The sequence below is a fragment of the Stegodyphus dumicola genome, chromosome 3 (assembly GCF_044657685.1).
Source record: "Stegodyphus dumicola isolate Sdum_Otavi_A_Nest chromosome 3, ASM4465768v1".
NCBI lineage: Eukaryota > Metazoa > Arthropoda > Arachnida > Araneae > Eresidae > Stegodyphus > Stegodyphus dumicola.
In genome coordinates, this window is record NC_140770.1 from 84,444,896 (window position 1) to 84,713,486 (window position 268,591).

The following is a 268,591-nucleotide window of genomic DNA, read 5'->3' on the forward strand; positions in this document are numbered from 1 at the left end:
AAAATTTTCCGCTTCCTTCAGCACGATGAGATTAGCTACGGGAGCTTTGAATGCGAAAAATGCTTGGGTATACAATTTTGAGTTTCATTTCCGAGCTTTTAAAATCAGACTATTGAGAACTTCTTATGGGGTTTCTGCTACGCATGTTTCTTTTTAGAAGGCTAATTTCCTGAGAGGGACTGACAAGAATCGATTTCGCCGTATTCGTTTTTTTTTTTTTTTTTTAAATTTATTATCTGGAGGGGGGGAAAATCACCTATTTCAAAATTAATTATTATCATTATTATTACATCTAAAAAGAAATGCGCTGTTTTCTCTTTACGTACCAAATCCTGTCCTGGCAAAATAAAACTTCTAATTGTAGTCGTGCCTTGAAACTCACGATCAGGAGGAACGGAAAGAGTTTAGAAGCAGGATTTGGCTTGTGTTGTCACTGAATGAAACAGAAGACCTTTGAGTTATCTTCCATGCACCCTCAAGCGTATCGGATTCTCAGAGTGCTGATATTTGACAAAATGAACAAGATTTTTATTAAATGTATTTTTCATTATTTCTGAGCGTATTTTTCGAATACAATTGGTCTGTTTTTTAACTACTAAACTGAGAGATTTAAAAGCAATAAACGATATTCTTAATAATTTTAATCCTTATTTTATCTTTTTAAATGTGTATCTGGTTGATTTAAATTAAAATACACTTAATTTATAATATAACCAACTGATAATTTTTATAAACATTTATAGATTTGTTATTATTAATAAAAGATGTGTCTAACGTCATATGGTACGTAAGCGGTAACGCATTTTTTAATTATTATATCTTCATTTTTTAATTTTAAATTAATTTAATTTTTTAAAATTCTTAATGGTATAATTGAGCTTTTAAATTTTGCTTCGAAATGTAGATACTAGCTCAGATTATACTTTTACGTATTTAGCTCACTGGGTATACAAACAAATCCATTGATTCCATCGTGTGTGGTAAGAAATTGTTATTCTGAGTCAACACTTCCTACTTGGAAATTTTCCAAAACAGACGCGTACGAACAAGTTGGTGACATTCTTCTTTTTTCGTTGAGTACAAAGAATTTCAAAGTAACAATCACATGAATGGAAGCAATGGGAACAGAAAATGGAGATCAAGTGATTAACTTGTGGATGAATGGCAACGAAAGACGCTTGTGTAACGTGACTGCGCTAAAAGGACGGATATTGTTAAACAGCTGAGAGGCCGTCAATGGGATTTAGTTGCCTTGCTGGGATGAAGAATTATTTTCTTACCCCGAGCTACTTTGACGACAGAAACGGTTCCCGTCGGTTGCGAGATAATTCTGATTTTCTCTTTCGTTTTATAAACTACTTACTTTCACCGCTTTCTTATTTTGGTATTAGAAATGTCCATTACTACCACTTGACAGAATTCGCTGGTCAGTAGTCTGTACAACTTGACCTAATAGCCAAGAATGTCCAGGTCTAAACGTCTCTTGAAGATCCTCTCTCATTTTTTTCAATGTACTGTGTATCAGTGACACAAATTAAATAAATTATTTAATGAAATAATTTAATAATGTGAATTCACTCGCCGGGCAGAAAGGGCATGGCTTTTTGACACTTGGCTCAAAAATCGGTTTTGTTCTAGATAAATTTACGTTATGATCGGAAAGGTCTTTAGTTCGGGCTTCATCTTTAGCAGAGCAACAAAAGATATCGTGCATTCTTTCGGCTAACATTTCTAGCAACAAATCCAAAGGAACATTGCTTAATAGCAAATGGTTACTTTTACCAAATACAGATGGCATTACAAGAATAAGCCAGATCTAAATATATATTAACGAAAATAGCTTGTGAATGAAATGTAGTGGATCAAATAAGCATAATCTAGAAACAAAAGGCTGCTTTACTTGCAAATAATTTAATTGCTTTTAAAATACGCTTCTAAAACCACTGCTTGTTCGATATTTGAGTAGACACATATAATTTTTTCTAATAAACCAAGGGCTAATTCTATTTATCCCCTAATCTAGGCTCGCTTCTCGAGCCTTTTTAATCACGACCCATTTTTATGAACAAGACATTTTCGTTACTTCAGATAGCATATATAAAATGGTAGTATAACAATGAATCTTTTACATATTTGGAGGGAGGCATGAAGAAGAAAAATCACATTTTAAAGAGATGGATGTGCTTGTTTTTTGCTGCATGACAAATTAAATCTTAGTGAAATATTTGGAAATTTTAAACATAAAGAATCTTCAGAAGTTGAAGATTCAGTTTGATATTTGGATTTAAAAAGTGTTAAGGCTGATAAAGTCATCTCATTTGAGTATGTGGTGCTGAACGGCAGAAGAAAAATACCATTTTAGAAATTGTGGAAAGTTTATTTCTAGCTCCGACACAGAATTCAATCAAGGATTTTTGTAGAAACTCAAGTTTTAAGTTTCACTTGTTCGATAGTTCAACAAATTCCTCTTGGGCTTTATATGCCACGTGATTAATCTTATTAATGTCAATCAAAAATGGTTTTTGAATCCAAACTAACTTTTTTAAATCAAAATTCGATATAAAGTACACTCGCAAAACCTGTGTTTCTAGAGTTCTTAAGTGATCTATAATAATTTTGCAAATAAAATTTTGCGACTAGAAATTTATCGATGGTCGAAAACACTTGGAATGAACAAGTTTCCACTCTATTCTCCCAGATACTGATCTCTTTCATAAAAACCTTCAGTTTTATCATTCGAAGATTACACTGCTAATTCTTCCTTGAAGAGACAAGTTCAGATCGTTTAGTTTCTCAAAAATATAGCTGCTCTTTTGAAAAATGTCTAATGGCTTTAATAGCCATTAGACATTTTGCAAAAGAGCAGCTAGATAAGGTTTTTGTTTGGTTAAAGCTATTACAATTTTGTTTTTAACGATAACGATCTTTTTAAACTTAGCTCTCTTGACATTCGTTTTACTTCTGAGCGTAAAAATAATGTTTGGATTCAGATCCTATGTCATTGCATAGATTTAAAAACAAATGGCTATTAAGGACAAGAGCCTTTCGATGGATCAGGCAGTGTGTAAAAGTCACATATTCATTACTAGATTTAAAACCAATATTTTCCTTGAATAATGGCTTCTGCATCGTCTGAGCAAACTTCAAAGTAATTTTTCCATTCTAAACCTTCAACTTTAAAAATCGTCAACTTTACTATATATATCTTCCTCTCTTATATGTTCTTCCAAAAGACGACACAATAACAATTCTTCATCAATATTTTCTTCGTGAATGTATCAGACATATACTAAAAACTGAGTTATTTTTGAAATACCAGGTATTTCTTCCAAATGAATTCCAAATTTTGGGCTTTCTTTAAGGTGACTATTAAGCTGCTTGCTCATTGCTAACTTCAGAAGTTCCATTCGGGAAAGTGTCGTTTGGCAAAGAGATTTTCATCGCCAGATTTACTTCCGTAAATTCGCCAATTCAATAGCAGCAATAAATAATATGCAATTATAAATAATAATAATAATAAAATGCGGGATAATAAAATAATAAAATCAAGATCTTTTCCAATAAATTATGGCATTTTATTTTTAGCAAATCAGATACGAAACTTCGTTTTTCGCTAGATCAGGTTTTTCACAAATTTCTCAAAATATTGTTTTTCTTTATTTGAAGATTTTTAACAGTCGTTCAAAATATTCTTTTGGAGTCGTATGGAGCATGGTTGGATTCAAGAAACTTTTTGAATTTTTATGGTTTCATACTCTCCATAGCAAAAACAATGTTACACATTAAACAAAGAGTTTTTCATTAAGTACCATTGCATTACTGGAGAAATGGCTCATCATTTTTTTTTTTTTTTTCTTTTTCTTTTTCGTATCTTGTGCCTACTTCTGATAACTAGGTTCGACTTCAAGAGACTTTGCAACATTGTCATCTGCACTTTTGCAGAGCCGGCGCAAAAGCCAGTGTAAGCGGTGCAATCGCACCAAAAGAAGAATTTAGTTACAGGAGAATTTTTAGAATTTAGAAAAGCACTGAGCTGCAAATTTATGGATCGCAAAATATATAGAATTTAAGAAAAGCTATAGACAGCAGAATTTAAGAGCCCCAAAATTTTTAGAATTTAAGGGCAGCAGAATTTGAAACCCACAGAAATTGCACTGGTCAGCAAAAGGCCTATATCCATCCCTGCATCTCTGTTACTCAAGATCAACCATTTACTCATGGGTGAAAAATATTTTTATCCTAAAATATAAATAAAATCAGATCTCTGATAATAATTATTCAAATAAATATCACACTTAATCGAGTAAAACAGTAAAATACAACACCGTGTTCTTCTTGTAATGTACACGCTCATTGTGATGAAACAGAAACGACTGTCCTGGAAAAGCCCTATAGCAAAAGTGACCACACGTCCCGATTTTGGCGGGAGAGTCCCGCTGTTTGGAGGACTGTCGCGCCGATTTTTAAAAATGTCCCGCATTTTAGAAAACATCTGCATTTCTTATTTTAAATGTACTGTAAAAATATATTACCTATTATTTATTAATTATTATAGTGAATATAAAGAAATAAAAAAAACACATAAAACGCATGCAGAGTAAACTAAATTAGGCAATGTAACCAGTTAGATTTACTCGGTGGTTGTCGTTACGTCTCGTCAAGGAATATGTATTGTTAACGGAGGAACAGCTAGCATTAACTGAAGGGCTATTTGCTTTCCACACCACAAACCATAATCAAATTTCAGATCATTTGATTGTACGTCGCAAATGATCAAAACATTGTACGACAAAAAATTTGCATGTGTAAGGACAAATATCGAAGCAATTATTTGTAATGTTTTTCCACCATATTCGTTTTCATAATTGCAGAAAGAATTAGATTTAAATGCACATTTATATCCATATATTATGATGCTTCCAACCACAAAGCTTTAAAATTATTTCCCACAATTGTTAGAATTTGTGATCCAGAAACAGGAATTAAAATTAGAATATTAGATTTTGTTTCATTGCCGTGTGAACCCCCCCCTTTTTTTTTTCTTTCCAATGGCAGATTTTGAACAGTTACAGTTTTGTAATAGAGTCCATTAATCTATAACTAGGGCCAGATGTGGTGGTCTCTTTATTATGAAGACACTTATTTAGGTGGGCCACTATTGCCTCCTATAAAGGGATGGACAGTTACAACCATGCCTTCTCCGGGATTCGAACCCAGGTCCTTCGGTGTCGCAGTGAGGCTTCCCTAACCACTATACTGTCTGGGTGGCTGCCAGGCGAAACTTCACAAATAATTTTTAATTCGAGAAGTACTATTTTAAAAAAGAATAATTTGAACAATAAAATTATTGGCTATTGTGAGTAATAATTTTATTATTGACACTAACGCAAATTTTGGTGAAAAAGCTAGAGAGAACATCAATAACGTTTTTTCGAAATTTAACGAACGTTTGAACCAAAAAATTATTCGAGTAGGTTGTGCAGCGCACATTCTACACAATACTATTCAAACAGTATCTGACTTTTCTCTCTTCATTTCCAGTGGATGTTGAAAATATTATTGCAAACATTTATTCGTATTTTTATATATATACTGTGCGTGACGAAAGTTTGAAGGATTTTTGTGAAAGCGCAGAAATCGAATATAACAGAATTATTGGTTACAGCAAAACACGATGGCTAGCTCTTTTACCAGCTGTAGAAAATATTTTTAAAATATACAAAACATTAAAATCATATTTTTTATCACAAGATAAATGTCCAAGAATATTGCAGCTGTTTTTTGAAAATGACACATCACAAATTTGTCTTCAGTTCATCCACAGCCAAGTTACATTATTTCACAATGCTGTGAAAATTATTGAAGGAGATAAAATTTCAATTACGGAAGTGTCAAATGAAATCAATAATTTAAGAACAAAATTGCGAGAAAGAATTGATAACGATTACGTTCCTTTAGTTATTCGAAAGGACATCGCTAGGTTGGAAGAACAAGGTGTCATATTAAACGACCTGATTTTCTGAAAGAAGTCAGAAATTTTTATAACTGCTTGAAATATCTTCAAGACCGGACAGTTCAATTTGAGGATATTGAAAACTTTCATTGGGTGACATTAAAAAAAGAGATTTTATGGGAATATGTGAAAAAATATTTTTAATATATAAATAACCATTTTCCGAAAAGTTAATATTTGCGAAAATGGTCTTTTTGATGAGGTGTCATTGGTAAAAAGATACGTTACTGATGAAAAAATTAAATGTTGGTTGTCTGCAAATGTGGAAACAGACAAAAAATGATCGGAGTTATTCCTTCATTTTAAACCGATTAATATTCCTTATGAAAATATTTTGAAAATTGTACAACACACGCTCTCTCTTCCAGGAACAAATGCAGAAACAAAACGTGTTTTTTCTAGTATCAATAAAATATGGACAATTCAAAAAAATGCAGTTGAACATTCTATACTATTAATAAAACTTTAAAATCTGTATTAACCTAAAATATAATTTGACCAATTCATGTGAGAAATTTCACAACATTTTAATAAATGATCCGAATCTATAGCAAAATATTCACTCGGATAAAAAATATAACCGTGAAAGAAAATCATAATTTTTTTTAAATAAAATATTAAATTCATTAAAAATCATAATATTCAAATTATTATTTTTTACAAATATTGTTATAGTTACCAAAAGTTAATAATAAATATATTTTTGTATAATTATAGACAGGTATATCAATGTATATAATAAAATATATTTTTATGAAATATTGGTCTGCTTTCATAACTAAATTATAATTCTCATTTCATTCCATTTGTCCCGCTTGTCTCAATGGAAATGTGGTCACTTTACTTATAGCGGTGAAGACCTTATTCATGGCATGACAGTTTAACGCGGAACCTTACATACGGTGCGTTTGCAGCATATTTTTATTCTAAAATAACTTATATGCTGAAATTGAAATGCGATACCGCTTTTATGATGCGCATAGTGGTATTTTTCAATATGTAAATATACGTAATTTACAACTTAACATGACCAGTATTACAAATTTTATATTTGCGCTGTACAGAAAATATAATACATTGGATTAAAGGTAATGCAGGAATTGCAACTAATGTTTCTTAAAATTCGTGAACTTAAAGTTTATGTGACCACAACACACTTTGTCATCTCATTTGAAGTAGCGACCTTCACTTTAAGAGACGCTGCTCTACAGTAAAACAGTTTTAAAAATAAAGCACGCTCGGGTAAGCAAGGACGTATATTAGCACAAATCAACAGTCAGTCAAAGAACTTCTAACGCAGTCTATCTAGCTATTGAAGTATCTCCGCAATCATCGCGCAAAGCGCGACGTGTCCGGTTCTGCTACTAGAGAATGAGTGCTACTACAGCACTTCACATAAATAATTCTGCAAATGGGAAATCGGAAACTGAAAAAAGAAAGTAGAGTGCCATATACTTGATATTGTTGAAAAGAAAAATAAAACTTCAATTAATTAAAATTTGTCAACACTAATTTAGTTTCAGACACACGCATACGCACACATGTAATCATTCACACATGGGTTTTTGTCGAAAGCCCAAGCTTTCTGACACCTGAGGGTCTCTCTTTCGCAATTTAACAGTTGTGGTTTTTTTTTTTTTTTTTTTTTAAATTTCCAGGTGTCATCCTAACTCCACTGTAAAGTCATTGATCAACAAATCACATTTAAAACATAATTTATTAATTTTCTCTCTGTTTTTAGAGCTTTATTTTATGACGACCATATGCAAGTTTAGGACACCATTCTCCAAAATATATCTCTTATAGTTGAAGGGGGAGAGACTCAATTTATTCTCAAACAGGGAAGAAATGATGTTCCTCAGTTGCAGTTCTTTGCTGAATTACTTGTCTAAGCTCTGGATTTTGATGACATTGCTTATAAGTTTCATATCTGATTTTATTTCTCCCAACGTGGCATAAAACTCACTTCAAGACTTCTTCTCTCTCGTCTCCAATAAGTACATTTTAGGGTTCAAACCAACATTCGTATACTAATATGGACGAAAATTCATCTTTCAGGCATCTAATTTTCTTATTATTTTTAATGCTATAAGGAGGATATCGGATGTGTCATATATGTCAGTATGACGGAGCATATATATATATGTCAAATATATGCTTCATATGAATTTCATAGGTAAGAGAATTTGAGTCTTTAATTAATGACGATGCATTTTCCCCGTACTCCTTGATTGTGATTTTGCAATGGAAGTCACATAAGAATTTTACTCAATTCAAGACATTCAACATAGATTCCAAAACCGCAAAACCAACATAGAGAGAGCTGTTTTTTAATTTTTCCACCGCGACGAAATTTTCACTGAAATTTTTAAATCTTTTAAAACTGAGATAAGGTACCAGTTTTTCCATCTTTTCATGTATGCTCATAAGTTGCACGTCAAGTCTATTTCCTATATTTTCCATGGTTTTAACACAGATAGAATTATTCAGCAATTAAAAAAAAAATACCTTAAAGGTGGATTTTGCAATTTTGCCTTCCTTAATATTGTAAAATCAATATAGGGTTTCAACCACATCTTCTGCTTAAATGTCATGATTCTATGCCCTTTAGTTAATATAATTTATGCTTTAAATAAAAATGTAAGTTCTTATAATATACTACGAAATTTTTCTTATCTTTAAAATTGGGAGTTAATTTAATTTGATTACTAAATTTTTGATATGGTAAGATGTTGAATAAACAAGGAGAAAGATATTTTAACTTAATTTTTATCTTTTCAGGTGCGAGGACTTAATCACTATGCGCATCGTACAGCTCGGGAGGGTATTTCATATTTGCTTCTAAAATGTATCCTTCGATGGCATCCTCACAAAGAAGAGACAGGAGAAATTCCATTTTGTCATCACTCCTTTAGTTTCTCCATATAGTAATGGATGGGATATCGCTCAATCGTATAAGTTGTTGCCATCTAAATATATAATATAACTGGATTTCGTATAGTCATAATTCTGCATATGCCTTATTATTTGTCTGCTCTCACCGCTTCGTAGCCGATGAAATTCCACCTCGTATGCCCTATTCTATGAACAGATGCATATTCACATCTGTCAAGAGTTCTTTAAACATTAATTTTGTTAATGACCGAAATATAATGTCATCACATAATTTTCAAAAACAAAATATTGTTTTCATCTTTCTTTGCACAAAAGCTTGTTTACCTTCAAGCATAAACACATTTGCTACCTTTATGTGCAATTTTATGCCTTATTCAAAACCTCAATTTTACATTTCTTCCGATTTTACCTTCGCAAGCTTAACTTTTGTAAGATTGTAGAGACATAAAGTTTTTTTTTTTTTTTTTTTTTTTTTTTTTTTTTAAAAAGCAGGAGTCATGAAAAATAGCAACTGCCTTCGCCGGGAACTGAACCACGGACCTCTGGAATATAGGCCAAGCGTGCAGAACCACTACACCACGAAGGCATGTTAGAAAAGCGGGAGAAATACCTTATATACTCCCCTTTTTAAAGGGCAACTGGGGTTTTTAAGGGATCCAAGGGCCAAATCTGCTAGTGGAGAATCCTCATCCAACACCTTTTAGTTCGGGCGCCACTGTAGAGACATTAGTATTTTTTTGGAAGCAGGCAAGATGAAAAATTAGCAATTGCCTTCGGGGGGATCGAAACACGGACCTCTGATATACCGGCCCAGCGTGCAGAACCACTACACCACGAAGGCACGCTAGAAAAGTGGGAGAAATACCTTATATACTCCCCTTTTTAAAGGGCGACTGGGGTTTCCAGGGAACCCAATCGCCAAATCCTGGGTGTGGAGGATCCTCATCCAACACCCTTTTAGTTCGGGCGCCACTGTAGAGATTTCAGGAAGCAGGAGTCATGAAAAATGAGCAAACGCCTTCGTCAGGAATCGAACCACGGACCTCTGGAATACCGGCCCATCATGTAGAACCACTACACCACGAAATAATGCTAGAAAAGCGGGAGAAATACCTTATAAGACAATATACTTAAAATACCCAGAATTTTAAACAATTTTTTTTTCAAATCTACATTTTAAAAATGCACAGTTTGAAGCAGGAACAAAATATTAAATTCCATATTTCATTTTTATGTCATTAGACAGTGGATCGTTGCACTTCCCTAACTCGCTACTGATTTTGTTTAGCGAAGCCTGGATTTGTAAACAAACTTGAACTTGCATAGCTGATTCCAGCTATTGAGTGACCACCATATTTAAACGTCAGGAGATCAAATGATTACGAGGACCTTTCGATAGTATAGGTGTGCTCTTATACTTGATCATTTAATTGAAATGCGATTACATTATTTTAGATTTATCATTTTAATTTAATTAAGATTTGTAATAAAGTTAGTAAGAATGTTTCTGATCCTTCTCTTTATCCAAGTTTGATTTTTTACCCTAGGGACGTCGCAGACCAAGATTTTGGTTTAAAGCGTGTTAACTTTGCAGTTTGCATAACACAAAATAAATTGAAAGCATGAAATAAAACATACAGAAAGGCGCTTTAATCAAATGTAAAAATCGTAAATTATTAGGTTATTTTACGAAATACTTTATATAATTCTCACCAGTTGCCACATCGACGCGAATTAAAGATGAAGGAGGCCTCGTGCCTCTCCGGTTTCGTAAATCAGACCTTGCGGAAGATCAGCCTTTCGCGCTATGTCTCAATTTACTGAAATAAATAACGAATTATTCAGATCAAGCCAGTCACAATCACACAAGGCATCACAACGCATTTCAAGTTGATGCTCACAACATCTGGCAGGAAAGCACCTGGAAAGAAACGGCTGCGAAATTTAATTTCAGTAAAACATATGTACTATTTTTTGCTGTATTTTTATGTTTATTTACATTTCACTTATTGCCAATGGTGTTGTGCCAAATATGCATATTAAGAGGACAGACTTTATATAAAATATTTTAACAAAAATTAAACTTTTTTAGGCTTTTATTATTACAATTCGATTTTTTGCAAGCATTTTCAAAAAACCCCGTATGAAAAATCACTCTAGAACCAAAGTTACGATAAAAAGAGTTTTACTCTTTTGCCATTTAAAGAGCCAGATAATTCTTTATATTTCAGCAGTTCCTTATATTAAATCCCATGAACCATATACATAACATCCTTCGTCATAATATGTAGTTACAATAATTGAAAAGTTAACTTATTAGCATATGTAACCATATATTTATCAATTTTAAGAAAACTATCAGCTTACAAGATTTCAAGGTAATTTAATTTGCCAATTAAGTTTTCATAAAAATGGGATTTTTCTGCATGCATGCATGATTTCTCTGGCTCATTAGAATTTCAAGCAAGTTTGATAAATTTTGTAATCAATGAATCTGTATAAAATAGCCAATTATTATGCTTTTCTGACATGAGAAGCTTCAAAACTACTCAATTTCAAATAATATGAAAATTTCGACTCTTCGTTCATTGCCTTGATTAAAATTCCTGATAATCATGTATACAATGCTGTTTAAATATACTCTTAAAATTGTTAAATATACAATATATAAATGCATATTTAAAAATTTTAAATATATTTTATAGTTCGTTATTAAGAAAATAATATACACTTATTGGATTAATAGCAGTTACATCTCTAGGATTTCTCAAAACGATAAGTTTCCAGCTTATTCGCACGATTTCTTTGAAACTGTTAGTTAGAATTTGAAGACATTTTGAACAATTGTATAAACCTTATGTGAGTTCAAAATGACCAACTATTTTGCTTCTCGCATAAAAAGTTTAGAAATACCCTATAATTTTATGTTTAATAATCTATTTTTTTGTTTCAAAATTAAAAATAAAAATGTTTATTTTTTAAGATGATATAATTCAATTACTTTTAAAAGTTGAAGAAAAAATTATCTAAAAACAGTAGTTTGCTTACCCATAATGACACCGATGAAGAAAGCATTTTATTTTTATTTTTATTTTTATTTTTATTTTATTTTATTTTATTTTATTTTTTTGTATTTTAATGTCTGCAGCATAAAGAAAAAGAGCAAATACTGGAGTATCAAGGCTATTAAAATAAGTTTACAAAATTTCATGATAAGTTTACAAAATACACGCTAAAAAAAAGAAAAAAATAATAAAAAAAATCTGAAGCTTTCAGATTTTATAATACGCACAACGGGGCGTTTTTTTAACGTTTTGTTAATTACCTTTATTTATTAAATATCATGTTTTTCGCACTTAAACCATAAAATTCAATTCAACAGCAATATCGCAAAATATTTAAAAGAGTATATCTTTAGAATTTCCGATACACAGTCTCGTGCGCTGGAGATGAAATTTTTCCCCCCTCCGTATAGTGTTGCCATTGATCGCTTTGAAATCGTTGAATTTCTTAATCAAAAACTTATAAATGCGTTACAACATATGAAATAATAATAAAACAAATTCCAGATTTGGGCTTTTAGATGCCCATATTCGGGTGAAGACTTACATTATTCAAAATTTGATGGGTTTAGGTACCGATGTTTTATCATAATGCGAGAAACATTCATACATTTATGCAGATTCTTCATTATTTAATTTGTTTAAAAATAATACAGGGCTCTAATATTAGGTGGCAACAATTTAAAAAGTGATTTGCCGTTTATAGTGAATCAACGGAAAAAGCCAAAATGAAATTAATAACCCTTCTGGACAAATAGACCTTTCTGAGCAAATAGCCCCTTTGGACTAATGAGTAAAGGTACTGGAGCTTTAAATTGTGTTATACTTTTGGCACGTTTTGACACTTAAAAAGTACTTTTGCTTCTTTAAAATGGAAGGAACATTTGATATATTGTGACAGATTTGTGTTTTTTTATGGTAAAAAATGATAAAGTAGTCTAGTATCTGTCTAGCTAATATATAGCATAATACATTCAAAACATACCTAACTTTGCTATATGTAAAGTTAGGAATACATATGTATACACGATTATATTCCTGAGAAAGCGTCTGTAATCAAAGAGCAGTACGTTTGTACCTGCTTGTACCAGTTTTTATCTAAACAATTGTTTACTTTAGTAGCGTTAAATCATAAATAAAGAATTGTATCAACAGGTCATAACTGCAGCTCCCTTATGCATCAGCTCCAGTATGATCCTCTTTTAAAATTGCTCACATTCACTTTTTCAGATTTGTATTTTTCAGGTTTATTTGTAAGTATCAGTTATTAAATATTAGCGAAATGGCTTTATTTTTCTTCCACATATACCGTATATACTCGCGTAATAGTCGCACTTTTTTTGCCAGTTTTTCACAGTGAAAGTCTAAGTACGCTGTATATGTATATGCTGGGAAATCTACTGCACAATATTGTACACTTTTGACCATTTTTTCTGCTTCAAAACGGGGGTGAGACTATTACGCGAGGGCGACTATTTTGCGAGTAAATACGGTACTATTGTTCATCTTTTTTAAAACCTGCTCATCTCGAAATAAGTTATTCAATACGTATTTGGGAAAAAATGTAATTTATTTTAAAGGTTTTGAAAATGAACTCGCACTAATATTCGAACACTTTGAATACACGGTTTATTTTTAATGAAATCACGAAAATAACAGGACATTCAATACTTCGTTAAATATCTTTTGTCAAAAAAAGACACTTTTCATGCGCTTTGGTGTTAATTCAATTAATTTTTTCATGTATAAATGTTCTATTCCTTTATAACAATAACTTTTAACAGGGCTTTCGGAGAAATACCATTTTTTTTACTCTTTTTTTTTTAAATCATTCCATACATGTTCATTAGGATTTAAGTCCGTAGAACTTGCGGGAATTTTGATAACTTCAGTACGGTCGTATAACAAGCGCAAGAGAATATTTAAGGTTGTATGTTTATAATTATCCTCCTGATAGAACTTGAATGTATTTTGCATTCAAAATTTTTCTTACAGATACTTTCAAGTTTTCATTAAGGATACTTATACATTTATAGATATACGCAGTATTCTCTATAAAAACGCAATATCTCATTCCGGAGGCAGAGAAACATTCCCAAATTATTATGCCTCCACCCCTATGCTTTACAATAGGCAATAAGTTTTTGTATTCACTTTCGGGATTCTTTTCTCACTCAGCTTTCGGCACACAATAATTCGTCCATCGGACCCAAATATATTAAATTTTGACTCATTTGTAAATATGATATTGTTCCAGAAATTTGGCTTACAATGGATTTTGTGAATGCTAGTCGTATTTTCCTTGTTTTTTTTTTTTTTTTTTTTTTTTTTATCAACGAAGAATTTTCTTCTTGCTGATCGCCCATAGCATTGGTGTGATAACTCTTCTAACAGTTTCATGGTTATGTTTTTCATTCTTCCTTATTTTTCCTTAGTCCAAAGGGACTTTGTCCCTGACGGATTATTGTTTTCGTTTTGCAATTTTGAGTCGGAACCCTATAAACGGCGTATCACTTTTCAAATCGTTGGCACCAAATACTATCGCCGTGTATTATATTTGAAGAAATTAAATAATGAAGAATATGCATAAATAAATGTATGTTTCTCGCATTGTCTTAAAACAACGGTACCTAGAGCCATCCAATTTTGAATGACGTAATCCTACTGCGAATATGAGCATCTGAAAGCTCACATTTGAAATTTGTTTTATGACCGATTTCATATTTTGTAAAACATTAACGAATTTTTGATTAACAAACTCAACGATTTAAAAGCGAGCAATGGCAACACGCTACAGCCAAAAAAAAAAAAAAAAAAAAAAAAAAAAAAAAAAAATTTATCTCCAATGCACGGAACTGTGTATCGGAAATTCTAAAGATATGCTCACTTTAAAATTATTTTGTGACATTGCTATTGAACTGCTGAATTTTATAGTTTAAGTGCAAAAAACATGATATTTAATAAATAAAGGTAACAAACAAGACGTTAAAAAAACGCCCCTTTGTGCGTAATTTAAAATCTGAAACCTTTCGGATTTTATTATTATTATTGTTATTTTTAATTTCAAATTCGCTGTGAGATTTACAGCACTGATTTTTGTGTCTTGTTTGAATTTTCATAGGATAAATCCCCGATTCCTTGGTTCTGCCTTGGAATGTGGTTCAGACTTCATTGAGGTTTCAGCAGTTCCATGCAATTTCCATATTAACAACATCATATCTGAACTCTTTACATCAAGGATGTTTTAGATATTTCAAAAATCTTGCCGCCTTTGAAAGATGAATAATTATATTTTTAACAGAATTTGTTGTTAATTTGTAGCATTTTACTGTGTTCCCTTCAGATACGAAATTATTAATATATATTTTGATACATAAATAGCGATTTTCAAATGCAGAAGGTAATTCTTGTGATGTATTTTCTAATAACAAAAGATTATGACAAGAAACATTATTGATCAAAGCATCTCAATTAAACTTTCGAGTGTCCGAATTATTATGTAAGTTACTAATTAACATTTTAAAATAAATTACTTCATTGCAAAGAACATGTTGACGATAATTATTTTGAAACAAGCAAGGCTTAAAATGGAGGTAAAATAATGCATTAGGGAAAAAATTGAAGCTTATGATTCTATATTTAGCACAAGATCTATGAAAATAAATTGCTTAAAATGCAAATGCCCCAAAATAAATGTGAGCCACTATGTAAGATTCAAAAATTTCATGATGTTGAAATATTAGGATTTTTTTAATGCAAGAGACTTGAAAATGGGCAATGCCCTCGCCGGGACTCGAACTTGAACCTCTCCAATACGCACCGAGTGGGCTTCCAATTGCACCACGAAGACATGTTGGAAGGAGGGAGCACCAAATTCTGGTGGTGAAAAATCATCATCCACCACCTATTAGTTTGGGCGCCACTGTAGATGCATTAGATTTTTCTGAAGCAGAAGATGTGAACAATGAGCACTGCCCTCACCAGGACTCGAACCTGGACCTCTCGAATATGTGCCGAGTGTGCTACCGTTATGCCATGAAGGCATACAGAAAGAAGGGAGAAAATATCTTATATATATAAATTTATAGCCTAAATACTTTACCTGTTAGTTTTTTTAAATTGCCTTAACCCCCCCCCCCCCGAAAAAAAAAACAAACTCTTTTCCCGAGATTTTTATACAATACAATATAACCGAAGTTTTAACTCAAAGTTTTATTTTATTTCCGCGGTTCTATTATACAGAATGTAATACGGTCTGAGACTTGTGTAATAAATGCTTGGGCCATGCGCCATTATTCCACTCTGATAACTGTTTCTCATGACCAGATTTTATTCAATGAAGTCATCCCTTTTCTCCACCCTAGAACAAAGTATATAATTGGTTCTAGTAAGTAAGAGGCAGGTGAAGTTCTCATATGGGTGGAGCAGAGGGTGAAACATCCGACCTTTGTTCTCACATTCTCGATATGCTAGGTTGGTTTCACGACTCCCCCACCCATGTTAATAGAACGATCCATTTTGAGCCTTTTTTTGCGCAGCCAAAATATGGCACCTTCACGAAATCGTGACATTTTTCGGAGAGGCGAATAAAGGTATTACGGTTCTCTAATGTGATCCTTTAAACGGAAATACAGTACAATAAAAAAGTTACTTGCATCGTTTTGAAAGAAATCGACCTATCCTTGAGGTTAGTGTTTCTCAAACAGTGGAATATTTTTCATTAAAAAATAGAATAAGTAGAGTTTTCCGAAGACAACACTAACAACCCTTTTTTAAAGAAAAATAAAACTTTATTAGAAATATAATATTATTTAAAAAAATTAATATAGCACATTTAGTAGGGTTCTTTCATTTGGCCACATTACTTGAGTGAAACCTTCCAGAGATGACCAGCCACAATCACAAAGAATGTTATGTTGGTGTTCTGAACTGATGGTTATCTTCGAGAATATGTTTATTGATAGTGTTCATTACCGATGCTAAGTATATTCTCAGAAATTCTAATATATTTTAAATGTTTTTAGTTGGTCTTCAATCATGAATGGAAAACAAATATTTGAGAGACATCACTAACGCGCCCTGGTTTGTACGAAATAGTATCATTCATGCAGACTTGAAAATAAAGCCCATTCCTGAACAAATCCTCATGGAGGCGCACAACTTCTTCGAAAAAAATGGGTAATTCTCCAGTGCACACGCTAAGAGAACTCGGTAATTATGACCCTACGGTGGACAACGTGGTGAAGAGACCTCGGTCAATTCACCATAATGCGCGGTGGTGATGTAAATATGTAAATAGTGTACATATGAAGTTGTGTTTTGTGCTCTATCTAACCTTATTTAACCAAGTATTGTGTTACTGCCAAAATTGGCTATTTGCCTGGAAACAGGCTAGAGACTCTGAATTAATTAATAAGTGTTAAGGACTGTGTATTGTGTGATCTCACCACGCCCACTGCTGTGGTTCTACTCTTGATTACCTGCTAGACTGCCCCCCTTATCTTTTTTAAAAAGTCTTAATTTTATTTTCCAACTAGCAGCTACGCGGCCAGCCTTCGTCTGGCTTTTAAATGTACCGCATAACGCCTAAAGGAAACACCAAATGTTAAATTTAAAAACTGCGCAGAATTTTTCTCTGCAGCACAGCTTTATGAAAAAAAAAAAAAAAGTATTACATATAACAAAATTACAATGAAATAAGCAACATCCCTTAATACAAATATTAATTATCCTAATAAATAAATTAATCAACTTCCCGTTACAAAATCTTAAGAATTCAAATGGTACAAAGGAAGTTAACTTTGTTTTCTAAAAAAATCATGCAAAACTTCTTATGTGATTAAAATTATATATAATTAAAACATAATATAAAAAATTACAATGAAATAAGCAATAAATCTCTTATTTTCAAGAGAAAACAGTCAGCAGTCCAGTATCCAAAGCAATGAATAAAAAACTGGTGCCAAAACCACATTTCTAAAAGAATGACACTATCATCAGAAGACAATAACCAATCAAAATTGTGCTTTGTGGAAACCTCTTTGCCATTAGCTAATAAAGAGAGGGGGGGAAAGAGAGAATTTCTGTTGTGCCTCGCGAGACACATGCGCGTCAGAATAAGATTGCCATATGCTTGTTGCGTGTCCAAAAATCAAAAGAAAAAAAAAGCAGCATTTTATCTCATATTTTCAACAGTGAGCAGTCCAGTATACAAAGCATTGAATGAAAAACGGTTGCCAAAACCACATTTCTAAAAGAATAAAACTATTCAAAATGATGCGATTTCATCAAAAAAGATAAAATAAAAAAGAATCTGATTCGAATTTTGAAAAAAAAAAAAAAAAAAAAAAAAAAAAAAACGCTTCGAGGTGCACTGGCTCTTGTTTAGGTGCACCTATATACCAAATTTCGTAGCCCTGGGTCTGTTAGCTTAAGCACAGCACGGACGAAAGACACACAGATGGACTCTTTCTTTTATTATATGTATAGAGAGATAAATGCAGATTAAAAATTTTTGCTTTAAAAAAATCTCAATAATAAAGTGAAAGTCCATTTTCCTTATTGTTATTCCTATGGAGAGAATTTCAGAAGCTTTCAGGATTGGGATTTCACGAAATTTAAGATTGGCCCTGTCTCTGCTAAAAAATCGTTCAACGTTTTAATTCACAACTTTTCAGTGGTTAGTTTTATTGAAGTCTGGCAAAAGCATTTATTGAAGAAAAGAACAAGATTATTGTAATTTAAGTGGTGCCTCAATAGTCAAAGCTTGCCTCGAGGGCCACAATGCAAATACGTTCTTCAAAGCTTATAAAATAAACAGTTTTCAGATTTTTCTGAGAATTTAGCGCTTTGCATTTTAATTTTTGTCTATGCTAACTGTAGGCATAATGGTTAGTGACATTCACTGCAGTACCGATGAATCCGGGCTCCAATTCCGGAGAAGGTACGGATGTTTGTCAGTATCTAGTGTCTATGCGCCAAGAGGGCTCTCAAAGATATACAGCCAGCCGAAAGCCGTATCGGGAGGAAACCATCGAAACTGTCCACAGGGTGTTTTTGTCTTGCATATTGTGTAAACTAGCTCTGAATTGCATGAACGGTATTATTGTGTTTAGTTTATAATGTTTTAATGTAATGTGAATGCGTGCAGAATAATAATATGAATATTTGGATTAATGTGATAATTCAGTTTTGATTTAAGTAGCATTTTGTGACTAGGACTAGATCTTATTGTATTATAATATTACTTGTTTATATTAGGGGCATAGTTACTGTCTTGTATAAAATGAAAATTTTCTCTGAATTACATGGAAGTATTTTTGTGTATAGCTACGATGTCTTAATGTACAATATTATTACGATTACAATATGATTAGCTACAATGCAGACAGAATAATGATGTGTTCAGTGTTCCTTAATCTAAAGCGTGCAGCTTTATTATTGGTCGCCAGTTAATGTATTGCTATATTAAGGAAACTGCCTCAATCCTAAGATTCCTGCGATTGCATTTATCTAATTTTTCAGTTTTCATTATAAGCAGCACACCATATTTAAGTCTTAATTTTATTGTATTGTCTTAATATGTGTTTATGTTAGGGGCGCAGTTATTAATCTGCATACTATGTAACTTTGCTCTAAATTGCATGAAAGGTGCCTAGATGCTCTTACGTATTGTTCTACCAATGTGAGTAGCTAAAATGTAGTTAGAATAATAATGTGCTTAATGTTTCTGCACATCTTGATTCTCTTAGTCTAAAAAAGGTGCAGCTTTATTATTGGTTTGTATAGATAATGCATTGTTATGTTTCGGCTACTGCCTGAATGCCAGGTTTTTTTAAGATGGGACTAATGCAATCTTTCAATACCTTTACCATGACTTTCTTCGGTTTAAAATTACTCATTAATTTTGTACGAATTGATCTAACGTCTTATCATTATAACTATTATGAGATAATGAATTGTAACTAGGATATGTATTAACAGTCTAAGTATGGGGCATAGTTTTGTCCTGCATTCACTGTAGAATTGGTTTCGTAGGTTCTATTTAAATTGTATCGTACTTGGAATATTGCAATGTAGTATATAAAGTGGTTAGATCAACAATGGCTTTGAGTCCACAGTTGGACTAGTCCGTTGATGATTGATAACAGAAAGGAGTAAAGTGTGGTGAGAGTTATGGTGGATAGTTTACAATAATGTGATTAAGACTCAAGTCACTGATAATTTTTCAAGACTAAGATTCAGGGCTTAATTTCTAAAGTTAGAAGTGCCGGAGCCTTATGAAAGACCGTCAGCAAAAAGGAACAAGAATAAATAAATAAATAAAATGACTTTTAAAATCATTAATTATTAAAAAATAAATAGTTAATTATTATCAAATTATTTAATCAATATTTATTAATTATTATTTAATATCAATTAAGTATTATTTATTAATTGTTAATCACTTATATTATTTAAATAATTAATTATTAGTTATTTAAATAATTAAAGATTAAAGTGGTTAAATAAAATGTAGAGAGATAAATTAAAACTTAATAAGCGATTTTTTATTAGAATTTTATGGCTAAAAATATAATTTTCGAGATAAAATTTCTACTTTAAATTGTTGTTCCGTTACATAAAAGAAGTGCCGGAGCTTTCTCATTTAAGGCTCCGGCGTAATTTAAGCCCTGCTAAGTTTATTAAGGTATTTTATCTGGGTACGGTTAGTATTTATTTGTTAAATGGTATAACTACACTCAACATGGTTGATTACACTAAACTTAAGAATTTTTAAGAGAATTAGGCTGTAACCTGTCAATACTGGTTCTTTGCTCTGTAGTAAGTTAAGGGTACCATACCTTTGGTCCATTAAACTCGAGCAACACTTCAGAAGTACGTACTTTCTACTAAGATTAAATATGGTTTTACATCTGTGATTCAGTACATGTAATGACTTCTTTGTGCACGTTACTAAGCGATATACAAAATTGGTTAAATAGCTTTCTTAACTTAAAGATGACACGCATCCAGATAGCATCTTAATTAGACTTTCACTCAACTTTTTGCTTGGTAAACAATACTTTGCCGCATCATTTGGCAGAACTTCCTTTAAATTAGTCGAATAAGTACCAGACAAAGCATGATGACCGAGACTACTGAAACCAAGCACTAAGTGAATACGTACACGTCAAAATTAAAAAAAATACCTCACTCAATAACTGAACAGTTTTGAATATTTCTTTTAACTTTTAAAAAGGGAAAATGCAGATAGATTTTACGTACGTGAATCTCTTCCGGAACAAATTCTAGAAGGTTACTATATACGATCATTTTTCCCCAATTATGCTGCGTTTTGGATATGTTGGCGACGAAATACCCTCTGAAATGGCTTGGAACGAAATACCCTCTGAAATGATTATAAATTCATTTAAAAAATGTTGTATTATCAACGAACTAGACGGCAAGGAAGATGATGCTGTTTTCGAAAAATAGCTTGCTGTTAAATAAAATAGCTTGAGGTTCAGAAGTCCTCTTCTGCGGTGTAATAGTAACGGTGTTTTCCATCAAGACTGGGGCACAGCTGCATAGTTAGTGCAATGGGACAATACCTGTATGACCAATGGCGAAATTTTGGTGTCCCTCGCACTTATACCTGTACCTGTTCTGTGTCTTATAATAATACTTCTCAGTCTACATAGGCTTTGATTAAAAAAGAATTCGGAAAACTGTAAAAATATATATAACCCGTTCTATGAATACATATATTTTTTTCTTCAAATTACGTATATTGAGGGTTCCAAATGATGGATGGACACCGAATTCAAGAATTTTAAATTCATGTCCATAAAAGTACGTACGCAGCTTCTATTTTCGCAGTCGTTGGTAGTAGTCATAAAAATGCTTTAAATAAGCGAAATCTTCATATTTGGGCGTCTTATTAAATAAATAAAATATAAATTACGAAATCTAATTTTTTGTATGATCCCTATAGCTATATTCAGAAGTTTTACACACATTATACAATATAAAACACGCAAGTCTGCTCCCGTTGACCCAGATATTTAATTTCATAATTTGGGATTTCTGCCATCTTTTTCGGCTTCCCTTAGGGTTTAGTTACAAAATAAATAAAAATTATTCACGGATGATTTTCTTCTATAATGTCCTTCAGCGATATTCTTTTGCCATTCACTACTTGTATCATTCTGTAATTTATGATTTTGTTACAAAGGAATTTTTCACAAGCAACTTGTAAGTTCCTAAGCGCTAAAAATATGTTATTAGTATTACCATGCAGTTTCCTTACATTAGGATCATAATATAATAGTCATATCAGAAATTCATTAAACTAGAAATACATACACTAATGTCCAAAATGATCTTTACATGCATGAAAACACAGATTTCTCAGAAACTGTGAATTATAATTTTAAGAATTTTTGTGGAATGATATATAGCATCATAATGTATGATCTGAAAATAAAGGCCACATAACGATTTTTCTGGATACAGTACATATTACATTTGTATACTATATTTTCCAAATTTCATTTGCATCGTCTTAAAATTTTGCTTTAAAAGATTAATATTAAATACAGTTTTTTTTTTTTTTTTTTTTTTTTTTTTAAATTTCATTTTCTTATATGAAAGATTCGAGATGCGAAAGCTTCTGGAGTTTGTACGGTTTGGATTTGAAAAAATTTACAATTCCCCTTATCTCTAACGTTTTGGAAAACTGCTTTCATTATTTTACTCACTATAACACCATGATCTATCTATATTTATAATAACAAATACTATTTCAATTACTGTTCATCATTTCTTATGCATTGAAGTAATTTCATCAATAAAGATATTATAACGTCTACATTGCTTTGCTAATAATGCTACCTAGTGGTACAGATATTTAAAAAGAATTCTAAGTTTTTAAAGCATAATTTATCGACAGTACCGTTCGAATAATTTTTTTCTTCACTGGGCATTTCACTTTCAATTTATCGAAATTCAAATGTAATTTAAATCACAGTGAAAGCATTCGATTGTTGCTACGTATCGATAACATCGGGGGAATGCAGAGGAAAAACATTCAGTTTATGCGAGTGCAGTCCAGCTTGAATCAATGCGAATGCATCTAACATCTCGAAACAAGTTCTTGGAGGTCGAAGTTCACAGCAACTGACCCCAATAAGCGGCAGCTTGGGCACGTTACATGACCATATTTGACGTGATTGTCTGATTGAGGACGAGAGCGAAAACTAAAATATTTCGCCCCAAATGTATTTTCAAGAACATCTTGTACACCAAATGATTCTCGGTATCAGCTACTAACTATATTTCTCATAAAAGACAATGAACAAATCCCTGTAATGTGAGACCATACTGTACAAGATAATCGAAAAAAGATGTCTGTGTCTACCCTAAACATGAAATAACAGTTTCTCAGATAAGACGAAGAATTTTATGGAAACTGTTTTAACACTACAGGTGTTATGATATCAGCAAAAATACAAGTACTGTAAATAAATCACAAACCAAGGAATTATGATATAATGCCATACTGGACTCAGGAATCAAAGTGTGAAAACAAATAATAAAAAAATAAATATATACAAAATGCCTTTAACGAAGTATCTAAACCCTGAACTATACTTAAAAGAGGAAAAAAAAAAAAAAAAAAAAAAAAAAAAAAAAAAGATAGATTAACATCTAAATAAAACAAAACATCTAAATAAACTTAAAGAACAACGTGTTTGCATGAGCAGGAGGGGTGGGGGAATCTAGCTATTTTTAAATAAAACCGACATGACTTAAATCTAATTTATTTTTGTTTTATAAAAGCGAATTTTTGATTTACTGTTATTAATTATGATTATATACAATATCAATTTCACAAGATATTCTCATATTAAATACATATGCTGAAATATTTAAATAAAATATGAATTTATGAAATTTATTGATTATTTAAAATCTGTTTTATGAATATTTATCCTTATTCTTTGCAGTAATATTCATAACATATTTATATGAAATGATTTTCTTAGCAATGCAAAATAACAGAATTAAAAATTTATAAGATAAAAATTTGAAAGTAATTTTTTTTATTATAATTATTATTTAATAATCTCGACTCTACCAAGTAAAGAACATCTCTATGCAGTGGATAAAATTCAAAGTTCCATAAGTGTCCACTATTGCAAGATTTTATGATATTTTTGTAAACAGAAAGGTTATTTATATGTCCAAACATACAACTTTTAAAGCTTCGTTGGGAAAGTGGCATATTGATTTACATTTTCTGACAAACACTCACAAACTATAGAGAATACTCGCTATATGATATCTCTCAAGTGCTAAATTCAAACATGAAAGATAACGCTGAAAATATTTAATAATTCTTCTTCCTCTCCCCACCCTAGTAAGAATGGGTATAAATTAATTCTTTTCACAGATGGCTGATCACGTTTATTTCCGTGAAGTGTCCCTTTTCTTTTATTCTTAAAAAAAAAAAAAAAAAAAAAAAAAAAAAAGACAAGAAAGGGGGTGTGGAAGAAAAAGAAAGAAACGAAATTCTCAAGGTAAATTTTTATGCTATTTTTCCCTGATGTTAGAAACGCCTGCAGTTTAATATACTGATTCTCAAACTTTGCGTCACAATATAAGTTTCTGTAGACTGCAAAAGGTTTTTAATCTATTACATAACTGTAACTATCAAGTTTATAAATTGTTAACAATTCTTTAATTACTACAATGTTTTCTTCTAAAACTTCCATTTCAGGAATGTTTTAAACTGAACAAAAAGAACCTACAGTGAATGGACAAAAATATGGAAACACCTTGTGAAATGCATGTTTGAAAAGAAAGATTGATTTTAATGAAATATGTAGGTGGCGCTGGCGTTTTTGACTACTGACGCCACCTATACAACTTCGTAAATGTGCTAAACAGTTCAGTTGTTGTCGGAGTACTGTTATGTGAGGTTGTCATTGCATTTTGTCAGAGTTAACAGACTTCGAACGTGGGCAAATTGTTGGAGCACGTATGGTAGGTGCTTCCGTAAGCAAGGTAGTCGAGGTGTTTAGTGTTTCAAGAGGTACTGTGTCGAAGATTTATTCCGCATATTTGAAAAGCGGAAAAACATCATCTGCTAAATCACAGCGCGGACGAAAGTGTATCCTAAGTGATCGTGACAGACGATCATTAAGGGCAATTGTGACGAAAAATAAGAAGACCACAGCTGCAAAAGTTACTGCTGAAATGAATGTTGTGTTACCGAACCCTGTGAGTACCAAAACAATTAGAAAGGAGCTTCATAAACAGGGAATTGCTGGCCGTGCTGCAATTGAGAAGCCACTCATCAGTGATGCTAATGCCCGTAACAGGAAAAGGTGGTGTTTAAGTCATAAAGCCTGGACTATAGAGCAGTGGAAGCGAGTAATATGGTCTGACGAGTCTTCTTTCACATTGTTTCCCACTTCTGGCCGAGTTTACGTCTGGAGAACGCCATCTCAAGCCTATAATACAGACTGCTTGTTGCCAAGAGTGAACCATGGCGGGGTTCTGTTATGGTTTGGGCAGCCATATCGTGGTTCTCTGCTAGCCCCATAATAACTGTGTCAGGGCACATGACTGCCAAGACTTATGTGAACATTTTGGCCGATCAAGTTCATCCCATGGTACAAACTTTGCTCCCCGATGGTGATGGTGTCTTCCAAAACGACAAAGCCCCTGTTCACACAGCTCACATTGTCCAGGACTGGTTTTCTGAGCACGAGGATGAGTTGTCCCATCTCCCCTGGCCACCACAGTCACCAGACCTGAATATTATCGAACCTTTGTGGTCTACATTAGAATGGAAAGTGAATTCTCGTTATCCACCGCCAACATCGTTATCTGAACTTGCCACCGTTTTGCAGGAAGAATGGTATAATATTCCCTTGGCAAACATACAGGAACTGTATTTATCCATTTCGAGAAGACTGCAAGCTGTTTTGGATGCCAACGGATTTCCTACACCATATTAAGCAAAGAAACATGTTTTTTAAAAGTGTTTCCATATTTTTGTCCAACCCCTGTATGTCTGATCACCTTCGAAATCGATAAGAATCTTATTTCAAATCTGCTAGATTAAGGTTACTTTCTTCCCGAAATTTTAAATACATGAAAATGGGTTGTTATATTTCGCAGTTATATATGTAAGATATAACAAAATACGATGGTTACGTTAAGAAATAATTGGCAACCTCAAAATTTACTATTCTAAATTTGATGTTCTCTACCCCTAAGATCATCTTTTCTCCCAGATTCGAGGTCTTCCCCAAATCATATGACCGTTACATAACACTTGCTCGATACTCTTCTCAGCCTAGCTGGATTGCTGTCTGTTGCAAAGTTATCAAAAATGTAAACCTCTTGAATAGGCACAAATAATGTGCCAAGTTAATTGTGGCCGCAATATGTTTACTGAAAATAAAATGAAGATTTAATGTATCTCGGCTGCCAGTCTCCTATTCATTATGGATCAACATTTCTACGCCATCAAAATTCCTGCTGTTTATTACTTCTAAGTTTGTTTCTATTACATGTCTGTCTTCGAGTATCATCTTTCTAACTATGCAGTAAAGCCTCTTCAAGTTATAATGCAGAGAACCATCGTCAATCCATTGCAACTTTTTTCCCCACCAAAAAGTCATCGTATTACACACACACACATATATATGTATACAAAGTTTCGTATTACACACACACACATATATGTATACAAAGTTTCGTATTACACACACACATATATATGTATACAAAGTTTGGTTTAATATATCAATTTTTCACATTACGTTAAGCTACAAATGCGTTTATCTCTTATGCGGTTCGGCATATTGTCAATCTTCAACTATTCATGTCAACACAATCTGCAGTTCTAGGCAGAGTATTCTTTCAAGGAGCCACCAATGACAATTTTTTATGTTTCGTTAAGAAGATATGAGGCCAGGGCCGTTCCTAAGCCATTGGCCCCCCCCCCCAAATTAAAAAAAAGTGCTCATAATTAATAAAATTTTTATTTCATAGTCGATTACTTATATATGACAAACTGTATAAAAATACTTATAGTACATGACAAGTACTTACAATGAATTAAAAATATTAGACGAGATAACGCGAGAGTCCGGCCGCCCCTGACTTTCGCCGCCCGTGTACTTGTGCTGCACCCCGCTAGGGACGACCCTGTCTGAGGCTCCTTAAAATAAAGGGCAATAAGCCTGGGCTTTGTAACCTGTAGCGGTTTTTAATTGATATTTCAAACTAAAACCCCAGATTAGTTAACGACCTTGTAGAGACATTAGATATTTTGGAAGCAGGAAAGATGAATAATATGCAACGCCTTCGCCGGGAATCGAGCCGCGGACCTCTGGAAATACGCGTCTAGTGTGCAGACCACCACACCACGAAGGCATGCGAAAAAGGCGGAAGAAATACCTTATAACCTAAGCGATTTAAAAGCACTAGATGTTACTTCTTAATTATCAGAATTTTTCATTTCATTCTTTAATAAATATTAATAAAAGTTACTATAAAATATTATTCAGAAGTGCAGAATGCTTTTAAGGAATTACTTTTTTTTTAAGGTAACTGACCTCGTTTAAAAGGCCGATTTTGGTTTAAAAATATCTTTTTTTTTTTTTTTTTTTTTAAATTTTACATTTTTAAATATCAAATTCTCAGCTATCAAAAACAACTTTTCTTTTCTTGATATATTTATTAGAAGTGAAGTACACCAGCGTTTCTGAGAGACGAAAATTCGGAAATTATTTACCAAAGCGGAAGTGAAAATTTATAGGGCAAGTTAAAAATGCAGTTTTCGCCCATTTTTATGTTATTTGTTAACTAAATAATTTTAAGCATATCAATTAGTCTGGAAAATCTAGCAATATATTTTTATTACTAATTTTCTTATTTTCGTTAGGCAACGTGAATGGTTACGCATATATGCCATGTAATGTTAATCTGAGAACTTTAAATGCGATTTTTGATAACTTTTTCTTATGATTTATGTTCACAACCACCATGATAACTCTAAAAGTTTCTTACAGAATCACTTGAAATTTTGTCCACAGAGTTTGCATGTTATTATGCATGATGTAGACTAAGAGTAAAAAAAATTGGCCTCACAGAATTTAAATTATGCAATTTTTTCTTCAATAGTGATTGCATTTTTTAAAACAAATTTTGTGTGTTGATTAACATATAGCCATACATTGCTAGTGAATCAACATTTTCTAATTATTCTACTTCACTTTATGCTCATGGTTAAGTCTTTCATATGCTTTTATTTTCATTATTTTCTTATCAGTGATAGTTGAAGTTTTTGTTACTTTCGATGTAAAATTTTCGGTCTTTGCATAAATTTACAAAATAATGAATTTTTTACCACTTTTCTAGTGATTATATTTAAGTGTCAGTGCAATCCAACAAAAAATCTCAAAAATTTAGAAATATAACAGACATTTCGAAAAAAGCCCTTCGAACGAGGTCGGTTACTTTAACTGACATGCAATGTCACAACTTAGAAGGTAAATAAAAAACCTCCTGACACATGCCTTGGCAACAGTTTGTTTTCGGCCTTATACTTGATTTCGTTCTCGAAATTGAAATGATCGAAATAAAAACAGTCAGTAACATCTCAAAAATCATTAAAACAAAATCGATTCATATGCCAACACACATATTACACATTTCCTTCCGGCCAGATAAAGAAAAATAATTTGAGTGCACAAGATTAATGCCAACACAGCGCAAGCAATTTTTAGTTCTTCATGAAACTAAGATCTTGTCCGAACGTGCAGGGTTGCAAAAATAAAACCTGGCAACAACATGAATGACTCAGAGATAACAGCTGTTCGCTGACGACCATTACGCGAATGAAACAAAATAACAGCAAGAAGAGCACTCTCATCCCCGCTTCCGCCATTTAATTAATCAGCCGTACTCTCTGGAACCCGCCATTTCCATCTATTCATCATCGCAGAGCACCCAGGAGGGTCAGAGTTCGATAAAAGAAGAGGAAATACAGACTGAAGAAACCATTTCATGCATCAGACCGCACTTAGAAATGAAATTTGCGGGATGTAGTCCGTATTAGCTACACATTTTCATAATTCCTCGAAACATTTAAAAATATTCATAACAAATAAATTATGTAAACGAAATCAATAAATGTAGTGAAATAAAATTCATTATAATATAAAAATAATTAATTTTATACATATTTTTACAAAAGTTCAAGCCAGCTTAGTGATAAATTTTTTACATTAGCATAAATTTCACAGTTAACTAGAGAGGTACAGGATTGAGATCCAACAAATTAAAACAAGAAGCTTGAATCGGCAAGAAGAAAGTCACAATCTTGACCAATTGGCTGTGCAAAGATGGCCTTCATTCCTGAATTTCACACACCACTTACTGATATTGTCCAAAACAGACGCTATTACCCTTTTCAGTCGTCTGTCTAATCAAAACAGATGAAGCTTTTGGATTTTACCAAACATAAAATGACTGTTAACATTTATTGAGCTGTCATATTGCGAACAGCAAGTATGCACAAAACCAGTTTGTCAATGTATGACACATGCATTTCTTTAGGGAGATAAAACTAACCTAAACTATTAATGAACAGTTAATTAGAAAGAGGTGGCAAAATATGACTTTGCACAGAGCTATGTAATTTCTACAGGTGGCCCTGACTATGCAATTAAGGCTTTTATTTAAAAAAAAAAGTTACATTTAAGGTTAGGGTAAAATCGGTTTTTAAACAATTTTTTCCTTTGGCTAAATATATGTGTGTGTGTTCATGTATACATACATACATGCATATATATATATATAATTTATTATTAGAAAAGTTTTTTTATATATATCATCTCCAAGGAACATAAATTTAATTAATGCGACGAATTATTGGAATAAATCTGAGTTAGTATTTTAAGGATAAGTTATTTAGATTTCTATTGTAGTACAAATATTTTAATAAGCTGCATAGAAATATTATTTCAAACCAGAAAAATTCTAAATAGTAAAATTAAAAAGTAAAATTTACTAAAAGGGTACTGAAAAGGTATGCTTTGTTATTGACCATAGATTGACTAGTCAAGGGAAACAAACCAATCAAAACTAGAGGTACAAACAAGGTAGGGTGATTCAAAACTAGAGGTACAAACTTCTAGGAGCAGTAAGGTATACTTAGATGACTCGGAATATCATAGCAACACAGGGTTGGAAATGCAACCTAACGAGATGGGGGGGGGGTTATGGGCTGTAGCAAATTTCGTTGGTTTTCCTAGAGTTCGCCTTGTAATATAAATGTGGGCTAATTTCGGTTAGAAAATCCTCCATAAACGTTTTTCTTCCTATTTATCAAATAGTATCTTGAGTAAATGAGAAAAAAATATGCATCAAATAAAGTGGCATGCAGGTAAGACAACATCATTTGGCATCAATTTATTTAGCAGCTAAAATAAATCTAATAACAACATTATTTTACTATTATATGAGAACTTGAATACATTTATTTACTAATCTGAACTAGTTCTCAAGTTAAACAATGAGCGGCAAAATAAAAGAGGATGATTATTCAGGTTTGTAGGCATTTTGTGCTTCTTAATCAGTGGGATTCATCATTTTTTGCTCATTACCATGTGAAGCTTATAATTATAAATTATATGAGGTTATACAGTGGTACATTGTAAAGAATATGGAAAATTGAAAATATTTTGTTTTAGTATATTATAAAAGCCAAACATTATTTTATGGTATATTATAATTATTGAATATATAGGGTATCCTGCTGTTATCAACAAATGACAGGACAGCATTCTATGGTTGGTACAAAATGTTCCATTGAGTGTATAACAGGAAACATGCTGTTTACAGTTAAACGAGCATTAAAGATCAGTAACAACAGGATGATGCCAAGACACAAAAATTGAATAAGGAACAGTATCCAAAGTATTAAAAAGAGTGCAAAATGAATGAAACAAAGACCCGTTTATATGAGAAGCTGGAAAATAATTTACCTTTTATTAAAAGAATTTAAATCAATTAAAAAAAAAGATAGTTTTCATTTCTTCAGAATGAAAAATTACATAATACATTTATCTTCTGAGTACTTGGGGGGGGGGACATGAAAGACAAATTAATCAATGAAATTCCGATAATTTTTTATACAAACATTTATTTTGTTCTAACTACAAAATGACATCGTATTACTTTGAAATAAATTATATTTTTAAACCTACAACTAAAAAATACACAAGATTAACTATTTTCGTCAGTATCTCCTTCGTCATAATATTCCTGTCCATCATTTTGAATGTAATCATCTTCTTCACGAGCATAACTAACCTGTTAAAGGAAGAATTTGCATAAGAAACAATTTAAGAAAATTAATTCAACACTGAAATCATAGCAATAAATATCATACTTCTGAAAAAATGGCTTAAAATAATGATAATTTCAACGCATTTATTGTTAGATATGTAAAAACTATGTTAAAAAGATACTAATAAAAAGTTGTTTTCATCATTTGTTTTATTATTCCTTTTTCATTACTGTATTCCTCCTTTACAACTTGGATGTTTTGAATAAAATCAAAGAAAACTTTTCATTGAACATTCCTAAAATTTTATCTGAGGTAATTCCGGTCAATAACACGTGACAGAACCAAGAAGAAAATTGATTAAATGCTATCTTTTTTTCTTAACTTTTACAAACTCTACACCATAGATTTCAAACAAATAATATTTTATACCATAAGCACAAAAATTCACAACTCATTTCGATGCTGATTATTTGTTACCATTATCTATCACCAGATGGCAGCACCACAGATATTATTTGGTTACAGTATCTGCTTATAGATGGCAGCACTAAATACTGCCATTTGGTGACGGCAATCTAGCGACAAATGCTGGTACTATTAATGGACATTTAGTATTATTAAGTGCTATTAAAATAATAACAATTTCAACACATTCAATGCTATTAAAGAACATTCTCAGCTGCCTGTCATTTTATATCCACTATTATTAACTTTTTAATTCACTTTAAATGTGATAATTTCACTCAGTCTAAAATGTGACAAATTACCATAAATGCAAATGTTAACATTTTCCAAATGCAAAATTTTTTATTTAACAATTATTACCTTCAAATTATTTAATTGTTAATTACTATAAATTTATAGAAATATCATTAAAATAAATCATGTTCTGAACTATTCAAATGCATTTCCAAGAAATATTTTAAAAAATTTATACAATTAAACTACACAAACTATACTAGAAATTGAAGGAATTTCAAAGTGTTACACATATAAACACCACTTTAAACTTCCAAAATTTCTATTCAGGAATATAAATATTTTTGTCATTCTTCTTTCAAATCATAAGAAAGATAACTACTTTTAATTAAAAATTTAAATATAAACAATCCATACTTTTTTAACCAGAAAACTACAAAACCCTATAATTTATTGCACTGAGAGCCATACAGCACCGTAAATAATAAGTAACATATAATCTTTCACTTATACACCAGTAGAAGGGACTAACCAAAAATGACACGTACATCAGGTATGGATAAGTTTAAACTTCAAATTATTCAGACCAAAATTATATTTGTAATGATGAGAGAATACATGCAGAGTAAGAAACATATCAATAAACGGATTTATTAAATTAAATCTAACAATTAGAAAACTTAAACAACTAATTATTTTAATTACATATTTTATTTATGTTTACAGATTTTTATAACAGCGTAAAACTGAAGATTGCACCTACCTCTGTTTTTCTTTGAGAATAACCTTTTCATATTTAGTGAAATAAATTCAACCATCTTGTGAACAGAACCATCTGTTCAGAATCCATCAAAGCACAGTCTTTTTTTCCTCAGTATTTAACAGCTATCAGGCTCATTAAAGGCAATATATATATATATATCTATATTTGAAACCATTGCATTAAAGCTCCTACTAGTTCAATAGATTTTGATTAATTGATTACAGCAAAGCATGTGAGAGCATTTACCTAAAGAAAGATACCTTTATGGAAGACATTCTAAGAGAAACTAACTCATGTTACACCTGGAGAAATTTACCACACAAATCTCTGTTGCCCGCCTGCTCATAATAGTGGCACTGCTTTGTATTCTGCTTCATATTTTACAATGAATTCAGCAATCACAATGTGACATCATAATAATGCCTTCCTTCATCAAAATTCCTTTTACTTTCATTTATTGCACAAATTTCATATGTTTCTGCTAAAACGTTCTTAAATGTGCTTGGCAATTCTTCAGATATTTTAATTGCTTCTATTTTGAATGAAATCAATAATTTGGTTTACTTATTCATTACCAAACTGAACAAGAAACAATGAAAATGAAACCATTCTCTATTTCATTAAATAATAAATGATTTCATTTCTTTGATTTTAAGAAAAATTCTCAGTCAAAACTATAAAGAAACATGCAGAAGTAATCATGCACAACAGAAGACGAACAAAAGAATGATATAAGAACAGTTAACAGCCTTTCCCTAGCTTATACGTATGCATTTCTATGTAAGAAAATGTTTTTCTTACACAGAAATGCATATGTATAAGCTAGGGAAAGGCTGGGGAAAATTAAGAAAGAATGCTTCTGGTTTTGAATTTTTCAATAACTGTATTCTGCAGGAAGGAAGGTTTGGAAATGTTCAAAAAAATTTCAGCAGATGCATAAGTAAGAGGTAATTTTAAACCGAAGATACATAACAGCAAATTATGTTATTTTGCCATACTTTGGCTGGTATGACCAAAAATTGACAAATTTGTTTTTCAAATGGACTGAAATTATAAATCTTAAATTAATGCCAAAGAAAAATCAACCATCACAAGTTAATGAAGCTGGTGTACCATCACAAGTTAATAAAGCTGGTCACTTTGATTCTGAAAGAGATTTTGATCAATTATATGACAAAATAATTTATATAAAGAGAGCAAACAGAATATTTAATACAAATAAAATATAATTTATGTTAATTTTTGCTATTTATATATCACCTTATCACAATATAAATGGCCTATCAATGAAATGCCTAAAAGGCTAAGATTGCAATGGCCTGGTTTCTACCCTACTCCCAAAGTGTGATGTAGGGTACAGTGAAATTTTGCCAAATGCTTTGTATGCCAAACATATTGCTTTCTATAGACACATGTCAAACACATTGTTATACTTCTTTTGTGCTTTCTTATGCTTAGATTAAAGATGACTTTTCAAACAACTTTATATTTTTTTGACAACAGTTCAGGATTGTTAAGCAGAAATTGTGCTTCCTTGGCACAATATGTTCTTGTTAAATTTGTTTCAAATGCACAGTTATCTTAAATTTTCAAATCAATCAAAGAGTTTAAACTTTTATAAAATATACATGAAATACCTATGTGTATATGTTTTCACCATCTGTCCATATATCATACCTATAAGTTTACATATGTTATAATATAAGCATGTGCATATTTAGTTGTAATACATGTAAGAATGCAGGAATAATAATAATAATAATAAGTATGCATTGCCAAATAAATGGAAGCATGAAAAGAAGGTAAAATTTACTGCAAATATATGTAAAGCTGTAAATCAGTAAATAAAACATTAACAAAGAAAGATAAATTAACACCTGTTTGCATTGAGATCAGATCAAACTAATTATCGACAAAAACAAGCAGTGCCACTATTTTGTATGAGTGTGTGTATGTGTGACATAACAAATAGGATTTATAATGTTGGGTTTTAATGAAAGTTTCCCGCTACCGCAAATATCATCTGCGAAAACAGTTCATGTTGGCATATTTAATCATATTTTGCCAAACGACTTTTGCCATTTGAAAGAGACTTGTTGTAGAACACTTTGCTGCGAAATTTGTAAGAAAAATATCGTTTTCATTAAGTACAAGTTGTCTGAAACAGAAGTATCATGCTAACAGATTAGAACCATCATTTATGTCGAGTTCTGTTGCAAAATGCCAGCCACATAATGTCACCAAATCATGTGTATAGCTTTAAGTACTAATGCTGTATCATATGAAACTGTGAAGGTTTAGTACTGAAAGTTCAAAAACAAGAACTGTGATATTCAAGAAGCAGAGTGCTCTGGCCAGCCTACTGATCTTGATGAGGCCCGCCTACTGATCTTGATGAGGCCCGCCTGCGAGAACTTGTGGAAGATCAGTATGCAACCACTCAAGAGCTTGCTAAGGAGTTAGACATTAGTGCCACATTCATCAGTCAAGCTATGCACCATATAAACTTTATGTACAAGTTCAATCGCTGGATGCCACATGAGCTGACTCAAGCATATAAGGACAGACTTGTTCGGGCCTGCACTAATCTGCTTGAATATCAATGCAAAGGCAAAATTTTGGACTGGAAAATCACTTGTGATGAAAAGTTACTTCAACAACACAGGAATAATATTTCCACCTATGCAGTTAAGATGACAGAATAATAATAATAAAAATTTAAAAGTTTTATATTATGTCCAAGGGGGCTTTTTTTAAAGTTTTTTGTAGGTTACCTTTATTTATATTAAATATCATGTTCTTCACATTTAAACCACACAAAATTCAATTTAGCAGCAACATCACAAAATACTTAGAAATAGCATATCTTCAGAATTTCCGATAGACAGTTTTGCGCACTGGAGTGAAAGATTCCCCCCTCCCATACAGTGTGTTTCAATTGCTTTCTTTGAAGTCATTGAGTTTCTAAATCAAAAACTCATAAATGCTTTACAAAATATAAAATAGATGATAAAACAAATTCCAAATTTGGGCTTCTAGATGCTTGTATTCGGGTGGAGGGCTACGCTATTCAAAATTTGATGGCTCTAGGCACCGTTTTTTTCACAATGTAAGAAACATAGATACATTTATGCAGATTCTTTATTATGTAATTTATTTAAATATAATACAGTGTGAAATAATTTGGTACCAACAATTTTAAAAGTTACACACTGTTTATAGTGAACCGATGGAAAATGCTCTTTCGAGACTGATAACCCTTCTGGGCTAATGCTTTTTTTTTTTTTTTCCAAAATACATACGATAGGTAATAAAAAATATTCAACACATTAAGTAGTTGTAATGCAAAAGTTTTTATTACTGCAGGAATAAATTTCCGATTATTTTGATACCACTTTCTTTTATGTTCAGAAAAAAAGAAATTCTCTGACTTTCAAATCTGTTCATAAAAGAACATTACTCCTCTAACCATGCTTACTGTGATATTCTAACACTGAGTTTGTGAAGAGCTTCTCTTTTAAAGAGTTAAAGTAATGAAATCGTACATATAATTTTAAGAAATATACAAATGAGAAATACTCAGATGTACAGGACTTAGTTTTCCTAAAATATAACAGAGTATCAGCTGTAAAAATGTTTGAAGTAAAAAGTAAAATAATAGTTGCTTTTATTTATATTTTTTAGGGAAGGGATTATTTTTATTCGTGGAATGAAATGTTATCTAGCTTCCTATTTGGTGAGATAGACTAAACAGGTTAGACACAGTGATTTATAATATTCCAGCAATTTATTTAAATTGTCCAGTGTAACAAATAATTATAAAATTTTACCATTTTTTCACAAATAACTATGAAATATTAAAAATTTTTAAAGGAGAATTTGAAATTTTAGTAAATAACATTTGTTCAAAAACTGTGTTTCAAACTTTAAAATCATGAATGTAATGTACATACATATACCCATTCTAATTTAGCATTTCTCAACCTTTTTAACCTTGCAGAAAAAGTTATAGACTAGTTTCTATGAAAATGCTATAGAAATAAACATAGAATCCACAAATAATATTCTTATCTCAGGAAATCTTTGGCGAACTTTCCTATGAATTATCGATAATAAATAAATATACTTCTACAAATTCTATAAGAGAATAATATTGATATTTATTTAGTGTTACTAAATGGTGGAGGTGAAAGTTACTATATGCTAGAATATGCAGATGGTTAGAATTCCAGCACAAGCAGCATAAAACAAGTAATGTCATCTACACACTTAGTATAAATAGGAACAGGACTTCAGTTTATCGTTTCATGACATTGCTGCTAATGTTGTTCAGGATCCCATGATTGTCATATAAACATGGGTTTAGGAGGGCAATACAAATGCTATGCAGGATCTCAGCAACTTTGGGTCACTAATGCCTGAGAGGACACAAATACTGTCCTCTTGAGGGATTGCACAGCCATGTCATGTATATTGAGTCAGGACAGAGACAGGTGAGCCTACAATGGTGGAAGAACGACAACACTGAACACTAGAATGTTCATTTAATTATGTCTCCTTCCATTGTACTGCGTATGTACAATAAATAAGCTATTTACTTCCCATCCTACTGTAGCAATTTTAATGACCAGCACTGTACACACACACAAAATAAATAATTAGTACTGTATACACCAGGTATGTCAAACTCATAGGTACACTTGGGCCAAACAAACAAGGTTTAACTTTAGGCGGGCAGAAAAAAAAAAAAAAAAAAAAAAAAAATCAATATTCATAGAAACGTAGATTTATTTCGAATAAAACATATATATATATTTATATAGAAAAGAACAAGAAAAATTTCGTGCATAGAACTTCTTGATGTATAATACAATGCATATGATGAATGTTTGAACCGTGAATTTCACTAAATTTTTTTCTTAGTAATGCTACGAAGCCTTTGTTTTTCCCGGTCATTGATAGAGCGCCATCTGTAGCTACAGAATTTAATTTTGCCAAAGGTAGATTGTATTTCTGCAGAAGTCCAAAAACACAAGTAAATATATCTTCTCCTGTGGTAGTACCAGGCATCGGTATTAGTTCCAGTAATTCCTCAAAAATGTTAAAATTCTTGTCACAAGAACGAAGAAACACTGCTAATTGAACTTTGCCACTAATGTCCGTGCTCTCGTCACAGGCAATGGAGAAACTTTAGAAACTAGATGATTTTGCTTTGATCTGATCACTTAAATTCATGGCTAAATCAGTAACTTTTTCCGCAACTGTATTTCGAGACAATGAAATTGATTGAAAAGCCTTCACATTTCCAGGACAAACAATTTCTCCAGCTTTCATTAGGCATTCTTTGATGAAATCACCGTCAATAAAAGACTTCGAATGTTTAGCTATCAACTCGGACAAGACATAGCTTGCATGTACTGCCGCTTCACTTTCTTGCAATACTTTACTAAACATGGACTGTTGCTTTTTCACTCCTAACTTGAGCTCTTTCAACTTTTCTTCTCTAATTAATCCTTCGTAATTGTTATATTTCGATTTGTGTTGTTCGTAATGACGTTTAATATTATATAACTTTGGTACATTAATAGTATTATTACATATCAAGCAGATTATTTTATCTTTTATTTCACAGCAAAAATAATTCCCATTTTACTTGGAATATTCTATGTTCGTCAGCGATTTTTCGTTTAATTTTACTATAACTTGGTTTTGATATAGACATACTGAATACAAAGGGCTGGAATAAACAAGGTTAACGTTAAAAAGTTAACAAAAATTTATTCTTTCCACAAGAGATAAATCAAAATGCTGAAATATTTCTTCAAAAATATTCTAACAATATCACAAAATGTCAAACGTTTAGCAAAAATCAATTCAAAACAGAGAAACTAATTCTATCTCACAGCGAAATCGCTACAAATCAATCACAGCATTAAGTAAACAAACAGTTCGCTAGAACTATAGCTACTACTGAGATGAGTTGTTTGCTCTCGGCGTTTATAAGCTTTATAATTAATTTCTCGAATATACTGGAAACATCTATAAATATCTGGATTTTTGTGGATGGCAACAGCAATTATGAGATATTTATTTATTAGGTATTAAATGCACACGCTGTTCTATTTTTAACCTTCCAACGCAGCTGTCTTTTCAAAAATCGTCTGCGTTGCTAAGGCAACATGAAGCAAATCTAATTACAATTCTAAATAAAAAAAACTAACTAAATAAATAACTATGAAATCCATAACAATATGAATTAAGTAATAATTAATAATAAAGCAAAGTGCATGCACATGCATGCACCAATATATCGTACAAAACTATGATTGGAAAACTGAGACCATGAGTTCGGCCACATTTGGCTATCAGGGGATGCGTACAAGTTCTGAGTGCACGTGTTCCCCAAAAGCCGAAGGTAGCTGAACGCAAGCAATTCACATGCATTCGTAATTTAAGTAGTGTGTGTGTCAGCTCGCTGTGAGTAATCTAACAACACTGAATAAATTATTGTTAATTACTTAGCAGTAAACATTCCATTTATTTCTTCGTCGATATGTTATTTTATTATTATATATTATTATTTGCCGATATATTGGCAGGGCAGCAAATATACTTGTTGTGGGCCCGCGGGCCGTGAGTTTGACATCCTTGGTATACACTATAAGCTCCAACAGTAACTTACTGCCAAAAATGCAAATTAAATAAACATAAATACCACATGAAGAAATATATCCCATCAAGGAAATATTCTGAAGCCAGATAATAAAAAATTACTTTTCTAGTGCAAGCTTGTGTTTCTATTAATCAAAGATAACTGGAAAAGTTATTTTACCAATTAAAAAATATTTTATACAACAAATGCTACGGTTTGTATTTCAGAGGGTCTGAGTATTTAGTAGTCATATGTCACAGGAAAATGAATAAGCTTTTTGAGTTATTACTCCATTACTTGTATCAAATGCTCAATAATGGGTAAAGAACTCATTTTTAAAAATTCTTTGGATTATATTTATACCAACCAGGGTTCCCCAAAACAACTTTGTCGATAATATTTTAAAGGGGCTCAATGAAGATCAAGAGGTCAATAGCTGAATATTTATTAGAAGTGGAATGGTATAATTAAGACCCATTGATTATATAAAAATTATTATTAAAATTGAAAATAAGTTGTTTATTGATGTAAAGCTATATCATGTAATAAGGAAGAAATCTTAAAATAAATATAAAGGGAAAAATAACTAAAATTACTTAATGAATTTAAAAATATTTTTTTTTAAATACACAATTTTTATGCAATAAAAGGAATAGAAAGGGTACAATGCAATATAAGAAAACACAAGCAAAGACTATAAAGAACACAAAAGTAATTAACTACAGCAAAATTTATACCCAGGCTGGCTGATGAAACTTCTTAATGAAAGTTCTGATCAAATGGCAGTTATATCATAAGCGTATTCTTTACATTTTACAAAAAGCTATAAATTAAAGCAATAAATACTATCAAAGTTAAAGCTTTAAATGACTGTTTTTTTTTGGGGGGGGCAGAACTGTGTGACTATACTGATCAAAGCTAAGGCAATTTGTTTCTTCATGTGCAGCTACACTGCCTCTCCAGGGGTAACTGTCTGCAGCATTTTAAATACTATGATAAAATTCTTCATTGAAGTTGACAACCCTGTGGTGACAAAATTAATGAAATGAAAAAAAGTATACAGATACATATGTAGTGTTTATATATATATATATATATATATATACACTACTTGTCCAACATATATTCACTGTTCAGCAACACACAGAACAAACTGCAAGAAGGACACATCAATTTCATTGAAGCTGGAAGAATTATTTTCAGTTTTTGTTTTAAAATTGACTTGTTTAACTTTCATAACTTATTGTGACATTGTGTGTTCTATTACTATATTGCCTCGAAGGATACATTGTTATATATAGACCTCTTGCAAAATTTAAAAGAAGGTTTAATGTTCACTTCTAAGACATTTAAAATTCGAATGTCTCAGAAGAACCAGTGATATGCAATATAACTGATCTTAATATTATGATGGAAGAAGCATTGATTACTTTGAAGGAGTGTGCTCAAGTATTTAAAACACATGGATATCTAAATTTTAGACAAGTAAAATAATAGTTGTCTAAAATTACCTAAAAGTCCTGCAAGAGAAATATTCCCCCAAAAAATTTGTTACCAAACCAACATTCTTACCTTTTCCCTCTTCTTATCTAGTGGAAGCAAGCTTTAGTAAAACTAGTAAGTTACTGCAAAAGGCAAGAAACAGGTTGAATACTTTTTGAATGAGGTGATTTGAAAATTAATTTATTAAATTTTATGTCAAATATTAAAAAATTACATCAATATAGAGCATGCATCACATTATTTAAAACTGAGCTTTTCGGTAGTTCCAAACTATCATATTTTGTTCCTGAAAACTTTTTTAAGTTTGTAAAGTTAAAATTTATAATATCAAAAACAAACACATATACACAAATTTAATAAACTATTTCGTTTCAAAACATTTGTTCACATGTTGTTGCTTATGCCCACTTGTCTGATGTAGTCATCCCAAGACGACGAAATTCCTCATGGCAAGAAGCGCAAGATTACACCTGTCGTTGGCAACAGCTTTGAACACCTCACAGGAGACAGTGCGATTTGGCTGAGTTCTGCACACAATTTTGAGGGACAGCACCCTGGAGGAACGGGTCCAAGAGTCTCCCACCCCTCTCCCCTTCCACCAAACCAAATGAGAGGGCTTTTGGCTCACCCCATATTTAGAGTGCCGCTATGCCACACTGACACTATACATTTACAAACATCCATGCCTTCTGTGGGATTCGAAGCCGGGCCCTTCGGCATAGCAGTTTTTAATGCTTTTTTTTTTTTTTTACTTTACTTTTTTGTTAAGTATTAATGTCTAAACATTTGGACTACTTACTTTAATAACAACATACTTATATTATACATCACTAATAACTGAAAAGTGCATAAAATGATAGTTTAACTTCAAAATTTAGAAAATGTTCGATAAACTCTTTTTGTTTTTTAAGGATAAATAAACTAAAAAAAATTCTTATCTATCATGATTATAACTCCAACTACAAACACATGCATTATTCATTTTCTTGCATCTTTTACAGCCCGCTAGCTGCATGCAGCTCCAACACCTTATCTACAACCTGACAAGATAATCATATAGCTCCATTCACTTACCTACAACTCAAACTCTACAATCAGCTTCTATATTAGTCAGAAATACCTAGTTCCTTTTTTTTCTAAGGATAAAGGAACACATTTGTAAATACACAAGTATATTCTTTCATGAGCACTGAAAAATGTTAGGTGCAGCAAAATCTATTTCTACTTTTATAAGGAGAACAGAAATTTACTTCTGCAGATTAAATATAGGAACATTAATCCTGATAGACATATGCAGTTATTTTTAAAAACATGTTCCATGCATTATCATATCAGTGTATAAGATTTAAATGCAAATGGTAAAAATGTTCATTTGAAAGTAAAATTGTATATTTCTGATATGCAAGAAATTAAAATTTTCCAACATTTCCAGAATAACAAAGGGATGTCAAGAGTTTAAGATTAGTTAAAAAATTAGTTACAAGACAGTATCACTGTAGTAAAAACATTTATCGCAAAATTAAACTAGTTAATAGCAGACAAATGTTTGCAGTTCATACATTTTGTAAATGTAATAATCATAACTTTCATATTACCTGTTAAAAACTTTTAAAAATTGTAGCGTTACTAAAATTGAAATGCCCCAGTAGTGCAAAAAATGATTCCGAAAACATGAACTATAAATTGTATAATTATATTAAAAAGTATAATTGTTATGAAGAGATAGATACAAAACAACTCTCTACAGTTTCAGTCAAAATATATCACAAAATAACCTTGGTAAATGATATTTTGCACTAAAACATATTATCAACATAAATACTGTAGCATGCAGTATACTTCAAAGGCAATAAAAATATTAGGTGAAACGTATTATTTACAAACAATACCAGAAGAATTTCCCTAGTATTGCAAGACTCTATCTGAATTTCATTCATTCAGTTGGTTCTCCAATTAAAAAAAAAAAAAAAAAAAAAAAATGTACAAAAGGAATCAGTAATCAAAATAAAACATGAAATCCACCTCAGTACGAAAACAGGATGCATTTCCAGTTTTCTTTTTTAATATTCAAATATAAATTAAAAATAAAGTGTTGCCAAAGCATGAAAAATAACTTTAAGGAAAAAGTGCATTTATATAACTGCCAAGCTGCTTGCGCACCTTGTTACTTTTTGTAAAAACCTTATTTGCATTAATAATTAAATCATAGCAATGCACAAAGGTTTAAGTTTTTTTCCCCATGAAATAAAGAAAAGAAAAGCAGCCATCAATTTTGCCAATATCTGACAGTGAGTAGCATTTATGCACGTAATTAGGTTGATTAAATGATTTATCATAGCAAATACTCAAGTGTTAACTATTATAAGAAAGATACTACATGCAGGGAGGGTTTCTTACATGGAAATAGATATTTAAGTTACATTTTCAGAAAATCATTAAAAAAGTTATTAGCAGCCAGCCCATTTAATTTTGGAATGAATTACCACTGTTTACGGATCTTAACCATTAAACCACCAATAGACTTCAATATATGGATGGATTAGTTAGACAAATTACTCTTCCAGTTATGAGTGACCGATGGCTGCAATTATAGGGTTCATTCTGACATAACTTGACCATAAATTGAAATCAGCAACCTTAAAAACATAAGAAACAAATCCTAGTAATGGGAAAATGATGAATTATCAAAAGTCATATGATGCTGTGACCTTTGGCATGTTATCGTTACATTCTCCAGTGAAGCTTTTGTAGGTCTAGATGGCTTTATTACACATATGTGCATTGCATCACTTAACAATAGAATTTTAATGCATCATAGATCATCAGGTCTAATTTTGCAAGATCGCATATAGAAATAATAAAATTAAAAATCTGAAACAGTCATTTACGAAATAATGAGGCATTTAAAACCTTACAGGAATCAAAATTTATGAGCTCAATATTTATTTGTTTGCTTTATTAAACATTTCTTTCAATGCAAGTTATTTATACTGTTTCCCATTTTTGTGCTAATACATTATGTTTGATTTTATAGACACACATAATTTTTTGTTCAGTTACAAAGTTAAAACCCTGTAATTAACCTGTCGAAAATTCCACTATATGGCCTATCGAAATTTTTTCATTCTTAACAACCTCTTTGCTTTTCTTTACTATTGGTAGCAATATTTTCTGGATTTGGAACCGTACTACAAATCCACTGGAAAGTTCGCCATCTATTAGTTAATTGATTACTAGTGCATCCTCATCATAAGGGAATACTTCTGTTGTATCATCTTCATTTTTTACAACTTCTCCACATTTCTTTCCAAATTCCATTAATTAGAAAACTTTGATTTTTGTTTGCTATATCCAAAAACCTCCAAATTCACAGCTATCATGATAAAGCTCAGCATCCACTATACACTATTGGCAGTGTATTATGAGATTTGCAACTAAAGATATATTGTTTCGATAAAATTAATTTGCTCCCATCTTTGCTGAGGAATTTAAGCCTTAATTACATTAGTTTTGCTATTTATTACATTCATGTGCATTTCCTGCATATGCTTAAGGCTTATCTGAGTCCCAACAAAATATTGGTTTGAAAATTCCCACATATATTTGAAGTGGTAATTTTCCACCATGCATTTTGGCCAGTTTTCAACTGTTAACAATGTCTTATTATTAGAATAGATTATAGATGGCAAACACATACACTTCATGGCAATAAATCAATTATTCTTAATTCAGACAGCACTACTAGTTTACAAATATCATTTATAAAATCAATTTTTAGAAATTTCTCGTTGTCAACAAACTTTACAACTCACCATGCAATTGGCTGATGTCTGTACTCAAGGCCAGCCTTAATTGTCAGCATAGAAGTTTACCATGCTGTTTAGTATACCATTACTGATATTTAGAACAAAAACTGTTTTAAACATCGCTGCATGAATCGTTTCTCAAGCTGTTCTGAGTTGACAGTCATGAAGATAAAAGCAAGAAAATTATAACAAAATTATCTATCAGGTTGGCATATGGGTTATATGATATTCTAAAATGTGAAATCAGTCATGATCGAATGTTTTGGTTTCATATGTCTGCCAAGCAAAAAGGCAACTACAAAGCTAAATTATTAATCATACAAATTTATGCTTATAAATGAATGTGTTTGTTCAACATGGAGATGTTTTATTTAGTGCCCAAAGTGAAACTAAGAATCAAGACATTTTGCCTGCTTTATCATGAAAAAATGTCTATTGCACATGCATAAAGAACTAAGTGTATGCCACACTCAAAATCTTTCTTTCTGAGGGAGAAAAAAAAAAAAAAAAAAAAAAAAAAAAAAATGCTGGTGGTAGGGTAATCTGGATATTGGACATCTATATTTTTGACTTTGTACTGTATTCTCAAATTAAAAATGCAGTAATTCTATGCTGCAGCTATCTTGATGAGAAATGGCAATTAGCACATTTCAGTTTCAGTCAGGAACAAGCAGTTATTCATACAAATAATTCATTAACGAACTATTTATGGTCAATGGTAATTGTCTACAATTACCATGCAATTTGTCTACTATTACCCATAAGCACATATGCATATAGTTTATATTTCACATGTACACATAGTTTTTTTCTTCTGCTAATGAAAATTTTCTTGCTAAATATTTCATCAATTTATTATTTTTTATCATCATTGTTAAATATTTAATATGCTTACTAGAGTACAAAGACATAAATCTGGATGTCTAATAACTAGAATTATGTTATATTCGAACCTCTGGACCACCAGCAATTTTTCTTGTCTGAATTTTTTTGCAAAAGGGAGAAAGAATTAGATTCAGAAAACTTGTACTGTATTAAACTGCTTCTGTACGTGTATATTAAATAAATTATCTATACTAAGACACTGAATGAATTGCTTGTGTGCATTGACAAAGGTACTGTAACAAAGAAGTGCCAAAATTGCTATATAAACAGCCAAGCATACCAGATAAGAAAATTGTTAAATGTACATATAAGCTGAAGAATAAAAATTAACATTTCTCATTGAATACAAGTGCACAAGCTTTTTTCAAAGCAGTAAGGAAATAAAATAAAATAAGTAATACTACAAAATCAAGCCATTTTTAATTTGTGAAATAAACAAATGCTAGAATAATTAGTTTTATTATGTCAGAAAATGAGAAAATAATATTTTTTTCCCCCGTTAATCAGTTGTTCCTTCATTTATATTTCAGCTAAAATTGTCCAGAAAATTTCCTCATTTAAGGAAGTACATTTCCTATTCCACTGATGAATTAGATTAGAACAAACATCAATGATTTCAGATGAATTTGGTCTCCCGTATTGGCACCTATCTTGGAGGAAGTTACATTCGATTCCAATATTTATTTATTCCCAGAAATACTTATTAGTTTTAGAGGTGTTTAGCTTAAAAAGATAGCAGAAACAGCAGAGTTTATTGCATTTGTGTTTTATGGTTGGAAATTTTTTTGTCAGAAATATTCAGTCTTTGTAAAACTTCTATTTATTGCAAGAAATGTGTTATGAAAATATTTAAAATGATGTCTTAATTCCGTGATTCGGGATAAAGAAAGCTCTAATACTAAGTTTCAAGTTTTCAAAATTTTCAGAATGCTGAAATAGCTTATGTGCAAATTCTTCCAAACAAGTTACAGCTTTGTCAGTCTTTTAAGGATAAGGATACTAATGTGATATGACTTCAAATTTAAGGATAAAGATAATATAAAATAAAAAAATTAATAAAAATAGTACCTGAATTAGGAAGCAGACACACTTCCAGCTGCATAATTAATAAACAAATAGAACTGGGAACAGTGGGAAACTGAGAAATTCTCAGTCTCAGTTTTAAAATACCCTGGCATACGCAGGATGCAATATTTTCTCAGGAAATAATTAGCTCAGTATTTGTATAATATTATAATGTAATAATAATAATATACCTTCATAGTTGATGCAGCATATGCAAACATTACTGCAGCAGCAAAAAGCCCGGAGAGGATTATATCTCTCCATTTATGTGGAAATTCTCGTTTTTCTTCAGCTTCTGTTTGTTCCTTTCTTTTCAAAGCTTCAATTTCTAAAATGGTGGATAGGGGGAGCAAATATATTTCTTTGAATAATAAAAAAAAGGATTAAAAAAAGAATTATGAGAGGAATACAGATAATATGATAGAAATTGTTATTAAAATAAAAAAAATCTGTAAATTTTCCATATTTTGAGAGAGTTAATTTTTTTTTTCTATTTCCCACAACTTTGCAATTAACCACTTATGCAACAGCATACATTTGTTTATTAGTTCTATTTCAGACAGTCTGAACTGCCAAAGAGAGAGTAGTGGGATCAGAGAGTGAAGCACCTTGTTCATAAACTGACTATAGTAAGATAAGGATATGTTTTGGATCAAAGAAACTCAAGCTTCTTTACTCAAAATCTAACAATGCAATTCCTATGCTACTTTAAGAAAGAAATATTCCTATGCTACTTTAAGCTCATTTGTACTACTGCATGAGCTACATTTTTAATGATGCCACTTCACATAACAGAATATGCTGTCTGACAGCCAAATTTAAGTATTTATACAGGATTCATAGATGTTATATAACTGTTTCAGTATGTTTTTTTCAACACAGGAGTATACTAATATGCATATATGTAATACAGGAATATGCTTTTATGTGTATTGCAGTTTCTATGTGTGATTCCATGCATAATCTTCTAGATATGATCATATTTATAAAATTTTATAAATAGTCATGAAATGACCACCAGGATCTTATTTTGTTTTTAGATAATGCACATTTATTATAAATATTAAAAATGCACTTCAAGTTACAAATCAGATTGTGAACATACACACAGAGACAGACAGAAAGAAAAAGTGCTAATAATTAACATTTAGAAATAGCCCCTTGAGCAACATTTTAATATAAAATTCATAAAAAAAAATTACTTTATATGAAAGCAATAAATTTAAGATAACAATATTCTCAGTGCAAAATTTTAGAAAATGTACCCATTCAGTTTTTTATTATTATACAGTTTTAGTTTAAAGTGGTTAGGATGAACAGAACAAGACGATACATTAATAAGGTAGTCGTGCCAGTCTTCAGATTCAATATCATATCATTTCATTGGGAAAGTAGTGGTGTGGAAAATCAAGGTGTTTTGTTCGTCTACTCCCTTCTAATGCATAAAATATTTAGCATCGTATCATTATATGAGTCTGAGGCTTTGGTCAATTATTGTATACTGGCATACATGTAGGACAAACAGATTATTACACAGAAATCTGTTGTTAGCAAAAGTGGAGACATTGAGCATTTGTGAATTATCTAAAAAATAGTGTTGAGTTTCCCTAAATTTCGGTAGAATAAAATTTTGTTATTTGTTATGAAATTATAAAACTATACAAGGAATTATGAAGAAAACTAAAAATCAAAGTAATATTGAATTTACCTTCGGGTGACAAAGGAAAATATTTTTGAAGAATCCTTTGAACAAATTGAGAAAGATTTGTACATGCTTTTAAATGATTTTGTAAAGCTGCAGTTGGAAATGGAGCTTTTAGAAGTGGAGCCAAATATCCAAAAACTATAGCATCAAGTGAGCATGGACTAAAAATGCAATCAAAAAATATAAATACATTATAGGCATTAACTCTATTAAAATTTTAAAAGCAGAAATGAATTATATGAAAATAAAGACAGTAAAAAAATTTACTTCTTTCCAAAAAAGTATTCATTATCACCCAACCGGTGAGACAGCAAGTTCAGACATTCTTGTGCGTCTTTATAGATCTACAATAAAACACAATTATTTTAATGTACACAAATTAAACATTCAAACTACATTTATGCATACATATGCAATTCTAATATAACAAGTACATGACCATTTTTTTACTTGTACAAAATAAAGGAAGTACAGTAAGTGCAAAAAATTTCAGGTTTCTTATTTCAATGGAAATATTCATTTTAACCGATCCCAAATCTACTTTGACTATTTTTTACATGACATCTGTATGTATTGACAGAATAAAGGACTTTCTATTTTGAAATGGATTGTAAAACGTTTTAAATGAATTCAAAATAGACTTTTCATAATCAAAAAGTTTTTTGATCCTTACATATGTATGTATCTTCCATAATTCAAAAACAATTAGCTGTAGAACAGCAAAATTTTGTATAACATCTAGATATGCACCTTCCTTTTTTATTCCAGTCAGTAATACCAAAAGTGTGCGTGTATATATATATAAAACACATTAAATAAAAAAAGGTTAAAGCAGCCAATCAGAGATCTTCTTTTTCAAAATTTTCCCACTAAATCAGAATTAACTAATACTGAGCCTAGAATCTTTATGCCAACTGAAGCTTTCCATGCCATCTAATATTACAACCTAAGCAGAATGCTATCACTGCTCTTTTTTTCTGATTTAGAAAAATGGCTTACTTTATAGCACCACTGCAAAAGTTTAACAAATACTTGTAATTTAATTTTTGGCCTAGTTTTGTCATTGTTTGCGTCATTTGTCATTTTAAATATTACATCTTGTAAATATTTAGGTTTTAATTTGTAATTCTTTTAGCAGATCAATTTAAGTTCAATTTTTGAGTATTCATTTTTGAGACTTAATGCATACAGTAATTTTATATCGAGATGTTATCTTCAAAAAGGAGTTTTTTAAAGTGATTCTGTACTTTTTGATAACATAAACAATTCATACAGGAAGCCTCACGAAATGAAAATTTGATAAATATAAATAACACTGGCACTTGCAGTGGAATTGATATTTTTGATGAACTTAGTATGCATTCAAGTTAGAGAACTTAGTCACAAAAGAAAATAAAGAAGTAACATAATTTGTTATTGAAATACTGCTGATTATTTAGGTGTTATTTTTACTAATCATGCTTCACTCCCCAATAAATATGAAGAAAAGTGTGGCTTTTGTTCTAAATATAAAAAATTCATAGCATTTCTAGTAGCACAGCTTGCACATCATTACTCATCCCTAAGGAACACATGTAAATTTGAGACACTTCAGCTTTATGGAGTAAATGGAGCATTATCTATGTGAAAAGTGTCAAGGCAATCTGCCAAGTGGATTTGTGTTACTGAGTAACAAGCATCCAGACAAACTTTCATTTTTACATATTATTATGATAATAATAGACTACTATGATTATATAATGGTTTCTGTTTCAAAAACTTTCAGAAATCTAACCTATTTCCAAATATATTTTTTCTTATTATCACCTCTAATTTTGATTTAAAAAAACTAAAATAAATTAAAAAACAAAAATTTGGCATCATATTCAAATGTCCTAATATCTTTCTAGTATTAAAAACCTTCCCCTGTTTATATCACACAGTTTGATAAGCTTAAAATTGCTGAATTCTCTCTGAATGATTACATAGCTTATAAATTGATATACACATCAAATGTTCTAATGGATTAGGTTTTAATTATGACTGATAATGGACATTATATTTTTATGAACTTACCGCTGTTTCCTTCTGTGCCTCTTCGATGAGATCACTATTCCACAAATTGTCAATGGTGCTCTGGGCAGCACGCTGTTGATGGCCTGGAAGGAAGTAATTTAAAGGGAAATGCAGAACTTTGGCATACCATGGCCGAGTCAGCTCACAATAATTCTGATTGTCTACCCACCATATATACAGCTGCAATATACATATAACATAATAATAAGCAAAGTATAAAATACCAAATTGAGAAAAATTATAAATACATAGCATTCATTAATAGTTTGCAAATGTTACAACCATAATAAGCAATTTCATTAAATGCCCGAAGTAAGATTTTACAAACCTCACAAATAAAACTTATTCATGAAAAAAATGAAAATGCTGATCTCATCACTCAAAATTAGGAAAAGGGGGCACCAAAATATTTTTTTTCCCATTTAAGGAAATTTTTGATTACTTTATTTATTTATTTATTTATTTCATTTTGAGAAATGAAATCACCAGTCTGCTTTTTCATACATTACTAGTGATTAATGGTTTTAACAGTCACCAGTGTTCTTCAATTCGTTTAAAAAAATTATTTAAATTTACAGCATAACTTCACAGCCTTGTGAGTTGATTCTTAGTAGCCATATGCCATCATATTAGTAATCATGATCATCAGTAATAATCAGTTTTAATGAGAACTGGAGACTTTTGGTTTAATTTTATTTTAACAGTTTATTAAAATGTAGTCTACTGCACCACAATGGTAATTACGAGATGATTTTTTATGAACATCAACAGTATTGACAGGGCACTTGTGTGCATGATTTTCATTTTAATTTAAAAACTGACCTTAATTTATTAGCACTGCCCCCATACTACTGATAACAGAGTTCCCTCTACACTGTGCCACGTGCACATATTTGCCTTTCAAACTTTTAGCATACAAAAAAAAAAAAAAAAAAAAAAAAAATCATGGTTAAACTGGAGGGCCTAATGAACAATTAACAAAAGCTTTTTTTATTAAGCACCAACAAAAGAAGCCAGTCAACAACTTGTTCATTTAACCCTTTGACGCACTGTGGTCGCGCCCTGAAACCACCAATTTTCGAATTTTTTCCTCCTCTTCTTTCTGAAATTTTTGAGTGAAAATCAATTGATTACTGATCTTTTACCTCTAAATAACACAAAATGACTACAGAATAATACATGTTTTAGGTCTTAGTACTTCAAATCGGATGCCTTTTAAAATTCGTTTTCAATAATACAGAATAACTTCCTTTTATTAATATAAGCAACTTTAAATTTCAAAAGTTATTCATCGCACATCATGATTTCTACCATAAACAATAAAAAATAGCACTAATTAAACTGCATTTATAAAAAAAAAAAGCCCTCTATATGTAAGGCATTTGTTTTGTGGTTTCAGGGCATGACCACTGCACCACTAGAGCATTGTGTCACAATGCTCTTGAAGCTCGGTGGTCGCACCTTGAAACCACTGCTCTTCACAATGGCGTTTGCTTACTTCTCAAATAGAAATGTTTATTTTTACCCGGATATAGATAAGGGGTTTTGAAACCACAGAGTTATTTTATTACTAAACAATACACGCCCCTGCCCAGTTAAAAGGTCTTGCTTTTCCAGAGACCTTTCTCTGACCTCAACACACTTGCTCCCCAAGCTAGTATTGTGATTTTATAAATTATTTCCTGTGGTTTAAATTTAATGTAAATATACTTTGCTATAATTAAAAATAGAAATCATGTGAAGTTTTATTTAAATTAAAAATATTTTCTGAATATTTTGGGATGAAATACGAATAAAGTAAGTATGAATGGGAAACGAATGATCCGTACCAAAGTCAAAAAGGACCAAGCCCCTCCCCATTAACATAAAAAAACGCAAATTTCATGTGCCAGATGAAAAGAAACTATATAACACTAGACATATACCAGTGAAATTTAGATCCAGGCAGTGTACATTTTGTAGCACAAGGAAGAAACCTCATAGAAGATACATGCACGAAACGTGCAATGTGGGTCTATGCATGTACCAAAAAGACAAAACATGCTTTAAACAATGTCACAAAAAAAAAAAAAAAATTGTTTTTTGAAATAATAATAATAATAAAAAAAAACTGAGTCTTTTTTTATCTTTATTTTACTAAGTTTTTTTTTATCCATTTAGCCAAATGTCCTTATTATGTAGGTACTTATATTTTCACTGCTATAGAAAAATTACTTAAATGTTTATTTTTTAATTTTTTCTGACGATTTACTTTGTAAAATAATGTAAAAAATTATATATAAGGCAATTCTTACATGCATGTTTTTTAAAATTTGTAAATTTCGTCATTTATTAGAAATATGCACGTAGAAATGTTAGTTTTTTTTTCCTACTACTTCAGTAAATTTCAAATTCCTAAACGTGCGGTGGTTTCACAGTGCAACCACCACCCACAGAATAATGGGCAAGAGTAGATTTTTTTAAATTCATATATTATTTTTCTCTAGGATCATAATATTAAATTTCTACAGTTTTTCGTTAAAAAAATTATAAAAATAACAAAATAATATCGCACGCATCAAAGGGTTAATAAAGAAGCAATAGTTCTCTTACAATTCCACAGGAAAAGGTTGACAGGATAATATGTAAGTATCATTGTTTCTTAAAAAATTCTTATTTCTATTTTTATTTCTGAACAGAAAAGTCAAAAAGTCAAAAAGGACCAAGTAATAAAACTGTTCCATTAGATGTAATAACACTGTGTTATTATTAAAATAAGATGATTTGGTGATAGTTGCAGTTGGATTGGCGTTGTAAAGGACTGCATCATAACTTGAAGACTTTGTTATGTAGTTAGCAAGATGACACTCGAAAAACACATATAACAGTAAATTCCACACATAATTTTATTTCTTCGATAATGTATATTATCACTGTGGGTGCACTATGCAAAGCCATCCAATTTCATACAGATTACATCTTCTTTAAAGGCAAAAATAAGAAAAGTAAAAATAATGGTAAGGTGATACAAGCATATGAAAGCAGAAGGGAAGACAGAACAAAGAGAGTTGCGACGCAGTTAAGCTTTTAATACGAAGTCCATTTCAGATCTTATGACACTTTAATGTACAGGATTTTGGGGTCATGTTTCATTGGTAAATGTACATCAGAAATGCATGAAGAAAAATTTATTGCTGTTATTTTTAGAATGAAACAGAAGTTAAAGGGCTATTAATTTATTATTTGAAAGCTAGATTTTATATTTTACATATTAGATATTTTATACTTTATATATTTATATATATATATATAAGCCATAAAAGTAACCAAACAAATGCTTTTTATCACTTTACAAAGTTGTTAATGAGTCGGTAACATTTATGGGGATGCAGATAATCAGAAAGTACTAAAAGTTGCTTTCCTTTCATAATAAACTACATGATGATAGAATAATAATAAAAAAAAACTGCTTATAACTGACTTTAGAGGCAAATGGTTATTAAATTTAAAAATCAATTCAATAATATAATTATGATAACAACAAATAGTTACATTTATTAATAATTAAACAGTTTGTATCATACATGAAATAAATTACTTATTTTTTTTATTAATTTTTATTACGTGTTACTTATTTTACCATATGTAGAAAAGCCTGTAAATTTATGTGAATTGAAACAGATAAATATGCTAAAAATAAGTGAATTTTAATTATGAAGTTATTTTAACGTTACCAGAGCTGGGTAAAGCTTGTCACGAAGCAATGCTGTATATGCTATTATGTCAGAACACTGTTTTGGAGTTAATTCTTCATCAGCATTGTAATTCTAAAATAAAATGAAAATATTAAAAACAGTGGTATTAAAAGAAAGAATACTTGCCTTTTGTAACGGCTTTGGCAAGAGTTGGTGCAACTGGGGTTAAGAAAGTAAGATTTGTTGCCAAATATTAGCAAACATGAAAATGAAACTGTCTAATGCAAATGCTAATTCATTCAATATCTACACAACGTAACTTATTTAATTTTATATACAGAAGGAATATGATATAAATTTGTATTTATTATACCATTTAATTAAATAAATTGTAAACTTTGCATTTATTATACCATTTAATTAAATAATTTGTACACTTCTACTTATCATTTTATTTAATACTCATGTCAGCAATTTAATAAAAAAAAAAAAAAAATAACATACACAAACATACTAGAAAATTCATTTTTTACACAGTCTTTCTAATGGCTGCAGTTCAATAACTGCTGTTAATAATACCTTAAACATACTATAGCTGATTTGATACCTGAACACTGCATGGATGCAGAGTTTCCTTTCCAACATATTTAATTGCATATTATGCCCCTTTTCATTAATTTTTTTGCTTGGTTTACATTTTTCTCAAGGGAAAAACTAAGCATCTTTTTCATTCCATAGTTGGTTGAAAATAAAAAGTATAATAAATATTTGCAATGAAAAACTGTTATATTTTAAAAGCTAAAATTTTCACTATCTGAAGAAAAGTTAATTATGAACATACATTGAAAAACTGTTATATTTTAAAAGCAACAGTAGAAGCAAGATTCTACTGTTGATAGAACCTCACTTTTACTACTTCTACTAGTTATGAAGTATAAAGATTTTATGCTAATACTACTACTTCTGCTCATAGAGCACAAAGATTTTATGCTCCGTAAGCAGAAGAAAGGCATACACACAAGTCAGCAACTATGAACATTTGTTTCCCACACCTGCACAGATTGGTAACTGTTTATTTCTCACCAAGGCTGCACAGAAGACAAATACTGAAGAAAGTTACAAGTACTACTAGTAATAACTTAAAAATAAAAAAAAAAAAAAATTAGAATTGAAGGGAAAAAGTGCTGCATTCAAACTGTAACTTATATATTCTGACAAATTTCATTCTAAATGATATATTTCTATTTAGTTGACAAGTTTATACTATTATTTCCTGCTTTGGTTTTTAGAAGCTCTAAAATTTTCATTCATTATACATTACACAGTTTCACTTAATTTAAAATTTATATTTACATGTGAAAATGGATTTTGGATTAAATTTAGCACTTTGTTCTTCAAATTGCAATTTTGACTCATACTGAGGGTCTGGATTCATATAACATGTGATTAAAGTAAATATTAAATATAATAATCTTAACAATCTAGAAAAAATATTTAAGGAAGCTATTAAATAAAATGCAGCCAGATGTTTAAAAGCAATCCCTGATTTACAAACGATGATAGATTAAAGTTTCTAATTTTGCACAATTCTATTTTTACTAAAAAACCACATTACAAAAGTTTCAACAAAAAAACTTCAAAACATATTTTAAAACAATTACATATACAAAATAACTATGTTTCAATTCAAACTATTTGGAAAATTTAAATGGCTTATCTTTTGATAAAATCTTCTTTTAGCTTAATACTTTTTTTTACATTGTTTAGTACCCCTCAAAAAGTAATTTGGTGACCTGTTTTCATAATGTTCTATAATTGCTCTGTTCATGCCACCATCATTTAATCTCTTCCACAAATGCCAGATTTTAGCTCCGAAAATAAATAATAACTTGCAGCTAAATTTAGTTTGTAAGGAAAGTGGTCAAGGCCCTTACACCCACACAGGTATTTTTGAAGTGCTGAAAGAAGTCAGGATATCCATTTTGCAAAGATTTTGCTAATGCAAATGTGTTATGCAGAAATGCAAAACAGTTGTTTTAAATAGATTCAATCTGGCTGCTGTCTCCATAGTTTTTAAATTCCTATCACTCAGTATTTCTGCCTGAATATGAGCAATATTTTCTGATGTCAATGCCTCCAAAATTTAAGCTCCACGACAATCACCTTCTGTGGACTCTTGGGTCACATAAAATTGTTTTACCCATTCTTTTATTCTAGAATAGGTTGGAGATGATTTCCATATCCATGACGCAGGATTAAAATCTTGAGTCAAAAATTTAATCACAGAATGATAATCAGTTTTAAATGTTTCAGAACAAACTAGCACATTTATTTCGTAAACAATCAAAAAGAATGCACATAATTTCCCTAATGAAACTTTAAAATTTATACATTTAGTACAGCCATTCATGACCAGATTGACAACCATTTTTTTTTAACACATAAGGCCAGAAACTTTTAGATCTACTTATGTACAAAACAGATAAAATAATTTTTTCTATCATTTTATCCAAACTATACATAAATAGATCTCAAATATGATATCTGAAAAAGCAAAATCCTTTTTTTTTCCTTCTTTTGTGCATAGGTGTGTCAATTTCCTTAGGGCTAAGCATCAGTTTAATTTTTTTCATAACAATAATTGTCTGTATGACTACTGCTTGTGCAAACATACTTCTTCTATCATAGTAGTTTTGGTGCTTTCCGATTATTTGCATTCTCCCCCCCCACACCCCGCGCCAAGAAAAGTAATAAAAAATTATTCACGAAGAAAGCAGTATGCTGCCAAAAAGCATTCATGAAGCAAAGCAATGTGTTGCCAAAATAATTATGTGGCAACCGATGATTTCACCCAAAAGTGTGTCTGTTTTCAACTGTGCACAATGTAGAAGTCAAACAGAACCAAGTTTGTGCAATTCTGACTTTTTAAGAGAGAAGACATCACTGTATACTGTATACATTAGAAAGAATAACAGGGGGGGGGGAAGAAGAAGAAGAAGGATTCCTTGAAAAATTTTTTTTATTATTATTTTCTCTGCAATGAACTTTATTACCTGGGATTTGGAATATTTCAAAGTAAATCATTCTTATCCTTTTAATTCTGGTAGCACTGCATGCATTCCAAAGGAGAAATGCTTTCTGCTTTATTTTTATATTGCTGCCTTTTTATTTTTATACTTGCTACTAATGCCATTTTTAATTTTATGCCTGCTGTTTAGTCTTATATAATTATTTTTAGCATAATATTTACTAATCATTATTACTCAGTCTTGAATATTTTATTTAAATTTCATGTTTCTCTTTTATTGAAAAAGGTTTCACGATTAAAAACAACAGGAATCAAGGGGAAAAAGAATTCCAAAAGAAATTTTAGATAAAGGGGGAGAAAACTGATAAAATAAAACTAAATAGTTTTGTCATATAAGTTATTTGGCAATATGAAAATGTATGATATGAATGAATGTAATGAAAAAGTATAGGAATTAACAATGTATTTAATTAAAAATAACACGAATAACCACTTTGAGCTAGTTTTATATCTGGATATATTATTGAAATTATAACAGCATGTTACCCATTAATATAAAATATGATCTCTCTTCACACACATACCTACTCCAAGAGCTTCTAAAATTATTCAGAAATTCAACAAAATCAGTAAGACCACAACTGTGTGCTCTACTTGGAACACAATTTCATTAAATACAGTATGGACTTCTAATACTTAATAAAGATTACAGTAAGTTTCACAATGTACATAAGCCTTTCATGTTCAGAAGCAAGGCTAATTCATATTCAGAGCATGTGTTACTAAGTCCAAAACCAAGTTCAGCTTCCCTAAATGATTTCTTCATTTCTGTTGTATTGGACATGAATGAGCCTCTAGTTGCAAAGTAGACTTTTGCTTGGTGAAGCTGTTTACAAAAACATTGTTCATGGAAGTAATTCATTGTTCTTTGTATTATAAATCAGACGGTACTATTCGGTTTTGAGGGCTGTAAAAAAATCGCCAAACTTTTGTTGATGCCAGTGCTACAAAAAATAATTGCGGCAACCCTAATGCAAGAAAGGAAGTATAATAATAAATAACTATCTAAGATTGATGTTTCAATTTTGATGAAAGGTTAATTTCATATAATACTTTTTTATTATTACAATTTACATAAAAAAGGCTAAACATGACTGAATGGAAGCAAAAGAGTAAATAAATATTTCAGATCATTATTAGAATTTATATAAAAATTGTTAAACATAATTGAATGGATGCCTGCACCACTATTCCGCAACCAAGTTATCGCTAAAGCATACTTTCATCTCGTTAGGTGTTCAAACATAATTTTTTATAATGAATGATGCCTTTTCTTTAAAAAAATTCTCGGTAAAGTGCAGAATCACCCACTTATTTGTTTACTGCTGTTTACAAGGGTAAAAACAATTGGAATTTTGTCAATTTTCTTTCACTTTTTAAGTGAAAATAGGTCGATGTGCACATAGATAAAGTCAAGGGTGTGCACAGTGCCATTTTTGTGCAATTCTAGAATTTTTTTTTGAAGTGAAAATAGGTCAATGTGTACATGGATACCGAGTATGTGCAATTCTTAAAAATGCGTCAAGCTGTGAGTGATTCTGAAGTTTACCCAAAATTCTTTCATCATGGGCAATTCCCTAATTGTTAAATCCATAGGATATCAAAAAAGAATTTAAAATCAAAAAAGGATTTAAAAATTAAACTAGTATTTCAATGGCGTCTTAAGAAATATAGAACTATATAAACTTAAGAAATTTGAAATCAGCGCATACACTAGATTTGGCATGCTGTTAAATGGGCGCATTTGCTAGATTTGGCGCTTTCGCGCATACATTTTCGCTGCAATTTTGTTACGGTCCTCAAAATGGAATAGTATCAATCAGACTAACATCTGAAAAGTAATTAAATGATGAATAGTTACAGCAATTAAACAATGTTTATATATATATATATAAATTTTCAGCATAATTAAGCAGAATATTGCTTGTCATCATAATTTTTTCATTTTACACATCTTGGTAGGAATTAATCACTGAAATAGTAACATAAAAATAAAAGTCAGATCATTTTTCATTAACTAATGAAGTGTATTTAGATAAAAATTGTATTTTAATATTCCATAAGTAACTCAAATTTTGAAAGTAATTAAAAATTCTCCATTAGATTGGCAATGTCAGACAAGGAAACAGTCAAAGGTGATTTCAATAGCAGTTTACAGTGCTAAAAAAATTACAAAATATTCATCATTTATAACCTGAGTGGATTTTACAGATGTTGCAAGTATGCAGTCACAAATATTCCATTAAAGAATGTGGTACATAGTTAAAAAAATTAACCTTCAGTCTTCTACAGTATAGTTGAAAATAACTGTGTTTAAAAAGGAACTCCAGGAAAAACAAATGTGAGTTCCCACCGACTAGTGTCATGAGATACTGTGTATATCAAGACAATGGTGACTGAAGTTTTTGACGATTAACAAAGGATTAACATACATGAATTTAGATACATTGATAAGTCCTGAAAACGTTAATTGAACTTTAGTCTTTTAATGTACAGTTGGTTTATATTATTTATCAAAGATTAAATATAATTCTTTGGCTTTTCACTCAGATACATAAAAGCTTTTTGCAGTGTCAAGTATTATATGTATTAACAAATATCCACATCTTCCAGACCTCCATAAATGCAGGTTACAGGCTTTAAATAACAGACCTTAACTTCAATAAAGTTCGCAGTATCCATTATACAGTCAAAAGTCGTTAATTTGGACACCCATAATCCGGACCTCAAAGCTACAAACTTTCTGCGCATGCGGCGCATTGACGCATACGCGGAAGACCTTTACGGCTGCGAATGTGCATGTGCGCATGCGCAAAATATGTTTACGAATGCGCGCTTAATGTATAACGGACGGTATAAGCTAAGCTAAAATTATAAACAAAAGTTTTATAAAAGTACTTTACGGATGCGAATATGCATGTGCGCATGCGCAAAATATGTTTACGAATGCGCGCTTAATGTATAACGGACGGTATAAGCTAAGCTAAAATTATCTAATTCAGTTAATGTTGCAGATTGCGTTGTTCCTTAATCTTAGAATTGGATCTGGCTTATTATTTTTTGCAGACTGTTAGAGCAATTTTATAAAAGTACGCTTGAACTTTCAATTATGTCAAATAGAATTTCTGATCTATATTTACTAATATGTAAAGGATCTACAAAGCGAAAGTATGTTTCAAAGTCCATTAAACAAAAAGTGGAATTGCTGCAAAATATGGATAAAGGCATACCCTTTGTTTATCTAACCATTCCGAAATCTGTTTATCAATTTCACGCTGCTCTGCGTGTGTGGGGCGGGGGGGGGGGGGGGGGGGGCGTCGCGGCGCGCAATGAACTGGAAGTTGATCTGTCAGCACTATCTTTATATTCAGGGCAGATGTTTTTATTTTATTTGGCTTATATTTCCTTACTAAATGTAGTATTTCATCTCGATGTACTCCGTCTTTGATATGATTTAAATCAAATCCCTCGTCATTATAATTCGCTTCCAATAGCGAAGAAAACGAAAACATTTCGATACACAAATTAGTCAGTATTCTCGACGCAGCAATTATAGGACTTGAACAGCGGAACTTTGTAACTGAACAAGAAATTATGTCTGTTTATAGAATTAAACAGAAAGTATTATGACATAAAAAACGAAGCAACTTAAACAACTTACATTGAAAGAAATGTTTAATAAAGTAAACAAATAAATATTAAGCTTTTTTTTTGTAAATTTTGATACCCTTTAGATCATAATTGTTCTTTATTTCATAAATTACGGTTTCATATTTTTAATTTTATAATTTCTGCATGCCATCTTACTAGAATTAAACTGATGATCTATAATCCGGAAAAATCGATAATTCAGAATCGCCGAAGTCCCTACGAGTCCGGATTAACGACTTTTGACTGTATTACTCTACAGCTTTATTTTATAATACAAATTAATAATTTAAAAGCTATAAACTCTAAAAATATATTTAATCTCAAATTAATAAAAGTTTAAAAATAAATGAAAAGAGAAACTCAAATAAATATACATTACATAATCCAGAAATAAAAAACTTACGTATACATACCTGTCGTTGTAAATATGATACTATATTATCATAAGTAGTAAAAGTATTTTTCTTGCCATGTCTAAAAACAGGCAGGTGTCCTGTAAATGAAAGGAAAAGATATAAGCAAACTGTACAACATTGTAGCTAAGGGAAGTACTAATACTTGATTTAAGCGAAATTATAAAAAGTTTGAATTTATAAATTTCAGTATATTAATCTATTTTGAAAGTACTTTATGATTTGGTATTTCTATAATATTTCTGATTTAATATATTTTACATCAAATAATTTAAAAAATCAGATACTATATATTAAGTTACTGAAAAGAATGCCACATGCATAAAGCATACCTATAAAGGCTTTGGATTGAATTCATAAGAAACTGAGACTTGAAGGAAATAACTTTATTATTAAGATAAGATAGAGAACATGCACCATAAAGAATGTCCTTCATGGTAAGTTTTTATTTTACTGAATAGAAAATAGTCCTGAGATGTCAAATCTACAGAATAAGAAGTACAGGGTGTTTATAAAGTCCCAGACCCATTTTAATGTTTAATAACTCACAAAATAATGAAGGTATACACAAACTTATGGCATTTATTAATGGAATAACTTATATATTTTCCTTTTCAGGTTTAAATATCTTTACTTTTTTAAATATCGTCTCGCGTGTGATTAATTTTAGGTAATTTCATTTTCCAGTCTAAATATCTGTACTTTTCTAAATATTGTCTGCTTATTAATTGCATTTTTCTCTCTTTTGTTTTTGGCAACTATTGCAATGTTATGGACTTTTTCCTTTGGGGATTTGTAAAGGACAACGTTTACAGGAGGAGTGTCGAACATTGATGACCTAAAAGCCAGAATTACAACTGCAATAGCCTCTGTGGATGCCGACATGCTTGCTGGTACCTGGCGTGAAATTGAATATCGACTTGATATTCTCTGTGCGACAAGGGCGCACACGTGGAAGTTTATTGACAAGGGTCATGAAACTTTTTGAGTCTATCTAACCATTTATGTTATTAATTTTAATCTATCTTTATTATTTTATGAGTTATTAAACATCAAAATGGGTCCGGGACTTTATAAACAGCTTGTATTTTGAAAATGAGTTATATTTGTTTCCAAAAAAACTGCTCAAGGGATAGTTATACTGCACAAAGGGAATCATGGTTGTCTTCTCTTTGAGTTAACAATTACAGAGCAGACATCAGCTGCATTAAAAAAAAATTGTTCTTCTTTTTGCCATCAGTGAACATATTTAAATCTCTTTAAAAGAAACTCTAATGGTTCCATGCAATTTTGATCTTCTGGGGAAGTGGTTGCAGTGATATGGTTAGAGAACATGCCTTACCCGTGACGTTCAGTACTGTTTAATTATTTCTCAGTAATACTGGCCACTTTCAAAGAGATGGTTGGGTTAGAAAGATGGCTGATGTACAAGGTTTACATTCTTTTAAAAAAAGAAGAATGGAATGTGTTAGTAGTAATTATCATCATTTATTCAGTTTGTTATTTCTCGTCAGCTTTTTGGAGCTACCATAATTTCCGGAAGAAAGGCCGCATCAGCGTAAACGCCGCACTCGAGAAAAATGGCGGGGAAAAAATTAAAATTACACAGAAACGCCGCAATAGATTAAATTGCGCGTGACATCGTCGTGGGCTGTATAGATGCAAAAACTCAACCTAAGTCCTGATATATGACATACCAGTTAAGAAAATGCATGAAATGAAACCATAACTCAAAAATAAATTAAAGGTAAGAAATGTATAGCTTCTGTGCCGTTTGGAGACATTTTCAAAAATTTTCCGCTCCCTTCTTACTTAAAAACCATCCAACAAGTACTTGTACTCAAACTGATGGGATCTGTATTTGGCAGAATGCCAAGAAAAATCCATTCATGCTGAAGGGGAAATACGTCAGAGTTCGTTATTGCGAGGCAGGTGGAGTCGTGTCCGCCTTTGAAAAAAATTGCAGAAAAGGCAGGAGTGGGGAGAGGATGGGTCCTGGAAGATTCATCGAATAGCAGAGAAGAGAGACTATTCAAACTGATGAGAATATTGATTTGAAAGGGGAAGAATGTTATTGTTCTGAGATCTCGTTTAGGGTGAATAAGGCATGTAGGTCCGTTCAAGGGAAAGAATGTAAACAAAATAACGTTCGCAAAAAGCAACTGAGTGGTCTTTTGTGTGGGAATAGCACCAGTCTATGCACAATGACAAGGCCATCCAAACTATGTACAATGACCATCGTAGGAAATATTTTATTTTTAGTGCACCTAAACGCCGCATGGGTAGAAACGCCACACCCGCTGAAAATTTAAGTTTTAAACACGTACACGCCGCGGCGTTTCTTCCGGAAATTACGGTAGTTAAAAAATTTCAATTTGAAAACTTTACATATATACTAAGGCATTAAAAATCTTATTTTCACCAAATTTAGCAATAATTGCACATATTAGTTCTCAATTACACAAATTCAATCAAAAGCAATATATTTATTCATCAAAAACATAAAATAAAGATAAAAACTAATTAATTTATTTAATTGAGAGATAATACATAAACAGATTGACTAAATTTTTACTTTTCAGACACAGCCTGTAATGAAGACTTAGTACATAACCTCAATTCCCCAATTTTTAAATCAAATAATTGTGTTTCATGTGCTGAATAAGCATTAATACATACATATAAACTGGATCAGCAATTTTGTAATTTATATATAATTTCATTTTAAAATTAGTTTTCTGTAACATTACCCTCTTGTATTCTTCAAATTTAAAACCATAAATTTCCAAGGTTCAAATATGATAAATGTGAAAGTTTGTACCTTTATTTTATCTGCTTTCACAAAGCAATGACTGCACATAAAGAACTCATGCTAGCTACAATTGTAGTTGATCTGCTTCTACTTATCACAATAAGATAATTAATGTATTTTGTGCAACTAAATATAAATAACAGGTTGCTACAAATACCTGTGTTAAAGACATTATATACAGTACAAAGTACGAAATCTAGATTCGTCGAGACCTCGGCGATTCCAGATTTGGGATTTTTCCAGATATTAGATCATCAGTTTAAATCTAGTAGGATGGCACGTAGAAATTATAAAATTAAAAATATGAAATTGTGATTTATGAAATATTGAGTATTTATGATCTAAAGGGTATCCAAATTTACAAAAAACAGCTTAATATTTATTTGATTACCTTATTAAACATTTCTTTCAATGTAAGTTGTTTAAGTTGCTTTGTTTTTTTGTGCTAATATTTTCGCTTTAATTCTGTAGACACTCATAATTTTTCAGTTACATTGATGAAGTCCTGCAACTGCTGTCTCGAGAATTCCGACTAACTTGTCAATTAAAATTTTTTTCGTTTTCAGTAACTTCTCTATCACTTTCTTCACTATCGATAGCGGCATTTTCTGGATCTAGAACCATACTACAGATTTCGTTATTCATTAACTGATTGATGATTGAGAAGCATTGTCATGACAATGAAAAACTCCTTTTATATCTTCTTCATTTATTACCGCTTCTCCACATTTCTTTACAAAATCCGTTAATTGAAAATTTCACCTTTGTTTTGCGATATCCGAAAACCTTTAAAATTAGCGCCTATCATCATCAAATTTAGCTATTGTTTACTATACATATTTGGCTATGCATCATGAGCTTGGCAACTAACTACAAGTTGTTCCGTTAAATTTTATCTTGCTTCTATCACGAACTGAGACAATTAATAACTTGACAATTAATAATTAAGCTTGAATTGTATTAGTTTAGTTTGTTATTATACTTACGTCTATTTCTTGTGCATGTTTATGGCTTATCAGAGTTCTGAATAAATAAATTCCCGCATATACTTAAGCCTTATTGATGGCTGGCACTAAATATCTTACCGCCTGATGCAGTCTCTGTGGGTCATAAATTCTGCGACCCGGTGCCGCCTTACAAGCTCTGTGTTGGTTCTGGGTTTATGTGAATAACAAATGAGTTATTCTTAATTCAAATAAGACTAAATGGAATCTTTTGGCCTATGAGTATCATCAACGAAATCTATTTTTAGTATATGGAAAGAAAGTTTTGTTACATTTTTCCTCGTCAATATTTTTTCACGCATTTAACTTATCTGTAATCATTGACAAACATAATGTCAACATAAAAGGTTACCCCACTCCTTTGTTATTCAATTACTAACATAAAAAAATTGTTTAGGCATCGCTACATGAGTCATTAATCAAGTTGTCATGTGTTGATAAACATGCAGTGATGAAAGGAATGTATAATAAATAATGATTTGCCAGGTTTGCATCAGATCAACGATGTATCTATGTGGAAGGTTTCGGTTTGAGATGTGTGCCAAGCAAATACGCAGCAATGGAGCCAAATTACTGATTGTACAAATTTATGCCAAAATGATTGTTTCTTCAATAACAAGGTATTTTATTTAGTGTCGAAGTGAAATTAAGAATCCAGACTGTCCAGAAGTTTTATTATGCATGGAGGAGGGAATCAAATGCGCATGCCTAAAGCCGAGAAAAACGTTGTTGGTGGTTTTGAGGTCCAGATTTTAGATCACTCCAGATAACGGACGTCCAGATTTCGAACTTTGAACTGTAATGAACATCTTTTATTTTTACTTCTCTTATTAGTACTATGCAAACTTTTTCATTGGACAGGATGTACTGTTGAAATGTGAGAAATTGCAAATAAACCTATAAACAAATACTGATTTTATGCTTAAATAGTTACTAATGCAGGAAACCAGTTGCTAATTTATTTAAATCTTACTTTTGAGAAAAATCCTAGTACTATTGATATTGATATAGCTAGTAACAAACACAGCCCCAGAAAAAAAGTTTTACAATGAATATTTCTACTAATATTTCTATAGCACCCTGAATGTGTACAGTTTCCATTTAATACACAAAATTCTGTCCTGGCAAAGAATAGAAGGAATTTGAAACATAAGATCTTTAATTTATATTCCAAGTGCCCTCTTAAAGTGCACTGTCATTTAAATAAGATTTTCAATTTACCTTTCAAATTTTATTAATGCATTACTGATTAACAAACAGAATGATTCAGATGGAGAACTCACTACACTTGCAACTTGATTTGCTACTATTTACTACAATAAAATTATTAATGTTTTTTTGCTCAAAAAAATATAAATAGTTTAGATTTTTGTACAAATATTGGTGTTATTTAATATGCTATATGATTTAGATCTTTAATTTATTATCCATTTGCCTTTGCATGCAAGCAGTTCTCAACAAGTTGGCATTTGATAACACATAAAATATTTAATTTATACATATTTACTAATATTATTATGTTATTTATTAGCAAACTGCTATGTTATTTATTAGTAAGCTGAGCAATTTAAAAGTAATAAATGCACTTAATAATTCAAATCTTAATATTTTGAATAATATGGATAATAGATGTAATTTATAATATGCTCAAGTGACTTTTTATTATCATTTAAAGCTTTACTGTAATTAATGTTAAAACCAAAACTCTTTTTTTTTTACTGTTAAAACTGTTAAAAAAAAAGAGTTTTGGTTTTAACATTAATTACAGTAAAGCTTTAAATGATAATAAAAAGTCACTTGAGCATATTATAAATTACATCTATTAGGCATATTATTCAAAATATTAAGATTTGAATTATTAAGTGCATTTATTACTTTTAAATTGCTCAGCTTACTAATAAAAAACATAGCAGTTTGCTAATAAATAACATAATAATATTAGTAAATATGTATAAATTAAATATTTTATGTGTTATCAAATGCCAACTTGTTGAGAACTGCTTGCATGCAAAGGCAAATGGATAATAAATTAAAGATCTAAATCACTTTTTAAGTTTATAATGCCATGTGTACAGTAATTTTGAGCAGCATAAATTCTTTTAATGATACTTTACACTTTACACTTTTAAATTTTCTTTTTTGAGGTGTTAGATTGTCATTTGAAGCATTTGAATTGTAAATTCCCACAGCTTCTTTTTTCATATAAGGTCACTTTGTTAATCCTATTTTAGAATAACTAGAGCAAATTTAATATTTTTGCTTAAATTTTTTTATTTTCGGTGTTTGTATACAACCATCTTATTAAATCTATAGAATACTAAGAATTACATAGGTAAAAGTATCAGCTTATTCTCAAATACAACAATGATAATTATTCATCTTATTATGCATTCCTCTGGGGTTTGTTATCTAGCAAGTTAACAAATTACTTTGGAGCACATAAATGCAGTTACTCAGAATTTATAACAGCAAAACTAATCAAATGCTAAATATATTTTTGTATAATAAATAATGTAAAATAACAATAAATATCCAGATTAACTAAGAGTGAATCTCATCTGGATATTAAAAAGATCCAGCTAATGTGGTTCTTGCCTTTTTTTCTTTCAGTTCATTAATAACTTAAGTACTAATTGTTCTGTTTTATTATTTTATAGTTCTTAAAGCCAAAAGAAAAGTAAATAATTTTAAAATAAGCTTACTGTCACTTGTTTCAAACAGAATAATCAGTGATCCAGATATTTAAGTCTTACTGTATTATAACTAAACACAAGACCACAAGAACATTTCTTTCATTCTGCATTTCTTTAATTTTTTTTTTATTGCTATACAATTCTAAAACATTTTTACTGACATGCAATTCAAGATTTAAGTGCAATACACACGAGGAAAATTACTATCTAAAATATGCCCTTTTTAACATATAAGCATAATATTTAGAAGAATTTAAATGTTACCATGTCGCAAAGGCCAATTGGTTTTCTTTATTTTGACAGGTGCTCCAGAAAATTTTGCATAAGCCTATAACCAAAATTGAATAAATGCATTATTTTATGATACTGAAAATTAAATTTAATATGCCTTAAAATAGGAAGTTAACCCTTTGCACTCAAAAGGTGACTCTTGGTCACCACTTGATTTGATGCCATAACTCAAGAAGTAACTTTTAATTACCACTTGGTTCGGTGCAATAATTCAAGCTGTAGTGATGTTTATTTAGGTTTGGTTTATGCAATATCCCTTCATGAGTATATTCAACAAAACATGCACATAAAACAACTGCCAATCTTCAATTTTAAACACATTTCTTAGATTTATTGTATATATGCATCTTCGACATTAGTTCAACCTTAACAGTCATGGCAATAGGGCTAATATTTTCAAAGTTGCAGAGTCCAATAAGCATGGAGTACGATGAAGGAATCAATTCAAGAGAAGGGCAGTTCGATTTTTTATTGACAAAGAACAAAATTACGTCTATACAGAGATTACTCGATTATAGTGAAGAGAAAAGCAGTGATGAAGTTAGCAGTGAAGTAAGAGTTGTAAGAAGGTAATAAATCTGATGTGTACACCACGATTTCTTTGTATGGAATATTAAATTATACAGACTTTTTTCCAGCATTTCATTTAAACTTATTTCCTCAAATTTCATTAGAGATATATTTTTCATTCAATTAATTCAGTTCTCACTTCACAGCAAGGCAAAAATACATAAAAACTCAAAATATTTTAATAAAAATTGAAAGACAGAAAAACATAAAACACCAAATACAATTAAAAAAGCAATTTTTACAATTAAAATTAGTATCTACGCAAAAACAAGCAATTTGGCCAGCAGACGAGAAGGCAGATTTTCAGTGCACAAAACTAAAAGTTTCCTTTTGGTCCCAGTTGCAAAGACACTGAAGGTGCAGAAAGACTTAATTCACTATTCTCCTAAGTTCCAAATGTAAACATAGATACTACGGAAAAAAAAAGGGGGGGAAGCCTTAATTCTTTCTTGTAAGTTTTTATTTAAGTCTATTCACTAAAGTTTTACAATTTTACTTACGTTTTAAATTCATTGGATTATATGCTCTTCGTCTTAAGGTAAATTTTGATTTAAATTCTTCACTAAAATATTTTATTATTTCTCTTACATTTTCAAATCTTTGAATTGAAATCTCTTTATTTAAAGTACAAAATCTTAACTAGAATTTATTTTTTTACTTTGCTTTGGAGAACAGCCAGAATTTTCGAGTGAACTATTATAATTAAAATACATTGAAATTGTTCATCAGCCAATTCTGGATACAAAAAAGCAAGGATTTTTGTAGAAAACTGATTTCAATGTTCCTCCATCTGACGAAGTGGCATTGAAGTTGAATGAATTTCCCTTCTATTATGTTCTTTTTTCTTTAAATTTCATTGATTTTTTTTTTACATGGGGTATCGCTTGTTTGGAGAGTTTTGGTTTTAACATTAATTAAATTCCTTATTGCATTTATTGGATTTTTTAAATTTATTACTTATGAATTTCAATTTTTGGTCTTTCTGAAAAACCGGTTCTAAATTTCTTACTTTATGTCTTTACTGATAAGTTTTCTGCAGCTTAAAGAGCGAAAATACTAGGCAAGATTATATTTTGCTTTAAAAAAAAAAAAAGCATTGTAATTATACATATGTCATAATTTTGAAGCACAGTTGCAACACTGGAACTCTTAACAGCTTTTGATGTCCGTAATGGCTGTGGTTAAGGCATACAGATGAAGGCAAGAAAACTGAATTTTAACAAATCACCAGTCTTTATTTTCACATATATCCAAATTACTTGGACAGACACTTATTCAATCATAATTAAATATGATAAATTTCTATGTACACTGCTTTTTAACAAGAAATGACGAAGGCAGGTAAGCAAAGGTAAAGTGATGCGATGTTGATAGAGCAGCAGTTAGGGAAGCGAAGAAGAATGATGCAAATAAATCGCCATGGTATTTATACTAAATCTGAGGTATAGGTAGAGGTAGTCTGTGATTGGTTAATATTAGTTTAAGTTGCTCTTTTCCAGTAGCGTTACATAACATAGAAAGATCTCTAATTTGGGAGAACAGATGAATTTAGGGGGTGCAGGCGATTGCCACCAAAAAGGGAGGTGCACATCTACATGCTATAATAGTCCTATATACAAAATTTCAATGTTCTGAGGCTACTCATTTTTGAATTATGCAAGATACAGACATAAGTATGTATGTACAGACAGCACGAAAAAAATCTCTTCTAAATCCATTTTAAATCAGTTTCATAATTTGTTTGGAGAAAAAAGAGTCCTTTATTCTGTCCTTATTACCAGATATCATGCAAAAACATTAATAAATTACATTCAATGGCAGTCAAAATGGATGTTTTCATTTAAATATGGTACCCAGAATTTTTCATAATTACAATACTTCCTTCACAAGGAAGTAAAAATTAAGGTAACAGATAATGAACGTCACTGCAAAGAATATCATTTGTATGTGGCAAAAGAGCTGCAGACCATAAATATCATCAGACGTAAAAGAACCATTAGATTTCTGGAAGTTTTATGTGAAATCATTTTAAGTCAGCTGTAAGAAATTCATCAAATACAGTCAAAAGTCTTTAATCCGGACTCGACGGGACTTCGGCGATTCCGGATTATCGATTTTTCCGGATTATAGATCATCAACTTAAATCTGGTAAGATGGCATGCAGAAATTATAAAACTAAAAATATGAAACCGTAATTTATAAAATAATGAGCAATTATGATCTAAAGGGTATCAAAATTTACAAAAAAAAAAGAAGCTTAATATTTATTTGTTTACTTTATTAAACATTTCTTTCAACACGTGCATGCGTAAAGCATACATTACGCATAGCTGAAATTAGAAAATTGCAACCAGAAAACTATTTGATTTGTATTCGGGATATTTATGATGATGAGGAATTTGATTTAAATCATATCAAAGACGGAGTACACCGAGATAAAATACTACATTTAGTAAGGAATTATAAGCCGAATAAAATAAAAACATCTGCCCTGAAGATAACGACAGTGCTGACAGATCAACTTCCAGTTCATTGCGCGCCGCGACGTCCCCCCCCCCCCGCGCAGAGCAGCGTGAAATTGATAAACAGATTTCGGATCGGTTAGATAAACAAAGGATATGTCTTTATCCATTTTTTGTAGCAATTCCACTTTTTGTTTGATGGACATCGAAACATACTTTCGTTTTGTAGATCCTTTGGGAGCTCCAGCATCGAAAATTCTATTTGACATAATCGAAAGTTCAAGGTTACTTTTATAACATTGCTCTTACAGTCTGCAAAAAATAATAAGCCGGATCCAATTCGAACATTAAGGAACAACGCAATCATTAACATTAACTGAAATAGATAATTAGATAATTTTAGCTTATACTGTCGTTGCACATTAAACGCGCATGCGAAAACGTATTCTGCGCTTGCGCAGACGTAAAGGCCTTGCGCGCACTCGTAAACATCTATGCGCATGCGTCAATGCGGCGCATGCGCAGAAAGATTTTAGCTTTGAGTTCCGGATTATAGATCATTCCGGATTATGGGTGTCCGAATTAACAACTTTTGACTGTATACAGAAAATCATCTCGAGTTGCTGGTCCTCCCAAGTGAAAAAGGAATCGAGTGCAAAGGGTTTATAAAATGTTACATATTAATTACCATTAGGCTGTGTTTTTATAACACAAAAATGGGATATTGAACTAACACAAAGAAGACATAGTTAGAGCAATATACATATATATAATATAAAAAGGTATTTTTCCATTTCGCCGACGCAAATCTCGCCAAGCAGACTTTATTGGTGACAACACATAGTATACACATAAAAAATATTAATTCTAAGGAATTTTAATTTTAAAGGCATAAACATTTCAAAATCATTTAAAATTTTGTAAAAAGACTATAAATAAAGACAATAAATTTGTATAAAGACATTTATTTAAGAATTCATTATGCTTTCATGGTACAACATCCTGATTCCCCGTTTCATATCACGCGACTTCAAGTGAACTACGTAAACTATGATACAAAAAGCTAATTTTCTCAGTAATTATCTACATTAATTTCAAGTTAAATCTTAATTTAGAATACAAGTTTAGGTGCAAGAATTATTTCAATTTGTACGAATAGCTTACTCAGAAATTATGTAAAACAGCAGTGCTTTACTTCACTAGTGCATTCTCATTAGAATTGATGAATTTAACCCTTGATTTTGCCTTTCAATATTTTCGCCTTCCGGTTAGTGGTGTGATTACATTCTAATTGACTTAATTACCGCGAATGGTCTTAAGGCATAAAATTTAACTATCTGGTAAAAATTCTATGTAATTGTATGCCAGTATTGAAAGAAATAATCAATCTGATAAGAAATGGCTGTGACTTGTTTTAAAAATGAGGCATAAAAGGTTACCAGCGAGGATATTCGTTTGGCATCGGTTGTACCACTTCTGGCGACTTTATCGCTTGCACCGGCAAAATGGAAAAGTACCTATAAAAACTTTCAGTATATCATTTTTCTTCAGTAATAGAACACATAAAAGTTTTGTATCCATCTTACAGGTAGACTACATTTGGCTAATCTTTGGAATATGGTAACAGGTAGTTTGGCGACATTTTGGTAAGGCGATAAAGGTTACTAGCTAGGACTTTAGCAGTGTACATAAATAAAGTCAAGAGTGTGCGCAATGCCATTTTTGTGCAATTCTGGGATGTTTTTTTAAGTGAAAATAGGTCAACGTGTACATGGATGATATCGTGCATGTGCAATTCTTAAAAACGTGGCAAGCAGTTTACGATCTGCACTTTCTCCCAATTTCGCAGTTAATCTTCGTCACGATTAAGCACTTTTGTTCCATAAAAGTTCTAGCATAAGCGTAATTCGGCTAGCAGATTGTTGGAAAAAAATGTTGAGTAAAAAAAAAAAAAACAAAAAAGCCTTTACTTTGTGAAAACAAAATGGCGTCCAAACAAAAACTAGCAGGTTGCTGTAGTAAGGTTGGTCGCCAACTTTTTGCCAAACAATCGCCAAGTTACCATAATTTAAAGATTAACCCATAATTTTCAGAAACTTTAAACATTTCATGACATAATTTTGGTTCATTACAAACATAACGTTTATCTTTTTAATGAATAATTTAGATTTTGCTTTGACTAAATACTGTATATAATAGAAAATATTCTTTCAACAGGTGTAATATTTTGCAAAACATAAAGATATAAATTCTAGAGTATTATATAAAACTTAAAAATCTACACATCTTTTCTTATTTCAAAGGGAAAAAATCAGTACCAATATATTACATGCAGAAATGTTTTCTTTATTTCATGCGTCTAATTAATCCACAATTATAAATTTTATGAGAGTTTATTAATTGAATAAATAAATTTTTCTATTTTGGTGAATGTGATAGTCTTCAATCAGGTGGTTTTCCTGTTGAACTTATCAGCATTTCTTAAACTGCACTCTCACTTACTGGTGTATATTAACCTAGTTTCATAAAAATTTATATCTACTTCAAAAAATTTTCTCAAAAGCAACCACAGCAAAGCCTTGCTCCCCCATCTGAAATTTGCATATTACAGACTCGGAAATTAAATTTACTGGAGACTTTAACAAAAAAGTAACAACTTAACTCATCAATTGCATCTGAATCTACAAATATTTTTACTTGTTTTTTACATCAGTAATAACAAACATTTTTCTAAGATGTAGGCGAAATATTGACTTTCATAATTAAGGGAATACTTTGTTAAAATATAGATACATCAGGAAGTACTCTGTTGAAACATACGTAGTTGATCAAATATCAAGTTTCAAGCAACAGTCTGAAAAATTTCTTGCAACATAACAACATATTTTGAGAAAGAAAATAAGAATAAATTTTAATCAAATATGCCTAGACTTCTAATATATAGGCTGATATTGATAATTTATGACTAAGCTCATTAATAATGTAAAAATGTACTGTTTACAATAATTATGAGAGTAACTTCAAAATGTTTTGCGAGATATTATCAGTTAAAAAATAAAAGTACCATCACTTGGAGACATGTGAGATCTACAGACGGAAGACCCCAGTCCCCCTGCCAAATATCAAGTTCCATTTTGGAGTTATGTTAATGATGATTTCTTTGGACAGATCTATTGAATTTCAGAAAATCCGCAAACACGTTTTTAGGTTACTAATGTAAACAATGAGTTGAGTTGCTTTACAGCTGACATTTAAATGCCATTCATGTTGGCTACTTCCATTTCCTTGCTGCTTGACAGTGAAGATGGTTGGGAACAAGGAGGTTAGAATAGAAGGAGGGAGGGTTCGCCGTTTCCTCCACTATCGGGGAATGAAACCTCCGCCGAACAAGCGGCGTCCATGTTTGTGAGTTCAAAACATTGCATTACGTCAATGACATGTACGTGTTTCTAAGCTGTTCCGTGCATGTATTTTCCAGTAAAAATATGTTAAATTAATAATGAAATGCCTCGCTATTGTTGAATTTTTGTTTTAAAGTAAGAAAGATGATATCCATAATTTACTATGTGCAGCAAATTATTAAGAAATAGTTCGAAATCTAAATGCATGCGCATAACATTAAAGCCTTTAAAAAATGATGTTTCTGCATATTTCACGGATTTGCTTAGGTTTCATTAGCAACCTGTTGGATGTACTTCCCAATTTTTCCTTTAAAAAGTGATATTTCTGATTTATTCACAATATTATCATAATTTATTAAAGAATCCTTTCATATACAAAGTTTAAGGTATAGAAAAGAAAGTTATTTTATTTTACTATGCTTAAATACTTCAGCTTTTATTAGTAATACATTAAAACAGAAATTCACATATTATTTATTGGCTATAGCAGTTGTAATAGCTAATTTCAGGAGACTGATACTTGATGCAAATAGTATTTCATTTTTTTCAAGCACTTATTGGCATAGTTTAAAAATTTAAATAATTCTTAATTTCAATTAGAAAACACATTCTGACTTTTATCAATTTTTAGAAATATTTTAGGGGAAGGGAAGACTGTTTTTGTGGAAACCTGAGAAAAGTGTTAATTTTGATTAAGCTACGGTAAAGGAAATAACTTCATGGAATCAGAAAATCTAAAATGCTAACAAATAGAGATAAAAACAAACAGCAAATAGATTTGCATAATACATGTCAAAAGTGACAGTTCATTAAGGGACGATGGATTTACATGGTTGCTCAGCTCAGTGCATCTCCAAGTTAAAAAAATTACAAGCTTATTTAAATTCTATTCTAACTTATTTGTAACACTTTCCTGATCAGAAAATTTCTACGCATAATGGGAAAATGTCTTTGTCTGATATTGAATAAAAAAATTCAGCAGTGAAAAAAGTTTTGCCAATTTTTATTAAAATCATCACAATACCACAGTACAGCTGTTCCTGATAGATTACAAAGGTATCTAAAGATGTTTATAAAAAATAAATTATATTCAATTCTATCCTTGGCAATTAAATGAAAAAATGATGTTTTAAAGAAAATTGAGAAGTTTACATACAAAATTACAAGCAAATTCCTTTTATTAATTTACAACACTTTCTTCTTCATAAAACAGTAGATAAGTATAATAAAATATTCATTATATATATATATTAATCATTTCTAGAAACATGCAACCAAGTATTTTTTTTAACTTCAGCTTATTTACTAAACCTTACATACGTGCAAAATTTAAGGTACTTTTTAATTTTGCCGGCGCAGGCAATAAATTTGCCAAAAATGGTACAACCGATGCCAAACTTAATATACTTGCTGGTAACCTTTGACGCCTCAATTTTCAAAACAAGTCGCAGCCATTTCTTATCAGATTGATTGTTTCCTTCAATACTAGCATACAACTACATAGAAATTTTACCAGCTAGTTCAATTTTATGCCCTAAGGCCATTCGTGGTAATTAAGTCAATTAGGATGCAATCACACTACTCACCCGAAGGGGAAAATGTACAAAAGGCAAAGTCAAGGGTTAAATTCATTAATTCTAATGAGAATGCACTAGCAAAGTAAAGCACTGCGGTTTTACATAATTTCCAAGTGAACTATTCGTACAAATTGAAATAATTCTTGCATTTAAACTTATATTCCAAATGAAGATTTAACCTGAAATTAATGTAGATATTTACTGAGAGAATTAGAATTTTGTAACATAGTTTACGTGAGATGAGATCACTTGGGATCGAATGATATGAATCGGTGAATCAGGATGTTGAACCATGAAAGCATAGTAAATTCTTTAATTAACGTCTTTTAACAAATTTATTGTCTTTATTTATTGGCTTTTTACAAAATTTTAAACAATATTATTAAAATGTTTTTGCCTTCAAAATAAAAATTCTTAGAACTAACATTCGTTAATTTTTTTTTTATTTGTGTACATTGTATGTTGTCGCCAATAAAGTCTGCTTGGCGAGATTTGCACTGGCAAAACGGAAAAGTACCAAATTTGATTTCTATATGTAATAAGCAAATGGTTAAATATGACATACAACATTGACAAGTATTTTAACATATTTTGAGATGTACATTGTACTCAGAAATAAATAACTATGAAAGCATATAAATTTACATACCTTTCTGCTTTTATATCCAATGGGAGGTATTTCAGCATATATATCCCAAAACAGAGGCAAAATTGTTTCCATAAATTATGTTTTTGCAAAAGAGTGTATATCACATGTAATTATTTTTTCTACTGCCCTTTGAATAAAACAGCTTTTGTGTACATCTGTCGAATTGATTCGGCAGCATTTATTTTATTTTTCCCCCAGTAAATATACCTAACACGCAAATAACTTTCTATTATTGCCTTTACTAAATGGACTACATGATTGTCGAGTGGAGACATATCGTGCATATGGCCATTTAGTAAAGTAAATAAATCATTACCCTTTAGGGCATTCAAAACTTGAATCGTCGCTGTCAAAATTGTAGGTGTTTTTATTGAATCATGCTTACTGAAAATACTATTAAAGGAACGAAAAACAGATTCACTTTTTTTACATATTAAGTACACATCATGGGATGCATGAATTAATTTGCTCCTGCTTTTAAATGATACAAGCGAATGCTGTGAAATAGGTTTTTTTGATGTAAGTGCATTTAAACACATCTCGCATTTAATATTTGAAGATAATTTCCTAACAACAAAACCAGCTATGTAATAAACAATATGCTCTGAACATCTGGTTAATATTGCTGGATTAAACACGTAATCATGATCTGAATTGACAGTATCCCAAGATATATTTGTTGTTTCATCCATAGCTCTTAACCTGTCAGTTGTCATATTTATTATTTTCTCAGATGCAGTCGTACTGGTTGCAGTCAGAATGCTTATATTTTCTTGTGGACTGCAATTGCCATTGATAAAATCACTTATTTGAGTTTGTGCGAGTAGTCTTTTGTACGCAGTTTTAAATTGATATGAAGTAGGGTTATTATTGCATCCTCCCTGCATACGAATCATTTGGAAAAACATTTCAATGTGATCTTGGCTAAATTTATATGATGGTAAGTATATTAATAAGGGTTGATTTGAAGTTACCAGCTTTTGTATTACTATTTTATAACTCTTAATACATACCAAAAAACCTAGAAAGCCAATTTTTCTATTAGATTCAGTAATTTTCATTCCATTTACACTAATTTTCAAGTTGCTTAAATACCTTTCCAAGTCATTAAGATCTTTGAGAATAAAACTGCTGTTATGTATATTCACAGCTTTTTTAAATCCTGTCTGCTTTAAATTTCTTGAATTGAGAATGTCAAATAAATCATTAATTTTTCTTAAGAATTCAACTGTTGCTGTTGAATTTTTGAATGTATCTAAATCTAAAACCTCAGCACAAAACTGAATGGCATCAGCAACAGATTTGCTAAAAAGCTGCGCTGCAAGAGAAACTTTCATTTTTTGCCGAAAGAATCTGACATGTTGCTTTTTCAGTTTGTTACCTAGATGAAGTCCTTCTGTCTCTTGTAATTCTTGTAATGCTGTAATATATTTCCAGTCAATAAGGCCTTCATTTTCATCAACAATGCATTTTTTATCTCCCAAGGTATTGCGGACTAATTTGAGCATATGGCAAGGATCTAAAAAAGCTACAATATCATCCCCGTTAACAGGATGCTTAAATATAGTATTGAAATCTGAACTGTCAAATCTGCAACCTAAATGTTTTAGCATATTCAAATTCGAAGATAAACCATCACATGTTAATGATACAACTTTTATGTTAACATTGTGTAATACAGTTAAACACTGAAGCACAAGGTTTGCTTTAGTTTCACTACTAATGCCATCAATTAAAAAATATCCAACTGGGATTTTAAAGTTATCATTGATACACACTAGCATAAACACTAATGCCTCTCTAGATAGTGGAAGGGAATCATCATCATTCTGTATACCTGTATTAACGTATCCATGATAAATTTGGCCATCAAATTCAACATGTTTACGTATGGCCATTTCATCAATGGTCAATGAAAAAAGCAATTGGTATGAAGTACTCTTAAGTTTATTATCTAATGCATTCAAAGATTCAGTTGTAAAACCAGGTGCTGCATTTATAGATTTGTACCAGTTTGCTAGAGTCTTGGTATGTGGCAAACATGAATTGAATGTTTTTCTAACATATTTGTATGCTTTAGGTGAATAAAAATGAAGAGTTAAAGCAAAAGCCTTTAATTCTTTACTGTAAGGTTTTGGTAACTGGTCTTTCCCACACGTTGCTAATTCCCATAAAAGAAGTTCTTCATTAACAGGAATTGATTTTCTTAAAATGTCCAGATAATCATCATTTATTATCCTGCTCTTTTTTAAATCTTTTAATACAGTTTTCAAATTGCAGATAGTCCTTTTCTGTCTACGTGCAGTTTGTTGCAACAGCTTAATTTTCTTTCTATAGACACTATTTAATTCTTCAGCTTTATGCAGCTTTCGCTTCAGCTGTTGCTTGCATGGAGAATATTCAACAGACGTTGCACTAGTTTGTGGTTCACATAATACAGGCTCCTTGGGAAAAAAAAAAAATCAATCAGATGTATGGCAAATAAAAAATTACATTAAAATAACAAAAGGTATTCCTGCTTTCATTTTAATAGTATCATTCATTCTTTAATAGTCCAAAGGGGCAATTTGCCCTAAAGGACTATTAATTTCATTTTGCCATTTTGCGTTAAAAACTATAAACTGCAAATCACTTTTCAAATAGTTGCCACCAAATATTATTACCCTGTATTATATTTAAAGAAATTAAATAATAAAGAATCTGTATGAATGTATGTGTTCTGAATGAATATCAGATTTTTTATTATTATTTTTTATTTGAATATTATTCAGTTGACTGGTAAAACAGTATGATTCAGTGCCCATTACAGATGAATGTGTCCTTTAGAATTAATCAGTAATAATTGGCGACTGTTGCCGAAGCTTCATTTCAGGAATGGCACTGTTTAAATTGGTAAAATAATAAAATTTATAGAACATTTTCAGTTTTTTGTCAAGAAGAAATCTGTTATTTGTCTTTTTTAAGCTTCAGACAAATGGCCAACTCCCCAGAAAGCATTAATTCTTTCATTTTTCTTATTAAAAATCTGTCCTCGTCTAAAATAGTCACGACCAATTTTTCCAGCAATTATTTGCATTAAGCTTTTAACTTTATTCAAGCTTTAGAAGAGAGATTCTTGCATAAAGCACAACGTTATATCCAAAAGTAGCAAATCAAAAAGAAAAAATTTCTGTTGGTTAAGGGACAGGTTATTGTTGATTCTAAACATTTCTTATTATGATAATTCTCACGCAAAAAGTTGCTTTATTCTCTTTGAATACAAAATATTTTACTTTCAAATACATTTTATCAAGAAAACAAAAGAACTGCTGGTAACATTAAATTCAAAACTAACTTACCTCTTTCTTTTTATCCTCAAGAAGACGTTCTGCAGGAACTTTTCGTGTTTTTTTGGTCTGGAAAAAAAAAAAAAGAAAGAAAAGATATTTATTAAAGCATGACTAATGCAGATTTACTTCTAATAAACTTTTTATAAGTGTCTTGTAATATTTATGTAGTCTAATTAACATGCAAAATGATATTATGTTTAAAAATTTCATGAAAATTAACACTAACTAAAAATAAGATAATTTATTTTCCAAACAATGATTTAATGTTAATTTATTTTTGTTTTGAAATAATGCTTTCTAAATTTACTGAAATATTCTTTAAATTAAAGTAACATTATCTTTTCATTAAGTCTGAATGAAAGATATTTTGGAAATCATTACCACAATGACACATATAACCACATATGATAAGTTTGCATGTTATGCCATTGCAAGTTTCATTAGACCAATATCATTTTACTAGTTTTTACTGAAATCAGGCTACTAGAAGTATTTGATCTTTTGCAAATATCATTTCAGAGATAAACATGTACACAAATTCTTATTTAATTCCTTATTCTATGTAATAATAACAGAATAATGTACCTTCTGCAGGTGAAGTGGAAATGCTTTGAAGATATTAGGCACAGCATTTTCTCTCAGTCTTACACAGCATAATGAAGTTCTGTCAATCTGATCCTCAGAAAAATGATCCGAACAAAGTCGTGAATAAGAAGTTGGCATCCAATTCTCTCTTCGAACAGCTCGTATCCAAGCTGCTCTTCGTTCTGCATTTTTAGGAAACCTAAAATTAATAGCAGATAATTATCTAAAAAAATAGTCACAGGTTGCATTTATTTTAAATGAAAATTTTAAATAGAAGATCCTTTTCACAACTTAATAAAATAAAACAGATTTATGTGAATTTAATGATTTCAGTTTATGTGCATTTCATATTTATTAATCTCAAAGAAACTGCCTTTAATTAAGCTGAATTACAGAAATATACCTATACAAGTTTTTGGATACATCTTTTCACATGTTCAATAAATATTTTACTTAATTTTATCACTATACTGATCAGAAATTTGTAAGTTTATGCAAAAAATTTTTAACAACAGAACAGTTTATCTTAACTTAAAAAAAATGAATAATAATTAATATATAAAGAAAAGCATTGCTTTACTTAACACCTTTACAATTAATAAAAATAGTAACAATTGATTTCTTACTTTTCATGAAAGTTATAAAAGGAATTACCTAAAACATTCAAATTATACAATTTAAATCCTACCATATATCATTGTATCTTAAGAAACGAAGATACCAGCTATAAACAGAAACATTAAAATATATTTAACATTTTTTGATTGTAGTTATATTACATAACATGTTGTGATTATTTAACTCCTTTTTTTCACATCTGGAAAGAAAACATGACATCGTGATATTTTTTAACATAGTTGCCATATTACATAAGAGAAGAAAATCAATACTTACGTGTGAAAAGTAATGCCCGGAATTTTTTTCGAGAATCTATTTGTGCATCCATATGCAACACAAGCTGACATGCTTCAAAAAGAAAAGAAAAAAATGTTGCAATGACAGACTTCCTTGCACAAGTCACGGTGATAACAGGAAGATGGCCGCCACGCTTCACCGTTTAAGTTGAACCTTCCCTCCTTCTATTCTAACCTCCTTGGTGTGAATAGCCTGTTAGCTATTCGCACCGTCTGTGCGATTAGCTACTGCGGCTTTCTTATGCAAATCCTCCTTGTGCAAATCTTCGGCTGTTCGAAACGACAGAAACTTTCAGAAAGATGCCCTGGGATAAGGTTCCTATATAGAGGAGCCTTACCGTGGGAAAAGGCAGCCTTCTTGAACGAGCATGCACAAACTGAAATTCAGTTTTGGGCTTGAAATTAATCGTCGGTACCATTATATCAATCCGGCATTTTCACAAAAGTGTGCGCAGACTTATGCAAGTCCGATTTTCATAGCACCTACTGATAAATTAAGCAAGTGTTAAGATAAATCTTCGGAATTTTTATGAAAAACTGGCTTATAACGACAGGCCCGGATTGAATAGGTGCGGGGCCCAATTGGATTTTTTTTTTTTTTTTTTTTTTTTGCGAGGCCCTTTCTCTATATTAAATATTTAAATAAAATTCAAATTCAGTATATATATATATATATAAATGTATCAAATGTCATGGATCATCAGACAAGTAAAGTTCTACATAAATTAAAAAATAAAAATGTTCAAAATACGAAAGCATTTATTGAATATAAATTTATATCACCAAATATGAATACATGAATTTACATAGTTTTAAGTTTTTGTACTGTAAATTCTTCTAAAATTGTTTGAAAATGTAACTTTTTTGCGTCTTCACTTTCAATTTACATAATTGCTAAACTGTTTAATCTATCTTGATTCATTGCCGATCTCAGATACTTTTTTTTATTATTTTAGCCTGGAAAATGATCTCTCTCCAGAAGCAAAGCTTACTGGAATTGTTAAGAATATTCGAAGAACATAAACAAATTTGGAAATGCCGTTGCTCTATCATTATCCGATAAAAATATTAAAATTTTAAATGGATTTTCAAAAAATTCTGAAGGAAAAATAGATTTCAAAGCTTCCATTTCTTCAACTAACATTTTTCCGTCTATATCAGCTTTTTTCACCTTTGGTACATCGTTTTCTGTTAACTTAGAATCTGTTAGAGAAATTTTTAATTCAGCTGCATGTTTTGAAGTACTTCTTTTTTCATATTTTGAAATTTTCCCAGAAACCCAAATAATTCATTATGATTTTTTAATTGTTCAAAAAGATCTTTTAGTGATTCTGTAGTTTTATCTAAAACAACATTAAAAAAGATATCTTGTATGCATTTATCGGGTCTTCAATAGGTTCATCATCGCCTTCATAAATTGAAATATTCCTTTCTTTTCCGAAGCCTTTTATTTCAAAATTCTCTTGATACTTCCAAATCTTCTGCAAGAGTTTTTGCCTGAACTAAAAACTTGTTCGAATCCAGTATTTCATTAGTTGCTTAACCATTTTAAAAGGTTTTCAAATGAAGAAAGTGCAATGGATACGTCTGCAGATTCACTTTGAAGTTCCTTGCTAACATATTTGACTTGGATCAGTAAATCGTACCAAAAGACCAGTGATACTAAAAATTTATTCTTTCATTGCATTTCCCAGAGATTCTGCTTCTCTTTTAATTTGTGAATCTTCGGAAATTTCTGATATTTCGAAAAGAGCATCATAAACTCCACCTGTTTGGTATCTCACTGCTTTTGCGCTTTGAATTCGACATTCCCACATGGTTCCACCGATTAAATTCAATACATTTGACATGAACTTTTACGGGTATCAGTTTTCTATATTATAAAATATATATTATGTAATAATAAACACATTAATAAATCTCATCTAACAATGCGAACTTAAAATAAATATATTTTTATTATTTGAATAATTCATAATTTATCCATTATCGTCAAAAGCAATTTGCTTTAAATTTCGAAATTTTTTTGGTTCATTTTTAATGGTAATGCGGGGCCTTTTCAAATGCGGAGCCCAATTGGGCTCAATCGCTCCAATCGCCCTTTATCCGTCCCTGTATAACGGACACTCTCTCTTATGAAAAAAGCTGAATTGTTATAAAGCTGCCTGCACATCTAAGAAAAACAATGGATTATCCTAAGAATGCGGAAGTTTTCGTCAGCCAGACAAACTAGTGAAGTTATGCTACTTAGAAGAAGACTTGGGCATTATTCCACTAAATTAAATCTTATTTTCACCCAAATGAGAAATTACCGTACACATAAGGAGTGAAAAAGATATATAGAGAAATTTATTATTTATTTATTTTTATCTTTCTCTTTTGCAAATGGAATAAATACGATAGTAAATTTAATAAAAATGTCTTACACTAAATACAGCATTCCACCAAATATTCATTTTTATACGTTCTGTCTAATAACTTAAATAACCTTTCTGATATTCTTTCGGCTATCAGTGTAATGTCGATTCCAAAGACAAAAAAAGCAATTTTTACTGTTAGTAACGAAGATCTTTTCGATTTCCTCCTCCCCATTTGATAATTCTTTACTCTAGTGTTTCTCCAGTTGTGTTAAGCATCGCGACCTACGAGTTCTCCGGAAAAGAGAAAGTTGCTTTCAAGATTCAGCTTCTTAAAAATTGTTACAATCTCTATAAATGAGAAAGAAGAAATTCATAAGAAAATAACATTTTACAGGATTAATAATAAATAAATATGAGGATCTATCAACAATAAATTAAATAAATTAATACCTATAAATTAATTCATAGTTTAAATACATATACATAATTGCAAAACAAATATGTTTAAATATCTTTCCACCTTCCTCAACAAAAATTATTTCATGACTCATCGTTTGGTTGCAATCAATGCTACAGGAGCCACTATTTTAGTTTATTCAATCTTTGAGATATGCGTGTCCAGAAAGCTAGGCCGGCTATTTCTGTAAGGAAGCACAGATGCAAGAAAGGACTTCCAAACAATTTTTCTGTGGAAGAGCACAATTCTTTTTCACAAGATACTTTTCTAAGATGAGGCTGTATTGTAGGATTTATTTATGTTAATTAACCAGTTATTTTATGTTCTGAATCTGTACCGTCACTTCCTCCTCTCCTTTTTCCTGCCAGAATGCAAATTAGTTTGTGGGTGTTTATGTTGTTTAGACAGAGCGTGCTCTGTCTGCTGAAGGCCTGTAGTGGCTTGAACTTATACAGAAACTTTAAATACTGATTAATATCGTTTTATTTGTTTTTGTTGTTTTGAGAATGGCAACAAAAAGATTATTCAATGTTTGTTGTTTTGAGAATGGCAACAAAAAGATTATTTAATTTTTGTTGTTCTTGGAATGGCAACAAAAGATTACGAATGATGTTGTTTTAAAGAGTTGTTTACATTTGCTAAAAACCAAATAAAAATTATTTTTGATTTAAAACGTGATTGCGATGCAAAGATGATTTAGTCAATACAACACTTATCATTCCCGAATCATAAACTACCTCTGTCATTATATACAGATGCCTAGACTCGGCGATTGGAGCGGTAATTCAACAATTTGAAGATAACGGATGGAAACCTTTTGCATTTTATTCGAAAAAACTGAATGAAGCACAAAAGCATTACAATACTTACGATAGAGATTTACTAGGAATTTACCTCTCCATCAAACACTTCAAATTTTTGTTGGAAGGAAGAACATTTAAAATATTCACAGACCATAGACCTAAATTTTGCATTTAAACAAAAGACAGAAAAAGCATCACCTCGTCAACTTAGACATTTACAATACATCTCTCAATTTTCAACTGATATACAGCATATAGAAGGTCAAGACAACATCGTTGCAGATACTTTACCTGAAGAAAATTCGGCTAAATCGCAGAATAGGCTGCATCAGTCGATGCTGTGTTTACTTTTCTTATGCTTGGACGCGCTTTTTTATGACGTAATACTGGTTACGCCTCTTCTTAAAAACAAGTTATAAGTGTGCTATAGCTTCGTATTTAAAGAAAACTTAAATTATATTTTAACTGAGTTGAAATGCTAGGTTTATAATGTCCAGCGCAAGAGTTTTTTTTTTTTAATTATAATTCTACTTTTGTGTGTTGTGTGGTAAGTGTTAGCATTTAACACAGCGAGTTCTCTCTCATAAATGTATTATTAAGATACCAAACGATTGAAAACGATCATTACCAAACGATTGAAAATATTGAATGCAAGAATAAAATTATTCTGAAAATACAGAACTTCTGAAACTTCTGAAAATACAGAAAAGAATTCTTAAAGAATGTTTTGATTATTGATGAGTGTGTCTATTCGGTGCGTACTGCAGAATGGATGAGTATCTGAATCTGGATTTTTTTATCAGTTGGAGCGAAGAGGTAAAAAAAAAGCGTTGTTAGTGGTGTATGGAGAAAAGTTTGGTTGCAATATCGTATAAGTGCACAATTTGTGAAACTGATATGAAACTAGTAGAGCGAAAGAACCGTATAGATGGTTTTGAGTGGATGTATAGAGTTACTGGAGGCAAATGTAAGTATCGCATTTCAAGGTCTGTTTGAAAGAACTCGTGGTTTGCGAAGAGTAAATTGAGCATGTGTGATGTTTTGCGAGTTACCTACATGTGGTTGGGTAAGTGCGGAAATGATTTTATACGAACGGAATTACGTATTTCTAAAAATACGTTGACAGATTGTAAAAGTTTTTGTAGGGAAGTATGCATGGAGTTATGCGATGTCGGGTGGGGAAGGCGTGATTGTGGAAATTGACGAAAGTAAGTTTGGCAAGGAAAAGTATCATAGAGGGAAAAGAGTCGAAGGAAGATGGACTGGGTTTGGTTTAGAGTTGTTGAAAACAGAGGTGACGAAACAATGTTGGAAATCATTAAAGATCTACCAGGATCGACTGTTATATCGGATTGCTGGGAAGCGTACGACTGTCTCGAGTTTGAAGGATATGCCCACCTGAAAGTCAATCATAGCTTGCTTTTTAAAGATCCAGAAACAGGTGCACATACTAATAGTATTGAGGGAACTTGGGCAGGTTTCAAAAGAAGTTTCCGTGGTTCTCGTAAGGCAAAAGGACAGTTTGATTCCTATCTTGCAGAATACATTTGGAGAAGGAAACACAAGAAATCCGACGGCAGCCAATTGATGCATATACAGTCAAAAGTCGTTAATTCGGACACCCATAATCCGGAATGATCTATAATCCGGACCTCAAAGCTAAAAACGTTCTGTGCATGCGCCGCATTGGCACATGCGCACAGGCGTTTTACGCGTGCGCGTAAGACCTTGACTACTGCGCATATGCGTGTGCGCAAGTGCAGAATACGTTTTCGCCTGCGCGTTTAATTTATAACGGACGGTGTAAGCTAAAATTATCTAATTATCTATTTCAGTTAATGATTGCGTTGTTCCTTAATCTTCGCATTGGATCTCGCTTATTATTTTTTGCAGACTGTAAGAGCAATTTTATAAAAGTAAACTTGAACTTTCGATTATGTCAAATAGAATTTCCGATGCTGGAACTTCCAAAGGATCTACAAAACGAAAGTATGTTTCGATGTCCAATAAACAAAAAGTGGAATTGCTGCAAAAAATGGATAAAGACATGAAGAATGTGACAGAGAGGTTAGTGAAAACGAAAAAATTTCGATTGACAAGTTAGTCGGTATTCTCGGCGCAGCAATTAACGGGACTTGAACAGCGGAACTTTGTAACTGAACAAGAAATTATGTCTGTTTATAGAATTAAAGAGAAAGTATTATCACATAAAACGAAGCAACTTAAACAACTTACATTGAAAGAAATGTTTAATAAAGTAAACAAATAAATATTAAGTTTTTTTTTTTTTTTTTTTTTTTTTTTTTGTAAATTTTGATACCCTTTAGATCATAATTGTTCTTTATTTCATAAATTACGATTTCGGCACAGCTTTAGTATAGCCCACCCGGAATTTTAAACAAAAAAAAAATATCGCCAAGAGCTGCGATAAAGGTAATGATCTGGTAGATCTGGTAACCCATACTATTCGCCAAACGCAATGCAAACAAGAGGATGGAATTACGGTTACAGCTAATTTAGTAGTCAGTTACATTTATTCAATTTCAATACAAATTACCGACATATCCGTTTACTCAAAGTTTAATGCACGTGCTCTGTATTCTTACTTTTCCGGTATAGATTTCTCTTAAAATTTGTCTCAAGCTGCGTTGCAGGAGGAAATACAACATTTTAAATTGGAATTCTACCAAAATTAATATCTAAATACGCAATTCGTAACACTGTTATTGGTGATTGTTTAACGCTCAGATACCATGAATACTATTTTGCATATATTTTTTTGGCTACTTGAGGTGATATTTTTGCGTTTAGTTATTGCTTGCTCTAAAACTGCTGTTAGTGATATTGTAATTAAGTATCAGGAGATAATAAAGGAAAATTTAAGGTGGGAGTTTTCAAACAAGAGTAAATTTTTGGAAACAGATATTTTATGTATGAATTAACAATAGAGTATGAACTTTTCAGAGAATTTTTGATGGATTGTCGATTATTGAAGGATAACGTTTTCTGTGAAAAATATAAGATACCATGCTGGTTAGTTAGTCAGAAAAAGTCATTGAATGGTAGTATTTGCAAGAATGTACGGCTGAGAAATCAATTAAGCTAGGATCTTGATTTGCCTGTAGTAAGCTCAATTTTTCCAGAAATTTTTTTTTTAAATTTTTTTTTTTTTTTTTTTACAACGCGAATTAATAGAGTTGCTTATGCGCGAATTTCTGCGATTCTCCTATTTCTTTTAAGTGAAAGCAGATTTCTTAGTATATGAGTAATGCAGATTTTATTCAATTTCTGATTTTTAAGTGAAAAGAGATCGCTATATACATGGGCAAAGCCGAGGTTGTGCGCGGTGCCTAGTTTGTGCAATTCTAGGATGTTTTTTTCAGTGGAAATAGATCGATGTGTACATGGGCAGAGCCAATGTAATGCGCAATGCCGAGGTTGTGCGCGGTGCCTAGTTTGTGCAATTCTAGGATGTTTTTTTAAGTGGAAATAGATCGATGTGTACATGGGCAAAGCCAATGTAGTGCGCAATGCCGAGGTTGTGCGCGGTGCCTAGTTTGTGCAATTCTAGGATGTTTTTTTAAGTGAAAATAGATCGATGTGTACATGGGCAATGCCAATGTAGTGCGTAATGCTGAGGGTGTGCGCGGTGTCTAGTTTGTGCAATTCTAGGATGTTTTTTAAGTGAAAATAGATCGATGTGTACATGGGCAAAGCCAATATAGTGCGCAATGCCGAGGTCGTGCGCGGTGCCTAGTTTGCGCAATTCTAGGATGTGTTTTAAGTGGAAATAGATCGATGTGTACATGGGCAGAGTCAATGTTGTGCGCAATGCCGAAGTTGTCCAATTCTCTGAGATTTTTAAGGTGGAAATAGATGGATGTGTACATGGACACCGAGCTTTGATGTTTCTCGAGCGAATACGGATCGTTGTGTATAATGGAAAACGAGATAATGTGTGATGACGAGCTGTAATGTAACGTATTTTATATGCAATGTTTAACATATCGTTTGTGTATTTTAAATTTGTATTGTTGTTTTAATTGTGAATTATATTTAAGACATCATTTTTCATTTAAATTGTATTTTTAATTTTTTGGTTTTGATATGTTTATAATGCTTTCCGACTTACGATGTATATCGATAGCCCGACGATCTACTCAACAGTAGCAAAACTGTAAACTTTGACCCTATAAGTAACTTTTACCTCATTATTATAATACGTAGTGTTTGCAATCATAATCGCACTTGATCATATGAGTTCTTTGATAATACAGTGTCTCACAAAAGTGATGGGACACTTGTGCTTTACAAAAGGAAACTGTAATAAAATAAATTTAAAAAAAAAAAAAAAAAACATGTAAAAATTTTTTTGTGGGTGTGTTTCATACTTAAATTTAGTAACAATTATTACATAACATACATTTTCTCAAAATATTAATTTAATAAAAATACAATTGTTTAGAACGGAGCAACAAATGGTTCACATAAGTGATGTGACACTATTAGATACTACTACGTACTATGCAACAAAAATCATCTGAAGTAAGCAATAAAAATATTTTTTGGGGTTTTTATTTTTACTCAAAAGCAATTGGCAATAATTTATAAAATCGTCTGCAGTATTTCTCTCCAGTTTGTTTTGGAATTTCTGTGTTTTTTATCTTTGTGCAGCCATGAATGCTAAACGAAAAGAAACTTTGCCTGAAATTCGAAAATTAGTTATTAATTTGCATACTGAACGTGGAAATTCTATTAGAGAAACTGCTGAAACAGTTAACCTGAGTCATTCAAAAGTTTTCAATATCATTAAACGATATAAAAAGAATCATATGATTCAGGACAAAAGAAGACCTGGCCGACTATCAAAGCTATCCAATGGAATAAAGCGAATTATTGTTCGAAATATTAAAAAAAATCCAAGAATGAGTGCTCCTAAAGTTGCTGCTGATTTACAAGCATTATATGGAGTAATTGTTAATCCTGAGACTATTGGAAGAGTAATTTGATCTGCTGGATATCACGGTAGAGCAGCCAGGAAAAAATTTTTTGTGAGTGAAAAGAATAGAAACCTCAGACTGGCTTTCGCAAAATCCAACATAAATAAGAATTCTGATTACTGGAATGAAGTTATATTTGCTGATGAGAGTAAATTTAATATATTTGATTCTGACGGTAGAATCTTGGTGTGGATAAAACCCAGGGAAGAATTTCGCAAACACACCATTTCTTCAAAACAACAATTAAAATCGGTGCTTCAAGAAGAATGGAGTAAAATCACTCCAGAAATCGCAAAAAAATTAGTCGAATCCATCCCAAGAAGATTAAATCATGTTTTAAAAGTAAAAGGAAATCCAACAAAATATTAAAACCTTTTATAAAGTAAAATTTTTGAATAAATATTTGATGGAAAAGTAAGTGTCCCATCACTTATGTGAGCCATTTTTTGCTCCGTTCTAAACAATTTTATTTTTATTAAATTGATATTTTAATATTTTGAGAAAATGTATGTTATGTAATAATTGTTACTAAATTTAAGTATGAAACACACCCACAAAAATTTTTACATGTTTTTTTAAATTTATTTTACTACAGTTTCCTTTTGTAAAGCCCAAGTCACTTTTGTGAGACACTGTATATAAATAATAGCGGTTATTTTATTCTTTAAACAAAAATTATCGTTTGTGGTTTAGATCCAAAATGAATTCGCAGTTTGTTGGTTTACCGTAAAATTATTATTGTTATTTAGTATTTCCCTTTATTGTTTGCTCTTTTTAAAGCTTATAAGCTTAATATTACCTTTGGCAAGATAAAAATTTGGGCCATCTATATCTTCAAGCATTCCAGATTTCCGTATTAGATTGCTTAGTGTTCCTAATTTGTAGTATTTATTTTTTTATAATATTTTCTTTCATTGCGAGAAATTAAATTTTTTATTTATTTATGTGTAGAATTCTAGTATGCCTGCCTACAGAGAATATAATGTGACTTAGGAATTTAAGAACCTGTTTTTCATTAATGTGAAGTTTAAAATTTTTAGAAAATAGTGAAAATTGTCTACTTACTGGTATATAAGGGATTATGTTGTTACGTAGCAAAACGTTAATTTGTAAATATGATAAAATTGATATGTTCCAGAGTATTAATTAAGAAAAACTTTTTTTATATGTATAAATGCTAAAGCTTAAAAATATTTGAAAATACTGAAGCTGTATGAAATACAAGTATGAGAGACTGAGACGTTCTTTATCGTTGTAATAACTGGTAGAATTCGCTTACTGTATCATGATAATTTTAAATATAAACAATTTATTATACTTATTTTCAGCCTAAGCTCAGAAATGTAAATTTAAAGAATTTGATGTTAATTTACAATAATAAACAATTCATTATTTTTTTTTAAAGAGAAAATAGAAATTACGCGTAGCATGGAGAATACATTGTGACGTCACACCAAATTATTTATTAAAGGTGAAATAGCTAAAGGTTTCCGGTATTGTTTTTTAAATTACATCCTTTTAACCTTAATCATTTTTATTAATCATTTCTTAATATTTCTTTCTCTTAAAATCGTGTATAATAGTCGTAAACTTATTTCTATTATCCACGATTTCTGGTGAAATTAAGATGGCCGCCATTTTTTGAAACACGGAGTTTCGTCGAAAATCTGGATGGCAACTATTTTTCAAAACAACGTATTTCATGTGCTTTGGCGCCAAACCAAATTCGCCAAACTTTGAAGGTGGGCTATACTAAAGCTGTTCCACGGTTTCATATTTTTAATTTTAGAATTTATGCATGCCATCTTATGAGATTTAAACTGATGATCTATAATCCGGAAAAATCAATAATCCGGAATCGCCAAAGTCCCGACGAGTCCGGATTAACGACTTTTGACTGTATTTCTCAGTGAGATCACAGCCATATATTCTGCAAAAGGAGAGGACTGAATGTAAGTTTCATTTATTATTATTGACTTAAGTAAAATATTGGGTGTTTGTCAAATATGGCAGTTTAGATGTTCGGTAGTTGCTTTATTCTTGTAGCGTTATTTTTGTTTTGCATCATTTTTCTGGACACATTTTTGGTACTTTTCCGTTTTGCCGGCGCAAGCGATAAAGTCGCCAATAATGGTACAACCGAAGCCAAATGGAATATTCTCGCTGGTAACCTTTTACGCCTCATTTTCAAAACAAGTCGCAGCTTTTTCTTATCAGATTGATTGTTTCTTTCAATACTGGCATATAATTACATAGAATTTTTATCAGATAGTTCAGTTTTATTTCTAAGCCATTTTCACGGAGTTTCGTCGAAAATCTGGATGGCAACTACTTTTCAAAACAACGTATTTCATGTGCTTTGGCGCCAAACCAAATTCGCCAAACTTTGAAGGTGGGCTATACTAAAGCTGTTCCACGGTTTCATATTTTTAATTTTAGAATTTATGCATGCCATCTTATGAGATTTAAACTGATGATCTATAATCCGGAAAAATCAATAATCCGGAATCGCCAAAGTCCCGACGAGTTCGGATTAACGACTTTTGACTGTATTTCTCAGTGAGATCACAGCCATATATTCTGCAAAAGGAGAGGACTGAATGTAAGTTTCATTTATTATTATTGACTTAAGTAAAATATTGGGTGTTTGTCAAATATGGCAGTTTAGATGTTCGGTAGTTGCTTTATTCTTGTAGCGTTATTTTTGTTGTGCATCATTTTTCTGGACACATTTTTTGGTACTTTTCCGTTTTGCCGGCGCAAGCGATAAAGTCGCCAATAATGGTACAACCGAAGCCAAATGGAATATTCTCGCTGGTAACCTTTTACGCCTCATTTTCAAAACAAGTCGCAGCTTTTTCTTATCAGATTGATTGTTTCTTTCAATACTGGCATATAATTACATAGAATTTTTATCAGATAGTTCAGTTTTATTTCTAAGGCATTTTCGGTAATTAAGTCAATTAGGATGCAATCACAGCATTTACCCAAAGCCGAAAAAATAGAAAAGGCAAGTCAAGGGTTAAATTCATCAATTCTAATGAGAATGCATTAGTGTAGTAAAGCACTGCAGTTTTACATAATTTCTGAGTAAGCTATTCATACGCATTGAAATATTTCTTGCATTTAAACTTGTGTTCCAAATTAAGATTTAACTTGAAATTAATGTAGATAATTGCTGAATGCATTAGATTTTTGTAGAGTTGTTTACGTGAGATGAGATCGCTTGGGGTCACGTGATATGAATTAGCGAATTAGGATGTTGAACCATGAAAGCATAGTAAATTCTTAAATGAATGTCTTTTTAAAAATTTATTGTCTTTATTTATTGGTTTTTTATTAATTTTTAAGCGATATTAAAATGTTTATGCCTTCAAAAAAAGAATTCTTAGAACTAACATTTTTTTAAATATTTTTTATGTGTATACTGTATGTTGTCGTCAATAAAGTCTGCTTGGCGAGATTTGCGCCGGCGAAACGGAAAAGTACCCATTTTTTTTTACAACTCGAATCAATGGAGTTTGTTACGCGCGAGTTTCTGCAATTCTCTGATTTTTTTTTTTTTAAGTGAAAGCAGATTTCTGAGTAATGCAGAGATTATTTAATGTCTGATTTTTTTATATGAAAATAAATCGACGTGTACATGGCCAAAGCCAATGTAGTGCGCAATGCCGAGGTTGGGCGCGATGCCGCGTTTGTTCAATTCTCTGATGTTCTTTTTAAGTGAAAACAGATCGATGTGTACATGTGAATAGCCAATGTGGTGCACAATGCCGAGGTTGGGCGCCATGCCCAGTTTGCGCAATTCTCTGATGTTTTTTAAAGTGAAAATAGATCGATGTGTACATGGGCAAAGCCAATGTGATGTGCAATGCCGAGGTTGTGCGCGACGCCGAGTTTGTGCAATTCTCTGATGTTTTTAAGTGAAAATAGATCGATGTGCACAAGGGTAAAGCCAATGTGGTGCGCAATGCAGAGGTTGTGCGCGATTCCGAGTTTGAGCAATTCTCTGATTTTCGTTTAAGTGAAAATAAATCGATGTGTACATGGGATAATAAATAAAATAAATATTTATATTATTTAAAAGTGCATAAGTTTATAAATGAAATGTCTTATACTCTGCCATTTGGAAACACTCTGATAATATATTGTGCGCTAGCGCTAGGGTGCTTGGAAGATAAAAGATTCTCGCAGTGGCAATATTTGACAAATCTACTTACATGATTTAACATAATAAAAAATCTTCTTTCACTGTAAAACTTTGTTGAAGACTTTAAAAAGAGGATTTTCAGATGCTTCGAGTTTCTACGATGCAAAATAATGCCGTAAATCTGTAGATGATTCTCTGTAGATCTCATTATATTCTTCTATAGATGATTTTATTATGATTACAATTTTGTACAAAAACCTTTAAAACTTTTTTATATGATATTTGCTTCTTAAAAGAGAAAGTACTGACTTAACACATTTTATAATTTAATTAATAAAAATTTTGGGAACTGAAAGTGTCGGATAACTTTTGGGAGATTCTGCCTTCTCACAAATATCAAATGAGGATCTAAATTTTTAATTATTTATTCTGAATCAAATGCTGATGTTTAAAGGAGAAAACCTGTGGAATGAACAAAAGATCGTGTGATTCCCCCAGTGGATGAGTGTTTCACTAAGTTAGGCAAAGGTGCTATCCAACTCAGATCATATCCATACAGTTCTGAGACAAGACAATTTTGACTATGATTATAGTCTCTTAAATTTGAGTTAAAATAACACACCGAATAACGATTATTGGAGAAGTTAAAGCAACAACAATCAGCGCAATATTTATAAATTTGTAGGACTAGTGTTAAAGTTTTAAATATAAAACTTTCTTCTTCAACTGTTTCGGTAGTAGTCGTTTCCATGGTTATAAGTCTTATTTTGAGAGTAAGCGATGGTTTTGAAGTGGATATATTCTGAAGTAATAGATTATAAGACGTGTCATCATGAAGTAACAAAGTTTTCAATTGGCAACGGCTGCGTTTATATGAGAAAACGAAATTTGCCCACTGAAATTATAAAGCTTTATAATGGTTTTTTAATACAGTGTTACGAATTTGGTATTTAAAAAGCTAATGTTAGTTCAATTATAAATTAAATGGTTTTTTTCTCGCGCAGTGCAGCGCGTGACGAATATTAAAAGAAAGCTAAGCCGGAAAATTGAAAATACAAGAGCGCGTGCATTAAATAAATAAATATCTCTTTTTGATTTCGAGAAAGTACTAGAAAATTCTAGCACGTGATTTTAAAATCTTATAAAAGGAGGAAAACATCTCAGTTCGTAGTAGTTGCTTAGTTTGTTGCTGTTTAGAAAACTGCTCTTGTTGATTGTAGCGAATTCGCGGATTAGCGTTTTTTAGCTGTTTTGAATTACGTTCTATTGTATATTTGAGTAGTTAAAAGATAACTACTGTGAGATATTGTAATACTGCATGATAATTTGAGAAAATTTAAGCATTTTTGTTGTGATAATAATAAATTTTTGTTCATTTTTCATCGCACTTGTGCATTCATTTCATAACGAACCCGTACGCACGCAACAATAGCTTTATTTCAAGCTTGAAATAATAAAATAAATTCAAATTTATCTTTTATTTAGTCATCCATTGTAACGGAAGGCTTATAAAGTATTTCTCCCGCCTTCTTAGTATGCCTTCGTAGTGTAATGGTCAGCATACTCGGCGCGTATTCGACGGGTCCGTGGTTCGAGTCCAGCCGAAGGCGTTGCTATCTTTCATCCTCCTGCTTCCAAAAAAATATCTCATGTTTCTACATTGGCGGCCGAACTAAAAAGGGTGTTGGATGATAATTCTCCTCACCCGGAATTTGGCGATTGTGTCCGCTAAAAACCCCAGTCGCCCTTTAAAAGGGGAAGTAAATAAGGTATTTCTCCCACCTTCCTAGAGTGCCTTAGTGGTGTAGTGGTCAGCATACTGAGCCGGTATTTCAGAGGTCCGTGGTTCGATTCCCGGCGAAGGCGTTTGCTCATTTTTCATCTTGCCTGCTCCCAAAAAATGATCTTATGTCTCTAGAAGCTGTATAAAAATCTCATATTATAATTGACTTGAGAAGTTAGAAACATAATACGTGATCACAAAATATTAATTTTGAAAACATTGATTCTTTTTGGATTCGAATAGTCTGGAATTTAAATTACATGCATGTGCATTAGTTATTTGATGTAATTTAACTTTAGAATCTTAAATTTCAAATTATTAAATTAAGAAAAGAGTAATTATTAAATTAAGCTTAAGATAATGAAACGTTTAGTTTCTTACTGCGCTTTGAGATTGTTTGAATTCACTTAAATTTTTTTTTTATATATATCTGTTTATCTACTAGGTAATATCGAAATTTTCAAAGTGCTTTAGCTGCTTCCACAGCTTACGAACAAAGAAATAATAAAAGTGTCAGAATGTACTAGTAAAAATATTATCAAAGAAACAAAAGAATTAATTTAACGGTCTGATTTGCAGCTAAAAATTCCTTTACCTTGCACTGGCATTTCACATCTTCTGCGCGATCATGTATTTTTTAAATATTATTTCTTAAGCAATTAAAAAAAAAAAAAAAAAAAAAAAAAAGATTAACTTCTTAAACGATTTAAAATAAAACTGCTCCATCGATAGCTCGTATTCCATTGAAAAATGACTAATTAGTATTTCAATGCAAATGTAATTTGCTAATAACGAATACTATATGCAGAACGACGTAAAATACTTAAGGCAAAAAGTAAATACTGTAGAAGACCAAAAATAAATATTTTAATTTATGTTTTTGCAATATTATGAATGAGAAGTACTGTCATCAGAATATACTTTTATTTAAAAAAATGTGTTTGTAACAAAACAATAAAAAATACAACTTTTCAAAAATAAAGCAACTTGGTGTAAAAAGTGCTGTACTAAAATACAAACTGAGTCAACACAATTTTTAGCAAGTATTTTGTTGCTCTGTTACATTAGAATATATAGAGTTGCAGTTAAAATGGCAAAAAGTAATATAATAACACTATTTACAGATTTATAGGGCAGGGAAGCTTTACTTTGAAAACGGAGGTTGTACAAGTCTAGCAGGTTTCCACGGGAAACTCAGTAACTCTGTCGTACACATATATACACATAAGCACATATGTGTAATAAATATATACATGTGCAGATGCATATTTATGTATTAAAAATTGCTTCCATTTTTCTTTCTCTTAAGTGAGTATATATTTACATACACATTACGTAAAATACTTTATCCAGAAAAATTTTTCTACCCCTTAATAGAATGTGTTTTTAGAGAATTTATTACTCAGTTATACAACAATGCAGGAATTAAATACATGTCATAATATAGTAATTCTCATACATTATATTTTGCTAAAAATATTCTAAATGGAAATTAGACTACTGTAATGGCGGCCTTGAAACCAAATCATTCACATAAATTTACAAAATCAGTTATGTAGGAATAGTTGAGGAGTTTACGACTTGAACATAAGCTTATTTATTTTATTATTTTATATAGCGTATCTTTTGAGATGACGTAATTCTTGCCGAAGATGGTATCCTTTAGTCGTTATTTGCCATACAGATTTTTGCATTTGGATTCCGATTAAAGCTGTATGGATACTTGCACTACACATATGCACAAGTCATGGCATTGATAATTTTGCCGCGCTTTAAATAAAATCTTGAGAAAATTTCTACCAAATAAAAAATATTTTAAGACATACAATCCTTTCGAAGCATACAGAATGTCTCAAATAATGTTTACCTTCTTTGAATGTTAATAGCACAGAAACTATTAAATATTGATTTTTTTGTATTTGAAGATGTATTTGCATGAAGAGCGCGCGTAAACGCATTTGCTATTTCTAGTTCCTTCACGTTCCGTCAGAAGGCAGGCGTTAGAATATATGAAATAGTAGATGTTTGCGCATTTTCTTTCCAGTAGATATCTTAAAGCGTTGTCGAAAATCTGGAAAAGCATGTCAGTCGTAAAGACGCTGAAGGCCAGAATATGATATTCTGCTATCGTCATGTATAATAATTACGATAAGGAAGGTGGGAAGGCAAAAAGAACTGTGTGTTATGAGAAGAAAGAATGGTGAGAAAAAGAAGAACCAATGGACGAAGAAAGTATGGAGACTATTACAAACTTTCATAAAATTCATAGACACTCAATGATAGAACAAATATGACTACCTACAAGGGGTGATCAAATGAAAAGGTACGAAACGACGTAAAAACGTAACAGTGAAATATTTGCATAGTCTGCCATGGGAGAACGTAGCGAGACATCTCGTGATGCGATTGGAGTCTTTGACTAGGATCGGAGCATGCGCGGGAGCCCGCATACGCAGGAGAGAGCAGAGGCTGTTATCAAAAGCGGCGTCCAAATGATGCGGCAGTCCGTATGAGGACAGGATGGCGTTCGCGTTGCAAAATTCGACGACTGAGGAGCTGCGAGGTGTTATCCGATTTCTGACAGTGGAAGGTGAGAAACAGGCAGCTATTCATCGCCGGATGATGACAGTTTACGGGGAGAAATGTGTCTCTGACAAGTCTGTCAGAAAATGGAGTGCCCGTTTCCGTGGAGGTCGTGAGAGTGGGTGATGAGCCGAGACCGGGCCAGGCAAACATTGTCATCACGAGAGATCTCATCGACAAGGTGGGCGACCCAGTGAGAAGTGATCGGAGTGTCACATTACGAATGTTGGCGGCGAAGGTGGATGTCAGCTATGGAACCGTGTGGGCAATTGTTCACGACAGGTTGCGATATCGGAAGGTGTGTGCCGCTCGCGTTCCGAAGCAGCTCACCGACCAGCAAAAGGAACTGCGTATGGGGCTAGCACTGCAACAACTGTTTCGGTATCAGGAAGACCCCGCTTTCATGGAGCGGATCGTCCCAGATGATGAGACCTGGGGCCATCACTATGAGCCAGAGACAAAGCGGGCCAGCATGCAGTGAAAGCATGCTTCGTCACCTCCCCCTAAAAAGTTCAAAGCCGTACCGTCAGCAGGCAATGTGTTGCTCACCGTCTTTTTCGACGTTCAAGATCCGCTACTTGTGGAATTCCTCGAGTACAGAAAAACCATTAACTCCGATGTGTACTGTGAGACACTTCGGCGCCTATGCAGGTCCATCAAAAACAAAAGATCGGGGCTGCTCACGGAGGGTGTCGTTCTGCTCCATGATAACGCGCGTCCACACGTCTCCAGAGTCACACACATGGAATTGGTCAAGTTCAAGTGGGAGACGTTGGACCATCCGCTCTACAGTCCGGACATATCGCCCTGCGATTTCCATGTGTTTGGTCCACTGAAGAAACACCTGAAAGGTAAGCGTTTCAATTCGGACGACGTACTCAAGGACGTTGTGAAGGACTGGGTCTCGTCACGGCCACAGGAACAAGGAATCCTGCGGCTTGTTCATCAGTAGGATCGTTGTGCTCAGGCCTATGGTGTAGATTTTGAAGAAAGTCTACATTTGTACCCACCGTGTCGTTTCGTAACTTTTCATTTGATCACCCGTTGTATATTTCTTTTTCTGTAGAATCTATTTTTCATGCCTGCTATTTTTCGGCTCTATATCAATGTTGTTGAATTTCAAATGAATGCAGTTTTTATTTTATACGTGCTTCCATTTAACTTTATTTACTTTCCTGTAGTTTTTCATTTAATGTCGTTTGGCCACTAATAATTATTGTTAGTTTAGTTCCTTGAAAGTGGCAACAAAACAATTCATAGAATTAGGAAAATATGTTTTTGTAGTTAGTTAGGCTTATTAAAGAAGAATGACATGTTATATACCTGAGTGATGTTTTATTAAATAAATGTATACTTTAAAAAATATTTTTAGTAGTTTCTTAGAGTCCGTGATACGCTGGTAGCGTAATAGTTTATTTTGACGCGTAAGCGAACACATGCAGTGCTTGATTGATCGTAATCACGAATATCTAAGTTTTAAGCACTGTGATACCGACGGAAAAATATTCTGTTATTAATATTCCTTTTTCCCAAAGAATGTAAATATTATTTTGGAACGAACATCATATTATTTACTTCTTAAGATTTATTGGATATCACAAATTACAATTATTACAATTTTTATTTTTATTATAGCAATCGGAAATAAAATTAAAAATAAAATAAATATAAGGTGAATAATACTTTTTCTATAAAATTTTTGAATTAAGACGTTTATATTTCATTCATTTTAAGTTAAAAACGGATTTTTTTTCCCTATTTTTTTGTATTTTAACTGGCATAGAATATAAGACTCCTAAAGCATCTTTTGATTAGGTTAAAAAACAAAGGAAGATACTCTTATAAACAGGAATCCAAAACATTCTCATCTATACAACAAAACTGCATAAGGACCGATAATTTTGCATAGAAGAGGAACGACTTAAAAAAGATAAGTTTAAACAAATCTATAGGAAATACCATTAACAAGGGTGCTACTTTGGTAGACCGGTTGCACGGATTTTGGCGATTTTTCTTTTGGCGAGTAATACATCTTATAGTAAACCCATTGCTGAATAAGTTATTTATAGTAGCCGATATTTTGTTATCATTTTATTAAAAAAATAATGCGTTTTATTATGCATAAATTCCGTGTCCTAAATATTATTTATGGCTTCTAAATATTAAAAATCAATTTAAATTCGCATTTTTATTTGAAATAAAAATTTTATTGTTTATAATATTTGATATAATTTTATGTTGCGGATGATGTAATCAATGACGTCACCTTACTTAAAAAGTAATTGGTTTTATTAATATCTATAAATTTAATCTAATGTTTTAAGCGTTATTTATGGCTGTTAAATATTAAAATACAATTTAATTTTGCATTTATTTTAAAATTTAAATAATTTTAATTCTATGCGTGATGTAATCAGCTCCCTGATTGGTTACTGAATATTTGTGCATTACCGCGCCATTTTAAAATTTTATTATTCATCTCTTCGAATTCCTCAGATTTCAAATGGAATGGATATCTCCGTTTCGAAGATGAATGATGTTATTGGGAATTCCCAGGAATTATTGTTATTGGAATAAAAAAAAAATTGCCCTTTGAGTCTTTATTTTGGCCAACCTGTCTTTCCTAATCAAAGATTTATTTATAAATTATTAATAGCGTCAGAGAAAATTAATTTTAAATTTTTGGAGGAAACCTCGCTAATTGCTTCTTCAATGAAGTGCGAGAAATGTAGATCACAGATGAAGATGGTTAAAAGAGCCGATTCAATTATCATTCCGATTTTTTCGTGGTACTTATCAATAAACAACAGGTTAAAACAACTCAAAAAATGTAAGACTCAAACAAACAACAACTCAAAAAATGTAAGTACATATTTTTCTTTTATTTTATAATTGTATACTTCAATTTTGTTTAAAAAAATTAATACACTATTTTCAAAAATTGCTGAGATAATTATTGTCACATATGTTTTAATGTTAATTATATTCTATATAACGTATTTTAAAGTATTTGAATTTAATAATGTTGGTATGATGGTTTTTAATTCGATATTCAATTTCAGTAATATTTTAATCTAATTAAACGTTGGCACAATGTTTTTATAGCGGTGTTTTTATTCTTTTATTTGCTATATGAAAGTAATAATAACCTTACTTTAGTATTTTATACTCATAGTAAATGTATTTATTTACACTTGCCTGCCATCTTAAAAAAGGACATTTTCAACAAAAAATTAATCCATTACTTTTAACGATATTTATTTTTTTCTAAGTTTCGAATACTTTACTATGCGTAAAAACAGAGTTTTTTAAGATGGCTGACGATTGTGAAAATCGCGCCAACAATTGCGCCAACGTAAATCGCCAAAAATCGCCGTCTACCAAAGTAGTACCTTAACGAGTAAGGCAATCGAAAAAAAAAAGTGTATCATTCCACAATTTTGAAAATGCAAGTAAGAATTTGCAAAACGTAAGACACATGCATATTCATCGCCTATCAGGAACAGAATTCAAAATATTTTCAAGAGATAGAGACTTTATTCAAGAGACAGAGGCTGTCTCTAAATTGAACCAAATGTAATTAAGATAATTTACCTCGTGAGATTCCTTTAATTTGATTACCCAATTATTTTATTTTTGGATCTGTACCGTAACAACTCCCTTTGAATTTTCCCACCAGAATGCAAATTTAGTTCGCGTGTATTTTAAGTTAGGGTTTTGAGATTGTGAGATGGAGCGTATTCTGCCCCTCGTAGCCACGTTAGTAGGCTACTGACGTGGATTTAGATAATGTTTCGTGTCTTCAGCCTTGTATTATAATTGCAGACAGTTGAAATACACGTCGATGAAATTCTGAGTTAACTTCGTGTTAAAGTTCTCTGTGTAGTCTTTGGCTATTAGTTTATTTAAACTTAAACCTTATATTTGACGTACTGCTTTTAAGTTTCTCACCCTAAATGCTGGAGGAGCTGTAAGCATTAGAAGTGCCTTATGTTCGTCTTATTCAGTTTTAAATAAACTATCTTTTACACGTTTCCCAAGTTTCAGTTATTACTTAGCGATAAGTAGCTTAACATTCCACCAAGAATTAGACACTTTGGATAATTCTCCAAAACGTGAAGTTCTGTAGGTTGTAAGGTAACCCATTTTGACTACGAATGCCTTAATTATTTATCGATTTTAAACCCGTACGCTTAAATAATATGAAATATAGTTACAATAATTCTGTACCATTTCCATAAAAGGAGGAAATATATTTTTTTTGATCTCTCACGGACGAAAGTTTCTCTAAAATTATATATGATTGAGGTAAAGGCTGTCATACACAATTCATTTGTCAGATGTGTCCATGTTTTGAAACTTCTAATATTAGTTTCTTAGGGTGGTCCTCTTTCAGATATAATCTTTACTTTAAAATGAGCGATAGAGGAAATAAAATAATTAAATGAAGTTCATCCAGTAACAGAGATTAGGCATATGTGAAATTTTGACAGGAATCTTTTACACAAAGTGGAGTAGATTCTACCAGTGAAAATAGTTTCATAATACTGACATGATTTAAAATTCTTACAGGAAGCTTATTATATAAGCTTAAGTGCAATAAAGAAAGCTGAATTAAAAATAAATTTACATTATGCTATGTCTTCTGTTTCTCATTAGAGAAATGGCATGTTGTAGCTAGACTACATGCAGCTAAGTCCTTCTAAAGCAGGCCACATATATTATGTCACAAATAACTAGCAGATTGTACCATCATAGTACAGTAATACTCCGAAGTTACATAATAATTCCTTCCTAGACTAATGACGTAAGTCGAAAAATATTTCCATAGACACAATTAAAATTGGGATTTTATATTAAAACTATACAGTGTGTTAAAGTAGGAAGTGCTGTTCAACATAGTTTTCATTAAAAATTAAGGTCATATTCATTGGCATTAAATAAAATCTCTAACTTGAATGATATTAAAATTTTTGTCAATACACAACAAAATTATGAAACCAAACGAGCTTCTTGTGATAATTGCTCTTTGAAGAGTGAAAGAAATCCCATACTGAAGTATGGAACCACAGACATTATCTCAGTTTAGATGCCTTTGAGCCAACTGCAGACTGTTAAGCCAACTCAGAGAGGTTTTAGCAGGATCCCTTCCCAAAATGTTTCGAATGTTCCCTGCACTTTTCTTTTGTGGTTATTGTTACTCTCTCAAGCCATTGCCTTCAAAGATCTTCGCTTTAATGAGATTTAGCATTTCATGTAATTTTGAAGCCACATGGATCTCTCCTTTTCTCCATACAATTAGGATCGTCTTTCTCAGTTTCTTCGAGAACGCTTTAGATATGAAATTTCGAGACACGAATTCTTGTTCTTAAATTCACTTAAAATGATCCATAAAAATCCTTTCTAGAATATCCGAACTGCATAAAATTCCCATTTCTTACTATTTAGGACGCGACATAAGATCAGGAGACATAAGTGATGACAGTGTAAGTCAGAGATTACTACATAATGCATTGTTTTTGCTTTCTCACAAAAGGTCTATAAGAGGAATGGCCAACAAAATCCATCTCAAAGACTTTATCGATCGATGCCGATCACCACAATTACTTCGCAGAAAACTGAAATTAAATAACATAATATGATAATCGGTAAAATAATCTTAGTTAAGTGAATATCAATAATGATCAATTGGAAAAGTTATAGTATCTGTAAAGTGTACTATGGTATCCTCTGTGATGTGTAAGAAAATTGCAGTACATTGTAAGGCATCTATGCTGTGATTTGGCTGATCAAGGCACAAGAAGTTAAGATAATGTATTTTTCACACAAAATGTTCCAAATACGGAAATTACAGGGTTTATTTCCTTATACTTTTTCCTAGACATGCTCTTTAGTTAAATAGCATTTAAAATGCTCAGGATGAAATTTAAAGCAGGCTGTGTCTAGGATGATTGTCTAGATCAGTCTAAGATAAGTGACCAAACACACAAGCTAGAGACTTATCCTAGACAAGACTTGATCAAGATTTATCCTAGATATGATATGACGTACACCAGAGATATCAAAGATAAATCTGGATCATGGCCACAATAAAATGTAAATATGGTTACTTTTACATTTTTTTGTCTTTATATGCTATATACTTTTAATTACAATGTTTGACGATATAATGTAGCTATTTTTGCGAAAACAGTTTTAACATTGAAAGCTTATTAAATATGTAACTGAAATTATATATTTTTATACAGCAGCAGTTTTATTGCTGCTTAATAAAAATATAAAGTTGGTTACTCCTGATGTTGAATTTACATTTGTTATTATCATTCACTTTCAGCCTTAATTCTTTTTCTGATAGCAATTGTTCCCCTAAAAATCCCTACATCGAAAAAGAATTAGATTTGAGATGTTCTGTACAGTATTGCCTACAGATGTTCCTGGTCTCCAGAAATAACAGCAAAGTCCCAGAATGAAAGCAGTTGTAGCATTCGTTTCTTTTCTATGAGCTGCAACTGCTCTTATCTCCTGGCACGCATCTGTTTTTGTTTTCCATAAAAAATGTATCTTTTGGACAGTCGTGAATATAACCATCATATTCGTCGTCCACGTTGTCGGCCGGGACGCACACGAGGAATTTGGCACAATCTTTAGGATGAGGATATACACCCCTCCTTAGGCACGTAATGCTCCCGTCCGGCAACAAAGCCAGAGCTGGTTCTCTAGGCTCCTGTTGACTAGGTGTATACCTCCTGGTCGTCGCTGGAACAGCTGGACGCCCGGTTGGAAGAACTATCTAATGAACAAAAGAAAATATAAAATTACAATTATTGCATCTATTTTCAATACTTTAACACGATTCTTGAAGTTGTTATGTCTATGAATTAGATATGACATACATGAAAAAAGAAAGCTTATATGTTCCTAACCAATTGTTTTTAATTTCTACTCTGGCTTGCTTGTTTTGATTTCAAATGCAGGAAAGTTCTCACCTAAGACATAAAGTAGAAGAAGGTACGGATTGATAAAAAGGACGAGTAATGAAATCGTCAACTGGATAGAAGGCATACATTTATAGTGCACGAACGATGTATAATAACATTTTTTGAATTTGTAGTAATGAAGAAGGACCAAATAATGTAAGCAAATGAAGAATTATAAAGTTATGTGCATATCTCTCATTACCAAGTTCAATAATGAGCGAAGACTTTATTTGGTAATCAACAATTTCTGAAGCTATGGTGGTTTGATAATAGTTCATACGCAAACCAACCTAATTCATCCTATTAGAACTTTTTTAAGTTACACATGTCAAATGTGTAAAACAATATCCTTTTAGATTTATCACGGGTGTCCTTCGCTTTTCTTATTCGCGATGTGAAATTGTAGATGAATTCTGCAAATATAATTATTTAATCTATTATTCTTATTAAAATATCTAATGAATTAGTTTTCTGCTTTAGTGCATTAAAAATCACATTCATTTTTAAAAGAAAGCTTATTGTATTCGTTTTTGATTATTTTTTATTTAATATGGTTCTAATAGTTAAAGCTCACGAGATTAGCCACGACATTTCAGAAGGAGAGGCGAAATGAAGATTTTCTCATGAAGCCACTTAAACAATGTATTATGACTTGTAGAGTCATTAGGTTATATTTTTAAGCAGCAGAGACGTGAAAAATGAACATTGCCTTCGCCGATTCGAACCTGGACCTCTCGAATACGCGCCGAGTGTGCTAACCCTTACACCACGAAGGCATACGGGAAGAAGGAAGAAAATACACTACAAGAAATGTGGCAAAACTGCGAAGACAAACATGGGGCATAAACAGACTCTGGATGAACACGATCAGCATAACTGTTTCATATTTAACGGACATATTTATATTTAATTCATATTTAACGGACAAAAACCTTTTTACGCAATTGATATACAATACTGAAGTAATATAATAGTTCTGAGATACAGTGTTAATAAACATCACCATGGGATTTGTGGAATGTCCCCTCCATTACATGGGAGCCAACACCCAATGAAAATACTCCTGATGAATGCATGGCATAGGGCTAAGCATCTAACTTGAGCTCAACAATTTGAGCATTACTTCACTTTATTAATGAAAATGAGTAGCCTGGTCTAACCAATCATAATTCAATCTATTTTGGACAGATGTAAAGATTTGTGGAATAAGAAACCTTACGATTCCATGGATCCTCCATGGCAATAGGAAGTTATACAGGCTGTATTGGCTCCACAATGGTATGGGGCATATCTAGCGGGCATTTAATGGAACACCCGCTATATCTACAAACTTTCCTGATTTCAGGTAAATTCTGCTGCACGTTTTTGTAATGAATTAAACCTATTCATACGCAGCATTCACTATGAAGGATTTTGTTTCTTCTAACAGAACTGTAGAGAGAGGTATGTGTATAGATACTAAACTGCGATAGGAAAGTTTGCAGTACCTAAGCCATTAAATCGTGATTTCCAATCACATAATGGTATCCAGGCAATATACAGAAATCCCACATCTCATACGAAGTATCGTGTTTATTGCTTACAAATATTCCAGCATATTCGTCCATATTTATGCTGTTCTCTCACGAAGAATCTACTAGGTGTACGATAGGCGTTCGTTTTTTTGGCACTTCATTGAATATAAGGAAAGCCGTTAAAACATTATATAATCAGCTCATTCCTCGAGATCCGAACACGAGGCGATCTACCAGAGTTCAACTGTCATATCACTTGAGCCCTATTGGATAGGAAGCTTTCTAGAATTAGTTACCTAATATTTAAATGTTTTTTTAAAGGAAGCTAGCAAGTAACTGAGTGAAATCGTGCTATTGAAAACTGAAAGGGTATCTTTTAAAGAGGGTATGCTTTCTTTTAGATATTTCGCAATTTATGGCATCATCGCAGAGACTTTTTATCTAAAGAATTATAGAATTTCATTTAACTTCATCAGCAGCAACTACATAGAATTACTTCTTTCGACTTTGTTAATAGACGATTATATTGAATCTAATATCAGAAATATAGTGAGTGGAAACACAATTATCTTCATTCTTTTAATCGTCATTTTCTGTCATTTGCCAACCATTGAGGCAGTCTAATAGAAAGAAGGAAACCATAAAAAATAAAGAATAAAATAAATACAGGAAACAAATATTAAAAGAGGCTATATTTGATATAATGTAAAGTATAATTATTTTGCCATTTTATTGGAATAAAATGCTATTTTTATGCTAAAATATTGTTTTATAAAATACTACCAAGTAAAATTACAAAAAGGTAATTTATAAAATTTCATGTATCAGTTATGAATAGAATTTTCTTACCATTTATGGCGATAAGAAAAAAAAACTGAGCTGATGGGGTAGGGTGATTCGTCTTAAGGAGCTATATTTTATCAAGGAAAATGCTGAACCTAAAATTTTTAACCAGGCCCAGAGGCCTCCTACACATCATGAAGATTCATTATAATCTTCTACTCATCTTGAAGATTCAGTATGATGTTCTACTCATCATAAAGAGATTCCATGGTTCGACTCAACTCCTACTTTTCATGAAGATTGATCACGATGTTCAACTCATCATGAAGATTTTATTTCTTGTCCTACAAATGGTGGGTTGGGTAACCATAAGCGTACGCTAGCTAGAGTTATGAACTTTCGTAAAATGTTTCTTGAATTTTCTTCATTTTCTCTGAAACCTCAGAACCGTCAACTCTTATCGCCTATATACATACACATACACAGTCTTGAATTATCGAAGTCACATCTACATAGTTGCAAACCGAGAATACAAAATGTTTTTATTGAGGTGTGTCAGTTTCGATTATAAACAAATAATTGAGCACTAAATAAAAGCGATGCATCTACAGCGCAATAAAGCTACTGAAAGCAACTATTCGAAACTTAGACTATATTTTATTGCACGTGATAGTAAATAAACTAAGGAGCTATAATATAAGAAGTTCTCAAATTTAATTTTAATATTTATCCATATTGCACATCATCAAAAATAAATTTTCATTAGAGGCCGTTCCCATATGGCGGTGCAACAGTAGTGGATAAAGATATTTCGGTATTTATAATTATTAGGAAAGGTGAGAATTATAGCATATGTTATGCGCATGTCTAAATAGTACCCAAATCTTTATTTTTCTTTTCTTTTTTAGAATTTAAATTAACAGCAAGCCAGACTCAAAAAATAATTTATTTGAAACGTATGTTTTCTCACTCGTAAATTTTAAAGATGCACTTACCAACTCTTTAGGTGCTGGAGGGCCTCTGAACCTAGATGTCTGTGTTGTTGTTGTTGTTGTAGGTGGCCTAGTAACAGGCCTCGCTCTGCGAGTAGAAGGCTTAGGAGTAGTAACTTCTTTTGTTGCCACTTCCTCTAGAACATTCGGCCTCGCCACTCGACGTACTCCTACAGTCTGAGCTAAGACATAATTATTATTCCTTCTTCTTTGTTGTTTATCACTGTCGGTATTGGTTGATATAAGCAGCGTTCCTGGAGGATTTCTTTTTTTTCCTTCACCTGGAACGGGTCTTACTCGCACCACTACTCTCCTGCTTGTAGGAGTTGGTTTTGTTGTAGGTTTGACGGTTGTTATATCATCATAGTCGTCAATGACGTCATCCACTTCTGATGTCGTTGTGACCGATTTATGTCTACTAGGAGTGTGATATACGAAAGGAAATTCGAACCCATCTTGTCCCTTGTCTTCTGCAGAAGAAGTTGTGGTATCTTCATCAAAGATGTCCTCGTGGAGTACTTCTTCTGCTTCTGGAACAGGAATGTGAAACTGTGGTCCTCGAGGCCTCACGGTACTTCGAGATTGCTGCTGTTCGCTCTTACCACTACGATCCGGCTTTGCATATTGGTTAAAAATATCAGCTTGCGGGGTGGATTCTGTTGTGGTAGGCCTCCTTCTATTGGGCGATCTATATTCGGGTAATGTTGGGCTCACAGTCGAAGTAGCTTCAACGGATTCCCTTCCATGGAGTTTATCATGAATCTGGTTGACTCCCAGCTGCTGTAACAATTGTAGGAGTTCCATCAAACTTTGGCTATTCATATTGATAGCATTCAACGGCGTTTTTAATGCATCCAAATCATTTTGTATCTCTTTCGGTATTTCTTTTACAGATGGTCTGACTGTTGTAGTGGTGGTTGTGGTAGTAGTAGTTGTGGTGGTCTTCTTAGAACGTGGTCGAGGGCGAGGTCTTGGTGTTGTAGTTGTAGTCGTTGTCTTCTTAACTCTGCATACGACATTAGCGGCATAATCACAGGAATCGCGTTGTTTGTTAAAGTACAGTCCTGATGGGCAAGTAAATGAGTGGGCAACTAGGCCCAAATTAGAAGGACCGCTGTCCAAGCACCAAAAATACTTTTTGCAGTCTGTTGGGTTGTTGAAGAAACCTTCATCTTCGCACTTAAACTCGGGACCGGGATCTGGTGTAGTGAAGGGTGGAGGTGTGGTCGATTTGATTGCCTTTGCTGTTGTTTTGGCAACTTGCTGACGTCGACTCGCTCTTTGAGTGGTTCGAGGAGCTGCTGTTGTTGATTTTTGCGTCAGCAAAGCTGGTCCTTCTTCCAAAGCCATCTTCAACGTATTAATCAATGGACTCTGTTCTCCATAGCATTTCCCCCTGAAGTCATCATTATCTAGTGTCCACACCATTCCTCCACCAAGACCTTCACTGAAAATAAATTTTACCTGTAACATGAAGCAACAGTTTAGAAAGTTGCGGTGCTTTAATTAAAAAGATAATTCAACCATAATTTTACTTTGAAATAATATCTCATGTATGGTACGCATATAAATTGAAGTTTTTAAATATTTTATATTCGGGAATTTAAATGACAATTACGAAAATAACATATAGTGCAGCTTCAGGTATCTGAAATGTGATAGAACAGTTCGATTAGCTAGAACTAATCGAAGTGTACGTGTGCGGAACTCATTTTGTCTAGATGGCTTGTTCTTTTGTAAACAAAATAAAATAAGTTCGTTAATAAATAATAATAATATTAAATAAAATAAGCTTTTTTCATAACACAACTTATTAATTAGACAGCGATATTTTTAAGCTGTATTTAGATAATTTAGAAGAAATTAGCACAACATGTAGATTTGCTTTGGAAGTACGGCAAATAGTTATACACACAGTGTGTCTCTGAGGTTTTTCGAACTAAGTTTTTTAATACACATAAGATTATCAAACACTATATAGATGACAGGGTGTGAGCTTTTGAATTTAGAAGAAACAACCATTTTATGATATTAGCAAGTTGTTTCGAAGATAAAAATTACATGTCAAATTGGAAGTGTTCAGATGAAGATAGTATAATTCATACTCACTTTCAGACAAACGTTTACACATGTTTCTTATAATATGAATAATTATGCATAAATTCTAACAATTTGAAATTGTATATAAGTTTGAAACATAAGCCAAAAATTTATGATTATATTTGAGTTCTAAATTTGGGATTGATAATCAGTTTTTATGTTTAAGAAAAAACTAGAGGTGATTAAACATTTTATACTTTTCAGGCGTAATTTATAAAATCGATTTTTTTGATAAGATAGCAAAACAAATGGAGAAAACATAAAAACATCAAAAGCATCAAATAGTAGGAAAGAAAAGCAAAACGATTAAAATATAAAAGCTTAAAAAAAAACGGTAATAAAAAAGAAACTTTAAAAAAGATACAAACTGTAAAGCACAACAAAAGCAAGACAGCATTTATGATTAAAGTATTTTAGAATGTAATTAAATTTCAAATTAATAAATATCAAACAGGTATAAAAGCGTGAAAACTTAAGGAAAAAAAAAACTGATATGAAAACTTACGAAGATCCTAGAATGAAAGAATCCAATGTGAACGTAAAATGGCAACCCCTCCCTGAGAAAAATTACTGCTACATAGGGGTAAACGATTACATTGTAAGAAGTATCTCGTAAATTCCGGTTGGTAGTAAAACTTCAAATAGAAGAGAAACATATCAAGATAAAAATGTAAAATTTAAAACTATGCAAAAAAGGGCCTCTATCTCATCACCTTCCAAATCGATAAAGTTTTCTTAAAACCCTGTTCCAAACTGACGTTGCTAATTTTTTCCCCTGTTTTAAATTTTTCATTGGTATGCTTCTCTTTATAAAAGATGATTTGCAATTGCTGTTGATTTTCGTCATCTGTCTCTTCAAATGACAGCTAGTGAGCTCAGCACCTATAAAGGCACTTCATACAACACTGTCATGGATTAATGTCCTTGAACAATTGAAAAATTTCTTTTGCTTTATTCCTTAAGCTCAACTGCTGAAAAATGGCAAACGTTAATCCTGATTTTTTTAAAACAAATTGCGACAGCAGATGAAACGTGGTGATTTCCTTATGGCCGTAGAGCTAAAAGCAGTCATATGCTTTGGTTGGAGAAGATTCACCCCGGTCACAGAAATTTACGTTTTGAATATTAAAAAAAAAAAAAAAAAAAAAAAAAAAAAAACATTGGTGACTATTTTGATAGAAAAAGGATAACCAGTGATAACTAATGAGGAAATAATAGTTAACTCGAGATTTTATACAGATGTAAGTTGTCCGCAGTTTCTAGCAAAGAAAAGAGTCACAGTTATCAACTACCAAATTTATTTCCAGATTTGTCACTTTTTGCCTGCTTTTACTTGGTTAGAGTGGTTTTACCTTAAACATTATTGTTTTAAAAGCACTGAAGAGGTTTAGAAAACTGTAACCAGAAATTATGATTTGTTTCTACAATAAGTGTTTTGAAGGAATAAAACAGCTGCATGAACGTACCAAGCATTGTAAAGAATTAAAAGGATCATATACTGAAGTCTAAGAATGCTTTTTCTTTAACTTTATATTTGGTGTGTATTTAGACTAAGACTCCCTAAGACTAATCCCCTAAGACTTTCGAGACACAGTGTTTTGTGTACAGTCTTCTGTAAAAAACTATATTATAAAACCCTTTTGTATTTGACTCATTTGTTTTTAATTTTAGTCAAATAAAATGCAATTTTTGTTTTATAAATTTTGTTCTTAACAAAGTTTAAAAATTATGCATTTGTTTAATTTAATTTTATAATAGTAAAATTAAATAAATAATAAGAAAGAATATGCAGTTATGCCAGAAAAAGGTATTACGTAATACATACGTATTACAACAGTATTTCATTGTTTCATTTTTAGTTGAAATGGTTTATTCGTAGGTATTTATTTGTAGGTTCGTAAAGAAATTAAATTCATTATTTAACCTTCTTCAAACATCTGGATCTGCTGAGCTTTTGCATTGGAACATAATTATTATTTTTAATTAGTATAAGTTCATGACATCACCCTTTCTTTAAAGGTCTTTTGATTTATTAGGTCTTTTGATTTTATCACGTTCATGACATCACCCTTTCTTTAAAGGTCTTTTGATTTATCATATTACATCCGATTCCCTTCAATTTCTTTTTATACAAAAATTCATATCCTATCATTTAAAATCGGGGAGATACAAACAATTAATATTTTATTTATATACAAAGTTTTATTTTTCTGCAAAAAAGAAATATTTTATTTCTATACAAAAAAGGAAAAAAAAAATCTCTTTACTTTTTCTTCTTCCATACGCGCTTACCCTTAACCATTTTTCAGTGCGTTGCCATTCAAGAAAGAAAAAAAACTTTTTTCTTCAAATTTAATGAGTCTTTTAATGGTTAACAAGCTTAGCTATTGAAAAGAATTATTGCAGTTTTTAATAATCTGAATCTTTTTTCATTTTTTAGAGTAATATGTCTAACATATATAAATTAATATATAAATATATAAATATTTCTAACATATATAAATATTTATTTGTAATATAAAAAGGAATAAATACAAAGTAAAAAGTAGTTCAAAACCTAATCCAAGCATCAGCAAGTTGTGGTAATAATGCAAAATGAAATAAATTTATAATGGGATTAAAATCCATTCTATATTCTCTTCGGAATAAACTATGTCGCCCAGATGGTATAGTGGATACGCGAGCCTACTACGGCATCGAAGGGCTCGGGTTCGAATTCCGGAAAAAACATGGATGTTTGTAAATATATAGTGCCGGTGCGGTATGGCAACACCTTCTTAAACAGAAGCCGAACTACGAGATCGTGACGTCACAAACTGGCGGCTGACAATCGCCGTTGGTCACCTACTATCTGCCTTTAAAGTATATATGTTTTTAAAGCTTTACTAACAGGAGAGTATTTTCTAATGATGTAGATACATATTATTTTTCGTTTTTTGCTTTATATATATTGAATATATATTTTCAATTCATTCGCGGATATAATATTGGAAACATTTTCCTTTGCACAAAATATATTATATATTACTAATTTTTCTATGATCTTATAGGGTATGTTTACAGTTAAAATAATGCTTTAAAGTACTGGTTGACTTTTGATAAGTAACAGTAAGGTAATGTTGGAATCTCCCTCCATACTAATAATATTCAAGTCACTTAACTGCATAAAAAATATATAAGAAGGATGTGTGGAGATATTTTTAAGGATATTAGAAGTTTTTAAATTTTAGCAGGGTAGATTTATAAGCACACATATTACACGAAAAACCTCAATTTTTTAAGCCTTTTATTATTTTCACAATATATCCATGCAAAAACTGCGCTGATAATGATTTTACTGGGACAATACTTATAGCATCCTTATATGAAGATCTAATACTCTGCAGCATAAAAACACAAGCAGAATTAGCAGCGTTTTCACAATTATATTTTGCTACATTCCTATTATGTTTTCACCTTTGAAATCTAAGAATGGCTTAATGTGAATTTCATCAACCATTAAAGTGACATATTATCGTTTTCGTCTAAAAAGCGGATTTTTTCCTTAGCATAATTCAGGAAATTTTCAGGAGTTTGCTCCACTTTAGGATCAACATTATATTCAGAATACAATCTTTTCAATGTAGAAGGATGTGGCAAAGTAACATATGCACTATTTCTTAAAAATTTACAGCAATGTGGAGAAATTGAAAACATCAAACTTGATACCAGCTGCTCAAATATAAACTGAACTACTTTCTTTTTATGTTCAGGGGCATTTTTTTCTAATTCCCGAAGGCCTTGAGTTACGAGTAATAAATTTTTAAAGCTGTTTTCATTATTATCACCTTTAATTTTTTCAACTTCTTTAAGCAATGAACAGAGATTATGCACATCATTAATTTTTAAAGGGATGGTTACTAATTTCATGGTTACTAATTTTTGTTAATGGAATATCTCTAAAATATGCTTCCACTAACAGATCATCATGGATAACGACTGATGCAGATATAAAAGGAGCAAATTCTGTGCTTATCTGGAGGAAAAATATACTATTTTCTTTAATCACAACTGTTAAATCATCAGGTATCTTAGCATTTTTTAGACATGATGAAAGCTCACTCAGATTACTATAATTACCTAATTACTAATTTTAAAGTAATAAAAGCAGGATTTCTAGTAATGTAATTTATATTTTAACAAAACAGGTAATAGCAAGCATATGTGTGTTTGTCTCCCACTCGGCAAGGGGGGGGGGAAAGGATTCTTAGTGACATAAGTTTTAATAATATTTGAATTTTCATGCATTAGGAATTTAAATTATTTCTTGTTTTACGCAAAACTGTGCACTTTATATTACAATTTAAAAAACCATAAGCATATTTATTTCCTTCACAGTTTCTTTAGAAAAACTTTTAAAAACAAAATATATTAAATATTAAGCTAAATAATTTCATTTGTTGCCATATACATATGGAGTTAAAAGTTCCAAGTTATAAAATTAATCAAAAAGTAAAAAATTGGACATTTTAAAAAGTAAGTGAATATTTAGCACGCAATTCGATACATAATTATTAACCATACAATTCGATACATAATTATTAACCATACAATTCGGTACATAATTATACTAATCGATACGTAATTACACAATATTATACACAATGTATTCTATAAAAATGAAATTCCTTAACATTAACGTATTCATTCTTTTAAATGTAGAAGCAAATACCTTAATAAATTTAAATTTCAAGTTAGGCTTAACTTACCCGAGAATACTTCGAAATGGTAAAATTTTCTCGCGGTATCGATTTTAACCATCTATGTAATACATCTTGTTGCTTAGGAAATCTATTTACTGATACTTTAGAACCGCCACAATAATTTTCTCGGCATAACGGCACACAGCACTTTAAAGGCATGATTGAAATCGATAAAAAAAATATCAATATCAAATTAAGGCGATATGGTTCACGCGCCTTCTCACGACCAAGGACGAATTCCCCTAACTTGCTAATGCCATCTAGATGGCCTTGGTTTAGGGGCGATTTTTCGCATCCCATCGAGAAGGCCAACAGTTTGTGACGTCACTAAACTACGAGCCTTCAGTAGGGAGGCTTGTGTTTAAGAAGGTGTTGGGTATGGTGGCACTCTAAATATGCGGCGAGCCGAATGTCCTGTCATGTGGATTGGTGGAAGAACCCCGGATCATAGGGGCCCGGGGTGCTCTCCCTCAAAATTGGGGTGGAAAGTAGGAGTCCAACCTCTCTTCGGAGCAGGCTCTGGGAACCATTGTTCCATGTAATATGGACAAGACAACAACAACAATGATGACTTTTTTCAATGGACAATGAAGAAATTGGAAAGAAAAAAAAAAAAAAAAAAGGTTAATTATCTTAATTATCAAAAAAAGGTTGCTATAAGTTAAGAAGTTCGACAAGTGAATTAATCTTGGCGCAAACTGAAAATGTTTGCTAAGATAAATTTTTTAAATTCTCCATAAATTTCTCATCAAAAATTATAAAATTTAATATCTAGGCATAATTTGAGTCGTAAAATCGAAATATGGAACACAAATTGGTATGTTATTTGAGAAAAAGTCCGATTTTGTGGCAAAATACCTATGTTAGAACTTAAAGCTATATAAAAATCTAATACATATCTTAAGTTGCGCTTTCGAGACATGGAAAACGCAATTTTCGTCAATCGCCTCAGTAGAAAAGATATAGAACCGTCTCCCTTTCTCGCCCCTCCCGCGTAGTGTACATTAAGTTACGTCGTTGTTAACAAGAGAAAATCTACTGAAGCAGAAATTAATTGCAAAGTCTTTAAAATACATCTGTAGCAAACAATAAATAAAATAATCTAAGATTTACAACTAAAAGATGCTAAAATCATAATGTTCAACATTTTTTGCTGAGGCACGCGGCTCAACGTAGTAACAGTTTTAGAACCCTGTATGAAAACTATTAAAGAGGAGATAAATGGAAATACATTGTACTTTTGATGAAGCATGGCGTTACCTGAATGGTTGCAACAAACAAAGGCCTAGTTATTATTGAAAAAATGTACAAACCTGATTTCGTCAATGCAAAGAAAGTTACAGCAAGGGGTTTATGGTGGTTGCAGGATTCTCTTACAAAGGGAAATTAAAAATAAGAAGAGTGAAAAAAATATTAAAATTTATTCAAGGTGCTAAACTGAAAATTTTTCGTTATATAAATTCTGTTTCTTTATGCCAATGACTTTCGAAGAGTAAAACTTGAAAAAGAAAGGCAAAGATAAAGCAACACGTCACACTTCGAAAAGTACCTCTGTATTCCTTGGAAAAAATTAAGCCTGATACAGGTATTGCATATATATCTTTCCAACGTAGTCTTGTAAAGTCCTCTGACATTTTGCTAATGACTATCATGCCTCTGGTGTCTTGAAAAGAGCTCTTTCTAAGCGCAAACCCGCCACGATTGAACGATTGATTTAATATCTGGTGAAACATGTAATATTTTTTAAAAATTCATATTTCCCCCAAACTTTATAGTTGTTCGACAACGTTTTAAAAATGAAAGTCGGAAAACAAAATTGAATAAATAAATAAAATTAAAAATCTGTTTCTCACCTTTTCTATGATGATATCTTCATCATCAAATCCAACCCATTGATTGTCCTTGTAGGCATAAGGACCCATAAGTTCAGGATAGGGAGCCTCCAAGTCCCATTCGTCTTCTTGGATCATCTTACAGATCTGCAGGAGAAAAAGTAACCTTACTAACTTAGCGTAAATTTTGTATGTATCAAAATTATTAAAAAATAAAATTACAGCAGTTTTTTTTTCACTGTACGCCATTTGCAGTTGTTTTTTGCCCTACCTTGGATCATTTGAGAATTAACAATTTCAACTTCTACTGTGACATTAAACTTAGACTTAAAAAAGTAAAAGTCTCTTAAGTTTCGTTTAGTTTCAGTCAATGAAAAACGAGAAGACTCAAAGTACTTTCAAATTGCTTTAAAATTTCTTTGCTACATTCGGTAACAGTAATAAATAATTATCTAAACCTGCCTTAAAAATTATATAATCATCACTCATTTATAGATGAAGGAACTCATGTAGCCGATATTTGCATAAAAAAGATGCATTTATTGCTATTCTAGTCTCTATAAATTTCTAGCTCATGGAATATTAAAGAATGCAATGGTATTATAACTAATATAATAGAAATATAATAAAGTTTATTCAGATTCCACATATCATTAATTTTGGCTCTTAAAATCATATGTTTTACATTTCAATACATGTACATTCAACCATTATTTTATTACTGTAATGATTGCTTTCATCAGTCGATGTTTTGGCAAAATTACAAAACCAATATCTTCGTCTAATAACAGGTGCAGTTAAATCCACCTCTATAGCGTCTATGGAAGCGTTAACCAGCACTCCTGTCATGCATGACATTTCTAAAAATGCTGCAATTTTGTGTCAAAATCTTTGCAGGCTCCCAAATAATAAATATTGGAGGAATTACAATTTTACCAATGATAGAAATTTAAAGACACAAGAGGGTTTCAATGAAACTGCTTATCAGTTATCAGAAGACCTAGAGCTTCTTCGAGAAATGAATGTAATGACTGTGCCTTTGTGCCCTCTTGAATACGGGGACTTCTGTGTATATCTTGAACTTGGCGAGAAAATTGATAAGAGTGAGAAGCCCACTGCCCAGATCAGACCTGTCTTTTGACTATACAAAATTTTTTGAATTCCCATCTTTTTAACTTTAGACTTAAGGACTCTTTAGCCTGTACTCTTTGTAACTCTGGGCAGTCCATGAATAAGGAGCAGGACAGGACAGGAACAAGTACAGGGGGCACCATATCATAGCTTATAAGCAAAAATGGTATTGCCTCGGGGTACTACCTTTTCGTATTTATTGAGTACTAAACAAGGATACTTGCAATCATACAGATGTTATAAATTTGGATATACAGAACTGCACATTGTTACATTTGGTGATGGTAATGTTCATAGGTAGATGAGATATAATAAAGTTTGTAATAATAAATAGATACAATAAAGTTCGTCAGTCTATCCATATAGTACGAGTCAGTAGAGTGTGGTGCACACAGTTGTTAGAGCACACAGTTCAGTATGATACACTTAATAATTGAACCATAAGTCTAGATAGTTCATGTCAGTTCAGTGAATTGCACTCATATGCCAAATCATTAGGATAAGGAGCATACTGACGAATGCACTGTACTGTTATCTTTTAATTCCCAATAATTTTATCTTTTAATCTTTTAATTTCCAATCAATTATTATTGTTCTTAAGTATTGGGAATCAAGATCAAGACCAATGGCTTAGTGGCCAAATGTCTGGCATTTGTATAAATAAATAAAATAAAAACATTTAAATACATTTTAAACTATTTTTTATCATTGTTTTTTTATATTAAATAGCAAATACAATAACTATCCTAGCTTCCATTAAAATTTCTCAGCCTCTATTAAAATCAGAGCGTTAGTCTACAACACCAACAATTTAAGGGCTGAATAATATGAAAGTACGACTGAGAAATATTAACCCCCTATCCCCAGGTAATGCATTTGAATGTGCATAGTTTCTGGTAAGAGAATGAAGTGGGAAGAAGAAAGATAAATTTATATACAGCAGTATCTCAGCACTAACAAGGCAAGGTGTCTGTTAAGGACTTGAAACATAAACATAACTTGAAAACTTAAATATGCAAACACTGTATAATCAGATTACAAGCTATTTACAATATATGTGTTCTCCAATTAAAGTCGAATCGATATGATGCAAAAAGGTATAATTATTATGTAATCGCATGGTTTATATTACCCAGATTGAGAATATATACTGGCAGGTAGGCACTGCATGCAATTATATATCGGGCTAATTACAATCTACATTATGTCTGTAATAAAAACCCATTGTTTTTACTGCCTACACAATTAAATCTGGTAAAAGTAGTATTGTTAGTAAGGTATTTTTTTGGTTACTGACAAATTGAATAAATAAGGACTATGTACGCATTACAACCTAACGCATATCGTTATTATGATAGAGACACTTATGTGACATTGAGGACCTACTCTTGAAATGCAGAGAATAAAAATCTAAAGTATAAGAATTTTGTTTTAAGAGATGTCTCTTTTCGATAAACGAAAGATATTTTTCGTACGAATGTACATCTGTAATGATACAGTAAGAAACAATCAGCGTTCATGGCAACCTAATTGAAGATTAAAACTAAGTAGCTGTATCTAGTACAAAAATGAACCGTTTAGATGGTATAATGGTTAGGGGAGTGACTAATGGTCCGTGATGTGGTGGTATGGTTTTGCAGGGCTGACCTCACAATATGTCTGTCCTCTCTCACGTTAGCCATGGGAAGGCGTTGAGATCCTTCATGCCGTTCAGTATGATCCTCAGCAATCCATTGATTCCATATTCGCATGACAGTGGCTGGATGCGACCCGCGATATCCCGAAAAGATAATTTACACTTAAGATAGGGAACGATCCTGCATCTATCAAATTTCGAAATTTGCTAGTAAGCATTTTCTCTTCTTATTCGAGGCATAACACGATATTCTGAACAAATCTTTGCAAAACTTTTACCGAATGAAAAATCCACTACACAACTTTTTTTTTTTTTTTTTTTTTTTGCAGTGCTTCAGATGTCGTTTCTCCCTCCTGCGTCGTCTAAATGCGCGCAAATACTAATCATTTGCATATCCCAACTTCTTTTTCCTTTCATGTGATTTTGACGTTCGTCAAATCGTTTGTTTCTGGTTTTGCAATTTTAATGGGCAGCAATGTATTGAAAGTTGGGAACTTTAAGAATTCAATAATAGATTCCGTAGGATCTTATAAGCCTAATTATTATGATCTAATTTTATGATTTGCATTCTTCGAACTGTTTTGATGCTAGTTTTAAGATATTATTAGATGAATAATTTTAATAGTTTATTTTCGTTATTATTTGTTATTAAGTTTGTTATTATTCCTGGCATTAGCATTGGCACCTGCCAAGCATAAGTTAAAAAAACAACCTATTTATAAAATCATGTGAAGTGGTAAAATGATGAATGCTGAGGTGAACGAATATGTAAAAACTAAGATAATGATTTTTGATGTACATCAGGGGTAAAATCAAAACATGAGACACATTAAAATACATAGTATTAAAATACTACTACACAATTTGTAAAGATCCCTTTTTTCAGGTACTGAAAAAATTAGTATTAACCTGCTTACCTATTAAACGATCAAGAGGCAATTAAGACGGAGGAACGTATGATTGAGGTAGTTAAGCCAGATTTAGCATTTTATATAAAATTCCTTTTTTTTTTTAAATTTAAAAATGTGGAAACGTGAATCTTTACGCCATTGAAAATTTTAAGTTAATGGAAGTACAATACCCGCCGCTTTTTAAAATAATTTCTCTTCCAAACACATTTGAATTTAATCAGCAACTGAGTATAATAGACAGAAGTTTGTGCATTGCAAATTGAGATACTAGTTTTAAATTTTGCAAGTAAAATAATAGCTAACATCTAATGCAATTATTCAGCCTAAAATAACTATGAAAATTTAATGCTACGTTTCAAATATCTGCGCAATGTTGATATACATTTTAATTAAAAAATATTTATATAATTACGTTCTCCGATGAAATTTAATCTCTTAAAAACAACTATCCTATCTGTGGTTTTTTCATATTGCTCAACAACTGTTTTTAAATTGTATTTCAACTTTGTAAAACTATTGGCAGCTTTTTTTGACCAGCACCTTTCGATACAAGTGTTACTCTTAGAGCTTCCAATTTCGGTCAAATCTATTTTATTGAATCACTACATACCTGGACGATAAAGTCACAGTACACAGTGCGTTTAGTGGATGCAATACGAAAAACTTTGACAGGTAGAAGTGGGATTTTGGCACTGAAGAATTAGTCTTTCCAACCTAAGTCTTATAAACTTTGGAGGTGAGTTTAATAAACAGTGGTTTTTCTATTCATTAGTATGTACAGTTCGACTGCCTCATCCGTGACCAGAGCAAACACGCATACGCCATTTGGACCTAATTATTATTCTCAAAATAGGGTGGAAGGAAGGGAACTTTCTTTCCCTCGAGCATATAAATTCTCACTTTCCGGAGAAGAGAAGACTTTCACCTGACCTTTCACGTTGCAGCAAGTAATAACGCTCCTTTTGGACGAGTCTATGTGTTTTGGCAGAATTCCAGCCAAAGTTGCATTTGAGACTGTCGAATTATATTTGCTTTGGCTCCTAGAAACCTGAACTTATAAGCGGCTGAGTTTATTAATCAGTGAGTTATGGTGGGCACTGTATGTCTACTACCAAGGGCTGCGAAAATAAAGGCCAGGTAAGAGACATGTTTAATATATATATGAGCATGTGTATGTATGTATTTGTCTATATAAACAGACTAACGAAGTAACCAACTAATGACACAGAGCACAAATACTGCAAGCGCATGACAGGAAACTCCAAGGTATGACACTATATATGGTGTCTCTTCTTTATAGGTCTAAAGACACATCTATGCTGTATGTTCACCACATTAAATAACGATGATGGAATTTTACTACGTTGTGGAGGTAAATAATCTGCAGATAAAAGCTGGATGGGAAGAAACATACCCTATTACCTAGTTTTCTTTTCTTTCTTCTGCCCGGTCATTCGTCCGAAAACGAAAAAATTAATTTCTATAACCAACATGAAAAAAATATAACACACAAATATACCATCAGTACCTGTTGTTTTTAGCATTAAGAGAAAAGGATAAATCATAGATGGTGGGTATCTTACCTCGTAGTAGGCCAAGTAACCTTTCTCTCTGGTTGCTTCTCCTTTTTCTCCTGGTCCTTCAGCAGGAGAGCCAATATCCGTTTCATCCGGGTCTGAGAGCGTGTAAGATCGTCCATAGGTCGGAATTCCAACCACTAACTTCTTGGGATCGGCACCTTTCTTGATGTAGTGTTTCACCGTCCATTCCTAAAGAGTATCGACAAGTTAGTACGTTGAAAATGACCACAATTTCAGTTACATTGAACGAAACAATGGCTAGTTGTTGCCGCAAGGTACAACTTTACAAGAATTAACATCCAAAATCTTCCTGTTTCAATATAATACCTCAAAAATAAGTTTACTATTAAAAATTCAAATATGTGATTGAAAAATGCTAAAGAATTAAAAAATTAATTTGACGTAACTATGCTTACATCCCAGCTAAAAACAGAAAAAGAAGCAGTGTTCTCGCACCCCTTGAAGAGCACTGAATTTCGTTAGTAAAAGAAAGTGCAAAAATGGTCTTCAAATGAAGTTAGTATTTACTGGGAGGCGAATTATTTGGAGATACAGTGTGAAAAACTGAAAGGGGAAAAATCGTCTTCATGCCAAATATGGTTCTAGGATTTCTTTATTTCCTTCTTTATGCTTCATATACCGCTGTTAAAATCAGAAAGTACCAGTATTTGATTCTATAATAATAGCAGTTGTCGAGTTATGGCCTCCATAAAGAAAAATAAATGTTGTTCCCTAATGCATTGCGACTTTTTATTTATTGAACATTACCATAATATTGTTTTAGTTTTCTCCAAATTAATTTACAATGCTATGAAATTTCTTCAAGGAGCATGCGGTGGCTTCCTCAACCAGTTAGTATCTCTGAATTTAATTTTTTCATTTATGTACTAGTAAATAAAGGGAAAACAGAATGCTTATGATTTGATTCTTTTAATCCTATGTTATTAAGCGATGCTTGTATACCGGAGGAGATATTTCACTTACCACATTGAGGATACGATTAGGATCCCATTCTTCAAGTCCCGGCATCTCCCTGAGCGGTGAATGGTGATTGACGACAGGTTCATGAGCCGTGTGGTAATCGTACGTCAACAAATTGAAGAAGTCCAAGTTCCTCAAAAGAAAACATGAAAAATGTGTGAAGTCAAATTTAATATTTTAAAGTTCGGTAGATTTATTTGCTATAATAATATACATAAAATGCATATCGTCTACGCACATACGTAAGTATGCATCTCACACAACTCAAAAACGAGTAGCTGCAGAACGTTGAAATTTTGTATATGTGACTGCTAAACATGTAATTGTGTACCTTCCTTTTTCGTTGCAATCCGATGACTTCTGACTAATTTGATTATTAAGCAAGGATTCAAAGGCATTTTGGATTCAATGAACGGGCAGAAAAGTGTTTTATACTCTCATTGCTATTACTATGAAGAACAAATCACTTTCTCTATCTTTTATAACGAAAGATAGTGTCTGATTTCTCACAAGGTTGCTTGTCTAATTTGTTAAATCATCTAATCACAGTCATCGCCACTTAATATAATCGCTATCAACTCGCTCAAGATGCATCTATTTGTATAATTAATCATAGGGAATTCTTTATTTATTTTAATCAGCAGATCGTTTAACGTGATCAGATTATTGGATTCTCTATTTTTCCAAGCAAAATCATGTCATAAAGCTCTTCATGTAAGTCGATAACATTCTAAAATTAATCAAACATGGTTTATAAACATTCTTAAATTATGGAAACGCGTAAAAATTGTGATGCTGAATATATAGAGTCATTCTGTTTAAATACATGTGGCATGCAGTACATCAGCAGTTTTTAATGCATGGACTTTTAAATAGGATAATGAAATGAAGAATATCAATTTTCCTTACATACAGCCCCACATACAGCCATGTATGGTAAATTTTTCTCGAAAGCAAACTGATATTGATTTCCCTACACTAAATATCACATTCACAGTTCAGTTGTGTTATCAAGAAATTATTAGAGCGATGAAAAGGTATTTCTGATAGATTGAGCACTAGAATCTTTTCCAGCATAGAAAATGTGTATAAAAGCGTGAGTTAAGCTTAGAAAAACTTAACTTCTTAGTATTACTAAATCTGGTTAATATATCGTGTAGCCGCATTTCAGAAAGATAATAAAGAGCTATTTTTGTTTCGGTAAATGAAGAAACAGAGGAACGCAGGAAAGTAATTGGAAATACTGGATTGCATCAAACATATTGATAGGCAAGGTTAAAGGTTAAGTGCGAAATAAACATAAAAAACTCCGAAGACTTTCAGATTTCATATTACGCCCAAAAAGGCGTTTATTTCACGAGGGATTCAAAACGGGATTTGAAAAGTAATACAGACATTCAAAGACATTCGACGTAAAATACCATTAGACATGGTAACATCTTTACGTTGTCTAAGATGTAATATAAAGAATAATACACAATACCAGTAAGAAATGTAAAAAAAACCTCGCGCATAAAATATCCGTGCTTAAGATGTACGCGATGTTAATGTTAATGGAGTGCTTGAAATCGTTGAGTTTGTTAATAAAAAATTCATTAAAGTTTCACAAAATATGAAATAGATAATGAAATAAATTCCAAATATGGGCTTTCAGAAGCCCATATTCGAGTGGAGGACTACATTATTCAAAATTCGATGTCTCTAGGTACCGTTGTTTTTTTCACAGTGCGAGAAACATACATACATTCATGCAGATTCTTCATTATTTAATTTCTTTAAATATAATACAGGATTCTAATATTTGGTGGCAGAAATTTGCGAAGTGATTCACACTTTTATAGTGAACCAACGCAAAATGCCAAAACGAAATTAATAGGCCTTCTGGGCAAATTGCCTCTTTGGGCTAATAAAAATAAAAAATGCATCCTGGCTTCTGAAGCAGTTAAAACAGACATCAAATATTGCTATTTTCATCTCGGATATATATAACAGCTGCTATTTTCTTCTCGGATATACACATAAAAAATATTCAAGAAAACCAGTTCAGCAGCAAAGGAATAAATACTGACTTCGAGATTGATCCCCCTCCCCCCCCCAAAAAGCAGGAAAAATATCTTATTAAAAATGGTGTTATAAGTGTAAATTATGAAAATCTGAAGCGCATTAAGAAATAACGGAACTGCCATAATTGATGCGGGCATGAGCAACCTTTTCTATTTTATATGAAAACTTTGTTTGGGTTATCAGAATAAAAATATTATTATCCGAAACTTCTATGCTTAGCGGCTAGGATTAATGGTTAATACTGTATATTTGATGTGTATCCTTACTTGGAAAGGATTGGGATGTCGTATCCTTTGTCGATGTACTCTTTCCCGGCAGGAACGGCCATAGTCAACAATAGTTTGGATTTACCGCTGCTTTCTTCAGAATCGAATGCTTCTCGAAGTTCCTGCATTCGAGTAAAGAAAAAAATATTCGTGAATTATGAAACAACAATAACAGTAATAAAAAGAATAACCTTTCAATAGCTATAATTTTATATATTTTATTACCAATAATAAACCTATTTTATAAGATCTAGTTTTGAAACTGCGGATCCTTTTCACTAGACTAAATTCATCCGAACAAAGAAAATTTCGATGTAAAAAAAGGCGCACTGGAAATGATGCATTATAATAAAGAATGACGATACTACGTTTTTCGATAATAGGTCGCAGAGGAGAGAGAAATGGTTGGCTGAAACAAGGGTCATAGGAATAGAAACACTAAAGTCTCGATGTTAGATTCATAATTGATAATTTCAGTGATGCCAGAATCTTTTATCAAGATTCTGAGAATGCCAAGTTCTATTTTTTTCAGTCAAATTTAGATATTTTTGTCAATATAATTGTTATATACTGAGAGGCAGGATGAGTTAATAATCAGCTTAACTTATATAGCTGTGTATAATTATATCGTACAGAGTCGTAAACCAGCAAACTCAATCGCTAAATAAAATGAAATCCCATTTCAGTTAATTTAACAATAAGCACTAACTATCATAGCATTCCTACTATTAATTATGTTGTAATTTAAATTATGATGATCTTATTGAATTATGATGTGATTTAAATGAATAAGGATTAGAAAAACTCATCTAAATGGTATAATAGAGATATTTCTTTTCACTTATGTTATTTATCCTAAAAATTTCAATCTATCATCTTGAAACAGCCAAAGAAAGGGGGAAAAATCCTTCTTTTTTTAATCCTGTTTCTCACCTGAACAAGCTTTGCGTATCCTTCTCTATCCTCGTCTTGTCCTCCGTCACGGAAACCCGGATATTCCCAATCGAGGTCCAAGCCATCGAATCCGTGCTTTCTCAAGAAACTGACAGCACTTCTTACGAATCTCTGGCGGGTAGAACTGGACTCCACTAACTTCGAAAACCTGTCAAAGTAATGAGATAATTTAGTAGAGGTGGGTTCACACGAAAGAGGCAGCACAAAAAGAGGCTAAAAAGGTTCTAGTTATAAAAAAAATTCGAATCTAAAAACGCTTTATGAAAATTACAGTTCTGTATGTATTAAATTACAGTATAACTGAACTACACCAGTCACTTTCGAATCATATGGACGACAACATAGCAATTATGCCATCAGATATTTGGAAGGATCCTTAAAGCTGCATAAATAAAGAGATTGAATTAGCAAGTTAAATTATTACTGCGTTGAAATGGATAAAAAAAGGTCTGAAATCAATTAGCATCTTACCTATAATTAATAGCCAAAACAGGTGATAAATTTTCTACCTATGAACACAGAGTGAACAGTAACTATCATGTAAACATCTTGAAAACTATTTTCATTAGTCTTGAGGAAGAAAAGAGCAAACTGCTTAAGAAACAGTAATTTTGTTAAAGGACATCAGCCGAATGCATGTGATATTTAGAGGTTCTGTGAATGTCAATTATGCTACAATAGCTTCTCTTAGTATTAGAAATTGAAAAACGCTACGCCGACAGTGCTAACACGGAAACAATGTATTTCACATTCTTGTTCCTGTTACACTTTAAGAAATAAAGCACATTGTGAAAGACTAAATTTTGGGAGGCAGAGCAGATCCATAGAGTTTTCTGAATCATTCTTAATGTTTTCACTCAAAATTTATACATTATATTGTTGTTATGTTGACGGAATATATGCATTTCAAAAGCGCATTTCTTTCCATTCATTGTTTTTTCTTTCCATTCACGATACATTGAAAGTAATCATTGTTAACGTGAATAAAATATATTTATTATGTAAATATAGATGATTTGATTCTATAAGTCTTTTAGTTTTCTCAAGATTCAAATTGATCTTACTAACAACATTTTCACTTTCAAGATGTTCTTATCGAAGTAGACCAAAGGCCAAATGGATTTCGTCATATTTTTGCCAATGTTTGTTGATAAATAAGTCCTCAGATATTGAAGAAACTGAGGAAAATCTCTTTGAATCATTTATTATTGACAGTTATGGTTTACTGTCATTTATTGTCTTTGGCTTCTGACCTTGTTCCTTTTGGATTTCCCAATTCATTACCCCTTTATTCTAGAAGTTTGACTTACTGAATTTAAAAATCTTGATTTAAAAAACTTGACAAATAATTCATTAAAAGTAACCAAAAACTCATTATAAAATTAGCAGACTTCAAGTAATAATAAATTTTAAAATCCGAGGACAAAGAAACGACATTTAAAGGGAATGTACCTTTTGTGTAATTATATATGAATGTACAAAATGCGACTCAAACAAACAATTGGTATGATGTCTAATCTTGCAGTAAATTAATCTCCGATTGCAAAAAGGCCGACTAGTGACTGAGCGGATTAAAAAAAAATTCACTGAAAACTAATAGTTCGATACGGCTTAAATCCCGGCAAACGAGCTGGCAGCATTTGTGATTTCATATTCCCCCCCCCCCCCCCCATATGTAAAACTCTTTTCAGACACATGCACGAGAAACGCAAAGTTGAGAATAAAACCCTGCCGTTCAAACGTTTTCCAGAAAGAAAGCATTTTTCAGAAATATTTCTTACTGCATTTTGCGTCTGTAGGTGTGACAAAATACTAAAACGAATACCCGCCTGTTTCTCTCGGGGTGTCTTCCACTAAGGCATCCCTCATTTTAGAAGATAACCCTTGTATCCTTTGACCTAATCAATTAAGCTAATTTAACAGACTAAGTACAAGTAGACATATTATTAAAAAAAATTCAGTTACTTTAACAGTGTAAATAAAATGGAGTACGTGAAAACTCAATTCAGTCCCGACTGGTTGTCTTTCTTCGGCCACTATCAAACTGCGGAGTACCAGTTGCTAGCGGTAAAGGACATTTACTTTCAATACGACTCGTGCTATCAACCTAAGACTAATGTTATATTATGTAAGTAATTTTCAATCGAAACTGATTCACTTTAAATGTCTTCTGTAAATGCCCATTTGACAAAATGTGAATCATTTTTTTTTTCAAATTTAATCTATATGTTATTGATTAACAAAGTAAGCTATTTAAAAACAATAGATGCAGTTCTTAAGAATATATTTTTTTGCTTTTCTAATCGGGTTGATTTAAACAAATATGCATTTAATTTATCATATACCTAATTAAAACTTCCGATATTTTTATATAATTCAGTTATATATTTTTCTCTTTAGTATATGCAGAAGATATGTAACGTTGCTATGTTGATCTAAATGTCTGTTGATCTATTATCCCATAAAATGTTTCGATATTCCAGCTAAGCTATCTGTATTGACATTGCATTGATAAACCATACAAACCTTAAAACAGCAATTTTAGTCGACCTTTAAAACCTGAACCCTTTCAACTTCTTTCGATATTTTATATGATATCTTTGCAATTAATGCGTCATTTTATAAACACAACGGTATATTAATAACCGATATACTGTATTTATATTACATTATTTTTAACAGCCTGAAAAAGGCTTTGAATAGGATAATTCAATTATGCAAATCCATAAGAGGAATCACTGATAATAATTTTCTGTAATACTATCATTCCGTAAGAAAATCAAAATAGTGTGGAGCAGTATTTGGTCTTCCTGAAGTTATATTTACATATATTTACGTATATATATGTATATATATATATATATATATATATGTGTGTGTGTGTGTGTGTGTGTGTGTAGTGAAAATACGCAGCAATATTGATAGCGTAGCACGCAGATAGCATAAAACGTAGAATGTTGAATCCGTAATGAACATCAAGAAACTTTGATTACATAGAATGTTGATCCATCTGGCAGCGGAGGAACGTTAAATAGTCATCTTTATTTTAAAAAGCAAGTTGTGGCCGCAAACAAATGTTTTGCCTGTTTCAAAATGCTTACATTTTTAATAGCTTTGGAGTAAGAAAAGAGCAGCAGACAGCAGTCCAGCTAGGCCGAAGTGTTGAAAGCAAGTGCGTTGTGTTAAGGATCAAATCTTAATTCTGACTTAGTTACTTTTTTTTCTCAATGCATTTTTTTATTGGATAATTAATACTTCTGTAGAATTATTATTGGCTGTTTGAGTTCCATTCGTACTATCAGTGTCATGTAAGAGTCATATGACATAAGTAAGTCTCAAAATGACGCAGTGCAGAAAGCGATTACAAACAGCAAATAATAATAATTATACTGCATTATTAATTATTCAGTCATTGACAGTCGAAACTAACTCATTGTGAAGTAGGATTTCCTCCTGAACAGATGTCACTTGCGAATTTTCTAAATTTCGGCCTAGCTGGGCTGCTGTTTGCCGCTCTTTTCTTACTGAAAAGCTATCGAAAATGTAAGCGTTCTGAAACAGGTCTTAAAATAAAGACGAATATTTAATTTGCCTCGGGTGCAAGTTGCTTTTCATTATAAATCAGCATTTTGCTCCATCACTGTTTCTACAAGATCATTACTTGTAAGTCTGCTGTGTATATATTACTGAAAGAATTAATTAAAAGGTAAGAATTATGTGCAAAAATTGTTATTTTGTTATTAATATACATATGTATATATATAGTGAACCTAAGATATATTATCATTAAAATACTCAACAACTGCAACTCAGTCAAATATAGCTTGTCAAAAAATAACCCCAACATTTGATATATACATTATTTTCACATTCAGTAGTCAAATAACTTCTGCTTATAGCAATAGTTTTTGTGAGACTAATTTATTAAGCTTTAAAGCTATTAGATGATCTTCTGAAGCCGGGAAGAGTGACAAATCGACTATAAATTGTGCGGGACTCAAATCATAGATTTTCCAAGTGCTAATTGAACTTGCTACTATATCCATGAACCACAAGGTACGATAACATAAATCCATGAAAACTTATTTGCATTATTAGGTTCAAATTTTTATTGCGTTTTTGGTGCTACTTTGGTAGACGGTTGCACGGATTTTAGTATTTGGTCTTCCTGAAGTTATATTTACATATATTTACGTATATATATGTATATATATATATATATATATATATATATGTGTGTGTGTGTGTGTGTGTGTGTGTAGTGAAAATACGCAGCAATATTGATAGCGTAGCACGCAGATAGCATAAAACGTAGAATGTTGAATCCGTAATGAACATCAAGAAACTTTGATTACATAGAATGTTGATCCATCTGGCAGCGGAGGAACGTTAAATAGTCATCTTTATTTTAAAAAGCAAGTTGTGGCCGCAAACAAATGTTTTGCCTGTTTCAAAATGCTTACATTTTTAATAGCTTTGGAGTAAGAAAAGAGCAGCAGACAGCAGTCCAGCTAGGCCGAAGTGTTGAAAGCAAGTGCGTTGTGTTAAGGATCAAATCTTAATTCTGACTTAGTTACTTTTTTTTCTCAATGCATTTTTTTATTGGATAATTAATACTTCTGTAGAATTATTATTGGCTGTTTGAGTTCCATTCGTACTATCAGTGTCATGTAAGAGTCATATGACATAAGTAAGTCTCAAAATGACGCAGTGCAGAAAGCGATTACAAACAGCAAATAATAATAATTATACTGCATTATTAATTATTCAGTCATTGACAGTCGAAACTAACTCATTGTGAAGTAGGATTTCCTCCTGAACAGATGTCACTTGCGAATTTTCTAAATTTCGGCCTAGCTGGGCTGCTGTTTGCCGCTCTTTTCTTACTGAAAAGCTATCGAAAATGTAAGCGTTCTGAAACAGGTCTTAAAATAAAGACGAATATTTAATTTGCCTCGGGTGCAAGTTGCTTTTCATTATAAATCAGCATTTTGCTCCATCACTGTTTCTACAAGATCATTACTTGTAAGTCTGCTGTGTATATATTACTGAAAGAATTAATTAAAAGGTAAGAATTATGTGCAAAAATTGCTATTTTGTTATTAATATACATATGTATATATATAGTGAACCTAAGATATATTATCATTAAAATACTCAACAACTGCAACTCAGTCAAATATAGCTTGTCAAAAAATAACCCCAACATTTGATATATACATTATTTTCACATTCAGTAGTCAAATAACTTCTGCTTATAGCAATAGTTTTTGTGAGACTAATTTATTAAGCTTTAAAGCTATTAGATGATCTTCTGAAGCCGGGAAGAGTGACAAATCGACTATAAATTGTGCGGGACTCAAATCATAGATTTTCCAAGTGCTAATTGAACTTGCTACTATATCCATGAACCACAAGGTACGATAACATAAATCCATGAAAACTTATTTGCATTATTAGGTTCAAATTTTTATTGCGTTTTTGGTGCTACTTTGGTAGACGGTTGCACGGATTTTTGGCGATTTACGTTGGCGCAATTGTTGGCGCGATTTTTACAATCGTCAGCCATTTTGAAAAACGCTGTTTTTACGCATAGTAAAGTATTCGAAACTTAAAAAAAAAATAAATAAACATCCTTAAAAGTAATGGATTAATTTTTGTTGAAAATGTCGTTTTTTAAGATGGCAGGCAAGTGTAAATAAATACATTTACTATCAGTATAAAGTACTAAAGTAAGGCTATTATTACTTTCATATAGCAAAAAAGGGAATAAAAACACCGCTATAAAAACATTGTGCCAACGTTTAATAATTAAAATATTACTGAAATTGAATATCGAATTAAAAACCATCATACCAACATTTAAAAGAATTAGAATATTATTAAATTCAAATACTTTAAAATACGTTATATAGAATATAATTAACATTAAAACATATGTGACAATAATTATCTCAGCAATTTTTGAAAATAGTGTATTAACTTTTTTTAAACAAAATTGAAGTATACAATTATAAAAGAAAAGAAAAATATGTACTTACATTTTTTGAGTCATTTAACCTGTTGTTTATTGATAAGTACCACAAAAAAATCGGAATGATAATTGAATCGGCTCTTTTAACCATCTTCATCTGTGATCTACATTTCTCGCACTTCATTGAAGAAGCAATTAGCGAGGTTTCCTCCAAAAATTTAAAATTAATTTCCTCTGACGCTATTAACAATTTATAAATAAATCTTTGATTAGGAAAGACAGGTTGGCCAAAATAAAGACTCAAAGGGCAATTTTTTTTTATTCCAATAACAATAATTCTTGGTAATTCCCAATAACATCATTCATCTTCGAAACGGAGATATCCATTCCATTTGAAATCTGAGGAATTCGAAGAGATGAATAATAAAATTTTAAAATGGCGCGGTAATGCACAAATATTCAGTAACCAATCAGGGAGCTGATTACATCACGCATAGAATTAAAATTATTTAAATAATCTTTCATTATAAAATCATTTTTAAAACAAATGCAAAATTAAATTTTATTTTAATATTTAACAGCCATAAGTAATGTTTAAAACATTAGATTAAATTTATAGATATTAATAACACCAATTACTTTTTAAGTAAGGTGACGTCATTGATTACATCATCCACAATATAAAATATTATAAACAACAAAATTTTTATTTCAAATAAAAATGTAAAATTAAATTGATTTTTAATATTTAGAAGCCATAAATAATATTTAAAACACCGAAGTTATGCATAATAAAACGCATTATTTTTTTAATAAAATGACAACAAAGTATCGGTTACCATAAATAACTTATCCAGCAATGGGTTTACGATAAGTTGTATTACTCGCCAAAAGGCAAATCGCCAAAAAGTCGCCAAAATACGTGCAAGCGTCTACCAAAGTAGCACCGCGTTTTTTAATAAAATATCCAATTTTTGAACGTTCTGTGTAATCTTCCTCGCCCCTCCCAAAAAAGTCGTTCTTACCTTTTAGATCCTTCATTCCATCCTCCTACTGCTATCATGACTTTCAACTTCGGATTATATGTTTTGAGATTGGTAAATTTCTTGTAATTACCTGTAAAAATATTCAGCAGAAACAATACTCATTAATTGTAATAAAGTTTTTAAAAATTTTATGCTGTTATAGAATATGCTGACTTTAATTCTATTATAGCGTAACTCAAAAGAAATGTTACGCTAGCCATACGGTCAAGTTTTATAATAATCACGTAAAATGTTAATAAAAATAAAACAAAAGAAATAATTTAATTATTAGAGTTTATTATCTCGCATGTTGTTACACACATAATTATTACGATAACAAGAATCATAGTGCAATGCACATATGAATTGAATAATAACTCTAATTAATACATAACTCATTTTCTTTTAGTTAATGGAAGGAAAAGTATATAGATCAGTAATTTATAGTGCAATCCAAGTTGCTTGGGTAACAAATGATCGTACGTAATATCTTAAACGTTAACTCACCCAATTGTATGTCATTATACGAATCGAAAGGTTTTAGTTCATAATCTTTGTTCATTCCTGCAAATGCGTAGATGAGGTGCGTGCACATGTATGGATTGATGTTCTCTGGCGTGAATTTGGCAAAACCTGGCCGATAGATGGCCCAGTTGGCATAATAGCAAACTAATTTCATGTCATGGGTGGAGCTCCTTTTGGCAGCATCTGTTGAAAGAAAATGGAGTTGAAAGAAGTGAGACATTTATGATTTTGCATTGCAGTTAATCGGCGTACGATAATATGAACAATTTAATTGAGTTTTTATGAATACTAAATACTTTTACTAACCATGATACAGCCCAATAATGGCCGAGTGTTAATGTTGCTGAACACTGGTAGTTCGACCTAGGTTCTACTCCAGGCAGAGGGGTTGGCTAAATGGGCATTTTCTTGGTTTCCCCCATGTGTAAGGCAGATCCGCGCAGATTTCCTTTGAAAAGTCCTCCATGAAAGCATCCCACCCCTTAAGCAGACAGTCTTCCCGTATTGTAAAGTATTGTAAATAGGAATTCAGATAATGTCTAAATGTACACATAGCTGTCATGATTTTATGTATCTATCATATGTAACTTGTACAAGACAATGATTGTAATCAACATATCTATGCTTATACACAGGCCTTGTATGCTCATGTAATATTTATATGTATATTTTTACACGGAGGAAATTTTCCCTTCTGCCAGGATGACTACTAACACTGTAAGACTTTTACAACAAAGTCAGGTCAGTGGTTATCTCAGGCGGCGCTCAGTCTTCCCGTGCTTTGTCAAAATCAGATAAACCAAAAACCACGAAACATTCTTAAACAAGTTTGATTGGTTAATTGGTTAAAGTGGTCATCAGGAGCACACGGTACCGGGTTTAAATCCTGGCTAACGGCTGACTGTATGGGAGGTTTCATGGTTTTTCCATGCATAATTCAAGAAAGAGATGGTCTCAGGGTTTTTCTACGGAAAGTGACTTATATATATGTTACACACCGGGAAAGCATGAAAACCCATGGATAGCTAGATTATTCTCTATATTTCGATGCTCGTGTAGAAATACCAGTGCTCGGTGGTTTTATCCTCTTATACAAAGATGATAGCCATTTCAGGCTTTTCGCTTTAAAAAATGATTCAAGCGTGAATTATGGGTCGAGTAGATATGATAAATGGAGTAGCACATCAGCACTGAATAATTTAACAATTCGTGAAAAGATGTCTATATAATGATCATAAATTCTTACTGTGAAAATTTCAGAAATAAAAAATCATTTGAGGATGCAAGATAAATTATTAATACTGAAACACATCAACTTCGAATTCGTGGATCAGCCATTGCTTCTTTGTAGCATGCAGTCTTATGCCTCAGATCTCCAATACCGTAGAAGAAACGAAACTATACGATCCAAAATTTATTCCATTAGGAAAGAGCAATGATAAACATAGTTTTAAATAATCTGTAGACAGATGCAGGTGTTAGCTACATGTCCGGATAAGAAATCTATTTACGAAATGAAAGCACGACCATTTTCTACTTAATTACATTTTATTAGTATTAAATTTACATAATTAAAATGTCAGTTCTTTTTAAGCAGGTAAATTTGGTCCAAAAACAGAGAAAAAAGGGGACTGTATAAAATAATTAATTAACTAATTCATTAAGATAAAATATGGAGAGATGAGAAGAAGGATGCTCTCATAGGGGGCTTTCTAAGGGAATTCGGATATTTCGTTACATACGAAAAAACTCGGAAATGCAGATGCAGCTAGTCCAACGTAAGCTACCAGAGTTTAGCTGTCTCATCTCCTCGGCCATTGGGATCAAGAAGGTCTTCAGATAGTTTTCATTGATATTTAGAATGTTAAGGAAGTTTTGTTTAATGCTGATGCTGATAGGGAAGAAAACTTCAAAGTATGCCGCAATCACGATAAAGCGATCGTCAGCTATATCTTATTTCACGAAAAAGTTAAAAGCTCAACATCTACTTAACCAATAGTTTAAAAAAAGATAAAAAGATCTAATCTACTTAAACTAAATCCAGAATTTAAACAGAAATAATTAAAGTTAATTAAAAAAATACAGCCGGAGTTTTTTTAATTAACTTTAATTATTTCAACCTTTGATCGTAATTAACATTTTTTTCGAACGTATGCTAACGAATGGATGGATTACAGTTGTTACTATTGTTAATTATATCCTTTTAACGCGATTTCCTTAGCACACTTTAGTAGTTTAATTAATCGCGAAAATTGAAGCTCTCATATGCATTTAAATTTGTTTGCAAATAATATTAGTGAGCTTTTGAAACGAGTATTTGTTTCTAGATTACATTGCAGCATAACTTTCAACACGTGAGCTGCATATTTAGGTTACTCAAAGAATGGTAAACTCTTTTCATTACTATCTGTAGCAGAAAGTAGAGCACTTGCTATAAGCTGTGACACCCATATAACTGGGAGAGTTTCTTATGCCAAGAAAATATGTCTTAATCCTGGAAGGATCTCAGCTATGCATAACGAACAACGTATTATCTCGTTATTTAACAATTTTCGCTATTTTCCTACATTCCAAGCCATTGTTTATGAAAGAGGAATGGCAATTATCTATAGAATTTGCTTACAAGAGGACTGCATCCATTCTAACTCTAAGTCCTTCGAAAAAGATGTCAAGAAACTTATAATCTGATCTATCAAATTTATGTTTAACTCTAGAAAATGATATTCTTGCAGTGCGAAACGTGAAACTCCTTTAAAAAGTCCGAATTCAGTTTTTCTAAAAACTGCAAGAAATTTGGGAACAAAACAGAAGTTACTAAGTTTCCGAAATCTGAAAACTGAATTTCATTGAAACGTAAACTAATACCATATTCTTTCAAAAAGATTTTGCATCACAAAAACTGGTAATGATTCAGAAGACGATATATTGCAGGATATTAGATACTAAAAGTAATTCAGAAGAAACTGAGTCAGTTTCAGAATCAGTCAGAATAATCAGACTGTGATATTCATTCAGAAGGAATTAATGAATAGCATACCCGCTGATAGCACTGTGCTGCAATTAAGAAATTATATTTTTTCCCCATCTTATGACGTTTTTAGATATTTCTTGTTGATTTCTTATTTTTGAATATGAATATGAAATTTAATTTTTAGTGTGATTTATCAGTTTTCAGAAAATCGAGAATCGAGGGAAAAAATTATCTTGTGTCAAGATTTGGATTCAGATTTACTAAATTATGATAAAACACACTAGCGCTGGCTGTATAAGAAGAAGGATGCCTCTGTGGAAAACATTCTGGGGAAAAACTATCTATTTTTCTTCTGTGCATGGGGAAAACCAAGAAAATCTCCAGGCATTCAACCGACATTTGAACTTACTCCAGACTACCCTGCGCTCAAAGGTTTTATTCTCTTGATTGCTGGTGGGCCTACATTTACCAGGAAACTACTCTTAGAATACATACCTACATATCCTTAGTTTTTATAACTATTTTATAAAATTGGCTTAAATAGTTCTTTTTTTTTTTTTTTTTTTTGGTCGACTAAAACTTTACATGATTTGTGTTCCCCGGAAAAGGCCAACAAATGTGACGTCAAAGCCACTCACTTGTGATGTCTCATCGGAAGTATCGCTATACTGGAACAATGGAATGCATATATTTGAAAGAGAAAGCAAAAATGTATATATATACATATATACACACATATATATGTATGTAATTTTATTTTTTCGTTGCTGAATACCAAATGCTAGAAACTTCACTGTATAGCCACTGAAAATCAGCGGTGTACTGTATTGGGTCATCGTATAAATTTTTTAATACTTCTCTTATTTCTTAAAATTAAGATAGGCAAAATTATTTTAAAATCTAAAATGTACTCTCATTTATCCTGTGCTAGTTCTTAATAGTTAAGATGAGATTTTATTCTACCAGTGTTGGCAGAATGTCCAAGCTCTTCTTATCTTCAAGGAGGAGGGTCTTCTTCTAGGCTCGAGATTTCGGTTTGGAATTTCTGGAACTACTTTTGACACTGGCTTACGCATTTTATTTTATCTCACATACTGTATTAATATCACTATTAATAATTATGTAATTAAACTCATATAAAGCAAACTATGTCGAATAATCTCCTTTTGTGACTTCCATTTAGGATTGAAAAAATAACTGTTAAATAGAAGTCCACTCTTCAAAACTTGCATTAAAATAAGAGCAAGATAATATTACTACCTGCTTTTATAGCAAGTTGATGCAGGTAATCTTGTCATCCTCTTTACTTTTAATTTTATTTCAAATTTGGGATAACCCAATAATATGTGCTTATAAGGTATTTTCCCTCCTTCCCTAGCGTGCCTTCGTGGTGTAACGGTAGCACGCTGGGCCGGTGTTCCAGAGGCCCGTGGTTCGATTCCCGGTGAAGGCGGTTGAATATTTTTCATCTTTTTCTGCTTCCAATTAATCGTAATGACTCTGCAGTGGCGCCCGAACTAAAAAGGTTTATGGATGATGATTCTCCACACCCAGGCCTTAGCGACTAGGTCCCCTAAAACCCTAGTCGCCCTTTAAAAAGGGGAGTATATAAGGTATTTCTCCCGCTTTCCAGCGTGCCTTCGTGGTGTAACGGCAGCACGCTGGGCCGGTATTCCAGAGGTCCGTGGTTCGATTCCCGGCGAAAGCGGTTGCTATTTTTCATCTTTCCTGCTTCCAAATAAACTAGCGTCTCTACATGCTGACTCATGATTATTTTTACGGAATACCATATGCAAAAAAGAGTGCATGTGGATTATTTTCGAAGTTAATATTTTCTATGGTGGCAATGATGATTTTTATTACGGTTATAGACGTTCCAGATTTTTCATTATTCACTAGCTCTCTCAGTATCTCAAGTTGGCAATACTAGATTTTATTTTTATTTAAGAGAAACGAAATATTTGTATGATATTATATTTTAGATGTTGCTATATATTTTAAGTTTTTAAAACACTTAACAACTTAAGCTCTATTTAGAGGCACTGTGTAGTCTGAAGCTTTCATACTGTAGTTTTTTTTATCTACTTAAGACAAGTTTTAGGTAGAATCCTTCTCAAAATATTTTATTTGCTTTCCGAGATGGTGGTTGAAATCGAGGGTCATGTCTTAGAGTGTGTAGTTGTGTAATTTTTTAAAAGAATGGAATATACGTTTCTTTTGAAGTTGGATAAGGAAAGTAACGATCGCCAACGATTCTTTTTATTTGAAATCAAACTTCATCCCTGATCGAAATTGGAGAGGAGAGAAAACATGCCGCGAAATAGAGCGCGGGTTAAAAACACCCCCTTTTGGGTTAAAAAAAACTCCTCCAGGAAAATGAAAGCTTCGAGAAAACGACCTCATTTAGTATGAAACGTATTAGTTTACAACTCCAAAAAGAAGAAATGCAGCAACACACTGACACAAACACGATGAGAGTTGATCTCTCTCGGATCCAGAAAGTGTGTTCACTGCTGAGTTCTCCTTTCGTTTAATCATCTCCGAGGAGTATTCTGTTTTTCGTTGATCAGGAAAGTTCGTTTGGCCACGAAATGGGTTAACGAGAACTATTTTTGATCTGCGGAAGAAACCATATAACGTACTCCTCAGACTGGTGGAAATCTTACACAGAAATTAATTACTGGTACTTTCTGCTCTCATTTTTCAATGCTTTCACTGTAAGCAAACAAATGACAGTGAAACTCAATTATCCATCTCTCATTTAACGATCCGTTTCTATTATCCGTCAGCCAGCGATGGATAGAATGAATCCTCCGGAAAACAAATAATAAAATTAAGTACAAAAGATAAAAGTTTGTGATACAAAAGGTCATATGATGCAATAAAATCGAATTGTTTTGCCGTAGTACTTAGAACCCATGACTAAAACACTGTTTTAATTAAGTATTACTGTGAAGTATGCGCCTTCAAACTTCTCATATTTTAAATGAACTATATACATTATATTACATAGTAAATGTACGTTAAAACTCGTCACATTATATTCTAAACCCACGCTAACATTGACTCAAACCGAAACCTTTTACTCACACAGTTAAGTGCTGCTACAACGCCCTCTAGAGGAGATCTCATCAATTACATTCCCACATAAAACAACACAAAAATATTTCTTTTCCGCTGAAGATTACTTGCAGATCGAATAATTACGGTATATTACGCTCCTTATGAGAAATTTGATGAAAAATCTGTAAAATTTCATTCATCAGTTTATGAAAACTTCAACAGAAAATTCTCTCCGTATGCAATGATACGAAATTAAATAAGGCTGCAGTGGTGTAGATGAATTATTTAAAAACAGAAACTGTTTCTGGTATATATATTAACTATTATGATTGTAAATAATAGCGAGCCAGAAGTTCATTAAATAAATACACAGCGTAGGCGTACCAGAAGCACAGCGTAGGGAGCTTAACATTTTACTATAAACGACCATACGGGGTCAAGGTACAAGACAACAGTTTCATACAAGATTTAAGATGCTGTTACACTGATATTGTATACTAATAACGCTGTTACACCGATAACGCTGTTATACTGATACTGATAATGCTGTTACACCGATAACGCTGTTATACTGATACTGATAATGCTGTAAATACTGATACTGCACACGGAATTTTGAGAACTATGTACTGATATTTAAACATCTTACACTGATCTTTTTACAAATACAATAATTTTATACTGATGCACACACTGTAATTTTACATAAATATTGTGTACTGTTAATTAAACATTTACACTGATGTTAACAAGTACATCGACGGTGAATGCTTGCTGGCATCAGAATAAATGGCCAGAAAGGAGCTGCTAACAATTTTATAGGATTTCCATCGACAGGAAACGAAGCCAAGTAAATAGTACAAATTAAAAATAATGAGAGTCCAAGAATTTTGAGATATAGAAGATGGAGAAATTAAAGAATTAATTGAGAATGACAATCGTGAAATGAGAAACGAAAAACTGTGTGATGTTATTACATCATCCAGCAGAGAATGTAGCAATAGTGAAGAAGACAAAGAGCCTTTAATGTAAAAGAAGCTAAGCGAATTGTTAAAAAGGCACGGAAACTATCTGATTTTACACTTGAGATTAACCCAAATGAAGAAAGAAAATGACACATTATGAGAGTTATTAGAAAACTTTGCAGATATTGCCCCCAGAAGAATTCAACAGCTAATTAAAAAATAATTGTATCATGTACATAACTTTTAAGCAGTAATCAAAATCCTTTCAGTTAACCATTTGTTTTATTTTCTTCTTTTAATTAAAATACTAAACTAAATTTTTGTAAACTATACAAACTAAAACTAAAACTATACAAACTAAACTATACATACTTTCTTAATACTGAGCTATAACTAACCCTTTTTTTCCTAGAAAATTAACTTTGCGGAACGCAGTTTTGCTGTATGCGCAATGTGTTAATGATGTAACCTCTGCGTTCAGCAAGGACTTACTGTTCTATAATTTACAGCGATTTCTACAACATTCAGCATCGATTTGTTTTGTTTTATTGAGCGTTTTATTTTATGGACTTTTTGCTGATATCCTTGCTTAGTGATTAAATAATCACAGAACTTCGCTTTAGAACATCGGATAGATTGGGAAATAATCTAATAATTTGTAAGGATTTATTTATTTTTATTCAAACACTTATTTTATGTTAAATATATTTACTGCCATTCTCTCTTTCCATTTTCCTGCCGCAATTCTTATTTTTAGTTCACGCATATTCAAATCAGATAGAAAGAGATAATATTTAAAGGAAGGTTTTCAATTGTTTAATCAGAGCGTGTTCCGTCTGCCGAAGGCCACATTACTAGTTGAATTTCTACGATACTGTTCTTGTCTTTGGCGCTGCTTTATTCTCACCTCTAATGCTTGTTACGTCGGTATAGGTTTGAACCAACTTGCGCGTTAATAATTTCCGCATGGTCTTTAGCTAACTTAGTTTTAATTTGAATTTCTATTATTTTGAGTTATGCCATATATGTTGCTTGGTTTGTAAGCACAAGAAGTGCTTTCTGTTAAATTATTTTGAGTTCTGAAAAGAAGGAGCTTTTCCATCTTTCTTAAGTTCTTCTTCGTCTTAGCGTTTAGTCGCTTACACGTCTATTGAAGGATTTGCCACAAGTTACATTTAATTACAGGCGCGATCCCACGAACAATAGTGGACAGTACCGCAAAAAAGGTCTAGTCTGCTTCCCCCCAAGGTTTCAGATCCCAACGGCATCTATTTGGCCCATGGAGGGATTTGGAATTTTGTGGATGTCATGCTGCCTGCCATGAAACCCACAGTGACTTTCCATGGAAAAACCTCAGTAAATAAATTCCTTGGAGTTAAATTATCATTTTGTTCTGTATCCAGTGTCAGAAGCACAGTCAATTTCAAGCGCCATCTTAGCAGGACAGGCTTACAACTGGTATAACTCTATTGGCAAATTTGTGTTGGATGAGCCAGGGAGAGATACCTACACATTTGAAACATTTAAAAACTCGTTCGTTAAATTGTTCCCAATTATAAAAAATAGAGCTAAACTCGAGGCAGAAATCTTTACCAAGTATCAGTTTAAAGGCCAGGAATTGACTGGTATTATTTTGAGGAAAATCAAAATTTTTTGTACTCAATAGGCCTGACTAAGAAATTATACAAATTATCTTACGTGGTTATTGCCTCAAATACAAGATCTCTTCGAACTAAGAAACCCAACGACACTTGAGAATCTATTCGAATTCGCTAGAAATTTAAAAGCAGACACGTAGTGGAAAAGACACGTATGGCAGGATATGACGTGAGGCCTAATGAGCAAAATTTGAGGCATGTACCTAAGTGAAGGCCACAGTTTTGCCAGAATAAGCATTTTGATAATAGGAAAAAAAGATTCAGCAGCGAGTGGAGACAAACAAAATGAAAGGTAAAAGCGAAAACAGGGTTTCCCCGTGTTTTTCGCTATTTCTTGTAATACCAAAAATATAAACCAGGCAGGGGTACTGAAGATAAGAGGGTACAGTTAACCCTGGGGCAAGAAAATACCTCTAAAATTCAATTAAATACGGTTTTTCTTAAAAATCTTGCATTGTCAGTAGGGAAGGTATCGCTAAATAATGTGCCTGAAGATGTCTTGCTAGGCATGACACTGAGACTCAGTGTAGTTTTCTATCAGACAACTCTTTACGAAAATGCTTTAGAAGTTTTAGACTGTCGATGCAACGGAAGTAAAAGTTATTACCGCTCAAAGCATAGGTAAAGCAGCTTTGCATGTTCAAGTTAAAAATGAACAGCAAAAGGTCGTATTCCTTGTCGTGAAAAACCTTCAAGCGTCTGTAATCATGGGTATGGAAGTTTTAACTGCGGCGAGTGCGAAATTGAATTTTCAAGAATTCATTCTACAGCTGGGTATGAAGAAACTGGAAGAAGGAAGAACACATCCACCGATGATTGACCTGACACATTTAGGTGCGGAAGAAAAGGAAAAGTTTGGAGTGTTTGGTAAGTCAGTTTTCTACCAAACTGGAACAAGCGCGAACTAAAAATTAGCATTCTAACAGAAAACTGGAAAGAAAGAATGACAGTAAAGATATTTTACATAAAATAACTAAGATAAAAAAATCCTTATAAATCTTTAATCTTAAATTTTAAACTTAATTTACCGATTTTTGGTGATTTTTGTAAAACTTGATTGATGATAATGACGGATTTTTAAATCAAAATTGTCAAACAAAAATTGAAATGAAATGAATGTAATATTTCACCACCAAACAGACTAGAAGTCATTTCAAAGAAAGAATGAAAAGAAATAATTTTCCCGTATCTAGAAGCCCAATTTCCTTTATTATCCATCCCTAAAAAACTTTAAAATATAAAATACATATATACACAATTTTCTTTAATTGCAACCTTTTAGTTAAAAGTACTGAAAAAATGATTATTTTTCCTAACATAATTTTTGGTCCTAAAAGTACAATCGAAAAGTTCCTGGGGGGTAGGAATCTTTTTTTTTTTTTCTTCTTTTTTCTGAACGTACGGCAGTTAGGAAAAAAGTATGCATTAACAGAGTTTTAAAACACATAGAAGAGGCAGTGCAGGAGTGGCATAATGATGGCACAGGAATGAATTTATTAATTAACTTAAATTTCTCTTTGACAAATTTAATTTAAAAGCTTTACGATTTGTTAGTAGCTTTACGATTTTGTTTTCAGTCTCGTGCAGCAATTAATGCATTGATTATTTAAGAGGTAATCTTTTAATTCTTTTATTTATAAAACCATGTATCTTAAAATTTGTACTGTACATTGCTACTACCATTTATTCAAAATTACAAGTCAGTCAGGATAATGAAGAATTAAACTCACACAAAGGCAATAAGTGGCCAAACATGGAAAATTACGCAATACATAAATAAAAACCACCACTCAGTTGTACTGAACAAACAACTAAAAATAAATGCCCAATAACATAAAATTCATAAAAATAAATAGTCAAATGATACAATCAAATCAGCATAAATATGAACATGAATTATAACAGTGTGTCTTCTTCACTGCCTTGAAAGGGGAGGGGAATTCTGTGGACTTGGGATTTCTTTAAGCGTAAACTGCACTCCATTGTATTCACATGTGTAATTTCTGATATTAGAGATATCTTTAAATTAGTAATGCCTATCTTTCTAAATTTCTGGAGTTCAAGCTGCATTATCATTTGTTTATCATTCACTCAGCTTACAATGTCCCCTCCCCCCACTCACTCACAAAACAGTACACCACTCCACACCAATCGTCACCTGTAAGGTGATTGGACACAAATGCCTGTGGCAATACGTTTCGATTTAATTTTGTTTTGATAAGATATACCGTGTCCATGAAAGTCCTGATACAGCCTTTATTTTACTGACCGTCAGTCCCAAACACATACTTTCAGTTATAAAAATGCCTTAAATAACAGATATTCAAATTTTGATATTTTTAACTTCTGAAATTCACAATTACAAAAACTACGAAACTTTATTTTTTATATGTTTCCCGGTCGATATAGTCATATAAAGTTTTTTCTTCCTCTTTCCGCATGCCTTCGTGGCGTAATTGGATGGTGTGGTGGTGTATTGAGAGTATGGCAAACCACACTAGGGCTATCTGCCTAAGGGGAGGGATGCCTTCGTGGAGGACTTTCTAAGGAAAACTGGCTCGTATACACGTTACACATGAGGAAAACCATGAAAACGCCCATGCAGCCAGCCCGTTCGCGGGATTCGAACCTCGGACCGAACTACCAGTGTTCAGCGATTTTACCGCTCGGCCGCTGGTGGGCCTTGGCCTAATTGGAAGCATAATCGACGCATTTTTGGGAGGTCCAGGGTTCGAGTCCCGGCGAGTGCATTGCACATGTTTCACGTCTCCTGCTTAAAAAACCCCTAAGGACTCTACAGTTATGTTAAAGAACCTACGTGCTCTAAATAAGACGCAAATTTGTCCCTGATACGAAAAACATCGACCGAGGTACCTAATTTTAAAATTTGGAACTTTTATGGGGTATTAAAAATAAATTGAATACATTTAGGTACCACGAGGGCGTTTTCTTACAAGACGTTTATAAATTTTTAATTGGTTATACGTGTCAATAAATTTCACGTACTATTTGATATCAATAGGACCATAATATAATAGTCATCCAAATAATTCATTCGATTAAAAATATTTTTCACTTTTAATCCATATAAATTTTAATGGTACGAATTGTCTATGAGCCAATTCTTAAAGTCTGCTACCATTTCTTAAACACGAATTCTGTAAGAATCTCTGAATAAGATCTCCTTTTTGAAAAACGTGTGTATTAATCAGAACTTTTTTCACAACAGTCTGCGCATTAGTACTCCTCTTTTATATAAATTTATGTATTTTTCATTTCAGTTTCCTTAAACCATTGAATTAATCGGTTATTTCTGTCGTCTGGGGATCAATTTTTTATATTTTATTTTTAGTGTAAACCCTTTTGATGAATGTAACTATATAAAACATGAACTATATAAAAATTAGATTTCGTAATTTTTACAAAATTGATCTAACTTAAATAGGTCAAAATATGAACATATATGTCATAAAAGCATTTTTATGGTTATACATATATGTCTGTAACCAATAACTTTTATGAACAAGGTATATCTCACTGATATAAATAATAAAAATTTGAAATGTATCCAAATGAGCAATGCCATATATATTACATAAATCGGTATCATTTGTATCCATACATGTTTTTAAATCTGAAGGCACTTTTGAAACAGACTGTCTAATGGCAGATGTAGGAGAAGAAAGCTACATGACTTTTTTATTTGTTTCTGTGAAGCCTTGATTTCCGATGAAAGACTGAAGAGATTTTGAGAGAAAAATCTGAATAAAAACTTTCTTGAGCTGAAATAAAAGCGGCTTTTAAAAAGTGTTTTAGCCCTAAACCCCAATCTCCTTTTTAAACTCTAAAAAAAAGTCTCTCTTCCCTTTTTTTCCTTTTAACTATTGAATTTTATTTTTACTAACACTTTCACATATGGTCAATTTGTGGAAATAATTTTAATTCCAATGCTCATTTCCAAAAGTGATTTTAAAATGATTTTTCTCATAATATTTTTTCTTCTTTCTTTTTTACTTTCATTACTGTCACTAAGAATTATTGGTAATTAAATGTCAGTGTTATGAATATTTTAACATAATATTAAAGTATGAGGAAAAAGAAAGTTTTTTATACGAATATACTCACGAGCTAAAGATGTCCATACAAACAAGACTGGAAATATGCAGCCGAAGAACTGAAAGAAAAACACAATTAATTAGACACATATATAAAATGAAACAAACAAATTTCACAAATTAGAAACTTCCTAAATGAGCTTTTTCCGGCATATGGAGTCACTTTATGGTTACCTTTTAACATTTATCATGCACTTGACCAAGCAAGTGTTGCCTCTGCACGAGGTATAAGGTCACAAACAGTTCTCAAGAATGCTGCCATTCGACGTAGAATAAGCTCTTTGAGTTATCTTTCTGATAAAAGTTGCTTTACAAAGTATGTGATTTAAAATCAACAGACACACAAAATAATTTAGATCTTTACCTTACTTTTTAATAATATGCCTAAATGCATTAATTTAAAATTAATTAATAATTTTGATAACTTTTATGAAATTTTGCAATATTACTTACTTAATACGATACACTTGTAATATCATGCATTATATATTTTGGTAAAGAATATTTTGAATATTTTTAATACAACAGTGTTACGATATTTTATGGAAATGAATTAAATTTGATATATCTAAGAATTTAATTAGTTTAAAAAACACTGCTCTCGAAGTATCAGTATCAACACCAAAAATTGCAATGTTTGCCTTTATTTTCTTTTAGGTTTAAGTAGTAAAACTGGGATCTCTTCATTTCCTCATTCCAGGAGAAAATAACATTAAAAAAAGCTATAATTCTTTTTTTCTGCCTGAATATTTTCTGAGTTAAATATATTGACCCTTGTCATGACTTCGCGTTTTATCATCACTGGTACAGTATCCCTCATTTTTGCCAATAACCTTGCTCTTCAGTATACAAAACTAGTAACGCTTTGTATACTTAGAAATAAGTTTATCGCGCAGAAAAGGGCAACATTCTTGACCTAGAACTTCTACTGAAATTTTCTTCTTTCCCCAGAATAAGTATTCGAAATAAGAAGCAATTTCAAGAATTACCAGCAAGTAACTAAATAAGCATTACACCTTGCATTTTCTTATAGAAATTTTACAAATATAGTCGCCTACCAATTTCCAAGTGATTAAGTCCGATGAATACTGGTATAATTTGCGGAATACTTAAGATCTCTGAAATTATTTGCTGTGTTCATTATCCAGCAGACGAGAACGGGAATTTCAGTGGTCTTTCTCTATATGTAACGTAAGTGGGAAGTGGAATTCCCTAGAAAGATCTCCACGAAGACGTCCCTTCCTTAGAAAGGTAACCTCAGTTGCTTTGTCTTATTTAATTAATTAACCATTACCAGCAAGTGAAGATTTGGGAATGCTAATAACGGCGTTAACATTTACTAAAGCTCTGTTTGTTTTAATACGGTAAAAAACACAAAGCTGTATAATTAAGGAAGGGGACGCCTTCATGAAAAACTTCTTAAAGAAAATTTAACTTAGATAACAGCATGAATAAAAACGTGGAAACTCCCATGCAGCGAGCTCGTTTGCCGAGGTTTGAATTCTGGTCAAACTACAAATGCTAAGCTGTCTTAATCACTCGGCCACTGGCGGAGTGATCTAATCAAAATACCGACCGACACTATTCTAAATACAAAATCACTCGGGCGCGCGGAATTGGTAAATTCCGCCAGTGGAATTACCAATTCCGGCACTGGCAAATTTAAGCGGCCTAAGGTATTTAGTTTTACCAATTCCGCCACGGTAAATTTAAACACCGAATCACTCGGCCACTGGCGGAGCGGTCAAATACAATTTAATAAACCAAATATGAGATCAAGATTTACATTTAAATAAATGCATTTTGATACATTATATTTTTATGCAGAGATTTTCTGCACTATTATTAAGATTTTCTGCTTATTTTTAAGATATTATTTAGTAATATCTTTATTATTAAAATTTTCTTAAATGCACGGATTTTCTCCATAATTATTATCATTCCTTTCTTCATTATTATTTCAATAAGTAGGACACATATAAGAGAAGATTAGTTATCGCCGAGGCTGGGTATAGATAATAATAGACAAATGAATGTGAATTTTTATGATTTTGAACAATTAATTTTTCTCGTATTCTAGAAATTCGCAAAAATTGAGTGGTCGTTCAAGGTAGAAATTTCTGAATTTCAAGCTCGAAATTTTGGAATAAGATTATTTTTCTGTATATTTGATGAGAAAATTCTCATGAAATTAAGGTTAATCTTATTCAAATATGAAAGTTAATATTAAGATTAAAGTTATAAAATATTTTAGGGTTTTTTTATCCAACTTTTTAAAAGTTAGTGAAAGATTTTGGTATTCGAAACATCTCAGAAAATCCTCTAAAATTGTTGAATACTATCATGGAAATTCGTTCAGCAGTAAAATTATAGCTTGCATAATTCATATCTTGTTTACTTTGAAATTATTCTCACAAAATTTATAGCAACCATTTAGAGAAGATAAATTATTTGTTTGTTAAGCGCAAAAATGGAATCTTTAACTAGGAAAAAAAGTGCTATTATTGAATCAAAATATTTATTGTATTATTAGATTTATTAACATGTACTAAACTTATTTATTCAATGAAGAACTAACATCTTGTAATATGCTGATTATAAATTAATTAATTAGTTAATAACAGAAGCGCCATAAAATAAAGTATCCATATTAAGTAAAAAAAAAGATAAAAATTTAGCAACTGCGGGCAGGATTATCCTTGTCATGATGGAATAGGCATAGACAACTAAAACCTAAACCATTATGGAATTAGGGTAAAACTGGAGACTTTCCATGTACTTACTCAAAATCAAAATTCAAGTCAAGGCAATTTAATTTCCTATTATGAATAAACTCCACTTTCCTTCCTAAATTTAAATGATGTAAATGCGAAAAAGACTAAGAATACGTTTGAGCATTACTTCAGAATGTAACGCTACGAAGACAGTTATGAAGAATTTCTGTAGTTTATGCTTTAAATATAAAAGACCCCAAAGTCAAATTCAACTATTATTTCAAAATATACACAAGACAAAGAACATCTGCGTGCTGATCTAAAGGCTGTGGCATTACTAATGGCACTACAAGTAAGCTTTAATCAAGCACATTTTAATTGTAATGGAATAGTTTACAAGGGACAACTGTATATTAAGACATTTTATAACAGAGATATAAATGGTACATGAAGCTTTAAAGGAATATTTCTAAGGTTTATTTCAGCTAACAAATAAATTTTTTTGTATTAATTCTTTTCTGTTAATTCTCTTTATTCCTTCGATCTTCATCAGAATGAAAATTAGTTGAGTTTAAATGGCACAGCTGTGTTATTTAGGGAAACAGCTAGAGCAACACACTAGAAAGCGATTCGTTTTCTGAGTTTGTTACCAACATGCCGATCTAGTTTTAATGAGTGATATCTGAATTTATTAGTGTTAAGTCGCGGATAGCTGAAATCCAGTTGATTAGGTACTGAAGTTAGTTGTAGTGTTGTGCACATTAAAGAGTATGCCATTCTAGGAATTTGCAAGTAGCAATGGACAACTTTTGTTATAGTTATATGTACAAAACATAAAATTTAATAAATCTTTTAGTTTGACCTTTGTCTGTGAACTTGGAGCTTTAGACTTTCGTTGTCTGTTACTTTAAAGCAAGCACTTCAGACTCGTAGCAATCCTCCTATTATTAACGATCATAACATGCATTGTCATGAACACACATAGGAAATTGGAGATTTTAGTTAAATTAGAGGATTAAACCTTTTCTTCGAAACAGTTGTCGCCATGATTTGGAGAAAAGAAATGGCCCGAAATACCTGCTCAAAATAAATTGACTATAGCGAAATGCGAAGAAGAGAAATGAGCAGAAGCACAGGATAAAAATATTTAAGTTATACATAATTTTGGTTTAATCTTATAGAGTTTCTTAGCAACATTTGCGTCAAAACCTGCTTCTTATTAAACTGCTTGTCATAGCTACATATAAAAAGATAAATGTATTGTAACAGAATATCTGAAAGAAGTAGGTTTTATTCCTTGGTTCCTTTATGAAAACTAAATGTCGTCTTTGTGTTCAGTACAGTGAAGTACAGAAAAAACACTAAGAAATATTGTGAGGGAAGAAAGTGTTATTTTAAATGCAGAACAGTGTAATTTATAATCGTTTAAATAATTATTAATAAGCTTCTTAGAAAACTACAGAGAAAGAGCTTTTATTAGACTAACAATACTAGTCTTTTTTATTAGATTAACAATAAGTTCCATTACCGGAAAAATACGAATTTCTAGAATAAATTTAATGTCATCTTTGTTTCGCCATTTATAACTATGTAAACATATTCGTAAACTTCTTTTATTTTCCACAATAGTTTAGGTCTACCATAGTTTCCAACCTTGAATTAATGTGAGGTTGAGGATTGTTGCGTTTATTTTATTCGTTAAAGTCTGTTTTGCGTTTGATGTAGTAACATTCAGAATCACGGTACGAAGTTCATCTGTCATTTTTTCTTAAGTTTTTTTTTAATCTTTGAAAATATCTGTTTGCTGCCAGTGTGTGCAACTCATGCTGTGATTACACTGAAACTTTTGAAATTTAAATTGCTTATATTAGATAAAGAATGCATATTTGAAAATTTTAAGTTGATAGATCAACATCTAGTGGAATTTTCAATGCTGTTAATACAGCATATATCGCAATTTTGGATTGTTACTTTTGCTGGAAAAATTCAAAAGTTTTTTGGATAGTTTTATTTATAATATTTAAACAAGGCATTTTTTAAAGGTGAATCTGCTGGTATTTTTAATGTTATAGAGTTTAGTGATGTTCGCAATCATCCAAAGAATCCAAATTCTTGGTAGACGTTAACCGAAGTATCACCAAATCTAAAATAACAACTAAAATCTGGGAAGGGCGTAAAGACCCTTTATTTAAAACTGAATAAGAATAGAAGGCACAGGTTATGCTTACGGAGAAATAATTTAGTAGTAATAGTAAGTCAAATGTAAAATTTAAATTCAAATAAACAAGTAGCTGAAGGCTACGCAATCAAATTAATGCAAAGTTTTGGAGCAAAACTTACCCGCCATGCAATTTAACTATCGACAATTATAATGCTAGGCGAAGTAATGAACTCTTATGTAAGACAGTAACTTAGTAAGGTGGCCACGGCAGGCAGTTCACGCTCCTTCTTACAATCTCAAAACACTAACCTAAAATACACGCGAACTAATTTGCATTCTGGTGGAAAACGGAAAGGAAGAAGAGGCAGTACAAATCCAAAGCATAAAATAGCTGGTTGATTAACATAAAGCAACCTCACAGTAAAAATATAATGGTAATTACAAATCAGCCACAAATATTCTCATCTTTCATTTCTTGATAAAGTGAAACAAAGTGATAGACGATAATTTTCTAAAGCCTGTTATATTTTTACATAACAGGTTCAAAAAGTATGAGAATTCGTTCTAAATTCAAAACAATTCTGGTAAGAAAAGCTATAATAAGTTATAAAAACTGCAAGTTATAAAACGCATTTTCACATAAATATATTTCATTCACGATAGAAAACATGCATACCAATAATAGTTAAAGTATGGTTTATCCATTCTGCTTATATTAGACTCCATAAAAATAATTCAGGCTCATTAAAAAAGCTCTAGAGACGTATTTCTTGGCTGTATCAATGACAGAAAAAGATAATAAAAAACAAGTTTCTGAGTTCATTTTTCAAACACGATCCACATCAGTTTAAAAAAAAAGAAACCTTTCAGATTTTATATTACACTCAAAGGAGGCGTTTTTTTAAATTTTTTGTGTATTACCTTTATTTATTGAATATCATGTTATTCGCAGGTACTAACCCATAAATAGTACTCCGATTAACCACGTTTCTCTTCTCTTTGCTTTTCAGTCAAAATAAAAATGTCACTCTTACTTTATTTCTTGCAAGCATCATCTGGCTCGATGAAAGTTTCGAAAGGACGACAGTGAAACAGATCAGAATACAGAACAAATTTATCAAACCGATTTTACAAATAATTTTTTAATTTTTTCAACACTTGACTATAAAACTTAAATTTGGGAATCCAGTACAGGGAGGAAAAATTACAGAACAACATCTAAAACGCAGATTTTGTATGGCTGGCAATCGAAATTTTGAAAAACAAAATTACATTTCATAACTCCCTCGTTTTCAGTTTACTGGCCAGAGTGGTCCATAGTGATTAATAATACATAATCAGGGCAAAAAACTTTTGAAAAAACTCTACTTTCCAGTTTATTATCTCATTTCTGAAATTTTTGGAGTGGCATAAATTCATAGTTTTAACTGCAATCCTCTGTTAAACATTTTTATTTTTTCAGCATTGTTCTGAGTGAAAAACATGACAGATATCTACGATGTGGAACACCTTCAGCAAGTCTTCAAAATTTCTGAACCATTGCTTTTTCTGCATTAAGTTACGCTTCAAAACATTTATCATCCACAATATTAAGAAAGTGTTATAATTATGTTAAGCATAAGATCACCAATCACCTTATGCTTTCGCAAAGAGACAGTTATTGAAAAGTTTCTCATTTCTAAAGCAAAAGATCATTCATTTATTTGACAGATTAAATCAACCGATAACTGCTTAACAAACTGAGCGATTTAAAAACAACAAATGCATTTTTGTTAGCTTACTGCATCATACTACGGGTCTGACTATCAACTCGTAGAACACAGATAACTAATGAACTTACTGTCAATTTCGATGTAATTTGATTTTAATAAGACTTGCGTTTCCACTGATAATTTATATATATATATATTTTGCAACTGATAAATTTTGTAAATATTTGCAGTATTATTTTAGTTAGATAAAGGATATTTTATCTAACTAAAATATATATTTCTCATCATGTATAGAATCATTTTTTTAATTAAAGAGAATTTTTGTTCTGCTGACACTGAAATTAAAATTTGTGTTTTTAAAAATCTATGTTTTCTTAGCATCTAAGAATGCTACAGTTAAGTTAACTTTATCTAAATATATTCTTCTTCTTTTTATTTGGATAATTTTAGAAATTTTTTTGAAAACAATTGCTTTTGATTCATGTCAATCAAAATAAATTCTTATTTTTTTATATCTTTATAGAAATATTATTAATGTAGTACAATTTTCCAAAAATGGCACAGCTGTCGCTAGCAGAAATTTTAGTTTCCTTAGACAATTCTTGTAGTTGAATGTTGATCTTTTACATATTTCTTGAATGAGCTTTTTTTTCTAGCAAGCATCTTTCCTAAACCCGTATGACAGCATATTCCCTTTGAAGCTGGCATTACATCTTTTCCTAGACCACGAACGAAAGTTTGAGCATGCTGACTGATCACACTTTTTTCATTAGTTCTTGGACGGCCACTGCGATATGGGTCAGTGAAAGAGGCGGAAATAAGTGATCGGCATCGGTAATTTGCCTACGGCTATAACACAAAAGATGCCATTGGAAGGAAATAAATCTTTTTGTGAGCTCATTTTAACATACCATAATTGTTGCTGTTTAATGAATTATTCTAAACACGCGACGGCATCTGCTTAGAGGCAAGGATGCCTTTAAGTTGGAGAATGGAACTTTCTAAATAAAATGGACTCATATTTTTATTATACGTGGATAGACAAGAGAATGCCCTTGCACCCAACTTGCTCGCCAAAATTCAAACCGAGGTCAAACTAGCAGGATTGTTCTTCCGTCATTAAGTGTCAAGTCTATATCAACAGATATAGAGAAGTATCGTTTTGAACAGAAAACATAATAATAAAAATAATAAAATGGATTTTGATATATTGATTAAGTTATGTTCATAAAGTCTAAATCCATTGAGTTCAAATTTAGTTTAAATTTGAAAGTCTCATTGCTAACATCTCCCAGAAGCTAACATTTGGATACTTCCTAGCAAACTTCAGAAAACAGACCATGTACAGGGAGGAAAATCTCCATACCTCCAAGTCTGAACATGACAGAGAAAAATATCAGAGTAAATTTAATGACGGTTTTGTCGTGATATCGGAAAAACTGCTTTCATTGTTCGGATCATATTCTGCTGACGAATATGTCAGCGTGCATTCTTATTTTAACATGTCGTAATCGGGATTAATACCTCAGCTACAAAGGAAGGGAGTGAATACTAGCCAGTTTCCCTTTTAAAAGTCCTTTACGTCGGCAGCCTTCCTCTTAAAGGGCAAATAGTCCTTGCGTGCCTTCGAAGAACATAATAACCTGTAAGAGAAGGAAAACATGAATTACGGGTAAAACGAGACAGGGCTCCAGCCCATTTTGCTCATCAGATGCATGATTCATTTAATGAACAATTCCCAGTCCCTTGAAATTGAGGATTCTCCAACATCTCTATCCCCACCCCCACCGAAATGGCTTCCACGAAGCTTAGACCTTCCAGCACTAGACAACTCATTGCGGGGAATATTCAAGTCACGTGTCTCTCATCGTCAATACTATACACAAATAAATAATTGCGCAAAAGTATGGTGAAAGCCTATGATAAAACATATACAAATCCATTGGATACATAGTTTGTACACGTAAGTAATCAACTATAGTAGATGTTAAAAATAAATAAAATAAAATTACATTGATATTGCTCTGTGATACACCAACTAGGCCTAAGGAGATTTCTCGGAACTCCATAGACGATAGAAAACATTCAAGCAGGCCAGGAACATGTAGACATACCGTGTAAAATATTCTTAAAGCGAATGACAGTAGTCCGATTGCTGCTGCCCGCCATCTCAATAAAAAACTAAATTTGTATTTGGCACTGCGCGAAAAGTGTTATAGTTTACCTTGAATAAAGAACCTTATCATATACAAATGCAACGTAAATTTGCAGAAGGAATTCTTTTCAATTTATTAACAGGTAATCTAATATTCTTTTTATTTCCCTTTTGGAGCAAGTTTTCCAAATTTAATCTCAAATTCAATTGTTTCATCTTCATAGGACGATTATTTTCAAGCCGCCGCAATAAAGACTGTTTTATGCTATTGTTCTAGAAACAGTTTCAGATAAAAACCGAAAAACCGGGGGGGGGAGAAAAACAGCAAAGACAATTAATTTTTAACCAAAAGTGATCAAAACTTTAGGAACATCTCGTTTTTCTGTGCATTATTTTAAACTAAAGGCTTCATTTTCATTAATATTTCTTGGGAAAAAATTGCTATCTGAAAACTTGAAATTATACACTAACACCTCAAAGAAGAGGTAATATCTAAAAACTTCAAAAAATTCTAAAAAATTAATATAAAAAATCTGAAAATTTTCAGATTTTAACAGTCGCACAAAACGGTTTGTTAATGTTTCTTACGTTCTCGCTGGACTCGCAGTCTACCAGACTGCTGTTGCACTCGCTCATACTAACCTATTTTTCTTTGTCTTTTCAGCCTTATTATTAAACTTCAAACTTCATTTTCTTAGCCCTTACTCCATATAAAATTCAACAGCAAAAGTACAAAACTTTTAAAAGCAGAATAGCAGTATACGTTTCGAATTTCCGATGCACCGTTAAGTGTTGACATTACATTGCCTGCTTTTATTTTTCAGTCTTTTCTCAGTTTGTCGTATCAATGTTCACTTTTTTTACTAAGGTAGCTTTACAAAACTTTTTTTTCTTTTTATTATGAATGTTTTGTGTGTTTACTTTATTTATTAACGGCTTACGCCACAAAAAATTCGATTCAGCAGCAAAATCATTAAAAAAAAAAAAAAAAAAAACCCTTCCTGCTGGTTATTAAAATTGCAACGGCAGGAAGGAATGATCTGATGAATGGCAAAATCACATGAAAGGAAGAAGAGGTTGAGATATGTAAATGATTATAATTTCAGCGCATTTAGACGATGCAGGAGGGAAAAATGACGTCTGAAGCACTGCATAAAATAAAAGTTGTGTAGTGGATTTCTCATTCAGAAAGCACTTTTGAGATCGAAGTTTGCTCGAAATATCGTGTTACGCCTCGAATAATAATACGAAATGCTTACCAGAAATTGTCGAAATGCTTACCAGAAATTGTCGTCTTGATTTAATTTGTCATTTAATTATTATTTCTTGATTATTTAATTAAATTTGCAGCATACTGCGCGAATTTAATAATTTATGAATGAATTTGAAATTTCTGATCGTTTATTCATATATATATATATATAATATAGGTATGAAATAAACATTTGGGCTTCACTTTTTTTGTTTGTGATTTATTTTAATTCCGTTGCATTAATTGAAGTGCATAGCAGCCAAAACAGATTAAAATAAGAAATAATCATTGATCTGGAAAATGCCAAATAGGTGAAGTCATCTTTGACACTGAAAAGAGGATGTTGGAATTAAGATTAGAATGTAGGCTTAACAGCGGGGGTCCACCATTCCTCCCAAAGTCATTAACGTAAGTCGACCATGTCATTTCATTTAACACAGATTTGCTAGAACAGAGGGTTCCTTATTTCCTCTTCTGATCTTAGCTTTATTTACTTTTCATTAGTCAGTATAATATGACTACAGATACTTGAGTTTGATACTTTTTTAATCAAGATAAATATCACTTCGCAGAACAGAGCCTAAAGTTTTATTAACACGTCACAACGTTACTGTTCTTTTTAGATAGATATAAATTTTCCTCTCTTATAAAAAAAAATTAAGATCATATGACAGAACATTGTTGTCAGTCGTTGAAGTATATGGATTTCATTTGTCTTTGATGTCATAAAAATAGGTTGCACAATCATGAGATTAAAAAAAAGAATTTCATCTGTGTAGCTTTAGTACACTTCGCAAATGTTTATTTATAGATTTAATGTCATAAATAAAATAAATTTCCAACATTCTACAGATGGACAACAGAGAAATTTCTAACTTTGCATCTTGCGTACATCGTCATCTGGGTCCAAAATAAAATCGACAGTTGATGATTATGGGTGTTAAAAATACTTATAGTACAGAATGTCTAAGTTTTTTTTTTTTTTTTTTTTTTTTTTAATATTAGCCGTTAGACAAGACAGAAGTGTTACGATGTTATTGTTAATGTGTTGCATTTTATGCCCTTAGGCATCACTTTTTTAAATTATTGCACTTAAAGTAAAAATATTTTATATATATATTTTTTAATTTTACCAGTTTCTGCGATTCCGAAATCTTGATTAAAGCAAAACAGGTAGGACTATCTTCCTAAGGTGAGGGATGCCTCCGTGAAGGACGTACTAAGGAAAATTAGCTTTTGTTCAACTTTCTTATCGGAAAAACTACGAAAACGCTCATGCAGTCAGCCCATTCACCAAGATATGAATCTGGGCTGAGCTATCACTATTCAGGATTTTATTCACTTTGCGACTATTGAGTGATTTATGAAAATAACATGGAATATCTTTTCATAAGCCAGCATTACGAGCAGAGCCTCCATTTGTAAAATTATGATAATATGAGATAAACACTATCTTAAATTATCAAAATTTCTCTAACAATTATTGTTATTCGGCTGTTATTTTGAATTCTAACATTAGATATTGTAAATCGTGTAGGGATCATAATAATCGGCTAATTAATTTAATCTCTCTCTCTCTCTATATATATATGTGTGTGTGTGTGTGTGTGTGTAAGATATAGAATATGCAATTCAAAATTATAATTTAAATTAGCAATAGCGTCTTAATTCCTCATTTTTTAATTAGGTATTTCCTATATCTATTCTAAAAACAGTAATAACATTTTCTGAACTGCATGCCCTTCTAGGTCAGTCTGTAGCATATGATTTGCATAGCACTGATGACATAGATAATTCGAAACCTGAACTCAAAATTTTGAGAACTGAAACAATTTTTTTGGTGAGCTTCCATACTGATTTAAATGCGCACTTTGTTTCTACCTGTGATCTCGATAAGACGCTGCCTCATTGCTCTCGTCCTATCGCAACAGTTTCAAACATGTAAATGTTGTTAAACAGGCACGGTTAGAGTTCCAAGTGAATTCTGGCCGCAAATGTCGACTGAAATAAAGATTAATATTTAATCTGTATCGGTTGCCAACTTTACTTTTCGAATGGATCAACATTCTACGCCATCAAAATTGCTAAGTTTGCTTAATTACAATGAGTGTCTTCTTCATTACAACGTGAAGCTCATCATTACTACATTATTTAAAATTAAATTATAATACATATATAAATTTATTCACTGATTTTGTTAAGCGAAAAGATTCTGTTCTCTTTCCACATGGATTGTCATAAAAAATTTAAAGTTCCCAATATTATGAGTTTTGCTTTTTGAAAATTCCTAAATCTTAATTTTCAGATTTATTCTAAAGAAAGATTTTATTTTAAGGCGGAAACCTATTTTTAAACTTAAAACTCAGGCGCAGCTATTTCAAAACGTAATATATAAGATCACACTTTTTTTCAGCGGCGATTTCAGTTTTTTGATTTTTTTTTTGACATTTTCTGTGGTTTTCCTATCTTGTTCATTTGCGGTTTTGCAGCTGAAGATGATGGTTCGGTAAAACCATCGAAACTAGTCCTGTGAAAATTTTGTAAATTAACGCTGATTTTTGTTGTTTGACTTCTGAATTGGTATTTATTCGGCGTGTTATTGTGTCTTAATTATATTTACATGTTGTTAGAACTTATTTATTTCTGAAAAGTAACTATGAAAAGTGATATATTTGAGTGCAGTTACCCTTTGCACATTTCAAAGAATTTTGCTTCTCCTAATTTATGAAACAATTTAACTATAACGTTTTCTGTTTGAAAGTAAACAATTTGATATATAATAAAAGAAATGAAAGGAAAGATTTTGCTTATAATATTGCTGAAAAATAAAGAAGTAAATAAATACAGACTCCCACAAATATAAAAAATCCTTGATTTTATTATCAAAGCATTTTATTAAAAAATGAAAATTTCAAATAAATCTTAAATAAATATTTTGGAAGAAGTTTAGGATATATATTATATAAATATTTATCATAAACATTTTTCTTATATGTTTGTCTTAAATAGGGGCGTAGAAATAAAGACGACTGTAATGAATTTCTCAACAGTATTTAAAGCAAATTATTACTGTTGCTAAAGTCAGTTTCAATGTACAAGATTTGAATGGCATAAAATATATTCAAAATTATAAAATTTTGTAATTATATAGCTGTCACACCAGGAAGTAGTGATTTGATTATGTTGATCATTTTCCAAATCTTGTGAATTTTAATCATATAACATGCGTATAGGAATGAAATAAGTAAAAAAATCATTCCTAGAGTCATTGACATTATAAATGACATAGTTTATAAAAAATGTAGGCGGGCCCACCAGCGGCCGAGCGGTAAAGTCGCTGAACACTGGTAGTTCGGTCAGAGGTTCGAATCCCGCGGTCGGGCTGGCTGCATGGGTGTTATCGTGGTTTTCTCCATATGTAACGTGTGTACGAGCCAGTTTCCCTTAGAAAGTCCTCCACGAAGGCGTCCCGCCCTTTAGGCAGATATCCCTCGAGGCTTTGCCATAATTAAATAACCTAACCTAAAATGTAGGCCGTATAGCTTTGAAACAGCTATGCGTATTCTGAATGTTTTGATATTTTTTGCTGCCAGCTTGCAGGCTGGAATTGCGGTATAATGGTGAAAGATCTATGAGTATTATCAAGTCACACTATTAGTTTGATGATAAAATTCTTAATAATACGCAGGTTTCCTGCCTCTATTTATATTTCTTTTTCGTTTTTATTTTATTTTATTTGCTTAGCAGTTTATGCATTTTTTTATTCATACCACTCTATTTATATCCCCCACCCAAGAAAAACAAAATTAAACGCAGGACGCAGATTATTTCAAAACTGAAATTTCTTTCTTTCTTTCTTTCTTTTTTTTTTTTTTTTTTTTTTGTTTTTCGATTTAAATCTATTCAATGCAGTTATGATTTATTTTCATGAATTGAATCACATTATGTATTGTAAGTAAGAACGTGTATGAGATTTTATATTTAATTTAATTTTGTAGAGCCATTAGGATATTTTGAAGTAGGAGAATTAAAAATGAGCAATGCCCTCTCTGGGACTCGAATCTAAACCTCTCGAATACGCGCCGAGTATGCTAGAAGGCATGCTGGAAGGAGGGAGAAAATACCTTATAATTTTATTAATAAAATATGTAAATGCAAACTGTTCTTCCAGCTTTTAGATTATAATGTAAACTATTCTTCAAAGTCCGTCTGATGTTTTCGATTGTACGTTTCTTAAATTTATTCACATTGATCAGAAAAGAAACCATTCAAAAAATTTTTAGAATTTTTTCGAATACTGATCCATATATCTTGAGAATTCTTTTCAAAACTGGAAGTTGCTATTCCTTGACAACTATATCAAAGTGTCTTTAAAATTTCTTCAAATAGTTGAACTGATTTATTTCTGTAGTAAAAGCTCCTTCAATTTTAATTTTTTTTTAAAATCTACCTAACGAAACCTGATAAACATGGAACGGCAGACTGGTATTTTTATCAATTTCCGATCGATATTTATTATATGGTATAAAAATGTTTAATAATTTGCGATTAACGATTAGAGTTCATAGTGATCACCTTCAACCATCCAGTGGAATGCGACCTGGCTGATGTCGCCATTGCACTCGACACGGTATCATTTTAATTGATTGGCCACGCGCTCTACATATTGCAGAGTCTGCAAGCTGTTGCCAATTCTTAAAGCGCAGAACTTTCATAAAGCGTGGACATTCTACTGTTTTCCGAATTTCATGTACTGGCAAAACAAAAACTGTTGCCACTTCACTTGCGGAAAACAGCCGTTTTGTAAGCCTATAAGGTATTTCTCCCGCCTTTCTAGCGTGCCTTCGTGGTGTAATGGTTCTGCACACTGGGTCGGTAATCCAGAGGTCCGTGGTTCGATTCCCGGCGAAGGCGTTTGCTCGGTTTTCATCTCTCCATCTTTTCCAATTAACCTAATGTCTCTACAGTGGCGCCCGAACTAAAAGGCTGTTGGATGATGATTTTTTTCAACCAGGATTTGGCGATTGGGTCTTCTAAAAACCCCAGTCGCCCTTTAAAAGGGGGATCATATAAGGTATTTCTCCCACCTTCCTAGCGTGCCTCCGTGGTGTAGTGGTTCTGCACACTGGGCCTGGTTCCCTGGGCCTGCACACTGGCCAGAGGTCCGTGTTCGATTCCCGGCGAAGGCATTTTCTCATTTTTCATCTTTCCGGCTTTTCCAGTTAACCTAATGTCTCTACAAGCCTTAGAATAAACCAGTGAGAAAAGTACACAAGTGTGTCATGAAAAATTATCTTTTTTTTAATAATGTACACAAGTTTTTACTGCTTGGTAATACTTTTTTGCTTGTTTTAAATATATCTTGAGTTTCTGGGAATTTTTAAGACTTAAACTGTTTTAAATGTTATACTAGAAACTGAAATTGAAAACAAATTCCGATTAAAAGAAAAAAAAAGAAATCACGATTTTAACGCATTTTTATAAATTTTCTTTAAATTTTAGTGATAAACTCTCCCTTTACCTCTCTTTTTGTTTGTTTGTGTGGGTATGCGTATTTAGATCCCTCGTTAAAATTTTCAAATTGCTATGCTTTTATTATTTATCTTTTAATTTATGACTTGGTTTATAACGTTGCTAGATTTTGAAATAATACCGTTCTTCTTTCCACCTAATGATACTTAATAAAGAACACTTCTAACGCCCTTATTTCCTACTTCTTCAACAGAACATTTTGGAAAAGAGAATTTCTCTGTCTGTGCAGAAAGACACACTCATACACACTTTCAATTTCATGTACAAAGTAGATCAAATGTTTTTCTTTGACCCGTTAAAAATCAATAAATTAAAATAAATTATCCTAAGTAGCCAAGAGTATTTCATCCAAAACCTGTGTAAAGCAGTCGTAATATAAATTCCTATGGGAATAAAATATAAAATTATGAAGCTAATGAACATGTCAAGGTGACGTGGGAACTGGCTAATAATAACCAGAAAGGCAACAAAACGTTTTTCTTTCCAGCTCAAAAGGGGCTGTTGGTCTCGAAATGGGATTTTGCGTCGATTGTATATCATTGTTGCCACTGAATGTTATTGCCTTGTATTAGTTTTATATTATTAAATAGTAAAAAATTTGCATTTAAATATGTATGTTTCTTACAATGTGAAAAAACGAGTCATCAAATTTTGAATAACCTAGTCCTTCCCTCGAGCACCTAGAGCCCGAATTTTGAATCTCGAACGAAATATTGAATGAAGCAATATTATATAGAACGAAATATTCTATAGATTATTGTCTTTATAGCTGTCGTCAGATGCACATTTTACTGAAGGAGCTAGACTTGTATTTGTATACGTAGATTAACCCAGAATAATTAACACTTTATTTAAATTTGACGTCTTGTATGGTTTCACAAGTTGATTGATCTTCATTTGTGAATACATGTTTGGTGACTTTTGTCAGAAAAAGTCACCACGAAATTGTCACCACGAACGTCCAAATATCGCTAACAATCGACAAACCCACTCGTGTAGTCCTAACTGTTTACGATTTAAGATTAATTGTTTCACATAAATCAGTGAATGATATACTTAATGCCTGTTTATTTACAAGTACTCAAAACTGAAAGGAGTAATAAGCTACAAACGCCTTAAGTATTACTTTAAGACATAATAAAAATTTATGTTAATGATGCCTCTGTTCGGCTGTCCAAAACATTACTAATGGTACAAAATCCATGGTAATAGGAGAGTGAAAATCATTTGAGCTCCTCATTACCCACATCCTTAATTAGTAATGTTGATAAATAGCCGAATAGATAAGACCACTGAGTGCTGATTGAAATCCTAGTGAACCAATCTTAATTGGTTAATCAACCTTAATTGTTGGCAAACTGGTTTCGAAAACTATCAGGCTTGTGAAAATACATTAATTCTCAAACTATTTCAAACGCTGCTGTCTGTGAAAATATATAATGCGTTGAGAAATCTATCATGCGCGAAATAAGGAGATGCGCATATTAAAAATATGCTGCTAGAATGAATTTTGAATGTAATGAAATTTAATGTAAACAAAAATACGGTAACACTTATTAATTCCTTAAAATAGAGCGCAAATTATATACTTTTAATATTTTTTAAGTTTTTTTATTTTTAAATCTATATTTTGTTACATATTTCATATTACTTTAAAAGTATTTAAAAGAAAGGCTCTCTTTCCAAATTTTAATAATGATTAAAATTATTTGGAGAGTTTATTGTTTAGTACCTTATTTTTAATTTTATAAGATATCATTTCGAAAAAAAAACCCAAATAAATATTAAAATCAGTGAGAACAAAATTAAAATTTAAGCTATGGAAATATATGCAATTTTTTTTTGTAGGTGATTTTGAGAATCGAGACGAAAATACTATACCTAAGCATACCTAAGCAGAAGATAATGCTTTAAAATTTTCATCAGTAACCATGAAGTTTTTTAAAACTGTAATTATTCAATGAAAAGCTATATTTTGGCAAGTGAAACGGATCCGTGAGATTCAAACACGAGCGTTTCTCATTTTAAAATGCGTTTTGATCAAATTCTCTACTTAGGCATCGGAGTTAACTTACAAAATGCTTATAAAATATACTTACGTCTTTGGTGATGCGTTTTTCAATTTTATTTTTTTATTTTGTTTCATCTTGGATTTCTGTTCTGCTACTTTCGACATAAATAAAAACCAATTACAGATGGTTGCAGATAATTTGAAGTTGGATGAATGCAAAAAACTTGCGGAATCTCTACAAGAGGACAAATTTAAAATGGATCATACTCCCAGCGGTAAGTTTCTTTATGGCTTCTTCTTCTATATGAAAATTATGTATTTTTTCCACTAAGCGACATTAATCTGCCAGTAACAATTGACTTCAGAAACATAACGGCACAGTGAGAAATCTTTTAACAGTGGGCAGACTTATTCCAAGCCTCATTTGTCTTCTTTTAACCAAGCACTCTGCTTCCACACGTAACAATGCAATATCTGCTGCATTTGTTAGCAGTAAGAAGCAAAGTTGGTTGTGTTAGAAAGAAATTACGGTCAGAAATAATCTTTTAGTTTTTGTTAATTTTTCATTTGTTCATTACTCATAGCACTAGAAAGTTATTTTCTTTGAAATAATTGTACGTTGTGAAAGTACAGCTAGTAAGTAGCTTATATATAAGTACCCTTTTGCTTACAGGGCACACGGAACCCGAAGGGGTATCTTGCATCAGACTCCTGGAGCACTGGAACACCCATCATGGCAAAAGACAGTCTTTCCATCAACTGGCGCTGCGATTAAAACAGCTAGGGAAAGATGACCTCGCGAATCGTTTGGCTATGTCTGTAACCGATGAAAAGGTGGCTGAAGTCCAAGAAAATTTTCTCAAAGATCCTTTCAAATCCAAGATCCATACCAATTCACCTCTTTTGCAAGAAAGTCGGCATGTTGAGCGACCACCAGTTCTAGTAGTACCTGACACTAAATGGACAACTTTAGATGTCTTGGAAATGGTTGTTCTCATACTGATATCTATCCTTCTCGTGCTCTTTGGTTGTTTGACGATAATCAGATTTTTCTTGCCAGATTCTTTTGCCCGTATACGGGCGTCTCTCTACGTCTCGTGGCTGGGAAGACGTCCTGGACAGGAAGAAGTGTTTTACATCATGTAAGGACAGGATCGCTGCATAAGAACGTTCTTATATAATAGTGTTGGCACATTTCAATAGGTTAAATAGCATTTTCCTGACAGGAACCTCCGTAATGATGCCCCAGCATAAAGTGACAATCTCTTTATGAAGATCAAAATTTAACTTGCAAAAAGCAACTTACATAAACCTACCACTACTTTTACAAGTATGATTTATTTTGCCTCACTAATCAAGGTAGCAAATAAAACCATACTTGCATGTAGGTGCTCTGGCATACGTGCTATTGCATGAAACGTGTTTTCTGCAAGCTGAAAACTGATCTTAATAAAAGTGCAGGTAACGTTGTCTAGAGGCACCCTTTTGAAGGTTTTTAAGTTGACGAACGCTATAAAGGCATCCTGCTCAGCTACACACTTCCATTCTCTTAGCAGTTGAGGCAAATGAGATTGGAAATTTCCCATTTTAGTCTCTTTCGTTGCATTTAATATTTGAAAATTAGCACTAAATTCAATATGGAATCATTTACGCTTAAAATTTGAATGGTGATGCATTGCTAATGACATATGAGGAACTACTTTGAAATGATTATGAAAGGTATTTTAGATTTAATAATTATTTCATCTTTTACAACTGTGCTTTCATGGCTGTCAGATTTATGACTTCTAATAATTGGATTTCAGTATTTATGTTGAGGACTGATTATATCTGCTTTTCAGAGTGATGCTTATTTCTAAAATTATTTAATTAAAATCGTTAGAATGCTATTTTAAAAATTATCTTATATTTGAGATTTGTTTCTATGTAGTGAATACTATAGTTGATTAATTAAAGTTTGGACTGACAAGATTTGATTTGATAACTAGTTTTCTCAAGCAAACAAACTGAATTTACACAGATGCTTACTCTAACCGAATCATAAAGAACACGTTTTAGCTGATAATAGACTCTCGCATTCGGTAAACAAATATTAGTTTTTCTGATTACAACAAATAACCTATCTATAATTACGAAATGCTTGACTTGTCTGAACACCTGAAATTAAATCTAATTCAAAAATTTGCAAATTCTACAAAATATTACCTTAAGACAAATTACAAATAGCACTTCTCTTTCCAACACAGAGTTGTCGTACAGACTTCAAAAATTTACATAGCAATTTGTGGGTGTTTAACTTAGATGAGAAATTAAAAACTTAATGACAAACGAAGTAAAGTTTATTACAAGCTCAGCCAATACGCTAACGAAGTTTGTGGACGAAATTACCACCAGCTGAAAAAACGCAAACCACATGCTTTGATCATAGCGACAAGGATGGTTTATTTGATTATAGCAAAGCACTCGAGGGTTATCCGCTTAAGGATGCCTTCGTGGAGGAATTTTTAAGGAAAAATGACTCCAACATCCGTTAGAAGTAGGGAATGTCCCGAAAACGCCCATGCAGCCAGCCCGTTCGCCGAGATTCGAACCCCGGACTGAACTACTAGTGCTCGGCCGGTGGTGGGCAAATACGAATAAGGAACAACACAAGAGATGCATTAGATTTCTCTCGGCTTATTCTAATTTCTATTGATCAGATGTTTAATCTGTAATACCCTCAAAATTAATACTCACATTTACATCTTCTGCACGGATTATGATGAAGTTGTAGAAAAGATAGGACAAAAATAATTTAAGCAAACTATGTTAGAAAACCAAAACACTCAAAACACTGCGATGCAGATCTGTGCTTGACAAACGTTAAGCGTTATGCGATATTAATTAATTTTGGGATTGGTTTGATCTGGTTTATTTAATTATGGCAAAGCACACTAGGGCTATCTACCTAAGGGGAGGGATGCCTTCGTGGAGGACTTTTTAAGGGAAACTTACTCGTATACACGTTACACATGGGGAAAACAGCGAAAACGCCCATGCAGCCAGCCCGTTCGCGGGATTCGAACCTCGGACCGAACTACTAGTGTTCAGCGACTTTATCGCTCGGTCGCTGGTGGGCCAATTAATTTTGGGATAAACACACTTCAGAAAGATTGATTATAGTCATTTTACTATTTTTAGGACAATGAAACGAAATAACTAGATTAAAATAAGACTAAACAGATTCTATGAAATTAATATTGCAATTTCACCCATGCAAGAAAACATATCCATTTACTTATTTTATACTCTGTTGCATACTGAACAATTTATTTCGTTTTTGCATTTTCTTTCGATAAAATTCGTTAACAGAAATATTTGAAAATGATTTTTGAAATTTGCTACCAAATATATTAGCATATGATTTTTTTATTCCATATACATATACAGTTTTTTTCAGTGCCTTTATTATATGGATTTAATTCTTGCAGATTAAGTGCGGATTTATTTGATGTTATAAGAAGGGAAAACTTCATAATAACTGGTGCAAAACCTTGTCAAAGCGATCCGACATATTTAAATCTTCAAAACACCCACCGGGTTCAAGACCCGGATTCGATGCTTAGAAAAACCCTTACAGTTTGATTAGTCTAATAAGAGCAACTGCTGCGAAATGAATTCGATTCTTTTGCAGTGCCCCACAGCTCGTTTCTTCATCTGATTTCTTTCGAGAGGTTCTAGAAGTCTCTCATTGTCCCAACAGACACCCCCGTGACCCGTTTGCTCGATCAGCCGGCTTTTATTTTCGTAATTAGCTCGAGATTCGTTTTAATTCATCGCAATTCAGATCCTTTTTCTCTTTAGGGACAAAAACCAGGAAGGAGTACGAACACACATTATTATACCGTGTATTAAAAATTTCAGTATAATATAATACTATTATTTTGTTTACTGACACGTGCGGTTCATTATGAATTTTTGGGCAACAGTTGGCTGTTGTAATTAGAGTATTTCGCAAAACTCGAGCACTAAGTAAAAAAATAGTTCTTACCTATTTAAGGGCAATAAATGCACTTTTTGTAAAACTAAATCTTTCTTTTACTTTTAAATTATACTTCTTTTCCCCCCTTTTCTTTTATCTAACGGATGGCAATTAAATTGTACTTTATTTGTAATATATCCAACTGATGTTTTTACGAACATTTTACGGAGTTTTTATAAGTTATTACGGTCAATTTTCTTCATGAAACTAGATGATTATGAAAGTAGAAATATCTTTTATTTAATAATTTCAAATTTGTGTCTTCATATATTTGTATAGCGGGTTTAAACATTAGTAAATTTCTTAACATAATTAACATTAACAACTTCCTTAACATAACATTTTTTAACATAATTTCATAATTACATGTTCATAAACTTATAAAATATTCATGCAAATTAAAGGCATGTAAAAATTGTATTATGTGTTTTATTAAAATAAATTATATCGTAGGCGACTGCTGCCAAGATCATTAGCGTCTAATGGCCTGCTGATTGATGGAGACAGTTTGAAGCAACCCAATAACTTATATAGATTATAAAAATCAAATTAAACCGAAGGTCACTGGTGCTTGAAAAGGCTATTAGTCACCAATGCCGTATTTGTTAACGATCATCGGTTATAAAATGTTTCTCCCGCCTTTTCAGCATGCCGTCGTAATATAGAGGTGAGCTTAGGGCGCAGCCCAGTCCACCTTGCAAAACAAAGTTTGCCCTATAACCCTATACGAGCCGTGGTATAGAGGTAGCAAATAAAACCATACTTGCAAATAAACCACGGACCTCTTGAATACGCTCGACTCATTTTCAAGAGGTCCGTAGTTCGAGTCCCGACGAGGGCATTGCTCATTTTTCGTAGCTCCTGCTTCGAAATAACCTAATAGTCTCTACAGTGGCGCCCGAACTAAGAAAGGTGGTAGGTGATGATTCTCCACCTCCAGGATTTGGCGATTGGGTCCCTAATCCCCAATTGCCCTTTTAAATGGGGTGTATATAAGGTATTTCTCCCGCTTTCTTAGCATGCCTTCGTAGTGTAGTGGTCAGCACTCTTAACGCGACGCGTATTGGAGAGATCCGTGGTTCGAGACCCGGCGAGGGCATTGCTCATTTTTCATGTCGCCTGCTTCGAAATAACCTAATTTCTCTACAAGTTAATTAAGTTAAATGCCGTGCCACCAGTGACCGAGCGATTAACATCGCCGAATTCTGGTTAGTTCGACCAGAGTTCCAACTGAGACAAACATGTATTAAGGAATTAAGGAAATTGCGTGTAATTAAGGAAAATACAATGTTTTTGTATTTTCCTTTATGTATAACGTGAATAAAAGCCTTTAGTCTTCCATGAAGGCCTTTTTTTCCTTACGTTTATTGCTTTGTCACATACAAATAACGTAACGTAACCTAACCAAATCATAGGTCACCAATATAGCACGGTGCAGTGAATTTAGATATGTTAGTAAAATAAAACTAAGGACAGCGGTGAAGACAGTTTAAGGACAGTCTGTCACTACTGTCTTATGCGTCACTGGCAGTCAATACGTGAGTCATCCATGGAGGGCGGTGCAGTAAATTTAGATACATTAGTAAAATCACATAGAATCTTAGAACATCGGTGATTGTCAACGTCAGTGAACACAGATGACCTATGGTTACAAACGACAAAGTTACTTTTATATTGCAATATTTCCTGCAGTGACAATGCTTACTCTGACGTGGATGATGATAAATACGTGTTAGGAGTAAGTTGTATTTATTTAATAAGTTTTGGCAAAATAAACGAAGGCTATATGCCTAAGAGAAAAAATACCTTGATGGGGGTTTCTCTAAGAGAAAGCCTAATGTTCGTATAGGAACGCATGATTAATCCCCATACGCATAAAGAAAACCACGGAAATATCCTGCAGTTTGCGCACTTTTTGGGCGTCAATTGCAGGTCAGACTGCCTGTGTTCAGCGGTCTTGTTAGCTAGAGATGTCAGAAGTAGCCTTAAGGCCAGAAGTGATTAAGTGATTTCGATATGTAAAATACAAGACTTGATTATTTAAATGGAAAGGTGAAGATAATTGTCCGAGAAGGACGATCGAGTATCATATGACTGTTTCCGTGTCTCAGTTTATAGAGGATTTAACGATGGTATTTGAAGATTTTATGCAGAATGTGGATGGCTGAAAGTGATAATAACTTGACACCTAAAGGTAAAATGTGACCGCTGAGTTTGAAAATGAAGTATGAATGGATCAAGAAGGCGCGGAAATCGATTTAAAAGAAAATAACCGCAAAGAGTTTTAAGGAAACTAGGATTTCTATTGCCATGAATAGTTCTGGGTGTCAGTTAGTTCTAGAAAGATGTTGGAAATAGGCATACTAGTATGATAATTCTTCCCTAAATGGCAACAATGACAGGAAACGTATATCTCATCTTACCTTCAGTCAAAACTAATGATATTCGCAAAATTGCAACATACGCAATTATAAAACTTGGCTTTCCTTAGGTAGAAAAAGCAACAGAAAACATTAGAAAAAAATCACCAAGTATGCAACGCAGAGAAGATGCACTCCCCATTTAATAATATTTCGGTGATTTAAACGCTTTTTAAGATGTAGCTAATCCAGCGAAAAAGGCTATAATGACATATAACACCAGGTTCCGCAAACATGATAGTTACAACATGGTATGATAGTTTGGATGAAACTAAGAGATCATATTCGAAAGAAACACGCAGGAAGACAGCATTTTCCTTGGTAGTTTTGCTATAATAGTGCACGAGACTAAGTGGCAAAATTTGTGACACAGTACGTAATCAAGCTCTTATCCCACCGTATATCCCCAAAATGGTTTCATGCGACTTTAGTTTGTTTCCTATGGCAATGCTAAATTCCGTATCTAGCCGATTACTATCGAGCCTAGATAGTAATCGGTTAGATCTTACCAGCAATAAACCTACAAGAGACTTCGCACCATGGACTTAAACCCGACAATTGCATAACAAGTTTGTATACAGTTTTATTGCTCATTGTTTAGTGTTAATGATTTTTTCAGGTGACGGTTTGTTGATTTTCTTAAGGATAGTAATACTGTTCTAAATCACTTTATTTCTGAATATTACTATCCTTTGTTTTGTAAGGATCTTAAGTTTTACTAACGTTTATTTTATTTTAAATCTTTACTATCACTTCTTATTTTCTACTTCCGGCCAGAATTAAAAGCGTTAAAGTATTTATGCAAAGTTTGTCTGGCGAAAGCCAAGTATTTAAGTTGTGGCTTTTTGCCAAGCGAGAGAGAGGAAGTAGTTAGTCGAAGCAGGCCGCTTACCTTAGAAGTTTTACTCAGTTGTTGGTTGCCTTCCAGGCCAGAGGTTTAATCCTCTTGATAATTTTTAAACGTATTGTAGTGTTCACAGTTCTCTGTACTACATACGGCTTCCTATTAATATAAGGCCAATCTTGCACGTTTATTATTTTAAAGTTAAATTAGAATTTAGTTTTATTTTTATATTTTTACGTTTAGACCACAAGTAGTGGGTCTGTGTATTCCGAAGTTCGGAAGTTATTGTAAATAGAGAAAAATAAAGGGTTTTGTATACCCTTCTTGTGTATCCTGTCTACTTCCCACAGTTTTGAATATAGCTTTAGTAAGCTCTCTGTTCCGAGTCAGGTCCTTGCATGTTCCCGACGAAGGTAAGACGGAACATTGATCCTGATAGTGGCGCCCAACGAAGAAGAATAACCATGGCCGAGTTTCAAGAAGAACCTGTGCTGCCTGCAGAAACGGCTCAGAATCCAGAAATGCCAGCTGCCGCCCTGGAAGGATTTGGTTACATCGTCCAGACCATGCGCGCTTCGATGAAACCAGAAGCAACATTTAATGGAAACTCACCGGTAACCAGTTTTTTGGAAAAATTGGATGACCACTTCATGCTCTACCCCGTGCACGAGTTTCAAAAAGTTACCTTAGCTACCAGCGCTTTGAGGGGCCAAGCGCTTAACTGGTTCAAGTGTATAGGCAGAAGTCTCTTGGGTCAAGCAGGAAGTCCCACCTATACTTACGAGAATTTCAAGACTGCCCTACTAAAAGCCTTCCCTGTTGTAAGGGATCGTGCGAAATTAGAAACGGAACTTTTTAGTATATATCAACAAAGAATCGAAAACCTCTCAAGCTTTATTTTAAGAAAAATTCACGTCTTCAAACTCTTGTATGGAAACCGTCCGGATCCTGAGATAATTCAAGTGATTTTGCCGACGTTACTGCCCCAAGTGCAAGACTTTATTGAATTAAGAAATCCGACTACACTGGAAAAGTTATTTGAGCTAGCAATCCAGTTTGAAAGTAGAAGAACGGCGGACATTGGAAGAAGACGCCAATATCAACAGCGAAACCAATTTGGTGCGCCAAGACTACAGCAAACTCAAGCACACGGCTACGGAAGCAAAGCGAATCAGTGGGCAAGGAAACCCGAGCATTCAAAAACAGCCGGCGAACGTCGACAATTCAATAGCAACCCAGGAAAAAAGTCTCAAGGCCAGGGGAAAAAGAAGGAAAGCACGGAAAGGAAAAATAATTTAAACTAAAACGGATTTCTGCTGACGAGAGGGTGCGGAAATCCGAAGGCCACGAAAACCCCTCTTCCTACAAGTTAAATACAGTAATGGTGAAAAATTTGACTCTTCCGAAGATTGAAGTCTTGGTGAATAATATCCCGGCCACCGCACTCCTGGATACCGGCGCGCAGTGTTCCTGTGTGGCAGAAGAATTTTTTAGGAAGTATTTTCGGAAATACCGCATATATAATTCGGATAATACGACAGTGTTAGCGGCGCAAGGAGAAAAATATAAGTGTATAGGTAAAGTACCGCTGTATGTCCGTATCAAGGACGAACAAGTAAAGGTGATGTTTTTAATAGTAAAGAATCTGCAAGCACATATAATTTTAGGAATAGATTTTCTTTCAGAGGCGCAAGCAACGCTGGATTTTAATGAAGCGTCCCTTAAGCTGACGATGAAACCAGTTCGTGCAGAAAAGGCTGAACCGCCGATGGTAAATCTTGACCACCTGCCTAATGACGAGCAAGGAAGAATCCGACAAGTGATAAGTGAACTTGCTTCGTTATTTAGTGATATTCCAGGATTTACTCAGGTTACTAACCATAGTATTGACACCGGAGATTCAATGCCAGTTCGCCACAAAGCATACCGGTATGATAAGAATAAGGAAAAAATTATAGAATGGCATATCACCGATATGCTACGTAAAAAGATCATAACGCCCATCTCAAGTAGTTATGCTAGCCCGGTGGTTTTATGTAAGAAAATAATGACTATCCTTTGACACATCCAAAAAGGTGGAGATTCGCAATTGATTACCGTAAATTAAACTCCGTAACTAAATATCTGGTATATCCGTTACCTATTATTGACGAAATTCTAAGGAAAATAATATCCACCAAATATATGACGACTTTAGACTTAACGACTGGTTATTTTCAAATAGGGGTTACGCCTGAGGACGTGCCTAAGACTGCTTTTATAACCAAGTCTGGCACTTATGCATTTTTGCGTATGCCGTTTGGCCTTTCAGGGGCGCCGGCAACATTTCAGCGATGTATGGACATTGTGTTAAGACCTGTTCTTGGAAAGTCCACATTTATCTATTTAGACGATATCATTATTACTAGTGATAATCTCGACCAACATGTACAGGATTTGTTTTCTTTATTAAATGAGGCCGGTCTAAAAGTTAATGTCGAAAAGTGCAAATTTGCAGCCCCTGAATTAAAATATTTAGGTTGCAAAATATCTCAGAAAGGAATCGAGACAGACGAATCAAAAATAATCGCTGTACAAAAGTATCCGACTCCAAACACGGCGAAGAAGCTCTCTTCTTTTCTAGGACTTTGTTCATATTATAGGTCCTTTATAAAAAATTTTGCAGCTATTGCTGAACCATTGTTAAAATTAAAAAGGAAAAAGGCAAGATTCTCGTGGACGGCCGAAGCCAATAGTGCTTTCGAAAAATTAAAACAAGCATTAACGCAAGCCCCTGTGTTGAAATTTCCTGAAAAGGATGAGAATTTAGAAATTTCAGCGGATGCTTCGGATTATGCGGTAGGAGCGGTACTTTCGCAAAATCAGCAGTCCGTGGCATTTTTTACCCGAACTTTGAATCAAACACAAAGAAACTATTCCGCGACCGAGAGAGAGGCACTTGCAGTTCTGTTAGCAGTGCAAAAGTTCCGAGTCTATTTTAGAAAGGCGCCAATAACAGTGTACTCTGATCATGCGGCGGTAACTAGATTGTACTCAGGGAAAAACTTATCCCCAAGGTTAATAAGATGGGCACTCAAGCTACAAGAATATAATCTGGTAATCAAGGATACCCCCGGAAAGGAAAATATCGTAGCAGATGCCCTATCCAGAATTAAAATAGATGAAGAAGGTAATACCGTAAAGGTGGCAATGCTCACAGCATGTACAATAAATTCCCGAGAAACTGTAATAACCGAACTGGGTAAGGATCCTGAGTTTGGAAGCATTTATGAGTATTTAAAGGATCCTGAAAATTTTAGCCACCAAGATATTGTGGCGATAAGAAATAGGGCGGCCCATTACGAACTAATAGATGGTCTATTATTCTATACAAAAACTACGAATTCCAACAACGAATTTCGACCTGTTATCCCAGCTAGTCTTAGATTAAATATCCTGCAGGAGCTACACGACAGCCCATTAGCTTCTCATGCTGGTATTCGAAAAACTATCCAACGCGTACGCGAGGCAGTCTACTTTCCTGAACTGCAAAAGTTAACAAGGGCGTATGTCCAGTCCTGTCCAACATGTCAAGCAGTTAATTATATTAATTTCCGCCCGGCCGGGTTTCTAAATAGTATTAAATCCGAATTTCCAAATGAAATAATTGGCATCGATTTATTGGGCCCTTTCCCAAAAAGTCAGTTAAATAAAAGTCGCTATCTCCTTGTTATGATTGATCATTTTAGTAAATGGACCGAAATTGTTCCCTTAAAACGAGCCTCCGCGAAATTAGTTACTGATTCTATTTTAAATAAATATATTTTAAAATACGGGGCGCCCCTAAAAGTTATATCGGATAATGGTCCTCAATTTGTAAGTAATATATTTGAAGACATGTGCCAAAAACTGGGCATACGTCATTTAAAAATGGTCCCGTATCGGCCGCAATCAAATATAGCGGAACGGGTCAATAGAAATATAGTGAAAATTATCCGTAGTTATGTTAAAAATTTTCATAAAAGCTGGGATAACTATGTCAATGAATTTGCTTTCGCCCTTAGGACCGCAAAACATGATACAACGGGCAAAACTCCTGCTGAGTTATTTTTAGGCAGAAAGATTATAACGCCGTTAGATAAATTATTTTATGTGCAACAAAGAGCCCCAGAATTTAAAATGGGTGATATAGAAAAACTAATTAAGGAAGCAAAGAAGAATATTGAAGTAGCACAGAGAAAACAAAAACTATATTATGACTTGAAACGACGGGGAGTAACTTATAAAGTAGGGGATGAAGTTTTAAAAATTAAGCATTCACTTTCTTCAGCACCAGAAGATAAAACTGCCAAATGTTTTCCACGATTTGAAGGACCATATGTCATAGAAAAAATAACTGTGCTGTAGTAGTGTTAAAAGCTAGAAATGGTGAAACCTGCTCCGCAAACATTGATCAAATCAAACCCTACTATGATCGTAATAAAATGAAAATTTTTAAAGATCTTTTGCAGGATCCGGCACGGCAGACACCGCAGGCGCAAGCTCCAGAGGTGGAAAAACGACAAGTACAAGGGCAAGCCATTAAGAGGCAGGAGCAAGTGAAAAGAAAGTTTCCCCGCGGAAAAATTGAAGGTAGCAAGAAAAAGAAGCCGTTCCACCGTCTAGAAAAGAGAGCTCACGATCACCCCCAGAATGAAGAAGGGAGAAGGACGACGTATGCAAAGAGAACCAGGAGAAATGACGGCAACTATAACCCGGCTCTAAAACGGAAGATCTACTCATCCGACAGGACTCTTCGCAGCAATTGTCGACCAGCGACGGAGGAAAAGTTACAAGGGAAATTTGAACGGCCAGCAACGAGGTCCAAGCAGGAACACGAAAGAAGTTTCCCGGTTCCGCCAAGACCAGCTGCCATCAAACGACCAAGACCACAGGCAGAAGCGAAAAAGAAGGTATTCAAGGGTGACCGAACTGGAGAAAAAAGAAAGCATCTAGAGGAAGGCACTGAAGGGCGAGCTCGTACAAGAAGGAGGATAAATCAAACAACAATCTGCACTACCTTTCAGGACTGGCCCAGAAAAGAATGTCCGAATATCACAAAGATAAGTAAAATTTTATGTTAATTTGCAAACTTAAGTTAATCTTTCATTCTTACTGCAAGTGGCAGATTTCAAGAAGTTTTACCTCATGCGAGGTCTACCTTTATCGCCAAAAGGGCGAGAAATGAGTTGTTACCGATTTTGGTATTATGTTTTTCAATTACTCGCGCGTAAAACTAAAGTTGATGTATAATAGCGTTGTGTAAAGACTTAAATATTGTAAAAAGTTATTGTATAAATATTATTTAAAACATTCTGGCAAGAAAGAAGTTTTAGTCTGAAAGACTTTTTGAAATGTATTATTTCAATGTAGAAAGAATTGGCATTTGCTTTGAAAAGAATAGAAGTTAACAATGTACTACTAATGTATGTTTTCAAATGTGTAAAATTAACGGCCTGTTAATATGTTCTTATATACAATGTGAACTGTTATTTTAAATGTTAAGAAATACCGTGATATGGTAAAAGTGAAAGTAATGTTAAAATTTTTTTTTATTCGTGTGACTGTAAAAAGACTAAATCATGGTGAATATGTGTTAAAGGTTGAATGATGTAGTTAGGCTCTCTGACGCTACACTTCAGAGTTAGCCACTTTCAGAATAGTACCTCAGGGTTTAGAGTTGAAATTAGGGTGTGTTACGAGGTCTTGGTATGTTGAATTTTAACACGTTAGTGTTTTGATTGTAGGAGGAAGTGTTGAACACGTAGACAGAAACACATTCGTGTTTGGTGTTCTTTTACAACACATGTCAGAGAGCACGGGGAGAGATAACTAAAATAGTTATGAATGAAATAAGAATGTTAAGAGAAATATAATTATACATGTTACTTGCCATTTCATTGTGTAACATTTCATTAAACTAGTTTTCCTTGATTTGAATAAAAGCTCCTGTTTAGATGCAGTACAGATGAAAAATATTGTGTGTCCTGGGAGCTGCTATTGTAAAAACAAATTTCTTTCTTTTAAATTTCTAGTTTCTAGCGAAAAATGTTTGTAAAAGATTGGCCTCGCGTTAGATTCTAGAGCTAAAAGTTTTCAACAAGGTCGTTTTAGACCTCAGTTTCAAAGTAATTAACTCTGGCGGGAAGTATGTAAGGATCTTAAGTTTTACTAACGTTTATTTTATTTTAAATCTTTACTATCACTTCTTATTTTCTACTTCCGGCCAGAATTAAAAGCGTTAAAGTATTTATGCAAAGTTTGTCTGGCGAACGCCAAGTATTTAAGTTGTGGCTTTTTGCCAAGCGAGAGAGAGGAAGCAGATAGTCGAAGCAGGCCGCTTACCTTAGAAGTTTTACTCAGTTGCTGGTTGCCTTCCAGGCCAGAGGTTTAATCCTCTTGATAATTTTTAAACGTATTGTAGTGTTCACAGTTCTCTGTACTACATACGGCTTCCTGTTAATATAAGGCCAATCTTCCACGTTTATCATTTTAAAATTAAATTAGAATTTAGTTTTATTTTTATATTTTTACGTTTAGACCACAAGTAGTGGGTCTGTGTATTCCGAAGTTCGGAAGTTATTGTAAATAGAGAAAAATAAAGGGTTTTGTATACCTTTCTTGTGTATCCTGTCTACTTCCCACAGTTTTGAACATAGCTTTAGTAAGCTCTCTGTTCCTAGTCAGGTCCTTGCATGTTCCCGACGAAGGTAAGACGGAACATTGATCCTGATAGTTTTGCCAGACTCTTTGCTACATTTCTAGTTACAGAAAATTTTTACTTCTTGGCAGTTTTGAAAATTGAACTTGAAAATCTCAAGCATGCTTGTTATAGTGTAGAGACATTAGTATATATTTTTGGAAACAGCCAAGATGAAAAATTAACAACGCCTTCGCCGGGAATCGAACCACGGACCTCTGGAATATGGCTTGATTAGAACTGTATGTGTATTAAGATTCTTCAGCTTTCTTTTAGAATTCCGCGATCATCGGCAAATGCTAAGCCATCTTTCAGAATCCCTTTAGTATCCCATTCTCTTCCTTTCATGATGAAAAAATAAAGATTTATTACAGGCTTCAGGATAATTCAGACGTCGCCTTTAAACTTTAGGTCTCTTTGTTCAAGTTTAGATAGTAATCGGCTCTGATCCTCGTGAAATATGTGGAGGTGGACTGAAAGAACATTAAAAAAATAGTCAAAATGTAAAATGCCACATGTCTGATGATTAGCAGAAGCGTTTACAGAAGTGGTGTTCGCAGTTTGCGGCAATTCCTTTGAAAGACCACTGTAGGATTGAGGATTAAAAAAAATCATTTCGAGGATGCAAGAAAAAACTTAATTTAACTTACAAAAATCTAATATCTCGTTTCCAAGAAGAAAAATTTCAAACAATTGCAAAACTATTTTTAAAAATCACGTAACCAAATCTTCGAACTCAAACTCCACTTTAAAACCTGAGATATATTTAAGCTAAAATCTGTTACGTTTTTAAGAAAGAGTTACCAGAATTTATTTTTTAAATGGCTAGCAATAGCCATTTTAGGCTTATGCCACTTCTAAGGCCACGGGCGATGGTCATTTTATCATAGAGGCACCAATTAGGCGACCATTGTCGCCTCCTATGAAGGGACAGATAATTTGCATCCATGCGTTCTCCGGGATTCGAAACCGGACCCTTCGGTACGGCAGTTCAGAGTTACTAACCTCTTTCCCGTCTGAGCGGCATCCCCAGAAATTCAAGATACAAAATATAAAAGCGAGCTAGACAGACTAACAATGCTTGTTCAGATTACAGCGCCAATAGTAAGAGAGGAAAAAATACTATTTAATTATTATTCCATCATAAGTGAATGTTAAATGGAATAAGTGAATTCTCGCCCTTCCCCCTCGTCTACCTTCAAACAGGCGGAACACTGTGAGAATTATCGTAAATGGCAAACACATACAGTTAGCAAATTTAGGATCTGTAGTTCAAATACCGGCCAGAGCAGAACGGAATTCGTGTTTTCCGCTCCAGAGAGCCAATAGGCTTTAGCAGTAAACAAGCTGCATGTGATATTTTTCAAATCTGGATTAATTAATTATGCATGTATGTGCTTGTGTTAAGGGTAACAACAACGGTTACATATTTATAATTTTGTATCAGAATATTTTCTCATCATTAAGTACGCAGATCTACGAAGTTAAGAAGGAAATTGTAACAAGTTTAGTTATGACTTCCACACCCACACGTATTCGTAAATCTGTGTTAATTCGGTTAACATTAAAATGAGGGACAAAAAAGTTGGCTCATAACCTGAATTCCGCAATGGTAAAGTATGCTACCGTTATTACCGGAGGTGCAAATGTTGGGTGCAAGTGTTTTTTTCCTGTTCCAAGGTCAGTGCCATACTGATCATCTTTTGCAGGACGAGGAGCATAAATTTTCCTTATCTTTTCAGGCACATCACGTAATGAGTTAAACTAAATTAGAATGTTGCGCAAATGTAAAAACTTCAACTCTTGAGTTATTGCCACGAGATTTCCTTTTGGTGAAACACAAGGCATAGTTTTTCTTTCCTTAGATCCATGAAGCACTTCTTTGCCCACTTTGGTTTATGTTGACGTACAGAACAGATTTTTAAAGAAGGTGGAAACAAAAACAGTTCATGGTTTTCGGATTTTTTCATCTGGTTTATTGATTATGGCAAAACACGTAAATCTAAATTGTGTGAGCTTGGGTTCCAATTAACAGACTGGTTGACATAAAAATTTTTATGATTGGATTTCGAAAGCCAGTTTGATTTAACAATATCATATTATTTAAAAATCCTAATTATAATACGTATATAGTAACCACCGAAAATAATCTTCTCGAAAGAAATCTTTTATGACTTATCTCCTATGGTCTGTTTTTTTTTTTTTTTTTTTTTTTTTTTTTTTTAAATAGGCACTTCAATGTCTTTTTACCCTCCCTCATTTCGCTCACCGTCATCACGGCATTAACGCTTATTGTTTAACCCTTATATAAGACATTCTAGTCGTCATTCGGGAGGCTTTCACGAAGCGAACAAGGTAAATGGAAATCAAGTTAGAAAAAACAATCAGGGCTTCACCGTCTACTGTAGCTGCCGTTGCCAAGGTTACTAAAGAAGACGGAAGGAGGAAAACGACACTGAGTCGCCTGATGTAAAGTAACAGAGTATAGATGATGGTCATATGTAACAGAAATTCTCCGCAATATTAAATTACCAGTTAATGTGTAATTTGACACGCTTTAACATACCGCTTTTTGCAGTAGCAGAGTCAACGATATGTACAAATTTGTCAGTTATGAATCATGCTAAGTCCAGTAACTACGAGTTATATCCTCTGTTGCTCCTCTCGGCCAGATCACATGCTATGAATCACGTCGTAGTTTGCATTTAACGTGCTTATCTTAGTCAAGTGGCAGAGCGATTTATTGGTAAAGTTAAATCAACAATTACAATTTACTCAATCAACAATTACAACAATTACAATTACAATCAACAAGTTTAATTTATGGACCAAATTAAAATAACTACATCCCACAAATTGAAATGTTCAACACAGTTCAAAATTAATTTACTCTGAACACACGGTTGATGACCTAAAACTTCACAATGAAGTTGAATATTCTAACTTTGTAATACAAAAGTGACCAGACTTTTCGGAAAATAGTCTGCGACAGCGCAATTCCTCAACTCTGGAGACTTTCCACCAAAAAAACTTTATCTCATGCTCAATATTATTTGTTTCAAATAATTAGCATTAGGTATTTAGTTGACTTTTCGCAGTTGTTCACATATTACGGTACGACTTTCCAAAAGTGACCACCCACAGTTCCAAACGATTTTAGTCTGCTGTAAAGGTGGCCATCTTAACCCTTTGATTACTAATAAACTTAAATCTTAATTGCTAAAAAATTAACATAATTGACACAATCTGAGTAATTATTTGTAAAAGAATGCAGTAATATTGTGAATCTAGGCGTAACATTTGTTGCAAAATGGAACTAGGATTTTGCTAGGAATCGAACTGGGCCTTCATATTATCGTATGGCCCACCAGCGGTCGAGCAGTAAAAGTCGTTATTCACTAGTAGTACTAATCGTGTTTGAATCCTGGCGAACAAGCTGGCTTCATGGGAGACTCGAGCTTTTCCTCATATGTAACGGAAATGTGAGCCAGTTTTCCTTAAAAAGTCTTCTATGAAGCCATCCCTTCCCGTACGTAGATAGCTCTGGAGTTGCTTTGCCTTATCAATTAACCTAACTTACCGACTGCACGCAGTGCTGGCTTAACTTCATATTACAAGGCAGATGGAAAGAATCTTAAAAGAGGAGAGATGCCTTTGTGGAGGTCTTTCAAAAATAAGGCTTGATTAAAACTGTATGTGTATTAAGATTCTTCAGCTTTCTTTTAGAATTCCGCGATCATCGGCAAATGTTAAGTCATCTTTCAGAATCCCTTTAGTATCCCATTCTCTTGCTTTCATAATGAAAAAATAATGATTTATTACAGGCTTCAGGATAATTCAGACATCTCCTTTAAACTTTAGGTCTGTTTGTTCAAGCTTAGATAATAATAGGCTCTGATCCTCATGAAATATGTGGAGGTGGACTGAAAGAACATTAAAAAAATAGTCAAAATGTAAAATTCCACATGTCTGACGATTAGCAAAAGAAAGCTATCTTTAGTCATGTTTAAAAGGATGCAAACCATCATGCAGCCAGTTATTTACTTGCCAAGAAAAGAACATGAGTCAGGCAAGTCTAGTGGTTCTAAGGCCTTAGTCATTCGACCATTTGGTGGGTATGGGGATAATCAACAGTAATAATAACTGCATTATGCTACTAAAATATTTATTTGAAACCAAAATCCTAAGACAATTATGAAAAGTTTCTGCTATTTAAAATAAATTCGAATGTTCGGAGAAAAGGAATTCGAATAAAAAAATTGTAAAGGAAAAAATTCCATAGCTTGTTCTTCTCGAAAGGTTAAACAAATGCATATTACGTAAGTTCTTTTAATTGGTTCCTTAATTTAAATCACTTTTTACATGGAAATATACAATAACATCTAATTTGCCCATAAGAAATGGAAATGATTAGTAAACATAAAAATATTGTAGGCAGGTTGTTAAAATAAACCTGCTAATCAAAAACTAAAACTTTATCACAAACTTCGAACTATAAAAAACTAAAATAATTATTGCGCATTGGTTTTTATTATGTAATTTTAGTATTTTGCTCTTACAATAATACAAATTTTTTCACTGAAAAATGAAAAATACTGCGTTCGGATACACATTGCATAACTTTAATTGGAAACACATTTCTAACATAAATATTTGAGGAAACGTACTAAAAATACCTTTCCTCGGGGAGAGGAGGAAAAGAAGAAATGCTAAAACGCATTTGATTCAATATATTATTAATGTAATTTAAAGTAATATTTGTACCTTATTACTATGTTTTTTTCTATTATTATATTGTTATTTATTTCTTTTTAGTTATTTATTTAGTTTAGTGCATGTTGTATGGTAATTTCATGTACATTTATTGTATATTTTGAATATCTTTGAATCGTTATCATTCGTTTTATTTATTTGTAATTTCCTTTTCGTTTTATTATTCGTTTATTTGTTTGACTCGCATATGATTTGGCACGGGTCTTAGATCTGAGTCGATTGATACTAGAATTAGGAAATAATTTAAGGAAAACCCGAGATATCGAGTAAAGACAACCAAACAGGCTTTGGCGATACATGAGATTTCTCGTTAGCTTTGTCATATTCTGGAAGTTTTCAGAAAGACTTTTTTTTGTGACTTTAAAAGTGATTTTACTGAAACGTTCCGCAAATGACCTAACCCTCCCCCCCCCAGTTGAATAATAAAGACTGGGAAAAACCGTTCATCAGTTTGAGTTAAGATGTAGTCTGTTCCAGATTGTTCTCTTGCTGCGTTTATTGCCCAATAATTTTAGTCTTTGCTTCACAAGAAATGTTTTAATCTACTATTGTCATGTGTTAGCGCCATCAGTGGTCGAATAGTTAAGACCGTTGAATACTGGTAGTTCGACCCGGGTTCCAACCCAGAGAACTAGTTAGCTGCATGGTTGCTTTCGTACCTTTCCCTATGCGAAATGTAGATATAAACCAGTTAGCGTTAGAGAAGCATCCATAAACGAATCTTTTCTTTTAGCCATATAGCCCTCGTGGGCTTTTGCCATACGCAGATAGCTTAAAGTTGAACTTTGTCATCTATTAAGGAGAATTTTAGTTTATTTCTCTGCTTCTTTTACGTTACATTTAGCTCTTTTCGTTTGATCTAGTTATATAAAGCGATCTTGACAATTACATAGCATGTAACATTATTTTAAAAAATTACTATTTAAAAGTAGGTTTCTGTTTCAAACAACAATTTTGCCATTTATTTCAAACAGCATTCTACTTTCGCCCCAGATTTTCTTTTCTGTATGTCTGGGGTATTCAGTTATTAAGGATTTAAGAACAGAAGTGTTTGGGATTACGGATAAATCGTTTTGGCTTACAGAAAAGAAATTTATTTATTATAATACGAGTCAAAGGATTTTCCTTTTTCGCTGCATCATTTAGACACTTTCCTTTCCTGCTAGGTGCGTTCGTTCCCTGTTCTGGTCAACCGACACTATGAGACCGTTCCGGTATCAAAATTTGTGTGACTGCTAAGTAGACCATTTGACAAGATGCAGTCTTCGCAGTTATCTGAGTTTCTAAGAAGAAGGAGAATTCTAGCAGAAAGAGTTCAAGAATCTTTGACTATACATATACTTGACGTCAGCAAGATCTTATTGTGAATTTTAGTGTGGGTTAGGTTAGGCTAGGTTAATTGATTAAGTAAAGTATACCGCGTCTATACGCCTATTACAAACATTGTCTTTATGGAGGACTTTCTAAAAAATTGGCATATATTCACTTTGCGGAGGAGAAAAACCACAAAAACTCTCACGCAGCCAACCCATTTTCTGGGATATGGATCCGGGACGAACCATCACTGTTCAGTGATCTTATCTGTTTGGCCACTAGTGAGTCGAAGATACAAAGAATTCATTGGTGTATTATGATTTGTTTAAAGTTTCAGATACTCTTTTTTATTTGTCTTGTGGAGATTTATCAAATTTTATTAGCAGTTAATTTTTAGTTAAAGCAACTTTCATTTCAGTCTTGTTTTCAACCACACTTTCCTGCCAGAATGTTAATTAGCTAGCGCTTGTGTATTCATTTGAGGTGGAAAGAAGTGATATTTAAGGGAAGGCTTGGAAAGTGGTTTTAGAGCTTGTTTATGCCTGCTTGAAGGCCACATTTGTACTTTTAATTGCTAGCGATTAGATTGCTCTGACGTTGAGTGCTTTTAGCTATTAGGCTTGTTTCGCCGACTTATACAAGTCAGAGCCTTCCGCGCGTTTAAGTTATCCTGTGAACCGTTAGGCTAGTTAAATTGTATTATATTTTAAGTTTAACTTTACTTGTTTGAGTTAAGCCGGAAGTATTGGCTTATGTAAGCCCAAGTGGGACCATCTGCGCAATTAAATTGAATGAATAAAGGGTTCTTTACACCCTTCTTCTGACTTCTTGTCGTCAATAAGACCTGAGGATAATTCCTCATACAGTCTTTTTAGAGCTCGTTACAGTATGTTTACAAAGGGAACGAAACTGTATAGTCTTATCCAACAAAATCTGGAAATTTAAATAAACAACATATGTAGCAAACTGAATTTATGTAAAATTAACAAAAGTAATGTGTATATCCGCAATGTACTGAATAAAACAACAGGCTGTATAACTGAACGATTCAGTAAAACAAGAAATTGCTCAGAAGAACATGTACTGCGGAATATATCGTATAGCAAATACCCAATTATGATATCAGAAGTAAAGGAGTCTCATCCCCAATAATACATCACTTCTTCCATTCAAACTCAGCAATATACTAATGGTTCCCATTGGGGAGCTCTACCTGCTCTGGTGAATGGTGAAGTTTCTGGTACCCCACTCACTTCTGTCTACTCACCTACAATACACAAACGCAAAGCACATGTCTCTCATGAAATAATGAAGTTAATATATACATGTTGCATGTATTATATGTATAATACATATATTTTTTAAAAAGAAAGGCATTTGTCATAGTAAAGTAATGATTCAAGTAACAGAAAGGCCTAGATGCAGTAAAATTTATTTTGTCTACTAATGATTTTAAGTTAAATCTTTGTCAAACTTAACGTGATGACATGTTATTGAAAGGAACATCTGAGTGGCTACTGAATTATAAGACATACATGTAGAGGTTTTAGGATAAAGATTTGAGCCAACCAAAAAAATAAAGAAATCAAGTTAAATAAAGCAGTATAAAATAAAAAATGCGCTAATAAATTAAAAGCCAACATAAGCTTAAAGGCCGTGGAATTAAAACTAAGCATCTGGATAACTGGTGTTCTACTGTATTTTCCTTCTCAGTTTTCTTGTCACTAGAAATACATTTTGTCACTCCATTTTTCACTTTTCATCACTCGTAGAAATTATTTTTGAAATTAGTTTGCGTTATTGATTATATTATGATTATACTTTTTTTATCATTGAAATTATTTTTTCAGTAAGTTGTACATCCTTATACAACTCACAAAAAAGAAGGATGTACAAATCACTGCAAAAATAACTTCGCCGAATTAAACTCTTGAAATCTGGGCAGTTACACCGCCGAGATGATCATCGTGCGGGAAGTGGAAGCATACCACGAACATGTGCAAGACGCTTCAGAGTATCATAATCCTGCCGACAAGGAAAACATTTCAGAAAGATTGTTTCACCAAGGTGTGGCTTCCTAGTTTATTGCCTTCAAAAACCAAAAGAATAAGAACTATCCTTTCTTTTACTTACACCCGCCTAATGGATTTCCGAAGTCATTGTTCTATTGTGTTCGCATGAAAGTCGACGTTACAATTTATCCGACAGAATTCAATAAATAAAAATAATTTTGTAGGCTACGTGATATTTAAAGCAACAGATTAATTTCTGCTCAATACTTAACTATTTTTCTAGTAAATTATAATATAAAGACTGTTTCAAAAAAATTGCGTAACTGAAATTTTTTTGCAGGATTGTTCGTATAATCATATTTCCATTTTAAGAAACGAATCAAATATGACAGATTTAAGATTACATCACATTTTGTTCAAGTGTCACTTTTAACAGAAACGCGCGGAAATAAAATTTTTTAGGCATTTTCTGCGAAGACGTTTTCAGTTAAATAAATTATTTCATCTTCTAACGAACACATTTTGGAAGAAATGCAAGAACTAAATTTTAGGGATATTTATTAAGATTATAACTAATATTAAAAATAATTTCTACGAGTGAAGCAAAGAAAAATGAAGTGAAGAAGGAAATAAGCGAATGGAAAGGTCTAAATATTTTGAAAAGTCTCTGTTAATAACATGTCTAACGTCAAGAAAAGGTATTTATTTCTATGTAAAATTGGCCTTGGAAAGTCTGTCAGAATTATTTGTCTTTAATTCTATTTTACCTGATAAGAAAGAACAATAAGAAGCTTCAATTTTAGTAGGCCTATAAAATTTCCGAACACAGGAATTTCAAATCAGTTCTTCTAAACTAATTCGTTTTATCTTAAAAGCTGTTTTCTAATAATCTACGTCCGTTAGATATTTTTTTTTACTACTTGTGTCTGCTCCCCTTCTATCCATCCAGTTTTTCATTAACGATTATTTTGGGTAATTTTAAAGATAGCAAAATGATGTTAGTTTGTTTGTTTGAATTGTTGGCTACATAAAATACACTCTCATCAGAATGTTTTTGCTTAGACGCTCACACAAAAAATGTACTGTATTTTCTCGCCTATTTTCCTCCTTTCTTTACTAATTTTAGCTTCCGAATTATGCGATTATTTATGCGAATAATTTAATTTCCGAAGGACGTGGTTACAGTAAGAACATGGCAAATGCAAAGCAGTCATAAATAAACTGCAGATAATTATCATAATATTATTTCTTTAAGAGTAACCAGAATTCTAATAATAATGCACAGCAGTATTAACATTACAATATCTAATCAGATATCTTTATTTATATTTCTTTCGAACTTGAATCTTGCGCTTTTTTATAGTTGTTTCTACAACTCCTTAGGCCTAAATCATCCAAAAATAATTAGAGATGGCGGATGTGCAACTAACTCAGCGAAATCGTAGACTGAATGTCAGTTAGTGTTTGCTTAGCTGTGATTAGTCGGGTCATCTGTTAGGTTGATATTAAGTTCAGCATTTAGAAGGGAAAGTTTCGGCGTTGACTTCACTGATAGTTTGAGACACTTTAGTTTTGTCAATAAGATGAACATTATCTCGGTGAGAACGAATCCAGTTTAAGATTTAGGGCAGCTCGTTCTCTGAACGCATTAGGGAGGGGAGATTACTATTACGCATTAGGAGAGTACTGTTACATTTTGGAAGTTAGAGTATCTCGAATCCGAATCCTAAGAGGTTCTCGATTCTCTCAAATTGTTCGAATCAAGAATCTCTCAAATTCTTCGAATAAGAATAATAAGAAAGGTAAAGAAAAACTTTTACCTAATACTAAAAGTTCTAAATGACAGCAAAATTTGAAATCTATATTTAATGAAAAAAATTTTAAAACACAGTTTTTTAAAAATAATTTATGTTTGTTACAAAAGTACACATAAAAAATTCTTTAATATTTGCGTTATTTATTTTCAACATAATTCGATTAAAATAGTTTAGAAAACGGTCAATTTTTTTTTTCCATTTTTCTATAGTCTTTTTCATTCAAACTACGTACAGTGTACAAGGAGTATTTTAAGAGTAAGATAATTAAATATTAAATAAAAATAAAACGTTAAATTCTATCCAGAAAATTAAGAAAAACTTAAACTTGTTTATTTTAAAAGCTCAAAAAAAAAAAAAAAATCTCTAAAAAACTGAATACTTTTCTAAATACTTTAGCCTAAAATGCAGAAAACATTACATACGTATTAATCCGTCCACTGTAAATACTGGCTACCACCGAAACATGAAGGTTGACTAATTGTGAAGCTCCTCCCCAGTTTTGAGACGAAATATCTTGGGGGACGGTATGAGGATCTCTCACCCTCTTCCCCTAATACCAAGCTCTTGAGAAGACTTTCGGCTCGCAGTCTATTTTGAGTGCTGTGTTGCCGCTACTATACCGTCTGGGCGGCGAATCTCCCTTTAGAACTCTTATATGTACATACTTCCCGCAGGTGATTGTTCCCATCTTTTACAGTTTTATCGGCTATATCCATTTGTTTTTGCCCCGTTCAATAGATGTTAATTCTGTCCACCAGCTCTAAATGAACCTTAGTGCAGTACAAGTGTGATTCTACAACTTTCGAACTCATTTTTTTAAAGCAAGAATAATACAAAAATCACAATTAATTTGTATCATTGATCATAAAAAGAAAAGTGGCTTATCTAGAATACATCGGCATTACATCAAACGAAAGCACAGATGTTATAAGTGTATTGGGATGTCATGCTTATTCACAACTGGAGCTAAATCGCACTGCTTGGTGATAGTATCACGGTTTACGAGATAATACGTAATTACCCTGAAAACTTCAGCTGAAATTTTCATTTTTAATACTAAACAGTGGGGCACTATCACCACGAGGTGTTGTCTTTTAATCCAAATACCAACGAAATAGAATGAATGAACCAGATACCAATGAAACTGGCGCAAGTGAATTATTATTGTTTTTATGAGGAAGGCTTCCAATAGGTATGAAAAGTTGTAAAAAACTATTCACTTTTTTCGCTGTATTTGGTCTTTTGTTTGAGACTGTAAGGCGGCTTGTCAGCTTGTCTATCAAAGTAACTTCAGCTCAGAAGAAGATTTAAACAGCTTTTTTATTAGGATCTAAGTTTAAAAAATGTGCGTCTCGTGCTAGTGTCTCGCAGCTTAAGGGATTTAATCTAATATAAAATGTAAGTTAAATTTAAAATTTCCAAAACAATGCCTGTGAAGCGTTGGCTCAAATTAATCTAATTGTGCGAGCAAACTCGGCTAGCAAGGGTACATTCGGTATAACTCTCAGAGCCGGACTAAGAAATGTCACGATGGTCAGAGTTGCTGCCAAAGCTTTTCTCTGTAACTTTCAAGAACTCTGTTCTTGAAATATACATGTAGTTGTTTTGTATCTTGGTGAGAGATGACGAAAATGATAAAATAAGATAATGGCTTAGTTTTACATAAACTTTATGAAGTAATCATTCCGAAATTTTGAGTTAAATCCTTTACTGGCCTTTTTTTTTAGTTTTGGATTCTAAAAATTTGAGCACTGCGAAATTTCGACTTTCAAATTCTATTTGTGTTTTCACTTTTCAATGTAATTAAGCGCGCGAGGGCTTATCTTCTGAAGCTCGAATAGTTTTCTGTTAGATTCGAAGATTCCATCTCTCTAATATCAACATATTGTTATCATTTTGAATATTTCTTAATTTTTATTCTTCACTCAGTTTTTTAACAAAGTAAGTATGTATTTTAACAAAGTCCAGAATTTGAGCTGTTTGTAAATGCAAAGCAATCGCGCTCCATTTAGCATTGTTTTTATTATTATTTCTCCTTTGTCAATGTAGTGGCTGTGTTGCCTTTTCGTTCACCCTGCGGCAGGAATTAACGGAATCTCATTTTTTTTCTTCTCAATTGCATCGTTATCATTTTTATCTGCGCTCAGTTTTCTCTTTATTCTCCCCCCCCCCCTTCCTTTAACTGTCGTCTGCGTAAACCCGTTTTTTCGATCAGCGATCATGTGAAACCTTTCACTGTCCTCAATTATTCTATCGAACACTATTTTTTCTTGTTCTGTGTCGAAATCAATCTCTTGATGGATGATCTATGCCGGCGCGCATAGCCAAAATCGTTTCCGAAGTTTCACAGATTGGTATGTCAAATTGGGATATAAAATGTTATTTATCTGAGTTTAAAAATCATTCCTTCAATCGCTAATCGAATGTTTGCCTGATTAGTTAATTAATCTGTGGGTAGAAATATTTCAAAAGAACAGCAAAATGTGCTTCTTATTTTATCATTAATTTTGCAGTACTAAATAAACAGCATATGCTTCCATTAGTACAAACACATCCGAAAATTCCAAATGACTTGCTTCATTCCAAATGGCTTCAAATGGCAAAAATCATTCATTCAATGACTATCGAATATTTTACTGCTTGGTTAATTGATCTAAGGATAGAAATAGAATTAATTGTGAAAGAACAGTAAAATTTGCTTCTTATTTCGCCTTTAATTTTGCAGTACTAAACTGTATATACTACGATTAGAAATACTACACGAAAAACATTTCAAACCTTTTGCTTTAAAAAGTCATTCATTCATTTAATCACTAATTGAATCTCTGTCTGCTTAGTTAATTAATCTATGCATAAAATAAAAGTCATAGAAAAACATTTTAAAAAATAAATAAAAAAAGAGGAGAATTTGCTTCTTATACCATCGTTAATTTTGTAGTACTAAACAGTTTATACTGTCATTAGTAACACCACATAAAAGTTCTAAACGGCTTGTTCTATAAAATTATTCATCCAATCATTAATCGAATACTTTTCTGCTTAGTTAGAAATAGAATTCAATGTAAAAGAATAACAAATATATTTCATTGTTAGTTTTTCAGTACTAAATAGCTTATGCTTTCATTAATAACAGCACATAAGAAAAATTCCAGACTGTTTGCCTTGGGACGATTTTTTATTTTAACTGTTGTAGGATGCTGAGACTGCACTCTTCAGGCACGAGAATGTAGGCGCGTGCAAAACAGTAAATGAAAATAAGTATATTTATTTTTCCCATATTCGGTAACTGTTTATCATTGTAAACTTGAAACTCAATCTGTATTACGTATAGCACATTTAATTTTAGGAAATTTCTGTTCGAAAAGCATGTTAATAAAGCTGCACTGAAATGGCTGAAATTAATTAAATCACTGATGCAATACTTACATATTTTAAAACTATTAATGCAATTGCCTGCTTATTAGTTAAGAGTTGCTAGCACTGCTTATAAAAAGCCAAATCATGTAACTGGAGCTTAATCGAAAATATTAAAAATAACATTTGGTGACTTTTTGTGATTCAGAACAAAATATTTCTGTGGTAGGGTTACTAGTAAGAAAGTATACTAAATAGTACACATGCGACTTAGGAATCCTTGAGATTTAATAAAGATTCGAAATATAAAAATTGGAAAAGTGGCGGTTGCTTTCTTCATCGTTTGGATCTTTACATTATTAACCTAAAAAAATCATTAAATGTATCAATTCTGAAGAAATTAATTTTGTTGATGTTCAATGAAATTGTTCATTAAAAAAGTCGAACATAGACAACTGAATAATAAGGAAGTCATTAGAAGTGAAATTATTAATCTCAGTCCAGGATATCATCTTTCAAGTGTGAATTGAGTTACAGTTAATCTTAAAGAAAAAATAGATCTTTTTTAACAGAACCGCAAGGATAACAAAAAACACCAGGGATTAACCCTTTGCGGCAGTGTGTCCTGTCCACCTAAAAATGTCCTTCTGTAAGCACAGAAAAATTGAATGAAAAAGAATTTATAGGTTACTATAGGTTACTCTGAACCTTCTTTATTTACAGTAGATGGCAACTCAACACAAACCATTCCATATATTTTAGCCATGCATAGTTTTTTAAAATCCTCATTTTTCAAAGAAATCTTCAAGATTTTTTTTAGGGTATAAAAGGAATTGTTTCAAAAGAAATTTCTATGTTATTTTTTGGCTGTATGCCAATCTCCTTATTCTATATTAGTTTTAAATTTTTACCTTAAAATCTTGCCTAATCTTTGCTTTATCAAAATTCCAACTTTAAAAGGTAGCGTACCGGAAAGGGTTAACGTGTACCTTATCCTTGGATAAATTTAACCCACGAACATTCTGGCATTCTGAGACATCTGCTTCAATGTGCATTAATACATCAGAAACATGCCACAAGATTTTTTAACTGAAACAAATCTCAAAATTGTTCCTTCTAAATATTATTTTTTTGTTCACTTTAATCTCTCTAATTTTTAATTTATTATATTTTAACTTTGCAGTGCATTTAATTCTTTGAAAGTGTTTTACCCTCGGTAGGGCTCTCTACAGACCTAACAATTTACATCAATAGATTTTGGTTTCGCCAGGCAATAATAAACAAGGACAGTAGGGATCTCGAGGAGCTGTTCAAGCGAATCAGTGTCACTTACTTGGATTTCGAAATGCTTTCTTCGCCGCAGGGCTAAAAGTGCATTGCAGTTCGACATTTTAAAACAATATGCAGAATGTCCAAAAACTACTCTCTTGAAACCTGGTAAAAAATGCTTTTGCTTTCACTACACGAACTTCATGCCCTGGAAAAATAAAAGTTGTCGTCATTTCCTTTCAGTTGCATTCAATTCATTGCAAGAATCGCCAGCAAACTATCCCATAGAAAAAAAGAAAACGAAGTACATCATGAATAATGAAATCTTTTCTTTATTAAGTAACTGCCAAAGTCTCTAACTTGGCATTAATCAGTGACGAAATAGTACTTATATCTCTACATTCAAATAGATTCGTACTGTTGGAGTCATTCCTGTGATACAGCAAGCATTCTGAGATATTCAAACTGTCAAAATGTTACCTAGAAAAATATAGTGGTTGCTCGACCTTGCTAGTCTTGAAAGATGTCTACTGTAACTGCTAGTTTAGTTCACGGAGCAAGGATTATCGACGCAATTTTAGCAGAAGAGTTCACAAGGGTTTTTAGATTTTGATCAGGTTTCTAAGTTAACAGAAAGAACTATAACTGTCCCACATTAGTGGATTAGACTTGCTGGTACACCCTGTTATAAAGGCTTTAAATTGTCGTTGCATAAAGCCTATCATTGTTGTGTTATTTGTGTATAACAGAATAGGAATTTCTGTGTGTCTACATTGCCCTGGCAGTGATCAGTGTCCCTGCTCATTATTTGAGAACAAAGTATGTTTGTGTTGTTTTGGGGACCATTTTTGAAATCAGTCGTGGCTATTTGATGTTATCCCAGACAGCTTGTAACCTGTTTACAGATTTTTCTTCGAAACAAATGATATTCATTGCTATCTACAAGATATCTAAACAAAGCAAAGTATTCTATGTTACAAATAGTTATTATCCTTGCAAAGCTTTAGTTTGTATATGATTCTCCTCTTCTTATCCCTAACTATTAAACAGATATTCAAATAACATATCAGTTCTCACCAGCAAAACAACTACTGTTGTTTAAAGAAATGGCTGAATCATTGAGTAGACACAGCTCTTGTGTTTCCAGTGCATGCTTACTAAATACTATCTACACTCGTTACTTAAACATAATTTAATCAGTATTCTGGTGAAGAAGAACAGAAAAAAAACATCAGTTAATTAGTATAAACTATCTTATTAATTTAATAAACCTTGCGCGCTAACTTCTTAAGTAACTTAATAAGTCTTCTTGCTTAAAAGTCTTAAGAAATTCTTCACTAACTGATTCTTGAAAAATATCTTCATACGGTATTTTATTGCACTTTGCTGGTAATAAATTTTCGTTCTTGAATTACATTTAAAGAGGAAAGTCTTAGTGAACGAATTAGATGTACATGAAAATAACGCTGCGTCTGGAAAGCAAATCAAATCAAACAACCGTTTCTTTCGGATTAAGGTAAACACATACATTTTGTGTTCCTTACAATGAGGTCAAGCGCATGCTTTTATGCATTTTTGTTCCTCACAATGAAGTACTGCGTAATCCGGGAGAAGAACGAAAATATTTCCTCACACGCACTGAGGTGAGCACCGCGAAGCGATCTGTTTGAATGTTAAATGAAAAATTATACGCATTTAAATAAATTAACCCCTTTGGTCTCGTTGGAATAAAATGGTGCCATATAATTATCACAAAAATGAAGCAACAACCTGTTTTATACTTAGCGTTTCTCGGTAACCATTTCTATGTTTCTATACTAAAAGTCTACGCTTAACACAAATTGTTGCTTCACTTTTGGGATTTGTTTGAGGCGTGTTTCTCTTCTGTCTTGATCTGATTATCACATTCCTTCCATACTCAGAAGTAATCTATTTAAGATGCAAGCAGCCCTTCATTTCAATATAAGTAACGGAAAGAAAATTGTACATAAAAACTAGTTTTATTGCTTAAAAGGGGATAGATATGGGGTATGTGTTTGGGCAAATAAAAATAATTTCATTTTTTAAATATTGTAAGAGAACTATGGATATTTTATTTTGTTCTAAGAAAATAAAAAAATTTATTTATTTAACTGCATAACATACGTTTACATAAAGTACGATAAATCGGAAAAAAAAATTCCTTTATTCCCCGTGTTCAAACGCCTATTGCTTTACAAGAAAAAGAAATCTTAATTTTCCGAATATGTGGATGGTATGAGTTCCCAGTTAGTCAGTGTATTGTTTATATTTTGTTTTGTTTTGTTTATTTGAAGTATTTATTTGTTGCATATGTAACAAATAAACAATATGCAGAATGTACTAAACAATTCATATTATGTTATATAGGTTTATAGCGTATTATTTCCAGTTTATTTGGCAATTAAGTCAGATAAAGTTATGCTACCAACGCATATATCATCCACAATGATTGGCAACTGCTACCGTATAAGGTTTTAAATTTATTTTCGAAGAGGGCAGACAAATAGTCAATACTCTGAATATTACCATTCGAGGTTCCATTAGATTTTTTGTTTTTCTTTCAAATTATAACCATAGTTGTTTAGCAAAATGAGTTGCTCAAAGTCAGTAAAAGTATATGAATGATTAATATAATTTATAAGGCACGCAATATCGCAGTGAAAGGTTTAACAGTAGAAAAGGCTGAGTGGTATTCTGTATTCCAGTGTGTGGGTTCAAATTCCGTTTAAAGACTGGTTGGCTGTGTGAGCCTGTTTTCCCTTCTGGCGGGGGTAATATCGGTCTACTGCCTGTGTCCTCTGTGACTGTATGGTTAAATGACCAATAAATTCGGCAAATGTTAATTTTTATAAATGTGCTTAGTATTATTCAAATTAACTCAAGATGTTCCTTACACTATTATTATTTCGGGACTTTATGTGCTTTACCTTTCTCTGATCAGCTTCTATTAATACAAAATTAATTTTTATTTCAGAAAATACGTCCAGACGAAGACGGCAATCAAAGTGCACATAAATGTCCTAGCAAATAAATTTCTCTTCTCGTACTTCTCGGTGTCACCAAAATATGGCGAAATCCTGTCTTTCGGTCGCAGTTACAACAGAGGAATGCAAATACGTTTGAGCGAGACCGCATTCTCTCCGCGTAGAAAGCGACGCATCGTCTTGCGGAGGTGACCTACTTGTTAAACGGGTCCTCGCACTAGGCGACCCTGAGTGGAGAAGAATCAGGAAAAGTGTGAACGAAGCCCAGAAATCATGACTGCTTCCTCTGTGGTTTCGCAGAACCCAAGATTATTCACATTAATACAAAAAACTAGAATTTGAGTTTTATCCAAAATATACCGTAAAATTTTTGTCCAGAAGTTTTCCAAGTAGCATAGAATTACGAAATTCTTAAAAAGGGAAATTTATTATGAGAGAAAGTTATTACATGCAAGAAAATCATCAAAAGCATCAAAAGGGACAAAACGCAAGTTTTATGATGATTATAATGAATCAAGGTCTATGTTTTCTACTTGATATAAGTAATTCAGTGGACGTTTCCTTTAGTATAAGGTTATAATATATATATTACAGCAATTGCAGCCATTATCTGAGACTAGCAAATATTTGAAGATTGACGATCCCATTAATAATATACATGTATTGTTTTATTTTACACGATAATTAGCTGATATAATTAAAACGGCTGTCCTAAGTGGCGTAGATAAAACTTTTGCCGCCCAAGGCAGTCTCTGAATTTGCCGCCTCTCTGTATGTGAAAAAAAAAAAAAAAAATATGAAAGTTGTCAGATTTTATATTACGCCCAAACAAAGGGGCTTTTTGACCCGTTTTGTGTGTTACCTTTATTTATCAAATATTATGTTCTTCTCCCTCAAACCATAAAATTCATTTCAGCAGCAATATCGCAAAATAATTTTAAAATGAGCATATCTTTTGAATTTCCGATACACAGTTTCCTGCGCTGGAGATAATTTATTTTTCGTACAGTGTTGCCATTGCGCGCTTTGAAATCGGTGAGTTTGTCAATCAAAAATTCGTTAAAGTTTTACAAAATATAAAATCGATAATAAAACAAATTCTAAATTTAAAATTTGGTCTTCCAGTTGCCAATATTCGCAGAATACGTTATTCAAAATTGCATGGCTCTAGGAACTGTTGTTTTATCACAGTGCGAGAAACATACATATATTTATGCAGATTATTCATTATTTAATTTCTTTAAATATAATACACGGCTATAATATTTGGTGGCAACAGTGAATCAACGCAGTAAAAGTGAATCAACGCAGAGAGTTAATCAACTCAAAAATACCAAAACGAAATTAATAGTCCTTCTGGGTTAACTCTCTTTGGTCTAAAACCGTCAAAATAACATATAGGAAAATAAATTTTAACTCTTTATATTTCTGGAGAAAATTTTTAATTCCAACATTTTAAAACTACAGTATTATTTTACTTGTTTTTTTCGTTCTTAAAATCATTCTATGTCCTCGTAGAGGTCTACTTGATTTCTTCAGCTGCTGTAATGTAGAAAGTATATAGAAAGATTTCTTCAATGCAAAATAATTATTTACTGGCCTAAAACAGACCTTAAATGCCTTAAAAGGCTTTAAGCGATTTTTATTTAGAAAACTCTTCTCACGATTAGTAGCACTTAATAGAAATTTACAGGTTCGCTATAGTATTACAATATTTGAAACTTTATTCTGGAGATTATATTTCAAAATAAACTGCAAAAATTCAAAAGGACCTCCCTTTTACGTTCCTATTTAATTTTCTCTCTCTGTAACGAAATTAAACTCTGAAACACTTATCTCTTCAAGCGGGATTCTGCCTTATTAATGTTACTGTGATTATAAATTAGTTGATATTCGTAATTTTCATTTAAAAGTTTCGTCGGCATAAAATGCGTCGATTTCTTTAAATACTTTATCTAGAGTAAAAAAAAAAAAATTTCTCAATTCAATCTCATGCAGCAATTCAGAATCTCATTATTTTTTACATGCCTCGACAATCCACATGACTAGTCGCTGCAAAATAAAAATGCCATTCGGAGCGGTTCGCCCTCTTCTAGGTATGATACTACCTCTTGAGATTTTTCAAAACCTCTTTTCTGGTCAAGACAATAGATATTGTTCAGTAGTATAAATCAGTAATTCGGTATTCAAGTATCGGAAAATAAACAGAAAGTTTTAAAAAATTTCATATTCAAAGGAAATAAAACTTTTAAAAGACAATTTGGATATATATTTCTTGAAAACAGTAAAGTCTCATAAGAACACGCACTCTTAGTGGGTTCCGTGAATTACCGTTTTTTAGGATATAAAGCTTAATAAGCGAAAATTTCTCCTTCGAGAAATTCTTCTGGATTTTAGTTGGGAACACTTTATATAAAACAAGTTTTCTGAGATATAGTACAAAATTAAATCTGAGTGTTATTATCCGATATTTAAATTAGATACTAAGCAATTTTCACAAGAATTTCATGGTGATTCATTTCGTACATGATACCATAACACGATTTATCTTATGTTTTCATATTTAATGACACTGAAAAGCATACTACAGATTAAAGTTTAAAAAAATGAATTACTTTACATATTATACGTATTTCATATGTAAAACACCCCATTCTAGTTTTTCAACTCTGTATTTATTCTTAAACAAAGTAATACCATGTAATTTAAAATAAATATCACTAAAAACTTGCAAAATGAAATCTTCAGGCTACAGTTTAACAAAGAACAGTTTACCGTTAATGATCACAAAAAAATTTAAAAATGCGAAACATTTATAAACAAAATATAAAATATCATATAAATATTTATTTTCTCTTCTTAAATAAAAATAATATTTGCTGTCTGAAAACTTTTAAATCTACTTTTACATTATCGAATAAAATTAATACTCAAAAAAGTAGATTTTAAAAGTCCTGGCATTTATTTCTATATTTCGTTTCGGTCCATGAAAGGATGGAAAAAATATCAATGCATTAAAAATATTTATTACCATTTAAACAAAATTAAAATATGTACGTAGAGAGAGAGAGACTTTCGATATATATATCATCATTATCATTCGATTTTATTTTGGAATAAAATGATAATGTGTGGAAGATGAATTATAAATTCTGCATTAGATCTTTTATAAAGTATTAGCAAAGAATTTTATTTTTGTCTTTATGGTATAAAGAAACGCTTCTTCAGAAATATTATTGGTTTGGTTTGAACTGAATGCAGTTGTGGCAAAGCGCACAAGAGCTACCTGTCTAAGCGCAATGATGCCTTCGTGGAGGACTTTTCTAAGGAAACCTGGTTGGCGTGTGCACACTTTAACATATAGGGAAAACCGCGAAAGCGCTCATGCGGCCAGCTCGTTTACCGGAATTCAAGCCTCGGACCGTACGATCCTCGCCCGAGATACTTTACCGCTCGGCGCCTGGTAGTTCAGAAGTAATGTTGAAAATGTTTATGAAAACGTCTGTATTGAAAAAAAATCTTTTTAACGATTTATCTTAGGAACATTCAAGGTAAATAAAATATATTATGCTTTATCAATTAGAAACAACATACTCTATTTTGTTTCTGATTTTTATTTGCAATAGACAGGATTTTAACCGCTAATTGTAAACTATAACGCTTCTTGGGGATATTTAAAGAAAAAGTTATTGTGGTATATTTAGAGATGTTTTAAAAGAAAGTAAGTCAATTTAAATTTAACTCATTGCGCCACTCGATTTATCGCTTAGAAGTAACAACTGATTGTATGAGGAAGAAGGAAGTGAATAATAAAGGTAATAATGAAGGATGATGTTATTTCTTACTGAATACCGTGGTGACGTCATAAATGAAATCGATTTAACCCTCAAAACCTGGTTAGATAATATGTGAGTTCTTATCAAGATAGTTTTTTCCAAACAAAATAAAAAGAAGGGACAAGCTGACTACAATTTGGATCCCATTTTCAACTGAGACACTTTAGTTCATCTGAACTAAGGAAAATCATGAATTAATTCAGATAATCATATTTTTACAGTACATTAGAGAAATAGTATATTCGCCATAGTCAACTATGGCGGTTTTTGTCATCATCGAAAATATGCTTTTCTTCTTTCTGCTTTCGTTCGTAAATATCTATGTAAGCAATTAAAAGCATGTCCTTGTCCTTGTGCCGTATATGTGTAGCGACTGGATGGTCTGATAAGTTTGTTTTCTAACAAGAGCACGCTTGATTTTTCATGTTTCCTGCTTCGTAAATTTCAGAAATATTCTTCATCTATACTTACTGGTATATATTTATAACTATTATATTTATATAGTACTGCTATGTATATAGTAGTACTGTATATGTATATGTATTCATAAATGAACAACATAAGCAATGCATGGACAAAACTGATAATAAATGATTTAATAATGTTTTCGCTACTGACAAGAACCGTTATATATTTAAGAATAATATTGTTACTCTGTTTTATTTTTCTTGAACAGTATTTCAACGACTGAAATATTCACTGAAGATGTCGTGTGATTGGCAATATTTTTTTTTTTTTTTTATTTCTAAAAACCTTCCATTAGTATATTTTTTGTGGCGAAGAATAATGTTCTGACGGTTTTTTAGATAATGTTATACATAAAGAAGACAATCATATGTAAAACAGATATTTACATATATTTTTAACTGTGATGGTCGAATGTTCTCAAAGAGCAATGGACAAAGCAAGATTTTATTTCGTTTGATGGGCACAGATTCGCACTCGTCGTATTAAAGAATATGCTCAAATATATAAACTATTAATTCCCCTTAAGGAATTAATATGTTGTTCTTGTGGTGAAGTGGCTAGCAAATCCAGGTGCAAGTGGAAGAACCTAAATTCGATTACCAGCAATTACGCAGTTAATTTCTCACTTTTTTTTTTTTTTTTTTTTGGTTCCGAAAAGTCACATAGTCTCTAAACCTGCCTTCATTCATAGTTAAAATATGCTTAATAGCTTCCTGACACTCCATTAATTATTATTTTCTGGGAAATGGCTCCATGGGGCAAATTTTATCTGGTAAAGATAATAATAATAATAATATTTTCAATCGCTAATAAGTATTTTAAATGATCTAAGTCACTCGTGCTCGAATATATTTCTCAGTATAAGTTAAGCTATGGAACATTTTATAACTCACTTGCGATGTGCAAAGCATATTTTATTAGCATAATATTTTTACAGGGCGCTGTAATTTAAATAAGTTAAAATTTTCCCAACCCACTCACCTGCAGGGTTGAAGTTTTATTTTAAAATTCTAGACATTATTTTGACAAACTCTGTAATCGAAGTACGTGCTAAAGATCAGTACTATTTAAAGAAATATGCTTATATTAGCCCTTTTTGAATACAATGCATATTTTGAGTCCGAAAATTCGTGTGGATACTGCAAAGAAGACAAGGAACACTCGTCTAAAGGAGAAAATGCCTGGATGCAGCACTTTCAAAAGGAACGTGGTTATATTTACCTTACGGGTACAGGGAAAATTTCGAAAACATCCGTGCAGCCAATGCTTTCGTCTGAATTCAATTTGAGAGGAACTAGCAGTGTTAACATCTTTAACAAATCAGTCATTGTAAGACATACTTGAAATACGCATGAACAAATTTGAAAACTCCGGTTTTCAGAAAAACATTAAAAATATTTTACTGATAGAAACGTTGGAAAATAAGTTTGTAGAGACATTAGGTATTTTTGATGCACGAGACGTGAAAAATGAGCAGGTTCCTCACCGGGACTCGAACCGCGGACCTTTCGAAAACGCGCTGAGCGTGCTGGCCCGCCTTATCTCCCGCCTTATTAGCACCAAGAAGGCATGCTAATAAGGCGGGAGAAATACGTCAAATTCAATACTGGCGCCGCCCAGACGGTATAGTGATTAGGGGAGCCTTACTGCGATACCGAAGGGCCCGGGTTCGAATCCCGGAGAAGGCATGGATGTAGTTGTCTGTCCCTTCGTAAGAAGCAAAGGTGGCCCACCTATTAGATGCCTCCATAATAAAGCGACCACCACATCTAGCCTTAGGAGTGGCCGATGCCGACATAAGCAAGTGCCCGCCATTGGGGGGGGAGGGGAGGTTCAATGTTGGGGAATTTCCAAGAATTTCTTAATGCTACAGTAGTCTTTTACTTTAAAACAGGCATTTCAAGGCCGTAGCGACCCGCCTTCATTTACGAACGTAATGTCCGTAGTCATGATAACACAGAGGGAATCGGGGGATTCTGACAAATTAGAGGATTCGACTTTTTCTCCGCAAGCGTCATCGCCATAGTCTCACACCATAAGATCAGTTAGCATTACAGTTATCATTTGAGTATGTTTGCTAATTCCCCCTCCTCGCTTTTTTTTAACCTCACAACATAATTTTGAACATGCAGATAAAATACTTTTCTGATGTTGCTTTACATTGCAATGCATTTATCACCCATGCTACTTATCAGATGATGACTTGCATCGAAATAAAAGAATCTTTAATTTATCTTTCCCGAGCATGGCCTTTCAGTAGCCAATTCTCAACATTCTCCCATTCAGGAGAGCGTAAATTGTTTAGTTCTCTCCTCACACTGCTTCATTTACAATCGCTTTATTAAATAAGCTTGTTAAAATTTTTAAATGCCCTTCCTAATAAATAAATCTTAATATTAATTTTTTACATAATTTATCTAACTGAATTTTAAATGTATTTATTTAATAGTATTATCCAACTGATAGTTTTTATAAATATAATTTATAAAACATATTTTTAACCTTATTTATCACGTATACATTCATTAGGGTTATTTTTTCCGGAATTATTTTTTCCATCGCATTTTTGAAGAACCTCAACCAGTTACTTTCCAATCAATTTACAGAAATTTATCAATAAATACTTATTTTAATTTTTGAATATAAGCATTTCTTAGGGATTTTAAACTCGACTGAAGTTAATTCCGTTTTATTTATTTAAACTAGAATGAATGAAGCTCATTGTGTTCTTGTTCCGATTTCATTTAAATGCAATAGGAAGTTTATCAGTTTACTCTCTCGTTAAAACTGGAACAGTGAAACGACAGTCATTGATTAAATGATAATACGGGAGTTGTAATTAATATGTATTATGAAAATAATAAATGCATTTTTTATTTTTCTTAAAAATCAAATCTCTGAAAAGAACAGGAAAACTGTACCGGCAGATTACAATTCCGGAATAATTTTCCTTTCTTGAGGATCAGCTGATACGAAGGAAGCTCGAATTCGAACAATGGAATTCACCGCGAAAAACGAAACAAAATTTAATTTATTCATTGACACCGATCGCCAGAACACGGAACCACCCGTCGCATTGTTGACGCTTTCGGAACGGCGCGTGGACACGTGACAATCCTCAGGCTCTCTGAATGGGAAATTTGCATACGTACACTACAGGTGTTTCTCGGTGTCCTTTTTATTGTCTGACAACAACAGAATTTGCCCGTTATTATCGGACCCAGATGTTGTTGTTTGATTTCTCGACCAAAACGCTCTTGGACCACATTCCACACTCTTAGCGAGCTGAAAATTTTATTTCCAGTTACATTTTACAAGGTTTTATTGAGGCATATTTTTCTGTTTATTTATTTATTAGGATCAAATCTTGAAATGAAGTTTCGATCGAAACTGATTTTGTTAAAATTTTGCCTATATACAGTTTGAAACGGCAGTGCAATATCCACAGATACGTATATATATATATATTTTAAAATTTGGTACAGATCGTATTTAATTTGGTTTCTCTGTTTGAAAATTTGCTTGACACAAACGCCGAAATTAATTTTTGATAACATTCAACGTAAGCGCTTTTCGTGAAATTTGTTTATATGCGTATCTACGATATCCGTATAATTAAATCTTTCTAGAGATTTTTAAAAATCGATTTAGTTATTTTATTAATTGTTAAACTTTACTTGCTTACGATCAACGATCTTCGATGATCAAACTGATTGTCTCCGAGTCTCAATCATTGGAAAATCGAATAGATACATAAGGAATAATAATCGAATAGATACATAGATCCCTCATGAAGTTTGCTTTGGAATTTCAGAAATAATTCACTGAATTTTGGCGGGAAAATCATTCTACTGTTTTTAGTTATAACGCGGTTATTGATAATAATTCCTTTTTACATAATTTTATTTGATTTATTTTTTTCAGTTTGTGTAAATTCAAGAAACTAAAATTTAATTTACTTCTGTTTCACTCTATTTTGGAACGCTCGAGTATAAATATTACACTACCTGATTTTCGAACTACCCTTAGGAAGGGGGTCTATGGGAAAAAAAAAGTTTGAGAATGTTTGGTTTAAAAAATCTGAACTTTTGTCTTTCAAGTCAAAAGGAATTTAAAAAGTGCATTTGAAAGTGTGACGGCCTTTAAAATCAAATTGAAATTCTGATAGTTTCACATTTTACCATGCATTTTTCAGCTGATTTGTTACTCATATTAAGAACAGTAACTCAGTTCGCTCTGGATCTCTGGTATAAGTATAATAAAAGGGAAAAAATGCGATATTAGCTGTCATATTGTCAAGACTTTCGGGATAATTTCCATAAAAGAACGATATAGCCCTAATTTTTTTAAACATAAGAAATGTATCTCTGAATTTAGTTATTTAAATAAATAAGAAACTAAAATGGAATGAAAGACCTTCAAAACCTTTTTATTGCACTTTGAAAATAACAACACTATTTTAAGAGATAAGCAATGTAATTTAGATGTATTTATGTCCGCATTTAATTTAAATGTGGACAGCAGCTGTGATTGCTAAAGGCTAGTGTTTTTGCCCTTTCTTTATACTATAGTAATCGCCATACTCTAATTAGGAATAAAGATCTGACTCCTACGCGGGATCCTCCAAATCTTCTATGCAGCAGCTTTGCTGTTAAAAATCACATGCGTCACACGTGCCGGAAACATTCAGAAGGATTTTGTGATTAAAAATGTTTATTGGAATTTTTTTTCAAAGAAAGAAGAAAAGGAGATCGTGACTAAAATAGGATTTTATTTTTCTTTCCCATGTGGACGTAGCTATGCGAAAACGTGAGAAAGAACATCACGTAGCGTGTTCTAAAAAGCGTTTTTATGCTCGAATTGAAACCAAGTCGTCACACTTTCGTGTGAACATTAAGCTTTCTTCCGGATCTTTCTTCATTTAGTGCGACTGCACAGCAGTTATAGTATTCTAAAATTTCAGAAAAGTGACAGTATTCTAGGCCATGGTCGTAACTGATATTATTTTATTCATGAATTATAAAAAAAAGAGTATAAACAGACTTTCTTATGTTATAAAAAATGAATTTATGCGGGTATTTTTGAACAAAACTCTGCTTTTGTTCTTAAGCCACAGTCTGAAATCTTTTGAAAACTTCGAAGTCCCTAAAAGTAGAACCTCTAGTTAAAACCATGTAGATCAAGATGCTATGTTAGAGATGTCGATGACAGAGATGTTAGGGATTAATATTGATGTAGGATTTATTTTCGGGTAAGGGCATATATAATCGATATAATAATCGTTTCATCGATATAATATAAGCTACATTTTCATGGAATGCTATTATTTCCCCAAGAATCGAGTCTTCACATTTTTTTCACCATTCGGATTTTTCGAATTCTAACCATTAAAAAAGAATGTAGTTAAATATTTGACTGCAAAACTTTGGAAAGGTAAGTTTATATGGAACTTTTCTTAGTATACCTTCGTGGTGTAATGATCATCACACTCGGCGCGTATACGAGAGGTCCGAAGTTCGAGTCCCAGCGAGGAAATTGCTCCTTTTCAAGTCTCCAATATCAGAATGACTGGTGACGATAGAGTGGCGCCTGAACTAAAAACAAAAGTTGATGAATGATGAATCTCCACCACCAGGATTTGGCGATTGGGTCCCCTAATCCCCAGTCGCCCTTTAAAAGGGGAAGTATGTAAGGTATTTCTCCCACCTTCTTAACATGCCTTCGTGGTGTAATGGTCAAAATACTCGGCACGCATTCGAGATTCGAGAGGTCCGAGGTTCGAGCCCCGGCAACGGCACTGCTCATTTTTCAAGTCTCCTGCTTTAGAAAACCCTAATGACTCTACAAGTTTTACTGATTTTCAAATGAGGAGCACTTGTTACCTGGATCAGTAATATCACCCTGCAATGTCTTTGAGTTTCCCCGGTCACTTTCTGGAAAGAATCAAACGTTCCATGTTTAGTGCTTATACATATTACCTCCTGAAATATTCTTTCCCTGCTAGTAGATTTACTTCAGTTTAAAAATATTTTAGGAAAATGTAAAAAAAAAATTGAATTATTATTCAAATATTTTTGTCAGATTAAGTTGTCAAAAAGATTCACCAGTTTTAATTACGCGTTTGATTTACTAAATGTCTTTTGCATCTTCTTAATAAATGCATAAGCACGTGTAATCCTCCTTAACAAAGGAGCCTTTTTAGCGAGCAATTATTAATTCAGCGTCTTTGTACGTAATGCCTCGAAGGACGAGAAGGCGGTTCCGAATACCTGAATTCTCATACAGAGATGCTAGAAAATTATTCTTTAAATAGAAAGGCATAACTCCATTGTATTTTAAAGCCTTTTCTTCCGTCCTTGAAAGTAGAAAAATCTTTTCATCTAAGGTTAAAAAGAGGAAGGTTATTTTTTTATGTTTCTGTATTTAATAAGCTTTACTCATTACTTTGTATGTTTGAAACCAGGAAAGGAAGTGGATATTTCGTTCTTTTGTTGACTTTATAAATGTCCTTAGTGGAGAACTTCCAAAGTTTTTGGACCGTTAAGTTCATTATATTAAATTACGCAACTATTCATACATCATCCATTCATCTTAGTTAACGTTGCTACTGCGTGAAACAACATATTTATCTTTATTCGGTTTTTTTCATGATTTATTCTTAGAGTATCACTATTAGGCAAACATATGATCTTTAATTTACCGCTCACAGCGAAACCGTTAGTAGCTTCGTAACAACGGACGCGACTTGAAAGCTATACTAGCCTCTTTTTAACAATTATAATCTTTATTTTATTATTATAATAATATTACTAATGATCTAAATTAACATAAATTTAATTTATAAAACATCCACCTCATTTTTACGAACATTTGCAGAAGGAGATGTGTCCAACTCATATATTACGTACCTGGTACAGTATCGTTTAATTTTCATGAACATTTATATTGTTATCGTATGACGTTCCTCTCTAACGTCAAATATTAATGAAAGTTTTTTCAGCTTTATTGCAAATACTGAAGGGAGAGTAGCCACTAGGCAAAACATAAGATTTTAATTTATTTTCTAAGCATCCTTGCCCATAGTTTATTCTTAGAGTTTTGCCATTCACTAAAGCGTATAACCGTTAAATTATCTTTCAAATTTAATCCATTATTGTTGACTGACAAATGAGAGCGACTGAAAGATATACGCCGGTATCTGAAACGCATTTATATTTCTAACGTCTTATGATGAAAATAAACTAAGATAAGTGGCATAGCCAGTTATTAAAAACCTTTAATTACGTTTTAACATTTTTAAAGGTATTGTTTCAGAATTATACAACCACAGATTAATTTAGGTTTCCCAGAAATAGTTTAAGAATTTAAATTTTATATCGATCGGTTTCACTTAAGCGAGTTTTTTGCTAAAAATGAAAATAAGTATTAGGATCCGTGGTCAAGACTTAAGATCTTTCATTTATTTTCCACATTATAAAAACGTTTGCTGATCAGTGTACACAGTCAAACCTTTAGAACGTAAATTTACGTACATTTCTTGATAAATATTTTGCAACGAGTATTATTCTATACTATTGCTGTAAGAGTTAAAACACTTTTTTTAACACTACACAAACGGGAATTACAAAAATCTAACCTTATGGTTTGCATTAAAATGAAATGTAATGATAATGAAAAAATTAGAACCGTATGGATTACGTATGTGAACACATGGGTTTTAGATGAATGGGTTTTAGAATAATGGATTATTTTCTCTGTAATATGGCTTTTTACTCCGCTTTAATTGGCCTGGCTTCTTTGTTTGTTTGAACTAGATCTTAAAATTAACTGGGCCCACTAGCGGCCGAGTGGTAAAGTCGCTGAACTCTGGTATTTCGGTTCGAATCCCGCGAACGGTGTGGCTGCATGGGTGTTTTCGTGGTTCTTCCTATGTGTAACGTGTATACGAGCCAGTTCCCCTTAGAAAGTCCTCCACGAAGGCATCCCTCCCCTTACGGAGATAGCCCTCGAGGCTTTGCCGTAATTAAATAAGCGAAGCGAAGCTTAAAATTAACTTTAGATTCCTCTCTATCAAATCCATTTTCTTGAAAATTTTTACATATATGTATTTCTGGTGACATAGAAATTTCATAGAAATAACTTCAAAATTCCAATAGTTCTTTTTTAATGTAATCTTGAATCATTATTTAATGTCCAAACTATCGTAGAATTCCAATATTTGTACCGTCACATAGGTAAAAAATCGTTCTATTTTCTTAGTTATGATGCAAATTTCTAAGAATTAACAAAAGAGTTCATTCTGTATTGTTAGACTGTTGATGATTGCAGCTTTAAACCAGAAAGAAATTTAAATTAATTGAAGGTGATCTTAAGCCATGGGACCGATCAAAAACATTGATAGAAAAATGGCATGGTTTACGTTTTCCTAAGCTGGTTAGAAGAAATAATTTCCTTATATTCAGAAAACAATATTTTTGTTCTGTCATTATTATTATTATAACTATTTTCGGCAGTACATATACTAAAACTGGAACGATACAGAGAAGATTATTATTACCTCTTAATCGCTAAATTAAGAAGCGAGAAATAAAATAGTATGTTAGAAAAATTTTAAATACTCGGTTTTAGTTGAATGCACTAAAAATTGAAAAATTTTCTTTGAAAATCTTGATAAAAAAATTCGCCTTTCTTAGCTCTAATTTTACTTTTAGTTGCATATGACCACGAATATTATGATCTAAAGATTAGTTTTACTTTTTAGTTTATTTAATTAAAAGTGCGTAGTTAAACAAATTTCAATCATTTTATTTAAAATTTAAATTTATTATTTTCTTATTAATCACATATTAATTTACGATAACAATTGTAAAAAACGTTGCTCTGGTTTTCGGAAATAAAATTGTTTTTTTAATTGAGTTTTAATTTTCAACAGCAAAGATTTAGTTTTTATCATTTGAAAATCAGAAGTATTATTCTTATTTTTTAAGGGCCGGATCTCACCTTAAGTATTACACTATAATTTTAAAATGCAATTTTTGTTTGTTAATTTTTCCTGACATAATCAAAAAACATGTTTAAGTGTAAGCTACACGGAAGTTTCCGTGAAACTCCTCTGCGTTATCGGAAATTTTCCATACCACTCCATCAAAAAATTGAAAAACCTAAACTGTATATATAAATATATACATTCTTGTTGATGAAAATTGCAACACCGTGAAGGAATCATGTGAATAAATTGAAACTTGCAGGCAGTGTAAATCTGCTTAAAGATATGCAAGTGATTGTGTTTTCAGAATGATAGTGCATGTGTGGGCTGAGCAACTCTTTTGAAATATCGCGTTAACCATATATACGTATACATATAATGGACTGTTACCTTCCTCCTATCGCCTTGTTTGGGATTACCTAGATTGCTGGTTATTGTGATGTAAACTTAGGGATTAGTTGAAAATAACTTATTACAGCTATTCTATGGCTACATAAGCACAGCGAGTTTGCATTAAAGCATTAAGAGTAGTATTTTATTATCCACCAGCAGCAAACGCTTCATGAGAAGTCACTATGTCTTACCGACGACAAAGGAGCAATATATGTAAGTTAACGTCATCTAAACAGAGGTCTAATAGGTCGGCCTACGAGAAGATGGATTTTTCAGTTGTGAAATCGCAGTACGTAAGGGACGTGATGCCTTATCAATGACGCATGCTTGAAAGTAATGGGGTCAGAAGAATCGGATATACAGCAAACTTAGAGGTGAACCACGACATGTTATGTCAGCATAGGATGATAGACACCTCATCAACACGGCAATAGCGGATAATGCAGCTCGAGTCGGTGCGACGCTAGGATACTGCGACACTGTGTGCCATTATCCGCTTCAACAGTTCGCCGTTATCTGCTGCCCGTTATCTGGATTACGTTCATGCACTGCTTCGTGCGAGATCTCCTGATGCAAAACTCGACGTCTGCAGCTACAGTAGACTCAACAACACAGCCATCGACTTATCTTTTGATGAATTCCACTTCGGTTTGGATACAATAACAGTTGTATCCAAGCCGAAATTCACGTTAGACGCTGCTGAGGTGATCGCCATCTACCGGAGAATATTGGATGATCACCTAAATGTGATGTTCTGGAACACCGATAGATATGATGTACTATCTCGTCTGTTAAGAAATAAAGAAACTCTACAGCAACTTCTATATCAGGAGGTTGTGAAGCTGCAAGTCGCATCCTTCATTCAGCGCATTCTTGGAGGTATTTTTCAACAGAATAATACTAAACCACATAATGCTAGAAATCTTGAAATCTTCTTCTCAGTATGTCAGATTCCTCTTCTTTCTTGTTCGGCCCTATCATCAGATCTATCGCCTGTTGAACATGTTCAAGATTTTGTGCACAGACAGCTCCCTTGTCATATTCATTCAGTCAACATGAATCAACTTTTGAGAGGGATAGAAGCAATACTGAATGCTATTCCTGAGGTACGCATTCAAAACTTGTTTGAATAAATGACACGACGAGAGCATTTGATGTTTTTGTATTAGTTTGTAAGTAAATAACTCTAAAAGTCATATGTGGTGTAGAGTCATTAAGCTTTTTTTCTCTTGAAATAGGAGACGTGAAAAATGTGCAGTGCCCTCTCCGGGATTCGAACTCTAGACCTCTCAAATACATTCGGATTATGCTTCCAATTACACCTCGAAGGCAATACCTTAAAATGGAACAAACAGCAGGATTAACTATAATAAAACTGTTTTGGGCATATTATAAAATTAAAAATCGCTAAGAATAAAAAGAAAATATTGCCACAAGTATTTTTAAACTATAAATGTAATATATGAAATATGTTTGTTATACCTTATATGTTCTATTAGAAATAAAAATGAAAACGCTAAAATTTTTAGCTGTAGTTTTGGTGTATGCTATTTCGTGTACTCTAAATAGAATCTAATGATAATGAAAAGAAAGTTTGCAATAACCATTTTTCTTTAATTTCACTCAAAAAGCCATCTTTTTTTTTTCAGACTACCATGTTCTCATTAATGTTTTGGCATTTTGCAAGTTATATCATTTTATATTCGAAAATGCAGAAACAAAAGTTGAATGGTCAAATCTGAAGTTCTTTTTCTGAATTGAGTCTTAGTTTTATGTAATAGTAAGTATCTAGATATATCACCTGATAATAATAGGTGCTGGTTTTACGTATTTGATGGAAATAAAACCCTATAGCTCACCAACTTCGACATACATACCACTGCCCCACTATGGTCCAGCTTACTGTTTCCCTTTCATCCTGATTGTTCTGTCCACATTTTTCTGTTGACCCTTCTCCAGTTTTGTCTTGGTCTGATAATACTTTTTACACAGTGCTACAAATATTAGGTTTTATCAGACCTGTACATGATTTAGCTTTTTCCATTCTCCTTTCTGTAGTTCCTTCGCTTGCATTTTCAAACTTGTAAACAGTGGAAGTAATTTCAACAAGGCTTAATGCGGCTACTTTTTCATTTGAAAAAGCAACCTGCCCTTAAACATTAGAAATTAGTTTTTCTAGCCATTTAGTTAGTGTTTAATCTGTTGACTGCATTCCACGTGTAAGCAATGAGGCAAACTGCTTTAAAATCTGGAGTATCTTTCCAGAATGCTCGAGCTGTTCATTTTATGATAATTTTCTTGGAGAGGATGCCCGAATAGTCCGGACACGAGGAATCAGGATTTAGAGTATTTTCTTTTCTAATGCCAAAACCAGAGGTAACGTTGATAAATTAGAGTTTAATTATCATTAACAGTAATGTGTTGTTCGAAGCGCACTTTGTTCTCTGAACGCAAATGAGATTCGATGGTATCGAGTCCAAGTGAATAGCTGATTCGGCAACATTTGAAAAATTCCGCTAGTCAAATCTGCTTCTTATTTTCATTAAGCATCTAGAATATTCAAGACGACAAATATCTTCTCTCGAGCTTAACCTCATGTCATGCTCATTCCTAACACTATGATAACGTGGTGGCAAAGTTCATAGAAATGTAAGGATTTTTTACAGCTATGATACTTTTTACTTCGTTTAATTCATTTGTTCATTCAATGCTCATCACATTGTTTTGCAAGACCTCAGATAGCACTGCCATAGTCTTGATGCCGCTAAACTCTTTTATGCTGTTTCAACATTGTCTGAAATATTAAAGAGTTATATGAGATAAAACCTTAGCTGAATGAAGCAAATTGTAATATGAAGTGTTTTATGAGTTTTACTCAAGCTTTATTCTTATCATTCTTCCAAAACTGAGCTTCATCGTGAACCGAATAATATGCTAAAACCACTGAACACTAAAAGTTCAGTCTGCGTTCGAATCCCAGCAAACTGCATTGGTGTTGTCGTAGTTTCCTCATATACGACGTAAGTTCAACCTGGTTTTTCTTAAAAAATCTGAAAGGCAGTCCTCCGATTAGGACGATCATTCCTGCATGCTTTGGCATATTCAAATAAATAAAGGATCTTCCAAAGCCGCTTTGAAAAAAGTTTTCGTTTTTATACTATCTGAATTTAAATGAATTTTCCTTGTCATATTAATGAATGCAATGATAAGATAAATTTATATATCAAAGAAGCAGTTTTTTAGAAAATTATTAAAGACTAAAGCTATTTAAGACTCGTTAAGGTAAAAAAAAAAATTTAAGATAAAATAAATAAATATGCAATTTCAAAAATCATAATTCACAAAATAACTAAATAAATGAAAATGAGAAAATGGATATTTGTAAAGAATTATTCAGCTTACATACGAAACGATATGTCCAGGAGTTGTCTTTTTTAATACATTTATGCAAGGTACCAGACTCCGACAAGTACATTGGAAGGACAGCGCAAATAGATTTATATCTAGGTCTGAGTATTTCGCACGCATTTAATATCATTTTAAAATGGCATTAATGTCAATCGCCCATTTACGAGCCTAATTAGGTCAGATAACTGCTTTGTAATTCGAATGGCAATCTTTCTACTCACTTGGATGTTATTCACTACTGCGGTAAAGTAACAGAAGTTTATATTGCTGGATGAAAGAGCGAAGAAAGGTGATCGGAGGGTCTAACCTTAACAGCGTCAATAAAATTTTAACTGGCGTTAAATTATAATATATTTACAATAATAATAATAATTCAAAATTCAATAATTATACGTTAAAATAATTTTATTTTAACGTATATTTTTATAAAATTATCAATACCTTAAAGAGATACTGCCTGCAAAATCCTGCCCACTAAAAATATAAAGATCATAAACGCAAACAGCTCGTTATTGTCAATAGGTTATGCATAATATCTTTTATTTACCTTCGTCATCATAAAAGTGCGTTGCTTATCAGCACAACAAAGTGCATAACAAGAGTTTTAGCTGCATTTCTTAATGCAATTTTGCAACAATAATTATTTTGCGTGGTAAATAAAAAACGTTTATGAAAAACCGATCGATCGCTAAATTCATAATTCCGTTTCTTCTGTACGTTTCCTCCTTTGCATCCAAAATCAAATGTGATTCAGAAATATTGCAGTCACATCAAGTTTGCAACCTTTGTACGATATTTCTTTTTGCCATTAATAATGCCTTTGACGCAGTCTTTTGAAACTTTTTCGGCCGTTAAATCCATTACTTTACGTTATTCTACAATGCTTTTAACATTCGAACGACTAAAGAAATATTTACATAAGAACATATCGTACTTGGAAATTCTAGTAAGTAGCCTTCTCTGTTCTATTGTAAGCAACAATAGTCGCGTGTAATAAGTAGCGGAGGGATGTTTGTGAGAACATTAATATGAGAAAAAGTAAAATGCCACCTAAAAATGATGCTAGTTATTACAAAAGCACAGTACTGACTGGGAATGCTTGTTTTTCTTCTGCTCGCGGTTCATGATTTTGAATTAATATTATAGGGATTTGTTGAAGATTAATCTTAAAGTAAACTAAGAGCAGCTTGGGAAATGAAATTTTTGGCGGTTTCGATTTTTATATCGGCATGCAATGTGCTATTCTATATAAATCAAGAAGCGATGGCTATTTATCTAACGGCTTTATTTTTCGATTTACTTTTTACAGAGATTTTTTTTTTTTTTTGCAGCACGTAATAATATGGGAAAGGCATATATTAAGGCTGAAAGAATTTTATTATTGTTTATATTTTATGGTGAAGATATAAGGTATTTCTCCTGCCTTCTTAGCATGCCTTCGTAGTGTAGTGGTCTGCACGCCGGGCGCCTATTCCAGAGGACCGTGTTTAGATTCCCGGCGAAGGCGTTGCTCATTTTTCATCATTCCTGCTTTAAAAAACAACCTAATGTCTCTACAGTGGCGCCCGAACTAAAAGGGTGGTGGATGACGTTTCTTCACACCCAGGATTCGGCGATTGTGTACCCTAAAAACCCCAGTCACCCTTTAAAAGGGAGAGTATATAAAGTATTTCTCCCACTTTCTTAGCGTGCCTTCGTAGTGTAGTGGTCTGCATGCTGGGCGCGTATTCCAGTGGTCCGTGGTTCGATTGCCGGTGGCGGCATTGCTCATTTCTCGTCTCTTCTGCTTTCAGAAAATACCTAATGACTCTACAAATATAAAGCCTGCAGTATTCTCTGAGAATAGCTTTTTAATTTTCGATGGGAATGTTAAATCTTTTCTGAGTTTAACAAATTCAGTCTAAAAGTAAATTATTATCAGTATGATACCTAGCTATGCGACCTATTGTTTCTAGTATATTTCTTCTTCAGATAATATGGGACTGAATAGTAGATCGGATGACACATTTTTGTGAAACAGAGCTGCTTTCGATTTGTTAGTGTCACTTGAGACTGTCCAACCTGTAAGCTCTGTTTCCAGCAAACTGACGTGTTGCTTAGTATTTTGGCCTGTGTATCAGGTGTGTCAAAATAGTTGTATCATCAGCGATGAATGGTGTTTTAGGATACTGTTGAATACTGTATTAGATATACTGAATTAGGATGCTGTTGAATGTCACAAGAGTAAATGCTTTATATACACTGAATCTGCAAAAGCTCTTACCCGGCCTTTAGTTTCGCAACCGTTTTTCATAACTTCCGTTAGAAAGAAGGTTTAAATGACGCAAAGGTTCATATTTTGGCATTTTTAATCTTAAAAGAATGTCAGTTTTGTAAACATTCGGAAGTCTAACATTTTATAATCCTCCCAGTCACTATAAGTATATTTTGGAAAATTTTATATTCATTATAAAAAGTCTGATGTGGACACACCATGACTTCTCTGTATGGTTTATTAAATTATACATATATTTTAATGCACTTCATTTAAATTTGTTTCTTCCAGTCATTCTAACTTAATTAACTGATTCCTCAGGGCAAGTTGAAAGTGACAACAGAAACTGCAAATTTTCAAATTAAATATCCCGATTAATTTTTGCTGTACGGAAATCAAATTTCTTCTAATTTTATTTTTCACAACGAGTATAAAACTTTCCCAAATATAAGTGTAAGAAACAGGAGATGGGATTAAAAGTTAGATATCGTTATCTGCCCAAAATTAATTTTTCTTTGGAAAAAAATTGGGAATAAGTGATTAAAGAATACCGATACTCATTTGATGGTGTTGAAGATAGTAGTCATTTTGAAATCAATAATTACTTTTCTATCAGACCTGAGATACGTGCAGAAATGATCGAAATGACAGAATATAGGTTATTTCCAACATCTAATCTGCTCTTCGTAGCTTCATCGGTATCTGAGTTAGAAAAAGCTGATACTTGAAAATATTTAAAAACAGGAAACGAAGCAAACTTAGTTTGACGCAAAATTTGAATAAAACTTTATGGATGTTGAGGGCGATAGTACACCGGATTCTCTTTTCCAGGAGAAAAAATTGGACATTTTTTTTTTTTTTTAAGTTTTACTTGAAGGTATTGTACAATTATTATGGTTTTTTTGGGGGGGGAAGCAGTAGCCGTGAAAAATGTGCAATGCTTTCCCTGGAACTCGAAGCTGAAGCTCTCGAATACGCGACGAGTGTACTACCGTTACACCACGAGGACGTGCTGATGGAAGAGAGAAAATAGCTTTTAAAGGCTTTTAGCTTAATAGCTCCTAGCTATTAAGCTAAAGCCTCCTAGCTATTAAAAAAGCCTTTAAATTTTAGCTTAATAATAACAATTTTAGCTAATAGCATGCTCAATTTCCGGCTTAATAGCTCCCCTTTTAAAGGACGACTGGGAATTAGGGGACTCAGTAGTCATATCCTGGTGGTGACGAATTATCGTCAACCAGTTTTTAGTTCAGGCGCCATTTGTAGGGTCATTTTGCCACGGAAAACGTGAAAAATGAGCAATGCCCTCGCCGGGACTCGAACCTGAAGCTCTGGAATACGAGAAGAATTATCTATCGTTACACTACGAAGGCATGCTGGAAGGAAAGAGAAAATACCTTGTAGTATACTACTGTATTTTTGTCTTTTATTCTAAATAGAAGAGCACTAAACTCATATTTATAAAATTCTGCATTTAAAGTTACGACTTTTTTCCCCTTTCATACTTGCTGTTATTCTTTGCGTTTGGGTGACTTCCTTATGGGCGTCAAACTATCTCGGTGGTAGAAACTGAGAATTATAAGAATGACGGATACTCGAGTTTTCAGTGTAATTTTAAGGCAGCATTCATTAACACATTAAAACTATTATGTTCATAAATCTTTCCTAAAAACAACTTTTGGATTAATAAAGAAATGTAATTTTATTAGATATTAATATTAGTGTGATCATTAAAAATATTATATACTGTATATCGGAGTCCCAACGATAGCCGAGGAGTTAAGCTCTTTATAAACTGGTAATTCGACCTGGGTTCGAGCCCAGGTGAACGGCCTGGCCACATAACTCGTTTTTGAAATTTTCTCCATGTTACGAATACGACTTTCCCATAAGACTCCATCCCACTTTCCCATAAGAAGACCACTAGAAAGGTATTCATCCCCTTAGGTAGAAAAACCCTCGCGTGCTTTGCTGTATTCAAATAACCTAACCTAACCGTATATTGCTCTTGACATCTATTTGTCTGACGATGCCGTCCTTGGCACATTTGTCTTATGCTATGCGACCGAGAAACTGCAAAATGTTAAAGACCAATAAATAAACAATAAACATAATAAAGAAATCTGTATTCATATGCATATCTGAGACATGTACAAACTGTTTTACATTTTATTGCCGTTACTAACGATAAAGATGACACGCCTGTCATCGAATTCTCAGTCCGGCTTGACTCAAAGAACGTCAAATCATCCAAGCGAAGAAACGAGAACTGCGTGACGAAAGATTTTTAACAGCATCCGTTTGGAAAGTAATCGGATTCACAGGTAAGGAGTAGAGAAAATTGCATTGTTTTATGTCTGATTTTCCTTTTAAACATTTAGTTTCGTTTCATCTGACTCACTTTGTAGGATTTTTCTTTTTGTAAGCTGGGAATTCGAAACGTCCTTTAAATTTATTGCAAAGGAAACTATGTCAGTTTATTAAAATGCAAATGCCTTTTAATTTATAAGAATATTTAAAACGTTTCGGAGGCAACACAATTATCGACGATAATATATATATATATATATATATATATAAATTCTATAAGCTTTCAGATTTTATATTACAATTAAACGGACGTTTTTTTAACGTTTTATGTGTTACCGTTCTTTATTAAATATAATTTTCTTCTCAATTATCTCACATAAAATTGAATTCAACAGCAGTATTACAAAATATTCAAAAACAATATATTTTTAGAATTTCCGAAGGACAGTTTCGCGCGCTGGAGATAATGTTTATACCGTACAGTGCTGCCACTTCTCGATTTCAGATGGTGGAGTTCGTTAATCAAAAATTCGTTCCAGTTTTACAAAATGAGAAATAGATAATAAAACAAATTCGAAATTCGGGCTTCCAGGTTACCATCTTTGGGTGGAGGGTTACGTTATTCAAAATTTGATGCCTCTAGGTACCGTCGTGTTTTCACAATGCGTGAAACACACATGTATTCATTCACATTCTCATTTATTTAATTTCTTTTAAAATAATGTAGGGTGATAATATTTGGTGGCAACAATCTGAATGGTAATTCAGCCAGGGCAAAATCTCTTTTCGAGACTTCTGAGCTAACGCTTTTTTGGGCTAATAAATAAGAGTAAATCAATTTTCGAAATATAAACTTTAACTACTGAGAGTCTAGGATATGCACATCGAAATATAGAATTTGCTACTTAAAGTTTTTAAAAAATTTAGTAAAATTTTAAAAAGGGAAAAATATGAAAAAATACAGAATTATTTATTTTGTCTTTTTTAATAGAAGTGATCTTTAGGTTGAATAAAATTAAAACTGAACATTAAAATATTTTCACTTTTAAAAGTTAATATTAATAGAACTACCAGTGCAACGGTCGATATATAGCGACATACAACACAGTTCCATCTGAAATTCCATATATTTAGTGCAATTATCTTTTCAATGCAACACTCGCGATCGCAAAAATTGTGTTATAATGACTTTAATAGATGTATGAATAAAGTAAATTGTGACCTTTTCATTAAAAAATCGATATCCTCCCCAGAAGATAACAAGAAAACAAATTTAAGTGTAATTATGTTTTGAGCTCTTTGCAAAAATACATAAATTAGAAACAATATGAGTCAAAAAACCATTCTATGGCATTAAAAGCCTCAGGAATTTTTCTATTTTAAAGTGATAAGTCTTTGCCTGCAATCTGTAAAGCAAATACAAAAGTAGAGATAAAAAAGTACTATTCGAGAATGGCAGCAAATTTGGAATAATATTCGGACGTATTATAGTTCGAAAGTCATACATTTCCTTTTTTTCATACAGAAATTTTCTTATTTTGTAATCAAATGAATTAAACTATTCTGTACAACTTATGTTAAATTATTAAAAAGTAAAATAAAAATTTAATGTATTAAAAAGTACGTTTATTGCTTTGAAATTTCTCAGTTAATTAAACAGTTGCAGACCAATTAAATTTGGGAGATAAATTAAAGACTATCTTTTGTCGAATAGCAACACTCTGAGATTAAGCCTACATGCAAGAAGGTTTTAAAAATTTTATATTTCGCAGTCTCTGCCAAATCTAACGTCAAAAAATGGCATCAAAGTAAAGAAACATGCTATTATTATTTGACATTTTCACCCTATGTCCTCGAAGTATTCAAGAAGTTTAAAATATGCAAAAGATGAATTTCTTCTTCAAGTTATCGTGGCTGCACAAACTGTTAATAGATAATGAAAACATTCTACGAGTTTTGTAGATAATCAAATTTTACTTGATTTAGTAGCTCTAGGTTGCAGTTTTTACGACGACAAATAGATTTCATGATGTGAAATTTGTCAGTTAAAAATCTGTCCTAGAAATTCTTGAAACTGGTGAATCTTCGAAAATCGTCTCTTCGCCTACTGATTTAGGATCTCTCTATAACTTTTTCCTCATCAAGAATCCACCGAAAAAAAAAATAAATAAATAAATAAAAATGTTGAGTTCATTTGGCATTAATCGAATTTTCTGCAAACGAACATCTCTTTTTGTGTAAATGGAAATGTTAAACCTAGCCCTCGAGCACTTTTCTTGAAATTGCTATTCCAAAATGCATGACTTTATTTTTCCTTCAAAGAAACTAATATTTTCACAAATAGAAATATAATATTAAAACATAAAGTAAAGATTAAAGTTATTAAAAATTGCATCTACTTTTCCTTAGGTATAATTACAGAATGATTAAATCTGAAAGGTAAATTAAAGATCTTAAGATTTTGGAATTTCAGCACTTCAAGAACTAGCTATTTGAGATACAAGAGTGGAAGAAAATGTAACTAAAGGTTATGCTTCACCGTATGTCAACACTTCCCGTGTTAAGTCGAAGATAAGCAGGTAGAGTACTGTAAAGTAATAAGCAAATATTTTGAAATGTTTTATACATCAAAACTTGCACCATTTTCATATGAATAGTTGTTCATAAGATTTGAACGTAATGAATTAAAAGACATAAAAAATTAATCATCGCGTATGATCACTCCGGGCGTTGATCACGAAAATAACAAACGGGCAGACAGACTTCGGCCAACTGGGCGGTCCCACGCCGGGTTTTCTAATGCCAGTGAACCACAGCGGACATTTCAAGGTGAAAATTTTCTTCGAAATCCAGTTTGTCTATGACCACAGCTAGCATGCTCGAAAATTGACACCACGCAAAAGTAAGCATTTTCTTGGCATTTTTAGCGATTTCGATCTTTTACTATTCAATATTACCACTCAATTTACAATCTCGTAATATTTAGTGACTAGAAAGAAAATTTCCAATGACATATCCGATCATAATAATAAACAGGAATTTCACTATTAGATTCTTCTTATACACCTCCGGTATGTAGTAAAAGTTCGATTATCTCTCAGGTTCAGGACTTTTAGTAATGCTGAAGTATCAAACATGCTAGCTTATCGAATTTATCAAAATAATGCAGCAAAAACAATTAAACGTATTTTCACCTACTGTAAGAATGCAGAGTTCTAAACTATATTTAGCATACACTAACTCTGCAAATACAGTTAATACCTAATAGAATATAAACTGCAAAATACGCATAATTTATCACTCATAAAACAGTTTCTGCTTTGTATTGCACTTGCATGAAGGCTTTTCAAAGTATGAATATCCATCTTCTTGTCAAAATATCATCGAGGAGTATATAAAGATGCCTTTCTTTGTAAATTTCGAAAAATAACTTTTTTCAATAGATTCACACCAAATATTATTAGTTAAGCTTTCTTTCTAATTATCTGCAACTTCACGTGACACCAACGGTATTTTTCACAACTGGCTTATTCTTGGCTTCCTTAGTCCATTCAGCAAATTTTGTCTTCAGAAAGTGATTTGGTTTAGTTTATTTGATTATGGCAAAGCACGCGAGAGATATCTGCTTCTTAAGAGAAGAGATATTTTTTAACTTTCTAAGCGTTTGGCTTTGTTTATTTGCTTACGGAAAACACTCGAGAGTTATTGCCTAAGGAGAGGGATGCTTTCGTGGAGGACTTTCTACGGAAAACTAATTCATATTCACATTACACATTAGGAAAACAACAAAAACGCACATCTAGCCAAGCCCTTTGCCTGGAATTGAACTCAGCTCGAACTACCGGTGTTCCGTGATTTTACTGCTCGGCAGCTTGTGGGCAACTTTCTAAGGGAGGACTTTTTAAGGGAAACTGACTTGTATCCACTTTGCTCATGGGAAACACAATGACAACACATGCTTGTTTTCCTGCATTTGAACCCGGTTCGAACTACCAATGTTCAATGACTTGGCCATTGATGAGCATTCAGAAAATATGAACAGAGAATTGTTCGAAACAACACTTCAGACTAAGTTCAACAGTTTAAAAGTTCAGAGCAGTTTACCATTAGGATAATGAATATTTTTGCTTCTTTCAACAAAATTTTGCAACATACGTGTTGCCATTCAGATCAGATTATAGAATTTTGCTGCGATTCAACCTCATTCAGTCTCGAAGCATATGAGAAATATTTTCGTTTACGTCAAAATGACATGTTCATATCCAGATATACGCAAGCTAATTTTTGTGAGTTGCTCTACTACTGAGCACTGAATTACCTGATTTTTTTCTGTTCACAGAAATTGTTTATACATGATTAAAATTATAAAGAATTAATTTTGCTAATAAAAAATCTTTGCCTTTTAACTTTAAAAAAAATCTGCAAATTAAAACTATAGCTTCATTAAATACAATAATAAATAACGTTTTCGTTAAGAAAAAAAAAGTGCAATGTTTTTATTATTTCTTGGTCGTGTGTATTTCAACAAAGTTCATTATAGTTAAGGCACGATTTATGTTTAATTCAAATATACTATGTATATATGAATTATAAGTAAATAAGAAATGTAGGTTTAGACTGTCAAGATTTGCTCATTTTGCCATGTAAAGAAAGAAGCAAGTTTGTGACAACCTATCAGGCTTCAAACTGGTAATCTAAATGATGAAGTCGTAACTTTCATTATTATTTTACAAATTCTGTTTTTGATTACTTTTTAAATCTGCGTTTCTTACTAGCGCCCATTATGGTTCTTCTCCACTCTATATCAAAATTCCTTATCGGCAAAGCTATAATACATTAATTACAGTGAAGCTGGAATTGATGGTGGAACTGAATCACGAAGCGGCCTGTTAATGATCTTTTCTTTTCGCCTCTAAAATAGCGTGTCAACAGTAGAAGTCATTTCACATGCCGCCTTCGCTACACTTGCTGTAGCAAACAAGCACTCTTATACCGAGACTATAAGAATCAGCGCCATTCCTCCTTGACATAACGTTCCAGTTCGGAAACATATTAATAGAACTCGCAAACAAAACAACCTTGAGGGGAAAACACAACCACTTGCTAGTTGATACATTAGTGTTCTCTTCGACCAACCGGCCATCGAGTTGAAGTATCGAAAAGCAAAAGTGGACAAGCAAGCTCTGACCACTTCAAGAATGCCGCGCGCGTTCGCTTTCAGGTTATTTTCTCTCTTCTACTTTCTGAATATATGGAAGAAATTATTTTCCTCTTTTAACCAGGTAGATTCATTTACAAAATATTTGCTAGACGTTTTTAATATCAGTTCACTTTTCGCGCCACTAATGGTTCACAGATGTCTTTATTTTTTCCTCTAAATATTATTCTTTGCACAGCGTACGAAATTGCATTAAAAACGTAAATTACGTAAAATTAGATTTTAAGAGAAATATTGAACAACTAATGTAAACTATGGTTACTTTTTTCATATATAAAAGATAGTAAATTTACCAGTCACATAACAGAAAAGATTATGTGTTTTGCATTGAGAAGCAAGACGACGGAAAAAGAGCAATTAAAACAGAACTAGCTTAAAAGGAACTGATGCTGTGGATGCTATTCGCAGTATGATTTAGATTAAAAACCGAAATTAATTTCAAAATTTATAGCAAGATTACAAATAGCAAATTTTCTGACGTCAAACGTGTATAATACACGATGCCAAAGTGATGGGTCATACAGTCACTGGAGACCACGAAATATCACGAATGTATGATTTAGATGCATAGTTTTAGAATAATTTCTGTTTTAGGCTATCTTGAATTTATTTATATTAATTCTAATTTCAATGAGTTTCAGCTAATCATTAGCTTTTGTGAATTATCAAAAAATTAAGATCTCAAATGTTTAACGCTGGCTGGAGTGTTTTAGACTGTGAAACAGGTCCTGTGCCGCCATTTGCTGTCTGAAAGGAACTGTGCCTCATGACACTGTTTTACCGGAAGCCACTCTGTTGTGACATAACCGTGTTCATATGGTTTTCATACTGGACCTTCTCTATCTTTTGACACGCTAACATATATACATTGCAAGGGGAATATCAGAGATCATTTGTGGTTATTCTTGGAGATTATTTTCTTGACTCTCCAACATTCTGATGGTCAGAGAGTATTCCAGCGCTTATTGATGGCTAATGAAATAATTCATTGCCACAAGTCAGAGAACGTCGGCTGATTTTATTTTCACAACTTGACCCCATATTCATTTTACTATGAACTTCTTAGGATATTCGTGAGACAAAGTGAAAAATGTCTGTAATTCACAAACGCAGTATAAATCGATATAATACAATTATGATCCAAACTGAAGAATTTATGAATAGTTCGGTCCAATAACTCGGTGATTCGGAGCTTCTGAGAGTTGTTCAAAGTGTAACTCAGTGTAATATTTGGCACTTGCACCATTCAATGTTTAAGTTAATATCAAAGGTAGATTTTCTATAAAAAATTTCTATAAATTTACAAACAAATATATCCATAAAGGAAGAAAACAGAGTGAAGGAACATTCATTTATAAAAACTTTCACCCTTTCTAAACTCAGTTCTTATAATCCTCATATTCAGTTTATATTCTGAATGCAGGTAATAAAAGACACATAGAATGGTATTAAATATTTAATTTCACTGAAAATGCTGTTTTAGTAACTCAGAAAGAGTTTGAACTGACATATATATGAAAAAAATTGTTTAACTTAATTACTATCACAGAGTTTCCCAGCAAAACACGGGTGAATAAAATACCTAAATAATAATTTGGGTTCTATTTACGACGGAAGAGTCGGGTACACTCTCGTTTTCGTAGTTTCCTTCATAGGTTACATAAATTTGAAACCATTTTCCCTTACAGCTGCCTTACCTTAGCCAAGAGGTTCTGCTGGATACTGGTAGTTCCTAATTTCCAAAAGAAAGTGAACGGGATCGCCGCAGGGATTATTTTCGTGGTTTTTCTCATGTGGCATGCGAATACAATCCAATTTGTCCAAGGAAGCCTTCCAAGAAAGTATTCCCTTCTCAGAAAAATAGCCTCATGTACTTTGCCATATTCAAATAACCTAACCTAATCTACCTCTTGCAGCTAGTTCTTTCTTGAAATATTCTATGTTTTTTTTTTTTTTTTTTTTTTTTTTTTTTTTTTTTTTTTTAACTGGACCAAACTAGAGACCATTATTCCATTATTAATGGTCTGTGATGTAAAGTAAACATGGCACTAGAAGTAAAAAAAAAAATTAAATCCTAAATATAATGTAATTAATATGTTATTAATAACACAGCTTATGGTTCAATGTAAATACAAGCTACAAAACAAAAGTTTCTCCACTTGCGACCCGAAATAGGCTAACTACAATATATAAAAGGACGTAGACATTTGATGGGAAAAATTTCCATGTGTCTATCTGCTCGATAACTCAGACACTGCTAGAAAAGATCTAGAAATTTTGCTAATAATATTTCTTGAACTACCACGCTTTATGACGAGCGTTTTGGGCAGTAATTAGAGACTGCATGTGGTTCTATAACAGCAAGACTCGCAATTAAGAAGCAATAGTATTTCACCTTACTTTCGTTCAAAATATTTGTACTGTGATATTTGTACAAATTTCTGTTTGGGACAGTGCTTAAATTACGCCGGAGCCCACCGAAGCCCGGCTCCGGTACTTCTTAATTTTTAAGATAAATTACAATTCTAGCCGGAGCGCACCGGAGCCCTAAATAAGATGAGCTTCGGTACTTCTTTTTATAAAACTGAGCCATAATTTCATGGGAAAAAATTCTGAATTTCCATCGTTTTAATTTAACAATAAGCAAACCTTGCAATACTCTATTTCCTTAGAAATACGACCTCATGAGAACATGAGACTTTCAAGTAAAGTCCCCTCACTCACATGCGGAAGCCTTTCCCTTTAAGTAGGGCAGTAAATTTGAAGAAGTTTGTTTAACAACGTGTAAATTTCTCGCCATGCCATCGGATCTAATGTATTGTTATCGATGGTCTTCGTAGAAAGGAAAATTTTTGTTCTTAAATGTGCGTTAAGTGACAGCGAGTACAGTAAGAGTGAAATACTGAGATAAACTGCTTAAACACGTCCTATGCATCGTCTTCCTGCAATATCCACTAATGTAACCAAATACGGAGGGGGGGCGAAAAGTGTAACCAGCAACTTTACATTCATCCTTAGGAGTCAGATTCAGGACTCATTTTACCCCTGACACACATCTGCTTGATGGTTATAAATATATCAGCAGAGAGCCGCGATCAAACAGAACGTTCTCTATCACCAAGATTCCCCTCATTTTATATTTCCACCCACTCACACCCTCACGCCCTCATTCTGTTTTGCCCTATTTTTAGCATTTTCTGAATTTTCATCAGCTATACTTCAAGTATATTTAATTTTTGTAATGTAAAAAGAACTTTTCTCCCTTACAATCAGAGCTAAAATTGAGCCGGAGCCCACCGGTTCCGGCTCCGGTGCTTCTTAGGTTTTGTAATAAATCATAATTCTAGCCGGAGTGCACCAAAGCCGTAAGGCTGCAGCACAAGAATTACATAAAGTAGTTACATAAAAGTGCTGCAGCATAAGAAGGCTGCAGCACTTTTATGTAACTGAATAACGATTTCAGTAGAAATTTTATCTCGAAAATTTTATTTTTAGCAATAAAATTATATTAAAAATCACTTATTAAATTTAATTTATCACTTTACATTTAATTTAATTTTAATTATTTAATTACTTTAGTCATTAATTATTCAATTATTTCAATAAATAATAATTAATTGATTATCTAATAATTATCAATTAAATATTAATTAATTAATTATATAATGATTGATTAAATTACAATTAATAAACATTAATTAAATAGCTATTAATTAATTTGATAATAATTAACCATTTAATTAAAAAATTATTAGTGAGTGTAATAACCATTTTATTTATTTATTTACTCTTGTTTCTCTTTGCTGACGGTCTTCTATAGGACTCCGGCATTTCTAATTTTAGAAATTAAGCCCTGGTTTGGGACATATTATTGTCATAAAAACTAAATTTTAAAGCTTAACTGATTAAAGGAATGAAGGTGACAGTCACACTCTTAAGAAAGGTTAAGAAAGGCATCCCCCTCCTAAGCAGGTAATTCTGGCATGTTTTCACATGAATGATCGAACCATTGTTATAAGGTTATACGCAAAAAGTTAACTGAAATAGAAGTGTATTTTAAAATACAATATTTTTTATCCAATCATAACAAAAATAATTTTCAGTCACTTCAGCTTATACAGTTGGAGAAACTAGCAAATTACTTCATACAGTGAAACGTAGAAATAGTAAAGAGAGGCATCATTCAAAAAACTGCTTTTTGTTTCTTATCGTTTGATTTTTAAAAAAGAGAAAAACAATTGTCTGGTAATAAACTGCAGGCCTGATCTTATAACTAGCTAATGAATCTTTGGTGCTTCGATAAAACCGATTAACCAGAAACATCTTTAAGTTCTTAAAATAAGATTTAAAATAAATGAGAAAATTTCAGCATAAAAATGCAATCTAATTTAAAACTATTCTTGCAGAACTCTCCTTTAAAAAGTTAAGATTATAGCTAATTTTAAAACTAGTAGGTTTCTGTTTCATCTGCTAAAAATAGCACGACATTTAAATAAAGTATAAGATAATATAAGAATAGCATCAAAAGTAAAGCACACAAACGTTTTTTATTTAGTTCTGGATGAGTGGCAACTTCAGCACCGAAAAGTGTTTCTGACTCATTTTTAATTCCCTTGTAGCTAAGAAGTTGAAAGAAAATCCTTTCCTTTTCGTATTTCAGTTTTTACTTCAGTGCCTTCAGTTTTCTTCTTTTGTTTAGTTATTACTAAACACATCAGACGTTATCTTTCTTTTAAGTTTCATTCTGGCACATTGCAGTCTCATTAGACAACAAACAATAAACTTCAAATATTGCTTAATGGAATTAATTTTTAATGACAGATGCTTACCTAATAAAACATGAAACATGCAAATTTAGATCTAGAAATCGATCTTAGATAAGGTACTTATTTTATTGCCGTTCACTTTATTTCCCAGAAATTTGTGAAAAGGGTTGCTGCAGATCAATTCAATTATGACTCTTCAGATATAGGTGTAATTTTTAATAGTTCAGAGAAAAGTTATTTTTTTTATTTAGAGATTTTATGCCCTATTAAATGAAGATGAAAAATTATTGTCAAATATCAAGGCCTGCTTTTACGAAGCCTTTCATTTAACTTCCTATTATAAAAGTGCTTTACTCCACAGCATTATTAAGTCTATATTTCTTAATACTAGTTTAAAAGAAATGTTACTTTATAGTACTAGTGTAATAAACATAATATATGTTTCTAGCAAAGGACAAAAACTTTTCTAATTCTACTTCTCGTGTACACTATTCTCCGATTCTTTACTATCATCGAGACCAGATTCTGAAATGTACTTATGCATGTATGTGTGTACATCTGTGTGTATGTATACACGCACGTATATCCGAACGTACATACATGCAAACAAACATACATACATACATGAAAACATACATAAATACGTACATACATACATTTCGAATCCAGCCCCGACAGCAGAAAATCCCTAAATCATGAGTACAAGTACTGTATACAAAGCTACAAATGTACTATAGTATACCTCGAAATACTTACCTGTATAATAAACACAGCATGCAAACCTCAGTTGCAGTGACTAGTAATAATAATGATTACTCTTTTTTGTACTATCTTTTGTGCCAGTTACATTCTTTAGCGATTCACTAGTATCTTTAATTTATAATTTTGTTACATTTGATATACCGGAAGAATTTTTTCACAAGTAATTTAAAAATTTTAGAAGTCTAAAAATGCAGTCTAAAATAAAGTCTAAAAATGCGTTATTAGTATTTTTGTGGAGTTTTATTACTTCAGAATCCTAATCTAATAACTATACAGAAAATTTCATTATACTGTAAATGTTTTTCATTTTTAATTATTGAAAACAATGTTATGAATTGGTAACAAACCAACAGGAAAGACTGCCAGTGGTGTTTTCTAGAAAAAGAATTCTGTAAGATCCTGTGAATAAGATCTCCATTTTGAAAACATTTATATTGATAAATACTTTTCATAAAAATCTGCATAGAAATGGTCGTCACTTATCTCTTAGCATTAGAAAATGCTTTTAAATTGATATTTTATTTTTATGCATGTACAAATGAAAGCACTTCGCTATTCAATTTGTATACGGTGACTGAATATTTTGTGCAACTTTAATGTCAAAGTCGGTAAATTTTTGTCGTAAAACAGAAACAAAAAAGTAAACAAAAAAGTTACATTTTTTTTGTATTTTATATTTTATAATGAGAGTATAAACCGTCAGTATTTGCATTGTTTAAAACATTTTTGTAATTGAAAGCATATGTCCATGATCAAAGGTTATGAAAACAAAAGGCCGAAGAAGGACTTTTCGTGCACATGGAGCCTTTCAAGAACTGTTGTTTATGAAAGCTCTTGAAGTAGCTCGCGTCTCAACCATCATGTCTATAAGTATGTATTAGAGACATCATGTATAATAACACGGTAAGGATAATATTACGTGTCCATTTTCTAAACAGTAACTAAGTGTAAGTATCTCACTATATGTAGGATAAGTATCTCATCATATTTACAGTATGATACTGCCTGTTGTTTGCTTTATCTGTGATCTAATGCTTCTTATTTGATATAGATATAATCACAGGACTGTAAGTAAAATGTTGCATGTCTAATACTTCGGGAAGATGCCATCCCTGGAGGCGTTCAGTGTTCTATACATTGCAGTTCTCTGTACACTTTAGTTTTTATTAATTTTACTGAAATGTCCAAATTTATTTTTAAGTGTTCCGTGTTACTTTTTAATATTTAGATGTTTCTACATAAATGCGATTTTGCGTTTAAATGCGAGAATGTAGAAATAATTTCCAGAGTTACCTAAATTTTTTAAAAATTTTATTGAACAGCAAAGATTTATCAGTTTTATCACTTGTAATAACGTATTAATTTTATTTATTTAATGGCAAAATCCCTTTCTGAGGATTTAGATGTTTTAATTCTAAATTTGCAAGTTTTTAAGGCTTAAAATGAGTCAAGAAAAGTTAATATATTATATATATATATATATATATATATATATATTTAATATATTAAACCATTATATATATACAGGGGTTGGACAAAAATATGGAAACACCTTTAAAAAAACATGTTTCTTTGCTTAATATGGCGTAAGAAACCCGTTGGCATCCAAAACAGCTTGCAGTCTTCTCGGAAAGAATAAATACAGTCCCTGTATGTCTGCCAAGGGAATATTATACCATTCTTCCTGCCAAACGGTGGCAAGTTCAGATAACGATGTTGGCGGTGGATAACGAGAACGCACTTTCCGTTCCAATGTAGACCACAAAGGTTCGATAATATTCAGGTCTGGTGACTGTGGTGGCCACTCATCCTCGTGCTCAGAAAACTAGTCCTGGACAATGTGAGCTGTGTGAACAGGGGCTTTGTCGTCTTGGAAGACACCATCACTATCAGGGAACAAAGTTTGTACCATGGGATGAACTTGATCGGCCAAAATGTTCACATAAGTCTTGGCAGTCATGTGCCCTGACACAGTTATCATGGGGATAGCAGAGAACCACGATATGGCTGCCCAAACCATAACAGAACCCCTGCCATGTTTCACTCTTGGCAACAAGCAGTCTGTATTATAGGCTTGAGATGGCGTTCTCCAGACGTAAACTCGGCCAGAAGTGGGAAACTATGTGAAAGAAGACTCGTCAGACCATATTACTCGCTTCCACTGCTCTATATTCCAGGCTTTATGACTTAAACGCCACCTTTTCCTGTTACGGGCATTAGCATCACTGATGAGTGGCTTCTCAATTGCAGCACGGCCAGCAATTCCCTGTTTATGAAGCTCCCTTCTAATTGTTTTGGTACTCACAGGGTTCGGTAACGCAACATTCATCTCAGCAGTAACTTTTGCAGCTGTGGTCTTCTTATTTTTCTTCACAATTGCCCTTAATGATCGTCTGTCACGATCACTCAGGACACACGTTCGACCGCGCTGTGATTTAGCAGATGATGTTCTTCCGCTTTTCAAATATGCGGAATAAATCTTCGATACAGTACCTCTTGAAACACTAAACACCTCGGCTACCTTGCTTACGGAAGCACCTACCATACGTGCTCCAACAATTTGCCCACGTTCGAAGTCTGTTAACTCTGACATAATGCAATGACAACCTCACATAACAGTACTCCGACAACAACTGAACTGTTTAGCACATTTACGAAGTTGTATAGGTGGCGTCAGTAGTCAAAAACGCCAGCGCCACCTACATATTTCATTAAAATCAATCTTTCTTTTCAAACATGCATTTCACAAGGTGTTTCCATATTTTTGTCCATCCACTGTATATATATATATATAATGGTTTAATATATTCCAATTCCTATAGCGTCTGAAGAACATTGAATATATAAGATACAATTGCTAGTCAAAATAAGTATAATGGATTCTGAACATTTCTAAAGAAATTTTTCTTAAGTGCTAGAATACATACTTGTTTTAGATGAGAATCATGCACGCACAATTTATTGTTTTCATCGACAGCAGACCAGAAGCTTAGCATAAACAACAATTTTTGAACATGCGGTTAGAATTTTCTCTATTAGTTTTTGAATCTCTGAAAATGTGGATCATATTCAAGAGTGTTCCAAATTTCGATTTGACAGTAAGAAAACAATTACATTAATTCTTTCTGTATTATATTTTAACGTACATTTTCCCGCAATTTTTTAGGGTTCAGAATATTTTTCAAACTTTTATCATCTAAATGTTTTGTATATACCTAAAAAAAAATATTAAAAAGTTCCACAAAAGTGTATGAAAAATATCCAGAATTCACCATAGTATGAAAAAGATTATTACTTTTATGTTGCGAAATATCCTACCGTATATGCAAAAGATTTCGGCTATAGACTTACTTTAAAAGATTGTAAATTATTAAAAATGAGATAAAAGTAAGGGCAGTTATAATTACAACTTTAGATTTTAGTTTCCGTATGAATTTGTTCTCCAAGACAACAATCAAGGAATTGACATTATGATATGCCTCGCTAATTAACTTTTATTTTCAGCTTATGAAAATAAGCCTACTTACATCGATTTATACTAAAGACTGAGGTAAGAAATGACTCCTGAGAAAAGAATGCAGAAACTGACTACTGAAAGAACTGAACTGGTTAAGATTTGGACAATCAAAAGACTGGAGTGTGTAAATACGAAGCTGAATATTCTCATCTTCAAGCCAGGTCCTAGTAGCTTGCATGGCTATGAGTCTTGCTTTGCTATCGAGCAGCCAGACAGTTTATTTTGCAGTGCCAGACGGACGATCCATGAAACAGCTCAAACTTTTCTTGGTAATTAGAAACAAGGTTCGTGCTAATTCTTCGGCCCTTGGAATTCTGATCGGTTTCATGTACAAACCATTTTTTTCTCTCGATCCTTGTATACCTCTTTGGTGAATTTAGTATTAAAAGAACCTTTTTAAAGCTATGCTGTTTCTACATATAAAATAGCCAATACGTCGAAATAGCAATAGCGAACAGCTAAATGTTCAGTCGTGATGAAGCTAGGGTGCAATAACCATTGAGAAGAGATCCACAAATTTTTAATATAGGCGTAGTGGTTGCCCTACGTGAAGAACTGCGAAATTCTTAAATAATAACTTCTTTAAGATAGCAAAGATACATAGCAGGAGAAATAGGAGAGATACAGAGTAGTCCTCTGTTAGTTGGTATAAAATGAGCTATACTTCTTGAAGTTGTTTTCTCAATAACTATGAATTACTATATATAAATAAGTTGTTCTTAAATCACTATTACTTTTATCATATTGTGTTTGCTACAGTATCTGGCACGTGGATTTGAGGACTAAAGTGTGAGCTGAGAAAGACATAATAATCTAAATCTCGGGAAGGCTTCTTTTATTGCTTCAGATCCATTTTAGTAATTACTTCCTAGATGATCAATAACATCATGTTGTTTTTATTTCAAGTAGTGAAATCAATCATGTATGATGATATTACTGAGAGCATTCGAGCCATTACTATAATTAACTGATGGATTTCAGCTGGTGAAAGTATTGCAAGAAACAAAAACTTGTTTATTATACATTAGAAGTGAAGACGAATTAAATTTCTTCCTCCTAAATTCGCTTGAGTAATCATAGTAAGAAACTTTTAAGCGCACCGGTACTTGGTAACGTGAGTAGGTAATTAAGCAGAAGGAATTTGGTGCCTACAGCAAGCGGTACAACAAATTCAATCACCTTGCCATCAGCATATCTGTAAACTGTTCACAGATAATAAATATAAATTGTTTGCCGAAACTTATTTTCCGCAATCTTTGAAAACATTAAATGTAATGGTCTCATCCTATTTCCGGAAAAATATTTAAACAAAGTTTTAAAAACATTGCAGTTAATTTTATTGTTTTATGGTCTCGAAACATTATTTCCCACGGTCAGATGACTGCATTTAATACGAGAATGCTGCTATTGTTTTGAATTCTACATATTACGTTGTGTTCAAATAAAAACTTTCTTTGATCTCATAATTGTCTTACTGCACGGAGAACTTTTGTTTTTGTAGAAATGAGATAAATTAATGCCAGTATCACAAAGAATCAAATTATTTCTTCTTCAAAGATTTCTCCTAAAAACTAAATTAGTTCTGAAAAGGACTGGGGGAAAGGAATTGGTTTTCTTGTAAAACTTCAAACTTTCTTATCCTTTCTGGACTTAGTTTAGTTGACTTAATTAGAATTTCGATGAGATAATTAGTTGACTTATTGTTATAATAAGTCAATAATTGTAAAACACATTGCCTTGTGGTTTGTCTGGCTTCCTTTTCATTATTATAATGAAGTCCTACTTAGTTCTAAACTAAAATTTTGTTTTTCCTTTCCCCCTTCTAACAAAACTCTAAACTTATCAGCCTTTTAGTGCGTTATTGAGTAAAGTTATAAGTTTATAATGAACCTGTGAATACCAACTAGTTTCCCTTATAAAATCAGTCACAAAAACATCCCTTCCTTTAAGCAACATGCTTTGTCATATCATGAGTTAGCAAATTTAAACTTTTTCCCCACTGTTACATGGACAAATAACAGTCACGTTAACTAAACTCACATTCCTAAACATGAAAATTGTAGTAAAAATCTTGTAACATATAACTTTTTTGTATTTCAAGAGGAACGTGAATCCTTGCAAAAAGGGATAAAATATTCTAATTTTCTTAATCGATAACTATGGTTATCACTAATATACTTATATTGTCATTAATATATTTATGTAATTATGAAATTTAGTCAGATAACAATTTTATTTCGTACAGAAGTTAACACAGAATACAGTAAATTAATGTTACTACTAGCAAGATGTCCATTTATCAGTGCTACGTTTAGAAATCTCTAATAGGTGTTTAAGTTTAATTTCTCTAATAGGTGTTAAGAATTTCTCTAATAGGTGTTAAGAATAAATCTACGTAATAACAAATAAAAATATTGACGTGCATTATGGAAAATCCAGAGAGTTGATAGTAACCGATATTTCTGCATGCTAAATTAAAGTATGCAGTTAATGTAGAAAGTTTCTAAAAATTAGAAATACTTTTAACACTTTTAGCTATTTTTCGCTTTGATAATGGCCATCAGTAGTAGCCTATCATATTAGGGCTCTATATATTTTCATATCTTTGCTACATTTTTTGAATATCCTGACGATTTCTATGACTATGTTTGTTAAATTTTCAAGAAAATGTACACCTGACACTGTAAGAGTAATTCTCAAAACCACATTCTGCACCCTAACTTGTGAAAGCTGCTCAAGAGTTCCTGAACCAATTACCTGTAATTTTCTGAGTAGTATTTCCCAGAAATCCATGCTCCACTCCATCAGTTTCCAGGTATCCTGATTTAGCATAATTTGATTTCTTAAGGAGGATTTATCTTGTAAGATTCTTCGAATTTAGAGGCGATGACTATTCCTTTTTTCATTCCCGTCATTAAACTTTGGAAATGTCTAAAATATACAAAGTCTTCTCCATTTTAGTTCATGGTCTTAATAAATGTTTTGTTTGGCATAATTTTAAATGCAGAGGTAGTAACAGTACCTTGTTCGAATTTACTGGTGGAGTGAATCTAATGTTACATTGTTTTGGAAACGAAGCATTCAGTGGCCATTCTTTCGCAATACAGTATGATCTGTTTCCCTGCTCCTTCCCAAGCAAGGAAAACTATAGTGTTTCTTTAGTCTTCCTTGAAGTCCTAGTAACATGGCAGTGGTCTTCAAATCTCCACAAATTTTTCAACCATACTTAGTATAATGACCCCCATCTAAATCAGAGAGATATATTTTTCATAATGTAATTAAGTACTGGTACTGCTGCGTATTGATACTGCTTTGAATCTTAGTTTAGATGAATTGATAAACAACTTTCTATCTGCAGGAGTAAGTTGATAACCTAGCTTTTCCATTAAATAATCTTGGATTTCTTCTGATCAAATCTTTCAGTTTTTATTAAACTTTCCATATTTATTGGTGACAGAATGTAGTAGTTATTTAACGCAATTTAAAATCTGTGAAAGCGTTACTTCTACAGTTATGGGAGGCAAAATCCAAATAAACAGACTTTTGTTGAAATTTCACAAATTTCCCTCTACCTTGGCTAAAATTTAGCTTATATACGAAAGATTTATCAGTCATTTTAAAACATATTTCTTAACAAGAAAACCAAGGTATGCTTCCATAGCATATGCTTGTTAGAAGAGCTCTCGTTAAAGAGGTGCAGCTAAATGCGATATACCGGTGAAATTCCAGTCTACACTATGATGATGTCACCCCTTAATACAATATGTTCGATAATATTCTGGGACTTATTCCACGTGCCTCATTTTCTCCAGACCTTTACACTTTGATCATCTAATACCAGCGCAAATCTGGGCTCATCTTTTAATAGGACGTTGCGCCAATCTGAGACAGTTCATTTGGGATGTTGACGACATTACTATAATTTTGCCTCTCTGAATTGAGCGGTTAGTGAAACCACAGTCCCTTCTTGTTAGCCCACCAACTGTAGACTAGTAAAGTGCTGAACATTGATAGTTCAACCTCGATTTGATACCAGGCAACGGACTGGTTCCATGGACATTTTCGTGATTTTCTCCATGTGTGACATGGATTCAAGCAAGATTCTCTTAAAATGTCCTCCTAGAAGGCATCCCTTTCCTTAGGCAGATAGCCCTCACGTACTTTGCGATAACCTAATAAACCAAACGAAACCCTTATGGGTCTTTCACAAACAGTACTGGCAGATACTGTCTTACCAAGTGAATCTGCAACCATGGATGCAACAATTGTGGAGGTCGTTTCATCTATTCCGCTTGGCTACTATAGCGATGTACCGATCTTCAGAATAAGTGCTAACCTTCGGTCGACCGGAGACAGATCTCCGAACAACTGTTTAATTTATTTGGAATTGTTTCCACATTCGAGAAATTACCTAATAATCGATGCCACAGGAAATAGCGACATCTTTTGATTGATTATCTTACTTCAATGCGTTCACGCCACCGCTCAATACCTATCATTCGTCTTCTTTCAGCAATGAAAACAAGGATATTGTCAAAAATTATCCTACTACCGTTACAAATACTTCGCATTAACATTTAAATGAACCTCTCCAAACAGTCCAGAATGTTGACGATTTCAACGACTGTTTAATTATCATACTCGTATATCGGGCAGTCAGTCGCGACTGATTGTAACTTATGATATTTGCATACTGCCATCTTCATCCGGTGCGGTTTTGCGCCATCACATTCAACTACGCTTTTGAAAATTTCTAATTTGCACTGCATGCTCAACTTTTGGAACTCAGGGCAAACAAACAGTGAACTCCCGAAACGTTCATACATTTTCTGGCTCATTAGCTTCTTCAACAAAAACGACAGTGAAGTGTTCAAATTCTACCTTTAAACTAAATTTATTAAATTTTAATTTAAAAAAAGGGAAAGAAAAATAATAATTTATTAAAAAAGCGCTTTTCTTTCTGCTATCCAACAAAATTACTTTTTCATTTTTAACTAATACTGAAACTCAAAGACACTATAAGAAAATTTACTATAAGAAGAAAACAATTATAAGAAAATTTAATTCTTATAATTGCTCAGTTAATCTTTTAGCAAGTATTGAGTTTTCCTCTATAAGGTCAATAAGTCAATTCACTAAGTTTTTTAATTGAAAAATTAATTTCTGAACTCAGTGTCAGCAGTTAAAAAAAGGATTTCAGTGGTAAAGGAAAATGAGAGTTACCGTATATAACCGATCTATAAAACTATATATCTTATGCTTGATTAAAGCTCCAAAGTCATAATAGTTTTTTCGTTTATTCTAAAAAAATGACTTAAGACATGTGGAGACATGTTATGTGGAGACAGTTAAGAATTTTCTTGTTGCACAGTCGAACGTTAACTTGACGTGTTACGTTTGAATATTTAATTACGTGCTTTTATTCTTTATTCCGCACATACGTAAACACAAAGGTTCATACCGTACCCGGCGCTTTAGGATTTAAGCATAGCATCATAGCTTAAAGAAAAATCCGAAAATGGACATTTGTTCCTTTTTATAAACGCTTTCTGCTGGTTAGATAAGGCAAAGCGCATAACAGCTATCCGATTACTGGAAGATATACCTTCATGGAAGACATTTTAAAGGAAACTGCCTTGTATTCACATTGGACATGAAAAAAATCACGAAAACTATCCATACATGCTGCTTGAATGCATTCAGCATCCGCCAGGTCGAACCTTCACTGCTCAGAAGACTTAACTACGCGGCCATTGATGCAGCCTTCTTTCTGCTGCGATAGAATTCTTAAAACATTCTGAGTTCAAGACAGAACACTAAATCTATTATTCATCATCTCCACTACTAAAATAGAGAAAACTATATCTAGTAGCAAAAGCGTGTATCTATATTTTCTATTTTACCAAATGACAAGATGTACGAGAATGATAGACACTTGTTATTTCCTGATTCTAGAGGCTTTTATTTCAAATTATCTTTATGGACATCTTACCAGATAGAACAATGTAGAGACCAAATGTAAACTATGCACATATTTCAAGTCTCTATGTATTTTTAATCAGATCTGGACTAAAAATTAAAATAAAAGTTTAAATTATTAAGCTCAGTTTTTGATTCTAAATTACTCAATTAGTTAATTAATAACAGACTGTATGAATTTGGATGAAGAATTAAGATCTCATACGTTTTCAAATGACAATACTCGGTTATGTGCGACAGCGCGTGGAAGATAAATTAAAGGTTTTATGTTTCACGTAAAGGTAACACTTGCGGTAGGCTGTTCCTGAATTTTATCCATTCATCTGATCCGTAGGTTTCCAAGGCATGATAGCATCTAAAAATTTTATTTTACCAGGACAATGTTTAAATATTAAATGGGAACAATGCATCTTCTTCGAGGGGTAATGAATTTTATGCGCAAATTTAGGTAAAAAAGTTTTCAGCTATTATATTTGACATATATAATACCTACAAATTAATTGCTGCTACGCATTAAATCACATTTCGCTTCTTTTTTTACTCAAGATATTCATCAAACGTCCGTTCTGCCTGTGTGAAAATGGACCTCAAGGTCTAACGACAGGTTAAAAGAAAAAAAAATTACGGATTGTAAATCAGGGTAAAAAAGGACATATATATTAAGATGGGCAGAAAAAAAAATTTGCTTAAATTTTTCTATCTCCATACCTCGAAAATGTTGCCTATGGCTTAGCTAAGCAAAACTAAAAAAAATTTTCAAATCAAATTATATCTTTCGTGTGAGCATCGCACTCAAAAGTTTTAAAAGATGGTGAAATTTTGATGTTTTCATCAACTTTTTATAGTTTCTAAGCTACCTAACGTTCTAGGTCTGCTATCGAGACACTCTAGGTTTTAATCTGAATGTGAGGGCAGGAGGAACACGAAAAAAGTTAAAAAGTGGTAATTTCAAATTATGTATTGTTTACGCAAAAAATCTCAGAAAACACAATTTTTTTTCTGTAAAAATAGCATAGCAATACTTTGTAATTTTTACTACATATCTTTTTAAATGATGATTATAATCCTCAAATATTATTCAACTATACTGCATAACTGTAAATATTATGTATATTGTAACTATTATATAACTAGACATGTGATAATTCAGACACTTCTCATGTCTTTGGCTAAAATAAAATAATAATAAAAAAACTCGTAATAATATAAGTCTATACTCTGATGGAAGGAAAAAAATGACGCAATGGTTTATAAAACAAAATTTAAAGCATTTTCGAAGAACTGGGAAAGAGGGCCATTATTCTCTCATACAAGGACCACGATCAGAATATATATCAACCCTGTTTCTTCCTCAGCAGGATATGCTAAATATACACAATTTCCTATTTATTCTAGCACAATTTCCTATTTGACAGTATCTGAGAATTCGTTTGATTTGATGTGATAAGGAGCGATTAAACTGTAATTAATACCGGTTTTAAAACTGATGTTATCCACCAGACCTAACTGCACGTTAGGATACCACTGCAGTAGGCTTCTCCTTCACTCCACTGAGTTGCAGTTCCATCACATATTTTATTGCTTGAATGGTCTTAGCACATGACGCAAATCCTTCAAAGAAAAACTCGCTGGATGTGAAAAGCTGTCACTGGTTCGCTTTGAATATATTGAATTCTCCATTCTTTAAGTTGAGAGAAAACTGCTAAGAAAGGATGAGTTATGCTTACTTGAATTTTCTGCTGCTATAAAGTCAGGCACAGTTTTAGAAGATTTAGCATCTCATGTCCCTGGATCGCTTTCCCACTCAAGATGAAAGCAAATCGAATTCGTAGACTTCTTAGGAGCTTAGAAAAACATACTGATGAAATTAGGCAGTTGGTACATTCTATTTTAAATTGGTGTACGTCTCTTTGGTTTAAAATTCAAAACTAGCAAAAATTTCACAGACGTTCCAAAGATAGTTTCTGAAGGCACCAAAACATCACGTTTTCTAACTCACAATTTATAGCAAGTTTATCAACCCAGTAACTCAGTAGATTGTTTTCTTTGCTCATCTCGAAAATCTGATTCTTGCAATTATTAGCGATGAAAGGAGACATATCAGGGAAGTAGTGCTGCGCCGATTGTTGAAAGATTTAGTACTTTCCAGGGGAAAGACTATCCACGCCCTGAAACTTCACCACGCCAAAGGTCAACTTTGAAGCAACAGACAAAGTCAGTATGGTTTGGTGGGGCAGTTGCAATATCTCTCCTCCTTCACTATTAAGGAATGTTACTGACGAGGACATCAAAAATCTGTTAAAGACTGTCACAGTGCTGCACCAGATTCCCGGGGCTTTCCTTGTGACACTCAAGCTGTAGAACGGTGTGTCAAACATGTGACCAAAGCATCTAAAAATGAGTGTGGCGCTGATCGCAAGAGACAGACGGCTTGATTAAGACGACTCTTATCAAAATGTATCATGCATAATTTTCCCCAAAAATAACTTTAAGGTGCGCTGTTTTGTATAACAAAATTAAAAATGATAAATATATTCACCGTTTATTTATTAAAAAAATATTAGAAATAACGAAATATTGCTATTTTTACCAAAAACTTTGTGTCTATGAGCCTTTTGCGCAAACAATAAATAACTTGAGGTCACAAGTTTTAAACTTCTTTCATGTTTCTCATGCCCCAAAATTCTCATTAGGAACAACTGCATTCGATGGTAGTGAGTTTAGTAAATAAACAAAATTGACGAAAAATAGAAAAGTTTCGCTATTTTTCAAAACTTTTAGTGATATACGCAAACGAAAGGTATATTTTTACAAGATAACTTTCGGCCCAACCTAATATATTTATTGTATCAGGTATATCTGCCGCCTTCCTAGCGTGCCTTCGTGGCGTAGTTGTTCTGCACGCTGGATCGGTATTCCAGAGGTCTGTGGTTCGATTCCCGGCGAAGGCGATTGCTCTTTTTTCATCTTCCCTGCTTCCAAAAATTAACCTAATATCTCTACAACTGTACCTATATATTTATAAAGCATCAATTTCTATTTAGTTAAAATGGCAGTTACTATTATTGTTATCATATCTGCTCACATTTTGAATAGCATCGGGATACTTTTTCATAATATTAGTAACACATTAAGTTTGCTATGTGGCACATCTAATTTACAAATTCTATATTATCAATATATTCCTACACTCTTAGGTTCATTTCAATAGTTATAGCATTATGACCTTTTATTTGAACTTGTTTGAGTTTATCATTTTAAATTAAGACAGAAAAAAAAAAAAAAAAAAAAAAAAAAAAAACAGCTAACGAAGAACGCATCTATTTCGAGCTACAATAATGCGAAAGACATATATAAGAGCCACACCTAGCCAAATACCAAGTATAACCGAAGCGCAAGCTCGAAAGTTTCGCAACTATGATTAACAGAAGAGTTTTCTTTTCTGAAAAAAGCTGACAATGCAGATCTCATCAGCAGAAAAAAATCTTGAAGATATGTCCGTTTAAAACCATTACTTTAATGGATAATTAACGTATAAATTAAATATTATTAACTGAATAATTTTACTCATTTCTGTGAAAAGGTACTGGAACAACTAATTGCATTATAAAAGCATAAGTTATCTTATTTATCACTGCGAACCAAATAAAAGAAATCTTTATGTAGTAAATATTACCTAAGCCATTCAAAAAGCAAGTAGTATTCTTAAAAAGAAATATCAAATGTAGGAAAAAAACATTTACTCCGCGAATAAAATTTATGAAGTTTATATAATTCGCATTAAATATTATTCTTACAATGCGTTAAAAAAACTTAAACAGCTAATAATTATATAAGCTTGAAAAAGTTTTTAATTAGTACAGTTACTTATTATAACGTATAATTACAAAATATTGTAACTGCTGAGTTACACTTCGTATTTTTGCAAAAATGTGAGGAATAAAAAATACATTAGCAAAGAGAAAAAAAAAGCTAAAATTAAAAATCAAAATCTTGGTTTCACAAGTCAATACAATACTCCAACATTTCTTTCTTTAAATATTTCTTATTTCAATTGTGCTTCTTTTGTAATAATAATTTTTAGCAGTATCTGAGCGCTTTACTTTCATTTCTTTATTTTCTTCATGCGGTGCAATAAGCTTCTAGCATCTCTTTCAAACTGAATATATATTGTGAAGTATCGCAAACTGATATTATCATTTTATCTATTTTATAAAATCAAGTACACATTCTGTTGCAGTTACTTCATTATGAAGAACAATAAAGGTTACAATAACTCCTCATTTACTTTATGTTTAAAAGCGATAACTTTTGTTTGTTGGTTGTTATTTTTAAGACATGAACTTTTAATATTAGGAGATTGATCTGAATTATTTGTAGTCTTCCTTGACTTTTTGAAAAAAAGTTTTGGTTTTCCCTGACTTTTTAAAAAGTGTATATTTTTTCTGTCATTCCCTGATATTCCACAATTTTCCAAGTAAATTGGAACCCTCTAAAAGGAATTCTACAATAAATTTTAAAAAATTCTTATTCGATCAATTTGTTTTTCATAAACTCAGTCATAAAGAAAGGGCTTAACTGTTTACTTTTGAATGAATACTCTCTCACGTATGCTCAGGACTACATCCCGAGAGCCAGCATGGCCCTGGAGCTTGGCTAATCACAATTATACTTTCTTGGAACAGTCTTCGTGTTCAGAATGTAAACAAAATATTTGAATAATAACAGAGAAAAATTCTCGAAGTGATTTTTCAAAATTGGCCCGCCGGGCACTTACCTGTTGAGCGGCGTTCCGTAGCGACCTCATGCTATTCCTGTTCCGTACATACAATTGAAAACAGTAGAATAAGTGGAGCACGCTCACGTTCGAACTGCGCGGAGTCGAGTTTAGTTCTGATTCCAACACAGTCACCGTTAAGCGCCACTCGCCATTTACTTTGCTTTGTTTACTTTTTTCTTGAAAAAGAGAACTAAGAAACACGCTGGCCTACATAAGAGAACTGGTAAACTCCCTTTCGGTCGAACGCATGCGCATTAATGATCCATCGGGCAGAAAGTGTGACACCAACAGCTACCTGCCGGTAATGAATTTTCGAATCCTTTCTTCCAGGAAAAGTTAATCAAAGAATGGTGAGATTCCATTGATAAATAATTAAAATAAATAAATGCTACCTTACTAAATCCATAAACAGTTTTTTTTTATTAAAATGTTGCATTTTCGGGTATGTTTTATTAATATTTTTTATAAAAGACGTGAAATTAGAGAAATTAAAGAACGCTTTATTAATACCTTTAACCAGTGGTCTCAAGCTGGCGACCCGCGTGCATGCGGCCCCCAAAGCAGTTTTATGCTGATCGCCAATACACGCAATACAGTTCTTGACAGATTTCGATATATCATAAATTGATTGGCCAGTGAATTGCATTATGTTGTGTGTTTATTGAGAAAATTGAAAAGCACTAGCAAATTTTTTTCCCTAATGGTTGGCACTAGCCATTATAGGAGTTGGCCACTGCTAAGGCCGGAAGCGGTGATCGCTTTATTAGAGAGACACTTAATAGGTGGAGGCATAGACAACTTACATCCATGCCTTTTCCGGGATTCTAACCCGAGTCCTTCGATACGGCAGTCAGAGTCATTTTCAGCAGTCATTACATACCAACTGAGCTTGAAGCTAGCGTTGGCACGCAGCACAAAACTACATATGCAACACATATATAACAGCTGTCTGACAGACCCTCAAAAAAAGCTAAGAGACAAAAAGAACATCAATTATAAAATCTCAGGAAATGTTAATTTAAAATAACTGGATGTACAGGTACACAATTCATATTACTAAATAGATGGAAGCAAACTAACGCACGGTTTATAAAACCTGTTATTTGTGCTCGTCGTTTGGTCTACATTACATTAACTCCAGTCATTTCAAATTGTGCAAAACGTGTGAGTGTTGCTTTCATGTGAAAATTCATTTCGTTGAATTAAAGTTGTGAGAAAAATTTTAATTATGATTTTAATTGAGTGATTACACTGTAATACATGTCTTTAACAAAAGGCAAAATAACGTGTTTTCAAGATAAATGGTAAATTACGTACTTCTGTGGTGGTATGCGGAGTAAAATTGTATGTTTCATTTGCAATAAGAAAATGTCCGTTCCAAAAGAATGAAACCCATGTCTCCTTTATAAAATGAACCATAAAGAAAAAAAATTGAAATTTTGGAAGGTAAACTGAGGGAAGAAATCAGCCACCGCAGTAATGAAACATTAACGAAATCGCTAGTGATTTGCTATGAAAAGCAAAAGTTACAGATTTCTTAGCATTCTCATAGCAGCTCATGAGACATCACAGATATCGCACAGCTTACGTTTTCGCACAAGGTGTTACTGATGAATTTGAAATTGTTGAGGAATAACTGGAAATAATGCCTATGAAAGAAAACTCTGTTGCGCAGAATATTTTTTCTGAAATAAATATTGTAATAGATAAATGAAAATGGGGTAAAATGGCTGGATTTACAAGTGATGGTGCATCTTCTGTGATGGGTAAAAATTAAAAAAAGAAGTAGCAGTAAAATTAAGAAAATTTTCAGTATATGTTTTGCGCTTATAAACATTATTATTCATTAAGAAGCACGCTATGATAAAAGTTTACAAATGGATGATATTACGGAAACGATAATTAAAACAGTAGACTTTGGGCGTGGAAGAGCTGAAAACCTTCGAGAGTTTGTTATATAGCTTGAATAAATCGAAAAAGAGTACGGAGAAATTGTTTATCTATAACAAGTTTAGCTTGTTAGCTCGAGGAGCTGTATTAAAGCAATTTTTTTATTTAATAAATGAAATCAAAATTTTAAAGACGCACGCACAAGCAAAAGGAATTATCGACAAGCTACATAATGATAACACATCTAACATTTTTCGTTGATTTAATTGGCATTGAAATATTCTCAATAAAAATCTGCATGGAAAGGATAAACTTATCATTGACATGTACGCTTCTGTTAAAGCTTTTAATGTTAAGTTGGAAATGTGTAAAACACAACTAAAATAAAACAAATATGCATATTTTCTATGCCTTAAATCCCGCTTTATTATTCCAAATGAAAAATCTTAAGAATACGCAAGAAAAATAGCATTAGTACTACAGGAATCTGAAGGCAGATTTAAGGAATTTAATGATTTGGAGTTCTGTTTAAAATTATTTTCATTATTATTAAAACCAGACTTGAATGACGTACCAGAGAATCTACAAATAGAGCTAGTTGATTTGCAGTGTGATATAAATCTTATTCACAAATTTGAAGGTGTAGATCTGATTAACTTTTACTCCTTCTTGTCAAAAGATAAATATTTCCAGTTTCGAATTTTTGCAATAAGCATAATCGCTTTATTTGGATGTATATTTATATATGAACCGCGTTTTCGCAGTTAAAAATTAGCAAGTGTAACAAAATGGCCTGATTGACCTGTGAGCATCTAGGATCTGTGATGAAGATGGTTTCTAGTAATTTTTCAACAACGCTACAAAAGTTATCACACTCGAAACGCTTTTAAGTGTCAAGCTGTAGTAAAAAGTACAGACATGTATAATTCTTTACATTCAATCATATATAATTTTTCTGATTTTTTTATAACAATGTAATGTAGGAAGGATTGATAATGAAGAAGCATTCAAAATACATTTCAGAACTTTTTTGAATTATGGAATAGGAATATTTCTTTTCGAAAAGCGGTAAAAGGTATCCCTCAAGCCACAGCTTCTTTACATGCGACATTTTGAAAGAAGAATAAATTTAAAAGTAGCAACCAATATTTATCATTTCAAGTAATAATGTGTTAATAGAAATTTTTATGCCAAAACATTTGCTTTCTTTAAATTCTTCACCGAAGTCGTTCTAAAAATGTGAAACATCCTTTGTAATTTTCGGATACCTAAATGTCAGAAAGTTGAATTAGACAACTTTAAATAAAATAACTTCAAATAAACATAGAACAAAAACCGAAAAAAATAATAATTTTTACTGTGTTACTCAAATACAGGTAGGTTATTTATAATTTTTTACAAATATCGTAAGTAATGTATAAAGTAAGTAAAGGGAACATTTTCCCAAAATGTTTTAAAATATTTAAATCGTCTTTCGAAATATTGGTAAAGATATTTTTTTATTAAACAGCATGAAACAAAGGTGCTAATGCTTTATACATACTACCACCTATGAGTATATAAACTGGACACAGAGTTACCGCTGAACTCAAAAAATGCCTTGAAGAAAATTAGAAATAAAAGTAATGAAAATGTATTTTTCGTTCATTTATTGGGACCTAAATATTTTTCAATCATTGTTGTACATTTAAGTTTTTATGTAAAACCAATGAAAGCCCTTTGCACCACTACAAGCAAACCATACAAAGTACATTGTAACAAAGATTTTTGACTTAGCAAAATATCACTGCTATCGTCACTGAGCACTTTTCCCTGGTTTTTGCTATAGCTGAATCTTTTACAGGGTCACAATACCTTCAACGCCTCTGTGATGTCTGACCTATATTTCAAAATTTCTGTTATCCTTATTAAGGATTTCGACCTGGGATTTGATTCGGAAGAGGGCAATATTCAGTCCAAAATTCTTCAACAATCGTGGCAAATATTAGTAATCCCATTTCTCAACGATGATGCAACAACAGTGATAGAATGAGATACAATTATCTAAAAAACATAATACTCACGAACGAGAGTGTTTGAAATTAGTTTATACATTAGTTTATACGTAAATGTAGGTAGAATATAGAGAAAATATCGGATTGTGAGGGAGCATACACATGGCCATGCAGATTTCTATGGGAATGCAGGCACATAAATATTGCAAATAAATGTGTTTGCAAACCAATCAGATAATTACCAAATAGGGTATAAACATTCAAATAACACGGATCATCAACACGGATCAACCCATCAGCTTCGGATTCGTCTTGGTTTTCTGAATCTGGTGAATGAAGAAGAGAAGGTAACGCTTTTAACAAGTCATTCGTTCTTGGAACCATTCATTAACACTGAACCATCATTTTTAACATTTGCAGTGGAGTCCCATTATAATTGCATGGCGTGCAGATTGGAACAGTGCAGTCTTTAACAATGACTGTTGTTGCTGTCCTATAAAATTTTATCGGTATATAATGGAAAGAGTCAACGTAGCCTCGAGCGGATGTCTGCACCATTTTTAGTGACACACAGAGCATCACTGTCCATAATGGTTTGGGATGCCGTTAATTCTGGAAGCCGTTCACCTCTAGGACGCACTAAAGGCACATAAAGAGACACTGATATGTTGATGATGTTCGACATCCTCACCTTCCGTATCTTCAAACTCTCCCGGGCGCCAGTTTTTAACACGGTAATGCTCTGGGCTTATTCTGCATGTATTGCAGGGTGTGCAAGTGCTCTCTTGGCCAAACTCGACTGCTTTATCTCTCGCCAATCGAGAGTTTATGGAACATCATTGGGCGTCGGTTGAATACTTCTCCATAAAACGAAGATGTGAGGTCATAGAGCACGATATCACGGGATATGATTTGTACATTCATTAGTTCGTTATAACGTCGTAATAAATACTGCATTGTCAGAAATGTGTCCGCAACATCTTATTGATGCCCTGTATATCTAAATGTGTTATCATTGTACATCTTTTATTATTAAATCCCTTGTTAAGTTTTTTATTACCTATCTATTTAGGAAGTTTGATTTATTTTCAATCATTCCTTCATGGGGTGGCATTTTCTCTTCCAAGCAGTGTACAAGTGTCGCTAAAATTAAGTCTAGACTACAAAGCAGATAACAGAATAAGAATTTTTTTGGCAAGAGGAAATAGATACTTGTAACGAAATTCCATCTGAAAAACTCACGGTTTTCTACATTATTAAGAAAACGGTTCCAAACTTCAGGATAGCGCAGTATAGTGTGATATTAACTACATCATCCTGTTCCTGATGTTCTAGCAGCAAAAGGCTGTTGCCGAAAGATACTATCACTACGAGTTTTGGCGATTTCGCTATAAACTGTGTAATTGCCCAGCACCACCTCAAATCTTAGGAACCACAGGAGATTACCGTATAACTTTAACATCTGATTTCTAACTAACAGTAGCATTATTAAGTTAAAATAAAATTCTCTATTAACACGTCTACCTGAAGGTTGCATAAACTAAACAAATCACAGAAACAGAATTATGTTAACATACTGGCAGAATTAACAGCTTTCAATACAACTCAACTTAAATCGAATGAGGATACAATACCACTAAAGCCAAGCCGAATTTTGGCTGCCCCTGACTAATCATTCACGAAGAAATAGCTAATAGCCAGCCAGTGCTGCTAAAAACTCTCTTATGAACTTTGAAAATTGAAGCATATATATACTTTAAACCAGTTTGCATTCTAGTAGAAGTTGACGCACAAAGAACTGAAAAAACTGATATAAAACACTCAAAATAAAAAGATAATTTATTAATTAAAATAAAATCTTACAATTATTTTGCTATTGCTGACTGGTCAGCCTTGTATGAGTGAAGATGGTTGTCAAAAATCCATGTTGATCAGCTTTGCTCCTGGATAAAATTTGTCACTGTGTTTCATTATCTCTAAACGTGGACCATGATTACTGCATTCTTCTCCTAGTAACAAATAATATGTTGCAAGGCGATCCGCATACGCTTGAAATTTTAGTGTACCATTCCTATGTTCAGTATCAGTTGAATATACACTTGCTAGTACTTCAGTCGATGCAAGATGATGAACATGGACATTAATTCAGTTGAATTTCTCTTTTATATGGAAACGGAAAAGAATGCTAAAGTGTATTCGCATATAGTAGTTTTAATACTGTGCTTAACGTTTTAAGGATTACTATTATTTTCCATTAAGCAGTTATTTTATGCTTTGTCCCTTCCTTTTGCTTCCAGAATGCAAATTAGACCGCAATATTTTAAGCTGAGGTTTTTAGATGCTAAGACACAGCGTGTTTTTGCCTCTCGAGGCCAAGTTACTGGGGTATAGTTAACTTACTGTTACTTTACGTTCTAACGCTACAATTTTTAGGTTGTATTGTAAGTCGTGCATTTATACACTCATGTAGAATGATTATCATCCAGATTACTTGCGAATGTTTCGAAAAACAGCGTGAACAAATCGTTTAATGATCTTCTAACTGGGCATGGAAGGTTTTTCTAGTTATCCTTCACAGATACTTTGGATACATGTGAAGTGCAACTACAGCAAGAAGCAGATTTTTATTATTATATATGAGGTTGCCCAATATTTGATAATACTACAATATCCAGATGCAACAAGAAATCAATATTAAACGGTTTTTATGGACGATTGATATCGTCAAGTATTGCATTGCGTGATGGTTTGGTTTTGTTTATGTGATTATGGCAAAACTTTGAGAGCTATTTGCCTAAGAGAAGGGATACCTTCGTGGAGCACTTTCTAAGGGAAATTAGTTCGTATACACATTACACATAGGGAAAACCACGAAAGCGCCTCTGCAGCCAGCCCGTTCGCGGGATTCGAACATCGGACCAAACTACCAGTGTTCAGCGACTTTGCCACTCGGCCGCTGGTGGGCCTTGCATTATGTGATGAATTGATTGATGACAATATTTTTACTAAAATATAACCATTTTTTCTCTTCTCAATAAATTCAATTACATTATGAGTGCAGTTCACATATTGTGAGTATGGCATGTATTTTGCATCAGAATTGAATCGCCTAAAACTTTCACCAGAGTTATTTCTAAATAAAAGACGCGACTGATATGCTGATTTCACAGAATGGAAGTTAAAATAAGGGCGCATAATTTAAGCCCATACATAGATTTTAATAATTATTAGATTATGTAACGTTTTAACAAATTTGAGTTGGTCGGTTAACAGCATTGGTCGAACGATGCCTATTGACAACACTGAAATAAGACTAAAAGATGTTAGAATGTCAATGGATGTTTTCCGCAGGGTTCTAGTGCAAGTACTTTGCGAGCTATTGTAATATCAAAATTGAAAATACCCACAGATATTTGCTCAATTGAACGGTGTAGTTACCGGCTACGATGGTCACCTTTCTTTATATTGCTTTCATTGGGACTTTGTGATAGTTCATAGATATGGGCGTAGCCAAGAGATCCAGAGAGGGGCACTTGCACCCCCTAAACAAATAAGACTTCTTTTTTCTGCTCAGATATTAACCAAAAGCAAAGGTTTCTGTTTTTCTTATTCTGTTGGATTTTTCAATGCAAAAATTCAAACACCCTTAGACCGGCAATCTTTTCCTGACCGCACAGTTTGTCATGCAAATAACTAACAGTCAGTCTATCAATTGATATCGGGATAGCCTTTTATCTGCACTCATCTTACAAGATACAAATGAGTAGCGGGTTGTTATTTCAGGAACATTCTGTAGACAGCATTGGTCTTGTGTCCAACTAATGTTGGCAAATGAGTATATCATTTCCTTAAAGATATACCAATTTACCATCTAGAAAATTTATCCCAATTTCTCTTGGAAGACGGTCTAGAGAAGCATTTCTTTTGGAAAAAAATTGGGGTCTATATGCCATTTGAGAGTCTCAGATCTCTTTGTCGGGTTAATGAGAAGGCGAGAGGAAATAGCTATAATCCCACCCTTTATTTCATTCATTACGATAAATAAAAGGTATATTGCTGAATTTCATGTTCATGTATATATGCATGAAATTTGAAATCCGCTCAGAGAATGATGATTTTCGCCAACAAAACGATTTTATCTACTTTCCAATAGTGGCCTGTATCTCGTCAAAGCTCTGTTTCAGCACTCACATTCCGTCGCCAAAACTGCTTATTTCGGTCCCCTCTATCTGCCTTTACAATTTTTTCTGTTATTTTAAATCACTTTGTATGTGTGAGTGTGTGTGCGTAAAATAAAAATTTAATTTTAATTTCAGACCCTTTAATATTAGTTTGGAAATTATTCCTCTTCAAACTGCATTAAATGCCAAGCTCTATATTATTTCCACTAAAATTTAATGCATTAATGTTAATTACTGACCTTTTTGCTAAAACGTTTTGTTAATTAAAAATTTCTAATTGCAATATCTCTGTAACCCGCTGCACTTTATTCAAAGGAAAAGTATGAAAATAAAATCTTGATAATATTTAAAATTCGGCAGACTCTTCCAACCCCGCATCTGTCAACATAATTAAAGCCACTTTAAAATACCTGTAAAATGCCTGTTGAAATTCACGTACGCTGTTAAAAACGAAGGATCTGATCATTCGATCCGATGTTATGGATAAATTACCCCAACAACAACAATAATAAAGCTGAACAATTTTTAAAAACAAATAAAAATTTGAATGATTTTAAAAACCCGCCAAAATTTAGTAAATTATTTTAGAAACCCGCCAAAATTTAGTATTAAATTTAGTAAATTATTTTAGAAGTTCATGAGTTGTTTATTTGAAATATTATTTTCTAGTCTCTCTAATGGTGCAAAGATCGAAATTCTGTGACAGTTAAAAGAAGGAGATCAAAGAAAACATCAGCATTTAAATAATAAAAAACTTACTTCAAGTTTTGAAACATTGTTTTGGAATAATTTACTGTCATAGCAGGTAAAAGAAAAATTTCAAGAAAGTCCAGTTGGTAGAAGAATTAAAAACTGGTTTCAAGATTTCATCTAAACAGAGAAACCAAGTAAAATGTAATTTTCTAAAAATAATAATAATTCATTTAAATGAAATTTAACATTTTGTTATGATTTATAACTATTTGCATAGAGTTTTCTCCCATCTGGAAATAGTCTTCAGTTCCTTTATATGTTTGTATCCCCCAACGACCGAGTAGATAGATAAAATTTTTGATAATTTGATCCGCTTGGAGTCACGAAGCACGCGTGCTCTTACGGCTCCCTCTACGCTTAACGTAAACAGGAGCTAGCTTTCTTTAGAAAGACGTCCAGTAATACATCCTGTTCCAGATGAAGATAGCCCTTCCTTGCTTTAGTGTCGTCAAATAAATATAAAAATCCAGTCCTTTATAGGCTTTGTTACAATTTTTTATGCGAATGATTTTTGCATGAATTTTTTCAGGAACCTCTTTACCGGGTAAAATTAAAACTTGGTGTACTTACATTTTTGTTTTCTGAGTTTCAATATTTTGCAGCGATCTGAATACCTTTGTTCTTTTATGCTTCTGTAGCAGTTAATCAGCAGCCTAAGCCAGAAGGAGCACCAGAAGGCTATTATTACTAGCCATAACAATATGATTAATAATGATAGCAGACACAGCAACATCATTTCTGTGCTAATTTTAATACAGTTTTCTTTTATGTGAGAATACTAATTCTTTTTTTACGAGAGAGTACTAATTGTTGATCCGAATCTGCCATTACGTTATTCTAATTAAAACTTATCTTATCGTATCCTATTACACTCGTGGGCAAAATTAAGAGAATTTGCAAATTATGTCTATTTTTACAAAAAGTATTGAAACAAAGGTACTAATTACGTCGCCAATGAATTATGTAAGTATTCAGATAACCGGCGTGTCCGCTGGGATGTTGTAAGATTCTCACTGGTGTATTTCTCAGTTACTGTAGAAAGTGACGAATCTTAAGAACTAGTTAGCGAATAATCGCTTAAGTACGTACAACAAGAAACAACAAGATGGAAGGGTAACTAACCCTTTATTATTCCAATAAGATTTAACAAAACTCCGTCTTGGAGTGTACATTCACAGGGGCACTTGGGCTTGAACTTAAAAGATTAAAGTTAAATTAAAACTAAGGTTAACTAAAGAAATATAGCCGAAGCTATCAAGATTTTAATCGAGTTGGCCCCTTAACTCTATTTGACTAGGAAGCTTATCAAGGGCCTGAGTATGGCCGAGCGTAATAACAGCTTTCAGAGAGAGAGTAGCCAAAAGGCAGACGCGCGTAAATCAGAAACTCTGATTCTCTCTAACTCTGCAAGTAACTTCGCTGTTTAAATACCGCTCCTCCTCATTAAGTATTCAGAAAGATTCTAAAACTACGTTCTGGCCGGAAGTAGTAAGTTGAAGTTAAGAATTTGACAGGAAAGGAACTTAAAATTTAACTGTTAATAAAATTAACATAATCTTTACATAGTGATTGTGGGTGGGATATAAGTGCACAAGGGGTTTTCGGCGATTTGTGTGTTCGTATTCCTTCATAACATTCGCCGTGTTTCTTTCCAAGAAGTGGGTAAATTTTATCAGGTATCAGGTAAAAGACTGAATGAGATGTAGAATTATTGGTAGGTTGGAGGCAGGCCAATCATAAGGGCAGGTGGCTACACAGCTCAAAGGAATGTCCAGTGTCGTCTGCAATTTGTACACTTTCATCCTTCCGCTCCGTTCTTTGTCATCGACGTCAGATTCACTGTTCTTAAGCTCTTGAAACCTCTCAAACTTCACTCACTTAAGGCAGCCTCATCATATGCTTCTACAAGCAATTGATACTTCTCTGCTGAAGATTCCTTCAAATTAAAGAAGTAAATCAAAAGTTCCACGAAATGAATGATATAAAAATAGCTTTACTGACACACCTGTATACTGCCATGCAGCAGCCACACCTCTGATCTCTTTCGAAAAAATATTATTGTCTTTTCCTGCAAATACAGCTTCTAACATTCAACTCTCAATTCTAGCGTATTCAAGCGTAAAACCTTTCAAAAGTTATTACAGAAGGATAATCAGTAAATGCTGAATAGAATCGAATTATGGGAAAATACAAGCACGTCGAAGGAGACAAGTAAGTCAATGTCTCTGCTAGAGGCCATGCATATTACACACAATGCAGGGGTTTCATCTCTTAAAATCATTCAAAACTGCTTTCGAAAATGGCTTTTATGTAGAAGAAGCTTCAGAGACATTGCAGACTATAACTAATATTTCAGGCATCCACTGAGGGAAGTTATGAAGATTCTTTTTTGGAATATAGTGTACCAATTCACAATAATACTGAGACAACATGTATAAAAACTGATTACGGGAGTAATTAAAAGAAATCCAGAAACTGACAAGGAAAGTGATATAGAAAAAGGGATGGCATGCCATCATCAATTGAATGTAGAAAAATTCTCTAAATTCTAAGAAAATTCTTGAAAAGCTGCTGATGAAAAAAACTGTCAATTATTTTACGAGATTAAGAATACAATTGAAAAACAAATCTATTATTGAAGTGTGAATAAGACACAGATAGCATAGTTATTTGTATGAGATAAAATTTCATCAAAAACTTAATTATGAAAATATTTATATAAAAATATTTAAAATATTTGAAAATATTTTAAAATGAATTTTAAAATTGAGCAAATAGCATAATTCTAATATTAGTTTTTAATTATTATTTTTGTATTAATTAATTAATTAACTGTTATTTATTATTTTACCTGAAAAGTATAAAACTGATTTCACCGTTTGTAAAATACAAATTTCGATTTGTATTTTACAAACTATTAAACTCAGCCACTTAATAAACTCAAATATATTTTGAACGGAAATTGTTTTAATAAGCGTCGGGTAATCTACTCCTAGCACTTTTAAAAAAATTAACTCTCAAAATTTTAGCTCCTCAATGTTAATTGAATTTGGTATATATTTGTTAATATCTCTTTTGTATTAAACTTATTTTATTCTTCCTCTCACATTTCGAAATTTAGGTTTATTCCAAACAAAATTTGCCCATTTTTTGTGATTTATTTTTAAAATTTGTCTTTTTAAATAATTTTTATAACTTTTTCGAAAAAAATTTTAGATTTTAACCTATAAAATTTTTATAAAATTTTTAACATCATCTTAAAGTAAATGTATTTTTGGGCACACTTGCAACAAATTAGAGTTTTTTTATTCAGATTTTCTAAAATATGTATGAATTTGCATTATAAAGCATTTGAAATTTGGCATATTTGTTATAAGCGATAAAAACGCCAAATGTGGTTCACGCACTTTGTTAAAAGTATTTGAAAATATGAACGATGACTTTTTTCCCGCTGGTCTGCAATGAAAAAAAGGGAAGGAAAATAGGTTTCTATAAATTAAGAAGTTCGCCAAGAAAATTATTCTTGGCGCAAACTGAAAAAAATGCTCCAAGTTAAATTTTTGAATTTCTCCGTAAATTTCGCACCAAATTTTACAAAATTTAGTATGCAGGCATGATTTGAGTCGTAGAATCAAAATATGGAAAAACACTGCCATGTTATTTCAGAAAAAGTCCGATTTTGTGTCAAAATACTTATATTAGAACAATGCTATATAGAAATCTAATATACATCCTAAGTCGCGCTTTCGAGACATGAAAAACGCAATTTGAATTTCGTCAATCGGCCCAGCTACTAGAATAAGAGATATAAAGCTGCCTCCCCCTTTTTTTTCTCCGCAGTGTATATGGCAAGTATGCAGTAAAGCTATGTTAATGTGTTTCCTGTGCGAAATTTTAATGGTGTATGATGTTAGCATTATTATTGTTATCGTTTTCTGTTAAATTCATTTAAATTTCCAAAATGATTAAATTCGCCATCATTATTATTACATATTTATGAAATACCGAATTTGGCGGTGAAACTTCAGACAACGTTAAACCTCCCTTTGTTCAATCATCATAGGCACCATCAGATGCATTATACCTCTTTCAATTAGAAAAATGTGTATTCATGCAATTTCGTACCAGACGTAGGATTTTTATTTCATGCATAAAATCCTGTCCTGACAAAACTAAAATATTTAATCAAGATTATTACTCGGAAACTGATTGAGAAGAAAAATGAAAAAAATCCAGAACAGTCTCTTCTTAGAGAAAATCCAGTAGAGCCCATTATGGGTAAAATAAGTCCTATTATTTATCTTACACTCACCCTCGCGTAGTCAAGATTCTCAGAGTGGGGCTAATCGCAAAGCATAAGAGCGTTAGTTTGTCTCACAGATTTTACAGTTCTGTAATTAATTAACAATCTAAACGATTTAAAAGCTATAAATGATTATGATTTAAATCATTATTCTCTTTATTTAATAACATATATAACTGATAAAAATTAAAATATATTTTATTTACAATATATGCATTTAATAATGTAAAACAGTGATGATTATCAAACAGAATCCATTTTTCTATACGCGTCACTACTTTAGAAACAGAGGATTTTTTTTTTTTTTTTTTTTTGCTTTGGGAAAGTCGAAAAATGCAAACTTTCTTGCGACGCCTCATGCCTTCGTTAGTAAGTTCACCTGCAGCCCGCCTACCAAGCTTTTGACTTTTTCATATCTTCGAGGTGATGGGAAATAAACAAATAGCATACGCCTATTTGTCTACCATGTCCTTAATAATTCGGTTGGAGTCAAACTCCACTAGAGTTTGTATTTCTTTCTCTTTCGATGGCTTCTTCTGAGTATTCGAGCTCGTCAGAACTGAATTTTTCTATTTTTTGTCTGTTGTGTCAATTCTAAACGCTCTGTTGATATTTCTGGCTGTATCATTATATGATATTGTGACGAAATTTAAATGCGTAAACAAAAAAAAAAAAAAAAATACCACTTTTGCCTCATTTTGATATTGTGTTCATCCAATCATATTGCAATCTATAATTCAAATCATTCCATGAACATATATCAGATTATTTAAACTTTTCTATCCTCTGGTACTATTTGTCAGTGTCTTGGAAATGAAATCATTTCATTCGAAATTCAGCCATTATATTTAACAGCTTTATATGTTATTATACGAATTACTTCTTTCTTTAGCAATTTATTATAATAATTTTTGTCACACACCCATATTTTTGTAATGGCCTTGGAAAAGAATTTTTCTAAATAAGTGGGCGGGGCCTTGAATTGCTAGAGTTACGAACTGCGATTTATTTCATTTTATCTTTTGCAATACTCATATTTTAATGACACTGAGTTGACTCCTGTTATTTCCTTTTGACATAATATGCTATTTCGAAATTAATTTATTGAAAACAAATCGCATTTTCGTAATATTTTAAGAGTTTCAAATGCATAATGCTTTGTGGCCTCATATTACAACAAAAATATCCTTAAATTATCCACTTATAATTCATTATTCTTCTTTACTCTTATATCACATAGCTTCATCTTTTATAATGCTTACTTTATGCAGTTCTTTTTATTAATCACTTAACTAAGTGCAACTACAAGAGCTGTAGAAGAACCAAATAAGCTTAAAAAATGGCAGAAACAAAATCAAATTAGGTTTATAATTTTAGAGACTGGCATTCTTCGATCGTTTAAAAGTCTTTTAAGTATTCTTCCTGGCTTCTAACCGTTGCAGATTTCTTTCAAACACATGAAAAGTCTCCATCACATAATAATGCAAAATGTATCTTTAAATGCTACGAGCACTTTTGTTTCTTGCGCTTTACAACTGCGTCGCTTTTCAATACATTTTAATTTATTCTTTTAAAAATAGTCAGTTCTTTTTATCAGTGATAAAATTTCGTGAACGTTTCTGGCAGCATTGCCTTTACAGTTTTTTCTATATCTTTTGAGAACATGGCTGAAATTCGAGATTCTTGATGATCTGCGTATTAAATAAACCCATTGTTTATCTTCCAGCAAACTTTTGAATAATTCTTTAAACTAGTTTTTGCATGATTGTGCAACAAACATCCAGATAAACTTTCATTTTTATATATTGTTAGAACTAGGATTAAAATATGGACCTCAAATAAATCTTCTTGTATGTTTACTGCATACGATGTTTTGTGTATCAGGGAATAAAAAAAAATATTTAAATCAAGAAATGGACATTAACTGAGCTGCTAATCAAAGCCTAATTTAAGAAGTTGTAATATGCATATCAGGTAATGAATCAAGGATTAATAAAATCCATACCCATGGTTACACACATTATTCATACAAGACACTAAGCAACAATAAAAATTAATTATTTTACACTCCTACCCACTTCCCTTTTAACAATAAGACGGTTTTATTGCACAACTTTACTTTTCCTATGTATCTTTCCTAATCTCCTTAAAATAAATCTCAACTATAAAATGAAAAACATTTAATGTAACCAAAATGCGTTACAAAAGACATATAATAAATAAACTCGATAATAATATGATTCACGATCGTAACATCTTCATCATAGAGAGAAAAAGGTAATGGAAACACATTTTGGGACAGCATATTTATTCCAAGCAGAATTTCGTTGTCAGAATTATTTCTTAGGTTTTGATGATGTCGAATTAGATTTTATAATCAAATTATTTAGGATGAATAATAAATACAGTTTTAGGAGGATGAATTTGAGCTTAATATATTTTATTCTTCATCTAATTGACCCTCAAAATTATCTTCATGGACAAGCCAATTAAGTACGGATAGTTCGACCAAGGAGTCTAGGAAAACGGGTTGACCATAAACGATTTTCATGGCTTAGCCAATCTGCATTAAAAATACTTAAATATTGAAAACAAAATACGAAAGGCAGCCTGAACAAAGCATCACTTTCGCACGAAAGGCAGCCTGAACAAAGCATCACTTTCTTCATGCGCATAGCTCTCGCATATTTTGTCTTAACCAATTAATCAATCAATTAACTGTCTAAATATCGCAAAAGGTCAGAATTAATAAACTTAATCAGTTTGTTATTATAACTGCATCCAAATACATGTCGACGTTACTTCTTTATTTAAGATATGGAAAATATTCCTACAGAGATCACTAGAATAATTTTCTACTCTTTTTCTTAGCACTTCGAAGACGCTTTTTCGATGAGCTATTGCTTTCAGTTTTATATTGAGTTGCATCGTGCAAAAAAAGATACTGTTGCCAATCGAAAATGAACAAGACCTTTTATTTATCTTCATCGGTTACTACATCTGGTTTAAATTAATTTTCTGCACTCTCTCTTCTTAACATTTAGTAGCAATTACTTTTTATACCATGCGTGTCATAAATAAAATAGATTTTCAGCACCTTACACGAGTCAGCTTCAAAATTTCCAACTCTGATTCTTGATGTCTGTGTTCGAAATAAAGTACAATAATTACGGAGAAATTTAGTAGTAATTCATAGAGTGTAATAATGTTTATTGTAGGGTTTCCCTTAGTTTACTAACCAGTTATTTTAATATTGGTATATTTTCTGAACTCTCTATTTACCCTCCCGTTTCCTTGCCAGAATACAAATTAAGCGGGTTAATGAGAGTATTTAAAAGCTTGAAATGAATAGTTTAGATAGAGCGTGATTTCGCTAGTTTAGCGCATGTTTACTATTTTGTCCTCTAGCTGATAACTTAGCAGCAGCTACGCATTCTGCACGTTTAGTTAGTCTGTCGCCCGTGTAGGTTGCTGCGTCAGACTGTTAAGTTAAATTAGTAAATTGTGAAGTCTAGTATTACTTCTTATCTTTCGACTTTATTAGTAAATTTACCTTAAATTCTCACCTCAAGTAGTCGGTGAGCACCGTTCCTTTCTGTTAAAGAGTTGTGATAAATAAAAAACGGCTTTTTACACCCTTCATCTGTCGTGTTACTTTCACGCTTGTCCAGGAAGCCGCTTGGCTAGACTTACTGAGATCTACACACTTTGTGTGATAACAAAGAAGGTCAGATCCTATATTACGTTCCTTTTAATTCTACTCAAAACATTTTCTTTATATATATTTTGATTTTTCAAAATACAAATGCATAAAAAACGAAAAAACATTAAAATCAAACACATCACTTATATACAATACACAATGCAAACATATCATTTACGTACACCTTTGTTTCTACCTATAGTCTTCCTGGTTACAGTATCTCATTAATCACTTCAGACATTCAATTGTTACTAGAATTAAACAACTGAGTCATTATATGTGGTTATTTAAATACACGATACTGAGCGCTGAATGGCTATAACTCTAATGAAATTGAATTATATACAGCTTAAACATTTTTGCCAAATTCTGAATAGCAGCTCCAAAACCCTCAACACGATATAGTGCTCGTTCAGCCTAATTATTGATTATTACCATTAAATACCATTGTCTCATTAGACATTTATCCTCTTGGACGATTTATTATCGGATCATGTCCCAATCATGCTTCACACCAGACGAAACAGCCTTTAAAACTGACTGGTTGCAATACGCCAAACCACTAAACAGCACTCAGTACACCATCTCAAAGATACGCTCAAAGGATAACACCAAAAGCTTAGTTAAAGATACCTCTGATGATATTATCCCTGCTACGAAAAATGCAACAGTGCAAGTCAATAAGCAGAAAACCAAACGCACACTGAGTTCATGGATCTCATCAAAAAGCGTAATGTAGAATTTCTGCGAACTAGAAACCCTACGAATAAAGCCACAATGAAACGACTACATAATGTAGTCAATCTCAAACAAATAAATAAGCACAACTCGACTGGTTTAATTATATCGCTTCTCTTTTAACTGATGCAGTTTCTCTATGATAAGCTCTCTTTTGATATAAGAAATGCAACAACAATCCATTCTGGACGTTAAATGCTCCCAAATATCCCCTACATCTAAACTGAGAAATCAGAACTTTTAGCACAGCGTCTAGAATCTCAGTTTTGTTCAAACAACATTCATGAGACAACAACAGAATATAGAGTTTCTACTTTCATCTCAGAGTACCCACATTCCACTGTCACTCCTGTCTTACCGTCAGAGGTATTTGGCAAATATTAAAATTCCTAATCAAAAAAAGCCCCAGGGTTGATAAATTCAACGTTAAGATGTTAAAAAATTCCATTTCAGTCGATTTTCAAATTAATCAAGATCATAAACCTTACTATACTACAGATATCATATTATTATACTTCAATATTTTTCAGACTTCACGAAGACTGCAGTGGTTTCGTCAGTACTAAAACCAAAGAAATCCCAAACTTTGCCAAAATCCTACAGGCCAGTTATCCTGTTACCTTCCTTAAGCAAGAGGCTTGAAGCTGTGATACTGAATAGAATTCGTTCCTTCATGAAAGAAAATAACATCATCATCCTTAACTAGTTTTGTTTCGGTAACCATCTTTCTATGATGCACCAGCTGTACAGAGCTGTGGAGTATATCTCAAGTGGAACGTAAAATCAGAAAACCACTGGAAGACTCTTTCTAGACATAGCCAAATCATTTGATAACGTTTGGCTGGACATACTCATATACAAGATATACAACCTGGGTTTGCCAGGTTACATCACAAGCGTCATTAAATCGTATCTAATCTCAGGACACATTATGTTTCCATTTCTAATGCACATTCTACACTCCGTACCATTCGGTATAATAGTCCACAAGGGTCTCTTCTCCAGCCTATGTCATTTTAATTTTATGTGAAGACTTGACCGACATTTCACAGATATCAAGCATTAAACTAACAATGTACATCGATGATCCTTGCACAAAATGCATTGCTAAGGCCACTCAAAAAGCACTTATCATAAACACGCACTTGAGACCTGGCTTACTCACTAATGTTCTCACATGGAGCCCTCCCCAACATTACATCTTTTATTTAGAAATTTTGACCTCGTAAAGATAGTCTTTGCCTCTAATTGCTCGAAATAGCGTTAACTTCTCTAGACAACCAACTACTCCATTAAAAATCCATCTTGAGTCTCATGCCATGTTATACCTGCTCTGCCTGGGCATACACCTAATACCGTACCAACCGGAAGCTACTACAGATTGCCCAAAACGTTGTCGTTCGTCAAATTTGCAACTTTCATGGTATGTGCATAAGAACAAAATTCATGATGAGCTGAACATGGTTCAAATCCGAAATCCATATTGCAATTGACCAAACAATTTGATGAAAAATCTCGCTTAATTGACAATTGATGAATAGCTTATCTTACTTGCCTTCTATGAAGGTTTACTATTCAATTACGTATTTGTGCCTACTCTCCTAAGAAACTCTGCGAATATTCTTTTGGATATTTTACTGATTTCAGACAAAGAAGATTCTAGATTTCTTCTTAGTCTACCTCTATTCAAAAATAAAAAATAAACAAATCCTTATCAGCTAATCATAGCTGGTCATTTAATCACAATTTTGATTTTGATTCGGCAAAATTATCTGTAAAATTCTCTGCAAATTTTACTTGGTGAACTGGATTTTTCTAAAACCTTACACATTCAGAAGAATATACCTTTCTTAGTAAACGACATTAATCCCAATCTGTTCCTTTCCAACATATTAAAACATTAATAGTGTAGTTTTTTCCACTCCATTACTGTTTTCCCCGACCAGTTGGTACTGCATTTGTTTTCTCTTTGTTCCATCCATTTATTTCTTTATAAATTTGTTATTGTTCCTTCCAAAATTTGCAAGTTCCTTTTGGTCCTAAAGAAAAAGGACCTATGTCAGACCGTCGTCGAAATCGATAGAGTTTTATGCAAAATTTACTCAAGCAGGAATTGCCTAAATTTAAAATTTTTGTTTTTTCTTTCTTTCTTTTCTTTTCCTTTTTTTTTCAAAAAGTATTTCTCTTCTAATCATGTTTTGATTATTCGTTCTTTTAAAAGAAGGAGAAACGTTAATTTTATAAACTGGGAAGTTTCAAAATGAGCGATTTTCTAATGTAAATTAGAATTTCGGAAGTAAATAAGGTTTTTATAATAGTTAATTACGCATACGATTATTAAAAAAAAGCTCGAATTAAAAAAATTGATAGCGATTATTAAATTATGTTAGAGGTTTGAAATAAAATTTAATTGAAAAATTACTTTGAAATCTATCGGTGGCTGAAAGATCGAAAATTTATTATGATTTATTCTATTTTTATACGAGGAGACCTTCAAAAATGTCTTAATAAAATTATTATAGCACTAAGTTAAAAAAAATCTAATCTGAATTTTAAAGAAATCGTTGGAAAGACCATGTGTAAATATGTTTGTCTGCAAAATTTCGAAAAACAATTGCTCGATCAAAATACCTTGAAAGTCGAATTCCAGATTTACTCAAGCTAATAAACAAAAAAGCAATCTAAATATAGAATAAACAGAGAATGATACATTTTCTATATTAACTAATGAAATCAAGGATATTTGCAATGAAAACGCTCGTCAATTCGGGAGAGAGTTACTGAAGTCTCCACTCCAAAAACATACCTACTTCAAATACGACTTAACTGTTACGTAAATTAAATATTCTAATTAAATGGATAAAACTGCCTTAATGAAACAGAAGGACAAACATCTAAGAAAGACGGAGGAGGAAAGGCAAAACGTTGAGATAAGTGTTAAAAGCGAAACCTACAACCAAGTTCAAGGGTTTTGCGTTCGTCCTACAGTAGTGTCATCCAACGCCTTTTTTGACTACTTCTAGGTCATTATACAAATGACTGGTTAGGACATTTCATTAAACTTCTCGTGGTTCTTCAAATCAATAAGACATCTTGCGACAGATGGAGCGAAGTTGCCTTTGGAAGAAGTGGCCATGAAATAACATTATACTTCCTTAAACATAGGAACACTTTTTTTTTTCTTTCCACGTATGAGATTGAAAATAAGTAAGGGAGAGGGTAAATGTCAACCATCCGCTTGTCAACTTGCAAGTTTACTATTTTAAGCATTTCTTCATGGTTATGTTACGAATTTTGCATAGGTAGATAATTTTAGTCAAATTATATGAGAAATTTTTGTATTTTTCTGCATAATGTAACACGAAAAGCTGTGAGATACGATACTCTGCCGGATAAATAAAAATACAGGAGCAAGTCTATTTAAACTTGAGTAAATGACTATCTCGCTAATTTGGTGTGATTACGCCAAGCTGGCGACAGTTTTTGCGACTAGTTTTTGGTCGCCAAATTTAGCGAAAAATCGCCAAAAATCATCGAGACATTTTGGTCCTGTCCCTATATAACTGTAATGGATATTGTAATTAAATAACTGTGATTGGTACTCTATGCAACTGTAACCATATATGTCTTCCAGTAATTTCGAGAAGTACTAGCCATTTCTCGGTGGCAGAGTGAAAACTATATAAGACCGAAGACAGCATCAGCTTCTCAGATGTGTTGCTAGTTCAGCTTGGTATGGAGTATTACGTGGTAGCTTCGCTCTTCAAATGTGCTTTGCGTTGAGTTTAACATCCTTAGTAGTTTGAAGTGTAACTACTGATTGTACTCTATGATACTGCTAAGGCTGCAAGAATATTTTTGTGGAAAATTCCAGAACTGTGAGGTGTCTCTTTCTTCCTCCCCCTGGCAAAATACATTTTGTCAAGCTATCATGGGTTCTATGTGCATTCAATCTATTACGAACTTATACCCACCCAAAAGTAACTAGAGGATCCGTTATAAAAAATGTATGTATATTTTAATGAAAGAAAATTCTTCATTGTGTGTTAGTATGGAACTTAATTATAGGTTAATACAATCATACTTAATCATAGGTTAAGTTAGATTTAATTCAATCTTCTTTCACCTCCTACTTATAGTGCTCAGAGTGGTCGCCATCAATGGTCAGACAAGTGCAAAGAAGAGCGGTTGCTTGAACAACGTTGCTCAATGTGTCGGCGGGTTTGTTTAACACTCTGCTATAATTTCTTGATGAAGGGCCTCGAAGCGCATAAGCAATAACCGAATAAGACATTCTTCTAGGTCCTTCAGGCAATTTTTACTATCATGCATCACACGTCACATATTACAAGCAGAAGAGTACCGCGTGATGAGCAAACAACATACTGCATATTATAATGATCACTTGAAAATTACGCAGCTACCAACTGTTAAAATGTGCGTACATTTGTCTGGCAGACCCTGTATGAAAAGTCGTATTTCTTCACGGCTCTCTCATTTCAGCACCAGCCTTCTCTTATAGTTCCGACATTTCCATAAATTTTACTGGTAAATTCGTTAAAGTAATGTCGGTCCAGTTAGTATCATCCAAGACTGTGTTTTATTAACCGAAAATACTAACATTTTTAAAATATCCCCAATACTAGTTTTCTCTTTTTTCTTCGTGAAAAACTCCTTTCTTTATGATGATTATTAAGATGCAAATAACGATTATGAGCTTATGGTTATATAAAGCGTAAGTAGCTAATAAATTTAAACGAATGACGGCAAATGTCAGAAAATTTTAGCAAATGACGTAACACGTTATTGCTTATAGCAATGTCTGATTAAACAAGAAGCCTCTGTTTTTATAAAGGAGATACTGTAAGAAGAACTAACGCCAATAAAATGTGTAGGCCTAGACGATAAGCAAACTTTGATCATAAGTGTTAGCGCTACTCTTTTGTAGTAGTACTTGACTCAAAAGCCTAACAAAAAAATCTACTTATGACTTAAAATTAGGCTAAACAACAAACTTACCTTGGCGTTGATAAAACTATCGATTTCGAAGGGAGGAGTGACGATCGTATTTGCATTGTTGCGTTTTACTTCTCTGACACCAGTTGTTACGTTATTTTCTTCCTTCACGTTCGTACGGGGTTCGTCTGGATTTGGAGTGAATAACGACGACACTACGTGATGAAATATCCAAACACACTTTATTTAGCCAATATTAATCAGGACAGCTATAAAGTCACTTTTTACAGTCGTCCAAGATCTACAATAAACACGCTGGAACAATCACGACACAGCCTTCACACTGTCAGGCAATAACGGTGGAGACAGCTTCACTGAGAAGCACCAGAGTACAGCTTCCGATTCTGCTCGGTCGTTCTCGGAACTCCACGTACTCTCGAGACGACACAACTCGCGATGCACGCAGAGCACAGCTCCTGGCTCTTCGGTTCAGTCGTTCCCGGAGGTCAACACGCTCTCTCGACAATGCACTAACCGCGATACACTACGAGACTCTTACGGTGCACTCGACGACCTACTCGTCACTCGCTACCCGGCTGTCAACGCGATCGGCTCCGCAGGGATTGACTTGCTAGACGAGACACCAAATCGATACTAACTCTTCGCGCACCAGCAGGGTTTATATAGCTTTTGCATGGTGTTCGAGAACATTCTGGGTTAAACCGGTAAGAATTCGTTTCAGAAGGTTCTCCATCCGTCCATGGCATATCGCCAGTTTTGTCATCAAATGTCACCAAACGGGTGATTTCTCGCCAAATGTGGCAACCCGGTTTTCCCTTTGTCATTTTATGGCAACCCTAAAACTGCTTTGCGGGGAAGCTATCTCACCGCGTTTAGACATTTCGTAACAGTATCATGTCTCTCCTCTCTTCTTTTCAGGTCTCTGGTTCTTTCTTTTTTGCAGAATTTTTTTGCTTCTGAAGAAAGGCGAACTGTGTGTCGTCGCCTTCGAAACTGATAGAGTTTTATTTAAAATTTACGTTAAAATAAGGTTGCCATTTTGCCTACTTTTAAGTTTTACACTGAGTTGTTTATCTTCCTATATGACTTTCTAATGAATTATTCTTACATACTTTTATTTAGCATAACCACTTTTATTCAAATCTTTCTATTCAAATCTTCAAACGATTCTAGCAGATTTATGCAGTTTATGTTGATTCCTGTTATTTCAATATCTCCAACATTTACTGTTCGAGGTGTTATTTAAGTTAACATAAAGATAAGCATTCCCAAAAAGAGTTTTCGGCACACGAATCCGGTTACATTATACGCAGGCCTCACAGATTTCTGATTTTCTTGTTTCTTTTAGATTAATATGTGACTGAAATAACGATTGTGACTTACTGCTGTTTCTATTTTCAAACAGAGTTTCATCAACAGCATCTTTCCAATCTCAGTACCTTGAAAAGTGTTCTTCAGAATATCCATATTAAAGGATTTCATAAGAATTCTTTAACTATATATAACTAAATAAAGTATTTGAAACTCTTTAATACAGACAATGATAAATTGCTCGCAAATGCGGTATTTAAATGTAAGGCGTATACAGTAATCAGCGTATTGTTATTATACTAATGAAACTCCTGACAGTGTAATAATATTATTACGAAATGTCCATACGCGGTGAGATAGCTTCTCAGAAAAGCAGTTTTAGGGTTGCCATAAAATAGCACGGGAAGGTACTGTTGCCACATTTGGCGAGAAATCGTCTATTTGGAGACAAAATTGGCGATATGCCATGGACGTACGGAAAACCTTCTGGTACGAATTCTTATCGCTTTATCCCAGAATGTTCTCGAACACAAGCCAAAAAATATATAAACCCTGGTGGTACTCGGAGAGTGCCTCGTCAAGAGGGCTAGTCAGTGTGTCTCGTCTAGAATGCGAGACATTAGTCTCGAGCTAGTCAGTCCGTACGGAGTCGATCGAGTTGACAGTCCGGCAGCGAGTGCATCGAAGAGTCTCTTAGTGTATCGCGGTTAGTGCATCGTCGAGAGAGTGTGTTAAGCTCCAGGAACGACTGAACGGAAGAGTCGGGAGCTGTGCTCTGTGTGCTGTCGAGTGAGTCGCGAGTTGCAGCGTGGAGAGTCTCGAGAGTACGTGGAGTTCCGAGAACGACCGAGCAGAGTCGGGAGCTGTACTCTGGTGCTTTGAAGCGAAGCTGTCTCGACCGGTCTAACCTGATAATGTGAAGGCTGTGTCGTTGATTGTGTCAGAGTGTTTACAGTAGTTCTTCGACGACTGTAAAACGTGATTTTGGAGCTGTCCTGATTAATATTGGTAAATAAAGTGTGTTTCTATACTTCATCAAGTATCGTCGTTATTCACTCCAAATCCGCACGAACCCCGTACGAACGTGAAGGAAGAAAATAACGTAACAACTGGTGTCAGAAAAAAAACGCAACAATATTAAAACCCATAAACCGCTCAAAATTTTCCTGAAGAGAAAATTCACCTAGAAAATAATGCTGTGCAATGCTAAAATAAATTACGTGAGGAAAAGTAGACTATTAAAATCGACTATCCTTTTACATGACATATCAACTGTGAAATAACACTTTGATAAAAAATCTGATCTGGACACCACATGACTTCCTTGTATGACCTTATTAAATTATACACATTTTTTGCTGCATTTCATTAAAACTTATTTCCTCGAATTTCAATAGGGATGTAATTCTCATTCAATTAATTCCCTTCTTGGCAAAACAAAAATACATAAAAACTCAAAACTTCTTCATTAAAAATCGTAAAATGCAGAAAAGAATAAAACACCAAATACAG

At 32.5% G+C, this 268,591-nt stretch overlaps 3 protein-coding genes across 6 annotated transcripts; 1 reads left to right on the forward strand and 2 right to left on the reverse strand.

The window, feature by feature from the left end:
- Nucleotides 1-31,160: 31,160 nt before the first annotated feature.
- On the reverse strand, nt 31,161-74,400 carry LOC118195539 (metaxin-1). Of its 4 annotated transcripts, XR_015040230.1 has the most exons (11): nt 74,183-74,400; nt 68,060-68,123; nt 61,287-61,366; nt 54,174-54,266; nt 50,461-50,640; nt 48,673-48,749; nt 48,409-48,566; nt 46,892-47,028; nt 42,019-42,080; nt 32,790-33,935; nt 31,161-31,350 (listed from the first exon to the last, which is right to left on the reverse strand). XR_015040230.1 is itself a non-coding variant. In XM_035366866.2 (10 exons), exons 1-9 carry the CDS (start codon nt 74,249-74,251, stop codon nt 42,051-42,053), a joined length of 888 nt encoding a protein of 295 aa, XP_035222757.1. In that variant the 5' UTR covers nt 74,252-74,400; the 3' UTR covers nt 31,161-31,350; nt 42,019-42,050. The 4 variants fall into 4 exon arrangements, 2 of the variants coding, with proteins under 2 accessions (XP_035222757.1, XP_035222756.1); XR_004759282.2 differs by lacking the exon at nt 42,019-42,080; XM_035366866.2 differs by lacking the exon at nt 32,790-33,935.
- Nucleotides 74,401-97,031: 22,631 nt separating this feature from the next.
- LOC118186881 (uncharacterized) lies at nt 97,032-243,382 on the reverse strand. The gene is made up of 11 exons (XM_035357078.2): nt 243,227-243,382; nt 147,479-147,527; nt 134,679-134,879; nt 134,172-134,262; nt 127,152-127,320; nt 126,219-126,340; nt 123,892-124,021; nt 122,911-123,096; nt 117,671-117,796; nt 108,979-110,439; nt 97,032-105,499 (listed from the first exon to the last, which is right to left on the reverse strand). Exons 1-11 carry the CDS (start codon nt 243,254-243,256, stop codon nt 105,206-105,208), a joined length of 2,859 nt encoding a protein of 952 aa, XP_035212969.1. The 5' UTR covers nt 243,257-243,382; the 3' UTR covers nt 97,032-105,205.
- On the forward strand, nt 165,067-166,967 carry LOC118186973 (uncharacterized). Its single transcript, XM_035357174.2, has 2 exons — nt 165,067-165,280; nt 165,679-166,967. The coding sequence occupies exons 1-2, from the start codon at nt 165,073-165,075 to the stop codon at nt 166,149-166,151; spliced, it is 681 nt and encodes a 226-aa protein (XP_035213065.2). The 5' UTR covers nt 165,067-165,072; the 3' UTR covers nt 166,152-166,967.
- Nucleotides 243,383-268,591: the final 25,209 nt, after the last annotated feature.

What these genes read in the sequence shown, in the direction of transcription:
- LOC118195539 (XM_035366865.2), bottom strand. Translation starts at nt 74,251, where the DNA reads ATGGAACTTGATATTTGGCAGGGGGACTGGGGTCTTCCGTCTGTAGAT. An exon ending in CAATTGGCCTTTGCGACATG is followed by an intron (nt 61,367 to 68,059) that starts GTAACATTTAAA and finishes TTTCATTTACAG; the next exon opens with GACACCTGCCTGTTTTTAGA. An exon ending in AGGCACAGAAGGAAACAGCG is followed by an intron (nt 48,750 to 50,460) that starts GTAAGTTCATAA and finishes GTTTTATTGTAG; the next exon opens with ATCTATAAAGACGCACAAGA.
- LOC118186881 (XM_035357078.2), bottom strand. Translation starts at nt 243,256, where the DNA reads ATGAGGTCGCTACGGAACGCCGCTCAACAG. An exon ending in TGTATGGACATCTTTAGCTC is followed by an intron (nt 134,880 to 147,478) that starts GTGAGTATATTC and finishes TTCTTTCAACAG; the next exon opens with ATGCTGCCAAAAGGAGCTCC. An exon ending in GTTACTTGGCCTACTACGAG is followed by an intron (nt 117,797 to 122,910) that starts GTAAGATACCCA and finishes TTTCTCCTGCAG; the next exon opens with ATCTGTAAGATGATCCAAGA.
- LOC118186973 (XM_035357174.2), top strand. Translation starts at nt 165,073, where the DNA reads ATGCTTATAAAATATACTTACGTCTTTGGTGATGCGTTTTTCAATTTT. An exon ending in AATGGATCATACTCCCAGCG is followed by an intron (nt 165,281 to 165,678) that starts GTAAGTTTCTTT and finishes TTTTGCTTACAG; the next exon opens with GGCACACGGAACCCGAAGGG.